The sequence below is a fragment of the Dermacentor albipictus genome, chromosome 7 (genome assembly GCF_038994185.2).
Source record: "Dermacentor albipictus isolate Rhodes 1998 colony chromosome 7, USDA_Dalb.pri_finalv2, whole genome shotgun sequence".
NCBI classification, from domain to species: Eukaryota; Metazoa; Arthropoda; class Arachnida; order Ixodida; family Ixodidae; genus Dermacentor; species Dermacentor albipictus.
The window spans coordinates 34091747-34380104 of record NC_091827.1 but is presented as its reverse complement, the minus strand read 5'-3'; the positions used below and the strand labels follow the sequence as shown (position 1 = coordinate 34380104).

The 288358-nt window shown below is 45.8% G+C and overlaps 9 protein-coding genes, 2 long non-coding RNA genes, 1 other non-coding gene and 1 pseudogene across 16 annotated transcripts in view; 5 read left to right on the top strand and 8 right to left on the bottom strand.

The window, feature by feature from the left end:
- The window catches only part of LOC139047791 (uncharacterized), a 21451-nt gene extending 10140 nt beyond the window's left edge, over positions 1-11311 (top strand). The window contains exons 2-4 of the mRNA XM_070521872.1: positions 236-380; positions 6638-6831; positions 10730-11311. Coding sequence (XP_070377973.1) covers positions 236-380; positions 6638-6831; positions 10730-10752 — 362 coding nt within the window. The 3' untranslated portion in view covers positions 10753-11311. The remainder of the gene's footprint in view (positions 1-235; positions 381-6637; positions 6832-10729) is intronic.
- The window catches only part of LOC139047792 (uncharacterized), a 52699-nt gene extending 631 nt beyond the window's left edge, over positions 1-52068 (bottom strand). The window contains exons 1-2 of the long non-coding RNA XR_011507377.1: positions 51809-52068; positions 196-404 (exon numbers count right to left, since the gene is read on the bottom strand). This is a non-coding gene — a long non-coding RNA (uncharacterized lncRNA). The remainder of the gene's footprint in view (positions 1-195; positions 405-51808) is intronic.
- On the top strand, positions 12282-48652 carry LOC139047790 (transmembrane protein 135-like). The gene is made up of 13 exons (XM_070521871.1): positions 12282-12717; positions 15676-15812; positions 21157-21246; positions 22695-22728; positions 24222-24290; positions 25932-25978; positions 28926-28964; positions 30297-30405; positions 32705-32818; positions 35666-35803; positions 41857-41958; positions 44996-45063; positions 48486-48652. Exons 1-13 carry the CDS (start codon positions 12562-12564, stop codon positions 48631-48633), a joined length of 1251 nt encoding a protein of 416 aa, XP_070377972.1. The 5' UTR covers positions 12282-12561; the 3' UTR covers positions 48634-48652.
- A 1513-nt stretch (positions 52069-53581) lies between the features above and the next one.
- On the bottom strand, positions 53582-83083 carry LOC139047787 (glyoxylate reductase/hydroxypyruvate reductase-like). Its single transcript, XM_070521869.1, has 8 exons — positions 82863-83083; positions 69859-69986; positions 68281-68353; positions 66348-66464; positions 63900-64072; positions 60872-61031; positions 59651-59781; positions 53582-54004 (listed from the first exon to the last, which is right to left on the bottom strand). The coding sequence occupies exons 1-8, from the start codon at positions 82931-82933 to the stop codon at positions 53880-53882; spliced, it is 978 nt and encodes a 325-aa protein (XP_070377970.1). The 5' UTR covers positions 82934-83083; the 3' UTR covers positions 53582-53879.
- TRNAS-GGA (transfer RNA serine (anticodon GGA)) lies at positions 69176-69250 on the top strand. Its single transcript has one exon. It is a non-coding gene; the product is annotated as a tRNA-Ser (tRNA).
- A 15582-nt stretch (positions 83084-98665) lies between the features above and the next one.
- puf (ubiquitinyl hydrolase 1 puf) lies at positions 98666-214208 on the bottom strand. Of its 5 annotated transcripts, none has more exons than XM_070521856.1 (78): positions 213981-214208; positions 213594-213684; positions 209126-209313; positions 206252-206344; positions 205068-205183; positions 204920-204970; positions 202616-202765; positions 201322-201389; positions 197994-198186; positions 196484-196621; positions 194901-195119; positions 192108-192237; positions 191351-191451; positions 189747-189917; positions 188018-188178; positions 187768-187869; positions 186772-187021; positions 179095-179222; positions 174796-174885; positions 174500-174598; positions 171124-171206; positions 170907-171061; positions 169089-169365; positions 167601-167686; positions 165286-165513; positions 163006-163221; positions 162100-162294; positions 159000-159029; positions 158803-158913; positions 156636-156776; positions 155308-155421; positions 154204-154290; positions 153569-153763; positions 151200-151328; positions 150559-150699; positions 146570-146725; positions 145246-145344; positions 144958-145137; positions 143382-143571; positions 142196-142359; positions 141810-141875; positions 141222-141368; positions 137325-137459; positions 136250-136344; positions 135188-135357; positions 134421-134571; positions 133701-133779; positions 133471-133524; positions 132428-132583; positions 131235-131299; positions 130801-130924; positions 130307-130372; positions 129645-129725; positions 129207-129289; positions 128066-128147; positions 123558-123716; positions 122705-122893; positions 121977-122081; positions 121836-121877; positions 121322-121426; positions 120393-120540; positions 119477-119586; positions 117953-117985; positions 117820-117868; positions 117594-117679; positions 117050-117133; positions 115411-115517; positions 114656-114833; positions 113819-114052; positions 112586-112817; positions 111433-111537; positions 110878-110999; positions 110213-110336; positions 109929-110008; positions 109236-109370; positions 106029-106145; positions 102149-102299; positions 98666-100419 (listed from the first exon to the last, which is right to left on the bottom strand). In XM_070521856.1, the coding sequence occupies exons 1-78, from the start codon at positions 214021-214023 to the stop codon at positions 100220-100222; spliced, it is 10008 nt and encodes a 3335-aa protein (XP_070377957.1). In that variant the 5' UTR covers positions 214024-214208; the 3' UTR covers positions 98666-100219. The 5 variants fall into 5 exon arrangements, with proteins under 5 accessions (XP_070377957.1, XP_070377958.1, XP_070377959.1 ...); XM_070521857.1 differs by having other exon boundaries at positions 119489-119586; XM_070521858.1 differs by lacking the exon at positions 159000-159029.
- Positions 125238-126535, bottom strand: LOC139047400 (uncharacterized; annotated as a pseudogene).
- Positions 214209-214466: 258 nt separating the features above from the next.
- Positions 214467-221526, top strand: roh (reduction of Rh1). The gene is made up of 4 exons (XM_070521870.1): positions 214467-214636; positions 214805-215016; positions 217535-217591; positions 221443-221526. The coding sequence occupies exons 1-4, from the start codon at positions 214590-214592 to the stop codon at positions 221457-221459; spliced, it is 333 nt and encodes a 110-aa protein (XP_070377971.1). The 5' UTR covers positions 214467-214589; the 3' UTR covers positions 221460-221526.
- A 2218-nt stretch (positions 221527-223744) lies between these two features.
- LOC139047786 (serum response factor-like) lies at positions 223745-251612 on the top strand. The gene is made up of 7 exons (XM_070521868.1): positions 223745-224736; positions 229390-229659; positions 247300-247450; positions 248006-248098; positions 249499-249696; positions 250480-250538; positions 251295-251612. The coding sequence occupies exons 1-7, from the start codon at positions 224416-224418 to the stop codon at positions 251346-251348; spliced, it is 1146 nt and encodes a 381-aa protein (XP_070377969.1). The 5' UTR covers positions 223745-224415; the 3' UTR covers positions 251349-251612.
- Positions 226223-241216, bottom strand: LOC139047789 (uncharacterized). Its single transcript, XR_011507376.1, has 3 exons — positions 240959-241216; positions 230645-230717; positions 226223-226460 (listed from the first exon to the last, which is right to left on the bottom strand). It is a non-coding gene; the product is annotated as an uncharacterized lncRNA (long non-coding RNA).
- A 4005-nt stretch (positions 251613-255617) lies between the features above and the next one.
- Positions 255618-257582, bottom strand: LOC139047785 (peptidyl-prolyl cis-trans isomerase sig-7). The gene has a single exon (XM_070521867.1). It carries the CDS (start codon positions 257300-257302, stop codon positions 255788-255790), a length of 1515 nt encoding a protein of 504 aa, XP_070377968.1. The 5' UTR covers positions 257303-257582; the 3' UTR covers positions 255618-255787.
- A 2013-nt stretch (positions 257583-259595) lies between these two features.
- Positions 259596-264277, bottom strand: LOC139047782 (uncharacterized). Its single transcript, XM_070521855.1, has one exon. It carries the CDS (start codon positions 264274-264276, stop codon positions 263092-263094), a length of 1185 nt encoding a protein of 394 aa, XP_070377956.1. The 5' UTR covers position 264277; the 3' UTR covers positions 259596-263091.
- A 3557-nt stretch (positions 264278-267834) lies between these two features.
- Positions 267835-286150, bottom strand: Syt14 (Synaptotagmin 14). Its single transcript, XM_070521854.1, has 11 exons — positions 286023-286150; positions 285361-285537; positions 284541-284699; positions 282764-282984; positions 281345-281557; positions 280145-280256; positions 279173-279330; positions 277635-277824; positions 276713-276828; positions 274979-275143; positions 267835-273797 (listed from the first exon to the last, which is right to left on the bottom strand). Exons 1-11 carry the CDS (start codon positions 286036-286038, stop codon positions 273765-273767), a joined length of 1560 nt encoding a protein of 519 aa, XP_070377955.1. The 5' UTR covers positions 286039-286150; the 3' UTR covers positions 267835-273764.
- Positions 286151-288358: the final 2208 nt, after the last annotated feature.

The following is a 288358-nucleotide window of genomic DNA, read 5'->3' as shown; positions in this document are numbered from 1 at the left end:
TTAACAAGGAAATCACTTTGGTTCGAAAATAAATTCTACGATAGCTAGACAGACAGACATCCCTATGGCAATGCCCAAAAGAGAAGGCTCCTACTGAAGACAGGATTTTACGGACAGGAAAATTCAATTCAATAAGGCTAAAGGGGTGCTCCTAAATTAACTTTGTGTTTTCGTGGATCTTTTGCTTTTCCTTACAACATTCCGATCGAATCTTGGCTTATTCCTTCCTCCACAGTGGGTTCATGCAATCCCTTGGGTTATCAGCACTACCATCATTTTCTGATGGAAGGCTCCGGAGACGTCCGGCTGCCGGCCAAGGTGCAGCCCTCGACCTGGCCCCCGGCCAGGACCCAACAGCAACGAGGAGGTTCCCTCACAAGGTGCGCACTTGCTTCCGCTTTGACCTGAAAAAAGATTAAGAGGAAACTTCAGCTAGGAAGCTCATACCCAAATGCGTAAAAAAGGAAACATTATCTTGCTGGACATGCCCTTCGTTGATTCTGATAATGCCTGCGGCACTTAAAGGAAAAAGAAAAACCCGACAGTACCCATCTCACGATGAATGTCGACGTTAGTGCGATTAGCATCGAAGCAATGCATAACGATTCACCGTAGTGCCAAATTCTTCACTTCTGTGTAACTGACTTTCTTCACTTCTTGCCCGTTGTCCTGTTTGTCTCATCCTGCCCAGTGGCACACAGCGATGCTGGAGGATTGTCCCAAGAATGCTTCTCGGGCCCCAATGACCAAAATTGTTTATTCAACCACACGTACCCAGTGGCAGCAGTCGCGCATATACACAGCGACCCACATTGCACTATTCGGCCACATACACCCAGTTGCACAAGCAGTCCGGCGCCTCTGCAACGAAATGACTTGTATGGCAAAGGCACAACGCTGTCCTGGGTTCCACTGCGAGGAGTGCGGTGCACAACCTTTACAACGAAACAACCTGTATAACGAATGACTTCGGATGCCCCAGACACTTGGGTTATAAAGGCGTCCGGGGCCACTTATTCAGGCACTCCTCAGAGACACATGCCCGGATGCACATGCGTACCCACTGACCCAAGTTGTCAAATAAAACTTGGGAAAACCACCGCAGCGGGCGCTCTACAACTAGCTCCACTGGCTATGCTGATAACTCCGCTGATTATCGGTTATGGTAACGCCACTGGTTATGCCAGTGGTTGTGCCGACTGTGAACATGCCCAGTCGGCATGTTCCCAGTCAACATCATGCGTAATGCAAAGTGGGTGAAGTTCACGGGGAATGCTAATCGAATTTAAAAAAATTCAAATCTACTGACTGTAACACCACATTCTTTCTTCTATCAACGATTCTCGAACAAGAATTGCTCAGAAAACGCGCGGAATTTTGGAAAACTGAAGCAATAAGTTCGCCACTCAGCAACTGGGCAATCAAAAAACATCAAGTTCCCTAAACTGCGCCACTTCAGATATCTAAGGCGGACAAAACGGGTCTACATATTATGCGCCACCCTAAATGATACCACTGATTTGTAGGCAGGACAACACCTTCGTAAGCACTGCAACCATTTCACGCCGTAGCTGCAAGCTCAGATATCATGTTCGCCCGCTTCATTTGCTCTAATAGATGCAGCTTACAGAATCGCGATATCTGTTTTTGGTGCAGAGGATGCGGATTCGTAAACTTTCAGTTTCAGTTTGCTTTTAGGCTTCTCGATTTTCCCACAGTCCTTGCAAACAACAACAAAAAAAATGTTAGACCTTGTAGATTTAGACCTTGTTAGATTTAGCTTGTACAGTCGGTGTAGAATTAAGGTTTCTCTCATAAACGCAGCAAGATTCATGTAAATCGCTTGAGTGTGGTTGCCAAGTGATAGCGTTACGGCATTTTACGTGTTTCGCGCGCGTTTTGAAAGCTCGTACAGTGACTGGAGCGCAGGGCGGCCGGAGAGACGTCACCGTCAACATGTTTTATTGCAAAATTCCGCTGAATTGTTGTAGCGTGCCTAAGCTATTACTGAGCTAAAACATTTATGTTACCTCAATCAAATGTTTTTTTAAATGTATTGGAAAATTACACCTATATTTAGACGTCAAGTTTGAAAAATTAATTTTGAGTCAAATTGCAATGCGAATGTAATTGGTTTAGTTCGGTCCAAAGCCCACATTGCGAACAATATTTGAGACAAGTTTCAGCGTTCTGTTTGCATTAGCAAATTATCAGCTGTTTTTTAAACGTTCCTTCACCGAAATACAGAGACATATGTAGATATAAAAGCTCACAGTTCCAGCAATATTAAATATATTTTTATACATCACGGAATTTTATTGAGAAATGCCATTACTAAGCACGCACAAATTTCAAGAATTTTGAATGCAATGGAAGTCGAGAAAATCACAAAAATGTCTGACGTCTCGCATGTGCCTACCATCCCCGCCCTAAATATTATTCTAGCCCGAGGTCCGCCATCTTGGTTAGGTCGCACAAGCTGTGAGAAGAAGCAGGCTTGCGGATTTTGCATAGGCCTTTTCGTCATCACCTTGTCACGCCGTAAGGTCTTGACTCATCATCGGCTTGGAATTCAGCGTCTGTGTTATCCTTATCGTTCCTCTCGTGCCCATGTATTTACAAGCCTAATCTTTCAAATAATGACTCCCATGCCACCTTTACTAAATGGCTATGGAAATATTGTTGCGTTCCCATTGATTTTCTGTTGTGTTTTCCTAGAATTTATATTTAAGTGAAACTGAGTGTCATGCGTGACATTTGCAGGGGCAACTGGCTGAGCTTTCTGTCGTTCTTAAGACATATACTCTGCATCAGTCTCATATGAACCAGCACTTATTTCGACAGAACTTCCTGAAAGCCCGCGCAAAGACCAAATAGCGACTTCGCGCAAACTATATTGTTCAACATTATGGTTGTCCGCATTAAATTTGTCCGCTTTTAACGCTTTCATACATTCAAATTACGGAATCGCAATAGCTCGTCGAGCTCGTTTTCGAGTTGTGTAGTAGTAAACTGCGTGGCTATGTTTTACTTCTCGATATTTATCGATTTCGATATCAGAACCGAAACACCAAATATGCTCCCATCACAGACCAGAATTAAGCTTATTTTCCTTCAAATATGCAATCACTTTTTGCTGAAATCCGTTCAACGCTTTTTCGACGAGGATATTTCGAAGTCTCGCGTGCGTTTGAATAGAGAACTGAAAGCTGGCCCCAACGCAGCTATAAACAATATTATGGAACCCGTGTATCATGTCATCTAAGGGCGATCCTACAATTTCATTTACAATTGGCATGCCTATATTTGTCTAAGCAAGTTACACGTACGGACAATGATAGCGCTAATGGCATTTCCTTTGAATTGGAGTAGCGACAAATTACCATCTACATAGCCCGCGTGATTATGCGTCACAATATAACGTAATCTAGCATATACCTTATCTCTCCTCTATCTTGTACAGTTGCCTATGCACTTGACGATTCCGCTGGCATCCCTTCTATGTTCTTTCTTTTTATTCCAGTCGTGTACTGTTAATCTCGCATCAGTGAACCCCAGTTAACGTTCGAATCATAACACAAGCACAGCTCAAAAGACGGGGACAAGATAGACAGGCACATACGGCGCTGACTTCCAACGTTTTTCTTTTTTTTTTTTTCGATCAGCTTGGAACTCGCTTTGGTAGGTGGTCGTTCACTCCCATTCTGACTGGGTGAAAATATTCGCATTCCATTAGAAAGCGTCGAGCTATGTTGAATTTTGTTGCTCAGGGACGCCATCTGTTTTAAAAACTCGGCAACAGAAAAGGGCGCCAAGATCGAAATAGGCCGGCCGGGCGGCGCGCCAAGGCGCTGGTGCTGAGATTCCCAGACGTCCAGACGGGCTAAACGCAGACGCAATTGGAAACGTCTCGTCTGCTGCAGTGTCTGAATCATTAAATCCAACTGCAAAGAAATCCCCACCTGAGCTTCATTTGTTAAAAAAATTCGGGTAACAGATATGCCACCAAAGTAACTGCCGCAAATCCGTTAGACTAGCAACCACGGTGACCTTTCATGAACAGCATTGAGACCGCTCGGTAACAGTTGTCAGGCAGCCCTCACCCCCCCCCGCCCCCTAGCGGTGTGCCGTGTATCTGCACGATATGAGAGTATACGACGGTTGTGACGTCAAACCCAGGATCTCACGATAGGCTAAGGACTGTCCCGCTGGTATTTTTCGCCTTTAAGATATGCGAAAGTGTCTCGTAAAAGCAGCTGCATATCAATACAGCATGCGAGGCTGGTCTGCATCACTTCCGACGAACTGTAATGACGGCAGTTTTTCTTTTTTCAGTTTAGGTATGAAAAACATGGACGTTTGCTAGATGTTTCTTATTCACCCGTCAGCATTTCGCACATAAAGAAACCTGCCCCGGGCCTTTTCTGTAGCTGCACTACCAGTACAAGTATCCTGCTACGCTATACAAATTTGCAATGCAGTTGTCGTTTAGCGCAGCGCACTCGGTTCCTTGCAACGACACTCATCCAGACGGCGCTCGCCTCCGCGCATGCGCGGCCCAGGCAAGTTCGAGGCCGCGTTTCTACCAGAAAGCTCGCCTGCTCGCGTTCGCGCATAGCGCTCGCCGCCAGCGTTTCCCGGTAACCACTGCGGTTACGTAAGCCGCAGTTGCCGGGAAGCGTGAGAAGCAGTCGGAGATCTCTGAATGATATCGCGTTCCACTCTTAAAGGCGAAGCTTCAGTGTCCTCCAAATTTTCTTGCCCTATAGGTCAGTCTATAGATTTGGCGCAGCCAATCCCCAAGTTACAAATTGATGGACAGAACCGACGTCATTACTACCGGGATCATCGAACTGCAGTTTGCAGCCGATGGGGGTTTACGTATGAAGCACACGTGGCATACGTACTGGTGCGTGACGCACCACGATTCAGCTTCGGAAGTCCTCGATCGACGATGTGGCGGAGTGCGACGCCGAGGACGCGTCGACACTCGGCTACCCTGCTGCACAACAGTGCTTCGTCACATGGCGAAAAAAAAAAACGATTGTCGCGAAGAGAGCAGAGCTGGTGCACCCTAACCGAGCCAAGCAGAAACAGTAATGAGTAGGTTGCGTGCTTTTAAAAAAATAATAATAAAAGGCCGTATAGCAGAGAAATGCGAAGCGAGACGAGAGCGGAGAAAAACGCAGAGACGAAGCAGTGTTCGGAAAAAACCAGGATGATGAAAGCGTGAAACCGGTAGCCATTTCGTACGTTAACTGCGCCACCGTCTCACGAAGGTCGCAAGACCGATAGATGTAGCAGGCCAGCAAAACAAAGAATGCACTCAGATTCTCAGATGGCGCAAAGAATCGCGTAATTATTGTAACTAAACTTGTCCCTCTTTTTTTCAGTGAACGTTCTTACGTCAAGTACCATGGGATACAATAAATAGCTTATAGTCGCTATACAATAAGTAGCTTATAGATGAAAATTTATCCAGTGCTAACATGGCAGCGTTATTAGTCTTCTGCAATGCTGCTTGACCCTGAAATTCAAAACCGCGCTGCTTTCGCTCCAGCTAATTACCGGAGGATGCTATTTCGAAAACAAATTCCACCCTGTTGGCATCTTAACGCGAAAGCGTTAAGGGTCCCGTGTAGCAGAAAATCTGGCGTCGGACGTCGTTTCGGGGAAAAGGATTTTCGAACCATCCATATCCAGGCCCTCCATGTGACGCAAGGAAGCTGCTAAACTAATTGAATTTCTCAAGCTAAAATACGTAGAAAAATCGTGACGTACGACTTACACACAACCTACAAACACGATAGCGTCGGATTGTAATTTGTCTATACGAGAAAACTTAATTTTGTTACGGGAGGACTCAAAGAAACTCCTTTCCCAGCGTTTATACCATGCATAGACCGGCCGCGCTACGCCATTTACGCGCGCCGGCGCGTGATTATGTCGGCAGCCACGGAGCATGCGCCCGGTTTCTTGCAATACCTCCAGATGGCGCTCGCCTCTGCCGCATCGCGGCCCAAGCAAGAGGCCGCGTTTCTACCAGAAAGCCTAATGCTCCGAGGGATCTTAAGAAAGCCCGCCTTTGTGCATAGCGTTCGCGGCCAGCGTCTCCCGGTAAACATTACGGTTGCATACGCTCCAGTTGGCGGGAAGCGTGAGAAGTTAAGGATATTTGTTTGCTATCGCGTTCCACTCTCAAAGGCGAAGCTTAAGCGTCCTCCATCTTTTTTAGCCAGCCAATCAGACAGGTTGTAGCAACTCTACGAGCCAATTAGAACTGACAATTAAGATGGCGAATTCAACAATATGGCGGAATTTCACGGCGACACACTCATCATACTGCCATCGTTGTCAGTTGGCTTTAAACCGGATTTCAGCCGCGCTTTCGCGACTAATATGAATCAACCTCGGCAACTCTCTGCAGCGCCACGCACGTAAACTTCACATAATGTCTGCGCAGCGGGCATTCAGCGGCTCTCGGCTACATCTGTTTAATGGCACATGCAATCACATTGTTTTTTAACGGAAACCAGACATGTGCTAGCATTAAATGTATGTGCCTGTTGAATTTATTTTCTTTTTTTTTCAAGTAACAAGAATCTTATTGAAAGACGCCGTCTCACGTCGCGTGTAGGTCCTCTGTTCGACGTCCCTCTTCTGCCGCTGCTGCTTCTGCTGCTGCTGCTGCTGCTTCTACAACCGCTGATGTCGCCCCCTGGTGGCGGTGCACTCTAGGCTGGAAGTGGCGTGGCGCTGCCCTTCTCACCCTCCTGGTGGCCGTCTCGATCCTTGGACTCGTCGCGGGCATCTTGTTCGCGCAGAAATACCGTGCGTATAGTAGACGTGCCATTCCCGCCATTCCGTCCTGTAATTATTGCGCCATTGGATGTGCAGGCGCCGACACATCTGTCTAGAGCGCCGAACATATGGGTCCCGTAACTACGGAACCACCCCGTCTGGCGCCTGCGTGCACCACCGATTTATTTCGGGCCCAGTAAATGTTGCTTCATCATCATCATCTAGAGCACCGAACACACTTCGGCAGCACTGCGCTTGGCCCAGGGCCGTGTACATGTCCCGTTCGCATCGGCCCTTCACTGTATAGCTTCGAATTGTTCAACGCACTATTCGGCTTTAGACGACGTACAGGCGTCGACACTGCTGTCTAGAACACCGAACACGCTTCGGCAGCAATGGACTCGGCCCAGTGCCGTATACGTGTCCTGTTCGCCTCGGCCCTTCGTTCAATACCTTTGAATTGTTGTACGCACTATGCGGCTTTAGACGACGTACAGGCGTCGACACTTCTGTCTAGAACACTGAACACATTTTTGCCACCGCTATCAAGGGGACGGCAGTACGTGTCCCATCCGCTGCACACTGTGACTGTTGCAAGTTGTCCTATGTGGTGCCAGGACGCAGACGTGCAGAGATCATCACTTCTTTCTAGGGCACCTTGAGCACTACGGTGCAGATCGCAAACAAACAAATGAACCAAGAAACAAACAAGAAGCAATTTTAGCATAAGTGTGCAACACTGCTAGTAACCTGTTCTTTAGTACGGCTGTTCATTAGATGTAGGCAAAAGTAAGGTAGTTTGCATTAAAGCCGGCCAAAAAAGAACTCGGGCACCGTGACGTTAAAGCAGCACAGGTGGTCGAAATTAATGCGGAGCCATTTGTATTCGGCGTCCTTCATAAGTGCCTCTGTATACTTCCACCACCGTTAAACAGCACGAGTCCACAATTATTAACCGCAAGCTGGGACAATAACGGGCGTCGGACTTCTATTTTTTTTTTATCACCGGTAAGCTTCGCGCATGCGCAGTGTTGGCAGCCGGTGTCGGCAACTGCGAGGTGGCAATGCTAAAATACTAAAACGCACCGCGCTCCTGCAAGTTCGGTTGGTTGCGTCGCGACCAGATGATGCTAAAACTTCCGAGTGACGTCGCCACCAGTCTTTCGCTTTTTAAGGCGACACGGGTTTTTTTTCCATTTATTTACCCTAAAGGCCCAGCTTGGGCATTACATAAGGGGGGACAACAATTGATATACAATATACATTGTACGTCGAATATCCTTATATGAAGTAGTACATGCTATACAACCTTTACATCACTACTAATTCGACATACGCCAATAATTATTAAATTATACCAACAATAACATGACATCTGAAGAAAGGCACGAAGAAATGTTAATGTTATTAATTCACGAATGTTTCATTAAGTGCTTGTTTGAATATAATATGGTCAGTTATTTCAGCTGTATTACTTGGGAGATGATGGTTGGGGCGTTCGACGACGTTTCCTCGCAGGACATGCTTGTGGGTATACGTGGGGTGTTTGATTTTATCGTCAACGGAATTTTCAACAAAAAAATTGCGCTTGTCACGTAGCACATATTCTGTAGTTTCTTGAGCCAGATTACTCTCCGAGGTGGACAGTTTTCGCGCAAGAAATCAAAGTGAAAGGTTGACTAATTAACTAATATTACCAGGTTAGCTTTTAATCTATTTACTCTAGACAACAGCTTGCAATTTACCCAATGTAGCCGGTGGGAATATCCGCGTCGCGCAAATCTTGAGCATGACACCAGTTTAGAGATGGGCATTCCCAAAGTTTGCAACGAAGTGCATCAATGTTCCAGAAACTTTTGAACTTCAATGCACAAAAGGGCATATAGTTAAAAAATGAAGAGAAACAACGGAGAATTTTTACCTCATGTTAGACTGCGCTTACTTCAAAACTGGTGCTATAGTTTCAGAAGTCGTTCCAAGTGGATGTGCTTTGCGAAATCACTGGCTTCAATTGCTGTACTAGCTGCAATATTTACGCTAAGGTATCTAATTAGAAAGTTGGTTCACCAAATTTTGTTAATTAGTGAATTACACATGTCGATTTCCAGTGTAAGCAATGTCAGCCTCTTCGAGCAGACCATCTCATATAAGTAGATTCCTGCTATGGGCGACAGGCGATTTGAAAAAATAATCTGTCAACGTTAACAAGAATGCATTAATTGGACATTAATTAGAAAACGTAATTAATAACACAAACGGTGTTTAGACAGCTTGGGTCACCGGGTATGCGTCACTGGGTATGGCTCCCGCACTCGGTCAATCCTCCGGAATTGGCTTTGCGCCAATGTGACAGAACGCGTATACAAACTTTAACATGTATTTCAGTGTGTATAGTACCTCTCTGTGTACTATACACACAAGGAGAGTGAGATGCGCCGTGACTGTGATGAATCACTATGGAGGAGTGGTGTATAACGAATGAATCACGATTTTTATGCGAAGCATATTACGAGAGCTCAACCCAGCTCCTCAGGCGCGGCGGTGTCGCCATGAAACCACGTGACACCGTGACGTCACGACAGAGGAGAAGTGGCTTTGGCTCAACTCTTGCAAGACGGGCTGGGTGGGAATCGAACCAGGGTCTCCGGAGTGTGGGACGGAGACGCTACCACTGAGCCACGAGTATTTTTTTTTTCTTTATTACCGACATGGCAACAAGGCTACAAAACAAGACATTTTAACAATAGACAACGGTCACGACAACATCTCTGCCATTGGTTGGCAGTCACAGGGCTAAAATCGCTTAAAATTCGCTAGCTCAGTCATCACACTGAGCCATGTTGGTTTTTCTTTTTGCAAATTATACATTTCCTTAATATGACAAATGCTTTCAATGAAATATTCTCTAACAGGCCGGGCATTTACTTCGGCATGTCTCACGGCCATTCTAGTTTTCCATAAGCTATGCAAGGACACCAGCATGAACATGTCATAGGGTACTTTGTCTTCATTTAGAGTAGGCAAGAAACGAATCCCATATGGTGTAATCGGCAAGTCCTTCTTTAGTGTTCTCTGTAATATGTCCCAATGGAACACAGCATCCCAGCAGTCTAGAAAAATGTGTTCTATTGTTTCGGGTTTTCGGTATAGTAAACAGTTGACGCTCCAAGGCACGGAAAGACCTTTTTCATCTAGCCACGGTTTCACAGGTAAAGTATTGGTGTGGAGCTGGAAAAAGAAGGACTTTACCGATGGGCGTACTGGCATTCGTTTTACTCTTTTTAGTACGTCCTTTTCAGGTCCAATGCAGAACATCAAGCGATACAATGGCACCGGCAACATTGTGTCTACCAGGTCCTTATATAAGCGCTTTCGTGGTACCCTACTTAGGTATTCCATGGAGAACCGAACCTTTAACAGCTGAAAACTGAGCCACGAGTACGATGCTTCAAAGCGGTACAAAAGCGCCTCTAGTGAATGTGGTGTTGCCTTAGAAACGAGCTCTTTCTAAGGCGTGCGTCTCTTGCTCAGGCGCACATTTCGTTGCCGCGCCGAACGCTGCTTTGCTCGACGCTCACCGCGTCCAATGCGGGGCGCGTAGTCGCTGCCCTGTAGCCCATTGTCTTACACCCCTTGGCGGGTCGACGGGAACGCTGTCGCGTTCCACTCTTGAAGGCGAAGCAGTAATGCATGAGTTGTTTCTTCGTCTAGCCGAACCAAATATAGCCAAGCAACAGCAGTTCACCAGGCTAAACAGTGGTTCAACAACTAAAATAAAGGCTAGTATGCTTCGCATCCTGGGCTTAACCTTACCTAAGCCACAGCCATTTTTTTAAATAGAAAATCACTCGCGCTTCAAGTTATGTAGACGTCAACAACGTACACAGTTTCACCGCGCCTTTCTTCTTTTTCGGATTCTCTTGCGCAGTGGACGCTCCTGTCGCAGCCTGAACGACAACTGGTGGTCCACAACAACGTCGCCCTCTCGTCTTCCCGGAACCAGCTGACGCCCCGCGCCAGAGGGGACGAATCTCAGCAGGAAGGGACCATCGGAAACGAACCGCGCCGTATACAGAAACAAAAGAGAAAGGAAAAAAAAACGCAGACACATAAGGAAAGAAATAAAGCGCAGAAATCTGCGGACGCGTGAAGCTTAATCCACCGCCGCCGGCGTCTACACGTAACGACGACTCTCACGTCTCCGAATGGCGACAAATGCGAAAGGGGGAAGGGCAGGAGACAGTACGTAACATAATTTCGACGGAACAAGGAAGAAATCTTCTCTCTCACCCGCACGCAGGCAGGCGTACACACTTGCGGTGAGTCTATACGCCGCCTAACTTTCTTGTTTTGCTCACGCCTTCTTTCTTCAGTACTTTTTTTTTTCCCCACAGCGGTGCGTGTGTGTGTCTGTGGCAATTGGTCAAGGGCGACGCATGAGACTTGTGAGAGCGCGCGACACTCCGATGGTGGTGGACGGCCTTCCTTCAGCAGTGAACCTTCTCCCCCCCCCCCCCCCTCGCGCGCGCACCCTCCAAGTCGACGCCCCTGGCAACGAAAAAAAAGAGGAGGGGGGGGGGGTGAGCGAAGTGCAGGGAAAAATGCACACGGGAATCGCACGCACAGTGTGTATGCCCCGATATCGTCTCTCGCGTGGTCGGGCAAAGCCAGATCGCAGTCAACTTCGACGTGTATACTGGAACGGCGTCCCCCCTGCCCCGCGCGCGATCCCCTTCTTCCGCACACCTCGCGGGTCTCCTCGTCAGTGGCAGCGGACCGCGACTGTCACGCGGACGAACAACTTCTCGTGGACCGCAACGTTCTCTTCGCTCTCGTTCAACACGCTGCAGCCTAAACGTCGGGGCGTTCCCGAAGTCCTGCACTCTTCTTGCCGCGACGCCCAGCGCATGTCCCGAGGCAAGACGCCATAACACTTACTTAGCACCCGCGGCGGATCGTCTTGGGTCCCACCGGCGTCTCCACGCCTTCCAAGGACGACGCCTAACCGAGACGACGGCGGCGCGGCTCCGGGCCATTGTCTTCGCGCCTTGTTCCTTAAAAGCGCGTCGCGACCATTTCAGCGCGCGCGTGTTTGTTGTGTGGCGTGACCATTGTCCGTGTAAGGCCGTCCGGACCGGCCAGCGCTGCCTGAGTCACGGTGCCAGTAAGCGAGCTCTGTCTTCCGCCGGTGGATGCATCGTCGGCGCCGCCGGTGAGCGAAGCGGTCGTCCGGGAAGTCCAGGCTCCGAGAAGATTCATCGATCCGCGCATCGACGACGTCCTCAAGGCAGTGGTCACATTGTCTCTAGCCCGCACCTGCGTGCGCACCGAGTTCTCTTCTCTTGCTGTTGACAAGCGAGCCCGGCCAGCTGGTCGACCGAGCCAAGGCAGCCTTCTGGCAAGTCCATTTATGAGAAGACTGTTGAATCCCTACGTCAAAGGTAGGGTGAAGCAGTCATCACACGGTCTATCTCTGCGTCTGTGTGGGTGCAAACGGTTGTCCTCTCGCTAAGAACCGGGTCGTCTGGTCGGGGAGAGGAAACAGTCTTGCGAGAAGTCCACACTTGAAAATACTTCTTGATCGTACATCGACGTCGACCGGCTGCAAGAGTCCCCGCACAGTCTCGGCCCTGGTCAAGGCGCACGCGAACGCCTGTCCACTGGCCGTCGGCAAGGACCAAGGCGAATCCCGGTGGACGTCTTGTAGAAGGCCGGTTGCCTCGTGTCCCGCCACCTCACCTGGGCGCGGGTGGCGCCGCCATGGGTCAAGTCTGGAGCAACCTGTGGGACGTGCAGCTGCCGTTCAACTGCTATGAGACGGCGCACACTTGGACGCCCGTGTGCCACCGGGCGTGGATCGACCTCTTCAAGGATGTGATGGCGTCGACGTTCCCGCTGCACCTAATCTTCTACTCGGTATGCACCTCTACCACTTCCGCCATCCTTCACGGAGGCTTCGTTCTTCTGTATGTATTGCATGACTACGCTGACTATTTGCAGACTTGCATCTAGAGAGATCGAGAGAGGTTTGGCCAGAGTTTCATCGCGAATCCCTGTCTCTACGGGTCCAGTCACTTAGTAGTCCGACAAGAAATCTTGACAGAGACTTAAAACAGCCCGCTTTTCTCTCTCGTTGACACAAGGGAGAGAGGCCTGCAGGGCAACCTCTCTGTGGTAAACTGGTGGCTCACTCGTCTATGTCTGTCTATACGTGCAGGGTGCAGGTGAGCTTAATACCCAGAGAGAGATATGTATATTTGGCTAGAGTATAATCGGAAAGCCGCGTCCCGATTGGTCCGCGAACGTTGTCATCCGAGTGGTCGTAATCGTGATGTAGACTTGGACAACACGCTTCTATAGTTGATAGAAGAGGGAGATCTGGGACAGGGTGGTCTCCACGGCAACTGGCACGGACTCGGAGGCTTGGAAGATCGCCCTCGTTCCAGGTGTTTTGAGTACACTGCCAACGTGACCGAAGGGGCTGCGGCTGCAGTCTTGTGCGCGGTTCGTTCACGTAAGCGACGACGCGATCGGTCCCGGTCGAAGCGGACGTAATAATAATATTTGAGGTTTTACGTGCCAAAACCACTTTCTGATTATGAGGCACGCCGTAGTGGAGGACTCCGGAAATTTTGACCACCTGGAGTTCTTTAACGTGCACCTAAATCTAAGCACACGGGTGTTTTCGCATTTCGCCCCCATCGAAATGCGGCCGCCGTGGCCGGGATTCGATCCCGCGACCTCGTGCTCAGCAGCCCAACACCCATAGCCACTGAGCAACCACGGCGGGTGTCGAAGCGGACGTGGTGGAACTGACTCTCTTTACACGAAAGTGTTGTTATGGCCGCGGCTTTAGCAGGTAAATCTGGAACGCATGTTCTAGCACCGAGTTCACGGGGAGCTGCTGACATTTCCCGTTGCCGCCAGCGGATGCCCTTATAACGCAAACATATTCTGTTTGTGGAGCCATTTCTTTAGGCAAATGCAAGAATAGTTACTTCGGGGATATTCAACTGGCCCATCTTCACCTGAACCTTCTACCGTACGTTTTCACAAATTTGCTGTCATGATCACTGAAATATAGGTATAGGTGTAGAATTTGTTTCACTCTTTTCATTTTCTTGCTCTCTCTTGTTTTGTTTTTTTAATCGTTAATGCCATTTTCGGATTCTACACCTGAATGGAGTAGTACGTTGTTTCTTACACCCGCCAGCGCTTATTGTGCAATTCTTTTAAAAAATAAGTCTTCATGCTGCAATCACGCTATTGTTCTTTTGTAAACCACTCGTTTCTATTCTTTCTGATGCGTAGCATTTCAAGGTAACTTGTGCACTGACGTCACCTTTTGTCGGAGACGGGCGTTACTTCGGATATTCTCCGTTTCGTATTAGTGCAGAACTTTGACACTACAAAATGTGCTAGATAATTCGCTGGCTTCGCAGTTTGAGCACTCCGTAAGCCTGGCTTTGTAGCAGCTTGGGACGACACGAACTGGCACCTACGTGGGAACTGAGGAATCACTTAGCTCGCCACTCGCTGCGCCTAATTTAATAATAAGCGTTGTATTTAAAGAAAAATACATAAAACTTTACCGGTTGCAAGAAACATATTTCTGATTTAGGCAATCAATTGTAGTACGAAAATTTACGAAAAATGCTTAAAGCGTGAGGTTTATACCTCTGTCTCCCACCAGCGAATATATATATATATATATATATATATATATATATATATATATATATATTGATTGCACTCAAATATATACTGCTGCTTTGCAAATAGAAGTTCACTGACACATACATAAGCATTCCGTAACGATTCCACCGAAGCTGCAAACTGACGCAACATATTTGTCCACTTGAGATGCTTTAACATATCGCTGTTTGTGTAACTACGATCATATTTCTTTTCGAACAGATTTCTTGCCATTTTCTTTTCCGAAATTTTCTCTTACAACTCGCCGATTTCCGGCAATTTTTTTTCAAAAGCCATGAAGGGTACCAAATCAAAGTTTGTGTGTCCTCAACGGTCGGTATAGAACTGTGCTTTCTCCCTCAAGTGCAACCACAGCATTTCAGTGTTTCCCGTGTACTTCAAAAGGCCTGAAATCGGTGTTGCCTTGACGGACATATTCCTCCTGTTGTCGCTTAATTTTTCTTTCAGCGATTACCTCCAAAGCTATATCTAGTAGGCGTGCCGTCATTAATGTGCATTCCATTACAACATTTATGCTAACTTTATCGTGTTTTGCTGCTGACTTATCACCACTTCCAATAATTTTTTTGTGTGTGTGTGTGAAAAGGTATCGACTTTCAATGTAAACTTATGTAAGGCTTAATGCCATTAAAACCGAACGCTTGACACCGAATCTAATCTAAATAAACTTAAGATTACAAGCTCGATAACGCCACTAACGTCGCGTGTACATGTCGCTGACCTATTTAAGCAAGGGTGCCGCTACACTATTCCGCGTTACGGCTTGCCCGTACTACTCCGTTGTACACAAAGGCAAGCGCGCGGCATTCGTTTTTTTTTCTTTTCTTTTTTTTTACCTTCACCGACGCTCGATACAGGCTTCATCGACAGATATGCGCAAGCTCGCTCAAACACGCATCTCCGTCTCTATCGCTCCGATCGCTTTCCGCTTAATTATCGCTCGTATCTATATCCGCGTCGCCAGCTTCAAGGCGAGAAGCCCGCGTTTCATTGCCAACAACCATGAACCTCTCTCGATCGACGACGGTCGCGGACCTGTTTTCGCCGCAGCGCACAGCTTATCTATCCAGGCCATCGGCCCGGAGATCGAGTGCCTCCGCGTAACTCTACGGTTATCTCACGCATCTCGTATCACCAGCATTGCATGTGTGTTCGCAGACGAGTGCCCTGACTCGGTCCAAGGGCGAACCCCTGGAGAAGCTGATACTGAGCTACGTGATCGGAAACAGCCTTCGCTCCTCCCTCAGCATCGCCTACTGCTTCTTCTTCTTCTGCGCGTTCGCCTGCATCTCGAGGTGAGGAACACCCGCGTGAAGCCAACCGGCAATGAAGCCGAGGAAAGCCTAACTGGCTAGTGCCCACACCTACAAAAGAAAAGATCGTTACAGAAATTGTGCTGCGTTTCTATTGAACATCCATTGTCATCTTTGTATTTTCGATTGAAACTCAGTTGAATGTCATACGTGATTCCTATTCGCTCTCACTGACCAAGCCTTCGTCAGCAGCGGACGATTAGCGTCTTTTGTGCCTGCGTGACAATGAAGCCGAGAAAGCATCTGTGAACCTGACAGGCTAGTGTCCACACCTACAAAAAAATCGTTACAGAAATTGTGTTGCGTTTCTATTGAGCCTCTATTGTCACGTATATATTTTCTATTGAAACACACTTGAATGTCACATGTGATTCCTTTTAAGTGTTGCCAGAGCGCTCTCGCTGACCAAGCTTTCATCAGCAGCGGATGATTGCCGTCTTTTGTGCCTGTGTCGAGAGATAAATGACGTAGGAGACAGTGTTTAGAGGTGTCGGGGTACACTGTAGACAGACCAACCCGTGGCCTTTACAAAAAGTCGTTATGAGTGTTGCGTTTTTGTTGAATGCTCGCTGTCTTGATTTGACTTTCCATTGAGATCCAGTTGAATGTCAACAATTTGAATGTCAATGATGCGGTGGCTGAACAGAATTTCGGTTCCGAGCAATTTCTCGGGCGCACCCGCGTAGTCACGGCACCGCACTGCCAAGTGTGAGGAGGAAACAGTGCCTTTCAGCTCTTGTTTGGTGTCTCAGGCCTAAAAGGCGCACGTCTAAACACCATTGCCACCACGTATACACTCGACCGCCACATTCCTTCAATAAGTTGTCCAGTTGAACAATACAACGTCAGCGGCTAATTGCGTGGTGTATATATACGCCTTCCTTCGTGTTCAGTGCGCTGTTGTTATTAGTCACGAACCGATACAAACCTTCTCAATTTGCTATCCTATTCACGCCAGAATTTAGCTTAATTGCTTTCCCTATTGGAATGGCTGGCGACGGTGCTTCTGATGAGCTGTGGTCGCGAGGAGACACTCGAACACGTTTCGTGCGACTGTCCTAGACTGTCCTTGGCTGTCCTCTACTGTCCTCGACTGTCCTATACTGCCTTCGACTGTCCTCGACTGTACTGTACCGTCTGGACTCATCGACTATCCTATGCTGCCTTCGACTGTCTTCGACTTTCCTCTACTGTCCTTGACAGAGTGTATACAGAGACAATAAGCTCGCGACTGCGCTAGCTCAAAACGGTGTTTGCCCCATCGGCCGGCAAACCTACGCCAATAACATGTCCATCCATACGAGCAGATGGCAATTGCTATTACGAGCAGTTCTAGCGTGCAAACTTCTTTTTGCGAATATGGACCTGCAATATGTGCAGTACGCCATGCGTCCGGCCGAGTGGTGAACGAACGAAATGAAAGCTCAAGCTGCCACTACAGGTATACCGGAGTCACCTCAGCGAAGCCCTCAGTCCAGGGCTCTGCTGATGGAAGGCTTTCAGCTACTTATGGACGTGTAGCCCACCGGCTAGCATTGTTCGCGTTGTGTCTTAGAGAGAGAACGAATCAGTCCGGTGTATAGGCGGGAAATTAACGCTAGAAACAGGCGGGAGGGGGAAGGGGCAGTCGTGAGAAGCACCTGTCACTAGTGGAATTTTCCTGCAACTTAACATTTCGTCTCGTTTCCCCGTAAGGAAGCCCAGAAACCTCCGGAGACCTTGATTACTGCGCCCTTGTCCTATATCGGTTAAGTCCTCACACACATACCAATCCATATCTACGCATCTCGAACGATAACTAAACGTTCTATTCACCGTGCACTGTTTATTTACATAATACGTTGTATTCTACGCACGCGCGGGCGCGTGCTATAGCCGGAAGACTGAGCAGTATTTAAAGGGCGCGCGTCTCTGCAGCGGCAACCTGCCAAGATAGCAAAAATAAAAGAATAAAAGAGAACAAAGCTGCCGCTACTACTCGAACGGGTAAATACTCTCGCGTTGCGCCTCTGCAAATGAAGCCTGTCCAGATTTCGCGATACACATACCGCGATCGGACGTTGTGATTTTGCGAATACTGATACAAGTGAACTGCTACGCGATTTTGCCTATGCGCAACCAACGTGCGGGTAGCCCTGACCGAGTTGCAATCGTTGCCAGTTCACGAGCCAGCGGGTGAATGCGAAGTAAATGACAAAAGAAGGCCTTCTCGTTCTGATGGAGCACGATACGGTATACCGCTACAGTGCAGTGCGTCTTACGGTCTACAAGCCACAGCTATACAGATAGTTAGATAGTTTTGCACTGACGTCACCGCGGCCACCGTTGCGTTACGTAATAACAGGCCAAGTATGAGCTTCAAGTATTATAATTTCTTAATAGACCCCCTCTGTGGCGGCAGTGTGTCCATGAGCCAGGACAACTTCCTGTCCTGCAATTCTGACAGTCAAGTTAGCAAAAAAAAAAGAAATATTTCGTTGCGTAGTATACCGTGTCCACATATTCTTGATGTGTTCAGATAAAAAGAACGAGCGCCATGCGTCGAGCTCATGTGTGGACTTCATTATTATTATTATTTTTTGACAGTACTTCACAATAAAATTCACTTGTCGAACACTGCAACCCTACAGCAGATCTGGTGCCGGCTGGAGAGTTCTGCAATTTTAAAGGCTATCGTAATTTGGTGTTCTTCCAGAGGGCGTAACCGGAAGTCTTCTTGGGAGTCTGCGTTTATAAAACAAGTTTATTTCAACAAGAAACGATACGAACACTGTCACAATCACGGCACAATTCCACCAGGACGATAACCTGTGCAACGTACGAAGCATTGTATATATGGTACGTTTTGAAAGAAGTGTCCGAGCACTCTCACTAACATGTAACCACATAGACCCACGGAAACTCACAGTTACACATAAACTAATCGTCACATTACACAAAATGATGATGCTCAATATACACAGTGTACACAATGGTTAGGTACAATGATGATGTGACCACATTGTTTTGTAGCGATGCACATGTGTGCATATACACAGAAATAACGGACGGCTATAGTCAGACTTAAGGGTGACTCTTCGTGCTGGCACCCGGTGGTCATGGCACGAAATAGGCCATCTCGCATAGCCTCCGTCGTTGATCCCGTTAGCAGAGCGTAGATTGCGCAAAATGTTTCCTCAACACTCGAAACTGCCGCACAGGGGAAGAACAGCGATAAATAATTATGGTGCGAGTGTGACACTTTTAACCTAACATACGCGGCTACCGCAAAGCTTCCTTCTTATTGTCAAGTTGGCTGACTGGGTTTCTTAGTTCGATGTAGTTGTGCATGGACAGCGCGAAGGCGACAACACTTCGCTGGGCGTCAGCGGCGTTTGCTCGCGCGAGCGTGCACGTGAGGCTGCCGCGACGGGACGCAAACAAAAATAAACTCGAAACGAATATAAACGAAAGCCCAATTGAACTAAAACAATGCATTAGCAGTCATATATCACAATTTGTTTGTTTCTTGATTATCACTTTTTTCACCCAATACAGAGCCTAACTAAAGAACGGTTTCGCACAGTTACGGTCAAAAACATCGAACTATTTCACAGTGCGAAGGCAGCCACTGCAAAAAAATATATATATCTGAGGACATCTAAGCACTTCTTATGGGTTTTGAATGCGAAAGCATTACTGTCCAATCGAACGCCGCTGCACGGTCCTTCGAGTTATGAACTACTCGCGGCCAAGCGAGCGTTTGAAACGCAAGACGCGCTTTGATTGGGCCTTACCGAAGCGCAGGTGTAACAGGCGAGAGCTTGCGCCGACAAGGAACGGGCGGATAACAACAGACTTCCGTAAGCGAGAGCGACGATGACGTGGCGTCGCGGCGATGCCCTCTCCCCTCACGCACCGCCTGGCGCGCCAGCGCCGCAGTGGGCGTTCCCTCTCTGCAGCTCTGATCCGTCGAGGAGCGCTCGTCACGTGTGGCGTCGCAGCCAATGGGAGATTAGGTGCCGTTTCGCTCCTACAGACGACGGACGTTTCGCTCAATGGCCCCTTTGACGCTTTCACATCGGAAAGGTCTCTCCAGCATGCACAGCGTTGCACCTGACGAGGTATTCTGTAAGAGTCCACCTGGTGGACTGTCCATTTCGGCCGCTGCTGATTGGATGCAGCTGTATGAGCGAGAAGGAGACGAGCGCCCCAGCCAATCAGCAGTGGTCGAAATGGACAGTCCACTAGGTGGACTCTTGCAGAATACCTCCCCTGATATGTGAAATGGAGTGTAAGAATCACATACAAGCTCCGCCCACAATATTCGCAGTGCACGTGCCCTGCACCTCTGGATGAGAGCCGAGCCAGCTGGAGTCCACTCACAGATTAAATTATGGGGTTTTACGTGCCAAAACCACTTTCTGATTATGAGGAACGCCGTAGTGGAGGACTCCGGAAATTTCGACCACCTGGGGTTCTTTAACGTGCACCTTCCACTCACAGATTAACGACAAAGCTCTGCTAGTGTAGATGCTAGGCTGACTGGAAAATGAAAGCTATTTAGTTCAAGCTAAAATGCTACCTTCGGCAAAGCACTGATATCAAGATCAACCGTAAAATTTGCTCTAGACGTTCAGGTTTACTCTCTAAACCAGTGACTTAAAAGACCGATCTGTACGGGGAAACAGTTGTTTTTAAACACACGTAATCGCTTGACGTGTGGCGAATAAGCAAATTAATTTGGCTGTTGTATATCGTTTGAGTTAGAGTTATATGTATAGATATAACATTTTACTTCTTAAGTTGGCACCGACTATAGACGAAGACTAGCGCTTGTTCTGTTCTCGTTTTCGTCCTTGTGATCACCTTTTTGTGCTGTCTTCGCGCAGTCTGGAGGATGTGGGGTGAGGAGGGGGGGGGGGGGGGTTATTCTGCAAATGTCCACTACGTAGACACGTCAATTTCGTCTGCTGCTAAAGTTCTGATTGGCTGGGCTTGGCTACACGTCAGAAGGAGACAGGCGCTCCCAGCCAATTGGCACATCAGCAGCAGACGATATTGACACGTCCACAAGACGGACACTTAATGAACGAAGCCTCAGTTCGCATTCTCAACGAAGCCTTGCCAAATCGTTGGAAAATCCACGTGCTGTCCGTCATTCCAGTGACAAGTGAACCGCTCGCAGCGTCGCCAGATTTCCTTCTACGGTGATCTCGACAGGAAACGTTGTGGCTCTTTAATGACATTGAAAAGCTCGCGCGCGCCGCTGACACACCCTGTACGATCTCTCCGTGGCGCGAGTGTGTAAGGTTCGTAATGGTGTCGTCACGTGACCGACTCGCAGCGCGTACCTGGGTCACTTCTCGCCGGGCCAAGTCCTGTTCTCGTGCCTGGCGGCGTTCTACCTGGGCATCAAGCTCGAAGAGCCGAGACGGTAAGTGTTGGTGTACTGCCTCTCCGGTGACTCGGCGTTTTTTATTTTATTTTATTTATTTTGTTTCAAGATACTGTCAGTCCCTGGTGGGATCGTAACAGGGACGGGTACAATAACACGTTGCTGCATAGTTTGGATTAAACAAGTATACCAGGAGACCGAGCAGCACAATCGACTGCTCAAAATAATTACAGCCAGTTCAAGTCCGAGGATATATAGTTACACAAAAATAGGAAAGCACTAGAATCCTTGTCGCGTATCAACGTACATAAAACAAGCGGTGTACAATTAGGCGCTTAACATACACGCAGAGTAAAATGTAACAGCACACACACTGAAAATAATGTATCAATACGAAAAATGACGTCACATCCGGAAAAAATACTCATTGTGCGTTTGGCCAGAGTAGTGTTTCTTCTACTAGCTGCACAAGCATTTCAGTTTCTGTATACGTGCGTGTGTGTGTAGTTTTCTTTATTTTATCTTTCCTTTATTGAAATCCTTCTCTCTCTCATCTGTCGCATCCCCTTGCCCCTCCCCCAGTACAGGGTAGCCAACCGGAGGTAATCTCTGGTTAACCTCCCTGTCTTGCCTTTGCCTTTCTCTCTCTCTCTCTTTCTCTCTCTCTCTCTCTGTGAGTGTGCGTGTGTGTGCGTGTGTGTGTAACTGTGTGCAAGCGATAAATTTTGTATTGTACGACGAGGGAGGGTGCTGCAAATTTCAGCCATGAAAGTGTTCCCTTCATTCACCACGGTGGACCTTGCAGAGAAAGCGGTCGGCGACCCCGCCTTTTTCAAGAGCTATACATATATTTAGAGGGTGGTCTTCTCCGCACCACCGCCAGTTGCACTTCGCTCCTCAGCAGGACGTGTGTCGAGCGAGCTCTTGAACAAACACTTCGCTATGCAATGGAAGCGGTTTTGAATCATCAGTTCGGAACCTCGAAGAGGTGCGACGTAATGCTAACACGTTTCTCTCGCAATCGCTGCTAAATCGCCAATGACCTTTTTGAGTTACGTTAATTTGAAGTGGCAAACCAGTAACATCTACAGTGTCCCAAGACGGCCCGTATAAACGACCAGGAACACACAAGCCGAAAGGACGCAGGAATAGAACAGGCAAATTTACAGCATTGTATTGGCCGCTGCACGAGAAGTTCGATTCACATAGATTCCAAGATGTGCATTGCAACTGCATAAATTTATTGATTGCAATAGCCTTCAATGTCGCTTAATTAATTAATTAAGCGAGTAATTGTGTAGCTAATGTTTCTTAATTAATATTAATTCATGGGATCGCCAGCGTTTTTTGTATTGCAACTGCCACTGAATAATGCCTGCTCATTGTTATTTCAATTAATGTCGTTATTACCGTATTCGCTGCAGGCGTATGGTTATCGGTGCACCTCTCTCCTCGTTGTGATACGTGTATTCGTGTTTCCCCTGCAGCGTCCAGGCGCTCCTGGTGTCCATGCTTAGACTGGTGAGTTGCTTTCCTGCCCTCTTCGACCTTCTCGTATGACGTCGTATACACGTAAGCGTATACACGTCACAACAATGTAGACCCATCCTCCCCCCTAGCGCACATCTTCCTCCTCCTCCCCATCCTCTTCTTCTTCATTTTTGTATACTATACTCCCCACACCTGGAGGCATCCCTTCGGGGTCGCGGTATGTTTAAAGACATATTTAAAAACCAAATACGCTGCAATTGCGAATATGCGACCGAACAGTGGTGAGTCAAGTCTGCTTGATATCTCGCCTTAAAACATGTACTATGCGATATGCGCCGGCGTTCTAGTTAAGATCGTCCCGAACTGGTGCAGGGGCACTTTTGAAAAAGTGATAACTGAAACTCCAATGTATTTCGAAACAAATTTGGAGGGCTCACATATCTAAAGTAGTCATACTACGCACTCCCGGACAAGGTTCTCTGGGAATGAAGGGAAAGTCACGGAGGCAAAGCCCCACAAAAGTAAGAGCGCTCGTGTGAAACTATAGTTCCCGCATTCTCGTCCACCTAAGTTGAAGCTAGGAAAGAGAAAAGGTAAGCACCTTATTTAAAACAGCAAAATAAGACAAAATACGCAATTACGTGTTAAATTTGACACTTTTTTTTTCACCTTTTCTCTTGCGCGTCCGTCCAGACAAATGCGAAGCTATCGCACGTAGAAGCTAGAATCACCTAGAAGCACGTAGAAAAAAAAAAAAAGAAACCGCCGTCGAACTACTTGGCGAAGTAACACGCGTGTAGAAGCTCCACCTTCGAAGCTTTCTTTTCGTTGCCACAGAAAGTTGTCTTCAAATACACTCGTAGGATTTCCGCTAAGCTCACTTGGTTTCACCTGGCGCTCCGTTGCTATTTCGCAATTGCAATATATGCTTCTTAAGTCAGAATACCCAAAGATTTAGCGATATTCTTTTTTTTAAGTTAACTGCGTGGACATTAAGATTTGCTGCGCAAGTAACGGCGGCCTCTTCATCCGAACGGAGCGAATGACGCTACGTGCTAGGACGCCTATGTGTGCCAGCTCGCGCTCACGTTCTCTGCCATGATGGTCTACTTGCAATACCCTGCAGCGTCACGACAGTCTGTTGGGCCGCGCGCTTTTTTGGGGCATTTCTGCGCCATTCTACGGTATATCGCTCTTGAACATGTGGCCCCAATGAACATTCCATGCAATTCGTTTTTTTTTTTTTTAAGCGAGAAATACACGTACCTGGTGCATAATGGTAGCGCAGTAGTTACTTGACTAACTTGTCGTGAGCCGATGTGCTTTTACATACTGGTTGTCCGATCAGTGGCAACTCGGAATATTTATTTTTTTGCACGTATAGCCCTCATTTCGGGGCAGATTATGTGCTGCACTCTGAGCTTCTCTTAGTTCAAGTGTAGCTCGATATCGTAAGCGTTCGGCTACACGCAGCTTCAACGGAAGGGGGTCTGACGATTAAACACCATTCGTCCACTTTGCAGGGTGCCGAAGTTGCATTCGCAACGCTTCAGCACGGTGGAGTTTTGCCCCAAGGTCTTCATCGATTCCAGGTGAGACTCGGAAAGGAGGCAATAAGGAAACAAAATGAAAAAAGTTATACAGATTCCTCAGATTCATTGCGATGTAACGCAACACCGTCTTGGTCCGCTGCAGTATATAGATCCTGTCGTACAGTTTCTCACAGTGTTACCTAGAGGAAAATCTGGCGCCACCGCATATGCCAGTTTCGTTACGGGCGCTGTGCCGATCCGTGGGATTGCCGGGATATGAGTGTCCGGGGCTTTGTCTCGAAAGTGGCTTGGTCTGAAACATGGTCGTTGCTGCACAGGTAAAGCCTTCTTAAAATAATATATTCATGGAAAGTTTTCAACCACCTGTATTCGATCTATCAATGAAGTTTGCTCACCTCCAGTACATAAGCAAGCGCTGACAAGCAAGAGCAGATGACAACTTAGCCCACCCCCGAATTTATTTTGGCTCACCGCCCAAATTTCAAGTTGGCCCACCCGCAAATTTCAAGTTCGCCCACCCACAAATTTCAAGTTGGCCCTCCCCCAAACTTCAAGTTGGCCCACCTTCAAATTTCAAGTAGACCCAAACCCAAATTTCAAGTTGATCCGCCCTCAAATTTCAGTTGGCTCACCCCTATTATAAGGTTCCCCATGCATTTCCTAAGGAACCCTACACGTATGTATCTCTATAGGTATTTTCTTTTTCTTTTTTCTTTTTTTATTTAGCTTGTTCCTTATCGCTTATAAAGCTACCAATCGTCTACATTTACGCTACTATAACGATTAAATATCTTAACTTTGCACATTACGCATTCTTGTGCAGATACACGGAATTGCACTTTTTGCGTGACAGGTCTGGGACACATAAGTGTGAAGAATGCTTACGCATTAAAAAGCAGAAAAGAGGTACGACCAGATTCGTTACAGGCATACTAGCGGTACGAGGTAAGTAGAGAAGTGTTGAGGAACAGAAAAAAAGATTAAGAAGTTGTATGTAAAAATGCTACAATGGAAAAAAATGTATAGCATACCTGATTAACTGTAGCCGGCTAGGTGACTATGCCGCCGCCCCGTTTCAGAGAGGATGCCCATAAATCATCATCACCACCTTGTTGCACCTCAATATTGCTATGTCGTTTTTTTTTTTTTTAGCGGCGTGGTATTTACTGTGCGAAATCTCTCGGCTGTATAGAAGCATTGCAGTTGGTAAAACCGAAACCAGACGGCGCCACCAGTGGCATCCATGCTTCCGTCCATTTCTGGTCTTGTGTGGAGCGGGTGTACCATTCTGAACATCGGGCATGATTACGCCATATTCTCAGCTCTGATTGGCCCGGAGGACCGCTACGGCCTCTCTGATTGGTTCAAAATTCCGCCATTACAGAATTCGACAATACGGCGGCATTCGCCGATGCCCGAATACTACCCCGAAAATGCACGACAAACGACAGTCCAGCGTCGTGTATATGCAAAAGTTTTTTTTTCTTCTTTATACTGTCAACCCTTTGGCAGGAGCGAGGTGTTGAACATAGAATACACAAACAACAAAGCATAATGCAACAATAATTATTAGCAACGCTGGTTTGTGCGGCTTGTTATAAGATGCCGTATGAGGCGTTGTTGAGATAAAAGCTACAACGTTCATTTGGCCTCTAACTCACACTTTTTTTTTTTTTGCAGGTGCCGCTATTCGCAGCTAGTCTGGCCGGAATCGTTTGGCTGGCACGGTGCGTATTCCACTTGTGTACGCGTCTCTTTCATTGGTTTAAAAAACGAAAACATGGTAACGCTGTTCGAGAAATGAATTTCTCTCTAGTTCACCGCAACACGTACCATACGTAAGTGTTGCATACGTATGGTACGTACGTACCATACCTACGTACACGAGCCGTACGTAAAACATTACCGCAATAAAGGAATACTTTCCCTCCACACTCCGCTCTGCTGTGATGATATATCATCACAGCAGAGCGAAGTGTGGAGGGAAAGTATCGTCTTATACAGGTTGGAGCAGACGTACACAACGCGAGGTTATATTGTTTTAATAGTTCAGTTGGAATTACAATGGCCGCATATATAACTTGTGTTGCCGTAATTGCGTTTCGTTGCACTGATGCTTTCTTCCTTGCAAAACGCTCTTTTTTGTGTGTGTGCATAGATTAATATCTAAACGACCTTTATACCCGCTGCTCCGAGTTCGTGGTGGCGCTGTGGTCGCCACTACGAGAGATAAACGGTTTGGAGAACAAAAAGGTAAAAAGAAAAACATGAGGAGCCCTCGTCACTCCTTAGACAATTGAAACATGAAAGCGTACATTACACGTGACTGTCTCTGAGTCAACGTCATCGTAATCATGCGATGACGGCGCAAACAATGAGTCAGGCGTTATTTGTGCTAAAGCCAAGAGCGATTCGCACAAAACTGCTGAGGCCAGCCCGGTCGTTTTGCAGCATTCTCCTGGATAAAAGCGTGCAGTATTATTGAAGCTTTCGCGTAGGCCAGCCAGGAGGAATACGCGTACCGCGGTTAAACGCAGAGTTCTGCTGGCATAGAGTTTCTCAGAACTTAGAAGCTCTACGTCTGGAGGCTTATGCTCGACAGCGTCGTCTGCTCAGGAGAAGAGAGTGCAGACGACGCTTTAATATAATTTACCAGCTCCGGTACGGTGCCGTCTGCTCACCCGAACCAGAAAGCAAACGGCTCAGGGAAAACGCGCGTTATTGTATAAAACCACTTCGGCTACAAGTAGTTGCTGTGTTGGTGTTGCTTATTTAAATTAGATAAATTATTGAAAATGTTTCCGCGTTGCTATGAAATGGTGATGATTGCGAAGTTGTGGAACAGTACAGCTTTCTTCGATTACCCTCGTATATTATTGAAACACTGGTCTGTAAACATAAATGGATTTGTCTTCCCTGTTGCTGGTAACGTAAATATGACTGGCTCACACAACTTTGAGACAAACACTTCTGTCAGACGCGTTCGCCTGTTTGTAAACTCTGCGCAGAGCGGTTGGAAAGCTTTGGCACTAACGTTAGAACGCTAAGACAGCTGAATGTTTTCTTTTTATTTTGATTTAGAAAGCTGGTTGGGTCACTACAACGGGTAGAGCGGTTCTTACGACGTAGACGCTATCCTGCATAAGGTGGTGCACGTTTTCTTATTGCGACAGAGAGCCGAGTTAAATGCGCACTGGCTCATGCCCCGCATTTTCAGTTCCTTTCTTTTTCCTCGCCATTGTTCTCGGCCATGAGCGTCCGCTCGGCAGCCGCCTCGACTGTCCTCCGCAATTACGGAAAATGCAGTGCACATGGTCGCTAGGCGGAAACGTAACGTCTGCGATGCTGCGCGTGTGAGTTGACGTTTGCAAACTGCGACCGCTGCGTGTGTGTGCCGCTTACAAGAGGGGGAGGGGGAGGGGAGGAGAAGGAGAGAGGCTCGCGTGTGGCGAGGTGTCTTACGACGTCCTCGACACGGGAACACTTTACAAGGTGAAGAGAGAAAAAAAAAGAAACCTTGTCCTTACGCCTCGCCGTTCAAGTCCGCGCCGTTTTAGCGAGCTCGCAAATATACCGATTACGGCCGCCGTCATAAACAGGGGTTCATGCAAGGTGTATTCTGGCACTAGCGATGCTCTGGTTTTGTACAGCCAAGCCGAGCCAAGCCGGAGGTCTGTAAATTTAGAAGCGAATAGAGCGACAGGCGCATAACCACCCGTAACTAGTCGTACAAGCGAGGTCTGCGGGAAGCCGTCGCGTAGAGGTGTTTTGGCGGAGGACAATCTTCGTCGGCTTAGGTCTATCGCAGGAAAATGCATACGAAGAAGGAATGCATAGTACTGTGTGTCCTGTCGTGCCCACAGACGGAGCATCGTTTCGCTGTTGGCCCCTCTTGCGCAGATCATGGACACAAATGGAATCGAATTCGGGCAGGTTTTCGCTGAGGTGCTGCTGCTGCCAGCTGTGACCGATTTTTGCCATAAACTTATGGTCACTAGTTCACTGAAGAAACAAATTCAAGTTTAGCGCAAGGAAATGTTGGTATATATATGAATGTAAGGTTTGGCCTCCAACATATAAAATCGCCTGTGTACACACCGGTACGCCTTACGAGAAATCTCGAACAGCTTTTTTTTTTATTGCGCGGTTTCTTTACTTTCAGTACTAAATGTGTTTATTGGACTGGCTGAAGTATTAAGCCGCTCGTTGTTTTCACTTGAATATGAAAATCCGTGTCCCTATGTCTACTTAGTATGCAATAGCATGCATAAGGATACTTTATGTATTTACAAATCCTGTTATAGCTGGGCTCGAATTGCTGCTTATTTCTGTAGCTGCTATTCGCGTTGTGGACGTAACAAGCTGTAAATATATTTTAAGGTCAGAACGTAAGCTCTTTGTTATCACCTCTCCTTGTACACCCTTTGGCAGCGGGGGAGCTATAGGAAACAGCCGATTTGTTTTTAATCGAGAACTACTCGTGATGTGTGGATTCGAATATCGGCTTCCGAATATCGGCCAAGCTGTCGGTCTGAACATTTAGACCCGAGGAAAATTTATCTTGTTCCACAGAATCACTCTCCGGGTTGCTACGGCGTCTTGTACGCGAGCGCATGCGTTTTATATTGCATTATTGAACACGAATTATGAACCGATATCGCTTTTCTCTCGCAGGGGCACCAAGTCAAAGGACCTGAGTCTCAAGGCGTTACGGTCTGTGAGTTCTTCAACCGTAGTGCACGCTCATACTGATCAGAGGGTTGGTATGCGCAGGAAGTAATGCAGATTTTCTGCCCGTCAGCTCGCGTGTTACTGTTTTTCGGAATACCGCAGACGCAGATGTTAGCGACGCCGTTGGTGGCGCCATCTTGTGACGACGAGACGAACCACAACGCACGAAACTGTCATTGCAATGACGAGCTATGCGTTACGTATAACGTCTAGCGAAAAAGGCGTCGGCGGCAGCATGATCACTAACAAGCCGCAGTGGCTCGATGGCTGTGGCGTTCTCCTGCTGAGCACGAGGTCGAGAGTTCGAGTGCCGACCGCGTTGGCGTTTCACGTGTAAATTTATGTGCCGAGCCATCTGCCACTTAAGCGGCGTTCACATTCGAAGGGCCTTCTGCGACTTTCGAAGTTTTTGTGATGAAGCCATTGCTGAGAAGGAGCTTTCACGGCGAAGCTGTTAGTGCACGCGAATAGCGCTAGAAAGCGTTATGCCCGTATTGTTTGCCCCGCCTCGTTTCTCTACCGCCATCTCTTAATTGTAAGTTTCACCAAACACCGACTAGCCAAACAACACGTCCTCCTGCATTAGTAAGGTCGAGATCAGACACGTACCGGCTACGAACTTCGCAGTATACTTTTTTTTGTATTATACTTATGTCTATCTGTGTCTTCAAGAGCAAAAGTATGCGACTAATAGCCTGCCAGGTTGAGTCCTCGCCTTTTTTCCAAAGCAGTACGTGAGACCCGCAATCCAACATCCCGTATGCTGCACTGCTGTATAACTACGAACTAGCTTCAACAAGATGTCGCTTTCGGTTACGTCGTCTAAAGAAGACTCGTGGGAAGCCACTTAGTTTCCTGGCGCGACCGACTTTCCGCTTTCAGTAAAACTCGCCTTGACGATGTGTTGCGCGCTTAGCTATTACTGCATGTTTTCCTTTTGTGCGCATTTAGTAATTTAATTAGCACGTACAATAACCTAACCGCTCGTCTTCAGCCACTTTCTAGCCTTCCACGCAGTGTGTAGGTATAATACTATTCATAATTCTAGTTATGAATTATAACACGCCAGGTGAGCACTAAAGTTTAATATTTCTTCTTTAACGCCATTAATAGTGTTCGTATTTTTTCAGCTGCCTATAGCGGGTATTGTTTCTGTGTTTCACGTGTGCATTAATGTGCAGTCCGGTCGAATTGTTCCTCAGTTAAGGCTTCTTCTTCTTAACCCGATGTTCTATTATAATCGTATCACATTAGAAAAGCTTCACCTCACAAGGCGTCTGTGTTTTCTGTGTCTTGCGTACGCAATGCTGGCAGAATGTTCTTGGGCTTCCAGCTGATCCCCTGCAAGCACGGAGATTTGGTGCAAGGCACCGTGGACGGCAAGTTCCAGACGGCCCTGTCCTGCTTCGCAGCGTCGCTCACGGTACGCGCGTGAGAACAAACGTATAGCAATCGTGATCTTTCTTTCTCTCTTTTTTTTTTCATGGATAGCTTTCTTTGTTTCCTCCGCGGAGTTTTACGGTATTCTTATCTGACCGAATAGCAGTGGAGGAGGAGGAGGAAAGGTGAGAGAGTGACATGAAGTGGAGAGGGTGAACCGCCGCGAGGAGGAACACGACGGTTGCAAAGTGGACTTGTTGGTAACGCAGCTTCAAGGGATGCACGGTAGCGCGATTAAAAGACGGGAAGAAAAAAGACACACAGGGACACACACAGCGCGTTGCGCAGATGCTAGCAACGCCGTTGGTGGCGCCATCTCAAGACGACGAATCCAACCACAGCGCACAAGACTGTTATTGCAATGACGAGCTATACGTTACGTATAACTTCTAGCGAAAAAAGCGTCGGTGGTGTGTTAGCGTTGTGTGTGTCCCTGTGTGTATTCTGCTGTCCCGTCCTTTAATCGCGCTACTGTACGCTCCTTGAAGATGCGAGGAGGAAAGCGCAGCTGCGCGGCGGAGCTGAGAGAGGACTCGCTTATCACGTGGCGTAACGAGGAGGAGAGGGGCGGAGCAGAGCGGAGCGGGGGTGACGTCAGTTGGAGCGGAGCACGCGCCACTCTGAATTTTCCTGCATCCCTGCTCGCATCCTCCACTCGTGACTCCGTGACGTCACGCTGCAGCTGTGCTCGCGCCAGCACCGCTCAGCTTCAGCAGAATTTCTCCAGCTGTTTGCGCAGCCGCTGAAGCTCCCGCCATTCGGCACAGCTACTGCGACCACTTATGGTCCCACAAGCTGAAAAAAAAAAAGACGGCACAAAAGCTCAAGCACTGTCGCAAGCTATCGCTGAACTTGACAATCATCTCTGAAGGCTTCTGCGCGACCTCTTTTTTTTTTTGTAAGTCGTTAGAGAGTTGTACCTTTTCCGCACCGTTCACATGCCGGAGACGTACTCTAAACAGCTGCGAACGCTACAAAGCTAGGTCGTTCATGTTTTACTATACGGGATTTTCGCCACATGGTTTCCCTGCACGAGATGAAAGTTTTTTTTTTTCTCAGTGAATTCAAAACAATGCGAAAATAGGATGTGGATGACTTTCATTCAACTATTGACTATATCGGATATAATATCGAATATTCCCAAGTGCACGGTGATAACAGTAAGGAAGAAAAAAGAACCAGTGCGCCACCAGATACACGTATTAGAGGGTAGTTGCCGTTGACAGAGCTAATGGCAATACTACATACAGCACAGCCTCGTCATATTGAAGGAACCCAAATGTGGTGAGATTAGTCAAACGATAAATCGCTTTGTCTAAATAGAGACGGCGAATTCGTAGACTGCACAAAAGCAAGACATGTCTACTCAACTTCCGATAACTATCGTGCACGAGTGACCAGCGCGTGTTTGTTCAGGAACTGCATCGTCTGTGCAACGACCGCGGTTCACCTGAACCAGAATCGTTCAGACGAGTCGCCATTTGCGTGTTTCCTTCCTCAGGTAGACTACACGAGCTGTTGTCCCTCATAGGCATTCGAGTTCAACGAATATTCGAAAACTTTGAATAGTGGATTTCCGGTTCGAATCCGAATCGAATAGAAAACGCTGTTCGATAGCTATCCGAAATTTCGAATATTCGTACACTCTTACTTATTCCACCCGCCGTGGTTGCTCAGTGGCTATGGTGTTGGGCTGCTGAGCACGAGGTCGCGGGATCGAATCCCGGCCACGGCGGCCGCATTTCGATGGGGGCGAAATGCGAAAACACCCGTGTACTTAGATTTAGGTGCACGTTAAAGAACCCCAGGTGGTCGAAATTTCCGGAGTCCTCCACTACGGCGTGCCTCATAATCATAAAGTGGTTTTGGCACGTAAAACCCCAAATATTATTATTATTATTATTTCTTACTTATTCTATTTGGCGGAGGGGCGGGGCATCGACCCCTGCCCGTACCTCTCGCATTTTTATTCACTTTCAAATCTATAGCGGCATCGCTGATATGCACTCTAATCAACCGGGCACATGTATCAGACTGCCCTAAACGCATGATTTGCGCTTCCTCCGGGTAGGCTCATTATAGATTTGCACTTACAACAGTTACTGCATGCTCCCTCACTCTAACCGCACGTATTTCTTGAAATGTTAGTCTTGTCTTTCTTTCTTTTGTTCATTTCACAATTTTGCATTGTCCGAGAAAGTGTCTATTCGTGTGTGTGTCGCAACCGACCGCAAGTTTTGCGATAAATCTCACACTCTGGCGCCCCTTGCAAACCTTCGCAGAGGTTCGTGGTATTCACAAGCGTCGGCACTGCGGCGTCCTTCGTCCTGACCTGGGGACGCCGGGTCGACCCTCGACCTGGACTTTTCCTGGGATCGCTCGGAGCCATCTACAGCGTAAGAACGTAAATTTAGAAAACTTAGCTGAGGAATCCCTTACGAGATATTTTTATAGAAAGTCTATAGACTGTGTATAGACTTTCTATAAAAGACTTGTAAGGGATGGACAGTCCTATGGAGCCATAAGGGACGCGGAACTCTACTGCTAGCGCTCATCTGGCCACTGGTTTTTGGCGAGAACAGTTAGTGCATGGCGCAGCAATGGTGATGAAATCCGCGCTGACGGGGGAGGGTCCGCTTCCCTTGCGGCTTCGGCTTCCAGGCGGTCTGGCGCGTCTTGTGGCGAAACGCCCAAATGCGTATTCCGATTGAATATATATTTGGGCCCAAAACTTTATCCTAATGGCACCTTTCGGTACGCTAAATTTTTCATTGATGATCAATCGTTTTTAGCTTCGATTTACATTACCGTAACTGTGTTCGATATGCTTAGCAAGCTTCAAGTTTTGTGGAAAGTAATCTGGAATACTTTACTCTTACATTTTTTTTTCATAAGCAAAATGAGGTCTAAAGAAACTTATGAAGTAAATGCAGGCTCATGGGGGAAAGCGCCAGATGTATCGCACTACTGTTTTGAAACGTTCATTTTCGTGCTTTGTGTAACTACAAGGACAATGTGTGGCCAGGCTGTCATTTGATATCAGCGTTTGTTTTGTTTATGCATTCATTCAGACATTCATTCATTCGTAAAGCAGCACACGGCGAGAACCTAGTCAGAAGTGGCTCGCGACTATGCGGCTCGGCTTGTTTCTGCTCGCGATCGGCGCTTTCCATAGCACCATATTCAAAACTTATAAAGCACCCAATCTTTGGTTCAGTTGATTAAATTTCGTGCGACAGAAGTTATTGAGGCTCGGCATCGGCAACAGCGTACATTCTTTAAAGAAATCAGCGCTCTTGGTGGTCGGCCTGAAGCGTAATTTTCGACACTGCGGTGCCATCACTGGTGGGGACGCGAAACTGAACCCAGTGTCCGGGGCCTGGCGCCAGTCGAGAAACCAGTTACGAGCCGTAATACGCAGTTTTGAAAGCATCGCAGAAGACACAACGCTGGCAAGAAGACAGACGACGCAGCGCCTTTGCCGTCTGTCTGCTTCCTTTGCCGTCTGTCTTCTTCCTGGTGCCTTTTTGCTGCGCGAAAAGACAGTTATATTGAACAGCCGAGAACGGAGATTTCAGTGGGAACGGAGATGACACAACGGCCGCGCTGTCGGTTCTGTCGCTGATGTCCTGTTTTCTGTGCAAAATGCAAACAAAGAAACAGGACATCAGTAGCGCGGAAGACGGGACGTTAGCAAGCAGACTACACAGTGCCTGCGCCGTCTGTACTCTAGCTGGTTCATTATCTTTTGAGCAGGAAGACAGAACATTAGCTGCATAAAACGCTATCGTTGCGATAGCGTTATTCGCGTAAATTCGTGGCATTCTTCTGGTTCATTATCTTTTGAGCAGGAAGACAGAACATTAGCTGCAGAAAACGCTATCGTAAGCAAGAAGGCGATGAAGCCACGTTAAAGTTCACGCACCAGCTTTTGCTGAGCGTTATTGATTTTTTCAACGTTTGCTCGTGATGAACAGGACCGAATTAGTTTCGAAAGTAAGCAAAAGGCTGATCTCGGCGAGAGCCATGACTTCTCGCGCGTTACAACTGCATATTCTGAGTGCACAAAGATACTCTGAAATTAGTGACGTCGCACTGAAATCACCAGCGCAGCTCTCTGGGCACGAAATTCGAAAACGGATACCTTGGGCTTTCGTTTTACTCAATAATAATGAAGCGTTTATGAAGCTTCTATTTCTTTTTTTTTTATGTGATGCAACTGTGAATGTAGTTGCGAAAGAGTATCTTACTAGTCTAAACAGCTTTTACGGTCAACAGCGGCCGAACAAGAGAATCCTGAGCCTGGAACTAATACCTTCGTCAAGCGGGCAAGTCAAGCGCGGTAGCGGTTACGTGGAGTGCGCTTCGGGACCTTGAGGAACACTTCAAGTTACGCTTTGCTAAACGGGAAAACAGAGCGCACTCGCAGTAAAATAAAAAAAATGGCGACAGTCTAAGAGCGCGTTTATTGAAGATGTAGATTAAAAAGAAAGAAATTTCTAAACAGTTAATGTCTTACGTTGTAAAATAAATACAAACATAATCTATATTTTCTCAACAAAAAAAAACGAGAAGATTTTTATTATCAGAGTGTTTCAAGTCAATGCCGGCCAAGACGAATCACTAGCCAATCCAGAACAACATGGTGGCGGACGACGAGACATTTGATCCTGCTAAAACAGAATATGAGTGCGTTCTGTTCTGGTTATTTTGTCAAAGGATGTTCAACAACTAAACGGAACTTATGTGTCATTTATTTATGCATTACATTTTGTACCATTTAAGCCACTGGGGGCGAAGCTACGCACTCGGCCAGCAAAGTGCGTTCCGTGAAAGCGCCCCGACCGGAGTGCACTCTTTTAAGTGACTTTCAACCCCCGCCACCCCTGGACCCCATCAAGGACACTATAATGTTTTATCTCTCTCCACTTGCGACGTTTAGATTAGGCAAAGTGCGCTTAAAGCGAGCGGCACTCTCCGTAAGTGCGCTTGCCCGCTTGACAGGGGTATAAAATTTAGAGAAGGCGAATTCTCTTCGTCAAGGCAACACCTGACGAAGACAAGTATACCCTTATCGAAACGTTGGGTCCAGGCTCGGGCTTCTCTTGTTCGGCCGCTGTTGAGCCCATCAAGTCTCCATCTTCCTGCGTAAGATTTGTCGCGATTAAACTGCGTTCACTCGTTTACTTATATAGTGTCTCGTTAAGTATATCGTGTTCAGCAGTGCCGCCTGGTTGACGCAGCTGACCCGATGCGTCCTGAGGCTACGAGGCTCGCGTCGTTCCTGGCACGACCCCGCCGCGGCGTTGCTTGCCGGACTCTGCCTGGCGCTGTGGCCGAGCCCCAGGCTCACCCTGTTCTTCGTCTTCAAGTTCCTCGAGGTGCGTTTGCGTGCGACTGAAACTAAAGCCCACCGACATAAAGAGGTGGATGGGGGGGGTCTGGAGGGATCGTCGCGTGCTTTAGGGAGTGTTTAATGCAGGTAACATTCTTAGGGTACTTCACGAACTTTCTAGGGTGTGTCTGTCTGTCTGTCGTCTGTCTATCGTCTGTCTGGCGTCTGTCTGTCTATCGTCTGTCTGTCTGTCTATCGTCTGTCTGTCTGTCTGTCTGTCTGTCTGTCTGTCTGTCTGTCTGTCTGTCTGTCTGTCTGTCTGTCTGTCTGTCTGTCTGTCTGTCTGTCTGTCTGTCTGTCTGTCTGTCTGTCTGTCTGTCTGTCTGTCTGTCTGTCTGTCTGTCTGTCTGTCTGTGTAGTCCGTGGGTATGTGGTACTGGTTATGTGCTGCAGTCCAGCGCATATATTTGATGCCAACTTGAGTAACTGGGTATATGTGCTGCTGCGTACGTGGTAATCCTAAATGATAAAAAAATAAAGGTCCTCTCAATTTCCTCCGATGCTCGGTGGAGTCGAACCCGCACCACGGGTGGACTTCGCGGCGGCGTCACCAGATGGCGCAGCGTACGCATGGGGAAGCGCGAGAGAGGATCGAGTCCGGCAGCGTACACGTCTCGGCGTTAGCTCTAGAGGCGTCGGTGCATCGCTTCAATGCTAACCGCATTTAACTTCGACACTCATTGTGAGATATGGGTTCTGCCGGATTTCCTTTTTCTTTTTCTGTACCACGCCTGTTTCAATTGTAATTGTCGGCCATTCTATTAGGTTCGCTAATGTTAGAGCTCAAAAAGGTGTGGAAGTGACAACGGTTCGAATGTCACCCGTGTAATGCTGCGACAGTTATGCAATGATGTGACACGTGTGACAGCTAAACCAGCGACGTCAAAAAAAAAGGAGAGAACGAGCTCCGTAAAACTTGTTGGCCGAGCTGGTTCGTAATGCTTAAGAAAAGATGTTGCGCCGATGACAGACAACGACGAGAGTGTAGCGACGTGGACAAGCGCAAGGTTTCAAGTAAATGTTATTTCCCTGAGAGACGTCAATATAAGAAGTTGATCACACATGCGCAATTAAGGAACAAGAAAACGAGTGCCGACACACATTGAAATTCCCCGCCATTCCTCCTGACGGCATCGATTCGCACCACGATTGATCAAAACATTACCAACCGAATAGTTGTTGTCGAAGTATTACTGTACATCTGAAGTAATTGAAAGCTCCTTTTCGCAACCTTTGGGAACTTTACACCCGTGACACGCCCCACTGACATCACACAGGCGTGGTGATACGGGCACGTAGTAACAGAAAAACCGGAAGTTTAACCTTCGCCTTTACATTGTCCCTGAAGGAAAAGAAATAGTTAAGCTAAGTTAGTGAAATACACTCCCACAGGCACGTACCCAGGATTTTTTTTTCGGGGGGGGGGGGGGGCCACCACCTCCACCATCATCATCATCATCATCATCACCATCATCATCCTGTTTTATGTCCACTGCAGGACGAAGGCCTCTCCCTGTCCTGCGCCAATCGATTCCAACTAGCGCTCGCGAATTTCCTAATTTCATCGCTCCACCTAGTGTTTTGTCGTCCTCGATTGCGTTTCCCTTCTCTTGGTACCCAGTCTGTAACCTAATGGTCCAATGGTTATCTAACCGGCGCATTACATGACCTGCCCAGCTACATTTTTTCCTCTTGATGTCAATTAGAATATCGTCTATACCCGTTCCCTCTCTGATCCAAACCACTCTCTTTCTCTCTTAACGTTATGCCTAGCAATCTTCGTTCGATCGCTCTTTGCGTGGCCCTTCACTTGCTCTCAAGTCTCTGCCACATATGCACTGGCAAAATGCACTGGGAAATGCACTGGCAAATGCATTGGCACTGGACATATTGCACTGGTAAAATGCACTGATTGCACACCTTACTTTTCAATAATAATGGTAAGCTTCCAGTCAGGAGCTGGAAATGTCTGCCGTATGCGATCCAACCTATTTTTATTCTTCTGTGAATTTCCTTCTCATGATCAGGGTTCCCTCTGATTAATTGACCTAGGTAAACGTACTCCTTCGCAGTCTCTAGTGGCCGACTGACCATCCTGATCTCTTGTACCTCTTCCCGGCTATTTATCATTATCTTCATCTTCTGCATAATAATATTCAATCCCACTCTTACACTCTCTCTGTTAAGGTCTCCAATCATTTGTTGTAACTCATCTGCATTGTTGTTGAATAGAACAATGTCATCGGCAAACCGAAGGTTGCTGAGATATTTGCCGTCGATCTTTACTCCTAAGCCTTCCCAGTTTAATAGCTTGAATTCTTCTAAGCACGTAGAAAATAGCTTTGGAGAAATTGTGTCTCCCTGTCTGTCTGACCCCTTTCTCTATAGGTATCTCCCTGCTTTTCTTGTGTAGAATTAAGGTAGCTGTAGAACCTCTGTAGATATTCTAACGCGAAAGTCGAGTCAGTAAGACGAGAAACTATTTACAGATTATATTTAGAACAACGGTTGCAGCGCTGACCGGTTAGATTCACAGCGCGGCCCAGTTCGTTCTCTCTCCTCATTTCTGGAATGATGGCGCATACGCGCCTCGTTCAAACAACCAAATACCTCACGCATGTAGTAATATTTTCCAAGACTTTAACGTAAGCGTTCTGTACTCCTTCATTACATAGTGCCTGTACTATTGCTGGTATCTCTACTGAATCAAATGCCTTTTCGTAATCTATATAAGCCACATAGAAAGGCTTATTGTACTCTGCAGATTTCGCGATAACCTGATTGATGACATGGATGTGGTCCAATGTAAAGTATCTCTTCCTGAAGCCAGCCTGTTCCCTTGGTTGACAAAATCCAGTGTTAACCTTATTCTATAGGAGATTATTTTGGTAAATATTTTATACAATACTGGGAGCAAGCTGTGGTCCCATAATTGTTCAATTCTTTAACGTCTCCTTTTTATTGTGGATTAGTATAATGTCTGCATTCTTCCAGTTTTCTGGGACTCTTGCAGTCGATAGACACTTCGTACAAAGAGCCGCCAGTTTTCCAAGCATTATGTCTCCTCCATCTTTGATTCAATCGACTGTTATTCCACCTTATCCTCCCGCTCTTCATCGTTTCATGTCTTGCAGGGCCCTTCTGACCTCATCGCTAGTTATAGGAGAGTTTCTGTATCCTGTTCATTACTGTTTCTAAGTGAACTATCATGACTCCTCTTGGTACTGTATACAGGTCAGCTTAGAATTTTTCCGCTGCTTTTACTATATCTTCGAGATTGCTGATGATATTATCCTTCTTATCTTTTAGTGGTTTATCATCATCATGGTTTGTCCTATGCCAGTTTTCTTTTTTATTGATTTCAGGCTGCGTTCGTTTTTTACGGCTTGTTCAGTCTTTCTCATGTTATAGTTTCGAATATCAGTTATTTTCGCCTTATTGATCAGTTTTGACAGTTCCGCAAATTGCGTAACGCTGTGCGGCCGCCAGTCCCATACAACCACGTAGAGCGCAGAACTCTGCGATTCTGGACGTACTGCGCTCACTACGAAAGGTTAGAAAAACACCCACATCAGCACAGCAGAGAAGTGGCTACGTGAGGCGGTTCGACCAATAACTGTGGAAGCGTCATTCAAAACAAGTAATTGTTCTCCTCTTCCAGCGGCGTTTTCTCTACTTCCTTTTTAAATAAAGAGATGTTGATCCATAAATATTCTCATAAACAACGGTCAACTTTTTTTTATTATTCGCTTTTGCTTGCAGTTTGGTTGTTGCCTTGGCTCTCTCCCTTAGTAGATCGCTTAATTTCTCAACTCCTTGCGATGTTTGTTTCCGGTTGCCAATTTTGCACGAAAAGTGCTATACAGTTAGGGAAAAACAGACGAGATAACGGGCGACAGTCATCTTGCTTATGGGTTTAAGGTTTACTGCAGGGTTTCATGAAGGACGCTCTTTCACATTATTTTATTTCCCACCTTATCTAACCCATATCACGTGTATATGGTTCCGGGCATCTGCCAGCGTCGCGGTGAGCCGTAACTCAAGGAAACAATGAAGCAAAGGGATAACTCGTTCCATGAGAGTACAGACCAGCTGAGTAACAGCCGCATCCCTCTCCTGGTCCCAGTATCAGCCTAAACAAAGAAGGTTGAACTAACAAAAGCAACAGCTATGCGCGTGACGGTTGAATAGATGGTGACAACTGAACGCATGTCGAGTTAATCGCGCGGTTGCGGAATCTACGAGAAAACTGTCCTTCACATTGCAAGAGATGCCGATAACTACCGCCATCTAAAAGGAGTGAAAAAGGCAGCATAATGCTGACCGATGAACAGCTGCGAATCTCAACATTGATGTGGTGGCGCTTTAGGAATGTGTGAGGAGTGGTGGCGTGGGTGGGGAGGGGGGGTATGCCACTTGATTTCGGGGGGGGGGCCCGGGCCCCCCCGGGCCCCCCCCTGGGTACGTGCCTGCACTCCCACAATACCGACACATCCACTCCCGCTGAGAGAGGACGCGATTGGTAAGTCACAGAAGACGCAATAACAAGAGACCGGTGGAGACGCGGCCTTCAAGTTCCCGCATCAGCTCTCCGTGACGTCACAGATTTTGACGACGTCTGTGCGGTCGTACTTTTTTTTATTCTCTTCTTTCCTCTCTTTATTTTTCGACAAAGATAGGCTGCACATTATTCTAATGGAGCCAGAGACTTGGCAAGTTTCGAGAAGATTTACGACGCCGCGACGGCCAAAATACGAGGAAGATACTTTGAAATCTAAAACGTCATGGCGTCACTGTGTGTGAAGTCATGACGTCACACCCGCAGTGCTGTGGTTTCGGCGTCAAACAAGAAATGAGAAAGTGATTCAGTTTCACGTCTAGTAAATAACTTAACATTTTCACGTCTAGCAGCAGGTGCTCTCAACAAGTCCCATCTTCGCTGTGTCCCACTTGCCCCCTTCAAGAATCCAACCAGCATTTGATGCTGCAGTGCGGCGTTGCTAGGGTATCTTGGAGGGCCGTGCATGCTGTTGTCCGTGGCCTTGGAGTTAACCGCTTTATTACATCTGGTCGCTGCTCACTTCGCGCGACTTTTGGGACATCGTCGCCACGCTTTGTTTCCACTTCTTGAGAGGATATATATATATATATATATATATATATATATATATATATATATATATATATATATATATATATATATATATATATATATATATGTGCTCTCGTTTCCGTCGAGAGAAGTTTTTCTTGGGAAAGAGGAGTTCCTTCGACAGTGGTGATGCGGTTTCCTGTCGGTGGCTGATAAACGCGTATCGCTCTATTTTGGACCAGCCAGGTTCCTGTAGGCAGGCCATCAAAAGTATTAATTGAATGTAGTGCCATAGTATGCACGTGTCCGTGATTTCAGTGTGTGAGTGCTGTCGCATGCACGGGAAATTTCGTGTATGCATGCATCTCATGGCATCACTACCTAATTACGCAAAGCTCTTCTGTTAAGCGATCGCATCATAATTGTACATTACAATCATGTACTTGCATGCTCTGAACATCATCGTATACAATGTGACACTTTCTTTATGCGTAACAGTGTGTTTCTGTTGGTCTAGGTGACAATTTGTTAGTGAGCCCATGTGGACTCGAATTTTTCTGTATGTATGTATGTATGTATGTATGTATGTATGTATGTATGTATGTATGTATGGATGGATGGATGGATGGATGGATGGATGGATGGATGGATGGATGGATGGATGGATGGATGGATGGATGGATGGATGGATGGATGGATGGATGGATGGATGCATGCATGCATGCATGCACGTATTTCTCATTCCCCAAGCTTGCTCTTAAAGCCTCCTCTTAGTATCCCTCCTGATTAACCCCTTTGATGTTCCCATTGAAGCACCCGTTGTAATCTGTGCGGCGTGCATTGATCGGCTTCATTGCATTCGCGTCGCTTGACCTTCGCTCCACACCGTCTGACCACTGCCGAGTCATCGTGAAACGTTGTCGTCCTGTTCTTCGTGATTGGTGCAGCTCTGCTACAGTCGCGGCGAGGAGGCTGGCGTCCTGCCGTCCGGTTCCGAAGGCACCCAGTCCGCCCTCTTCGCCATCTGCTGCGGCGTTCTCCTAACGGTGGTACGTACGCGTCCACGAGTGTCGCTTCTTTAATGCGAAAGCATTACGTGTCCCCATGAGGCAGAAAAGCCGACATTGTCCTAAACGAGTGCGACCGAAAATCATCATCGGCGTGGATTAAGGCGGATTAAGGTTGTCACATGTTAGAGCAAGGTGGATTAAGGTGGAATAAAGTGGATTGATGTTGGTACGAATTAGAGCAAGGGGATTTAAAGTGTATTGATGGTGGTACAAATTAGAGCAAGGTGGATTAAGGTGGATTAAAGTGGATTGATGTTGGTAAAAATTCGAGGAAGCTGGATTAAGGTGAATTAAAGTTGATGTTGCCACAAATTAGAGCAAGGTGGATTAAGGTGGAATAAAGTAGATTGAGGTAGGTACAAATTAGACCAAGGTGCATTAAGGTGAATTAAAGTGTACTGATGTTGGTACAAATTAGAGCAAGATGGAATGAAGTGGATTGAGGTTGATACAAATTAGAGCAAGGTGGATTAAAGTGAATTAAAGTGGATCGAGGTTGGTACAAATTAGAGCAAGGCGGATTAAGGTAAATTAAAGTAGATTGATGCTGGTACAAATTAGAGCAAGGTGGATTAAGGTGCATTAAAGTGGGCATTGAGGTTGGTGCAAATTACAGCAAGGCGGATTAAAATGCATGCTTGTCGACGAAAAACTAGGTGATTAACAGGTGTAAGCACAGAGAAGTGCGACATAAATGCATTAGTCCTTCCTGAGGATTGGGTAACGAATGGGTGAACACATAGGGTGCACTTTCATTTCGAGGCAAGGCTCGGTCCTTGCTGCTACCCGCCCTCCCATTCACGCCAGACGGATATCAAAGCTGCGTCAACACAAAAAATAAGCATTCGTTAAAACTTTCATAATGAAACAAATGAGTGTCGCTCGCAAACATAACAGCTGGCCACCATTTCCGGCCATTGTCGCCAACCTGCTTCCCACCCAGAGGCACGCAGGACATTTATTCTGCATTGGGGCTATGGATCAGTGCGTATCGCAATGCGCAGCACTTGGCTATGATGCAGTACGTCTTAATACAGGGATGCTGCGACATTCCCTGCACATTATATAATTCCGGGTGTCTACCAACCGAGAAAACCGGGAATTCTCAGGGATTTTTAGTAGTCTGGAAAAACTCAGGGAAAACTCAGGGAATTTGTGCCTCTACCATGGAAAATTAGCTGTAATTTTATTGAAATGGTCGAAAGTCGTGGTAATGCTGGCTCGAATAACAGAGCGGAATCGTAACGAATCGTCTTTGACGCCCTGTCGTCGGCTGGAGGAGTTGCCAATGTAGAGTCAACGACCGACTTTCCGGATTCTCGATCATTTGGATGGCTTCGCGGCACCATCACGTACCCGATAGAGTCAATGTATCAGAACGCCTGAAATTTCAGACGCAAGAACTCTTTGCCGTCCGATTTTCCGGACGTTCCGCATAACCGCAGGTACGAAACGGCATTAATCAAAGCCACGACCGCTGCCATTTTGATTACCTCGCCGCCTCGAAGCGGCGCTATCGCACGCAGATCCGCTAGCAGCCGTAGCCACCACTGCGGCAACGCTACGCCTGGCTGCTTCGACGTTCGCTATTAAGCTTCTTTCCGTTCGGTGCCGTGTTTCTTCATTTCTCCGCTGTCGGCAATACTTTTGGCTTCGAAGCTCGGAAAGCACGACGCATTCCATAATGCTGGTTCCTGAAAGTTAGTTTCGCCTCACTACAGTCGTGTGACGCGGTGAAGCATTAGCAAAAGTATTGCGGTGAAGCTTAACAAGCGTAGGAAGGGGCAATTGTCACGGGACACAGTATGTATTCCTCAATTTTACACGCGTGCACCCGCCCTCTACTGTCGCAGTAGGAGCACCGCTGTGCCTAATAAGTGTACTGACAAGCATTCAGAGCTTTTCCAGACGTGCCTGCGTCGATATGAGCCCTTAAGAGCAGTAAAACACATGCGTTTTTTTCGGACTGCCTGATTTTTCGGAAGTTTTCGCGGCCCCTAGGGGGTCCGAAAAATTGGACGTTTTACTGTAAACTGACCATGAGTATGCTTCAAATGGTCCGTAGTGCGAGCGCGCGACAAAAGGAGCACGAGAATAGAAAGGACCAACGCATTGAGGAATGAAGTATGCGGGCGCTTCTTTGAAGGAGCCTGAGCTCAAAAAACACTCTTGGCTGACGCCGAGATGCAGGTGCCCCTCATACAGAACAAAATAAACTTTTTAAAGCAGCGAAACACAACACTGAGGCGTCGTGCGCGGGCTGAGAGTATATGTCAGGACAGTTAAGGTTGACTTACGAGCTGTTGAGAGAAACTCTCAATTGTGACAAAATTCGGGCCTCATACCACTGAGCTTGCAATTAATTTTAAGGAATTTTGGATACAATCAATGAACCAGGAATTTTGGATACTGCCCCTGCCGCATTCTGTCGACCTTCAACGCAATGAACCAGCGTAACCCAATGGGCAGCATCTTCTACAATGATATTTCAAAACGCTGGCCGCCGAATTTCAACAACTTTCAGTTTGAAACGTCGAGAGGGTAAGCCCTTCAGATACCACGCGTATTTACGGCACTTCGAAATGTTCCTGCTTCACATAGCGGTGTTTTGATCCTAACCAAAACACTGCTGTAACGCGGCAAAGACGTTAGGTTTCGACCTTGCTAACTGAAAGTTGATCAAATCCGTGCGGAATTCTGAAATATTGTTCTCTTTCTTTCTTTCTTTCTTTCTTTCTTTCTTTCTTTCTTTTTCTTTCTTTCTTTCTTTCTTTCTTTTTCGTTTCTCAATATTGCTGCCCATCGAGTAATGTTGGTGCACTGTGGTGAAGTTCAACAGAGAACTGAAGGGGCAACGTTCAAAATTCCCGAACGTGTAGAATGAAAAAACAAAGGATCGTTAAGAAATACCGCCCTGGTTTCCGTAAGCGAGACTTCATATATTTCATGCTCACGTATTGACTACAGTGATCTTGCAGTACAATGCCTGCCATTTGTTTTCTTCTTTCCTTTTCAGGGCGTACTCCAGCCCCACCTTGTGCGGCCTTCGTACCGCTCGTTCATCGATCGAGTAATCGGAAAGAGGTAAACGCGTGCTGCAAATAATGAATTGACGATACAGATATTAAGCCGTGCCAATAGTGACTAACCGTGCTATATATCGTTCACGTGATTTAGGGGTCCGAAGATATCTGACATATCGATCCAGTCACCTTCGTTATTATTATTATTATAGCGAATGGCATCATTCTTGGCACTGTGTGTGTGTGATAACTTTATTTGGAATCCGGCGATTGGGAGGCCCGGGCCTGGGGCCGCCTAGATGGCCACTGGGAGCTGCTGCTCCCGTGCGGCTTCCTTGGCTCGCTGGACGGCCCAAAGTTGGTCTTGGAGTTCTGAGCTGAGCAGCACGGCCGACCACCGCGCCCGTAGATTTGCTGGGGAGACTGCCATTTTGTTTTGGTATATTTCACATCCCCACAACATGTGTTGAAGGGTGGCTCTAACAGACTTGCATAGCTTGCACATATCGCTCTCGTATATATCGGGGTAGAAAGTTTTTAGTTGCACGGGACTCGTATTATAAGTTTCTGTTTGTAGTCGCCTCCAAGTAACGGACTCAGCTCTGTTCAGTTTAGTGTGAGGCGGTGGTAATACTCGCCTCCGAATTCGGCACTGTTAGAGAAGTTTTTTTTTTTTTTTTTTCTAACGTGAATCGTCTTTAAAATGGTTCAAAGGGCAATCACTTGCTGGAACCAATGTATCGAAAACACATTACAGCATTGTCGATTGTATCTTTGTGACCATACTGCCCACGCATGTTAACTTTGTTATCGTTGGCTGCGTAGAGAAAAGAAGCCATTACTCAAGCACGAATGTCTCGCCTGCGCAGGTGGCGCCACTGTCGCGCCACGCACGACGCCATCGGAGCCAAATTTAGCTTCGCGCGCGGCGTCCGGAGAGGCGTAGCTCGGCAGTAAGTTTGTCCATCCGAGCAGGAAGTACTTTTGTTCATCCGAGCTGGAAGTACTTTTGTCCATCCGATCAGGAAGTACTTTTGTTCATCCGATCAGGAAGTACTTATTTTGTTCATCCGATCAGGAAGTACGTTTGTTCATCCGAGCTGGAAGTACTTTTGTCCATCCGATCAGGAAGTACTTTTGTCCATCCGATCAGGAAGTACTTATTTTGTTCATCCGATCAGGAAGTACTTTTGTTCATCCGAGCAGGAAGTACGTTTGTCCATCCGAGCAGGAAGTACTTTTGTCCATCCGAGCTGGAAGTACGTTTGTCCATCCGAGCAGGAAGTACTTTTGTCCATCCGAGCAGGAATGACCGCATTTGAGAGAACTCACTATGCCACAGTATAGGTGTATCAACCTCAAACTGGTGTTCATCAGTAGTTGTATAAGGCTGACAAATGTGCGATTTGTTGAAAAAAAAAATATCCACGCTTGGTCGGTCCGCGATCCTGGACTAGGACGAATGCTTCCTCAACTACGAAGTTTTTCTTTCTGAGAAACCCTTATGGGTTTCGTTTGAAAGCATCGCGTTGCGGCCGGGTGGATGACAATTTTTCTTTCGTGAATGTTATTTCACCTTTTGCGGGCTTCCACGTAACTGCATTACCAGAGCATTTAAGAACCTTAACTTTGCGGCACCACCTATTATTTATTTATTTATTTATTTATTTATTTATTTATTTATTTATTTATTTATTTAAACATACTTCTCTAGCTGTTATGGAGTCTGCGGGAGGAATTTGGCCGTTGTTCGTTGTCACATACGTAATTTCTGTTCACAAGGTAGAACACACCTGAAAATTCAGATTGCTATTACATAAAACAAACAAAAATGAAATGCACATATTAGATGGCGACACAGTAACGCAGAGGTACGACAATAAATCGCAAAGAAAAAAGTGGGCAGAAACAGATCTGGACTTATCATAAGGAATAATGCGAGGCGTGTAGATAGTAAGATGATTTCATTTATTGAAATTGCATTGCAATACACTCAACCACTCTCACATAGTAAATCGATCGCCATGCAAAGAATTAACAAACATGGCCAGTCAACCTGAACCAAAACAATTTAAAGAAGCGCTATTAACAAGAACATCTGAAAGTAAGTTCCATGCACTCCCTTGCAGCGCTAGGAAGAAATGAAAATCAGAAAGGATCACTACGAAATCTATTTTCTGCAAGATGCTTCCTGTGTTTGGTTCTTGTGTTTCTAGAGCTTGAAGGTATAATATAATTTATTGAATTAATACGTAAATCCCTATTTAATCGAAAAAAGATAAACTTAAGGCGTAGGAACATTGCTCCAACCCTAATTGTTGATGCGCCGACTTCGTTTATAAGTTCCGTGGGTGAATCGTTACGGCTATACTTACTGAAAACGAATCTTAATGCTTTGCGTTGAAAGTTTTCCAGTCTCATATTGCACTGCTGTATGTGATAGAACTAGCAAATAACAGCATATTCCAGGGCAGAACGTATTATAGGTGAATTACATGCTTATCCCTTCTCCAGTCAGATGAAATATAACACCAAAGTACGTTTACTCCTCAACCCTGCGTATTTGTCTGAGCCGAATTTTGTAGGGAAAGATGAGAGGTTCTTTTTGTCTACACTGTCATGCAGACAGTCTTCTCGGGGTTGAGTTATGGTCATCTGCCATATTCGGCACCACGCATCAACCTTCTCAACAGCATTTGCAAGCGAAACATAGTCATTACAATTATCAATTTCCCCATAAATTATCCATTCATCTGCAAACGTACGAACTGTAGCAGTAATGTCATTAGCTAACTCATTGATATAAAGAAGAAAAAGGACTTGTTCCAGGACTGTATCCTGGGGCACTCCCAACACCACCACAACGGGATCGGACGACTCACCTTCGAATTGGACAATCCGGTAGCAGTTAGCAGGGTAACCCTTTGACCAATCAGTTATCTCATCGGATCCGAAGAAATTACGAAGCTTATACGGCGGTGTTCATGGTGCGACACACGATCAAAAGCCTTTGATAGCTGGATCGAGACACTGTGTATGGCTATAGTTACGCGAAACACCCGGAATACGAACATTTAAGAAGAAGATACTGCGCCAAAGGCAGACAAGGCACGAGAGGGTATAGACAGAACGGCACGAGAGGGTATCGACAAAAGACAGACAATAAAGCTTGTTGTTGAACGAGTCGGTTCATAATGCTTAAGAAAAAGATACTGCGCCAAAGACAGACAGGGGCTTTTCTGTCTTTGGTGCAGTATCTTTTTCTTAAGCATTATGAACCAACTCGTCCAACAACAAGGTTTATTGAACCCGGTATACCACTGCATGCAAGAGCCTGGAAAAAGAACTACAGATGGTCCAAATTTCCGGAGTCCCCCACAACGGCGTGCCTCATAATCGTAAAACGTAATTAAACGTAATTACGTGAAACCTAATAATTTAATTTTCTAAAAAAAATCAACATTTTCTTTTCTTTTTCTTTAGGATGCGCTATATCAACGTGCCAGCCATCGCGACGCTAGGCTACGGAACCACAAGCATCGTCCCGGATGTGCCAGTCACGATGCCCGAGCTGGACCCAAGGTTCGTCAGCAGGAGATACAAGGAGACGCTGTGGGTGTGGGCTCAATAAAAATCGCGAGACAAAAGAATTGCCTTCTTCGGGTTTTTTTTTCGTTCTTTTCTTTTTAATGATGGGCTCGTACTACATGGCCATGCGCAAGATGGATGGTTGGCTTTGAGTGCACGTTAAACGGACTGTCTACAGCTCGAAACATGTCTTTTCATTGTGTAGGGAATGCGAAGAGTGTGTGTTATTGACAGAAACAGGCAGCTTATGTCCCATAAACAATGAACGATGTTTTACATCGGGGTTTGTGGGGATGCGCGACCCTCGCGCCTCCCCTGATGTTTTTCCCGCATAGCGCGTCTCCTGTAATCCCGCTTCGCCGCGTGGCCTGCGTGACGTCCGCGGCAGTCGAAGTTGAAGCGCAATCCGAGAGATGGCGCGAGTGTTGTGCTGCTAACGCCGCGAGGTTACTTGGGCGCCGAAAGGAAGGCGCTTGCTCTCTTTGGGGTTCGAGACAGCAAGCAGCACGGACGTGCCGTGCGTGCAGCGACCCTCTTGCCCGGCGGATCGGCTAACAGCGAGGACGTCCCGCGCGCCAACCGATGCTTCTGCGAGACCGCCTCGCGTGGCCGCCTTCGAACGCGCCATGATTCGCGTGACCAAGCACGCGAACGACCAGGCCTTGGGATCCAGCATGGGGCGAACATATTCGCTCGCTTCCGGTCGCGGTGAGTCGGACTTCTAGATTTGTCGCGCGCCCATCGGCATGTTTTGTGGATAGCAACTCGGCTAGCAGGCATTGATATATGAAAGGTGCAATAAATGCCCTTGTGATTGTTTGCACTACTGTGTTGTCGTTCCTTTGTCCCAAGAGCACACGGGAGGAGAACCCCACATCTCCCACAGGTTTGAAAGTAGTTCAAGAATGACATGTGGCGTCGCTAGACGGTGAAACGGTGCAACCAATTTATGTGCCGGTCACGTAACCAAAGGTCCAAGCAGTATAAGAGTTATTTTGCTTGGATACAATACTGTATTGCCTAAAATTGTATTTTATGCGTTCCTGCGAACTTTCCTTTGCGTGAGAAGGTAATTTCTTTCTTGTTTCCAGCTAGCGCGTGTTGAAAAGCGGCGCCGCGGCTCGTGCAAACGAACGAAGCCGCGGTGATCAGAGTGGTGCGCTGATGCGTGGCCTCCGAGATTTCCATCGCATCCGGTAATCAGTGTTGTTGGTGTCCGTACACAGTTTTGAGGAGGGACTGCGCAGATTAAAAAAAAAAAACACCGACGATTACCATACTCCCTAATGCGAAATTTAAGCAGAGCTCTATACGTGTTTTCGTGTCGCGGTACATCGGCTGGCGCGGACAATCTGTCTCGTGCGACACGTTGCAAAATGAGCCAAGTGTGGTGCGACTGCCTCGCTGAACGGGAGATCGCGAGAGGCAGCGCGTGTGCGCGATTCACAGCAGCCGCCGCAGACAGACCTCCGCTCATGCAGCGCTTTGTTTCCATACAGACGATGCGCGCTACTCTGGCGCCATCTCGTAGCTGTCGTCGCCGCAGAGCCCGTCTTTCGCGGCACTACGCTTTTCTTCTCACACTTTCACCCTGCCCTCCTCCCCCGCTTCCCGCCTCGTGGTTCGCTGCACCCTCCCCCTCCGCGTTCCTCCTCGCGCTCTCCTCGCTAGCACCGCCTTTCATATCCGCTGCGCTGCTAAGCGTTCGCTCTTTCATCCTTCACTGTGCTCGTTCGCTTGGTTACGAGGGTTGCCGATGCTCGCCGCAGGAACGGGCGCTTAAGAGCTGCGCTCTAAAATTTTGTTTTATGAGGAAGATTTAGCTCGCGGGCCCATTCCAAGTACATGAGAAAGGAGAAATAGCTTTTCTCGGCAACCGCTGCACCAAATTTGAGGGGGTTTGTCGCACTTCAAAGAAAAAGTAAAAAAAAAATTGTGACTCTTGATAGCGAGTTCTTGGTTTATGCCGGCGATATTTAACTAAAATTTGTTGGAGATCGCAAATTTTCGGAAAATAAGACTGTCAACGCTGCAACCCTGTAACTCAGCAATGAAAAAAAGGTGTCACAACTCTGTAAACTGCATCTAACAGTAAATCTAAAGCGGACAAAATCGATACAATATACATGGCTCTCAAATACACAATAAGTGAGCGGGACCGTTTGCAAAACCTTTGTAAACAACGTAACAAATTCACGTCAGACACAGATTAATATATCAGGTTTGTCCACTTTAGGTGCTCTAAAGGTACAGTTAACAGAACTGCAATATCTGTTTTTTGATGCAGAACTACGAATTTGTAAAGTTCGCGCTTTATTTTTCGAGCTTAATTATAAATTTTTCGAAAATTCCTTCAAGAAATTTCAGGCCCTAGATCAAAATTTCATTTCGACAGACAGTAGAACATACCTTTCTCCCTCAAGTGCAACAATTCTGAATAAAATCTGTCGCGGGGTTATCTCAGAAAAGGGTTTCTGCGTTTTACATGTATTTGAATAGACGGCATCGGAGTTCATCCCCCAGCTAAAGTTTCCCCTTAACTATTTCTACTTGCTTACCAGAGAAACCACCGCACGTTCAGACAATTAGTCTATCTATTGTTCTCGTAGCCTCGGCTGGGTGCCACAGCTGAGCGTCGGCGGGAGCAGCAGCTTCGCGCAGGCGCAGTGAGTGGTGTGATGCGATATCACTGCATTTTAAGAACCAAAACGAAGAGGCGAAAGATTCGCAAAATTCTAACAAAAAAAAAGGCGTGAGGAAACTCGCACGGAAAGCTGCCTCACAAGTGTATCAAGAGCAAAACGACGTACAGCGCGAAGGACCAGTACTGCGAGGCAGTCCTTGTCCTTCGCGCTGTACGTCGTTTTTACCGTGAATTACCAACTAGCCCAAGCAACCACTCTTCTATACCGAGACAGACTATTTCACTATCGCGACGCAATGAGTGTGACGTCCCTTTTAAGTGTCTAAACACATGACGAATTCATACCTGTGTCACTCCAGTACTTTGAACCACTGTCGAGTCCAATCCGGATCGGGTGCTTCTTCAAGGGCCCTTTCGACTACGATGTAGCACGAATCGCGACCGAAAAGTTTGATCCGTATCGGGCTTGATCGCTTGATTGTCAAAATGTTGCGCAATCCAACCTCTGATATGCTATACCAACACACCCAGTCTTCAACCTTGAAAACGGTAAACTTTTCGCGTTCCCACTTACTCGATTCTGTGGGCGGCGCTTATCCATGCCCGTCTGCGTTCCTTCATACCATTCACCCGGGAAGCTGTAGGACTTGACAGGCGGCTGCAGAGCCCGGGTGTCTTTTGTCACTGTTGTGGTTGTTCACCACGCAACTGTACAGGGCACCTTGGCAATACACGACCGCCGAACCATCGCGAAACAACGGCGACGCGAGAAGCGCCTCACGGTGACGGCAACATGATACGTGGTGACGCCGCCCTCCGCCAGGGGAAGGAGTGGCGCTGGCGTCTGTCGCCAAACTTTAGGTTAAGAGCCCGAGTTTGGCCGGACAAGTTCTGAAGCGAGCGGAGCTCAGAGTAACAAGCCGATTTCCAAGAACGGCTGATAAATACGAAATGGGGCTGGGAGTGTGTTCAAGTATTTGTACAGAAAAAATATTGACTCTCAGTGGTGTAGAACTAGGAAGCTTACCAGCAAGTATGCCGGTCGGTGTATAGTAAGCAACAAAGAACGTTAAACGCAAAGCCAGGGAAGCTGAGACAATCTGCTGGGTGGCGGCAATAAATTAAACCGGCTAAGAATAACTACCTGGGAGGTAAAAACAAAATCACAAGATAAACAAAAGAAACAATGTATTTGAGTGCAAAAATGCCCGATTGTCCTTTTAGATTCCGCTGGCCTCCTCGATGCCCTAGAGTTCAGGAACAGCAGTGGGAAATTAAACATGCCCGCAACAGAGACTAGTAAAAGTAAAGTGTACTAGAAGGGGTACACTGTACAATGTAGTACACGGTACTACATTGTAGTGTAGTGTACACTACACTACGCTACAACTTGTACACTGTAGTAAAAGGCGGTTGCAGGATTGGTGGCAGGAAAGTAGGGAGACCACAAACAACGGAAGCGTAGAAAACGAAGTTACCAATAGTGGCTCAGAAAGTTTGAGGCTCGGAATTTTTTTGTACAAGAAAATAATATAGGTAAGACAATCGGCAACATAAGGAAAAGAGCTTTGTGGCGCAAACCACGGCCCCGTTTGAAAAGGTGATGCTCGCAGGATCCATCCATCCATCCATCCATCCATCCATCCGTCTTCCACACGATTCCATTGCTTGGGCTCGAAGCTGTCTGCCTAGACGGCCTCCGATGCTGGTGGCAACTGGAGCACAATCATAGAGCACCCCTTATGTGCGAAATTTTACTTTATACACGGGTGTGTGCGTCATGACAAGCTCGCAAAAACTGAAGTTTCTGACACCGAAACTAAAAATAAGAACGTCATTCTTGCTCGCCGGAAACAATGAAACCCAGAACGTTGAGAACCAGCCTTGCACCTTTGCCGAGATCGCTTCAACGGTGTACGCTGCTTATAACAAATTTAGCCAAAACTAAATTTCGTCGCATTTGGCCCCAGGGATCGATCAACCCGTTCTCAGTAGAACGCGATGCGAACTGCCTGTACTATTGTCAGAAATGTTCGCATTATCAGATATGTTTAAATAGTGACGCATTACACGGAAGGCAAGGGAGAGAGAGTGAGTGCGCGGGCATGTTAGAGGAGTAGCCCGGGGGGGGGGGGGGGGGTTGCACCATGAGCACGGCCCCCACCCCTGAAATTTCTGTATCCCGGATGCCGCCCCCCCCCCCAACCACTGGTTGTGGGGGGGGGGGGGGAAGAATCCTGTCTTCCCCGCTGCGTTTTGTCTGTCAAAGGCGGTTATCGCAAATATACTGAGTAATCCAACCGTAAAACTACCAACGCCAGTAAAGGAAACACACAAGGCGCCACGCTTCAACAACCACAAGAAGTTGGCACAATTTTATTCGACGCTACGAAGGGTCGAGGACCGAGGAGAATGGGCGATGAAGAGGTGGAGGAGGCCCGAAGGATGTCACCTCTGTTCTTTCCAAGGAACGAACGAGAGCGGTTAATGTCAAACGGTGGCAACCGCACCGGTACATGTATACCAATGAGGGATTTCTTTTTGTTTCTTAATTTAAAAACACACGCAGAGCAGAGGAGTTGGCTACCAGTTACAGAACTGATTGTCTGGTCGCCTCCCACCACTCCGTCCTTCGAGAGTCCGCTTCAGTGGTTGACCGGCTTGGTGCGGGGTGGCTGGCCCGTGGTGACGTTGATGATGTTGTCTACGGCGAGGAAGCCCATCTGGAGTCGGACGCTTACCTCCGCGCTGCCGATGTGGGGAGTCACGACTGAAAGAAGGAACGAAAACATCCGTTTCAGCTCTGCTGGAAGAACAGCGTACGACCGGGCAATGAGCACGTTGGTAATACACACCGATTACGACAGCAGCGCGAGCAGAAACGCGGTCAGAAAAGACGAGACGCCGCATTGCAATAAAACATCGTTCTAAGTCAACGCTTGGCCTTCAGTCAATCAATCAATCAATCAAGTCAGTCAGGTCAGGTCAATCATATTTCAGGTTTCGTGCTAAAAGCGAAACAGGCTGGCAAGAACAAAGCGGCCACAACGACCACCTGACAAGCCTCGCTAACCCTATAGAGCCAACTATGTGGGCAGTACCTCAAGCACATGATGCTGCACATTCAGAATGTCATATCATCACGCACGTATCGACGGTGAAATGTAGTGAACAAATGAAATGACGGATGTAGCGATCCATGGTTTGTAACTGTGGTGGTACGGCGAAAAAACGGTCACCGGTAAAGATAAGCAATGTACGCACGTCAACACGACGTAGATAGCAAATTAGTGAAGATCAATAAAGATAGCTCACTAGTAAAAGGTGCACAACACCATTTCTCGATCACTTCAGCTTGCTCCTCACTCGAAAAGAGGCTCTAGCGATTATTACTTAGCGCAAGTGTGCGTTAAACTAGACAAATATCGGAGGACATGGGAGGATCGTGGGCGCGTTCCACATAAAGAGAAACTAATTATTGTGTATCAGCAGTATTGCCCAGTGATGATGATTTATTGATATCCCCTTTCGAACAGGGCGGTGACGAAGTCACCTAGCCTGCTTGATTTAATCAGACATGCTATACATGTTTTTCATTCTAGCATTTTTGTTTACATCTCCTTACTCTTTCTTTTTTTTTCTTCCTAGAAACTTGTTTACCTACCTTGAACCGCTACCTATGCCTGTAACAGATCCGGTCGTATCAAACTCTTCCCTGCCTCTTTTCCACCAATACTCCAGACGTCTGTTGCTTATCTCGACTGATGACCGGTTGATGCTTCCATCCACTTTAAATCCAAGCGCATCTGGAAGGTGTACGTTACCTACACGTCTCACTGGAAGCACTTCGCATTCCATTGGAATGTGCCGAGTGGTTTCCGGAATTTCGTTGCAGCCGACACATGCCTTATCTTGTTACGAATATTCGCTCCGGTATGCTTTTGTTCTGAAGCAACCAGCTTGATCCTCAAGTAGCAAGGCACTGCCCCTTCTATTATCGTAGATTTTCCCTTCTAATTTCTTTCTTCCCATTCTCGTAATTCCTCTATTGTCCTTCTCCTTTCCATTCTTTGCATCCCGCTGTCTCCGTTTCTCTCACTTCCTTTCCGGTGACTCCCGGTTTTCTATACACACTTTCAATAACCCTGTACTTGGCTGCGAACTTTCTTGACCTCTTTCTCTTCCCTTAAACGCCTTGCCCTGTGTAGGGTAGCAAACCGGACGTGCGTCTGGTTGACCTCGCTACCTTTCCTTCCTTCCTTTTCATTCTCCTCCTCCTCTTGACCTCTTCTTCCATTCTGTGTCCACGCTTTCCAGGTAAAAATACTTGTGCACTTTAGCAGCCAATTTATTCTGGTCCATGTTGCATAAGTACGGTAGCTCGCTAGGCGAGTCGGTACATCTGCCATGTTACCGAGTGTTTCTTCAAAACTAATTTTGCTCCGCACTTCTCTGCCTTCAAAGAGGACCCACCCATGTCACCATGCACTGCCTCATTTGTAGTTTTACCGTAGGCTCCCAAAGCCAACCGGCCTACGATCTTCGGTCAACTTCTAACCCCGACAAGATATACGATTTTAAGCACAGAATGACATTTGCAAACTTTAGAGCTGGCACCGTTACTCCTTTCCGGATTCCGCGCACCACCTCATACTTATGTGGCCCCAAAGTACTTCGTGTTTCATTACTGCTGCATTCCGGTTCCCCTTCATCTTGAGGTTACCTTGGTCGGTGCTTGTGTAAGTCTTTCCGATTCGTTTATGTACACGGCGATGTACTTATATTGCTTGACTATGGGTACGACTTGCTGTTGAATTGATACCACGTACTATACTCATCTCTTCATTAAAGATCACAATTCTCGATTTCTCTGCGCTGAACTTAAGGCCCAGATTTGTCGCTGCGTCGCCGCAGATGTTCGCAGAGATCGAGTAGAATCGCCGCTTAGCGGACACTGGCCGAACCATGAATAGTGTCGCATGGCCTCAGAGATCCCCCGCGGCGCGCGTTAAACGCGCGCGGGGGTAGATCTCGGAGGCCATGAGTGTCGATTGCCCCGCGCGTCATCTGTTACGCCCTCGGTGTTTACACATGCGCGTACGGCCAACACCCTCTAGAGAACTTTGTCTAGGAGGTGTTGGTACGGCGTGCGTATCTATACAGTTCCCTCCGTGGTTGTAGCCCGGCAGTAAAAGCTGGCCTGCGTTCTTTATCGACGTGTACACAAGCATTTAGGCCTGGGTTCTTGTCTTTGTGCAGTAGTAAAGATCAGCGACTGCCCTTGTCTAGCTCGTCATGTGTGACCGCCCTCCGATCGCCACAACCGTGGCAATTTTATTCTCGCTTTGTGTTTCGAGTAAACCGGAGAAAGCATTGTCCCTTGTTTTAAAGAAAACAAGTGGTCTCTGCGATACGTGCATACCGCGCTTAAGCGACTCGTCACGATGTGTTGATCCCTCCGCAGTCTCTCACCGCTCAGGACTAAAACAAAACAAAAAACAATACTCGTTAGCGATAATTGCGATAATAGCGCAACTCTCGCTTAGTGGTCACACGGCGGCCTGAGGTGTTATATTAATATTGACACGTGTACTTATCTTTATCGGGCGACCACGTTTCAAAAATTAAATTATGGGGTTTTACGTGCCAAACCACTTTCTCATTATGAGGCACGCCGTAGTGGAGGACTCCGGAAATTCTGACCACCTGGCGTTCTTTAACGTGCACATAAATCTAAGTACACGGGTGTTTTCGCATTTCGCCGCTTAACAAATGTTATCGCACAGCGCGGGACGCGCCTGCATGTATCCGAAGTTTCTGGAAAGTTATCGATACTTCTATCAGCTGTCTGTTGTCGCCGAATCTTGTGTCACCCGATTTCATCGCCTGACGAGAATGGTGTAGAACTTTATGGAAGGCACGCGGGTCCCAACGATTAGTCTGGAACATTCGACGACTGCTGTATAAAAGCCGACTGATCAGATTTTCAACGATCACCGAGTGTGTTCGCCGCTACTGTTCGTTGAGTGTAGCCTGTTTTTGAGGACACAAGTTCGCCCAATAAAACGCTCGTTTCGTTAATCACAGTTTTGCTGCCCTCTTAATCGTCACTACCACGTGACAATATGTGGTTCTGTCGCCACGAGCGTGAGGTTATTTCGCTTCGCAAGTAAATCGCGGGCTTTTGTGCTTCGACTCGATGCTACAGTAGGAGTGCTAAAATATGTTATTTTAATTGTTATTTTAAATTAATTTACGTTAATAATTTTTGTTCACACGCATTGCTGTACTGTGTTTCATTGTGCTCAATGAAATTTCTTTTCATAGACACTGTATAAATTCTAATAACCTTTTTTGGTGTTCTATACTTGAGTTCGCTGCTTATAAATCAATGTACCGTGTATGGTTTTGCTGCCTGCCAGGCACTGCCGCTCAAGCCTTCAAAGGCTTTGGCAGGCCTGTATGAATGTACTGATTTGATTATTGGCAATAAAAGTATTATTATTATTATTATTATTATTATTATTATTATTATTATTATTATTATTATTATTATTATTATTATTATTATTATTATTATTATTATTATTATATATGAGGCTCATGTGTGGCACGGCAGTCTCCAGACGCAGGACGTCATGACACTGAAACGAAAGGCGGGCACCCTAACTTCCTTTCGCTGTTCAGTGTGGAGTTGTTAGACGGACGGAAAACAGCGGCCATTGCTGGCTGAAATGAAACAACCTAATGATTTTAAACTCTAAAATAATCACAAATTTACGCGTGAACATGCAGTGGCAGCTTTTTGCTTTAATTACGCGATTTTAGTGCTACCTCGATAAAAATATTATCGCCTGAAGTAACCTGGCAGTCCCTCTAACGTGCTATCGCTCACAGTGGCCTAGCTTGTTTAATTCAGTGCATTAAGTGCTGACATTTCGCAGCGAAAGAAAAAAAAAACGCGATGTATGCATAAACTTGGCGATGAAAAGTGCGCATTGTACCTTACTTCTTTAACTTCGTTATACAGGGATGCTGACTTTTTTCTATAAGCACTGCAACATTCGCAAATAATGTGGTAACACTTAGGTTGCACAGAAATTTTAGCAGGGCAGGAGCAACACCAGTGGAACATGCACAAAAAAAAAAGATCCCAAGAGAGTGCCGAAACGCATTGTTTGGCTGAGTGCCGGCCAGCCGGCCCCGTTGACTGGCAATTAGCGCTTCTTTGAACGAAAAAGAAATTTCCAGCGCTTTTCACGCAAGAACGTGGCATTGGAGGGCAACGTATAATCAGTTCAAAGCATTCGGCGGCGTTTCATCGCCGTAAAATCGGGTCAAATCGTACAGAGCGAGGCGTGTGCATTTCAGTGCGTAATAATAATAATATTTGGGGTTTTACGTGCCAAAACCACTTTCTGATTATGAGGCACGCCGTAGTGGAGGACTCCGGAAATTTTGACCACCTGGGGTTGTTTAACGTGCACCTAAATCTAAGCACACGGATGTTTTCGCATTTCGCCCCCATCGAAATGCGGCCGCCGTGGCCGGGATTCGATCCCGCGACCTCGTGCTCAGCAGCCCAACACCATAGCCACTGAGCAACCACGGCGGGTCATTTCAGTGCGTGTCGCCGACCGCCTGTCTACGCTAACGCCGCGACGGTGCTGCCACCTGTAGCTCGACCTTGCGGCTAACAGTGGCAGGCAAAACATGTGGCTGATCAGTTAGTCCGCAAACGGACCAATTCCTCGCCCACCTTCGGTCCTTTTTTCTTAACCCCCAGAGCTTATCGCAGAAGTATGAATGGTTAGTTGGCCTCAAAAGGACTAACTTCTCGCTCCCTCCCAAGTTCCCCAACGGTTAGGTTCTAAAAGGATGAACGACTTCAGGAAATCAGTTAGATTTCAATGCGATCGCCCAGACTTAATACTTTTTATGCGAAGCATATCACTAGAGCTCAACCCAGATCCTCAGGCGCGGCGGTGTCGCCTTCAATACCACGTGACACCGTGACGTCACGACAGAGGAGAAACGGGGCTCCAACTCGCGCCGTCGCTCGAGAGCTCAACCCAGCTCCTCAGGCGCGGCGCTGTCGCCTTCAATACCACGTGACACCGTGACGTCACGACAGAGGAGAAACGGGGCTCCAACTCGCGCCGTCGCCCCCCGCATCGGACGCGGTGAGCGTCGAGCAACACAGCGTTCGGCGCGACAACGATTTATTCATGGAGTGCAACGCCGCAGACACCGACGACACCGGCTTTTCTGCGACACGAGCTCCTTAACGCTGTCGCGTTAAAATAAGGGCTAGTATGCTTCGCATCCTGGGCGTAACCTTAGCTAAGCCACAGCCATTTTTTTTTTCTTCTTTTCATTTGAGTGTGGCAAGGCCGGCTGCAGCAAGTGAACTTACTCAGGTTCCTCAGGGTAAGCAGCTTGTCGTTCTTCGGCAGTGGCTCGGGTAGGGACACGTCAATGGCAGCAGCCCGGATCGTACCGTTCTTCAGGGCGTCGTACAGGTCGTCCTGGTTGACGACACCGCCTCTGCACGGCAAACGCAGCACGTCATGAGCGTGGTTGTTCGAAACGCTTTCCTTTCTGACAAGGTCGCCGGGTCGCGACACAGACAGTTCGTGCTTACTATTAAAAAAGCCATTGAGTGATAAAGATTACGGCGACTTGGTAGGAATTTTGTTTGCTTTGAGCGTTCCCTGGCCTCTTCCGTTGTTGTTTTTAACTATATACTTTTAAATGATTTCCTGCAGTAGCGAGTCAACGGTTCAAATGTGAAAGCGAAAACTGTATCGGACGCCAAGATCGTGCTTTGTCTGGAAAAGCACAATTGTTTGTTTGTTTGTTTGTTCGTTTGTTTGTTATGCTGAACGACATCGCAGCTAGCCTCACTGCTACAGGTCACCAAATCTTGCTTCCTGTGATGACGTCACGATAATGTCGATGACGCCCGGTCGGAAGTCCGGCACTCGGAGACCCAACTTTAGTATCAGTTTAGAGTATGACATGCTTCCCAACCACGACACTCGCGCTAGACGTCATCCTTCCGCGTGCGAGAAACGTGCGGTACATAGGATTCCCTCAACTACGAAAAATGTCATCAGCTACACCTTTGGGACGAACGCTTTGGGCAAATGGCTTGTTCTGCCTCGTCAGACATCAGGCACCCGAACGAACGACGACAAAGGGGCCGTTAGCGTTGTATCAATTTCATCATCACTTGAGCTTCGCGTGCATGCCATAAGCGTGTCCAGCGTTGCCGTTTTCAAGTTGCGTTAACAGTGTTTAGGCGTAAGGCGTGAACAGACGACACCGAGGCGCTCGTCTGTTTACGCCTTACGGCTAGAGACTGTTATAGCGTCTGGGTGTCGTCTGTTCACGCCTTACTCCTAAAAACTGTTAACGCAACTTGAAAACGGCAACGCTGGACACGCTTACACGCAGGACGGATGTGGACGGTGCACGTTCACGTGTCCATCCATACCGCCGCCATTTTCAAGACGCAGTACCAAACCAGTCCGTCAGCTTCAACTCGACCGTTACAAACTTCGGAGAGGAGCTCAGGACCAGTGTAGCATCTAACGCGATAAAAGCGCAAGTCGGCGAGAGAGCGTGTACGAACCTGCTGGTGTTGATGAACACGCCAGTTTTCTTCATCTTCGAGAAGAAGCTCTTGTTGTACATGCCTCTGGTCTCGTCGGTCAGGTTGGTCAGGGTGATAATGAAGTCGGCCTGTGCGGCCACTTCGTCCACCGAACAGTAGGTGGCACCCAGCTCCTCCGCTGTACGGGGCAGCAAAAGACAGGGTTGTTCATATACGCGCACGTCTTGACGTTCAGTCAAAGTGTACCGATTTCTAGACAATCACATGTAAGAAGACAGGACAGGAAGAACAGGAACAGAACAGGAACAGGAAGAACAGGAACATGACAGGAGGAAGACAGACTAGACATGTGATTGTCTAGAAAGCGCAACCAATGTCTCCAACTACAATGAACCAACTTGCCCAACAACGCATCCTGCTAAAGTGTACCGAGTCTATCACAGCGCACCGGCGACAACTTCCGAAGTCCCAGAATATGGATTTTAAAAAGTTTATCAAGATATTTAAAACAACTGTTACCTTCTGGGTTTTTTTTTTTTTTTTTTTTTTTAGAGCGCAAGCTGTTATCGGCTCAATCCAATAGCAGTTTCTGTTGGCGACGTTGTCGGCCGCCGCGGTCGCCGCCGTCCGTCGCAGGTGTTGCCAGGAATGAGAAAAAAAAAATACCCAGTTCCCACTGGTATCGAACCTGGGTCCTCCCCGTGGGAGTCAGTAACGCTACCTCTGCACGCGCTTGCTAGCTGTAGCAAGCGCTGCCTTATACATGCGTCCTACGCAGACGTCCAAGCGCGCGAGGAGTGATTCGATGCGAGATGCGCGCCGCCTGGCGTGCATACGTGCAAACTTCGCGTTGCAGTTGCGTTGGATTCCACCAGGTGTCGCGACACGTAGCAGTTGCACGGTATCGTGTCAACGGATGTGGCATGCGCGCCGCGTATAGACTCGATAGCTGTGTTTACTCTGCGGTACACGTTAATAAGCCTCCTCGGAAAAAAAGAAAAGAAAATGCGAACCGCTGCTGGAGAAGCGAATCGTGGAGCTTCACGCGCGGCGGCAAGCAGGCAACATCGGGATCAGCATACCGCTGTGCAGAAACAGCACAGTTCGTTCTCGTGAAAAGGACGCAAGGAGACATTGCCGCGAAGACCCTCAAGTACAGTCGCGATCAATTTGAAGGTGATCGCGCGAGCATCGACCGGCGGGCCTTCCAAGCAGCATAGCGGCCGATTTCGGAACTGCGAAGATAAAAATTGCGCTGCCTTCTTCCACTATTATGCTCTTCCAGGCTGCAACCATCACCCCCAAGACCAACTCGCCACATTTTTGTGTTTGTTTCCTTTTCATGGCAATGGTCTGTGTGCGTCGCTTCCTCATGCATATGAGCATGCATGTTTCACAATGCCTCATGCATATCTTGGCTAACGATGACGCCTCTGTGCAAAAGCTCATAACGCAATCGAAATGAATTGCAGGTTATGCCGTGACCAGTGACGGGAGTGACAGCTTTTCAGGCAACACCAAGAGAGAGAGAGGGGAGCTATTTGATGTTTCCCTCTCGACCGACGGTGATGACGTAACGTGGCGCTTGCTCCTAGTTTTGGTCGCCGCTCGAGCGATCACCTTGAAATTGATCGCGACTGTACGTGCTACCGAAAATGCGGCCTGGCAGTTTCGCCGCGAAGACACTCAAGCGCGTGCTGCCGAAAATCAGACACGACAGCTTCGCCGCGAAGACTCGCACGTGTGCAGCAGAAAATGAGGCTCGGGCGCTTCGCCGCTTCGCGAGCCGTTTACGACGGTCTCCTGTATGGAGCCACTCCTCCAGCTTACGCTGCAACAGTGCTGCGTCTGCCACGCAGGTCTGTTACTTTCGTAATACAGCGAAGAGCTGCTCGTGCCGCGTGATACTTTAACGTGGGTGTCCGTGCGCGGTATCATTCACACGCTTAAACTTTTCGACTCGCTATGTGCATAAATTCGAACTAATGACGTCTCCCGCTGGTCGTTTATACGAGCACTCCGGCAGGACTACAAAGGTCGTGCAACTAAAGGGACACTAACGTTAAACATTAGTTCAGGCAGATAAATTATCCTTTCGAAAGGTCACTTTCGTTATTTCGGCGGTAATATATTTATGATTACTAAAAGAAAATATGTAAGATGAACTTCCATTTCTTGAATATAGTGTCGACACCTAATTGCGCCATAATCTGGCTGTGATAGCCTCAACGGAGCTACGTCATCGCAGTGAGCCGCCTCCCCCCCCCCCCCCCAATAACTTCGTGATACCCATTTTATTGACCTGCATGGACATCCATTACTCTCAAAATGTAAAACCGGAGTGCTCTAAACGAAATCAGACTGTTATGCCACGAATAAGACATATCACGACGCACACATTGCTTTACATTTTTTTTGGGGGGGGGGGAGGGGGGCATGCCCGTTTTAAACCCGATCGTCGCTGATGTAGATTACGTCACTCAGCGCGAGATACGCGGTCATTCTTCAATGCCATCGCGGACTGTACACTTACATGGAGTCTTGTCTAATCCGGCACATTCAGTGGAATGTGTAAGCGGTATAATGTAATCGTTATATATTCAGTGGAATGTTTATAACGATTCTTGGTAGAGGCAAGGGCAAAGAAGAGCGGGAAATCCTGCGGGAAGCGTACCACATGAGGTTTTTAGGTGACGACTGCATTAGTACAACCCGTGGTGCGCTTACTTGAAAAAAAATTTGCTTTATTCAGGTCGGTCACGATAGATGTGAGATCTTGTGTTTTCAATTCTCTGTGATTAGTGACGCTGCTGTTGCGCATGCTCAGCTGGCCTTGCTGGGACTATGCCGTTTCTAATAAAGCTCAGTTGATAGTCCAGTCGTTGTGGTGTGAACATTTCTTGTCTTTTGTGGCTTGTTATTTTTTTTCCTTCAACTATGTACGAACTGGCCCGGATGTCGACCCTTCTGTATAAGCGTTCCCGAACGTGTATATGGCAGCCCGCTCTCGCTAGCCGCCTTGGAGGTAGAAGTGGCGCGCGCCCACCTGGCTTGATGGGGTGGAACTTGTCGTAGTATATCGCCTTGCCGATGTGCAGACCCTTCATGCCCCGGAGCACGCTCTGGCCAATGCGCCCCATGCCGATGAAGCCCACCGTTGCGCCGTGGAGACCCTGGCCGCAGAGCCACATGGGACCCCACGCGTGTACCCACTCGCCTCTGCACACAGTAATACGGTGCATTAAAAAAAAGAACAAAATGTATGGCGATACATGCGCGAGCAGCACACAAGCAAATCGTTATGAGCCGCATTGAAAAGAAGAAAATTAAAAATTAAATTGTGGGGCTTTACGTGCCAAAACCACTTTCTGATTATGAGGCACGCCGTAGTGGAGGACTCCGGAAATTTAGACCACCTGGGGTTCTTTAACGTGCACCTAAATCTAAGCACACGGGTGTTTTCGCCCCCATCGAAATGCGGCCGCCGTGGCCGGGATTCGATCCCGCAACCTCGTGCGCAGCAGCCCAACACCATAGCCACTGAGCAACCACGGCGGGTAAGAAGAAAAGAAAATTTTCCTAGGTGTACTTTGTGGCGCAAGATACATTTCGTGAAAAGGGACAGAAGAAAAGGAAGGCAGTGAAGTGCCAAACTACCAACTGTTTAATGACAGCCCGAACAAACGTATAGGAGGAAAGACAACTTCCGCTCATGCGCAGGGAGCCAAGGTGTGACAGAACAACACGGTCATGATAACATAGCGAAGGTCTCTGTCACACCTTGGCTCCCTGCGCATGAGCGGAAGTTGTCTTTCCTTCTATACGTTTGTTTGGGCTGTCATTGAACAGTTGGTAGTTTGGCGCTTCACTGCCTTCCTTTCTTCTGTCCCTTTTCACGAAATGTATTTTGCGCCACAAAGTATACCTAGGAAATCTGAGCACCAACTTGCCCCAGAAGAAGTCATTTAAGAAAAGAAAATTGCACATCGTTTGCACATTTGGCTGCGTTAACAGTTGCGCGCTACGTCGCGCATGTTTCGGCATCAACCGTCTCCGATCATAATAATAATATTTGGAGTTTTACGTGCCAAAACCACTTTCTGATTATGAGGCACGCCGTAGTGGGGGACTCCGGAAATTTTGACCACCTGGGGTTCTTTAACGTGCACCTAAATCTAAGTACACGGGTGTTTTCGCATTTCGACCCCATCGAAATGCGGCCGCCGTGGCCGGGATTCGATCCCGCGACCTCGTGCTCAGCAGCCTAACACCATAGCCATGCACTGAGCAACCACGGCGGGTGACAGAACTTCGTACAGCAGCGCGCGGACATCACGATTTGCGCGATAATCGCCGGTACCACCGTTGTTATTGGCAACGTTTCACGACGGTAATTTTACAACCAAGCAAAAAAAAAAAAACATGAAAACCTGCGGACACAGAAAAGACGACAAGCGGTAACTTTCAACTAAATTTTATTACTGAGAACACGCTATTTAAAGTAGGGTGTTCACGCTATGTTAGTAACATGTTCTCGACAACATAAAGTGGCTAAATTCAGACTGGGATACATAGCGCAAAAAATTGACACAGGGACAAGAAGAACACAGGACGAGCGCTAACTTTCAACAATTGATTTATTGCAGCTGGTGAGTATTTATTTATACTCACCAGCTGCAATAAATCAATTGTTGAAAGTTAGCGCTCGTCCTGTGTTCTGCTTGTCCCTGTGTCAATTTTTTGCGCTATGTATCCCAGTCTGAATGTATCCCACCAACACACCCAAACTTCTTCCCTGATAAAGTGGCTAACTTGAGCGTCCTAATTACATAGCATTTTCTTGATAATAAAGTTCAGTTGGAATTTAGCGCCTGCGCCCGTCTTATCCCTTCTGCGTCTGTGGTTTTCACATGCTTAAGATTTTGGTCACGAAAGAGCAACTAGCCAAATCTACCACTGTCAAATGCTTAATTAGCGGCTTAAATTTAGCGGGCTCTAATTACAGAACTGAAGCCAGCCAGTAGAGTCTAAAGCGTAACCTTGCGGCACAGAAATTTTGTGCGTATCACGCATTTACAGAAACCTGGGCACGGAACGTGGACCGCGATAAATGTGTTACTCGATCCAAATCAATATATAATATATGGGGTTTTACGTGCCAAAACCACTTTCTGATTATGAGGCACGCCATAGTGGGGGACTCCGGAAATTTTGACCACCTGGGGTTCTTTAACGTGCACCTAAATCTAAGTACACGGGTGTTTTCGCATTTCGCCCCCATCGAAATGCGGCCGCCGTGGCCGGGATTCGATCCCGCGACCTCGTGCTCAGCAGCCTAACACCATAGCCACTGAGAAACCACGGCGGGTTGATCCAAATCAACGTTCTTTTTCCGCATGCATGGACTTTTCTGCAGTACGGAAAATGCAACTGTAAGCGAGGAAGCATTCGACTATAGCAATTATACAGCGAACAGGTGCAGCAGAATACGCACGCCTTGATGGCATTAGCGCAGTCCACAATCCTCCGTCCAGCTGCCAATGCCAGGGTAATAGTCAGTTCCGCTACGGAGTCAGAGGACACGTCTGGAGTGTTGGTCACTGGAATATTTCTGGAAAAGAAAGAAATACAACCCCACGTGCTAAGTCAACAACCAAATGAGAGGCCTGAACATTTCAGAGCATACAGCTCGCACGCATTGTGCACATCGCTTGCAATCGTTCTCTCAGCTATACCGCATGTGCAGGTCCAACATCTCAAAGGGACGCAAAAGGAAAGCATCAAGCCAAGGTTTGATTACATTGTTGCTTCAATGTCTCCGCAACACCGCTTATACCAAAGAACATCAATTTCGTTAGTAATTAATAGAATGAGATGTACATAAGGGGCTTTATAGTACATAGGACAGGAACAGCGCTGCCATTGTGGTAATGTAGCAGCTGCCACATTACATGGCCTCAGAGATTGGGTGAGACGCGCCGTCCGATCTCGGAGGCAATGCACGATGCAACATGTTCTGTTTACAATCAGTGCATTGGGGCAACCATGGCAAGTGAAAGAAATTGGTGACGTTGCGTTTAAACATGAACAAAAGTTCAAAGATTTTGCCCGCAGAAGTCCACAGTTCCTAATTCACTAACGCCACTATATCGGCGCTATGGATGGATGGATGCTATGAGCATCCTCTGTGAAACGGCGCGGTGGGTTGCGCCACCAAGCTCTTCTTGTCATTTTTCCTAATGTCCTAGATATATTTAAAAAAAAAACAAAAAAATACGCACGAAGAATTCCCAGCGTCGAAATTTCTGAACCACTATTGGAAACTTTGTTTTAGTTCGCCACCATTGTTTGTGGTCTCCCTACTTTTCTGCCACCAAACCTCCAATCGCCTATTACTAACCTCTACTGCGGACATGTTTACCCTCGTCCCCCCCTCCCCATACCACAATCCCAGGGCTTCAAGTAAGCCAGCGGAACCCATTTGCTACACGTTATTTGCTGCAGCATGGCTACCTCTGCACGGGCCTCCGAACTGCAATCGGGTGGCATCGTGAGGTGCAACACAGCCTCACAAACTGTCGGCACAGCTCAGGATCCTGTTCTTCGCGGGCAACTTTAATTACGGTTGCATTGTGCAGTCTATTCAGAGGCGATGACTCCATGCGTTAAATCGCATCTTTCAGTGCAAAATAAACTCTGTGCCAGTTCCATACGGTCATCTGACAATCTGGACTGATTATATTTTTGCCTTTAACGAGTTTTCAAAAAAAGTACCCAAATTCTGTCGTCTAAAACGTACTAAAGATACACTAAATTTGTTTAAACTAGCTGGTAAAGTATTTTTTTAAACTCAATTTTCATTCACTGGGAGGAAAAGGAGGAAAATATTTGATTAGTAGTGGAGATAACGGACAAACTTCCATTAGTTAAGTTTTCGCACCGAAACCTCAGCGACGGTTCGTCGCTGTGACCTCACGGATTCAAAAATGCCTTATCGTACTTGCGCTCTTTTGGCGTAAAAAAGAAAAAAAAAGAGAGAGAGAAAGCTTGCCAGGTTGACCCTCTGAGTCGAGTGGAATGCACTGCAGTCATTTGCTACCGATAAGCAAATTTACTTGTCTAGAGCAGACGTCGTCAAAAATTAGTGACGTCACTTGCGAGCTGGTGCGAGAAACTTGCGACGGCGTCGCCACCTGTCCTTGATCTTTTTCGTCTTTTCTGGCCTCACCGAGCCTCCTGTTACTGTAATAATGTCCACTTCACTATTAAATATTCGTCATTTGTAGATGCAGTTAAACTGTTTAAGCCTCTTTAATGTACAATTAATATCAACATATGCGTGCACCTTCAAAAGACGTTGAAGCACTGGCAACTATAATGACGCATTGAACGACTCAGACAGCGCAATAAAGAGAGGGAAACCGTACCTCTTTTTGCACTCTTCAATGTCGATGTGCTCGAAGCCGACAGACATCGTGGCGATTATCTTCAGCTTGTCCCCTGTAACAAAGGCGACAGCGGCATTAGCACAATAAAAATGGTCAGGCTTAGCTTGGTTAAGCCAAGAATGCGTTGCATATTGCGCGAGTTGGGGCCCAGCTTTTCCTCCGGCTGTCGTGACGTCACGTCACGTGGTTGCGCTAAAGGTCAATGGTGGCTGCCCGGCCGCGCCCAAGGGCTGAACTGAGTGATTGCAATATGCAACGCATAAAAATAGAAGCAACTTAATAACAAACATAGCAAACTTAAAAGAGAATAGACCCACATATGAGACGCGCAGCAATGAACAATGGCTCATACCCTCGATGGTGGCTGCCCGGCCGCGCCCAAGGGCTGAACTGAGTGATTGCAATATGCAACGCATAAAAATCTGCAAATAGTTTATCTCGAACAGGACGTATGGCTATACACTCCAACAGCACTGAAAAACCATCGGTGCTCAGACAGAGTCTAGAGTTCTGGCTTTGCGCGTTTGTTTGTTCTTAATCAGCGGACAAAAGTACTTTTCCACACGAATTTACCACGTTCGTTCGCCCCTAACATTGAATTAAAACACCTCGTCGCTATTTATTCTGACAACTTCTGCACTTACACGTCTTCGACGGGGAAGAAAACACCCGATATGGAGCACCTAACGCGAATAGATTAGAGCACTACATGTTTGACGTAGTAGTTCTGCGGAAACCCGCAAGGTGGAAAGAACTACTACGTCAAGTTCTTAGTTCTCTCCACCTTCCGGGTTTCCGCAGAACTACTACGTCAAACACTTGCCTTTGCTTCGTGTTGTCGACAAATTCGACTTCGCCCTGCCATCTGCTAGCCGCCTGGTTAGCTCAGATGGTAGAGCGGCTGCCCCGGAAAGGCGGTGGTCCCGGGTTCGAGTCCCGGACCAGGACGAATTTTTCTTCAACTGCGAGGCTTTTCTTTCGAGGAACCCGTATGGGTTTCCTTTGTGGCAATTGCTACGAACGGGTGGATGTGATTTTTTTTTTCCTTTATTCATTAGAGCACTACATGGGCCGCACTTTCCGGGCCGGGCCCGCGGCTCCAAGCCTGGGTCCGGCTCCAATGCTGCTTCGCAGCTCGACGTTGCTTTGGGATATTGAACCACGGCGCGCATGAGCCATGCACTCTAAGAACAGTTTACACCGTTTGGCTTGCCCCTTCTGCCACACAAAAATAATCGTCATCTGCCTTGATGCGTTTCCTTTCTTTATCGCTGCGAGCCCGGAACTTTCCAGTGACGAACGGCACGCGCGTTATCAGCATAGAACAGTTTACACCCTTTGGAGTGCCTCTTCTGATAACGCGCGTGCCGTTCGTCACTGGAAAGTTGCGGGCTCGCAGCGATAAAGAAAGGAAACGCATCAAGGCAGATGACGATTATTTTTGTGTGGCAGAAGGGGCAAGCCAAAGGGTGTAAACTGTTCTTAGAGTGTGCGTCCGATTGAGGGAAGGTAATTCGATAAAGAAACGAAAAAAAAAAGATGGCGTGCCAGGCCTACCTGCCGCGATGACGTGCTTGTCGATTTTGTCAGTGAGCATGCAAAGCAGCGCGTCCTTGCCCTTGACGTTGGCCAGCAGCACGTCGTAGTGCACCGGCTCCTCTTTGTCCCAGTGTGTCACGTTGCAGCTGCGGGGCAGACAACGCGCGTTAACTATAGTTTATCTTGTTTATCGTTGTTACGAAATGTTGTGCTGGCGTTCGATGCTGATGACTTAAGCTAACGCATGATGCCCTGTGTGGCGCAGTAACTAGTGCTGTGTTTGATTTTGAGGTTTTGTCAAAGTGCGTATGGCAAAGTTGTGTTTAATATGATGGTTTTGTGAAAGTGTACGACAATGTGAACAAAATGCGCGTGCCTCTGCTGCTGTCTTTGCCACTGTAGGTGCGAAGGAGTCCCTCAAGCCATCCTTGAATGGATTTTCCCTTCGCCTCCCATCGCATGTATATGTGAGAAACCAATAAAGAATAAATAAATAAATAAATAAATCTCCACGTAATTGCCAACGTTATCGCACACACACACACACATTATATATATATATATATATATATATATATATATATATATATATATATATATATATATATTATAATACAGATACATAATACAGGCAGCATAGGATAAAACGCCACAGCATGTTCATGTCTATAATATAACATCATGAAGCGACTGTACGAACATTTCATTTGAAATTATTTTCACAATATCACTTGGTAACCGATTCAAGTCTTGAGTTGTATTGGGGAATAAGGACTTACTGAACACGTTAGTTTTACGTAAAGTTTCTTTCACTTTGAATTCGTGATTATGCAACTCTCATAGACACGTAGCCGGGCATATGTAAGTAGTTGGTGTTATTGATACCTGTTCTTGAATGAAAGCTATACGTATGCATGTAAGCACGAAGTGTAATCGTTCCTTAATTACGAGTTCCAAATGTACGTTCTGGGGTGAAATTTGGAAGCGCAGCAACACTTTCCAGTTGTGTCTTCACCTTGTTGGCGCTTGAGCTTCTATATTCCGACAGCAAGTATACGTATTAATTGAGTAACTGTGAAGCCGCCGTAGAACAAATGCCGTGTCCTTGGTATAAACCTGCATGCCGCGGTGACTCGGTGGCTATATGGCGTCGCGCTGCCGAGCCCGAGGTCGCTGGTTCGATACCAAGCGCGCGCTGCGGCCGCATTCCGACGGGGGCAAAATGCGAAGACGGTTGCGTAAACATGCTTTGAGTGCACGTTTAAAGAACCCCGGCTGGCGAAGATAATCCCAGAAATCTCCAACGAGTCCCCTCGTAAGCCACAACTGTGAGCCAATTTATACACCCTTAAAGTGAACAACTTTATAAATCGGTCTATAACTCACACTATTTGGATGTGAGGTATAAACCGATTTACAGCCTTGTGCACACTTAAGGGTGTGAATGAGCTTAACAGTGAACTGTGTAGTTTCGCGAAGCTAAACCGGATTTATTATTTATACAAAACGGTCCCAGCGGCTTTGTTTTCATGGAGTTAACGGCACCCGTTTTAAGTATGCGCTCTATAGCTTCGCGTGTCGGCTCGTAACGCACCTTCAGCGTATTACTCACGAAAGCGGCTGCTATCTTTCGTTTCTGGGTTAGCTACGGTTAGCCACGCATTGAAAGGTAATTTGCCCCTTCACTCAGAAGGCCTCTCTTACGCAAAGCGTCGTCCCGAGCTTCTTCAGCTTGCGTTTTTCGTATGCGAACGTCTCTCAAGCGCTCAACTGCTGGCCTCCTAATGCATTCTCGCTTTCTTTTCTTTCCCCGGCTTCGCGGAAAGCGCTCTCCTCCTCCCCCTCACCCCCCTTGTAACAACCGGCGCCGCCAACAGCCCGCGAGGGGCCAAGGACGACCTAAGCCAGCGTCGGCAGTTCCGTTCTCTGTTCAAGCAGCTGCGTGACGCTCGCCGGCGTGCCCACTCTGCCGTTTCCTGCTCTTTCTTTCTTTCTTTCTTTCTTTCTTTCTTTCTTTCTTTCTTTCTTTCTTTCTCTTTTTTAAAGCAAAGCTTTCTTTTGCCTCTTCCTTTGGCTTTTCCACTGCTGCTCCTGCTGTTGCCGTCTGGAAGACAGCGTAGGGGGGGAGGGAAGGGGGAGCGCGGCACAGGGGTAAGAGGACGTCAGAAACTCGTCTGGAGATCTACAGGACCATTCCAACGCGTCGCCACACAATACCCTCCAGACTGCTGTAACTGTGAGTGAACCCCCTCCCCAGCCACCCCCCCCCCCTCCCGCCCCCGCAGAAAGCACTGAAGAAGAGGCAGCGCTTAGTTTCGTACTAACGCCCAACAGCCCAGAGGGGAGAGTAGATAGAATGGCAGAGAGGAGGTGGTGGAGGGGGCAGGGAATCGGTACTAGAACCGGTGCAGACAGGAAACGAGAGAGTTTTAGTTTAGGGGACGCAAGCGACTTGCGTACGCAAGAGCTAGGGGCCACGCTACTGCGCATGCGCAGACCCCTACGTCATGGTCTGCGCATGCGCAGTAGCGTCGCCCCTAGCTCTTGCGCACGCAAGCCGCTTGCGTCCCCTAAACTAAAACTCTCTAATAACAGCACTTTGCCCGTGGAAGTTCGCATGCACGGGATGTGGGGGGGGGGGGGGAGGAGGCGAGGCGGAGGCAATGAAAGAACGCAAGCAAACGGTACCATATACTAAATACGGCAGCAGTTGAGGACAAACTGGACAAATTTAGATTCAGGTACGGAACGTTTCTGCAATTTCTGAGAAATAAAGTTCGCCGTGCAAAGTTGTCAAGCGGCTATAACTGACGCAGGGCGTGCAGAGGCAAAGCTATCTTAAATCACCGCAGCGTCTACAGACGACACTGCGGAAGCGGTTGTCCATTTAGGTGCACGTTAAAACATCCCAAGTGGTCAAAATTTATCCGGAGTCCCCCTCTACCGCGTGACTCAATCATTTTACGGGTTTGGCACGTAAAGCCCCGTAATTTCGTTAAAGTTTAACACTGAAGCCACAATGCGGTGCGCCGTGTGAGGCAACGACAATGCTAACCTTCTCGGGGGTTATGAAAAATGGCGCACAACCTCAAGCAAGCACCATTTCGCTATCTATTCTGCGTACTACACAGACGGGTGCACGCAAGGTAACGTTTTACAACAACTCACCACTCTCGCATTGCATTAAACGCTGAAGAACTTAAACATTCGCCGTAAACATCACCGCCGATTATCCGCAATCAACGCAAACAGCCCAGAAAGCTTCGCTTACATTGATTCCTACAGTGCGTGGTACCCGCATTATCTCTTTTTTTTTTCAAAAGCGATAGTCTGTGCGGCACATTCAACTCTCGAGTTATTACCGAAAGCTGGGCAAAGCGTCCAGCTTATTCGAATATCCCACAGAACAGGTGAATTACATGGCACATAATTTTTCATTTCAGGGCAGCCTTGAGAAACAGTCAAAAGCTTCAATTTAATAGCTAATCCGAGCGCCAGCTTTCTTTTTTGTTTTTGTCCCAGTACTTCATGAACGGCTTGAGAAGGCGAAGCGGTCCAAGTGTTTATTCAGCAGCCAATCACATAATACCTTCGCGCGGAAAAGAACGCGAAGCAAAAAATATATAGAGAGAGGATGCGGCGACCCGTGGAGTTTCTTTTCTCTTTTTTCTTTTTTTTCTCGTCGAGCGCAGCCCGAACTTCGTCGCCGTAAGCGTATTTCCCGATTCTCGCTTGAAGAGGCAGAGCAAGCATAAGTCGGTTCCTGACGCCTATAGCACACGAAACAGCTGTGAGAATCGCATGAGAATGACAAAGCGTGGAGTGACGTACGTCAACGCGCAGGATGAAATAAACAACACGCCACGGTTTTGGACATTCGGAGAAGAAGCCAGCTGCCGAACCAAGCTAAAAAAACAAACCGCTTGACCTAATGAAGGGCTCCGCACGTAAGCGCAGGGAGCTACGACGTACAGACCCTTTTTCGAGCGGCAGTTTGCTCTAGAAGAACAGAGATGGCGCTGTCGGCGGCGCCCCGCGCGTTGCCTCAGCGAAAGCGGCACGAATGCGAATCCATTGCCGCTTCTTCCCAGCTATTGAGCAATCGGCTGTCCCAAATGCAACTGGCTGTTCGCTAACGCACTGTACTGCATGGGACTGTGGAGCGAAGACGTGTGTAGTTGCTGGCTGCAAAAATAGTGACTAGTATATTAAGGAATCGAATGGATCTGCGACCAAGTTGACGGACAGCTGCTACACAAGGACTGCCTGTGTTGCCGGCGCTTCGCCATGCACGACTTAACTCATCAGCCAGAGTTTTATCGCTAACCTCCTCCGAAAGTACTTCAACTCCGGAACGTCGGCAAGACTATACCGCGCCCTTACGCAGTGACAAAGGGAGCACCGAAGCTTCCTGTCATAGTCAGTTTCTCGCACGTTATATAAGTGCATCCACCGCAAATTATACGCCAAACCTACGCCCACTCTATCCCCAACGTGCCAAGAATAAGTGGATGGGCGCACACTTGAATCAACGCGCTGAAGCATGGGCGACGGCGACTACACCGACAGCATGCACACGAATGTTCGAAACTGAACGTTTCTTGACGGTTCTCAGAGTAAGTGAGTTACCAACCATAATAGGTATTTGCTTCACGCTATTGCAAAGTGCAAGACATCTACGTTCCAAGTCCCCTTGAGCGCAGCAAGAGCAAATCCATCGCAAATGAGCCCAGACAGAGACCGCGCCGAGTAACAGAGTCAGAAACATGACAAGCCGCTGCTTCAATGTGATTACCAAATAAAGAGCCAACAGCAAAACATGATTCAAGAGGGGCTTGGGTGCGAGCTAGTTGGCACGGGTCATTCGTTTTAAACAGCGCCAAAAAAAAAAAAAAACACGGACAAGGAAGAGCCCAGGACCAGCGCTGTTGCTGTGTACAGCGCCGGTCCTTTCCTTTTTTTTTTATTATGGGGTTTTACGTGCCAAAACCACTTTCTAATTATGAGGCACGCCGTAGTGGAGGACTCCGGAAATTTCGACCACCTGCGGTTCTTTAACGTGCACCTAAATCTAAGCACACGGGTGTTTTCGCATTTCGCCCCCATCGAAATGCGGCCGCCGTGGCCGGGATTCGATCCCGCGACCTCGTGCTCAGCAGCCCAACACCATAGCCACTGAGCAACCACGACGGGTAGCGCCGGTCCTGTACTGTACGTATCACATTTTTAACGTCAGGAATTGACTCAAGTATTTATTTCAAGAGGCGCAGGCCGACCGAACGCTTTCTTTTGGAAACGCACGCACAACCTAACAGCGTTTATACACCCAATAAAGGTTGGCCACCGAACGTGAGGACGATGGATGAAATGCGACGAGGATGACGTCCTGCGTACATGTGAAAACAGGGTCCACACTTGGCGCTCGCGTGAAACGGGAATATGTTTCTATGTCGCGCTCAACAATCTCTTTTGCTCCCTCTGTTTTCTTTGCAACAGAAAACACACGACATACGATGACAGCTGTCAGGCGAAGACAGAGTAGCTGTCTGACGCGGAAACTTGAAACGCAACGCCCTGACGTCAAGTTCTGCGCGTCGCAAAGAAGACTGTCTCAAACAGTGTTAAAAAGGCGCCCTTATTAAAGGCCAAAGCGCAGCTACACGATAGTAAGAAGTCGACCGTCAAACGCCCGACGACTCGAACACAACGATTGAACTCAAAGCGTATCGGATGTGCTATATATATATATATATATATATATATATATATATATATATATATATATATATATATATATATATATATATATATATATATATATATATATATATATATATATATATATATATATATATATATATATATATATATATATATATATATATATATATATATATATATATATATATATATATATATATATATATATATATATATATATATATATATATATATATACGCGTGCTACTAAGGCATTGTGCAGCTGCAGCGCCAAGCGAAAGTCACTGAATGTCGAACGCGACGACGCAGGCCGAGCCACTACCTCGACAGCCCACCACGTGAGCGTCATTTTTATGGAGCCCACGCACGGCGCTACAAGCAAGAGCGAAACAGAAGAAAGAAAGAAAGAAAGAAAGAAAGAAAGAAAGAAAGAAAGAAAGAAAGAAAGAAAGAAAGAAGGAAAGAAAGAAAGAAAGAAAGAAAGAAAGAAATCGTCTAGCGCGCCGTCTGCCCGAATTGCACTGATCGATGCTCGCCGGGGCTGACGACCCGACGGGAAATTGGCGCGTCGAAACTGCAACAAAGGAAGGCTGACCACACCGGCGCTGTGCATGCCCGTGGTTCCTTGCCTTTCGTATTGAGCGTTTTTCCCACTGCTCACACCTCAAGTGTGGAATGTGTAAGCCCACTCGGAGAGCCGTCCTCCGTAAGTCGAAAACCGAGCTTTTCAGATGCCCGTGTCGACGTTGAGTGAGTGAGTGAGTGAGTGAGTGAGTGAGTGAGTGAGTGAGTGAGTGAGTGAGTGAGTGAGTGAGTGAGTGAGTGAGTGAGTGAGTGAGTGAGTGAGTGAGTGAGTGAGTGAGTGAGTGAGTGAGTGAGTGAGTGAGTGAGTGAGTGAGTGAGTGAGTGAGTGAGTGAGTGAGTGAGTGAGTGAGTGAGTGAGTGAGCGAGCGAGCGAGCGAGTGAGTGAGTGAGTGAGTGAGTGAGTTCCACTTTCATTTCGTGAGTTCGTGATTGAATGAGTGAGTTAGTGATTGAATGAGTGAGTGAGCAAGTTGTTCCCACTTTCCTTTCGTTCATTTCATGAGTGAGTGAGTTGTTCCCACTTTCATTTCTTTCATTTCGTGAGTGACTGTCACATTAACCGAAGAACACGGAATTAGTAAATGCGGATTATGCGACAAAGAATTACAGGACGCACGACGCCACATGCAGAGATTCACGCAAGTATACGTTAACTCTCGGAACTCCTAGAAGTTGCGCAAGCACGGGGTCTGGCGAATATAAGCGACGCGAATTAGTTCTGTTAACCGAACACCGCGCATGCATGCTGAATCGGGAGGCACCACAAACCGATAAAAAAAATTGTATGCGTTTTAAAAGGTGAATACAATGTGTTACTGTATAGCGCGCCTACACCTTTCTATAGATAGAAGTCGTTCTGCTCGGTTACTATAACCTTCGCGTTGCTTATTGGCGACAAGAGAGTGTCACTAATCGAACATCACCCGCGTATATACATCCCAAGGCGGCAGGATCACGCACACCAATAGACAACATACGAGTTTCGCATAATGTGAATGCAGTGTGCGACTATTTGCATGCCTATACGTTCTCGTAGCAGACACATTCTGTTCGCTTGCAACCACACAAAACCCAAAACATTTTCCCTCGTTTTCGATTCTCTGGAACGACTTTTCAATTGTGCAAGGTTAACGTAAATGCTACTTAATTACCATATACTATATTTTACTTTTTTTTTTCTCCGTGCCGGCGCCCAGACCGACTAAAAGACGCCGGATTCAAATCTTATTGATTTAAAAATAAAGTTTACGCTCCGTATACTCTTCATGGCCAAAATTAAAGGTGAGCAAGTTCCCATTTTCATTTTTTGTAGAACGGCATTGTAGAGTTCACATAAGCCTCGCGCTGCTTACTTACACACACACACACACACACACACACACACACACACACACGCACGCACGCACACACACACACACACACACACACAAACACACACAGCGTAGTGAATTCAGCGCCTTGCGGGATGGCGCAATTTCCAGGCTGCCTATATACACAGTAAGCGGGAGGACCCTCCCTCCTTTCGCAGCGCTCCTGGAACAGCGTCAAGGTGACCTTCTCGAGCGTGTTCCAAGTGCTTTCTATACGGGGACAAAAATAGCAAAAGAAGCTCGAAGAGACGATCCAAAAGAGGCACCCGAGGAGCACTTTCGGACAGAACTCGTTTTGAAGCCCAAGCTTGTCGAGCGTCCGATCTGCGTTTATAGCCTACAGAGCCGTGAGCTAGTAGCAAAAAATAACGAAGAAGAAGTAAAATAGAAAGAAACACCAAAGCCCATAAGCGCACACGGAGTATATCCCAGACAACACGCAGGTCCTCTTGAAGTGGAAAAAAATAAATAAATCGGAAGTGAGGAAAGTGCGTTTGTCCGCGCGTCCTAGAGAGTAAGCCAGTCGTAGAGTAAACCAATCATAGAAAATCCCCCATGCGATGCCTCTAAAAGATTAATTAAATTAAAATTTTTTTAAGCGCGGATTTTTGGGGCAACAGTTATCAACTATACCAACTGCCAGTTTACCAACCACCTCTCTTGAAATTGCATTCAAGATGAAATAAACATTCATTCATTCATTCATTACCAGATTACCATCTATAGCCGAACCAACGCCTTGCTAATAATATTAATCAATCTGTTGTGTTTAACGTCCCGAAACCAACATATAGGTGCTGTGAGAAATTCTACGGAGGAAAGGGGAGAGGAGGACGACTTCGGAGCGATTTTCGGACCCGTTCATAGTTTTCTAGATGAACGTGTGCATTTTTTTAACGCGTGCCCTTTGCTCCCGCGTAGAGGGATCCCTTCGCCTTTTTCCACACCCCAACCCCATCGAAATACGCGGGCGCGCTGCGGCGGTGATCGAGCCCACGACCTCGCACTCCTTCAGCAGAAGGTCACATCCACTGAACTGACTCGGCGGGTGGGCGAGAAATACAGAAAGACAAAAATAGAAACAGCAGGTAAAGCTGGACTCGAAAGCTTACGATTTTAACGACGGTGTAGCAAAGAATAAACTTTTTTTTACCAACAGGTGAGCTCTCACAAGCGAAGAGAAAACAAAAGATGAAAAAACAAAACGAAACACGTAAGTCTCGAACATCAAGTGCTCTGCCAAGAAAGAGAGAAAGTAGGTAAAGCTGGACTCGAAAGCTTACGATTTTAACTACAGTGTATCAAACAAACTTTCTTTTTTACCTATACGTGAGCTCCCACAAGCCAAGAGAAAACAAAAGATGAAAAAAAAAAAGGAAACGAGTAAGCCTCAATCATTAAGTGCTCCGCCGAGAAAGAGAGAGAGAAAGAGAGACAGCAGGTAAAGCTGGTCTCGAAAGCTTACGATTTCAACTACGGTGTAGCAAAGAATAAACTTTCTTTTTTACATACAGGTGAGCTCTCACAAGCCAGGAGAAAACGAAAGATGAAAAAAGAAAAGGAAACCAGTAAGCCTCGAACATCAAGTGCTCCGCCAAAAGAGAGGGAGAAAGAAAGCGAGACAAAGAAACAAAGAATCAACTGGTCGCCATCGTCTCCGTAAATATGTTGCGCCCTGCGCGCAGGTTGCATTTGCCCCCAGCACCGAGGAGGAGGGGCAACCTCGCCTACCTCCGCTTCTGCGCTGTTATAATCGGAAAGCGACGAGAGAGAGTGAGACCGTGGGGCCTCTTTTAGGGGGGACGGCAGAGATGCGAGGAACTGCTGAAAGCGTGGGAGTGTGCGGCGGGGTTAGGAAACGGAGTCGGCGAGGAAACCATGCGGAGCCCTAGTAGTAAAAAAAAAAGAAAACGCCTTAGGAGTGCGGTATAGCAAGCTGGGAGAGCCGGTATATCCGCGTTATTGCCTTACAGCGCGAACAGATCAAACACGGACAAAGAAGAGAGACGTAAAACGAGCGATTTGGAAGAGTACTGCTCCAAACGGGGGCAGAAACGTTTGTCTGTAACTTTGTAGCTCCCCGTCCCAGAACCGTACAGCTGAAGAAAGGGACATCGCCGTCCGAAACTTCAAAACGAATCATGCTTACCGAATATGTAGTTAGTTAACAAGCTATTGCGCCTTTCAAGGTCTGTAAGCCAGTATAACTATACGGTCCCAAGTCAGTGGAGCCCGTCCTGCGGCTGTCAATTTTCTAATTTGGTCCCTCCATTCCGTATTCTATTGCCTCTAGACAGCGTTTCCCATTATTTGGCTCACGTCGAGGGCGCCCAAGGTTGGTCAATATTGGCCACACGATGGGGAAACAGTGTCCACTGTATTGCCAGTCTGGTCCCATGTAGTACCGACGGTCGCCGGTGTTGCGCAAACGTAATCTCACGTTGGGCATGCATTGACATATGGCCGCGGCGACCACACCTCGATGAGGGCGAAATGTATACTACTACTACTACTACTACTACTACTACTACTACTACTACTACTACTACTACTACTACTACTACTACTACTACTAATAATAATAATAATAATAATAATAATAATAATAATAATAATAATAAGCGTTTGTGTAGGCAGATTTAGGTGCACATTAAAAAAAAACAGCGATAAAACCCTCAACAGCTCCAGTTTTGCATCAAGACGTTAAGGCCCTCGAAACAACAACCAATGCTCCATAGAAACTGAAGCATGCTCAAAATGATTTAGTTCTGTAACTAGAAATGTGATATCTATATTTGTTTTTTTTTAATGTATTCTTACCTTGTTCTTTCGCGTTTCTTGTTTGGCTTATTGACACGCAATTTGTACGCGCACGTTTATTACGACGTATTCCATTTTTGTATGTCTACCTGCTATGGTGCCCAAGGGACTGGATGTATTGAAAATAAATATATGAATAAAGAATTTGAAAAAGAATGAGAAAGACTGAACATGGTTCGTTCGACTCGTATAGATAAAATTAAGTCCTTCATATTAGACTGGTGTCAGCCGCCTTATACGCACCCCCTCCTGAACTGCGAAATTTCTCCTCTTTAAGTAGCGCAACGTTCAAACCGGCACAAGGTGGGCTGGTACGCGGCTTCTTTCCGACGACCCCGAGCCACAAACCTTGCCCCCCGAGAGACTGATAGATAACGAGCGCCAACACAACAGACCACTTGTACGACCGCGTCGAAGGACGCCAGCGAGCAAAACACGTACACTTCTATCCAATTAACCAGCCACATGTACAGCGTCTGTTAGTTCCTGTTGTCTAGAAGCCCAAATTAACCCTGCGTCTATGCCTTTACATCATAAAGGTTAAAGAAAGAAAGAAAAGGAAACGAGAAACAATAAAACAAAATTTTAAAAGACAATAAAACACGGATTCGCCCCACTATAACGTACAACAAGGCGAGATGGTGTTGCAGCTGTTATATTGTATAGTTAGGTTGTAAAAAGTCGATAAAAATAGTAAAAGATGTTTCGTGCATTCCTCGTGGATTGCGAAGCCAACTGCGCTGAAAGTGACGAATCAGTACTTTATTTATATTTTTAAAAAGTTATACGGCTTTGCAGTCGTAATTTATGAATGAGTCAGCAGGCAGCAAACATCCCTTCTGCGCCAGCCAGCTGTATCGCGAAAACAAACAAAGAACAAAAAAAAAGAAACAGTGAGCTGTTCAGCTCCGACAAGCGAGCTTCGCTGTTAAGCAGCGCGGCCCCGAGACAAAGCCAGCTCTGTTACGCCCACCTGACGTAACTTCGACGGCGCGCCATAAAAAATCTGGCGTACCGCGCAAATAACTTAGTTCCACAGGAACTTATCAAAAACGCCAACACTCATTTTTCCTATTTTTCCTCGCGTTTATCGGCAACGCAGCGCATGCCGATATATTTATCTGACAGCAAACAAGTTTCCGATTGCGTCAGTTTCGTTTGCAGACAAAAAAAAAAATACCAACGCCGCAATAACGGCACGCCAGGTACTACGTCGCATAGATAAGAGACCAATTGAGTCACCTAAAAGCGGAAGGAGCTACCACGCTCACTGAACTGCAACATTTCCTTCTCAAGCCCGTGCACGTACTCAACGCCCGCACTATATATACGTTCGGCGAGCTCTTATCTCTCCTATCCCCCCCCCCCCCCCCCGCTGCCCCAAGGCCACCATCGCGGCATATTTCACGCACAGGTAAGCACATGTGTAACCGTGCTTGCTTCTCTACGACGATCGCACATGTTACGGCATGCTCGCATCGGACGCGCTCTCGCTACAGCCGTCGTTCGCTGTTGAAAGACGAAAATAAAAGGGGGCGGGGGAGGCATAAAGGAACAAAACGGGGGGGGGGGGCGCATTAACCCACTACGCGCGAGCGTTAACCCCTGCAATTCTAAGGCGGGGCTCCGCGACACAGGCGCAGACTCTTATTAAACAAGGTTGAGGTACTAAAATAAGCTAACCCTAGCCGCAGCCCGTCTCGAACTGTCTCCACAGATTGCAAACAAACAAAAGCCTCCAGGCAGCAGCAGCCGCAGGCATTCAACTTCCTCGAAGCGCCCGGCGATTGTCGAACAAACGCGCGCGGGAGAGTTGTCATTCAGTTGACCTTCGGGTCCCGAAACCCCTCCTCCTTCAGACAACATGTTGTAGCCTATATGCTTTCCGTTTCCTCGACGACAATTTCGCGCCGCAGAATCAACGCCCCCGACGAGAGGAGAGCACGCCTGTAATGCGGCGACTTTCGGTGAAAAAAAGACGCGAAAGAGAAGACAGCGAGGCAACATAGTTGCCGACTGGACCTAACGTAAGCCGATCTGCCAGGTCCGAAAAAGCCACGTCTGTCAAGCGTCTCGGGAAATGCGCGAGCAGATTTCACCGAGCGAAGGAAACTGAACGAAAAGCAATCGGAAGGCGGCAGTTCGTAAAGCGCGCTCTCTCGTTAGCCGGAGTTTTGAAAGAGCACTCGCGAGAGAAATATCTTACGCGAGATATGGTGTAGCATTTTGGCGGGCTCCATTTGAATGCCTGACAGATGCGGTCGCGACGCTCAGCCTCTCCACGATCGTTTCGCAACGTTGCGTCAAGCCGAATTCAAATCGCGCGTGCCGGGTCCCATCACCCTGATAGCTTGGGCCGTCCCAAATCTGCCCAGAAAGGGCAGATTAATCCAATCCATTCCATCAGAAGCGTCGTCGCTCGAGTGACGCAAGGATCCCAGACCTGTCAGAATCGAGCGGCTTCCGGCGGGCCGGCTTTCGCTAATGTAAGTTCATCGCGTCAATGAAAGGAAATGTGAGGCTTACTGCTGCTTCAGCTTGGCCATCGCCTCATGCGGGATGTCCGGCCTCGTGACATACACATTGGGGCGCGCCATGGCAGTTGAGGATGAGCGAAAGGACCCCGCGGTTTCGGAAGCGCCCTGGACCGAGGACCGGCAACGAAGTAGTCACACGTCAGCAGGTGCCGGCTTGCTGCCCTGTTCTCCGCCGCTTTGGCTCGCTGCCGCCGGTCTCGAGCGCGGCGCTGGCGTAGGGTGCTCCTTATCGCGCCTGCGCAGTGGGTCATGGAGGCGTGGTCACGTGACCACGCTAGCAGCAACAGCAGGCGCCGGCGGCGGCTAGCAGACGACACGATGCAGCCGGCCCATAAAATGCGGAACCCTGCAAGCCCGTTGTAGTTGTGAAGCTGCGAGCGCTTCGAATAAAGCAGATGGGAACACTTTGAAGCTGTTTTATCGGCTAGCCAGTCTCACAAAGCGCCAGCTTTGCAGCTCTCGTCACTTGGAGCGGTGGGAGTGTGAACGCCATTGCCTACTACGCGAAACAACGGAAACACTAAACAAAAAAGAAAACTTTTGTGCTTTGTAATCGGTTAGCGCTAACAGTACTAGGAACGCTGGCTGGACAGCACTGTGATTAGCTTCGTTACTACAAATTTATTGTTTTTTTTCTTTCTCATCTAGATCTCTTGCGTTTCGTTTCGTAGTTCGTACCATTTCTCTCTCTCTCTCATTTTTTGTTCTTACGAATCGAGCAGAAAGCTTGGACTGGCCGCGTATGACGTAAAATAGATGTGGGGTTGCATGAGTGTGCAAAACAACCACAGGAGTGAGCAATTTGATATTGATCCAGGCCGTACTCGCCGAAAAATACGTAATGCAATGACCGCTGACATTATTAAAATAAACCTTTAGCTTTTGCGAGGTTTAGAGCTTCCAGTCACATACACATGTAAAATGGAAATTCTATCAACGGAAGAATCACTGCACCGATCTGTATAGAATTCGTCGCAAATTTGAAAGAAATGGATACCAGCACGATAATTATATTGTTAAAGATGACAAGAATAAAAGAAAAATGTTACAAAAACTGCACGGGCAAGCATACAACTCCGTAAATTCACAAAGTAATCGGCGACACATTTATTACCTGCCTTTGATAACGCGTTTAGAGCGTATAAAAAATAAACATGTTACATTAAATTCTAAATACATCATCTTCAGCGGCTTCGTCAGTTCTGCAAAAGTTTCAGTCACAAAATGCCCTTGCAGTCAAAAGCCAAGTGCAATAGAGATGTGCTAGCTTTGTACTTTGCAAAGCTGTCTTATTTGCCTAGGTTGCAAAGAGGTCGGGCTGTCACCTTGCCCTTTCACTTCCTTATATTATTGCGACGTTTTCAGTGTCATCTCGCAGTTCAGCAACGCTTACGACGCATTTAGAACTGAGTGCATCCAATAACCGCGCTCTGATGATTCACGGAGACCGTGAATGCGTGCTAGACCATTGAGTACGATTCGACGCGGTCTTTCTTTCTTTTTTTAAAAAAGAAAGAAAGACCGCGTCGAATCGTACCCAATGCGTCCGCTGATTCATTTGTCAAATGGGAAAGAACACGTAAATTCATTTTCGGCTGAAGAAGTCCAAGAGTTGCGATCAGTTGCTTTTGTACTTTTATTTTTGTTTTTGTAATATCACTCGATTCTTAGCCCACAGTGAGCTTCTACCTTTTTTTTTTTTTTTAAAGGAACTGATCATTATTGCACTCGAATTCTGGTCACCGGCATCATGACGCAGTTATGACAAGAAATAGCAACAGGTCGTCCCCTGTTTCGAAACATTTCCTCAATTGCTCCGTGATCGTATTCCTCCTAAGTACCGTACACTCGTATACAGACAAAAAAAAAAGCTAGTGAGTGACCACGTATACGACCTCATTACTGGAGTGCCTCACTACTTCATCTCTGCGTGACGCCGCAGGACGAATGCGCGCCCCTTGGGGGATGCGATGCCAACCCGACGTTTACGGCTCACGGAGCCCGCTGATTGCCCCGGGACGCAAGCGACCGTTGGGATCCCGCCGTGACTTGGACGCACCGATGGCCACGAACCCCGTCATTACATGAGCAAGTCCGACAGCGATCCGTTGACACAAGTCGCAAGAAGCTGCTTCAACGTCCAACCATGACCTGCAAAAATAGCATCTTGCAGACGTACGCGTTTTCTACAACCAATGTACAACACAGTATCTGCTCTTTTATTCTTACTAAAGCTACAATATTTGTTTAAAAATTGATTAGTAGATGGCGCTTTAAGCGGTAAGCACTTGTTTGCGTGGTCGTTTTTAGTACAATTAATTGATGGGAAGTGGTTCAACTGAGCTTCGGGGAGCTCCGAATCTAAATGTCGCGGAGGTGGGTAGTCAAAACAAGAAAAGGCTCTCAACGTGCGTCCGGTCTCGTGCGTGCCGGGTGACGTGCGAGCCAGACGGGGGCCTGGCCGCTCGCTTTTCGGGGTCAGGCGGGCGCGCGGCGGGTTACGAAACGGGCTGACGACAGTGAGTGCAACGCGCGCAGTTCGCATCGATCCGTCCCACCACTACTGGCTGCACGTTCGCACGTGCGCCACGCTGAGGCTGCTTCTCATTCAGTCGCATCTTTTCTTTCTTCGTTTATTTCCTTGTTCGTTTGTTGTTGTTGTCGTTTTCTTTGAGTTGTTTTGCTTACGGCGTAAAATGACAACGGAGGAATCCGGGGAGGCTCCGAAATGCGCACTACAATTTTCGTTTTCTTTTCTTTCTTTCTTCTTCCTTTTCGGTGCGCTTAAATTCGTTCGCGAATAGCAGCATTCAGTCAGTTCGGTCGACGGGCCCGAGTTTTGAGGCAGTGAGCCAGATAAGAGAACGTGCCAGTCTGCACGGACACGGTGGGTTTCTCCACGGATTCGTTTACTTCTAGACGTGCGGTAGCTACGTCGCTGGAGTTTAAATTGACTTCAAGGACAATTGCATTCCTGCATAGGGGTGAAACTGAAGCGGCCAGGGCGTGATGCTGAAGAAAAAAAAGGAGATGAAGGAGAAGAAATGTAGTGATGAAATACTTGAGAACAGTTCGAGAAAAATAAAGGAGAGCAAGAGCAAAATGGGAAAGACTAGAACACGTAAGCTCACTGCTCAAATGATCTCGTCTTATCCTTTTTTTATGCTTTCCCAAACTATTCACGCAAGTATCCAGAAACCAGCTCAGTTTGCAACTCTTCTTCAAGGCACGGGAGCTGAATGGTCCGAAAAGGCCTAGGTGTCTCGGGCCATCATGAAAACCATCGTGAGTGAGAGTTTGAGTGAGGGTTCTATTGTTCCATTAGTTCGTTGACAGGTAACCTGAATTGCTACGTTTGGATTGATTGATTGATTGATTGATTGATTGATTGATTGATTGATTGATTGATTGATTGATTGATTTATTTATTTATTGATTGATTGATTGATTGATTGATTGATTGATTGATTGATTGATTGATTGATTGATTGATTGATTGATTGATTGATTGATTGATTGATTGATTGATTGATTGATTGATTGTGTTATAAGGTCGCGTGAGATAGAAGTCCTGTAACCTGATTGACCCTGGTATTTGCAAGGCATGGCCCCGGGAAAAGCGACTGGAGAAGATGGAGTAACAGTCAATTTAATCAAACATGGAAGGGATATTATACTTGAAAAGCTTGCGACCCTTTATGCTGAATGCTTCACGACTCCAAGTTTACCAGAGAGCTGGTAGAATGGCAACATTATACCAATCCATAAGACGATAGATGTTAAATAATTGAACCATTATAGCCCCATTAGGTTTGCTTTCAATATTGTGTAAAATATTCACAAGGTAATTTCCAACAGAATCAGGCGAACATTTTACTTCAGTCAAACAACAGAACAGGTTGGGTTCAGAAAGGCGTGCTGTAGGATGAATCACATCCATGCCACCAATAAGGTGATTGACCAATCTTAAGAGTACAGCTAGCCTTCACATATGGTTTTCATAAATAACGAAGAGGCACTTGATTCAGTAAATACACCAGCAGTCATGAAAGCACTGAGTAATCAATAAGTATAGGAATCATACGTGAGCATCTTAGCCAACATCTACAAAGAATTTACAGCTATACCTTAACTATACTTCAGCTATACCTTAACTATACCTTAGCTTATCCCCAAGCGGGAAAAAATACCGATCAAAAATAGGGTCAGGCAAGGAGACAATATCTCTCCAATATTGTTCACTCCATGCTTGGGAGAAATATTCGAGCTATTAGACTGGGAAGGATTAGGAGTGAGGCTCAACGGCGAATATCTCAGCAACGCAATCTGTATGGTTTGCAGATTACATTGTACTGTTCGGTAATGCAGAGGGTGAATTGCAACAAATGGTTGAGGACCTTAACCGAGAAAGTGCAAGAGTAGAGATGAAGATAAATATGCAGAAGGCAAAGGGGACGTTCAATACCATGGCAAGAGAACAAGAACTTCATGAAAATTAATTCCGAGTGGATACGCCTTGCGAACTCGATCACCAGCTGCAATGCTGAAATCGCAATTGTGCCGTAAAATACCTAATTAAAAAGTTAATTAGCGAATTTTGTTTATTAGCCGATTGTTCATTTCAATTTCTCGTACGCGTATTGTCCGCCGCTTCGAGTAATTCAATCCTGTGACTAGAATTGTGCTATTATGGGAAAAGCGATTTCTAAATATTCTTGTACATTAAAAAAAAACCACCTGGTATAAAACGAGAATGAATTCTAATCTGGCATCTTCGATGCCATTAGATAGCATACGAGGGTTTATTAGTCACTTGCATGTTCATCCAAGTTCACGTGCTACGTGATACCATCGGGCAAAAAAAAGGGGGGGTGGCATGCCACATCCACCCGCCATGGATCTGAGTGGCGCTCGCTAACACTCCCAGGGCTAAATCTTAGTACACATAAATACCCAAGTTAGTAGACGGATTGATGGCCGTCGCTGTAGCACAATGGGTAGTACATTTCACGCGTAATGCGAAGGTTGTGGGTTCGGTCCCCACCGGCTACAAGTTATCTTTTCGTCTACTTTTATTTTCTCTTTTCTTCATCATTTTCTACATTTCAATTTCAAACAGCTAATAACCCCCTATGTTTTCCTTGGCTTCATTACCTGTTCGCTTTGTATGACCCGTTGTAAGAGAAAGGTTACCGCGAACAAAGGAACATATAAGAATAAGTGTACAATTTTTCAGTATCCTGTTTATGTTTTAATCATTCTGCGTCTTCTCCAAGATGAGGTTGATCAAGACCAAGCTTCGATCCACCCAACTCGGCGCCAACAACGTTGTTCCTGAACGTCGCGGCTTAAATGACGTATGTACATGTTGGCGGCGGACGGTCTCTTTTCGTGACCCCATTTCTCATCAACCCGATCCCGCCTGCAATCTATAACCTCTTCCCGGCTGACCACACGACTTAGGATTATGCACTGACTGGCTCCATTTATTAGCAAAACAGTAGTCGATAGCCTCGTAGAGATACGAAAACAAAAAGAAGCGACGGCTTCAGTAACACCGGCGTCTTTTCCTCGCCTTGGGGATATACGTGTACTCCCCCTTGTATGCCGTTGATTCGTGTAATCCTTTTTTGTGGTCGTCTGCCGCACGCCTGAGGTCTATAATTATAGAACGCGCCACATTTGCACCTCGCGCACCATCTAGACGAACAACATAAGTCATTCCTAGCTATACGTACACTAAATTAAAATTAAATTCGAGGGTTCTAACGTGCCGAAATCACGATATGATTATATAAGGCACGCGCCGTAGTGGGGGACTGCGGATTAATTTTAGCTCCCTGGGGTTCTTTTAACGTGCACCGAAATCTAACTACACGGGTGTCTTCTTTGGTTTTTTGGTGTCTTCTTTGGTCTTTTTGGTTACCGGAGACAAACCTGTCTATGGCTCGTACCACATAATTCCTAATTCCTTCCCCATCCCGCTCTTGATTTACCGGGGCTTTGAAGATATTTATGTAGAGCTTTACGAACAACTAAGGCAGGGGTTTTGCATATGTTTTTCATGGCACTGTGCGAATCTTAACGAAAAAAATGCGCGAAAAAGACGTAGACGGGAAGAAGAGAAACGACAAACACGGGCTCTAATACGCTCTCTTTCTCGTCTGCGTCTTGTTCGCGCATTTTTTCGTTAAGGTGGAACCACACCGACTTGCCCAGCTGTCAGTTTTGATGCACCGTGCGAACGCTGAAAACCTTGTATCTTTGCGTGTGCCGTAATAGTTCGCCTCGCGTCAAGCTTAATGTAAACGATGCAGCAACTGGTCCAACAGTACACGTTCTACTTTATAGCATACCTTTAAATGGTTTGTTCATTAAGTACGTCAACTGAAAGCCAAGCGGGTCCTGAAGTACACCACGCTAAACCACTCTGGATGTCTCTGGCTATTTTCCGCGACTCTAGCGCGATCGAGATACCCGTGAGCTACATTGCGGTGCGCCTATAAAGAAACTATAACAACGTCGGAACAACGTCGGAACAACGTCGGAAAGAGGACAACACACAGGTGCGTCCGATCAAGAAACGCGTCGGCGCCTTCGTACGTTCGGTATAGCAGGTATATAGGTTGTATAAGGGCAGTGGGAAGGGCGGGGGGGGGGGGGGGGGTTGCACGCGGATGGCAAGAGCCAACGAAGGCTCGACAGGACGACGCCGTCTGGAGAGCTCGCGCCAAGATGGCGTTCACGTACACTTTCGCGATCGACTTTGGCGCCCACTAGAGGACGACAAAACATTGCGTCGTGGTCTAGTCCAGTTTGAAGGTCGCGATACGTGACCGGGCCACACAATTGAAGCACGTGTATACTGTAACATGTCCCCGTGGCAGACGACAATGTATCGCTCATAAAAAGTGACCCGCATTGTGCGAGGTATTTTCTCCCTGCCGCCGAGCGCATTTAAGATAGCGTATCGCGGGCAGCTTATAGAAGTCTGGGACAGACGTGATAAGTCCATAGCGGCCATAACAGCACGCGATGCTCTTTCGGGTGAACGTCGCAACGCTCTGCCTTCGGAGTCCCGAAACAAATAAACGTACGTACCTCAGAAATAAACGGCGACCCGGTGTTGGCATTGTTGCGGTCCGGAATCACTTGACGGATATCCAAGAAAGATAAGTGCTGCCAGGAGAACGCGTTGGCCCTCTGAAGTACACTCTATCGGCGGTTTTTCCGAGAGCCATTTAGTCGCAAAAAGACATACGGCAGAGTAGATTTCTCGAGAACTGGGTCCTTCTCGTTGTTTGATGTTCATTCCCGGCGTTTAATATATCTCACTTTTGGAATGAATCGAACACTTCGATGAGGAGCACTGTCATAGCTAGATACAGAAGCGCGTGGTCATTGATGAGTGGAGAGAGTGCATCAGTGCTTGGGTCATGGAAGCGGACACGTTCATTCTGTCTGTCGCTTGTTTAGTGTTCAACGTTATTTCACTGCGCCTGACTTGTGCCTGCTGCAGTTTCTGTTGGACCGGCAAATATATCCTACTGACTATCGGTATAAATATTGCGCATGTGTTTCAGATTAGTGGAAGAAATAAAGTTGATTCGATGTGATTTAATGGCGTTCTGCAAGCGGCACGGGCACAAACATAAGTATCAGACCTGCGCGTCAACAATACGCAGACATGTTCAGTGTCCGCAAACATTTCTTCTCAGAACAAACCAACGAGCTCCAATGGCATAGCCAGAATTTTTTTTTTTCGGCGGAGGGGGGGGGTGGGGGCACACTTGACCAGGGACAGGGAAAAAGGGGTAGCTGAGCAGGCAGCATACTAGCACAGAAATTTCAGGGGAGGTGGGGTTGTGGGGGTCACATGCCCGGTAAGCTTCCCCTTAGAATGAAGGAACCACTGATGAGCTCAAACAACGACGATGAGTCTGCTTATGCGCTATAGTACAGTGAGAGTGGGCCGCTGAGGAAAAAAAGTACGATGAGCACACTGTTATATAACGCACATCACTGCAACATGAATTACACCGCAGTCCATACCGCTAGGAAAACATGCGCCAGCATCACTGACTTGATAACGGGAACAACCGCTTGCCCCGCATGCACCCTCAGAAAACGAGGCGCGAAATGGAAGCACGAATGAACCATTTGTTTAGGCCACTCCATTAATTGACGCAACATCCGCTGCTGAGCACAAGGTCTCGGGTTCGAATTCGGTCGCGGTGGCCGCATTTCGATTGCGGACGAAATCCAAAAACTGTCGTGTTTTTTAGGTGCGCGTTAGGTACACAGGTTAAGGAACCATCAAGTGGTCAAAATTAACCCGGAGTGCCCCACTACGGTCGTGCCTCAAAATCGGAGTGAGTGAGTGAGTGAGTGAGTGAGTGAGTGAGTGAGTGAGTGAGTGAGTGAGTGAGTGAGTGAGTGAGTGAGTGAGTGAGTGAGTGAGTGAGTGAGTGAGTGAGTGAGTGAGTGAGTGAGTGAGTGAGTGAGTGAGTGAGTGAGTGAGTGAGTGAGTGAACAAACTTTTATTTGGTCGAGCAAAATGCGATAAAACGCGCACCCGGCTAATCTCACGACGGGACTGACTGATCTATACTCTGCCGGCCCGATCGCGGGCGCGCTGGACGGCCAGGACTTGGTCCTCAAAGGCGGGACTTCGCAGGAGGGCGTCCCACTCTTCCTTGGTGAACTTCGGGCCCAGCGACCCGCACTCCCAGAGCATATGAGGCAAAGTAGCAACCTCACCACAGGCCACGCAAGGACTATTCGGATAAATCTCGAGATTTATGTTGACGGATGGCCTCCGAAATGCCTACAAAACCACGATCCGATTTCGAGGCAACTCCTACCCAAATCCGGTGCCTCAAAATCGGATCGTGGTACTGTAGGCATTTCGGAGGCCATGCGTCAACTCCGTTGAAGTTTGCCATGTTCGCTACTGGACTGCGGGCCTAAGGAGTAAAAAGTACACTGTAGGGGGAGTACGAGACGTCGCCAAAATGGAGTACAATTTGTGACAAGCAGCTACTCCCAAATAAGGGGAATTGTCAGCACTTCGCTATTTTAGAGCAGGATGCATTTTCAAAGTATTCGTCCGCGGGGATCCGATCGTTCCAAGATTCAGTTGCTATTTGCACTCTGTAACGATGAGGTGTTTCCATTAAGAATGAACGGCCCCGTAAGCCCTTGAACAACGCGAAGAGGGACGCCGAATTTTTCAGTCGACAATAATATGCCCGTGACGTGCGAATTCGAACCTAACACATGAACGTGACACATATCACGTAACACGTAAAAGTATTGCTTTCACGCTGAACATTTAATTAGTTAAGCGTGAATGGTTAGCCACTACCGGCTCCTATATGATTACTTGGGTGTTTCCATTCTTATTGCCGTGGGTGCGGTACAGACATTGCGTGTCTCTCGTGGGGCCTAGCTAATTGCTCGTGCAGGCACGTTCTAATATTCTATAGACTCAGGCTGTGCCCTAAGCTCCCTCGTAAGGAATTCGAACGACTGCATGTGAGCCCTTCTGATAAGTGAACGATGAACAAGAAGGAGTGTATGTCATCCGGTGGAGTATTTTCTTACCCTGTTATCAACTTGTTTATTTGCAACAAAATCTCCTATAGTAGCCGGTACCCTGGACCGTGATTCCACCCTATAGACCTCCAGCTAAGTTTCTCGATTTCGTCGGACGAACTAATCTGCCGCCGTCAGGCTTTGCATGAAGGTCACAGCGAGAGGTTGGTGAATCAATTACGACGACATCTGACGCTGAAAGCACAAGGTCGCAGGATCGATTGCCGGTCGCAGCAAGTAAATCAAGATGACCCGAAGACAGTATATACCTCATTGCGCACAGGCGATTGCAAGTCATCCCGAGATAATGTTTCAGCAGGAGTCTGCTCGACAAATGCTCCCTCACTGAAGCGTGACCCGCCGTGGTTGCTCAGTGGCTATGGTGTTGGGCTGCTGAGCACGAGGTCGCGGGATCGAATCCCGGCCACGACGGCCGCATTTCGACGGGGGCAAAAACACCCGTGTACTTAGATTTAGGTGCACGTTAAAGAACCCCAGGTGGTCGAAATTTCCGGAGTTCTCCACTATGCGGCGTGCCTCATAATCAGAAAGTGGTTTTGGCACGTAAAACCCCATTTTTATTTTTCACTGCAGCGTGCAAAAAAATAATCATCCCTTCTGGAACAGCGAACAACAGGCAAGCTATACGATTGCGTGACGTCACGAATGAAGATGTGGTAAATCACTAGTAAACGTATTTTACGGATTCACTAAATGAGCAAGTGGTGGAAACCTTTTTCGCTCAATGACGAGAATCTCTCTCAAGATTATTGCCGTCCTGGTGCGAAGCTGCTATAGCAAAGTGCTAACAGCAGCGACCGACAGCGACGGGGCTTTATTGGTTCGATCGACCGACAACTGGTGGGTGACGCAAGAACGCACGCCGCCTCATTCGCTTTCATTTGGCTCGGGTTCCAAGGACGCGCCTAAAATTGCGCCGTCGCCCGGCGAACTCGACAGCGATGTTGGTCGCTGCGGAGGAAACGAAATAAAAAACAAAAACGACCAAAAGCGCTCAGCGTTTGTAAACGCCATTATGTTACTTTCTTCCTTCTCCTTTTTTTCTATTTGCACGCGCTCTGTAAAACTCAACAAAGCAGCAGCTTTAGCTTTGGGCCGTTACAGACGTGTCACCGAAGTATATAAAACACATGGCGGACACAAAGCGAAGAGTATGGCTTTTCGCGGAGAGTCGGCTTGCGAATTAAAGCTGTCTGCTGGACGTGCATGCTCCCCCTCCCTACAGCTTATTTCCTTCCTCCACGATTTGAACAGTCATATATAATTCAGGCTCCAAACCGCACACTCGTTCCTGCACTGTACTTTAAAAAAAGAAAAAAAAACTGACTACTGAGCGCTTTCTCGCCGCAGTATACAACATTATGCGCACACACACACACACACACACACACACACACACACACACACACACACACACACACACACACACACACACACACACACACACACACACACACACACACACACACACACACACACACACACACACACACACACACACACACACACACACACACACATATATATATATCCCTTATTTGCCAAATGCCTTATTTGCCCCACGAAGCGCAAAATCCGGCGAGCGTCCGGCGTTAAGAGGAAGCTTTAGCTCGGGCCCCACTTCGACGCGGCCTATTCAAATACAAGTAAAACGCAAAAACGTTTTTCTGAGATAGCCCCTGGGCCGATTTTAATGAAATTTGTTGCATTTGAGAGAGAAAGTTAAATTCTAGTGACTGTCGAAAGCGGAATTTCGATTTAGGGCTTGAATGTTGTTAAAAACAGGTCGCGAGATTCGAACCCGCGACCTCCCGCTGTCGAGGCTAGGGAGGTCGCCGGTTCGAATCTCGCGGCCGCCGGTGACCCACCGGTTCGCCGCAATAGATTTAGATTATGGGGTTTTACGTGCCAAAAGCACTTTCTGATTATGAGGCACGCCGCAGTGGAGGACTCCCGGAAATTTCGACCACCTGGGGTTCGTTAACGTGCACCTAAATCTAAGCACACGGGTGTTTTCGCCCCCATCGAAATGCGGCCGCCGTGGCCGGGATTCGATCCCGCGACGTCGTGCTCAGCAGCCTAACACCATAGCCACTGAGCAACCGCGGCGGGTTCGCCGCAATGGGAACAAGCGTCCCCCGGCCTGGCACTTGGCTTCCTCGGGGGTGAAACGAGCTTGGGAAAAGGAGCCCGCGCCTGAAGGCCCGTCGAAACACTCGCGACCACAACGCCGACCGATTCTCGGGGGGAAGGAAGGAAGGGTCGAGCTCCATGGCGCACGACGACGGATACGATACACATCCCACGCACTGTGCGAGTCGGTCTAGACTAAGGGAAATTGCGGTGAGCCAGCAAGACGAAACAGCGCATTTCGACAAGAGGTATGCGCAGCGGATTTCGGCAAAGAACGTACACATGACGTACACGTCCCGAAAGGAGAGGGGGTTAACCGAGGGTCCCGATTTTTATTAGTCATATCATGGTTGTGGGTTCGGTTCCCACCTGCGGCAAGTTGTTTTTTCATCCACTTTAATTTCCATTAATTCATCGCTTCTTTATTTCATTCATTAGGCACAAGTAATTTCCCCTATGTTGTCCTTGGTGTCAGTGTCTGTTGGCTTCTCATGATACGTCCCGAAAGTGACAGCCCAGGCGGCGGCTGGATGAATAGATTAATGCTACGAGCGCGGCCTTTGAAACGGGGCAGTGGGTTGCGCCACCAAGCTCCTTTTTTTCTAATTTCACCTAATGTCTTACCCATCTTTCTTTAATTTTTGGGACAGACGAAAAATTCCCAGCATCAAACTCTCTGAACCATTATTGAAAACTTTGCTTTATTGCGATAGCAATTATATGGGCACTCGCCGCGCATATATTGCTGCCGTCGGCGTCGCAGTCGCCGTGGTGTTCCGATAAAGTCCAAGGGCGATAACATCGTTGCCGCGTGCCGTATGCTGCGTGTGTGAGAGAAACTTACGAGAGTCACTCGACGATCGCGTCTGAATCTCGCGCGGACAAGGGAGGAAACAGGGGAGGAGGCGCGCCGTCTTCAGTCGCGGGTAGGGAGCGTTCTACTGCGGCGACTGCTGCATATGGCGTGGGCCCAATCTAGAAAGTGATCTGCAGCATGCGTTGGGGACGTGCTGATAGCTTCGTCTGCGCTGTTTTCGCTGCTTAGTTCACCTTGAAGCAAGAGAAATCACGAAGGACGGTTTCTCCACACGGTCGGTGGTGGGAAAAACGTCGCGCGCGGTAGAAATGCAATTTATTTTTAAAATTTGTTTTCCGTTTTTCGCACGATCTTCCGACGTGTATATTATGTGGGGAAATATTAGAAAGGAATTTGTAGTAGAAGTTGAAAAGAAAATCTACTTTCTTTTAGTGTACTGTCGATCTGGTCGCAAGTCGTTGTTTTGGGAGACGCCATCGCACCGCGAAACTCGCGGCTTTCCGTTGCCGCAACCTCGGTTCCGTTGCAAAGAGGAGAGATCGGAACTTCGAGTGGACGCGTCGCATCATTTCGCGAGCAAAATATAAAGGTAAGGAAAAAAAGGCGAGAAAGACAAATGCATCAGATCCAAGGAGGCGGAATCGATATACAGCGATCTGCGCGAGTGAATGAAGCACATAAGGCAGCATCGCCATACGTGCGTAGCGCAATTCGAATCCATTCTAAGAGCCGGAAGCGCTTACTTCCTCGTTACCGCGTAGCCGCGAATGCAAGCTTTCTGGTTCTTTATTTTCTCCCCCCCCGCACTACTGGCGCCGCCGCTGCCGCGGAAGCGAGCGGCCAGCGGCGTGCGTGATCCGCTGCGAATGGTTGGCCTATTCGGCAAGGGAGCGTGCCAGGCCGCTGGCACGGTCACGAAACCCGGCTCGCAGCAAGTGCTCCTATTGGTTGAAGTAGATTCGAATCGCTGGCATACGCTTCGCGCGCATTCACAGAGCGGCAAGCTGCGCATTTCTTTGCTCCAGAGAAGTTGAGCGATCTCAGTAGCTAGGCTGCATCGTTGGCTCGCGTCTTTCTTTAATGCGCCCAATAGGCAAAAATTGTTTAATGAAGCCTTCAAAATGACTTGGTCATACTGAAAAAAAAAGTTGCACTGTTTCGCCTGACTGGCCAAGCATTGATTACGATAGCAAGTTATTTGACAGCTATACGAAGTAAGGTTAGTCGTTCTATCAGCTGCATAAACTGCTGTAAGCATTCACTTACCAACTAAATTAACAAGCATGGTGTCATCACGCGCGCATAGGCTTACACTGACACACATCACTCGATAACCGTGGACACCCGTTGTCAGAACGGTGCCGGGATGAACAGCGGCAGCAGCGGCGAGCGAATTCCCCTTCGCGTTCCTTCTCGCTTCAACGCGAACTAGCCGCGCGAGAACACAGTGCACACGAAGCCATCAGCTATCTCCGATCGGCTAACCTTCGAACCCAGCGCAGATCGCCTCCAAGATGGGACGCGGGCGGCCGCGCTCATGCAGCTGCCGCAGCTGGAGGGACATGCGCACTAACCTTCCTCCCTCTACTTTCATTCCCTACCCCCTGTGCAGCGCGGTTGAGGTGTCCTCTGCTGAGAGACAGTTACTGCGCTGCACTTTACCCCAACCTTTCCTACCCATCATCAAGAATCTCCTTCTCTCCTCCTTCAGCCCCTGCCCCCCATCATAGCGCACGCACCTCTCTCCGCTTCCCGGGTACCTTGGCTACGCGACCGCCGAACCATCGCGAAATAACGGCGACGCGAGAAGCAATTTTCCAAAGATTGCGGGCATCGCGAGCGCCTGACGGTGACCCGATGCGTGGTGACGCCACTCTCCGCCAGAGGAAAGAATGGCGCTGTCTGCAAACGAGGCTGGGGGCCATATTGGTTGTGAACGCGAGTAATACGCCGTGGCCACAGAAACGCGTCGCTCAGCTCGTGTTCAGAAGGCTCCGAGCTGTGTCGAGGTCATGGCTTTCAACCCGGCAGCTGCAACAACAGTTCCACGGGGGTGAAACTCAAGAACGCTTGTATACTTAGATTTAGGTGCACGTTAAGATACCCGCCATGTGGTCAAAATTAATCCGGGGACTCCCACTACGATATGACCCATGATTAGATCGTGGTTTTGGCACGCAATAACTTTTTATGCGAAGCATATTACGAGGGCTCAACCCAGCTCCTCAGGCGCGGCGGTGTCGCCTTGAAACCACGTGACACCGTGACGTCACGACAGAGGAGAGGTGGCTTTGGCTCAACTCTTGCAAGATGGGCTGGGTGGGAATCGAACCAGGGTCTCCGGAGTGTGAGACGGAGACGCTACCACTGAGCCACAAGTACGATGCTTCAAAGCGGTACAAAAGCGCCTCTAGTGAATGCGGTGTTGCCTTAGAAACGAGCTGTTTCTAAGGCTCAGGCGTGCGTCGCTTGCTCAGGCGCACATTTCGTTGCCGCGCCGAACGCTGCGTTGCTCGACGCTCACCGCGTCCAATGCGGGGCGTCCAAGGCTAAGCAGAGTAACGCACGAGTTGTTTCTTCGTCTAGCCGAACCAAATATAGCCAAGCAACAGCAGTTCACCAAGCTAAACAGTGGCTCAACAACTAAAATAAAGGCTAGTATGCTTCGCATCCTGGGCTTAACCTTACCTAAGCCACAGCCATTTTTTTTTTAGGTCTGCAGTGCCTTCCACAAAAGTACATCCCATTTTGTGACGCAATAGGATCTCCTCGATACAATGCTACGTCGAATCATGATGCGCACCCGTCTTTCCTGTATAAGTGCTGCATTATTTTTAATGTGTAAGCACTCTTTGGCGAATACCCCGGCAATTTTGTCAGCAAAATCGTGTTTGTAACGTGAAAAGTGCGACACCTTAACCATAGGGATACATAGTGCTTCATAGAAAATGCAAGGGGGAGCCTATAGTAGGGATGGAGCAATTGAATTTTGGAAACAAACGCAAAAGAGCAGAGTCAAAGAATGCTAACGCATTTGTAGGAAATTCTCAGAATTTCTGTATAAATTTTTTTAGATGTTTCTTTAGTCTTTGTTGCACCTCCTGCTATGTATGAAACTGAGTATAATGCAGCTTAAGCTACTCGTCTGTTTAGTGTCTCCCAGATGTCTCATAAAAAATACAGCCCATTACAACAAAATTAATGTAACAATCAGGCCGGTAGGGTTCAGGTGGAGTGAGAATTTTTTTTTATTTTGAGCATGACTCTGAAAGTAGAGGAGGACCTAGTATTCACAGCCACTATGGTACATAACGGCCAGGAACACGTAAATGCAGCTGGCAGTTTTCACGAGAACAGAGATGATAATAAAGAAAAAGAAAAAAAGCTGGCTTCATAAGGTCAGAAGTGAACGACGGATCCCTTTGCCTCCATCGAATGAAGAGAAAAATAATAAAAGGTGGTTTTGAAGAGTACTTTCGATGATATATTAAAAAAAAAAGTGCTTCCCGCCTACACAGGGTGTGGATGTTGGTTGGCAGCAGTTGTGTACTGCGATTACAATGACATGCACGTTTCTCTCTGTGTAGCCCTCAATGAAGAAAAACGAAATGAACAGTTGCCTCTAAGAAATTCCGCCAAAGTAGAAGAAATTGGGGCACAAAATAACTCCCAAAGTCACACACATGCACACACGCCTTGCCAGACACCGCTAACAAACACTTCTTTTCTGTCTTTCAAGATCAGCGAGTCGCGTATACATACATGGCAATAAATAACACAGACAGGGATGAAAAAAAAGGGTGTCTTTCTTGCAAGGCCAAATTTATGTTGCCGATTTCTTTCTCTCTCTCCTTTCCAACCCAGCAAACACGTGTCGTGCTGCTGGTCGACTGGAAAGCTCGATGACTGTCGGCAATGCCGACTGCCCCAAGCGCTGCCGGCTTCAGGCTGGCGCCATTCGTAAAAGGAGTAAACTGTGCCTTGCACTCCCGGACAAACGAAATATAAAACTAAATGTACAAGCCAAGCAAACGCTATGCTCTGGCAAACTCCTCTCCTTCTTCATTCCTTCTTCTCGGGTTGAAAACGCCCACCACCGATCTGCATCGCGTGAAGCAAAATGTTGTTGTGGGTTGGTCTGATGAAATGAATATATGCAAAGTTGCAGGTTTCCAGAGAAGACGAGCATGAGATGCAGGGAAAAAGAAAAACGAAAGAAGTGTATGCACAGAGAGACCTTTACAGCTCAGACATCAAATAAAAAAAAAACGGAGGAAAGAAACAACAACTGAGCGCAAAAGAATGAAAAACAGTGGTAAGCAAGCTTTCACCCAAGACTAAAGTATCACAGCTGAAGTGTCGTGTGGCAAAAAATTCTCTCTCAAAACTGGCGGCTGCCATGGTAGGCGGCGAGGATATCTTCAGATTTATGAAATAAATTGGGAGTGGGTCTGTGGCGGGGAACTGTTGCACCAACCCCGCATTCCTCTACACCGTGGGTAGCGCACCGCACGCTGCCACGTTTGTTGGGAGTGAACCCAGGAAAACCAGCAGCAGCAGCAATGGGCAGGTCGACGTCGCTGCCTCTGCCGTCGTCGAGGTGGCAGCAGGGAGACCCAACACTCACCGATAAGTGTAGTAATAGCTCTCTTTCCTTCCGTAGACTCAATTTTCTAGCCTTCCCCTTATGACTGCTGAAAGCTCACTGCCTTATGCTGGCCACTCGGCATTTCCAAAATAAAATGAAAAAAAAAACAGCCAGACTAGAGGAGAAGATGCTAGGAAGAGGCTGAGGACTGTTCCCCGCTGGGTAGCAGCTTGAGAAGGGCTTGGATCGTCTCGAGCAACGGACGCAGCAGGTCCACCTCGCTCGGTGCCGGAGGCGGAGGTGGCTCCGGCGGAGAACGCGGGCCGGTTGGTCTTTCCTCGTCTACAGGTGGAGTCCTGGGCTTCTTTGCAGGTGGACTCTCGGGATGAGCTACGAGGCAAAGCAATCACCAGAAAGAGGTCAGAATTTTACCGGATGTTTGCATGAATTCTGCAATTTCGCAATGCGACTCCGTGTTCTGTCGTACTTTTTATGTGCACTATCACGATTATAATGTTGCATTCTCACTATTGCATAATGCTTGTTATGTATTCCACTTGTACACTAGTTATGCACTGTAAATGTGCATACTCCTTTTGGAGGTTGCCCTGATGGTTTTTCCTTGGGACCTCCTCCTGTAAAGCTTCCGATGATGTAGACTTTGGGTCCTTTCTTTTTGAGTATTATATATAAGATTTGGGGGTGGGGTTAAAAAAAAGAAGACCTGTTGGGGATTTCGTCCTTGTCTGTTGTCCTCCGTTACTGATCCCCGGTATCAGCACTCCTAACAATATTAGTGCAATATCCAATATTAGTGCAATATCGACTAGACGAATCCCCCGCCCTTCTCTGATAGTGGAATAAACATCTTCTCAACATTACAGTTACTGCTTGCAATGTCAGTGAACGAGCAACATCAGCACTGCATTAATTCGCTTTCTCATGCATTATCGCCGTTTACATGTATGTGACATGTGGGAAATGTGATGCAATGCACTATTGTCATAGTCACAAAAAATACAGCAACTGAAAAAAGTACAATCTTTTGTTTACTTAACGCCAGCACGCGCTCTATATATTATCTTTTTGCGTATACCTGTTTCCACTTTGAGCCTTAAGCGAAACCAAAGCACCTACAACAATCATATTATTATTATTATCAATATGATACAACTTGATACAACTTACAAAAGGTGGGCAGCATTCATTAGTATTGGCTATTTGGCTTTCTCTCTTCCTTTAGGCTTATTATCATTTATGAAACGGCTATGTTCAAAGAGAAATCAGGTTGAACAGAATTTTCGTCAATTTTGTTCTAGATGCAAAAATTGGGGAATTATTAAGTTTCACCCGAAAACGAAGGACCCTACGTATATTGCATTAATTTACTTCAAATAAAGTCCTTCAAATCCTTCGAACGATGCGACTTGTAGATACTGCAACATAATGTACAACTGCGAGCCAGAAGTCAAGGCCCACGGAATCTTCCAAAGTGAGTTGCAGGGACAAAAAGGTGCTCAGCAGGCAGTATTCCCGTGTTCTGTCAACACCCAATACAACTTAAGCAAAGCTTGCCTACCCCCAAAATGTCCTTACATCTGGTTGGACCATCAACTGACTGGACACTTCAAGGAAACAAGACACACAATGCACTAACTACTTATATGCTGCTTTCATACTTACGTTGAACTAATCGTAAGCATTGCGCACCCGTATTCAAAATTCTTACAGGAAGGGGTTTGTAAACTATTTTGGAATGCCGGATGGCTTACACATAGTCAAGACATTCAGAAACCTCTAATTAATACTGACTGCAACGTGCACTTAGCATCCTAACTGAACAGGGAGCAAATGTGTGCGTTCAGTTGAGGCTGGGTTGCAAATCACTTTCAAGAAAATTCAGAAGTGCAAGTGGGGCAAACAAGCATACGGTGCAGAAAGTGTTACGGAAGATTGCTCTACAATGTTTACTGCACGAAGAGAACCTCCTATGTGCTCTTTTATGAACCGACAATAGCACTGAAGATCAGTGAAGATCTGGCCAAAATTGGTACTGCGAAATCGCAGAAAGCAAAGAGTGCAGGAAAGCTGAGAGTGGTGAGCATCCCAAGAGCCTCACCTTCACTTTCACCTTTTCCCGTCTCTTTCTCAGCATTGGACAGGGCATCCTTGCAATGGCCTTCCAGTGAGCGCAAGTAGTCAGCCAAGCCAAGACAGGCTGGTGCTATGCCCTCGTGTACCGAAAGCACAAGAAGGACTGCACGAAGGTCCTATATAAAAATAAAGAAAGGGGGAGAGAGAGGAATAAAGAAAGATCATTTCAATGAAGCGCCTGCTCAGACTTCCTCAATAACAGGTATGCACTAAAACCTTGTTCATTCGGATTTCAAGGGACCGAACAAAAATGTCAGAATTAAACGTGTGTCAAATTATCAAGTGAATTAAGAAAACAATAAACAAATGTTTACTATATCAACATGGCTTTATTTAGTGAAGAAATCTGCAACACCAATTTCTATTTCACACAAAATTAGCCCAATAGCAGCAATTCTGATCATCTCATGACTGATAAGTGCTCACAGTGATGAAGGACTTGCAATGTTCTTTGCAATATTGCCCCGGTATTGGACCCATGTCATCATCAGAGTGGACATGCTATTCGCTACTGTGCACACATCCCCATTTAGTTTTCCGCCAGCGACCCTGTTGGCAACAGATTGTCCACTGTAATGTAGCCAGCAGGCTCAATGTCAGCATGCGAGATGTGGTAGAATCGCTTTTCATCCTCGATGGCATCAGCTGTGTTTGTGACATTGTGCCCACCTCGCACTGAATCAAAATGAAACGAAGCTACTGCTCACCATGACCACAGCACAGGAATTCGTGGTCGCTATCGATGTGATCCCATCATTATGAAATGATCACATAAAATAAATCACGTATGGTGACCAAGCAGTCCTGTGTGGCAGTAAACACACTATAAAGGCGCAAAGCATTTCTTTCATTCCAATATGGTTTTCGCTGATGATTATGGTAATGCGGACTCCACCGCTTTGTTTCAGTTGCATGCTTGTGCCGTTTTTTTTTTTCCTTCTTATTTTCTCATTGCACATTTGTGGCACTGGGCCATCCTGACTAACAGATAGGTGGCCAAAGATATCCATATTGAGTTTCATACCATTAAATAATAAATGTGTTTGCCAAGACCAGAGACCAAGTCATAATTCTTCTGAATTAATGAGACTCTACCATAGTAGGAGCTAACTCAACTTTGTCAAGACTAGCACAAACGTATAGGAATTGCTGATGGCCTTTAAAAGCTTCAGAAAAAAAAAAAAAAGTTTTTCACATCTAAGGACACCTTCCTTTGTGACTGTTTTCCAATTTATTCTCTTGATTTATGCAAATTTTATTCTCCTGATGAATCTTGCAACAACAGCTTGATGCATGGCGGTGCCGTTTATCAGTACCTACTATGGACTACAGCAGTCATAAATTCTGGTCATACAGTGCTCGTAAATTGCCATGCAAGCTTTCTGTCTGTTCACACTCCTGTAGAGTTCCCTTGTTCGACTAGTGCCCCTGTCAGGACAGCATGAACTTGATGCTAACTTAAAAGCTTATTGAATGAAACAGTTTTCAAAGATAGCCTTGCGTACTTACGATCAGCTTTTTTTTAACGCTGTTTACCTTTTCCAAGTGTTATCCCTTTCTTATCACTTTTTATACTTTCATTTATATGAAATTTTAAAGCGAAGCTTTCTTTGCCTCTTCCTTCGACTTTGCTACTGCTGCTGCTGCCATGGCTGCAGCTGTCTCACACACCGCATTGGGGGGTGGTTCAGAGTGTGTAGGTGGAAGGAGCGTGGCAGAGAGGAAAGGCGAGGCGAGAAACTCATTTCCATCACATTGCATGTGCGCAGTGCCCTCTGAAACTCCCTGGGCATCACCACATTAGCCTCTTGAAAGCTGATTATTCGTGACCACCTGCAAAAGCATTGCAGAAATGGCAGCACTTACACTTCTGCTAACATGCAACAGTCCAGAGGAGAGGTAGACAGAATGGCAGAGAGTAGCAGGGAGAGGAGGCAGAGAATGGGTAGAACTTAAACATAACACAAACTCGACCTATCACTACAGCCTTTGCATGATCATCATCATATAGCCCTGCTATCATTATTTCATAAATACGTCCATAATACAGCGCCATCAGTTCCGCCTTTTGAAACTCCTCATTACATGTCACAACGGTTGTACAATCTGTTCAATTTCATGCGCATCTACGAAAAGGCTAATTCATTTCACTACTCCACTCTTCCAAGAGCCATTCGCCTTTTGAATGACCTTCCTAACACTATAGCTTATGAGGGTGACCACGAAAATTTCTGGCTTCTTCTAACAACGAATTTTTCAAATGCATTATTTTTGTCATCACCTTTCCCGTTATTCATGTGCAACTATGCACTACATACTCTTTTTGTTATAGCCTAACTATATCCCGCTCATTCTGTAATTCTATTGATTATATTTTACAGCGTGAAATTTTATCATTGAATGAGGCGCCGCGTTCAAAAGCGTTTGGTTTATTCCTTGTAGATATTGTAATACTATATTACTGTATATTAGTGCATTTCTTAGCCTGCATTTTTTGTATACGTATTTGCATATTTATTTTAATTATTGTGCGTTAAAATCTTTCACTGTACTCTCACCCCTTATACAATGCCTCTAGGGGCCTGAAAGGTATCTTTAAATAAGTAAACTGCCACAATCATGACACGAGTGAGCAGCCTTGCCACTCTTTGCTTGCAGTTCCCAAAGGGGGGGGGGGGGGTCAGGGGGGAGAAGGAAAAGGTACCGTGAGAAGGCAAGCAAATGCTATTACTATAGACATGACAGCGCTTGCTGGCTAATTGAAGGTACGGCACGGTAGGTTTCTGCTGTTTTTCAAAAATAAACACCATGCAAATTTATCAAGCAGACAAGTAATGCAGGGAGTGCAGAGAAAAAGCAACATTAAATCACTGTAGAGTCTAGGCGACACTACTGAAGTGGTCGCACGTCAAATCAACACTTCTTCGCTCAACGGCTATGGCATTGCTCAAGGCCACGGGTTGAATCCCGTCTGCGGCACCCGCATTTCAACAGGAGCAAAATACAAAAATGCTCATGCACTTAGATATAGGTGCACGTTAAAGAACATCAGGGTGTCAAAATTAATGCGGATTCCGCCACTACAGCGTGCCTCATAATTCGATTGTGGTTTTGGCACGTACAACTCCATAAGTTGAACATTTCCGCCATGATGCAATATGCCATGAGGCAATGACAATGCTCAACCCTCTCAGAGGTTATGAACAATGGCGCACAACAATGCTGCCAGCAAACACACCTCCCCATGCGCGTTGTGTGGTACGCAGACAAACAGCAGTGGTGGATGCAAAGTAACATTTAACGTCAAGTCACCACTCTCGTATTGGACTAAACGTTGAGGAAATGAAACATTCACTGTCAACATTACCACTAATTATCATCAATCAAAGCAAGCAGCAGAGAGAACTTCGCTTACATCGATTCCCGCAGTGCAAGGGATCCACATAATTTTTTTTTCCCAACAAAAGCTACTTGGAAATCATTATGCATGCAGCCATTCAATTTGAACAATGCCCTATTTGCCACACAACATTGACAACCCATTAAATTTAGCCATTTTAAATACTTCTCTAATTGGCCGTTTAGGATCAGCACTCTATATAACTAGACACAGCTGCAGTAAGTTAACGGACAATAGTGGAACATCACAAGCTTTGAGCTGCTTAATCATCATCTTTCTCCGTGAGCCCTGCACTCTGCTTCTATGAGTAGTGCTAATCTCTGTCACTAGAACTTACATAGCCTATTGTTACAACACTTGCATATAATTAAACTTATACAGCAATAAAAGAAAGGACGTCAGTGTACGAGCACAAATAAAAAACAGATGCCAGGCAGGCACTCACAGCGGTGACGCGATGAACATGTTTCTTAAGGTCTTGTGTAACGTCCGACGTCACCAGGGCGTTTGCCCGAGACAGGATGAGGTTGGTGACACTTTCCTTGAGAACTTGCTTGCCAACCTAGAACGAAACACCAATCAGAGAAATGTTAGGAAGTGGAAGAGGAAGGGTACAGTATGGGAAAGGCGCAGAAGATGATTGCTGTAGAACGAGTCGATGCTGGTAAGATGCAGAAAATAAGTTGCACTATCCACTTGCTCTTGGTTGGGGAAAGTTAGGGAACAATTTGTAAGGCTCAGGATTGCTTTTATAACATATACGCACTAGCTACAGTAATCAAACTGCATCATTCACGACTTGCTTTCTGGAATACCATGCCACTTAAAGTTAAACACTGATCTGTACCAGTATTTAGAAGACCTGATCTCATTTTCATTAGATATACGTTGATAACTTCTTCCAAAGGTTCCAACTGCAATGTTTAATTATAAGAGGCCGCCTGCAGCCATGAACAATGGGACTTCCTTCTGTATACTTTGACATGCAACAGCAATACATAATAAAGCGTAACATTTTTGTTGATGCTACACTCTCAAAGCCAACGCTAGCAACATAGCAAATGTAACCAGTGCCGGGCCAACATTGCCAAATGTAATGCCAATGTGGCCAGATGTTGGGCATACATTCGTCTTGTTTCTCGTGCTTCTAGGGAAGTGTCTATTAATGTGCACAAAGTTTCGGACACCATTTAAGGCCTCACTTAAGGGGGGAGGCGGGGATCAGAATTAACTTTTTTGTTTCTTGACAGAAAGGGCTGAAATTTGGCACACACACTGCACATTGCAATAAAGAGACAAATCTAAAATTTCATTAGGATATCTTAATTAGTTTTTGTTTTATAAGAATTTATAAGTTCCTTGCTTGTGGAAAGCCTGGCACAGTAACGAAACATGATAGGGAGCTGGGAATACTTTGCATGTTTGCCCAGATGTCTAATCTACATCAAGACAGTGTTCGATTTTTTTTTAGTGCATTAATAATTTTTTGCTCAACATAACATGCACATGACTGTGCTTCACTGCATGGAGCCATGTAGTAATTGTGAAATAATTAAATAATGGAAAGATAGAGAAACATTTCAAGACTGTCTTTAAGTAAAGCACAGCTTGTGGATCACAGCAAAACAAACTGGGCCAAAATCGGTCCAGCCATTGTTGTGCTAGGCTTTCCACGAGCGAGGTGATTGACAAAAAAAATGAAATTGAGAAAACTGGCTGCAAAGTTTTAAAAGCACTGCAAATTTATTAAGAAGCACCAGGGCTGTAATATTTTGAATCATTGCTGTCAGGCATCTTCTTACACCTTTGCCTCATTGTTTGGTGGGCTTTGGATGCCTTCTTCAGGCGTTATTTATCCTTTTCTTGCGCCGTCTGGAGTAGTGCATGACCACCATTTTCATTGCCAGACCGAGCCTGTTATCACAGTGTACACCCACAGAACGCTGTTGGCATCTTGGACACAAAGTTTTAGCGATCAAAGAGTTCATCGCGGAAACAAGCATAATAATGAACTCAGTCACAAGGGGCCGAAATTTGTTCTTGGCATTGCTGCTTCCGCTCAGTCGCGGACACTGCGCGAAGGGAGTCGCGAACGCTGCATGCCTGCGCTTCTGCAGTCACCGCTGACACAAAATGCGGCTCGACGCGCGTCTGAATAGTGCGACGATTCGTCTGGTGAGCCTTGAGTCACCATACAGTATGTAGCTCGTCGACGGTTGGGGCTCACTCGCAGGCTGCGTGTCCCTGTCGCCCGACGCATCGGAAACGCACACCGTCTCTGCCGGCGATGGAGACCTTCGACCCGCGTCGCCTCCTACAACGCGGGCTCGCTTGCCGACTCGCGTGGCCGTACGCACAGGTGCGAGAGCCTCCGTTGGCACGTATTCCGGTGGCTTGGTTATCAATGTCGATCTCACAGTGCGATTGTCGGCTTCGCTGCTGGAATCTCACGGTGCAAGATAACGCGGCACGTTACCTGCGTGTTCAGTCGGGTTCTCCGCTTCCCCCACTGGCCGCCGTCTTTCTCTCGCCATAGGAGGCCTGCGCTTCCGCTTTGCGAAGGCATGCTTCATTTAAAAGTTCTTTCGAACGAGCGACGATCCATCGCTGACCTGGGAGCTTTCATAAATCCGAATTCTGCGAGTGTCAAACGAAGAAAGACGCCGGCGTGGTTTTCAAAGCAGACAACTGCGCTCCGCCATGGTTGCCAGCTTCCCCGCTGCTGCAGCAGCAACCAATGGCGAGACGCCTTTCAGTACGGCAACCAATCGGAGGCCCGCTTTCATCGCAGGGCCCGTGTGACCGCCTCTAGCAGACCCGCGCTTCTTTTGTGCTTGTGTGTTTGTTATAAGATGGCGACGACCGAAGAATTCAGAAACGGAATGGCGAAACTTCGAGCTTTCGAACGATACCAAGATGGCGGCGTTCGGTGGCGGGAAAGACGAGTTAGGGCTCCGCGAACTGCGATGATTTTACGCGATTTTAAGCCGTTTTCTCGCCCTACGCACCGATAAATAAATTTTTTGGGCCACTTTTAGCGCGTTTTCAGTCAAACCATTTTGATACAATGTAGATTAGGCATTGCAGATACCGAAACGCGTCGTTGCCAAAAATCGATCTTTTTGGGGATTTTCGCGATCTGATCCCCGCGTCCCCCCTTAAGCGAAGAAATATTTGAGTCCCATAAGGAAAAAAAAAAAAAAACCCCACCTTGGCAACAGGTCACATACAAGCTTGCCCCGACTAGTAGGCAATCCACAAGGGTATGGATGTTTCATTAAACAACTGTGTAAGGCTGCTTGAGCAGAAATGCTAAACCGTGGTTAAAAGCGTGTTCGACATCTGCCGCCATAGCCAAGAGTGGCGCCGGCTACCACTCCCAGCAGTACAGCAAGTGCACAAATACCCAAAACAGTGGGCAGGACGATGGCCACCGTTCGCCTTCGTGCATAGCGTTCGCCACCAGTTTCCCGATAAACATTAAGGTTACATAAGCTGCAGTTGCCGGGAAGCATGACAAGCAGTCGAGGATTCTTTGAATGCTATAGCATTCCACTATTAAAGGCGAAGCTCAAGCATCCTCCAAACTTTCCTTCTTGCTCGACCTATAAGCAAGCTACTTATTCATAGGAGAGGGGGTCGGCACACTCACCTTTGGCACCAAGAGTGAGAATAGCCGGAAAACCATGGGGTTGTTGAGATAACCGCGCTCCTCCAACAGCACTGCTGATACACAGTTGGTGCAGTACGTGCTACTCCGCAGGAACTCGCCAAACTCTGCGGACTTCTGCAAGTTTCAGCACAAAAGAAAATGATGTTGTCAATACACTCGTGTTATGCTGCAACATTAAAAAAAATTCTCACAATGCAAAGCGTTCACAGACTGCTGCATTAGTTTCGTGCAGTGCTAACAGTGACACTGCTGCAGTTAAGTAGGCCGGAACTTGAGCCCTGTCAATGGTTGAACGTTTGCAGGGTTTCTACGGTGTGTGACCCTTTAGCAAGTATGAAATGGATATAGAATAGTCTGTATTGTAGCCTCCTTGCATGCACAGATACATACATACATTTCAATGCCATTATTCATTTGTTTTTAGTGAGAAGCAGCTTTATTATAACAATATTATCCACATCAGCAATTACCACCTTGAAGGTTCAATGTTTTTATGTTTCAATATGTTTTTATGTTCAATGTTCAATATGTTTTTTTTTGCAGCTTTTCTTAAGCATGTGTCGAAAATCGGGAAGCGAAGCCGATGTAGAAAACGTCTTCTTCGTTTGGCACTTGCAAAAACAACTCAAAAGAATGCGGACAAACCCAAAAAAGCAAAAAAGCAGAACTTGCCTCCCCCTGAAGAACCTCCAGCCAAAGTCGAGGGATAAGGTCGATGTGCAGTGGAACGCCCTCGATAGACACCATGGCACCTAAAAATACAAACAGGTATTTATAAGTGCTCCCCAACATGACACACAGTTATCTCAATTGACCAGCATACGCACTTCATTACCAATGGGAATAAGTGGAGGTCACATGGTTGTCACAATTGACCAGAAAGTGCGCTCAATCTTAATGGAAATACGAGGAAGGATCAGAAGTCAGTTTTTCAAAACATAGAAGTTAGAACTCACTCAAGTTCACCAGGTCTTGGGACATCAGGCCCTGGGACAAGGCTGCTCGAAAGAGGGTCTCCACAAACTGGTGGTATGGGAGGAAAAAGTCCAGAAGGGCCTGGTCGTATTCAGGGTCGACTCCCTGAAAAAAAAAAAAAGAAGGACTGTGTGAACGTACACTTGTGAAAAACCTTAAAATGTATGCATTCCGTGTGAAAAAATGCTGGTCCAAAATTAAGAGGAGGTTATGTGACACATGTGAAATGCAGAAATGTTTTCTTTAGACAACCAATTTACCCATTTGGACAAAATGTGTTTCGTTCAAGAAAGAAAGCTGAATTCCACTGACTCCAGAGCCCAGGATATTGATTTAAAGCCTCAGCACGTGAAAGATTTGTTCTAAAAATTGGTAAGTCTCAAAAAAAGGAAAAAGGGCTGATGTACAACAACAACAAATTCGTAACTTTGTACGAAGAAAAGATATCACAGTTCAGTAAACTGCATCTGCTAAGGCACCTGAAGTAGACAAACGTGATATATCAGTTTAGAGCTTATGTGAATTAGTTGCTACGTTTACGAGGGCTTTGCTGAAGTCCTGCTTACGAGTTCGTGGCATATGTCAAAGGGGTGTAAAATAAATTTTGTTTGCTTTAGATGCAGGTACATGGCAAGTTGTTCCCCACCTTGGATGCTTCCAGTTGGCTCAGATGGAGAAACATCTGGAGGATGGGACGCTGAGGCCTCAAAGTGGTCTTGGTTGGATAAGTCTTCTGGCCTCGCCGTGGAAAGTACGGACCGGTGGTCACTGCGATTTGAAGCGAGATGTCATGCATGTTGCCATGTTTTCCTTGCAAAGATTCTACTAAGGCAAGATTCAAGATACACTATAATTCGCTAAGCAGTCAGATTTAAAAGTTAAATGAGAAAATAAAAATGCAGTAACCAGGCATCCAGAATTAATGCAAATGTAAGTCGCTACTACCAGCAATGCTGCAAAATATTTATTTTCTGCAGCAAGTCCATTACAATGTCCAAAATATACTTGAATCGACTAAATATCTTTGTGAATGCATTAAGCACTTCATTAAAAGGAAATTCATAAAATGATCATAATATACCTTCTAAACAAATAAGGAACTTGCTATATCTACTGGAAAGTCTGCTGAAATGGCAACACAAGTGGTGCAACAAGGATAATTTCTTTTTTAAGTTTTGAAAGAAAAGTGATTATGACTCACTCAGTCCGTTGCTCTCGAGAAAACTGCTATGGCAGCTGGCCAGCAGGGGCACGATGGGACCCACTGTCTCCCGAGGAAGCAAGGTCACCAACTCCTTGAGCACCTCTGCATCAGGTGAAGGAGAAAAGAAAAAGCAAAAAAAAAGAAAGCAATGCAGTAAGAATGATGCCCGCAACCCTAACACAGTCTGTTTTAATTCGTGTCATGAGAGATTTTCTTACTACAGCCTCCCCACATGGTCATTTTTTTTCCCGTTCACTCCAGCTCCAATCGCTATGGTCTAAGCTTGCACCCAGGCACCATTTGGCTGTGGCAGGCAGGGGCACTTGGTGGAAACCCCATGCCTTAGCATCCTTCGTGTTCGAGACTACTTATCACTGATCAACTAGTTAGTGGCGAAGCTACCACCAAAGATTTCTAACAATTACACAGGAGTGTTCTTGACAGACATCATCAGAAGAATGTTTGAAGAATACAAGCAATACAGCGCCATGTTTGCATCCTTTCTTTCTTTAATCTAAGTTCTACCTTCAGGCTGTTAGTTTAATCATGTCCACCCAACTAGCCCCAGCCTGCAACTTGAAGGATACAAATTCAAAGGAGATGGCACACAATAATCTAGTATGGAGTGCGTGTTATGAGCTTTACTCTGGTGATCATAATGAAACATGGCTATGAAGCAATTACGAGGTGTGGTAAACAAGCAGAAAAGCCTGTACGGAACCAAGTAAGTACAGCAAAACCTCACTGATACCTAAAAAGGCAACAAAACACTCCAGAAGGAAATGTACGACATGAGTTGCGCGATCCGCATGGTGTGGTGTCTTCAATGTTCCTTACTGAACAAGACTGTATCCAGGAACAATGACAAAAGAGACCAATGTAATTTTAACATTCCAAAGCAACAAAGAGGCAACATGAAGTGGTAGGTTGCATACGTATTTGTTTCGACCACCCGAGATTTGACCACCTAAATCCGCATGCGCCTTTATACATTTAGCCTCATTCGAAATGGAGCCGCCACAGGTTTAAACTTTTGGCCTAGTCAGAGCCAGCGACCACAGTGAGCAACCAGGATTATACGCATCAGCAAGGTTCTACCGTATTTCCCACATTTTGAACTCGGCTCTTTACTTGTGGTGTGCCGACTCACCGAGGCAGAGCAGGCGCACTTGCGGAGGCACATAGCTGTTGAGTAGCGTCAGCAGGCGCCGAAGTCCGTCTCCCAATTGTGGCCACGACCTTAGGGTGGCCAGTGGCTCAGCTGCGTTGGCCGAAGCACAGGTGCGCAGGAGCTCTAGCACTAGGGACAACAGGTCTGCCAGGTCTCCCGTCACGTGGCAGGCTGTTGCCTCGTGGTACATCACGTGCAGCGTGTGCAGGGCCTGTTGATCGTAGCAATCCCGAACCGAGACGGCAACAAATAGCATAAGATTCAAAAGGAAGTAGCAAGGTTATACAGGAGGTGAGAAAGAGAAGCTAAATGAGAAGTAAAATAGTCTATTGAAGGTAGTTTGCCAGTTAAAGCAAACATGAAAAGCTTAACTGCTTTCGTAGGCTTTTACTTCAATGTCACACAGTAGGGGGTAGTAGTCCAAACATTTAATTTCCTCTTGGCAATGCGATGTTATCCACAGACAACACTTTTATAACATGCTACTGTACATTCCGAGGTATATTCAATTCACTTACAGTTCTTCAATTCTTCAAATATGCTCCATTTCCCATTTCACAAGTGTAGCATGGCAGTATATTTTGCCACTACACGTACTAGTCTCCACTACAGTGATAGCTGTACAAGCTACTGGTGCAAATGGTGTAGGCAGACTAATGTCGCAGCGTAGCAGTAAGATCTATCCCTGTACAGTGTGCCGAACTACTAACTTGTTAAAGCGACAGCTGTAAGAGCTATCAGAGTAAAATCTGCAGGTCAGCAAACCTGTTCGTGATAACTAATATTTATCACTGTAATCACTGTAAATGTGTAGGCTATTATTTTACAGCGATAAGTAATATTTATAACTAAATGTGCAGGCTTCTATTTTACATTTAGCTGTAACAGCTATCACAGTAATATATGCAGGTTAACAAACATGTTAGTGACAAGTAACATTTGTCACTACATGTGTAAGCTACTATACTAAAGTGATAGCTGTAACAGCTATTGCAGTAAAATGTGCAGGTCGACAAACCTGTTAGTGATAACTGATATTTATCACAGTCCATATGTAGGCTACTATATTATAGTGATAGCTGTAACGGTGGAAGACTTGCAGGCAAACTAATCTACTCGGCAACTGCTGTAAGAGCTACCACTGTAAAATATGCAGGCCAATTCCACATCTGGGTGCATAACCTGGCAGAGAAAAGAGGAAGTGCAGCCAACCTGGAAGAGGACAGGCAGTCCTCCAGCAGCCAGCGCCAGCAAGCGATCCTGCGGAGTGGAGATGAGGATGCGCAGTGCGGCAACCAGGGTGGCCCAGCAGACGCGGGGGTCGAGGCCCAGGTACAGTGCCAGGGTGGTGCGCTTGAACAGCGCCACCTCGCGCTGCTCCTGCTCGCTGGCACCCCGTGGCAGCGCTACAAACAGCTCCATGAGCTTCAGCAACTCACCCACCGCCTGCGAGAAAGCAGTCGGCGATGCTCAGGGCAAGTCCACACATTTCGGGCACAGGTCTGCTGCAGTAATTTTTTTTTGTTGTTTTACACAACTTTTATGACAGGAAGCCCTTTTACCAATTCTGCCAGCTTTCTGTCCCCCTTCTCGAGGCCCCCCCGAGACGCAGCTGACAGATACGGGTGCAGACCAACAGTAGTACGATCTGCTTGCCATTGCAAGATTTTCTGAGTAATAAGTGATCATTTCTGTCCAGTCAACCTTTGGTGACACGACAAGTCACAGTGACTGATTGGTTTTTGTGACACTGCTGCTTGCTGCTATCAAATGGCAAGCATGCGATCACTACTTTACCATTAACGTTCGAAAATAAGCCTGACAGTACCAACATAGTAATTCAGAACAAGCATCAAGTAAATCTCAGATACTAGAGTAATCAACATTTTACATCACTGTTATGCCATGTTGCCTTCTTACAGACGAACTTGTTTCTAATTCCAACTGACATCGTTTTATCACCTTTTAGTCCTAAGTCCATTGCTGTCGGCCTGCCATAGCTGCCTTCTGTTCATATGTGCAGTATCTCCATGGTGTCATGGTACTTACCGCTGTGTACAGGGTGGTGTATGGGGTGATGTTCTTGAAAGCCCATTGGACATTCTGATGTGCAGCCAACTGCCGAGCAAAGGTTCGCGACTGCTGGCAGCAAAGGCGTAGCAGGCCATAATAGGCTGGTAGCATACAACGGTTGAACACCACCACGTCTTGGTCATCATGGTCGGCTCTGTTGGACACAAACACAGAAAGAATGATGGGGATGATTCCCAGGTCTTCATTCATACTGGCAGCTATCAGTGTAACAGACAAGGAAAGCAGAAAAGCAGAAAGAGGATGGATGGTATTTCAAGAAGCATCCATCCTGTCTTTTTCATTTTATGCCCTAAGCCTATTTCTCGGTTCTTTAAGCCACATGCTTTGAATGTTCACGTTTTGAGACCCAATAACGAGATTTTTGCACTTTGTCTCAATTCCACTCACAAGAAATGTGTGTGGGAAAGTAGTCACAGTTGGAAAGTAGTCAAAGTAGTCACACACATTCACGTGTGTGACCCCTTGCAGCAAGGGCAAAGCAATGCTCAGGTTTCTGGTGCTTTCGTTTCAACAAATGCTCCACAGTTGGGATGTTGCATTCCTTTAAATGACAGCCACCTTTGACAAGGCAAGAGTGAAACGAGGAAAAATAAAAATCTCGTATCGCTGATATATTTCATTACAGAGACAACTCCTGGCCGCGTTTGTGATAGGGTTCTCCCAGCTTAGCTGTCTAACACAAAAGACCAGCACTGTGCTGCAACACTTACAGGATGTAATTGAAGGCAATGTTCTTTGTGACATGAGGATTTTGAACAATGAGCTTGACATTTTCGGGGCAGTCCACACAGGCCTGGTACCAGAAGAGCAGTAGTGTCTGAAAAGAGAAAGAAATATAAAAGTTGACAGCAAGTTAAGGGCTCTATTACAGTCAAACAGAAAAAAAAGAAAAATATGGAAAGCACATGTACAATGAGAAAATGCAACTTTTCCTTTTCTCTCTTTAAAGGGACACTTCTAAGAAACACTAAAGCAGTTCAGACTGATAAGGTATTCTTTCAAAAATCATTTTTTGTTAATTTCATGGTAAGAAGTTGTTTGCTGGAAGGTAAACTGAACGCTGAAGACCAAGCACCAGTATGTTAGTGTGACAATACAACTTTCGAAGTATTTTTTCAATATTTGGGATGTAATGGTGCAGTGAATGTTCATCAAACTTGCTAAGTTCAGTCCTTGACTCCTCTAGCATATGATGTAGCCCATCATCATTAATAAATTATTGTCTAAGCCATTGTGCGTTTTCTGGCTTATCATTGAACATAACAAAATGAACATATTTTTGGGACTCCTCTACACTGAGATTCAACTGCACAGCTAACTTATTTTTCTGATCAGTGTCTCTTTAAACATTGTCAGCATATGTTAATGCGAGAGCATTAAGGGCCCTCGGTCGCAGAAAACCCACTGTCGGCGTTGGCGGAGTTGTCCGTGAGAGAAAAATCATTCCGAACCACGCATCCTCAACCACGCAGGCCCTCCGTGTGGCACATAGGCATTACTGAACTAACTGACTTTCTCAAAGTAAAATGCGTCAGAAAATTCGTAAAGTACGATTTGCACACAACTTACAGACATGATAGCGTTGGGATGTAATTTGACTATACGAGAAAACATAATTCTGTTATCCACAAACTCGAACACAAGCCCCTTTTCCGGCTGCCATTTGAGGTTTGGTGCGGCTATGCACAACCTGTGGGATCGGCCTATGCAAGAGGTGGTGTTTCTACTAGAAAGCTCACCTTCGTGCATAGCATTCGCCGCCAGCATTTTCCAGTAAACATTATGGTTACATAAGCTGCAGTTGCCGGGAAGCGTTGAGAAGCAGTCGGGAATCTTTTAATACTACTGCGTTCTACTCTTAAAGGCGACGCTTAAGCGTCCTTTAATTTTTTTGTAGGTTCTAGTATGTATAGACAATACATAAAAGCAGAAACAGAAAAGGTTTGTACAGAAGCGGGTTCAGAACTCTTCCCAGCCATATCAGGTCAGAGTCTCTGCTGTTCTTAATACCACATAGACTCGTGTAAGGGTCGCACCCACCAATTGGCAGCCCAAAATTTTGAGAAAGACAATTTTCCAATGGAGAAGCAATTTTGTTTGGTGCCCTGATGCCACAGGCGTACATCAGCTAATTTTCGTGCACTGCATACTTCTGTGCTACTAGATGGTGAGAGCTGTACGTTGATCTATGGTGCATCCAGCGATCTGGGGTGTGCACAAGTCAAAAGTCTTGGTTCCGCGTAAAAACCACACCTAGACTAAAGTGTGAAAAAAAAAAAAAAAGGTGTGGCCCTTAACACGAGTCCATATGGTAATAAGGTCAAACAAGCGTTTTATAAATTTTATCACCTGCTTATTATGATGAACAGGAATGGCTGGCTCTGACAGGCCTGGCTGGAATAGGCTCCAGAGGTCAAGGAAAAAAGGGCTAAACTGAAATTGAGAGCAAGAACACGAAAACAAAGGTCAATCCGTGAACACCATTCGCTTACAAGAACAAATATCGTAGCAGGGCTGGCCATTTGTAAACTGGCAAGTCAGAAATGTTGGAAGATAAACTATAGTCATGCCTCATTAGAACCTTAATTAACACAGACAACTTGTGTATTATGGGAAGCTATGACAGGGACATCATTTATCTAGTGATAACCTCGTTAACATAAAAAGGTTACTGTTAGGACAATAGAAAGTGTGAAAGGGACAAGGTTCCTGGGGAGTACTTGCAAGAAATTGAGGCTACCGTATTAACGAGGCAAGGTACTGTACACAAGAACAGTACTTGTGCAAGTGACCTGGAGATGACCCTCTTCCTACGTTCGCACCACCAATAACCAACACCTCATGGAGTGAGTTTCCCTGTCAAAATAGCATGCTTACAATGCCGCAAACTTACCATTAATTTCTCTTGCTTTCCTACAAGACAATAGGTGAGTACTGCAAAGTAGTACATCAACTTGGCAGTGCCATGAACAGCGGGATCTGAAATGGAGTCACAAGCCGGCATGAACAAAAAGAAACAAGACAAGCAACGTTTAAGGGACAGTATGCACATTATATCTTCACCCCTTTACGGCATGCAACAGAAGATGGCAGAAATGTTTCCATGTCACGTGACTTACCAACATACACTTTTGCTTTTTTGAGCAATCGCAATAGGAACTGGTACACCTGCATCGCAGCAAAAAATGTTTATTACAATTTCGAAGTGATTTAATAGTTTCATTAAACTTTAATTTGCAGTGCCCAACTTACCTGATGCATCACAGAGAGAGCTTCTGGGCTCATCTGAAACAGAAAGGCTTGCAGTTACAACCAACAAAGAAATTACAACTGGTCTTTGGAAGCTGTTACAAATTTGAATGTAAGGTTCAACATGAGCACCATGTCTGCAACCAGTCTCAAGACAAGGCACTAGCTACATAAACAGGTGGAATGAAAGGTCAGTTGACCTCAGCTAGTTACTGCCATTATTAGACGGTAATAGCCATGGCAACTGCTGCCGTCAAAGACCAGTCATGCGCACTGTATACTGGCGGGCAACTGCTGTAGTACGCCAAAATGAGATCGTCACCAATTAGCCGAATTTGCTATCCTAATTTGTTGGTTGACCTCAGTCGGTAACTGCCACGGTAATTTCCACTGTCAAGAACCAGCCCTGCAGCATGAATTGGTGTGGGAAACTGCTGCGCGGCCAAAAAGCTACTGGTTACAATGGATCATTACTAACTAGCCCAAATTGTCATCCCACAATATGTTGGTTGATCTCAGTAATTCACACTAGTAACTGGTACAGTAAAACCTCATTATCTCAGATTTCATGGGACTGGCAAAAATGTCCAAATTAAACGAATGTTGAATTATCAAATATATCAACAAAACAACACACAAATGCGTACTAGACCAAGCCGCCTCTACTTGATAAATAAATCCACAACCCCTGCTCCTATTTCGCACAAGAACAGCACAGAAACTGCAATTCTCATCATCTGGCGACTGAAAAACGCTCGCAGTGGCAAGGGCCTCATGACTTCCTTCGCAGTACGGCCGTGGCATGAGACTGGCATTATCATCCAACTAGATGTGCTCGACATACTTTTCGCTACTGTGCGCACAATCTCAACAAATTTTTCACCACTGAGCTGGTTGGCAACAGATCGTCCGTGGTAGAGTCGTGCTTCATTCTCGACGCGTTTTTCTATGTTTGCAACATCATGCGCACCTCGCACCGAGTTAAAACTACTGCTTGCTGCAACTGCTGCTCACAGTTTCATTGTCGTTATCGGTGTGATCGGACGGCAACCATGCATTTCTGAAGGCACGGCCAACGCGAGTCGTGCGTGGCGGTAAACAAAACGTAAAAGCATTCACACCGACGACTGTGGCAACGCAGACTCCGCCGCTCAGTTTCCGCTCGATGCCTACACCACTTTTGCTCCTTTGAGACGCACATGTTGTGGCGCTTGGCGCATTCCGAGGGTCGTCCAAGTGAACTGGTGCATGGCCAATTAAGTCCAAAGTAACGCAAGTTTGATGCCATTCAATAATACATTCACTTGCAGGGACCAAGGGGCGAGTCCAAATTATCGAAATTTCTTAACTAATGAGGGTTGAATTAATGAGGTTTTACTGGAATTGACGCAGCAACTGCCACCACGAAGAAACAGCCATGCACAGTGAATCAACAAAGGCGGGCAACGAGATCACCATGACGTGAACGGCAGGCGCGATAGAACACGTCGTAAAAAAATACATATATGTGTCAAAGCACAGACTCACAAAGGTACATACAGGTAGCTCTTTATGTGGAGCCAACCCATTCCTCCCCGAACGGAAGGCCTGTCGGAATTGGGAACTTGGCACTAGGGAAACCAGCAACAAGGCTGCCACTGCAAAATCGAGAGAAACATGTAAATTACTAACAGCTAGACGTTTCTTTTTTTGGACTTTATGCAAGAGACAGAGATTCACAATTATATGTAACACTTTCTTATGATGCCATAAAGCAAACTTTAAAAATGAAAGAAAGAAAGAAAAAAGAAACTTCTGTCCACCAGATGACGCCACAGTGTTTAGTATTGGCTACGTGGAATGCTTCACTACTGAAGGCCTTGTTGAGGAGATGCGTGAAGTGGGGCTATAGTTGTTTTGTGTGCATCAACATGAATGGACAAAAGGCTATATAGTAAATAAGTCTTATGTAATGGTAACATGATCTTGAATTGTAGTGCGAAGTGACACAAACAGAGACTACACTCTTAAGCAAAATTACACCCTTTTGCCACACAACAATAACCGCCATCCGTCTTGTCCGCATTTCCTTTCTTTGACGCGGCGAGCCCGGTACTTTCCAGTAACGAACAGCATGCGCGTTATCAGCATGACATAGCATTCTCGACAGGAAAGCAGTGGGTGCGGCGTTTTCAAGAAAGAAAATGCAAGCAAGGCAGGTGACGATTATTGTGTGGCAGATATACACCCCAAAGGGTGTACCTTTGTCTAAGGGTGTAGAAGCAGACAGACAGCAGTCTCAGTCACTTCACACTACAATTCAAGATCATGTTACTGTACCAACTGACCCAACATTCTATCCTTATGTAATGGTGCCAGACCAACAGGTGGTCGTCGACGAAGCAGACGATAGAGGCGCACAGCCCCAGCTTTCAGAAGAGAGGAAGCCCCCCCACGAACTTACCATTGCGCACCCTCTGCAGGGCATGGGCGATGAGAAACTTCTCCACCCAGACGTCCATGCTCTGGAGGACCCACGAGTGTGCCAGCTTGTTCCGAGGCACTTGCATTGTCAACCACTCGAGGCACTGCAGGGGGCAGTACTCGGACGCCTGGACCAGGGGAGACAGGAGGGGAAGGGATTGGACTCAGTCGAGCAACCGAAGGCTAGAGGTAGTAGCAGACTTTGAAGTCCTACAGGCTACTTTAAGGAAATTCCAAACACAAATCATTATGAAGCAAGTGCCAAGTAGCATGGTGTTCTTTTCTCTTGTTTTACACATTCTTCCTAAGTAACTGTCAGGTAGATATAACTTCAATGCTGATTCTTGACTTCGAATGAAAGGACTAGTCATAGCCTGTAGTGATAACTGAAAAGGTAGCTTAAGCTTTTCAGCCCACATGTACCTTGGTTTAGTTAACCATGCATTCAATGTGTTTGTGCTAAGCTATACTTCCAATAAGATCAGAAAATTTTCACAGTTCCTTGATGTTATATTTGTAAAGGTCACCTACTGTAAACATGTAGGTCCTTTACAAGCTTTGGCAATTATTGTCTGCCACAACTGAGATAAAAAATAATAGTAAAATAAAGAAAGGCGAGAAGATACTAATAACAGGCCTTACACACTTTTCACAGTTTTGAAATCAAGACTAACCATATGAGAGAGGTGCGCTGGTACAAGCAGCCACTCTGCCCTGACAAGCCAGAGTTGCTCTTCTCACAAATGAAAAGCTGCATGAAGTAATGAAGTGCAACACATTTGTTTGCAGAGTAGGCAGAGGAGTTAGTTCGGACGGCAAACAATTGACGGATGCCAGGCTAAGCCTTTGCATCAGGCACAAATGAAAGTTGCTGCAGACAGTTTCTGAGAGGCTGATGGGTTCCCTTACCTCCCAGACACGCTGTAGGACAAGCGAAGTGAAAGGCGGCATGCCTGGAGGCCCTCCAGCAAATTCCACCAGCATTGACAGCAGCTTGAAGAAAGGTCCACTAGCCTGTCACAAGTCACATCACGACGAGTGTCAGGACATAGCACAACAGACATCCCGACAGATGTCGCAACACCAACAACAGTGGTGGCAATATAACGCAAGAAATTTGACATTACTAGTAATGTCTATTCACAGGGGCGACAAAAACCAAGGCAACATTAGAAAACCAATAAAACATTCACAAGATGACACGCTTTGCCAATCACATCATTAAATTCCTGTCTCAATCTACACCAGCATGTACTTGAAAAATTCACTGCCTACATTTCCTAGGAACTAAGTTCTTTTCCTTGTGGTCTCTCGGAGATTGTATCAAAGTGGTTGTACCGTATTTAGGCAGCCAAACATAAAATTGATTAAATATTTAAACAATGAAAGTAAAGACTCGTACGAAAAATACTCAATCACTTACCTCAGGCTGCTTAGTGACAGCCGAGAAGATCATGTTGACAATCTGGTCAAACAAAAAAGGAAAGAAAATGGAATAACCAGTAAGCACAGGGCACACGTGAGAGCTACGAAAAGAGGAAGGCTGTTAAAAATGAAATCTCACATGAGGTGCAAGGGACTCGTTCCAGCGGCAAAGGCTCAGGATCAAGTTGCAAGTCTGGCGCAGGCAGATGTTGTCCCGGATTTGGTGGTACAGAAATGGAAAGCCCTGCAGTCGCAAAGTGTTTTGAGTTCACTTGCTCAACCAATAGAAAATATGTGCTCTGGAGCATCCACGCAGAACAAAAAAGAAATCAAGGCTTGTGAAAATTTTCAGTATGCGCAAACCACGGTGCCTAGCTTTAGGGCTTTTTGAATGTTTGAATTGTTTGAAAGAATACAGGTTTGGAATAGTTGTAATTCCATATTAGCTTCTAGCACACAAGAAGCATAAGGACAGTGCAATAGCTGCAGACAAAGCATTCTGTTTTCATTTGTTTGTTTGGCCTCAATACACAGTGTCATTCGTCTCACAGGCCTCAATAGATTATGTGCAAATTACATTGCCTCAATTATGCGCAAATTTACATAAACAACATGGTGACTATAGGAGGAAGCATCCAGCGCACCTTTCAATTCAAGGGCAGCTGCACTGGCTGTAACGAATTTTAGTTTTTATTGTGATAGCAATTATACAGACACTTCACGTTCCCCCATGGTGTTGGTTGGCAACGATCATGTCCTGGCTTAGGGTGGCAAAAGCCAGAGAACGAAAACAATGATAGCGTTCACGCCATGCAAAAGCAGGAAGAGGCAAGAAATAAAGTGTAGCCAAGAACGCGTGTCCCGTACCTTTCCTCCCGTGAGGGCGTTGTAGTCCGACTGGGAGAGCTGTAGCCGGTGGTCCTCTGCACGCGACTTCTCCACCAGCAGAAGCACCAGGCTCACCATCTTGTCCAGCGAGGCCGGCCGGCATTTGGACACGGGTGCACCTCCTTCCTCTTCCTCTTCCTCGTCCTCTTCCTCAGACACCATCTCAACCTAGGTGGCCGATGGAAGCACGCACGTCTCAGGCAGGCATCAAAAATGAAAGCTTCCAACAGGCGCGATCCTCGTTTAAATTAAAGGCAAGTGCAAGGGACAAAACTGATTGCAAACTTTGTTAAACGGTGTGGGACTCTCAGATTCTTTGTAAATTGTTGTGGCTACAAACACGGATATGGCAAAGAGCTTGCTGTTAATTTGCACGACCTACAGCGCCAAACACGGGAACAAAACATCCCTGTTTGTGTTTTAGTATTTAGCAATGCGGTAGATATTTGGCTCTGCCAAGATGTGCCACAGGTCATGCACACAACTAGCCATGCTTTTTTTTTTTTTTAAATTTCAACAGTCTGTTCTGCGACATGACACTACTGGTGCACCTTACACTTACACATACACACACAGCTGGTTCTCTTCAATAAAGCTATAGCATCAGACAAGTAGGATGTCTAGTAGCAGCCAGCAACTACCATCGGGCAACTACCATCAACGGTACTCAGAGCTGCACAATTTACAGGCAGTAGTGCCTCGATGAATCACGAGAGGAGTAAAAGGTCTGCTGCCTCAATTACTGCTGTTGCTAGGTGCAAGTATGCAAGAAAAGTTCATCGCAAAAGCGTGTGCAATGTGGGCCAACGTGTGCCTCTCCAGTGCTGCTCACATAGTCCAACTTGTGGCCCAGGTAGAAGGAGACGATGGTGGTGATGGCCTCGATGGAGAGCAGGAACTGGCACTCCTCCTCGCCCATCTTGGCAAACTCCAGCAGGAAGGCAAAGTACTCGGTCAGGTGCCGCAGGTGTTGCTTGGCACCATGCTCGATCTGTTGACCAGAGCAGCGGGAGGAAGTAGGGGGCAGAACGAGATTCAAATGAAGGTTCAGGAACCGCAGCACAAACTCAAACTCGGGAACTTTAGACAAGCGTGTTCCATACCGTGTGCACACCAAATCTAAGTCAGCTTCAATTGTATGCCAAGACTAGAAAATGAACAGTTGGCATTTTAGACCTACCATAATGCATTAGGAGATAAAACTTTATTAAACCTGGGGTACAGTGCCCTGGACAGGCAGACCTATATTTGTCACAAACGCCAGCCAGTCTGCCTGAAGCACTTTACCCCTGTTTACCCAACTTTTATCTCACAGTGTGTTTCCATCTCTTGCCCCCATCTTCACTTCGGATTTTCATAACACATTATGCATGGTGTCTACTAAATTACTTAATAGATATTCCCTGAATTTTCCAGGTTTTCCCTGATAATTCCAATAAAAATTCCCTGAATATTAAAGAAGAAGGTTTGAGAGTCGAACAGAGGCACAATTCACATAGACGATTCCACTCACAAAACAGTTTATTGCAGTGCCAAAGCGAGATTATGAGCGCATTTTTCACTTTAAAGCGTCAATTTCTTCCTGGAGAAGAGAAGCCTCATTCTGTGCTTCAGTGATGAGCCTTTGCTTCTTTTGTTGGAGTTCCTTGATGCGGGTGGCCGCCCTTTTCCTGTTTTGTTCAGCCTCAGATGCATCCAGCCTGTCTTGCTTCTTTTTCTTGAGCTCCTCCTTCCACCGAATACTTGCGCCACGCACCATTTCCACCATACTGTCTGTAATGTCAACATTGGCTACACCACCTGCTGCTGAAACTCCATCATACACTATTCTCTACGCAATGAGAGATTCTTCGTTCAGGTTCTCTATGAGGCATTCTTTATTTACAGAAAAACCTCTTTCGACAGCAGCATTGCCATGGGACATGGTGAGGATGATCTTGACAAAGATAAGCAACTCCTTATGGTTCCGTGAGCACAGCTCAAACCACAAGGTGTCCAGTCTCTGTGCCATCCTATCAAAGTTCTTCAGAAGTAGCTGTGCAGAGCTCAGCGAACAGACTTGCACATAGGATCGGTGCGCCCGTTCTGCTTCTAAGCCGGTCAGCCACCGGTGCTCTGTGAGTATTTCCAGCGCAATCGCTAGTCGTTTTTTGCCAACCTCCACTGACAAGGCGCAGACTGGATCCAGGCAACTCACTCCTGTTGTTAGCCTGTATTTTAGAGGCGATCTCTCCAAAATCTTCTGCGAGCACACCTTCAAAAATGAAATGCATTCCTTCTTGAATGTAAGCAGTGCAAGTTGAGATGGTTTTGCAGCTTTTCGAAGTTTGCTTTTGGCAGCAAAACCAACATCAAAACAGTTGACAAAAACGATGTTCTCGGGCTTCTCCAAATCTATTTTAAGTAACTTGAACGGCGTGTCAGCGGCGTGCAAAATTTCTTGCTTAATGATCCTTCCCAACAGTGATCGTAGGACAGCCTCCAATGCTGCGGCAAGGAAGGCGACCATTGGTTAGTCCGTTTGAAATTCGGTCAGGAATGGCTTCAATTCCTCAGCAACTGATAGCATGAAAGCCAGTTTTGCCGGCAGCATCGTGTCAGCTACTAGCGTCTCAACTGTGGTGTAGCTGGTGCACTTTGGCTTGCTCTTGTCTTTAGCTGAACACTCGACGTATTTTATTAAGTGTGGCAGTACTTGAAGAGCTCTTGAAACCACCATACTGTTTTCAAGCCATCGGACTGCACAGAATTTGAGCGGAAACGATGTGTTTGCTGTGATGCGAATGTAATCAGCGCGGCGCGCTGGAACACACTTGAAAAGGTTATAAATACTCCGCAGAAATACTACCAAGTTCCAGCCAGTTGCTGCATGGCCTGTTTTGAAGGCACCATGAACCACATGTAGGCCACAGCTTCCAATTTCCAGGATTTGTCGACTGTCGTGACGAGTTCTTCCTTAAGGGATCTAAGAAACTTGAAGTTTACATTTGGACCATCTATTGACACTTGCAATATATTGTGCTCTATGTCCTCCGTGGCTTTCTTGAAAGCAAGTGTCAGGTCTTCAGAACATGTGTGGCCGAGAAAACATGAAGTCAGCTATCGAGTTTTTACAGTAGCGTCAGCCGAATCGCAGTATCTGACCAGCACATCCATTTGTTCTTTCTGCGCTACTTTGTTTAGTGATTCATCGAATGCTACAGCTATGTGCGGTACTTCAGTAAGAGCTGATAGCAGCTTTTTTCGGAAGAATGGCGCGATGCCATGACAGATAGTATATCCGACTTTGTCTTTTCCTAATTGCATTTTCTTGGCAATTTCACAAGACTGGAACATCAACGGGAAGAGCGCCGCCGATGATGTCACGGAACGGAGGGATGCATGAGTCATTACAGCATTCATGCACCATACGATCTCAGCTTTCGCAACATCTTTCTTCAACAGAAAACCACGCACCGTGATCTGTGCAGGCGTTGATGTAGCAGGAGGCATCGATGAGGGGTCTGCACTCTTCGCCCGTTCGTCGACGGTCATCGCGGTTGACAGGGCTGCACTGCTTGGCTTGAAGAACGAGAATACACGTGTCTGGGAGCCACTTTCCAGCGCCTTCATGGCGTTCTTATGCTTTACACTTGCAGCGTGGCTAGACACCGCGGTTCTTCCCATGTTGCTCAAGCGAAACGTCTTGCAGCACACTGCGCATTGTGCGCTATATACATCGTTGGGCACAGGCTTAATCCAGCTCGCGAAGTCGGATACATTGGCGTTGGTCCAGTCAGCATTGAACGAGCACTTCGTCGACTGTGACATCGCCGATTTCGAGTGTCTTCAAAAGCAGCCTCACCGCAAAACAAAACTATCAAAATGCCGCCGCCATGAACAAAGCACAGCATACACAAGTGCACCCGCGAGCACGTCACATATTACCACAAAATGGAGAGATGGCGATACTCATCCGATAATGATGATGACAGTTGCCTCTTAGATTGCTTGCTGCTGGTTGGTTACTGGCGCCACTTAGTGGCAATTAAACTGCGGAGAGCTACGATGCATGGAGTCGGGGATCTACGGCTCAATCTCAGAGGCCGTGTGTAACAGCGCCGTTGTTGCACATCGCCTCAGAGATCTGCGCGGTATTCGTGCCGGTTTGGGACGCTGTGTGCAGCAACGGCGCTTCTGCACGTGGCCTCCGAGATTGAGCCGTAGATCGTATTCATCGCTTTGTCGATCTCACCGGCCACATTCCCTGATTTGACCACATTTTTTGTAATTTCCCTGACAATTCCCTGAGTTTTTCAGACATATCGAGAATCCCTGATAATTCCCGGTTTTCCCGGTTTTCCCGGTTGTTAGACACCCTGTTATGGTACCTTGGTGAAAGGCACTCATTAAAAAAAAAGATGAATACAATTTCTTCATTTATCAAGTAAACTGATAAGTGGTCACCTACTGCCTCTAATCAAGTAGGTCCGCTCGCAAATTTATGCAAGGCAAAAGTTTTTTCATCAGAATAAAATGGCAACCAGCTAATTCACGTCAATGAAAGGGAAGTCAATTTCTTACTTGATAGTACAAAAAAAAAAATTGTGCTTTCATCACTGCTATGGCAATTCTAAAATTTTCCTGGTGTGGGCCCCAAATAACTTGCCACTCCTTCAAACTTTTAACGTGCTAACACTGAAAGGGTCTATACTTGTCTGGCTGTTGGCGCGCACCCCTATGCATGCCCAAGATAATTTGTGAATGTGAAATATCCATAGAGTGGTTTCACCATCTGCTTGGAAGTTAGTTAAACTAAAATGTTACGGTGGGTTTTGTTTTTTATGTGACAGACGACGCGACAAAGCTTACTGACTGTCAGTGTTGCTCATGCCTCTCATTTTCCGACATGGTGAACCAGCACAAAAAGCCCAGACATTTTTTTTTTTTTTTAACTATGCAGAAATTCAAAAACTTCTTATGAATTCTGATTCAGAGAACTTCGATACCGACAGTGAGGAGTCTCCAAGGGTCAATGACAGCGACAAAGAGGCCATGTTGCTTTTATAACACTAATTATCCTAACTAAAATGATTACTTGCATACTTCTTATTCTTAAAATTGTAGATTAAGGAACTTGCAGAATGTTCAGCAGCAGATCGCTAGTAAATAGCACTTGAACTTAAGGCCTGTGTTACCCAGCCAGAAATTGAGTTTGTAGCACTTTGGAAAAAACACCCACCACCTAAAGGGTTAAGAGAGAGCCCTATAAGCCAGTGACACATTAAAAGAGACACACCTGAAGACAGAAGTGTGGCCACACGTGTTAAAAGCTGTTGCAGATCTGACCGTACAACTCACCAGTGCCAGCAGCTTTCGTACAAAGCGAGTGACGCAGGAGTACTGGCCGATCTGGCTGAGGTCCACGTCTGACGAGTCGTCGCTGCAAAAAGAATGCCATCAAAGAACACAGGGAAAGTAAATTGATGCGAAGTCTTTCAAATCAACTGCCTCTTTGATAGTGTCATGCGCACAATTTAAACAGTGACAGTGAGTGATTGGCACCCCAGCCACGTGGGTAAACTTAGTGTCACTTCAAGTGACTGCTCTTAACCTGAAGTTTGCACTCCACGAACTGTCAAGTGACTTTCACCAGCAACGTGCGTACATGCAAACTTACATTCCTGACAAACACGAACATCTAATGCTATTTGCGTCAGCTGACATTCAACTGTAAAGTCCTAAGTTTGCTGCTGCACGGGAATATTTAAAGCCATCAGATGCAAACGATATTTACAAATAATCTGGATGTGCTTTAGAATCTAATGTGCACTGTCTACCAAAGACCACCCCGGAACAAATACAAGAACAGCAAAAGGAGCACAAAATACAACTTAAGAAGGTTAAATTTTAAGGAGGTTGTTTATTTTTTCTTCAACACGAAGCTCCTATGTATTTTACCTGACAAGTGACAGACAGCATCTGCATGCATTCATCGTGTTCTGGCATTATATACATCTGGCATGTTGGTTTAATGCATTGGATTCACACCTGGCTCGAGTCTTGTTTTGACTTTGTGCGGATAAGTATCACTCGATTATTTAAACGAGACTTGAAAGTTACAGGTGTTATCACAAATTTATGTCAACTGAAGTACTTCCAGAATGTTTTGCACGCACACCGCAACATTTTTTGGGCCTTTGTTCTTTTACATTTCTGCAGTGCATTTCGGAAAAACCCAACGTTATTTGATGTATCAAATGTTCCCGAAGGATGACATTACTTTTTAGGTGTGTAGACTGCAAGAAACCAACCTCATTTGACGTGTCGAATGTCATTACCTACAAATTATATTAAAATTTCCCCATATGACAGGTACTGGTAGATAGTTTGTGCCCTCGTGAACATATGTACACAGACACGATTCTCTTCCACCCTTTTCAAAAAATAAAAAAATAAAAAGAAAGAAATGAAACATGTCATTGAGATCGAGCGGTCTCACCTGTCAGGGTATGGTTGGAGGTAGAGTGAGGAGTGCCCAGGCTGAAGCTGATTGATCACGTGGATACAAAGCCGCTGAAATAGCTGAAATTAAATAAACATCTGAGGAGCATGTTCGACCAAGCGACAACGTCAAGTCAAAACATGTCACTGCATTAGGCACAGACCAGCAAGCCCCACTAATGTTTTTGTAACAACATCAAGAGCCAAGACAACATGGCATAACATTAAATGAGAGCTGAGGCCTTGCCTTTATATCGCAGGACTTCAATGTCACTTAAAGGAACAGAAAAAGAAATGTTTATGAACTTAATAAAAAAGCAGGTGTGAAATTTCAGATTTATGAACAGTTACTAACGCATCACTAGTTTCTGACTAAAAGTATCTTTTCAGCAGTTTCACAATTTCAAGCCAACACTCCAAGAAAGGGGTACCTTACCTGCCTCACCACCTGATTGGGACACTTGATCAGAATTTGCACGGGCCAGCATTCATCCTCGGCCATGTGATCCAAGAACCACTGAAAAGTGAATGGCAAATCACAGGGGCTCAGAGAGAGATGGCCACAAGTTGTCTGGGCTGATATTAAATACTGCCACTATCTGCGTGATCAATCATTTGCAGGGTTAGCAGCATAGTGATTCAGGTGTAAGACTGTTTTAAGAGACGAATGACAAAAAAGACGAACCAGCCAAGACGTTGAATGAATGACGCCAGGCACACAACAGGATGAGAATGGAGACCTAAGGTAAAACCCTGTTTATATGTTTTTCAAGGGCCCGTGAAAAACAAATAAATAAGAAAAGTGAAAAACCGCTAGAAAAACAGAACCGTGAGGAAAGCTGCAAATCACCACAGTAGCGTCAGAAACAGCTCTGAATGGCTGCCAGTACCATTTGTACTGTACTGTACTGTACTGTACTGTACTGTACTGTACTGTGACAGGGAACGGTACATAACACGCATGTACAATTAAGGGACATGGACAATGTACTGTGACAGTGACCCCTTTCAACTCTTGATATGCTTCACTGCATAACACAGAAAGTGTCACTTGAACCATTTCAAAAAGCAGGACAAATAGGTTGTGGTGACATTTACCTCGCATGCGGCCTTGCTTGCATTGAACTGCTTCGTCAGAAGTTCAATCCACTGTGCCATGGTAGGCTGCATGAAAACAACAGGTGCCACGATTCACTCACAATGAGCAGTTCAACCTGTTCATTACTTGTATGTCAGTTTGTTCCAGGGGTTTTAGTGAACTAAGTGCAATGCTCGAGCTGCCAGGAGAGAACCAAGCCTGTGGTCCCTGTGAACCCGTGACGAAACTTCCATACAGCTACCAGCTTCCAGGCGCCGTGGAAGCTCGTCCACCCTAACATCCTATATGTAATTATATCAAGAAAAAAAAAAACAGAAAAGCTGCTATGCTGCAGTAATTTTCCATTCTACAAGCCTGTTCTGTCTGGTTGAGAATTGCTCGTGTCACAATCATCCAGTTAACCCTTGAGGCTATTGTTGTGATAGTCACAAGCTACCACAACTGACAATTACGCTAGCCCACACACACAAGACGCGCATGAAAGAGAACTTGCCTTTTCCTTGGCGTGAATCAGGGTCTCGAGGACAAACGACGTTCCCAGCTGCGCGGCCAACAGCGTAGCTTCTTCACCACATGACAGTGTTTGAGGTATGGAGCCGCACATTTGGTACAGAAAGCTAAAAGAAACAGGAGTCAGCAGTCAGCAAAAGCGTAGCCTTCGAGATCGGTTTCCGTTACTCAAAGGGAGTTGTTGCTGGGGTGCCGATTTGTATGCCACCTAATCAACATTACTCACAGCAGCATGCATGCTCAAGAAATGACTACAGAAAGGCAGAATTCTAATACTAAAAAGTGCTTGGATGGCTGCTGCCTCTGGCTTGGCTGCAACTATGCTAATCTAGTTCTTTATTTAATTTCTTTAAAAGATTCTATAACCTAAGAGTAAGTTGACTGCTCTGCTGTGCATATGTTGAGAAGATCACTCACTTGAAGTAAGTGTGGTCAAATATGCTCTTGTCCTGCAAGAACTGCATGTTGTCTTGCCAAATCCACTGAAAAAAAGAAAAAAAAAAGAAAAGAGAGAAACACAGATTTAGACACCTTTGGCATCCTGTGCCATTTTACTGTGCAAAGCAGTGTACTGGGTATAACTGCTTCTGCTCGTAGCAGTCAAACACAAGTGAAACACACCTGCGTTCAACTGCTCCGCTCCACTTGATCTTGAGTCAGCCCATTATGGGCAATAAATTATGATCACGCTAATTTACCAAATGACCTCGAAATTTTGCAGATCTCATCTTCAGTTCTTCGACGCTACACCCTATCCTATCTCATATCTCTCTCAGCCTGCCCATGGTAACAATTTAAAGTGTGCATACTTCTGGCTGCTACACTACGGTTTGACTAAACTTCCATTTCCTATGGCATTCCTGGTATGACCAGCTAAAACCGCCATCACTATTCAAGTTGATCTGCAATTTTCATAAAGGTACTCAGTGAAAGAAATGTGGGAAACGAAGTGAATCTGGAGCAGTTAAGAGACAGTTTCTTTTTGGCAAGTGCACTTTTAAAGGAATACGAACATAATATTTACGACTTTTTTTTTTTTATGAAGGTCCTGGACCTTTAAACTCCAGAAAAAATAATGGCAAGCTTCAAAGCGCCTTCAATAATTTACTCTGATTGCTTTCCTACAAACCAGTTTTGGTCTTGTTTAATTGCAGCAGGACACTGCAATGTCTTGGCTGTTGGAGCTGGCTTGCTTGTTGTTGTTCAACTATACTACATTGGCCCACGTAATGAGTAGCAGCATATCAGATGATCGATTGAGCTGGAGCGCAATGTGGTAATGAGACAATGTCCTGCTCTCACACGACCAACTTATTTCGTGCCATGGCACATACACATCCTGATAAATAAAACCAAAACTGGCTGCAGAAAAGCTGTCACGGCTTTGTATTGGAAAAAAAGCAGAGAGAGAGAATGATATCACAAATTTTCCGAGACATTACACTATGGCTAGAGCAACTCCGCTAATGCAACTAGGAAGTTACTGTAACACACCCTTGTGGTGAAAGCCCTACAGCTATACAAAGAGAGAATGGTCTCTAGACAAGATGTTCAGAGCAATAAGCGAGCTCACAAAAAAAAGTTTGTTTAGCCTTGTTGAAAGCGCTTACCTCTGCCAGTTCAGACGGCAGTCTCAATGTCATCTCTGGCTTTGCTTCCAGAGATGTTTCGACAGGCTTTTCGGATGCAGTCTGTGCAGCAGATTTTTTACTGTCTGGCTTTTCTGATGAACACCGTTCATAGAACAACATGTAGGCGCTGTTCGTCTGCAATTTAAAACAACGCCTTGTCAAATGCAGTCCTTTAGTCTTTTTATATATATATATATATATATATATATATATATATATATATATATATATATATATATATATATATATATACGACGGCAACAAAGAACAGAATAACGAAGAAAAAGATAGAAGAAAAAAATTTGTGCTTATAGTAATTTTTTCACAGTTTTCGACACCATATGACAGTGTTTGATAATGTCAGCTTGGTGAAGCAACAACTAAGAAACCAGTTCACCTAAGTTGACCAGCTGGCATCTCGTGTGGCTGTTTGGTATTCGGTATCTCCAGAGGTATAGGAACAGCACAAAAAAGCAAGGGTTGAGGCAAGGAAGACACCACATGAGTGCTAATTAACAATTATCTTTGTTTATAGCATTGTGCAACAAAGTTGTTATGGACTGTAGACTGTTGGGCTAACTGGCGTTGCATGTTGATCATTCTGCTGAGCTGTAAAATTGCAGGGAAAAGAGAGGCCAGATGAGCAGAATTTCGCGCATATTTTGACTCACTTAGTCAGCACTCGAAGTGGTCTTTCTTGCCTCCATACTCATTTTTCGAGCCATTCCCACGCCTTCGAAGATAAACCATCTAGCCCAAGGTCGCAAGCTTTCGCAATTCACCAAATATTGATTACCCAAGATAACTCTATACATAAGTTCGCCCGATTCCTCACACTCTCATATTTTCTGTAAGCAAGCTCTGCAAATACTAGTGTGCGAAACTAAGATTACAACCAATGAATTCTGGCTGGCCTTATTGATTGTAATACTAAACCAAAATAGTGACAAGGTGCACTGTGCTGGTTGTGCACACAATGACAGACAAAGCAAACACAAGAAAAGCATCAAATTCACACAAACCTTCTCAAAGGAAAAATCCATGAACTTGTCTGTGACAGAGTCATAGGTCTTGCTCTGTGAATAAGACAAACATTGGAGACAGATTCAGCTGAGGTCGCTTGCAATGTGCTGACAGAATTGTGACACAAGTGAGACTAAACTAATAACATTCAATGTCAGCTTAAGTATTATTTTTTTAGTTCTAAAAGTTGAGGCCTTTATTTCTCAACCACAGGATGCATGTTACTCACCGTCATCTCTCCTCCAAAACATTCAGCAGCAATGTGTGAGGGGTCAAAAGGCTTGACTTCTGCATCATTAAACAGGAACCTGGGAGAGACGTGTTGCAAAGAGCTGGATTAATCTTTTATAACTCCATAAAATTACAATGCTTTCTGCATAGCACGAGTACCGAGATCCATTAATAAAGTCGATGTGTCCCTGTGCTCATGGCACTGAGGGTTCGTAACAGGATATCAACACAGTGCTAGCACATGTGTCAAATGTTAATGAGCCTTTTGAAGTTGCACTTCTTTGATCAGTCAATAGCCACACAAGATGACTCTACATTATTGTATTGCAACACATTCAACGCAAACGCAAATATTAGGTTGTAGGGTTTAATATGCAAAACCTATGTCCTATGTATGAGAGACACCATAGCAGGGGGCTCCAGAGTAACATCGGCCATGTGGGGTGCTTCAGCGTAGACCCAAAGACACAGTACATTTTTTTCCATTCCGCTCCCGTCAATTGCAGACACGACGGCTCACAGTCGAAACCCATGACCTCACACTGCTCTGTAGTAAAATACCATAGCCATTGAGCAACCACATAAGCTGGCCCCTGAGGCTGCAATTAAAGATACAAAATAAAGAAGTGTGTTCTGTTCAAATGCAAAATGCCAGTAAATGACTCTCGAAACTTTACTATGTGGTATTCCTTCTCCACTACGAACTAAGAGAGCTCACCACTTGTCCTTGCCAGGGTTTTGCCGCTCTCGGATGAAGCTGTAGTAGTGGCCGCCGTCTGCCGTGCCTGTGTGCACGGTCACGCCTATGAGATCGTACTCATAGCTTCCAGTGTTTTCCTCCGGGGCTTCTTTCTTTTCCTCCCCATTTTCTGCGAGCAGAAACAACAAAAGAAGAGCAAGATACAAATTTTCTCACTGTTAGAGATAAACAGCTTAACTCCTCGCCTATGCACGACACACTTTACCACGTGTAATGTAGCACGCATGCATGAGCATTTTGCCAAATCCCTTCTGCAGGATTCAGCACGGCGGAAGTTTCAAGAAAGAAAATGCTGTCGTCCAATCAAGAGTAGCACAAAGCTAGAGAGAGACCATGTGAACTTTAAACTGCGTAAGCATAGCACAGATAAAGCAGGAAAAAATAAGGGAGGGGGGGAGGAGAAAGGTAGCACGCATTACTTTAAAGCTTGCTTTGAGTACACACCTTTAATGGGATACATAGACAGTCTATGAACAATAATTTACCATAAGAGGTAGCACAAACTGACATGTAACACACCATTCTTAGATCACAGTGACTTCTGCGGAGACTTGCAATTGCGAATATCGCGAGTGGCAATCCATCTTGAGGGTTACGCAAAGTCAGATGTAAATGTATATTTTTGTACGGAGGCTGCTCTACATCTACGATATCTGAAACTAGGCGTGTCTGTGCGGCTCAAGATTTTGCTGCAGCTGGCCCTTAACCCCTCCACACCTACGCACCTTGCCGTGCCTGGCTGGGAAGAAGGTTGCTCTCCATGTAGTTGGACATGTCCAGCCGCAGGGGAAAGGAGAAGTGGGTGTTCACTTTCTCCTTCATCATGGTCACCATGTTGAAGGTGTAGCGCATGGTGTTGAAGCAGAGGATGCGCGGAAGCCGCTGTATGCAGGCCCTGCAGGAGTGAGCATCCAACGATGGGGTCAAGAGTCGAGCAAGAGCAAGGCACAACAAATGTGCAGGCACCAGACGATACAGAGCAGACAGTTGAGCGTTTTAGTGTCACCATGCTGCCGTTACCGCTACCAGCTGCCACGACTGCGCATGTTCCGAATTTTATTGGGCTCTCGGCTATTTGTCACTACAGTTTGGATAGTTTACCAACATGACACTTGCAAAGCTGGGATACACAAGGGAGAAAATCCAGCCACATCGCTAGTCAAGGCTAGACTGGGGTAGAAATTCGGCCTTGTTGGTATGACATACTGCAAGTGAAGCACGGAAAAAAAAAAAAAGGAAAAAGAGAGACGGAGATTACAACATAGCACATGTGTTGGACTGGGCAAATCGCAGACAAATCAACATTAACTGGTGTGGTGCCCCCATATGGTGGGTAGAAATCAAAACACTTCTGCGGCTTGGTGGCATCTTTTCTTAGGCCTAACAGCATCCGAAGAAACAAGCAATCTCTATAATATTGACAACACACTGCTCATACTTTGTCCTCAACAAGAGATAACACTGAATGAAGGGCTTAACGATTTATTTTTTGCTGTCATGTTGCAGAGAAGTTAGCAGGATATGGGTAGCCTGGGCGCTGCCAGTATGTTATGCAATTACGGTAACCTTCGACCGACACCCCAGTAAGCTTACCAAACGGCTGCAGCAAATATTGAGAGCCCAGTAAGCCATGCAAATATGCATTCGTGGCAGTCGGTATTAGTAATGGTAACAGTACTGTGGTAACTCAATGCCAAAACATTCGAATAATAATTGTGTGGCAAAGTGACCTCCTAAATAACGTAAAAGTTTTTGTGAGTGTATACGTGTGAAGCAGCGTCACGCACCTCTTTTCAGCCCGGACTTTTTTTCCACACTGGGAGCAGGTGTACATATTGTCACCCTCCAGTGTGTCCTTCACCGTGAGCTCATTCATGGATTCCTGCAAGCAGATATCAGATTTGTTTAGACAGTGACATACTGAAACCATGTTATAATGAAGTCATATCCAGCCCAAAAATACCTTCCTCATATTAGACATTTGTTAAAGGATACATTCTTTACACACCGATATTAGCGAAATACACTTTAGATTACTTCGTTACATGCAACAATCTATAATATCCAAGTTAGTTATATAAATTGATGTTAGACTGTATAAAGAGGAGGCCTTAGCTTGGACCAATTCCAATTCCTTTATTCAAATACTAGTAGAACCATGATGATCAGTGGCGTAGCTAGGTCGTCTGGCACCCGGGGCCCATAGGTCTTCTGTCACCCCCCCCCCCCCTCCTGGCTGTAGTCGAGGAAGGCGAGGATATCAACAAGTTCCGAGTGTCTTCAGACGTATATGACATCACCCCCCCCACTGGCCCCTTGCACCCGGGGCCCACGGCCCCCCGGCCCCCCCTGTTGCTACGCCAGTGATGATGATAGAATCCTATTTTGTACAATTTCCCAGCGGCAACGTTCGCGGTTGAGAACACAAAGAATGACCACCCACAGTCATGCTTTTTTTTTAACACCTAATACATTCCCAGAAAACACAATCTTTCAGCACCAACATTCAGTACATCGCCAAACTACGATCGTATGATGTTTTCTGGCTGCGAAATCTCCTGAGAACAAAAAAAAAAGGTGCCGGGCACACGTGATTGAGAGCAGTAGGTGCTTGCCCATGTCCTATGAAAATGCCGGCGCACACTTAGTCTTAAGTGGAGCCAGGGGGGATGTCTGGTTGTACTGACCCCACCCCACACTAGAGGACAAACTGCCTAGGCACACCTCAGAAGACCAGTAAAATAGAAAGATACCACCCAGTTTAAGAACAGATGCCTTAGTTCGAAACTTTGATCCCAATAGCGTGGAGAACACTCGCATCACGGTCGAACAGATTGGAAGTTAAAAGAATGCCCCACTCACGTAAAGATTCCTCATGTCGGCCACTTGGCACCTCAGTGTGTAGAACTCTTCCAACGTCCGACTGATGTGGTTGCAATCCAGGGAAACAACGTTGTTGGACAGCACTCCACAGAAGAGTTGTTTCACCAGCTCTTTCTGCAAGAAACAGAGGTGCCCTTAATTTAAGCGTCTAGGTGACATTCTCATAGGATCCTTCAAGGACCATTGGGACTAAGTTTTGCTTTGGCTAAAATAAATTGGTTATAAATGAGTAGCACATATTGTTGAGGCAATGTTAGCAGAGCTGCTAACAGAACATTTTTGTTCAGATTTTTTTTAAGAGCCTCTAAACGGTACCTTAGCAGACGACACAAGAACCTGGTGGTTAGCGGATATGATGCCCATCCCGAAATTTGGCCTTTGAGATCTTCAGTGCCACCCAATCTTTGAGGTTGCGGCAAAAGCACCACACTGGTTCTAAGCATTCTGTGCTCTTTGCCATTTCCGGCAACCTTGGTAGTGTTGGCACTTTTTAACACGAAAGTGTATTATGCCAAGGTGCACCATCAACTTCCTGTAATGGATGTGACGTCGGCGTGAATGCATAAAATATGGCCTCTCTTGACGGCGATGGCGCGGCCATCTATGAGCAGTGAAGTGAAGTACTGCATCACGACACTAACGAGCGCCAACGGTGAGCGCTTCGGTAGTCTCAGCGCAGCAGGGGCTTCAATGCGGTGTAGCCTGGTGTAGGCAGTGTAGGCCTACTTCTGATGTGACAATGCAGTTACCACATATGGTTTGCCTTTCGTGTCCGATTAGCTTGTGACACCTATGAAGTGCAACTTCATGCATCACCAGCGCTTACATACTGCCTACTGCTTCCCTTATGATGGCACCAACTAAGAAAAAAATTTACCGCCCAAGCACTCTGTACAGATGGTTAACAAGCAAAGCTGAAACGTGTGGCCCCGGTGTTTATCACTGGGTTAATCCAAATGGTTCATTAAAGTCTTTCTCAATTATTGGTTACACCTGTGTTTCTTAATGAGGTTAAACACACGTTCGGCTGAAACGGAGAGAACATTGTCAGTGATGGTATGCTCGCAGTTCACCGTTGTCACTTGCGTTCGATGTCTTGAGTTTGCTCAGTGACGTGGTTAGCAGCATCCGCATGCCATTGCAGCTTGTGATTCTTCAAAACTAAATTGCTTTAAAATTAAATCTGTCCATCACGTAAGACAATTCATACTCCCTTAAGGGGGGACGCGGGTCTTGAAATCGCGAAAAATGGTCAAAAATGGCAATTTTTAAAAATTGCGTTTTTGAAGTCTTTAATGTCGCAACTATGCCTCTACAAAATATTATGGCTCAATTCCTACTCGAAGTATAAAAAAACGGCAATTTAGAAACGTCGGTGAGCCGAAATTGAACGCCAAGCGCGAAGGTTTGCCTCATTTGCAAGCTGCCGTAGCTCCGCGCGACGCGAACCGATCGGCGCCATCTTGGTCTCGTTTGAAAGCTGGTTTCCCGCTCTCCATTCTGGCGCCCCTCGGCACGCAGTAGACCCTCGTGCAGCGGAGCGATCGGCACCCCAGGCACCCGTTCTCAAGCGCGAAATCGTCGCGAGACAGCCGCTGATTGGATGAAACGGGCGCCTCCCCGAGGCGCAGCCCTCTGATTGGCCGTGACGCCTGCCGCGGCCCCGCGGCTGCGTTGTTCGACTCCATCGCGTCGTCTGCTTTCGCCGGCGCGCACGTCATTTTTCGCATTCCTCTTTGTTTCCTAGTATTTTTCGTTCTGCCATTTTCTTTATCGTTCTTGTAGATATTTTGGCTATTGAGTCGCTTCTTTAAACCACGAATTTCTTGCTTTTGCGTGCCTGGTGTCTTTGTTCCGCGTGTCACGATGGCACGAGACGCGCGCTTGAAAGCAAGCACGCGAAAAGCAGTCAGCAAAAAGAGGCGCGCGTGAAATAGTAGCGCTACATCGTCGAGAACTACAGCTTCGGTGATGCCGCAAGCTGCTGTGCCCTTGTTAGATGCGGCTGGACTGAGCTCGCCAACAACAGCTTCGCCGGTGGACGCGGCTGGGCAGTGCCGATCGGTGTCAACTTCGGTGTTATTGCAAGTCTCTGCAGTGCCGGTGGATGCGCCTGGACTAAGCCCGTCGAAAATGCTAACTTTTGAGACGCTGCAAGTCGCTTCGGATTCCGTGTCGTCGGAAGCGGGCGAGCCGGCTGACCTAAGCCTAACGTCGACTTCGGCGTTTCCGCACACCGCTACAGTGACGACGGACGTGGCTGAACCGAGCTCGCGTGCTCAACGCTTCGACACGGTGTTTTGCGCGGAGTGCGCGGGGCGTGAAAAGTACGCAGACTACATTAAAACTTCATTGGCGAAGGAGTCCGCGACTTCCCGCAAGTTCGAGCTAATGAACGTCGGCGCAGCAAGTGAAGACGACTTTCTGAGCTTTTTTTTTTTTTTTTGTCAAGTGCCAATGCAATACAGAGGTTTTCACAATCTTTACATGAACAGATTTCTGTGAGTTTGGTGTTATTGTGTTCAGTAATGACTGGGCTGCATGCTAAAGCATTAAAGTTTTCCATGTGATAGGTAAACAAAAGTGGCAGAGTAAGCAAAACTTTGAATGCAATTTTCTCAGCTTTGCTTTTTTGATCAAATGCCTTTGCCTAACAGAACTTTTCATAATGTTTGCATCAACTGATTTTATTGAATTAGGTATCATTTTTTTCAGTAAAACCTCAACTACATCCTAAAGCTTTCCATTTTTCATTAAACCCAATAGACTAGCAATTAGGTCAGATGTAAGCTAATTACTCCCACATTGTTTTTTTCTTCATACTTTGTTATTCATTCATGACCTATATGATCACTTTTTAAAAATTTCTTTAGCTTTAGGATGTGCAGTGGGCCCTTGGAAATGACAGCTATTCTTTGAAACTAGTTTTTTTAATTAAGAAATTATCATAATGGCCCGTAAGAAAAGACCTATGTGGGATAAATTATTTTGCAATATCTTCATTTGTAGATGAGGTCTATAAAATCTGAATATATATTTGGGATCAGCATTCAAAGATATATCTACATGCCAATTTTCAAGAAGATATGTTAAGAAATAAAAAAAAAAGTTTTCAAGACCCTCATCCCCCCTTAAGCAATGGCTCATACCGCTGTAAACGCAGCCTCCCCATTACGATGACGGAAGAGAAGTGAAATTCTATGTTGGAATGATGAGCGGCAACGGAACCAGCTGTGGAAGACAACGATGACGCTCAAGCCATTGCTGATGACGACAGTTTTTTTCTACACGCGGACGCGATAGTGCGGAAACTAGCCCTTAACAGCTTCGCTGTAAAACTGCTATGGTAAACAGTGCGGAAAGGAAACGACTTTGATGAGTGAATCTTGCTTTGGTCCGGCGAGAGACATGTCAGCGTGAAGCAGAACACCTTCATACATTCGCGGCGCATGCTGTGCAGCAAACACAGCGTACGCCCTGTTGGCGAGCGGTGACGCCACTCGCCAACAGGACGCTGCGCGCCAAGCAAACCTGCAACACGGTCGCCGGCCCACAAATTGGGTGCCTTTCGCTGCAGCAGCCCGTGTGTTGACGAAGCAAACATGCAACAGCTTCCGTGAAGACACGTTTCACTTTTGTGTTCTACCGATTCTTATGAAAGAAACACCAGCCATGGTTTTCTTTTTATATGTTTTGGTATCAAAAATGCCTATTCTTGCAAGCTTTTCATGATGCATCCACTTTTATCACCGACAAAAAAACTTTTCAATAAAAGCCTGCTCTATACCTGCAATATTAGGAACTAGGCTTTCTCAGTGGTCCGAAATTTCATTTCAGCTGGCCTTTCAAGGAGAACAGAAACACTCTGTCACGTACCAACTGCGGTGTCATCTCTTCCAGCTTGCTGATCAGGTCTGTGAAGAACTCCACCATGTCTTTCTGTTCCCCAGTGTTGAGGGGTTGATGGTCCATTGTGTATGCCTTGCAGAAACTTCGTGGATTGTAGGCTTTTCGTTCACTTTCCTAAAAAGTGTACACGCAAAGCATGAGTTTATCAGTACAGATTTATAACAAGTGACAATGGGAGCATTATCAACATCCCATTCTATTTGAACAACGTTCCATTCTATTTGAAAGGGGGCTGCCAACTATAACATCGAGTTCAAAAGAATTTGTTCATGGGATAGCTGGTGTACTGTTTATGAAAACTGAATATTTGTGGCACAAATAAACAGCACAGTGAAGACTCGCAATTGACGTACGCAGGCGCTGATTTTGAACTGTTAGATTTTGGAACCTTACCAAACCACAATAACAATTAGTGTATTTTTTATCGAAGATTCTTACACAGGGAGTGGCACGGCTACCTGTCATGGCGCAACTGAGATACGCCAACACAGTCATTCTCTAGTAAAAAAAATGCATGTGAACTGTACGGGAAAAAAACAGTGTTTTTGAACTCACCAGGAGATATGCAAACATTCGCTGCAGTTCCCTTAGTGTCTGGCCGTGCTTTCCCTCAGCAATCGTCTGAAAAGAAAAATAGAAGCAAATTTCACTGCAATGGGCTAAATGCATGTGCGATGCACATATTGCGTGACAAAAACTTGAATGCAGAATGACAACGTAACATGATCCATGCTAAAAAGAAATGCAAGTGTGACTGCAACTGTAGAATAAGAAAGAGAAAAAAGGAAGGCAATGGTATCAAACAAGTTTCCTTTATGCATAATGGTGAAATCAGTGCTGTCAACACACTGGCAAAGTCCGACGTTGTCGGTGCAGGTCAAACGAAGACACACTATGAAGACACGCGCCAGGAAAAATTATGCTGACTTCACAATGCTCACCTGTGCCGAGAGGATAGAAGCACGCGCTTGAGGCAGCATGAACAGGTGCTGCATGCAAGAAGCGAGGTAGCAGGTGGCCCCAAGGTTGGTCAGGCCCACATAGCCGCACTCGGAGCGGCCATCTTCATGAGGCCAGTAGTCCCAGGGATAGGGGCTGTGCGACTCTGTAAACAGGAGGCACACAATGTGGCATCAAAGTGGGAGAGACACATGGCAGCCTTTTGATTGTCTAGTAAGATAAGCAGGCCCAAGAGATGCACAGTCGTTTCAAATGGTTGTTAGGTAAGATAACAGACATGCATGCTTTCGGTTGCCTTCAGTCGCGTTCTCATAGGATAACAGAGCCAGAAATATGGCGCTCCCTTGACTTGTCTTGTAAGATAAGAGATTCAAGTTACGCTCATAGGCAGAGAAGAACATTGGCTTTAACAAGGAACCCTTGGTTGGCTGCTTTTGTTCAGAAGAGGACATTCATGCCTACATACATGGATTCCCAAACTACAGTAGAACCTCATTGTGATATGACCCCGTTACTTACAATTTTCTAGTGCCAATGTTCGCGATTGAGAAGACAAAAGATGACCCAATACAGTTACCCTTCCTTTTTACCAGTTCATATGTTCCAGGAAAGCATCTTTCGTCATGAGCATCATGTTTTGCTCTGGCAGCATCACAGACATTGTATTAAGGAATTGCCCACAAGCTCGATTTCGTTTCAGTTTCCTGTCGCCACCTTAACACATTACATAAGTAGGAAAACACCAGCAAGAGTCTGGCAATTCAGGCCCACCCCGACATGCATTGAGTGATTCGCGCCAAGTGTGCATGTCAAAACGTCCCGCCAAAATGCCCCACTTGAACCTTCAAGAGAAACTTCTGTCCCCACCCGATTCTGAATGTCCTTGTGGCAAGAGTTCTTTTTTTCTTAATGAGAGTATCACCTACGGTATATTCAACAACTAAATACACCCAAAAAAAGCTAACAGCAGCCAGGCCTGGCCAGTTAATGAGAAAACTTGTTCAAGCAGTTATGACAGGTTTACATTGAGCTATTAAACAAGTTAAATGACAGCACAACTCTGCCACCAAAAAACAACCTTACCAAAAAAAAAAAAAACAGCACACTCGCAATGTGGCGTCAAGCTCTGTACAGGAAGCACAGGGCCTGTCAATGCACGTTACTCACTCGGGCAGTGTTGCTGGAGCAGGCGGGCGTGGATGAGCCGGAAGTTGTCCTCGGAGCCCCGGACTAGTTCCAAGAGCAGGTCATAAGCCGCGGCCCGCACCCCGGATGACTTGCACTTTGGAAGCAGGCGCCTCTGGCTGCTCTGGTTGCTCACAGTGAACAGGCAGCCCATTATGCCCAGGGCAAATTCCTGAAATGACACGGGGGCAGAGCGTGGTCACCGGTAGGCATGGCAGAAGGCTTACAACAGATAAGCTACGTACAGTCACTAGCAAAAGTCTGCAGACCACAGATACAGTCAAACATTGTTATAACGAAGTCGCCTCGGACATGAAAATGACTGTTGTATCCAATGTTTATTATAGGCTGAGATTAGCGAGAAACATTTGAGGTTTGCCTTGTTATAATCGTGCTTCTTATAACAAGGCTCAAATGCGTCACAAAAAATGTTACTTTTTCACAGCTTAGGTGCAGAGCTGGAAATGAAGTGGTACAGGCAACGCCTGCATGTTCAACAATTGCAATGCACAGATGGAATTCCACGCTGAACCGCTGTGGCACAATTTTTCTGCCAGTGCTATGGTCTCCTAACTATTGCTCCCGTGTGTACAACACTGGTCAATTAATCAGCACTTATGAGCGATTCTTGATCAGCATTGCCGAGCAGTCACTGAGGCTTACTGACAATGACCAGAGGCTGATGTCAAGCTGGGAAAGTATAAATCCCGGACTAAATACTTGGCTGAATAACACTGACAGTTTCCTTGTCCTAATGAAGCATGCTTAGTGTTTTACCTCTGTAACCATTTAGTACACTGCATAGCAGAAACCATGCTTCTGAAAACTCACGCTAATACAAGGATATTTTCAGATCATTCAAATTGATCCACATTTATACCAGCACAAAATTTCTCCGCAGTCTGAGAACTTGGAAGGTTAGAACTAAGTCTTTCTAGGCTCAAAGTTTCTGAGACGGAGTTTCTGAGAGTAGAATGAGCATAGCTATTGCCACGTCAAATTTTAGCTACTCTGTTGAACGACCTTTGAACTCTTCCCAGGGGCACTTGGAAATGACTAGTCGAATGTGCCATCAATAATGTCTTGCGCACTTTTTGCCAGTGAACAATGCTTCACTGGTCGATCACTTTATCCCTCAGAACAAGACAAGGGGGCCGCTTTGTCCGAAATTTCTTGGATGTCCTTGCCGATTTTGTATCAAAAGGGCCTTGTCAAATGAGAATGTGTGCTCTGCACAAATACGTACTCGAGCACCGTTGATTACTCTAGAATTTACTGCGCAACACGTATAAATAGTGGACAGACTTGACCCACGAGTTAAATTTCAATGAGTGTGCACACCGATACCGCTGTGCTTTGAGCATTGCTTGTTTTTCTGGTCTTATGTTCACCCAATAAACAGTTAGATTCGTGACAAAGTTTTTGCACTGACAGGTTCTTCGACACCACAACGACTTGATAACAATGAGCTTCAGTATACCTTCGAGGCAAAGGCAAGACAAAGGAATGAGGAAAAAAATGCTAAAGACTAAAGAACTGAGCCATGCCGTCCACCCACCTGGCCCTGTTTGCTGAACTTGAACGGAGGATTGTGCTTGGCAACAGCTGTGGCCAGAGAAAGCAGGCCGTACAAGCCATCGTCATCTTGAGAACTCTGCAGAGCCCCTTCTCGTACGTCTCTGTTGAAGATGGCTTCAGCGACACGAGACGCCAAGCTGTCCAAGTCGACAATAGGTTTCTGCAGAAAGCAGCGCAGGTCATGTTGATGCTTGTGCACACACCAGCATTTTAGTTGTCACACTGCATTCAACATTAAAATTTGAAAGCAATGTTTAAAAAAATTTACCTGGTCGGGTGACACATCGTCTTCCAAGTTGTCTACGAGTTGGCACACCAAAAAGAAGTAGTCTCGGCAACCAGGTCCGTACGGTTCTTTTTCACCCTCCTTTAAAAAAAAGGAGCAACACAGACTTTAGGTTATCACATACAATTTAACGAAATCGATGGGACCAAGGAGTTACTTCACTCAACTGAGAAGCCTGTTGTTAAATCGTTGCGCTAAATTCAGCACCGAAACACCCGTTACCTTCGCCCCGTAAGCCTGTTACTTCGCATGCCCCGTTACCTTCGCATGCATACGCTGCTGAACACGAAGTTGCAGATTTAAATTCTGACTGCTTTCTCAAGTGTTTGGAACACGAAAACACTACAATACTAAGACCTAGGTGCACGTCACAGAAGGAGTCGAAATAAATACAGCAGAACCACGCTGATGCATTTTTCCAGGTAGGGCACAAAAGAACATGTTACAGAGCCATGGAAAAATAACATTCGGGAAATTACAACGAAAAAAATGAAAGCAGAGTGGTATTAAGTTGAAATTGTTTATTTCCTCAAGCTTACCCTTCAAGGTATTAAAAGACATTATAAAAATCAATGTGCCTGCATTTTCTTTGCCATTTGTCTTTCAGCTTCACTGCTACCAACACACTTCCTAGCCTAGCAGCGAGTGGCCAGTTAGCGACGCCATAATGATAGTCGTAGCTGGCAGCTATGATGAGAGACGGTGCGTGTTCTGATGCTAGCGCCGCCTGACGATGTGAATAAAACAGGCATCATAGAAGCTTGCTTCCTCCTCTCTGGCTGTGGGATGGTGGTGTGCGTGAGCCAACCACATACCTGTTGCGCACTTTGCAGTACTGTCCCGCAAGAATCTTTCCGTTTGGTTAATAATAATATATGGGGTTTTACGTGCCAAAACCACTTTCTGATTATGAGGCACGCCGTAGTGGGGGACTCCGGAAATTTTGACCACCTGGGGTTCTTTAACGTGCACCTAAATCTAAGTACACGGGTGTTTTCGCATTTCGCCAATTGCCAAGTTTAAATGCAATGCAAGATGCAAAAAAAAAAAAAAAAAACAGGACAAAATGGCGACCTATCGACTGAGAACCTTATGCTCGAGAGTCAGTTGGGCGGGACTGTGAAAACAGGCCACTTAACAGCCAGAAAAAAAAAAAAAAAAAAAAAACTCAACAAGGAACACATCAGCGGGGTTCTACAGTGCTAAGTCTTCAACTAAGGCACGCTTTACAACCCACACAGAGACGCTCAGACTTTAGATATCAACATTAGGTTTTGCAAACGATTCTAAGAGACCGCCAGCTCACATCGTGATGCAAGGGCTGCATGCTCTGTGCGGCAGACAGGAAGTCCAGGAGGCTGGCCAGCAGGGGACCAATGTAGGTCTGGCCTCCGCGGCCATCGGCGTCCACGCCAAGGCAGAGACGGTACAGGCCGGTGCAGGCCTCCCGTCGCACAGCGGGCTGCAGAGGAACGCCAGCACAACACGCGTCAGCACTTCCTCGCTCGTCTGGAGTGCTCAGCTTGCAAAGCAGGTCAACAATCAGCAAACAGACTGTTGAACTCTATGAACACTCGTGTTAGGTTGTAAGATGCAGTGAAAGTAAAGATTTGGAAAGAGAAAACGAGCCAGAAGGCACCAAACCCACAGCATCATTAACACAGAAAGCTTCGACATGGGAAAAAAGAAACACCATAGAACAATGAAAGGACAGGACAGGAAGGACGCTGCTTCTGCAACGGATTTTAATTAATTAAATTAAATTGTGCGGTTTTATGTGCCAAAATCACATGACTAGGAGGCCGCAGTGGGGACTCGGGATTAATTTTGACTACCTGGGGTCACGGTATACAGTCGCCGACCGATTTTCCGGACTCCAAAAATTCGGACATGCCCGATTATTCGGTAAGCTTCGCGGCACCGCCATTCTCCCCATAGACCATAATGTATAACAACTGCCGAAAGTTCGGACACCTTGCAACCTCTCGTCTGATTTTTCGGACACTCCTTGAGCCAACTCGGTCGAGAGCACCATGCACCGACTCTGACCGGTGCATGGTTTGACTTGCTGAACGCCATTTTTGTTTTGAACGGAGCTTCCTTGCTGCCCCACGAAGTGGCGCTACTGGAAATCCCCGCTCATCATCATCGGTTATGCCCAGTTCGATAGAGTGGCTCTGCAGCAGTTCCGGTTTCAGCTTAGTAAGCCATGTCAAGACAATCCAGCAGCTGATTTGTTTCTTCGCGCACGACGCTGCGAGCATGCCGCGTTTTTTCGCAACGTTTTTTTTTTTTTTTCGCTTGTGTGACTGGTGTCGGCACGGTGGTGTTTGCATTGTGTGCTGTGTCGAGGTTTCGGTGATCCAACGCGGTATACGGAAACACCTTGTCAAGTGTCTAATGGCGCCGACAGTGCCCGCGCACACTGCGCTGGGGAATGCCGGCCAGCGGGTGCCGGGAGGCCTAAGATTTGTCGCCTTCCGATGTGCTCCCTACCGATGCGGAAAATGTTCTGCCGAGACTTGCGCAGTGGTTGCATTGTGATTCCGGACACCGTCTCATTGACAGTTTCGCAGGTGCTGACACTGCTGTACTGACATGCGCAGAACTCGACGACGGCGAGATCATTCGTCAGGTTTCTGCTGCACCGCCGGACGATGACCGAGTCGGAAGTTGACGCACCATGTGCTACGCTGCCGTCGCATGCGGAGCGTGCACAAGCAGTGACTGTGCTTTCAGCCGCCTATAGTGACCGTACGACCCTCTCCGAGATTCAGGCTTATCTAATTGCGTGTAAACGGAACAGCGTGCAACGGCGCATTCGCGATTTCTTCAAGCTTACTGCCGAGCCCGAATAAGTGTGTGGATATAAAGGATTTCATTTTTTTTTCATAATCTGCTTTTTCGGACACCTGTTTATTCGGACATTTCCGCAGTCCCCGTGAGGTCCGAATAAACGGTCGGCGACTGTACAGGCGTTTTTGCATTTCACCCTCATCAAAATGCGTCAGCCACAGCTGGAACTAGTTGTACTGCATTGTAAAGTGGCCACCCCCCAAAAACCATGCGATGACATCCTAAAATGCTCAGAAACACAGCACAAGTAGTCCAACGCACATGCCATGTTTCTGAGCATTCTGAGCAGATGTATGCAACAATACGCGTGCATGTTTGAATAAGTGTGTTTTGGCTATGCTGCGCTATCCATGCTCCGCGACCCTACCCATTACTAAAGCCCCTCAATTTTCCAAAAGTAGCGCCATTCTTAGATCTTTCCGCCACCCCGCTCACCCAGGCGCTTCCTCCTCCACTCCTCCTGTCGCCCCAGCCTCCTCCGCTCCCCCATTGGCCAATCTGTGTCACGTGAAAGCGGGCCCCGCGCTTTTGTATATTTTTTTCTTTCCGGCGCAGAGCAGGCGCCGCGCTTTTGTATATCTTTTCTTTCCAGCGCGCTGCGACCCCCATTCTTGGGCCTGCGCGTCGAAGTACGGCAGGCGGTTTGAAGGAGCGCGGTAGTTTTATACAATGTGTTAGGGCCGAGTGCTTAATTGCAATGCCGTGCTGCTGCGCCTACGGTTGCCACAACAGACCCAGTGACGGCAAAAAGCTTTTTGTTTTACCATCCGCCGGGTGCAACGCAAAACGAAGAAAAGTGTGGATTCACAAGATCGGGCGGGCTGACTTCGAGCAAGTGGCAAAGAACGCGCGGCTTTGTGAAGTGACACGGCTCCTCCAACCTCTTCTTTTGACGCCCGTGTCAAAACGGGCCCGTGTCCAGTGCATTGGGGGTGCGTTAAAGAACCCCAGCTGCAAAAAAAATTAATCCAGAGCCCCCATTATGGCGTGCCTTATGAGATCGTGGTGTTGGGATGTAAAACCCAAGAATCAACTTTTCTTCTGTCTTGTGTGCCTTGACTGTTCCAGTTAACGCAACACTGCTTCCTTGTGAAAACTTACAATGCAAAAGAATACAGACGCACGTAGTATAGAGAGATAAAATTAGCACTTCAACAAAAGTGTTGCTGGTGCCAATGAGGGAGGGGGATAATTATTTTCTGAACCTCTTTCCAGTTGTCCCATCAAGTTCCTTCTTTCTTTTCTATCAAATTCTAACCATTTGCACTGTAATAAATAAATAACGATTTCATATGCTGGTAGGTTGTTAAAATTATCTATACCGCCTATGTGTGAAAACGTTGCTCATGGCCACCACAACCTGTGCATGAGCTACGTACATCTGTAAAAGGCGCGGAACAGAAACGGCCCTGCTGCCAGGCATTGCCGACCGCAGACAGTCGGAATCTCTCACGCGCCAGCCGAACAAAAGCATCCTGCAGGTACGTAAATTAACCTACGAAACCACGTGCACATACTTTCGCGCTGTCAAAACCTGAAACTCTGGTAATTACTCGCGTGTCTGAGCACACCGCGTGCTTGTGTCGTGTTTCAGCAACACGAACTTTCAACGTGCGCGCGCTTTACGCCTCAAATACGCCTTGAATAATGGTGCTTTTCTCTATTTCTTCCGCAAATCCGACACGACATTCTTAAGGCCAGTTACCGACTGACAAAGCAAGATCTAGATTGAAAAAACTGCTCCGCAGGACTCGAATGAACTTTTCCGCGGATTTCCTCCCGTAGCGTGTTAGCCGTCGTCTGCTACGGCAGGTCCACCACCAGCGGCGCCACCGTCGAGGCCGCGCCGAGCGGAGGAGGAGGGAAGTGAATGGCGCTACTTTGGGAGATTGAGGGGCTTTACCCATTACACCTCTCCAGCAGCCGCCCTATCCTCTACTTACACAAGTACTTTTACAAGCCCAAAAATTTGACAGAGCCCTGACCATGTTGTACGGTTATATCTTCCGGATGATTACAGGCCAGCACACGTTTGGGGGTTGAAACTGCCTGATGGACTCCTCTTTGCTGTCTGTAGACCACCTTCACTTAGTAGTGGCATGTATCAACCGCAATGGTGCACCGCCATCTTTGAAGGGTGTGCCAACATATTCCTGCACAATTGTGCAAGGACAAAAATATACACGAGAATGAAAAGAGATAATGTTCCTATCGCAGGACAAGCCTTTGTAAATAAATGTGAGGGCAGCCACAAACCCATATTGCCAAAATGAATGGCCAAAACGGTGAAAGATGCAACTCAGCCCTACGAGTGTGAAGCTGATAAATAGGTGGTGAAGCTGATAAATAGATGACACTATAACAATGAAATCAGGCAAGTCGCACAAGTCGGAACAGTCTACAGGTTCACAGATGACAGTAGAACCCAGGTGTACGCACGTCGGGATCGTCCAGCACGAGGCGCCGCAGCCAATTGTCCAAGCCTTGGCCAGATGGTGGCTGGAGCAGCAGGGGTGGGCCCGGCGGCGGAGGTCGAGAGTGAGCCCACGACGCCAGGAGGCGCATGACGCACTGCACCACCTGCGGCAATTCGTCAATTTGTGACGTTTTCTAGAACGAATGTTGCAAAGAAGATTACCTCAACTTGTTCACCCACGATAGTTAGCAGTGACAAGCCCCGTTTATTACTTTGCCTTCACGTCTACAGTCATCATTATTTTTTAAAAAAACTTCACTGTTACCGAGCATTACTCCTTTTATTTCTAGGTAGCTACAACTTATTAGCCCTGCCCCAATTCCTGTGTAAGCGCGCTTTTGGTAGCTCTTTGGTTTCTTCATAATGTAGCATAATCCTTCTTTACCGATTATCAAATAGAGAGAGACGAAGTCGAGCTATCAGACTCCTTGACATCATGGCAAGCTGCGGCAGAAATTGGCATTGACACCTGACCGCCTGACTGCTGCGTCTTTTCTGGCTTACCTAGCCCTGAAGTTTGTCCGTCGATGTCTACTCATCAAGTGAGCTTTCACTGTATTGGTTGGGTTATGTCGGAAGGCAAGGACAATATTGTCCAACTCACCTGAGGCCTACCCCAGAATCCAGTGCGTAGTTCGTGAGGATCTCGTAGGAGAGCGCCTTCTCCTAGCGCACCCTGGAGGAGTCGAATGAGGCTCAGGGATTCGGCACTCGACAGCATCTGAAGTAGCACCTGTAATCATAAAGAGCACAGATAAGCTGAGGGTGCGAGGTTCTGCTTATCAAGTAGAAAAAAAACAGATGTGGGAAGAAAATGCTGTTCCACATTAAGCGAGACGGACACCTGCTGAAGATAATTCACATGCGAAACAATTACAATGATGATGGCAACAGCTAAACAACTACAGTGCAGTCCACTTATAATGATACCACATATAACCACATATCAATTATAACGCTGAGTCAACTCAAGAGTATCGCCTTGTGCATTAGGGCTATGGGAAAAAAAACGCCCATATAAAGCAAGTGCAGATTGGTGACTATTTCAGCACGCCTTACACTTGACATGCTGTTTAGAGGCATAAACACTTTTTCACTGCCCTCTTTCTCCAATGTTTATTCTTTAGCGCAAGTGACAAAGCGGAGTTTGGCACTACAAAGGTACGTGCGCCAGTATTTTTTTTTTTTAACGGCAGTCCAGATACAACAATGATGTTCTTTTTGGTATTGTTTGATATTGTGGGGATGCGCGACTCTTGCGCGTCCCCTGATGATTTTCCCGCATAGCACGTCTCCTGTACTCCCGCTTCGCCGCGTGGCCTGCGTGACGTCCGCGCGATCGATGTGGTTGAAGCGCAGTCCGAGAGATGGCGCTAGTGTTGCGCTGCTGCGGGGTTACTTGGGTGCGGGAGAGACAAGGCGCTCTCTCTTGGGTTCGAGACAGCAAGCAGCACGAACGTGCCGTGCGCGCGTGCAGCGACCCTCTTTCCAGGCGGGTCGGCGCACGGCGTGGACGTCTCCCGCGTGCGCGCCGACCCATGCTTCTGCGAGACCGCCTCGCGTGGCCGCCTTCAAACGCACCACCGTTGGCGTGACCGAACACACAAACGACCAGGCGTTGGGATCCAGCATGGGGCGAACATATTGGCTAGCTTCCGGTCGCGGTGAGTCGTACTTCTAGATTTGTCACGTGCCCATCGGCATGCTTTGTGGATAGCAACTCGGCTAGCAGGCATTGATCTATAAAAGGTGCAATAAATGCACTTGTGATTGTTTGCACTACTGTGTTGTCGTTCCTTTGTCCCAAGAGTAACGGAGGAGAACCCCACATCTGGCCCACAATATTGACCTAAATACAATAAGCACAGATATAACCAATTATCAGATATAACAAAGTATGCCTCGACTTTTTCTCATTGACGTCTAAAATGTAATAAACATTATAGCAAATTTTGGATAAACAGGTATTTTGTCATTACATGCAACATCATTGTACTAAAGTTTGACTGTACTATCAACTCGTAGTACTGCTGCTACTAGTACTACCACTTATATTACTACTGGGGCTACTAATACTACAACTACTAGTAGTACAAAAGAATAGAAGCCTGTGCATGATCCCTTACTGATGCCACCAACATCTACAGAAGGCAGCATCTTTACAGGCTTCGTTCTGAAGCGCCTGAAGCAATCTTAAAGTAGAGGTATAATCAGGAATGTCCTGCATGTCATTAATCATGGTCACTTCTTTTAGGAGTTGTGATACAATGACATAAATTTTGCACGTAGAGCTGCGGATGTGGCATCCAAAGGTGTTTATCCAGTGATGATCACGGTGACACGCATTCCACTGTTTTACTTCCGTGACCGCTGCAGCCGCTGGTTAGTGCTTTACGCTGTGTTCAGAGGGCGTAAGCGTCCTTGCTGTGCACTTTGGAGTGGTGTAAGTGGAGGTCATGAGAGGGCTAGGACCACTGCTGGCTGAGTCAAGCACCACCATCCCATTTGTAATGCACCAACCGTCTGACCTACATTGTGCAGGGACTGAAGCAATGTCTCTGCGACCTTGTCAACCGTCACACCACAGGTGCAGAGGCAGAAGCTTTGATTTGATTTTTCTTTTATATTCCTTATAATATCTTGTGACAAATCCTTCCAAAATTAAAGAAAACTAAACTGTCTGATCTAACTGCTGTGCAACGAACTCTTAACAAAGACCTGGTGCCACAGAATAGTGCATACATTTGCCAGGACCAGACTAAATCGCTTGATTTTCGTGATTAACAGGGGTCGGCTCAGCAATCTTTTACCACACAACTTACGCAGTTAGCTCTTTTTTAAACAGCACACACTAAATTATACCTTTAATTTTTCTAACAACCTTTCCTTGGTTTTCCCGCAGTCGTCCTAAAACCAACAGAGGCTTGTATACAAGTGACAACTGGCATTATGCACAAGTGCTGAAGAACTAACCTGCCCTAGCCTTGGCACAAACAGTCGATCTGGATTGGCACGCCGTTGACGCTTGGCCTTCTTTCGTGGCTGTTCCAAGATGGCATCGACAGACAGAGTGTCTGGGCAGGCATCGGACGTCATGTCCATGCCTCCACCTTCAACACTCAGCTGGTACAGAACCCTCAGCAGGCAGGCAAGGCAGTCTTCTGCCCACTGCACACATTCGGGGGGGGAAGGGGGGGGGGAGAAAAAAAAGAAAACATTTTGTGTGATTCGACACTTCCCCTCTAGTGTTTCTTTTTTGTTTTGCTGATTCCTACTTAAGTTATGCACTAGTAATAAGCTATCTGTTGACGATTACCTAGGAAGCTCTCTGATTTCTTTATTACGAATACCTGCCCAACCCCCAAAATTACATGGACCTCACGTGGTCTGGGAATCAGTTGAAGTGGAGCTTTCTTATGTATTTCTGAGGAATGATGTTCTTATTTAATGAGCAGTACATTTTGTGTTGCACATGTGAGCAGCAAAAGCAGGAAGGTACTGTTGAGGCCCATGACAACTGAGCAGCCAGCTGTATGGAAGTTAGGTAACCGTGGTACTATGTCCAAAATGCGCTTTCAGCAAACAAGTACATAAGCAGGGTTACTTACTTCGTTCCACTCCTCGCCTTCGTGAGGATGAAGCACTCCCGAAGTGAAGATGTCAAAGAGATGCCGCAGGCCACCACACTCCACGAACTGAAAACGAATGGGTGTCGCACTTTCAGTCAGCTGCAGACTAAACAGGTAATACAAAATGGGCTTACATCCAAGCTCCTTAACACGTTGCACAAAAGGGAGTTAGTATATCATGTAGATTTTATCTGTCAGTACCGGTGGTAACTATGCTCTGATAAGCTAAAACGATACTGTGAACATCCAGGAGCATAAAAGCTCCTCATGTGGCCTTAAATGTGACGCTTAAGAACAGCGCAACATAAGGCACAGATAGTCCTATCCTTTTTGCTCAAGTCTTATTTCGTGCTATTCTGAAGCTTGAGCCCTGAAACATCCAGCTCAGCAGCCTAGATTAGTAAATTGAAAAATAAACAACTGCTCTGTCAGGTTTCAGTAAGCTGCTGGTGCATTTAGACACCCCTCCCCACACCATGTTCGTTTCCTAAACCCCTTTAAGTACCATGCAGTTGCTCAGGCGAGCAATTAACGAAACTCTGATAATTTCCCATGGTAGACCTAACGCTTATTGCGTTGCATGCACATCACCCTCATCAACTCTCACATCTGCTCCTATTTTCAGCCTACCATGACTTTTTGTTCAATCTCGGATCACAACAGACATAATTAAATGTTCCATTTATGGCATTGACATTTTCAGTGATACTTTTGGCATTTATGTTGACATTTCTTGGCGGTTATAGTCACAATAATGGCTTTGCTGCAGCACACAATGTGGATGATATCAGCCACAGAAATTACTCGAAATAATACCAAACTAGATGCAATCCCTCCATCATCATTATTTCCTTTTTTTGTGTGTGTTTCATGTTAGCCCTATATGAAAAGCAAGAGAGAGCAGCTGAACAAAGCTGAAACAAAGAACAAGAAACAAAGAGGCTGAAATTCAACGAAAGAAAAGAAATCGCTATCTAATGCACACATGTGGATACATACACATACATACACACATGCACATGTGCACGCACACTAACTGCTCCCACAGGAAAACACAATCTCCACTAAGATCAAGCACATCACCTTCTCTGCCCACGTTGGGCCCAAGGGAACCGAAAATCCCATGTCTTTCGCATCGTCTCCGATCTCATTGGTAGTAGAGCAGCATGGCCCATTGTTTTGGGAATGCAAGTCCACCTGAAGAGAATGTAACACAGCGTTGCTGTTTCTCCTTACGACTTTCTACTTAACTCCTTTACTTAAATTTAAACTCAAGATCAGTTAAAACCTGCTAAAGCTTCACAACAATCTGCAAAAAAAAATGACAATGAAAGAGAAGATCAAATAGAGTAAACAGACAATTTTAGGGCCTGCAAGTAGTATGTAGTGTTATGATAGCAATGCCACTGAAAGGCATCCAGGACATTTGTCTATGTTAATAGCAGAGTGCTCACTGAATATCTTTTGAGAATACTTTGTTTCAAAGAATAAAAAGTGTCAAAGGGGTTTTATAACCTATCATTTAATCATATCTCCACATAATTAAAGACAGGCAGCACCACTAACTATGAACATACCACTAACAAAGTGCTCAAAACATGCTTGAATCCACGATGCATCCCTTCAAATCCGCTAATAGTTGCACCAAGAAATATTTCATTAAAATGCACTGAAATATCTGCTACCTGTAAGTATGTTTCGGCCACTAACAAAGCGAACATACTCTAGAGATAACAGAACGTCTACTAAACGTGATGACACCAATTTAAGAAGGCTGTCCTGCTAAGTGCTGACCAGCATCTGTGCCTACTGCGGCTATAATTACACACTATTAGTGGCAACTGTCCGTATGATGTACCGCCATGGACGTCATTCTTTGCAAGAACATCAAGTAAAGGAGAGCATAGGCAACTAGAGAAGCTACAAATATGTGCCCACGTCTGTTCTTGCAGGTACCCCGCAAAAGCATTGCTAATTGAGCAAGCTGGAAGGCATTCATGACGACCAGCGTGCAGAAAGATGAACACAAGAATTTGTATTCCGATTCCGTTTACTATTTTTCGTGTTCATCTCTCGGTGCACTAGCTGTCGTGTCTTGCAGGGTTGTTTGCAACTCATGGCCATGTCATTAAAAATTCCAGGCATACTTGCGCAATCTCCTGCGAAACCTACACAATCCTGTGCTGTTGTGTGGCAAGCTGAAGGCAGAGTCTGCAAAGGTCACAAAACACATGTACCTCGGTGACTGGATGGCGGCGCCCTCGGAATGTATATGTATGTGTGCGGATAATATATGAGTGTTGTCTGGGTCACGGCAACAACACTAACAATTAATTACAACTTAGTGCTGCAAGACTGCCAACGTCATTGAAAAGCCACGGCTGGAATCCCCGAAAAGACATGCTTCTCACATCGCTTTCTTTCGGTTGAACTAAGTGGGAGCGAGATCCACGCTGGCGTAAGGATTCCACGATCTGGAGGGAGTACATCAACTTCTGAGGTTCTTCTGGGTTGAGCAGAGTTTGGAGGGCAACTGCCGCACCTTCGGGTTCCTGAAATGACGAAATGAGACAGAAAGAGTTGGCGACAATCCACAATTCTCAAGTGGAGAAGTTCCCAATGATCAATTTACCTACCGTAGAACCTTGCTATAGAAAAGTCACATCCAACAACAAAATACTTTTGTTATATCTAACACTCGTTGTAAGCAGAGAGAACAAAATTAGATCAGATCTATGTGAAAGAAGCACATACATGATACCTCCGATGAGCCAGCAAAGGTGCTTTCGCCAACAATGACTGCTCATCGGCAGCTTGCCGTGCCAACATGTGGCACTAAACAACGTTTAATTACAGACAAGCACTTCGACCTGTTAATACACAACAACCAATCGATGCGATCACACAGGACCTGCACATTGACTAGCCAGCTCCAGACCAGCCAAGTCAAGACACTTGCCACAACATGCACGTCCGTCTAAAACATGCCGTTTCAAGTTGGTCTTGCTAACTATATCACATCTTTGCTTCAAAAATACGGGTTTTGAGCCTGCAAGTTAAAAAGATATTCAAGTTGTTCTGGCCAAGCAGCTGACATTTTTGCTGTCAGTATACATACCTAAAGCTGCTGAGTGAACAAACATTCACTCTGCTATAACCAATATTTCCTCAGAACTTCCACCTCGGTTTCGGTATAGCAGCAAAACACTAATTGAAATAAAGCACGGTGAACCAAATTTTTGATTTATTTTCTCATATCTGATAGTTCGTTATAGCTATGTTCATTATGGACATGACATTTGAGTACCATATTTACCCAGACCTAATAGAGCACCTGTTTTTCAGAGAAAATGGGTCTCTAATTTGCCTGCGCTTTACAGATGGATACGAAACCAAGACACGCTCACGCCGTTGGCAACAGCCTGCCGTCGAATGCCAGCAGCATCACTGTCACGAGCACGTTTTTGAGAAGGTTGCTGTGAGTTCATATGGGTTCATTTCGTGCTCGACTGCAATCCGGAGTGGCCATTTTGAGATACTTATCACTTTCCCAAGATTCCTGGAGTTGTGCAGAAGGCTCACTATCTGCATACAGATATTGGACTTTTTGAATTATGCAGCTGACAACGTTCCCTGTCCAATGCCGAGTCACGCAAAATCTCATGAAAGCGATAGCACTATCTCTAAGAGTGACTGCTCAAGAGTGTCGCCCCTGCATGCTTGGTATCTGTGGCTAGTGTAGTGCAAATGGCGATTATGCTTAAAGTAACTTGTGCTTGGGCGGAAATTTTTATTGAAGTTTTTTGATAGATTTACTAGCCAAACAGGCTCCAAGTACATGCTTGAAATGGCCAAAAACTTTGTTAAAATAGAAACCGTGTCACGAGATCACTTTGTTAAATCAAGAAAGAAGGTTGCACGGTTTTCAATGGAACTAAAGAAATTAAAATAGTTCATCACATCACGAATGTCGTTAAATTGAGGTTCATTAAATCAAGGTTTGACAGTATCTGTTTTTGTTTTTACTAAAGTTTTGAATGCATGCTGTTATTGTTGAGTGCATTGCACAGAGGGGGCTGTGGGCATCCGTCAAGATACTGTTTGGGGCAGCTTTTACACCTGAGCCCTTCATGTTTTCGAGAAGAACAGAACGTTGTTGTATCTCATTAATACAAGCCAGTGCCACTGATAATGAAGAGGTCAGTCGTGTCTGAGTAGATGACAATCTTTGAGCTAGCGCCGGCCGCTACAAGGTTAACTCTACACTCACCACCAATATGAAAGAGAATACCAGATTTGTGTAATAAATCAGCAATTTTCCTTGGGCGCATTTGTAATGAGCAAAAGTTCTGTCAGCAGGATTCTTCATCAGGTGAACAACATTACAAACAGCAGTGCATTACATGCACGTTTGCTAGAACCGCTGTTTGAACACAGATTAAGTGTTGATTAAATGTTAAGTGATGAAATTGACGAAGAGTGTACATGTATTTCAGCGAGATCAAACGCAGCAATGTAGACTGTAGGCATCTGCTCAACCGCGGCAAAGAGACATTCCACAGCGTATCTGCGACTTACCAATGCAACCTGTACAAACTGACGAAGCACTGCGGGTGACGTAGGAAGCATGGTGAGTATTTCCCAAACTCGTCGAGACAGGACTTGGGCCTTTGTGTGCAGCACCATCTCCTGCAGCGAGAAGACGAGTTGCAAGCAACTTTAGCTCAAGCTGCCCGTCATCTAAAAATGTGCGTTACGGCGGAGCGGCAACTTACCGGCAGAATCTGCTGAAAGAGAAAATCGGCCTGTCGTGCGGCCGACAAAAACAGCATGTCAGCTCTGCCCGCTTTCTCGCTCTCATTAATCCCGTATTCATCCACACACACATACGAAAAACGGCTATGATACGAGAGTGGCAAGCATCACATTTTTAACATGTTGACAGCTACCGCAGAAGAAAACCAAAGTGAAGCAGCAACTTGTTGGAAGAGTGTGCATGTCAGAAGAATTGTCCTGTTACAGCAGAGAAAAATCTGTGAAACTAGGCTCACTTCTTCAAGTATGGGTGTGAAAATACCAAATTGTAGATTTCGAGTCCAATATCGAATACAATCAAGAAAAAGAAAGCCAAATATAAAATCGAATATTGAACATCAGAAAATGTGACAAGGACATTTAAGCATACAAATTTTGTGCAAAAGACAGTTCTGCACATGCTCAGAAGCCTCTAGTACTTACATTACATAACAAGAATCTTGCTAGCCATCAGTAACTTAGGTACTCATGAATCAATATTTTTAGTTTGCTCTACTATTACTAAAGGGAACTCCAATTCAGTATTCCAGCACTGACAACTCGGTTCGTATACGAAGCTCTGGAAAATATTTTTTATCGATAGAATGCCAACTGAAAAGAATCAAGTACTTTATGTCAATCTCCTATTGATTAGAAAGTATTGCCTTCCCATTTTCTTCGGGAAAACACACTGGTCGCATGACATTTTCAAGCCCGCCATGTATATCCAAAGCTAGTCTTATGACGGGTTGCGCAAAGCTACGAAAAAAGACCGATGCGTGCATACAAATGGCGTTCTGAACAAGGAGGCACCATACAGTGTTTCACAGAGATGGCACCATGAACAACACTAATCCTGCGCGCTCGCTTTTGTTGGCGAGGTGGTTTGCTGCCTTTCTGAGGGTTAAGGCCGCTGTCATAGTCGTCGACCGATCTTCCGGACCTCGTGGGGACTGAAAAATAGTCCCAAAAATCGAACAGTCCGAAAAACTCGTTCAGCCCAAAAAACAAAATTTATTAGGCTTAGGGTGGCTTAAAAAAATCTCTAATAATGCCCTGCCTCATACTACGCTTGGAGTTTATCAGATTTGCTAGGATTTATGCAAAAGTTATGTCGTCTTCGTAAACAGTTGACAAGAGTCTCACTGCATTGGCGATTTCCATTGGCGGTTATCGCCATGCAGATCGAAGAAACGAGCCACATTATATTTCCAACACATGGCTCTTGCGAAGGCACAAATGCGAAGCTGTGCAAACACACAAAGATGCGACGTCTTCAAGACATACTTGCTCAGTGGACAGACCACGTGCAAAATAGCAACCGAAACAGCCAAGTAAATTTTTTTTTTCATTCAATCCGGTTAAAACGATTATTAGTTATAAAACGGAATTTTCGTGGCATATGAATGTTGTTATAAGTGGGTTTCACTGTACCAGATATCCGATGCACAAGTCGAATTATTCTAACATTCACTATTTGATCTGAAATTTAACATTCGAGTATTCGCACACCCCTACATTTTTATTTATTGCCACAAGTTCAACAGTTTACTGCAGGTTTGCGTACACAATAAACCAACTAGCTGACCAAAAATGGGCATGTAAAATGCAAGAGGGAGCTCTGCAAATAATGCCTACATGATGTCTTTTGGATATGGCACTACATGCTTTGAGTGACTAGCTTGATAACATGATGGAACCCAAGGCAGTTATTGTAGACCAAATTTACTTAACCCACTGGGCTATTTATTCTGCTTCAACAAACTAATGATCAAATCAGCTTCTGTTTCCGCTAACATCACTCCAGCAGTGGCGTATTAGCTTTGATTTCGCACTGCTTTTCAAGAAGTCCGTTTTGATGGTGCTAAGCCTAACAAAGGGCTGTGCTGGTGCCTCGGAAAGGGTTTGATTCCCACCTGCTAAATGGCGGCATATCATTTAGCATTGCCCGTGCACTTGCGATGTGAAGCGCTCTACTGTCTCGCAACCTAGCACACAAACTAGCCCTCAAGCTTGCCCTAGTTGCAATATGTGCAGTCAAGCAGATGGAACATAATATTGAAACTGTCTATTACTCACTGAAGAGAAGAAAACTTTTTACTTCCTAAAGGTTTCATGCTATCCCAAAATAATGTGCAACAATAAGGCTGCAACTTTCCGGCAGAATTTGCAGGCAATGACAACCACTCTGTCGCGGCAAGAACAACAGCACAAACTGGTCCCACTTTGTTATTCACTTTAACCCACACCTTCTTAAAGCATTGTAGCAAGACTACAATTAAAAAAAAAAAAGCATGAAGAAACAGGTACCAGCCATGTTCGCACCGCAGCACTATCAAAGAAACTTGTAAAAAGGCTTGTGCGAAATGCCTTTTTGATTCAGTGCAGGACTCATTTTGGCACCAGGTGTCTCAGAAACGACCGGGCAATTCTCATAAGCATTCCAATAAAAATTATAAGGTTAAATTCTTAAGAAAATTCATAATTTTCCCTGCTGGCCTAAAGACATTTTGCTAATCACCGATTGTGAATCGTGTAACTTAAGTTAATGAATGAAGTTCTTTATCAATTTCTTCAAGGAACAAATCACAATTACAGAATTTAATGAAGTCGGTGCTTAAAGCACGTTTTAAGCAGGTACCCCGAACATCATAACCAGTTTTGAGACGCCTATCTGCAAAGTTGTCATGAAGTGCATTGACGTACCTCTTATTTATTTGTTTATCAATCACACGGGGCTGCGAACTAGTCAAGCCGTTTTAAAGAAGATCTTTTCCCCAGTCCTTCTTTCTGTATCTTGACAGAATGAAAATATAAACTTGATTTTATTTGAGTTGATATTTATTTTAAGAAGCCTTCCTTAGGGCACTGATATCAATGGCAGACAAACAAGGAACGTCTCAGGGGCCAACGTTTTGACAAGACAACTTGTCTTCGACAGTTTCCCTGACAAAGTAGCCTTGTCACTGTCGGTGTACTTGTCCCGTTAGGATTCCTCAGGCACTGCAGGAAGAAACTAGGTTGACAGCGAAAGCCGATGGCTCCCGATATTCTCTGCAAGGCACTGCAATGCAAACTCACCCCAGCCCGGTTTCGTGTCCGGACGTTGCCAAGTAGCTGCATGAGTGAGAAGAGGCACTCCAGGTAAGTGGGCCGCAGGAGCACCAGGGTGGGGAGTCGCTCCCGGGGTGGGCAGGGAAGCAGGCTCGCCGGTTCGGGGAGACCCGGTCCCGCCCGTCGCCTCTGTCGGGCAGCTCCTACCGACACGAACACAATCTGCGACCACATACGTGTTCAATGTAGTCAACGCTAGATAACAGGTAATCAAAAATAAGGGCAAAGCGCTGGGCCAAGAGCGACCTCCCGTTGAAAGAAATAATGACATGCAGCGCCAGTTGCGGTGACACAAACACAGTCTGCGAATGCACCAGGTTCAAAGCATTGGGCCATGAAGACACTCCTTCTCGGAGCCATAGATGAGGCAAGAACAATGGTCCCTCCAACCTCCATGCCGATTAGAACACGTTAGTACTGAATGTTTGCACAAATGTTCTTGTTCCTTGGTGAGTCGGCAACATTCGTGACAAAGAGGAAAGGCTGTGCTTACACTGAGGAATGCTTCTCCTGCAGGACTGCATGAAATGGCGATGCAAATTTTTACATTCCTTGAAGAGTCGGTTACATTTGTGATGAAGCGCTATCTTCAAAGTGATGAATGCTGTTTCTTCCAAACTGTGTCGAATATCTACGGTTATGTTCCCATTCTTTTGCGAGTCAGTCACGCTCGTGACAAAGTGTCGTGTTCAAAGTAGCAAATGCTTCTCCTCAACGACAGAGCTTGCACAAGCAGCAGCAAGGAGGTCATGCAAACCCACACAGGGACAAAAATGTAGCTCTGAATTACCTGGAGCAAAGATGAGGTTGACGACTCTTCACCACAAAATCTGGGAAGGAACTCATTCGAGATTGCTAGCTTCTACCACCAACCTGTAGATCCTTGAAGCCAAGGTCAGCCAAAGGCTTCTCGTCCAGGTCAGTGGTGAGCTCCTGCCCCTGGGTGATCATGCGCAGGCAGGCCGCAGCACCACCCTCGCTGGCGGCCTGAAGCTGTGGCTGTAGCTGCGGTTGCAGCCCTTCCCACCAGTGGGCCACCTCGGCACGCAGGTCGCCCACCAGGTCCCAGCTCTGGAGCTCCAGCGTTGTCTGCCAACGTACAAATGCACATGAGTATGCAACACCGGGCCAACGACCTCTGTAAGTGATGGGTCAGAGGTAGTCTGGACCACCACTAGGCCATCAGACTGTCACACGTGGGACACGAAAGAGTCCTCAGGCCACCACAGCTTTTGCTGCGCATACACATAAGGCCGCCTCGATTTGACTGCACTTTCTGCAAAAGTGCTCGACGTTGCTGTGTGAGGTGCCACACGCGTTCGTGTGATCCGAATGCAGCATGGCACATGAGCACATGAAAACAAAGCATAACAGTGCAGCAACGAGCGAGCTGTGTCCCCTACTGTGAGAGATTAAGCTCCTTTCTTGAACGCATGCAGGAATGGGAAGCACATTTGCTTTTTACTGTCGGGGTAACCGATAAGGCAGTAGTAGTACTAGTGGAACTCTAAGGAAATTTCTTACCATCTAGCAAATTTAGGTCATGTTTAGCAAAAATAAGGAACTTTGTCCGGATCTAGAAAAATTCGCACATTGTCGTTGAAATTATGAAAACTGCTGACGTGATGGCATCATTTTTATTTCGTTCACTGCAAATTACCTTCAAATTCACCTCCGAACTATGACTTTTGATCATACAGCAACACAGTGAACGCACTTTTCCAAGTAAATGACAGGGTGTGGATGTCCTGGGACCTTTAATGAAGTACTGTTCTTGCAATTCTGCAGCCCATACCTTTAGCAGTACTGTCGATGTCTTTGCACTCTGAATTAAGTATCTGTAATCAGTGAAACTAACTTATGCTGGAACACCAAACAAAGCAGCACGGGCAAATCTGGGCACTACAATGTGATCGTGGCACTAGTCAGCTGACTATACAAGCATATACTAAAATTCACAGAGAACCGGCCACAGGCAGAGCAACCTTGAAGAGCCACAGTGGTCATATGTTTGGGAGAATTTTCCTTTGGGGGAAAGATAAAAATTATCCATAATCTTCGTATTTTACTGTAAGCATGATGATGCGATATCAGTAGGCGGCAATAATAAAGATTGTTCACATCTCCTACATTGATGTTGTGATGTGGCACACTGTTTTGACATTGTTACATTCTCTAAGGAAGGTTTGGCACCCATCTGCCTTATATTTCAAGTAAGGTTCCGTGTAGTCATGGTAGTTTGGTCTACGTGCAGAACAACTTTGGACAGCAACAAAGTATGTATGAGGGGGTACCCAAAAATAACCGGAATAAATTTTAAAAAGCTATGTACTCATTTTTTTTACAAAACAACCTTATAACCTTCAAAGTAATCTCCATTACACTTAATACATTTGCCCAATCTGCAATTCTATTCTTGGAAACATTTTTCAAACTCGTCTGTTTTGATGGCCGATAGATCCTTTCTCATTTTTTTCTTCACCTCTTTTACGTAATGAAATTGCAGTCTTTTGATGTCCTTTATTCAAAAAAAAAAAAATGTCGCATAGAGTGAGCTCAGGTGAGTAACCTGACCTCACTCTGTGCAAGTTTATAAATTTATAAAATTATAAATTTAAACTATAATGTTTGCAATGTGTTTGCATAACACAAACAACATTTAACATTACAGAAATCATGTTGACAAACTGAACCACATTTCGCAGAAATATAGGGTAATCTAAGGACATTTTTTTATACAATTTGGCGGAAGACTGGCCCCACATTTGCAAGCACTGTATGGGGGCAACAAAGCGTTGGCCTAAGCTCATTGGGAAATGAAAGGAAGTTAACACACTGTAATAATTAAATACCTATCGTCACATCCTGCCAGGCAGTGGACATGTGCTCAGCTCCTCACACCAGCTAAACCAACCGTTTCAATCAAGAAGCCCGAAATAAGGCTGCTCCTCCGCCACTGATCAACAAGTGCAGTGCTACACCGTCTGCTTCAAAGAGCTCACTAGATGCCTGCACTGCCTGCACTTCCAGACCAGTCAGTGCAAGAGTGGCACGGGTGGCGCTACTTTCCATGCACTGTCAAACCGAGGACACCAGAGCGCCGCACTTCCTGAACTAGTGCAAGAGGTGCAGCCTAAATTAGGAGACCCGCACCTTGTGCGAAAGGCCCGCAGGCTGGCAGACGATGCGAAGAGGGCAGTTGCCCACCCCCCTGGGGTCCTGCAGTGCAGCACCATGGGGACTGAGGCCAGCGCCGTCCCGAAGCTGCCACCGGCGCAGATGGAAGGCGTAGCGCCGCTGGAACGCCTCGAGGTGAAGCTTGAGCAGCTGCAGGGCCCGCTGCACCACTGTTAGTGTGGTCTCCTCGGCCTCTTGCGGATGCTGCAAACGAGGCGAAACAAGGTTGGTGGTGCCAAAGCCACTCCGGTTGACTGGTTGATTGACTCCCAAAGCAACATTCTAAGCTATGAGATACATTAGTGTGGAGGCCCTCAGGTCAATGTGATGTAACAATTTTACTACACTTCCTTCTCTTTTTCCCACTACGCTAGTGGTTCCAGCAGCACACTCCAACTCGAAAAAGCTACTGGAACCAACGAAACACCCGCAAAAACCAATAGTAAAAACAACCATGCCTAGCTATGGCGCTAAACTCCAGGTCACTTTGTGTACATGGGTAAGGAACACCAATATTGTACTATAGTGAACACTTTATGCAAAATCTCCTTATTTGAAATATTGCTTCATTCAAAAGTTTTTTTTTTTTTATTCCCACATTACCTGGACTCTTCCATAGTTCCTCTGCTTTTAACGAAATACCGCTTATTATGAAGTTTTATGTTTTGATGACTTCGTTACAATGAGTGTTTACTAAACCAGCTCCACGCAAAAAGAACTGTGCAAGTGAGCATTATGTTGCGAACACTTCAAAAGTTTACTGTATACAGTGAAACCTCGTTAAACCGTAGTCGGCCGGAGCTCGGAAAAAGTACGTACTAAACGGTAGTACTGTTTAAGCGGAATAGCATGAGATCGCCCACTTATCTGTCGAAAACCGAACTCAGAGAGAGTGCGAGGAAAGGGGAAAAACATGCAGTATTTATTCACTTCGCGGGACGTAATTGTTATTTTCGTTTGATATCGCGGCGGCCTAGCACGACGACAGCGGCCTCAAACTTACTGAAGCTGCGTGCCAGCTTCTCAGCCAGCCCTCCTCCTCTCGGCAAACACTCGCACGGCAGATTCCTCGTTGGCGTTGCGTATTCTCCGTGCACGCGCGCAGTAGTGCTGCATAAGTCCCGGGGCGCCTTTATCATTGCCGGGTGCCGGAGTTCGGAGAACTTTCCGTTTGGAATAGTTACGTTATCGCGCCCCTGTTCTCCTTGCGACGATCGCATTCATGAGGCTGACGTAACGCGCAGCTTCTGCCACTGTCGGGCCTGAATAGCCCGTGCTGTCGCTTTCCGTGTCGTCCTCGTCACTGTCGCTAGTTGACACTTCGGCAACAACGGCGGCAACGATGGTGAAAAGTCGAACCTCGTAGCCGACATCTCTTCGCGGTCGCAGCAGCGCTGCCGAGCAACTTCGCATTCCAAATGCCACACACTGTAGTCAACAGCAGATCCATGTCGCGGGCCAGCGCCGACTTCTTCGTGTCACGTTCGGTAGCACGGACGATGTCTAATTTTTCTTCTATGCTGAGCACCCGGCGTCTTTTTTTATCCTAGCTTCGGCATGACGCGAGTCCTCGCTTGCACGACGCCACAACGCTCTCCGGCACGGCGTCCATGCGGCGTCGAAATTATGTTGATGTTGATGCGGCTTCACGTGCAAACGCACAGGGCGCTTGGAGGCCGTTGTACCGATCTCTGAGGCTTGTTGTTCTGCCGGGCCGCCCGATGGAGACGACGCACCGCCGTGTTTGCGCGACGAAAAGTGGAAACGCTACGTTTTAACCGATGCGTACGCAATAAGCTGGTACGGTTTATGCGGATACAAAATACATTATGTTCAATGGCCGCTGAGTCGGGGATTTGACTTTACTACTTTTAAACCGAAACTACTGTTTAAGCGGGTACGGTTTAACGAGGTTTTACTGTACATAAACATCCAAACAAACTGTACCCACACTTGACGAGACAAAAACTGTTCAACTATTACAACAGCCCATGAGAACACAGCCCTATGAAACATCACACCACCAACCAACAAGAGCCGTATTTCAAGTTCATATCAAATGTTTTAGTTGATTGAACCGCTTGTTTCGATTACTTGTTAAAAATCTTTTCAGTTTCGATTTCTCTTCTGTACACAAGTAATTGTTTGCATGCTAGCTTCTTGACTGTTTTGCACCCGTCGTTCACAACCACTGCTATCCATTCAGTCTTGTTTACTTTCTTTTGCACTTGTGTTCTACTATGATCCCTCTCAGCAACGTTCCATGGCAAATAACTGGCACGTGGTCTTACCTCAGCAAGGCTGTCCGCTGCTGTTCGTAAGCTGTGCATGCATCTCTGTGCAAACTCTTCTTCCCTTTCAAGAGTGCCTTGGTGAGCTGCGAATTAGAAAATAAGGACAAGGTCAATTTTTGAATGAAAAAATACACCTCAGAGATGAATCACATTGCCACACATGCAGTGCTTTGGTTTCAGCCTGTGACCTATCCCACCGAATTGTTGCCGCTGTAAGCTTACCACTCTCATGCAAGGAAAGCTTACCGTATCCGAAACCTTGTGAACGCTACTGCCAATTTGACGGCGAGACAAATGTGTCTGGTCAAATTACATGCCCAATGGTAATAGTGCAGCACAATCCCGAATCTGCATGAGCACCAGCAATTGCTCTGGAATGCATGACGACACAGATATAAATACCAGATTAACTTGAGCTGTGTGGTTAGATTTGATGACTATCGGTCAATACTGTTGTCCCTCTAGCACTGCTTTGTATTCTGTGAACAACTTTGCCCAATAAAAAGTGCCCATTCATTACTTATTACTTCTACTAGTGTTTCTGAATCCACAATCACTACACCGTGACATTTTTAACAACAATTTAAGCACTGCCTCGTTCTTCTATTTTCTTTTTTTTTTTCCAAATCGGCACCCATTCAGCTATGCCGGCAGACTGGTTTGTATGACGTACGTATTTTCTTTCAAATATACAAACATTTCCTTACACAAGTGGTGCGCAGTGCTCGAACATGTTCAATTTCTATGTCTGTTTGAACTTGCACCACAAAAGATGCCTTCGAGCACCACAGGCACAATAAATTAAAAGAATTTAGAGTTGTACACTCCGAAGCTACAATCTGGCAGTGACAGTTGTCGTAGTAGGAGGTGTGTTTCAGATTAATTCTGACCAGGCAGGGTTGAGGTGCCTGAAATAGCAAACATCCACTCTCGCCATGAAAGGAGGCTTGGTAAGACAGAAGATGCAACAACAAAGGACGAGTGACAACCAGCTGTGATGACATGGATTTTGACAGCACTTGCTCGAACCTAGTTAATTTTTTATTCCGTTGGTAAAGATTGACTGCGTTGTATCCCAAGATGCTTAAGATCTGATCTCAGTGGTTTTCAAAATTTGAAGGGGCCCGAGGGCCCAAGTATGAGGAGATAACCTTGGAAACCATGACATCACCTGAAGGTTTCTATGCAAAATTATTTTTAAATTGAAGTTTGGCCTGCATCTTCTCTTCCAGTAATCAACCTGTTACCACAATATTAACAAAAATGGAGTTTTCAATGAACACCTTATTTGCCTACAGTGATTTAATATGTATCTTTTTGTGTCTCTGAGGTCGTACACCGCAACTGTGTTGGCATTCCATCCTGTTTGGAATGCAACGGCTGCAGCTGTGGTTTGAACCCAAAACCTCAGATTCAGCAGCAAAGTGCTGAGGAGGCACAACAGGCACAACTGTGAACAATAGACAAATAAAACCAGGCATTCACCGTGGAGGTAGAAGCTGTTGAGGTACTGGATGGCCGCCATGCTGACGTCAGTGCTGGAGGCCCTGAGCGCAATCTCCCAGAGCTGGTCGATGCCGCTGGCCAGTTGCGGGGAGGAGCTCACGCAGTGGTCCTGCTCCAGGGAGGAGCCAGAGGAGCTGGAGGGCCGGGGACTGAGCAACACTGACTCAACGGGCGGCGCCACCCGACTCGAGCCGCTCAGCTGCTGCAGCAGGTGCAGCGCCGTCATGCTGGTCGAGGCGGCGGGAAGCTGGGGCAGCTGCGCAAGAGAACCGTCGCAAAACATGATCGTCGTCTTTCTTTGTGACAACAAAAGCATCTGTTACTGGTGCAATAGGATGCGTAACAATGTGAGGAATTACGACCCTCTTTCCTGTCCTGTCCTCCACATTGTTTCACATGCCATCATGCCAATAACAAGAATGAACCAGGTAGCCTGGCAAAAGGTAGTGGTACAAAAGTTGTGGACCCAAGAGTTATTTGTAGGAGGAAAGTTCCAACGGCATGACGCCTGCTGTTGAAAGATGTTCTACATACATCAACACACAAACACGGTTGAGTCTTGACATAACAAGCTGAGATGATATAATAAAGGTACTTTCATGTCAGATGCTGCTTTGTCACAAAGAGTTTTGACTGTACCAAAGAAAGTTGACAGGAGGACAGCTGCCGCTACGGGCAGCTCAACTGGCACCGCATCACACATATTGTGCGGAAGGTGCGGGTTTCGCATCCACCAGCAGCAAGCTGCCTTTTCATCCACTTTATCATCTCTTTTCATCAATATTTCTACTGTTAAATAATGCTGTCATATGACCTTGTAATCCTCTGAGACAAGTAGACAAATCTCCTGGTCGAGATCAAATCAAATTGTGGGGTTAACATCCCAAAGACGCACACAGGCAATGAGAGACACAGTAGTTTGGGGTCTCCGTGTTAATATACAGTTTTAGTCAATCAGTAAACATAATGCAGTTCACAGAATACCAGGTTATTGAGGATGTTGCCTGAGCGGCCGCACTGGTGACGCCGCTTAATGATTACATTTTTTTCTTTGACAAGAACAACTATGTAATAGAAAAAAATGGTTTGAACACACTGTGGCTGGCCAAAAAGTCGCAAAATGCCAGTACCAACATTGGTAATGCCGTACACGTCTCCGGTAACCTGGTATTCTTCAAATGGTAATATGATTATGGAGAAGCAAAACTCTATCACATTGGCCACCTGGAGCTTAATGCACATCTAAGTACACAAGAGTTCTTGCATTCCGCCACATCTGAAATTCCGCCGCCCAGAAATGAAACCCAGAAGCTCATGCCCAGCAGCAGAGCGCCATAGCCACCAAGTCACAACCTGCAGATCGTGTCCCCTTGTCGAAGCATTGGCTCCAGGCTGAGGATTCCCCCTTTTGCCTCCTCCTGATCGCAGCCCGTGTAAAATGTGCATGAAATGGCTACAGTAAACCATGTAAATGCATAGACTATGGTTATCTAGATTTGTCCAACTGGTTATCTTGCCTTGTTCTTTCATGTACTTTCATACAGTGCTCATCTTGCATGGTATGATGAATGCAGTTGAATCATGTGACCATTGCTTGTGCAATAGACAGATGCATTACTCTCATTAAAGCTTTCAGTTGGGAGCACGCACTCGTGTGTCCGATCCTGTTCATTGCAGTGTTTCTTGCCCCATTTGCACTTATGCACAAGAACCAACCCATCCAGTTCCCAATCTTATTGTGCAATGAGAAAGTGCACCAGTTTCCTGGCATTACCAACATTTAGCAAGGAAATGTACCTTGTGCAGAAGTAGGTGACGGAACAGGTCGGGACTGAGGGCATGCTGCTCCTTGCTGCGGACTTGACTCAGGAGCCAACTGAAGAGCTCATCTCCGCACTCCGGGTCCAACGCAAGGCACGACCAGAGCACGTCCACTTGGTCTCGGCTCAAACCTGGAAGTTGCGCAGAGAGTTACTCAACCGACGCTCGAGCTAACTTGGCGATTTATACTCACCAAAGTCATCGGGAGACCCGGCTGCGGAGAAGATGCAGGACAAAAAATGTAGCCGCACCTGTATCTGTTCCCTGTGAGTGTAGCTGCAAAAAACAAGAAGTGATCTGTTTGAAAATAAATGCACTGTAAGTTCAGACAATGTAAACCATTACTAAAAAAAAAAAAAAAGGCAGAAACCAACTGCCATTTGACAAAATTGTGATTGACAAAAACAGACCTGCTAAGTTGTGCTGCTGTAGACACTTATTGGTTAGCTCGTTAGCTCTACTCGTTAATGCTATGAGATGTGTGGGTGCTGTGACATTGCATTGCTCAATGATCAGGCCGAGTTCGGCCTAAGTTAAAACCACATTACAACATTTACGAGAACACTTATCATGCGCTGGTATCAGGATGTCGGGAGTAGAACCGAAGAAAGCTTTAAAATACAGCTGAACATCATTATAAAGAAGTCACATCTGACATAAAAATAGTTGCATTACATCTGATATTCATACTTGATGCTTGATTATGTGATTCATTCAATGTAAGAGTACACACTGATATCAGCAAAAAACAATTTAAAAAAAATTCTTAATTGAGTGTACGTGAAAGATACACAAGTAGGGTGCCTCTGATGAGAAAGCAAAGGGTCTCCTGCCGATTTCGATTACCTGCTGGTGGCCTCGCTTTCCTATAATGTTAAGCGAAACATTCTAAATTACAAGCGTACTTTGCACCGTTGTTAATGTGCAACAGTTTATACGATATGAACACATGGGATCGGCACGTTTTGCCTGCCAGCTGCGGCCCAACCAAGCTGACCCGCTGGTCAAAACACATGCTTGTTCAACATGTGTCATTTCTAATTGCTCTTGCCGAGCATTTGACATTCTTGCTACCAAAATATACATACTTTGAGCTACAGAGCAAACAAATATCCGCTTAGCTGTAACCGATATTGCCTCGTATACTGCGTTTTCGGTTTCATTATAGAGTCGCCGACAGATAATTCTGTCTCAAAGGGAACCGGAAGAAAGCCCAAATATTCGAGAGTCCGAAGTACCAGATTCGCCAGATAATTAGTTACATTATTCTACAAGTAGCCCAAAAAGGTGTGCTGTACTCTCAGATCATCAGTTTTGGGGATGTAGGGCATGCTTGCATCTGCTGCGAGGTGTGGTTCGATATTCATTTGATCTAATTTCCACAGGGTCAGTGGTGCACCAGCAAAACCGAAATTTCACATTTCATTCCCAACGAAACTTCATGGTTGACTTCATGTTTGAGCACATCCGTAAATGCACAACCTGTTTTTCACAGGACCACCATACGAAAAAGCTTGTTAGACTTGATACTAGGGCATCAAACCAAGGAGAACCAAAACTGGCAAAAGTATATCGCTGCCGCTCGGCTCAAGCGCCACTCTACTGCGCCGAAACCTACGGTGTCTACGTTATGTCTCATCACCTGCATTGCAGTTGCAGTTGGCGAAGATTCAAGTGCCTGGTCATTCAAAATTTCAATAAATTAAAGCATTTCAACAATACCGGTTAGCCCCCTACGTTTAAGTGCATTATGAAGCTGCTGTTAATACAGGCATGGATTTTGCTTCCGTCAAGACTCGGCTTCCCCGGACAGAGCAGGTTGACCAATAACGGCTGATAAAAGGATATACAAGTCATAAAGATTCGAAACATGTGAAGAGCTGACATTCAAACTGCTCTGTACATTGAGGAGCGCCAAACAAGATGTTGCCACCAAAACTGGCTGCTACATCTAGTCAAACAAGGTGATTGTGTACAATTATTGCACTTTTTTTTTTCCTGAAATATATGCGCAAAGTTGGGGGGTGTGTTCATTATGCGGGGTAGAATTTTTATTTTTCTCATCAGACGCTGAATTCCACTGTGGGTCTCATAACTTCACGGTAGCAAGTTTGAGGTGCGATCATTATGCGAGAAAAATAAGTTCTCTTTGATTGGAAAAGTGGTGAGTGCATTCATTACACGAATGCCTTCATTATGCCAGTAAACATTGTAACTTATACTAGTCTTCTTTGGACCATACATAATTAAACTTCAGTTAACTACACCATCTTAGGCTCCCAGCTGTCTGAACCAGTACAGGTCGACTATAGATTAGAATAATTCCACAGGCAATGTACCACAACGAACGAGTGTTCCACCACTCATTAACTTAGGCCACACTAAATTTCCTCGGCAGTCTTGCAAGCCACATTTGGTGTTACAGCTCAGACCACTTATAACGTAACCACGCATAGTGCAGGACCAGACGTGATGTGCGCTTTTTCCGACTTCCGTTTATCTTTCCGTAGGACTCAATGTACATGCACGCCACTTTTAGTGAACCCGTGCGAGACGAAATATGGGTTTACTGAGTTACTGAGTGGTTACCAAGTTAAGTTACCGAGTTGTGAAATACGGGTTATAATATGGTTGCTGGACAATCCCGCAGCCAGCATGTGCCTTATTACACCGCATCAAATGCCCGTCAACTCGGAGGCGTTTGACCCTGTGCCAGCCGTCAATCATCACACTTGCTCTCAAGCAATAAGCTCAAAATTGGAGGGTGGCGCTGCAAAAAAAAAAAAAGTGCGCACCTGCTGTTCACAAAACCATGCCCCTTGCTGCTGAGAGGCTGGCTATCCCGCATAGTTTAGACGTTCAATGACTAAGTGTGCTTTACAGGCAAAGTTTTGTCGGCAGCACGAAGTTGGCACAAAATTTAGCACAACATCGCCCCAATATTTTTAGATAGAAACAAATTCCAAGAACCGTGTTTGCTTCCGCACAGCCAGCAATGTATTCGAATATTCGTATTCAACCGAATGTTCTAACATTTTCGAATATCTACAAATATTAAAAATATAATATTTGATATATTCGATAATATTCGAACTTTCTGAATGTTCGCACATCCCTACTTTTCAGTTTTGAGTGTGAGAAATAAACAACGCAGTCGCCAATTGACTTTTTCTAACACGGATCTACAAAAATGTCTGAATTATCGGGCAGGCTGGAAAAACGAATTTCAATGGTAAGATTAGTTTGCTGTCTTTTACAACTCCAGCGCCCCAGAAAAATCAGTTGCGGCTGCATGGTCTACATGTTTTGCGAATGCACATCCTCTGAAAAAAAATGCTGTTTTTTTTTTATAGTGCACAACCGCTTAGAGTGCAGAAATTCCCGACTCTAGCAACTTGTGCTATAAGCAGTCCATGCTGTCTTAGTACACTGAGTCGCTACTATTACTATCGCTTAGTGAGTAAATAAAAAGAAAATGTCTGGAGGCATTTCTTTTGTGGCCACAATGTACACACGCAATCATGCAAAGGTCTTTCTACACCAAAGAAAGCAAATGAAATGATCCGTACAGCTTGTGCGTGGGGGCAGAGGATTTCTTGCGGCTGTTTGTGTATCGTACGAGGTCTTCGAGAAATAGTCGCATCATTCCGTGCTCCCGTTCCGCCCACCTGCAAATGAAGATGAGCGGAATCATCCATACAGTTAGTAACTGTTAACCCTAGACACAGTGGCCGTAACGCATAAAAAATAGCAATTGAATTTAAACTACACTTTTCTACATACCAGCCTTCATATTAAGCAGGCAATTCATAACGAGTTTAAAATCACATGACTAACGAAAGTGCGAATGAATGAAGATGCCTACATGGTGACATAGTGTGTGTCTGCGCCTTCCCTGGGCTGCTGGAAAGATGCTAGCAGCTTGGGTAGCAGGCGCAGTGAAACGACCACAGACCTGAAAATAAAGGGCGTGCAAATTATTCACACTGAAGGCTACAACGTTTCCTACAAAAATTGCTAGATAACTACGTAACTAGATAACTATACCACAAGAAGCCAACAAATGTTGACACCAAGGACAACATAGGGGAAATTACTTGCGCTTACTAAATTAATTAAAGAAATGATAAATTAATGGAAATGAAAGTGGATGAAAAAAACAACTTGCCGCAGGTGGGGAACGATCCCACGTCTTTACATGTGCAATGCTCTGCCGATTGAGAGCTCAACTGGTAGAGCATCGCCCACGAAAGGCCACACTTGAGGGGCTTTGGTCAGTACCAGCAATGGCACAGAAGGTGGAGCCTTTCGCAGAGGCGAGCGCCGCAGCGACAGTGCCAAGCATCAGATCAACCTACTGCTCCTTACATTCTGCGATTTGCAGTTTGGTCTCAAAGAAACAGCATGCAGCTCTCTTTGCCGTACAAGCTGCTGCTGCAGAAGCTGTCCTAGGCTTCAAGACTGGGAACCTGCGTGCGTTTACTGCAGTTCTACAGCAGCTAGACACGAATATTTGCGGCAGCGCATCTCAGAGGGCAGAGGAGAAAGATCTTTGTCAAAGTGCTAGCTCTAGCAAGAAGTGAGAAGCCTCTTTGAGTGCGAGGAAGCTGGCCAAGAAAGAGTCATAAGAATGGGATGCATCCAGATTATGCTCTGGGTGCATTTCCTTCAGATTTTACCAATAAAGATGTTTGCAGAACGTTTTTCCTTGATTTCTGAAAACAACAATTTTGACACGCTTCCAATTTTGAAGGTAAAACAGCTTCTGTCCTATTTCAGCTATCGGCATATCTTTTCTTTCTTTTTCCTCCCTTTTTTTTTTTAGAAAGATAAATGTATGAAGTAAGCAATATGACCTTTTAAAGCGGTGCTCTTCTTAAAAATTGTTTGAAATGGGTCACATGTTTGACATATGAAGAACTTTTTTCTAGCTACTTTGATGCGCTTTAACTATTATTCAAATTGGCACAGAGCATTGATTAATACTTTATGACATTCGCAGAACATTCTAGATATCCTTTATATTCATACCACTGTGTTGGGGATTTTCTGTTTAGAGGCTAATTTTCCTCCAAACAAAGGACTTGGCTTATAGAATGCTTTTAGAGTATATCGGAAACTACTTATGACAAGATTAATTACATTTTTAGAATATCCACATTAAAATACACAAAGTGTGAAAATTTAGTTAAGATATGCACACAAATAAAAAAAAAAGCTGCCTTTCAAGTGTAACCTCCCCCCATTAAGGGGGGAAGTGGGTCTTAAAAATTTTTTTCTTATTTTTGGGTGAATCTTTAATAAACTCCACTGTCTGGGGTAATTTTTTGTGCTGATTTCAGATCTGTAATTAGATTTTTGATAGCTGTAGCAGTTCAAAAAATATTGAGGTCTGAAGTCAAATTAATTTCAAACTCGTTACGGGGCTTTTTGATGATTCCGTCTTGCCAAACCAAAAACTAAATGCATGACACCATTGCTAAAGACCTACTGTAGGGGGTGATGCTATTTTTATTCGTTTGGAAGCATTTTGCGGACAAGAAAACAATCTTGCATTTATTATGAAATTTTTTTTCTAATTAGCAGCGAGTACTATACCTGAATGTAATTTTCATGACGGTGCAAGAGTAATAAAAATAGCATCACCCCGCAGATCATTTCAATTCGAATAAAATGATACCACCCTTGTCATTTTCGGCCAAAGACAACCCAGAAAAAACACCCGTAAGGCGGAGTACAGTGTGCAAAAACATCGAACTGAAATAAACGCATTTGAAGTTTCAAACAAATGTAGCTTTTGCTGAAGTGTATCTACAGCAATACAAATGGCACCATATTGAAGCTCTATGTTTTTTTAAGAATGGCCATACTAAATGTGTGACTGCACACTCTGAAAATAATAGCATACTGGCCACTGACCTAGCACAAGAAACTTTATTAGGCACCATGCTCTACAAAGAGCATGGTGCCTGGGTTTCAAACCGAAGTGTACAACTCTGTGGGCATGAATATAGTTCCAGTGTTGTACATGCAGGCTGTCTGATTGATAGCAGTCTCCATTACAATCAGTGAGGCATTTTTTCATTTGGTATAATTGACCATGTTACTGAATGAAGGCTCTGAGTGTAAGTAGCCTTCCAAGTCATCTTCACCTGACAGTGGAACTTAGGATCAGAGAGGCAGTGATAGATATGCAGCTGCTAGGTACTTTCCAGAATTTTACTTTTGTATGATGCCTCGATCACTTCTGCAGCCAGGTGTGTGCCAGCCCAAGGGGCCTAGTGAACAGAGCTCATGATGAGGTTCTCTTTATGAAGGGGTGGTATGATAGATATTGTTACGAGCTATCGTGACAATATGATAATAGAGTGAACGCGCAATGTGTTTGGTTGCGAATCCGAAGTGCCGATGTGCGAAATGCACAGCCGCGCGATGTGCGTAGCCGCGCAGTTCAAGGTGCCGACGCGCGAAATGCCTAGTCGCGGGCTCGAGGAGTCGACCCTCGATGCGCTTATTCGGGCAGCCCGAGGTGCCGACGCGCGAAATGCCTAGTCGCGGGCTCGAGGAGTCGACCCTCGACGCGCTTATTTGGGCAGCCCGAGCTGCCGACGCGCGAAATGCCTTGTCGCGGGCTCGAGGAGTCGACCCTCGATGCGCTTATTCGGGCAGCCCGAGCTGCCGACGCGCGAAATGCCTAGTCGCGGGCTCGAGGAGTCGACCCTCGATGCGCTTATTCGGGCAGCCCGAGGTGCCGACGCGCGAAATGCCTAGTCGCGGGCTCGAGGAGTCGACCCTCGATGCGCTTATTCGGGCAGCCCGAGCTGCCGACGCGCGAAATGCCTAGTCGCGGGCTCGAGGAGTCGACCCTCGATGCGCTTATTCGGGCAGCCCGAGGTGCCGACGCGCGAAATGCCTAGTCGCGGGCTCGAGGAGTCGACCCTCGACGCGCTTATTTGGGCAGCCCGAGCTGCCGACGCTCGAAATGCCTAGTCGCGGGCTCGAGGAGTCGACCCTCGATGCGCTTATTCGGGCAGCCCGAGGTGCCGACGCGCGAAATGCCTAGTCGCGGGCTCGAGGAGTCGACCCTCGATGCGCTTATTCGGGCAGCCCGAGGTGCCGACGCGCGAAATGCCTAGTCGCGGGCTCGAGGAGTCGACCCTCGATGCGCTTATTCGCGCAGTCGGAGGAGCCGATGCACAAAATGATTAGGTGACGGTCCGAGAAGTCCGCGCGCGATGTGCATGATCGCCGAGTCGTAGACTCCCTATGCGCGAAATGTTTAGCTGCGTTTCCGAGGATTGCGTGCGCGATACCAATTTGTCACGAATTCGAAACACCGAGTGCTGAAAGGCTTAGCCGCATGTCCGAGGATTCCACGCGTGAATGTTGGTTGCGATGTCCGCGTCGCCGATGCTCGGAATGCTTAGCCGCGAGTCTGAAACGTCCACAAGTGCAGGGATCGGCCACGCTACTGCGATGTCCGCGTCGCGCCCGTTTTGACACGTCGAGATTACGGCGAGTGGAGACGTCAAACTCGCGAGGTGCAAAGAGCCGAGCAGACGACGCGAGCGCCGGACCAATGGCGAACCGCGCTGGACCAATGGCGAACCGCGCTGGACCAATGGCGAACCGCGCTGGAGTCACGTGGCAGGCGCGGCCAATCGCAGACTCCGGCACGACCTTCAATCATTTGCTTTTTGTGCGCTTGTTTCTGTATGGAGGAGATCGCTGAAGCGGCAAATTTGAAGACGGAGAAATGCGCTTTCCAACGAGACCAAGATGGCGGCGCTCGGTCGCGCCGTTCCGGAGATATCGTAGCGTGGAAAACGCTGTTCTTTCTTGATTTCCGCAAGATTTTTCGCCACCTTGGCTGATAAAACGAATTATTTAGAGCACTTCTAAGTGGTTTACAGTGATGATATTTGGGTATCAGTTAGAAAAGGGGTTATAGAAACTGAAAATGTGATTTTCAAAAAATCGATTTTTTGGCCATTTTTCGCGATTTAAAACCCGCGTCACCCCTTATGAGGGTGTGCACTTGATCATTCAGATTCGTGTACGGACACCATCACATTCTTCTCCAGACTCATTGTTCTCACTGTGTCTCTGGCACGTTCTAGAATGTCCGACAATGGGTCGACATGTCCGACAAGGGGGTGCTCACCTGCTCTGTGCCAGGTTTCGGAGGCAGCCCTCGATGAACTGCGTCCTCACACTGCGGTCCACGTACCAGCACACCAGACTGCACAGCACCTTCTCGGCTTCAAGGGCCAGCTCTTCGCCCAGCTCCTCCTACAGGAGTGTTTTTGCAATGCCAATAATGTCAACACACAAAGAGAAAGTTCCCAGCGGGAAAAAAAAAATGACTGTGGCTTGGCTCGGCTAACCCTGGATATGCAAAGCAAAAGCTTAATTTAGCCTGGTTTTAGTCTTTCTTTCACTTGTTTAAGTGCCCAGGCGATACAAAACCAGCGATACAAAGCCAGTTATGTTTTTCACTGACAATATGATCACAATGATTGTTAATTTAATTTCGATTAGTGGAGCACTAGCAAGCCAGAAAAATGATCTGCACACCACACAAAGGTACAGTGCGTGCGAAATTTTAAGGGGAAAACTGAATCAGTGCTCATGTGGCTGATTGAATGGATTGATTCACAAAGTTTAATGCCTTACAGTGGTTCAAAAATGCTTTGCATAAAGCAAGCAATTGAGTGTGCGATGACAGCTGCAAGGCCACTATGACAGCCATGACATGATGACTGATATGCATATTGTATTCGGGTGAAAAAAACATTGCAACCTGTTTCATTAGGCACTGAGCCCATACTGAGGGCAGTTGAATGTCACATAGCCTCCAAGCTAGTGGGCCCGAAAGATCGAGGCAACGCGCATGCTACCGTTTTCATAAGCAACTTATTGCTATGTGGTGTAACACACACAAAAGGCAAGTGGTAAGGCTGACAATTATTTGCACGACTCATGCCTGCATCAGCAGCATGGAAACTTGCACACGTCCAAAGCTCTCCCCTTTTTAAGGGGGGACGTGGCCCCCGCTACAAACACTCTTGTTATTGGCTCTAAACAGATGAAATTTTCAAGAAATATTCAGTCTTGAGTTCCCTTAGGTTAAGCAATTCGTTGCTGTGCAATGTAATGTATGTAGTACATGCCAGTCATTTCAAAGCACTAATTGGCACAGGCACAAGAGAAATGCGCAAGCATTCATGGCCCGACAGGTAGAACATCTCGTTATTGCACTGGGGGGCCCCGCTTCGAAGCACACCACAGAACAAACATTTTTTTTTCATTTTTCTGAAGAGGCCCTAAGTGAGGCAACACAGGAACCTACCTACTTACCACAATAGTCTGGCATGAAGCAAAGAATGACTCTCATTAAAAATTACAACATGATGTGGGGACGATCCACTCTTTCGTCCCCTCTGATATTCTATCTTCCTGCACGGTTCTCGCATCTCTGTGTTTGGTTTCCCCAAGTGGCACACACATGATAAGAGAGTCGGTACACAGCTACAAAAGTTAGCATGCATGTTTCGTTGCGAGCACTACCTGACGACAAGAATACTCGAGTGCGAGAAAAGTTGCTTCCCTCTCTTGGGCTAAGGTGTTTCGGTGCACGGGGACCAGCTTACACACTCATTGGTGCTCTTTGCAAGACTGTCCTGCAAGAGGCTTCCTGTACAGCTTCAAAACGCAGCAACATCAGGGAAAAACAGGACCACTTAAGGGGGGAGGAGGGGATCAGAATTAACTTTTTTGTTTCTTGACAGAAAGGGCTGAAATTTGGCACACACACTGCACATTGCAATAAAGACACAAATCTGAAATTTCATTAGGATATCTTAATTAGTTTTTGTTTTATAAGAATTTATAAGTTCCTTGCTTGTGGAAAGCCTGGCACAGTAACGAAACATGATAGGGAGCTGGGAATACTTTGCATGTTTGCCCAGATGTCTAATCTACATCAAGACAGTGTTCGATTTTTTTTTTAGTGAGCTAATAATTTTTTGCTCAACATAACATGCACATGACTGTGCTTCACTGCATGGAGCCATGTAGTAATTGTGAAATAATTAAATAATGGAAAGATAAAGAAACATTTCAAGACTGTCTTTAAGTAAAGCACAGCTTGTGGATCACAGCAAAACAAACTGGGCCAAAATCGGTCCAGCCATCGTTGTGCTACGCTTTCCACGAGCGAGGTGATTGACAAAAAAAATGCAATTGAGAAAACTGGCTGCAAAGTTTTAAAAGCACTGCAAATTTATTAAAAAGCACCAGGGCTGTAATATTTTGAATCATTGCTGTCAGGCATCTTCTTACACCTTTGCCTCATTGTTTGGTGGGCTTTGGATGCCTTCTTCAGGCGTTATTTATCCTTTTCTAGCGCCGTCTGGACTAGTGCATGACCACCATTTCCATTGCCAGACCGAGCCTGGTATCGCAGTGTACACCCACAGAACGCTGTTGGCATCTTGGGCACAGAGTTTTAGCGATCAAAGAGTTCATCGCGGAAACAGGCATAATAATGAACTCACAGTCACAAGGGGCCGAAATTTGTTCTTGGCGTTGCTGCTTCCGCTCAGTCGCGGACACTGCGCGAAGGGAGTCGCGAACGCTGCATGCCTGCGCTTCTGCAGTCACCGCTGACACAAAAAGCAGCTCGAGGCGCGTCTGAATCGTGCGACGATTCGTCTGGTGAGCCTTGAGTCACCATACAGTATGTAGCTCGTCGACGGTTGGGGCTCACTCGCAGGCTGCGTGTCCCTGTCGCACGATGCATCGGAAACGCACACCGTCTCTGCCGGCGATGGAGACCTTCGACCCGCGTCGCCTCCAACAACGCGGGCTCGCTTGCCGACTCGCGCGGCCGTACGCACAGGTGCGAGAGCCTCCGTTGGCACGTCTTCCGGTGGCTTGGTTATCAATGTCGATCTCACAGTGCGATTGTCGGCTTCGCTGCTGGAATCGCAGGGTGCAAGATAACGCGGCACGTTATCCGCGTGTTCAGTCGGGTTCTCCGCTTTCCCCGCTGGCCGCCGTCTTTTTCTCGCCGTAGGAGGCTTGCGCTTCCGTTTTCCGAAGGCATGCTTCATTTAAAAGTTCTTTTCGAACGAGCGACGATCCATCGCTGACCTGGGAGCTTTCATAAATCCGAATACTGCGAGTGTCAAACGAAGAAAGACGCCGGCGTGGTTTTCAAAGCAGACAACTGCGGTCCGCCATGGTTGCCAGCTTCCCCGCTGCTGCAGCAGCAACCAATGGCGAGACGCCTTTCAGTACGGCAACCAATCGGAGGCCCGCTTTCATCGCAGGGCCCGTGTGACCGCCTCTAGCAGACCCGCGCTTCTTTTGTGTTTGTGTGTTTGTTACAAGATGGCGACGACCGAAGAATTCAGAAACGGAACGGCGAAACTTCGAGCTTTCGAACGATACCAAGATGGCGGCGTTCGGTGGCGGGAAAGACGAGTTAGGGCTCCGCGAACTGCGATGATTTTACGCGATTTTAAGCCGTTTTCTCGCGCTACGCACTGATAAATTAATTTTTTTCGGCCACTTTTAGCGCGTTTTCAGTCAAACCATTTTGATACAATGTAGATTAGGCATTGCAGATACCGAAACGCGTCGTTGCCAAAAATCGATCTTTTTGGGGATTTTCGCGATCTGATCCCCGCGTCCCCCCTTAAGGGGGGATGAGGGTCTTGAAAACTTTTTTTTTATTTCGTGACATATCTTCCTGAAAATTGGCATGCAGATATATCTTTGAATGCTGATCCCAAATATATATTCAGATTTTATATATCTCATCTATAAATGAAGATATTGCAAAATAATTCATCCCACATAGGTCTTTTCTTACGGGCCATTATGATAATTTCTTAATTAAAAAAACTAGTTTCAAAAAATGGCTGTCATTTCCAAGGGCCCACTGCACATCCTAAAGCTAAAGAAATTTTTAAAAAGTGATCATATAGGTCATGAATGAATAACAAAGTCGGAAGAAAAAAACAATGCGGGAGTAATTAGCTTACATCTGACCTAATTGCTAGTCTAATGGGTTTAATGAAAAATGGAAAGCTTTAGGATGTAGTTGAGGTTTTACTGAAAAAAATGATACCTAATTCAATAAAATCAGTTGATGCAAACATTATGAAAAGTTCTGTAAGGCAAAGGCATTTGATCGAAAAAGCAAAGCTGAGAAAATTGCATTCAAAGTTTTGCTTACTCTGCCACTTTTGTTTACCTATCACATGGAAAAATTTAATGCTTTAGCATGCAGCCCAGTCATTACTGAACACAATAACACCAAACTCAAAGAAATCTGTTCATGTAAAGATTGTGAAAACCTCTGTATTGCATTGGTACTTGGCAAAAAAAAAAAAAAAGCTCAGAAAGTCGTCTTTACTTGCTGCGCCGACGTTCATTAGCTCGAACTTGCGGGAAGTCGCGGACTTCTTCGCCAATGAAGTTTTAATGTTGTCTGCGTACTTTTCACGCCCCGCGCACTCCGCGCAAAACACCGCGTCGAAGCGTTGAGCACGCGAGCTCGGTTCAGCCGCGTTCGTCGGCACCGAAGCGGCGTTCGGAAACGCCGAAGTCGACGTTAGGCTTAGGTCAGCCGGCTCGGCCGCTTCCGACGACACGGAATCCGAAGCGACTTGCAGCGTTTCAAAAGTTAGCATTGTCGACGGGCTTAGTCCAGGCGCATCCACCGGCACTGCAGAGACTTGCGGTAACACCGAAGTTGACACCGATCGGGACTGTCCAGCCGCGTCCACCGGCGAAGCTGTTGTTGGCGAGCTCACTCCAGCCGCATCCACCAAGGCCACAGCCATATCTCTATGCCACAGCAGCTTGCGGCATCACCGAAGCTGTAGTTCTCGACGATGTAGCGCTCTTATTCCATGCGCGCCTCTTTTTGCTGACTGCTTTTCGCGTGCTTGCTTTCAAGCGCGCGTCTCGCGCCATCGTGACACGCGGAACAAAGACACCAGGCACGCAAAAGCAAGAAATTCGTGGTTAAAAGAGGCGACTCAATAGCCAAAATATCTACAAGAACGATAAAGAAAAAGGCAGAACGAAAAATACAAGAGGAATGCGAAAAATGACGTGCGCGCCGGCGAAAGCAGACGACGCGAAGGAGTCGAACAACGCGGCCGCGGGGCCGCGGCAGGCGAAGCATGCGTCACGGCCAATCAGGGGGCTGCGCCTCGGGGAGGCGCCCGCTTCACCCAATCAGCGGCTGTCTCGCGACGATTTCGCTCTTGAGAACGGGTGCTTGGGGTGCCGATCGCTCCGCTGCACGAGGGTCTACAGCGTGCCGAGGGGCGCCAGAATGGAGAGCGGGAAACCAGCTTTCAAACGAGACCAAGATGGCGCCGATCGGTTCGCGTCGCGCGGAGCTACGGCAGCTTGAAAATGAGGCAAATCTTCGCGTTTGGCGTTCAATTTCGGCTCACCGACGTTTCTAAATTGCCGTTTTTTTTATACTTCGAGTAGGAATTGAGCCATAATATTTTGTAGAGGCATAGTTGGGACATTAAAGACTTCAAAAACGCAATTTTTGAAAATTGCCATTTTTGACCATTTTTCGCGATTTCAAGACCCGCGTCCCCCCTTAAGGGGGGATGAGGGTCTTGAAAACTTTTTTTTTATTTCTTAACATATCTTCCTGAAAATTGGCATGCAGATATATCTTTGAATGCTGATCCCAAATATATATTCAGATTTTATATATCTCATCTATAAATGAAGATATTGCAAAATAATTCATCCCACATAGGTCTTTTCTTACGGGCCATTATGATAATTTCTTAATTAAAAAAACTAGTTTCAAAGAATAGCTGTCATTTCCAAGGGCCCACTGCACATCCTAAAGCTAAAGAAATTTTTAAAAAGTGATCATATAGGTCATGAATGAATAACAAAGTAGGAAGAAAAAAACAATGCGGGAGTAATTAGCTCACATCTGACCTAATTGCTAGTCTAATGGGTTTAATGAAAAATGGAAAGCTTTAGGATGTAGTTGAGGCTTTACTGAAAAAAATGATACCTAATTCAATAAAATCAGTTGATGCAAACATTATGAAAAGTTCTGTAAGGCAAAGGCATTTGATCGAAAAAGCAAAGCTGAGAAAATTGCATTCAAAGTTTTGCTTACTCTGCCACTTTTGTTTACCTATCACATGGAAAAATTTAATGCTTTAGCATGCAGCCCAGTCATTACTGAACACAATAACACCAAACGCAAAGAAATCTGTTCATGTAAAGATTGTGAAAACCTCTGTATTGCATTGGTACTTGACAAAAAAAAAACAAAAAAAAAGCTCAGAAAGTCGTCTTCACTTGCTGCGCCGACGTTCATTAGCTCGAACTTGCGGGAAGTCGCGGACTTCTTCGCCAATGAAGTTTTAATGTTGTCTGCGTACTTTTCACGCCCCGCGCACTCCGCGCAAAACACCGCGTCGAAGCATTGAGCACGCGAGCTCGGTTCAGCCGCGTCCGTCGGCACCGAAGCGGCGTGCGGAAACGCCGAAGTCGACGTTAGGCTTAGGTCAGCCGGCTCGGCCGCTTCCGACGACACGGAATCCGAAGCGACTTGCAGCGTTTCAAAAGTTAGCATTTTCGACGGGCTTAGTCCAGGTGCATCCACCGGCACTGCAGAGACTTGCGGTAACACCGAAGTTGACACCGATCGGGACTGTCCAGCCACGTCCACCGGCGAAGCTGTTGTTGGCGAGCTCAGTCCAGCCGCATCCACCAAGGCCACAGCAGCTTGCGGCATCACCGAAGCTGTAGTTCTTGACGATGTAGCGCTCTTATTCCATGCGCGCCTCTTTTTGCTGACTGCTTTTCGCGTGCTTGCTTTCAAGCGCGCGTCTCGCGCCATCGTGACACGCGGAACAAAGACACCAGGCACGCAAAAGCAAGAAATTCGTGGTTAAAAGAGGCGACTCAATAGCCACAATATCTACAAGGACGATAAAGAAAAAGGCAGAACGAAAAATACTAGGAAACAAAGAGGAATGCGAAAAATGACGTGCGCGCCGGCGAAAGCAGACGACGCGAAGGAGTCTAACAACGCGGCCGCGGCGCCGCGGCAGGCGAAGCATGCATCACGGCCAATCAGAGGGCTGCGCCTCGGGGAGGCGCCCGTTTCACCCAATCAGCGGTTGTCTCGCGACGATTTCGCTCTTGAGAACGGGTGCTTGGGGTGCCGATCGCTCCGCTGCACGAGGGTCTACAGCGTGCCGAGGGGCGCCAGAATGGAGAGCGGGAAACCAGCTTTCAAACGAGACCAAGATGGCGCCGATCGGTTCGCGTCGCGCGGAGCTACGGCAGCTTGCAAATGAGGCAAACCTTCGCGCTTGGCGTTCAATTTCGGCTCACCGACGTTTCTAAATTGCCGTTTTTTTATACTTCGAGTCGGAATTGAGCCATAATATTTTGTAGAGGCATAGTTGGGACGTTAAAGACTTCAAAAACGCAATTTTTGAAAATTGCCATTTTTGACCATTTTTCGCGATTTCAAGACCCGCGTCCCCCCTTAAACAGGATCGCTTCCATTTGCTGGACTATACCTGTGAACAACTTAGCCCTCAGTATCTGGAACAGGCGAAACTTACTCCTGCAATATCCCTGCATGGCGAGTCGAAGGCCGAAATTTCTCGGCTCCTCACCACGGCTCAACTGAGAAACTGTTCCTTGTACATATTTCATGTAGCTCAGTTATAGTTTAGAAGGTACAACAAATGCACTCTCCATTTGTTTGCGCTATAGTGTTTGTTGTTATCCTTAAGAGCGCTTGAACCACACTCACGATTTTGCCGTCCTGCAGCAGGTCCCAGAGCAGCGTCTTGCCCGGCTGGCACACCTGACTCGCGCTAATGGGCGACAAGAGGGGCGCCTCCCGGGACGTTGGGGTTGTCACCATGACCCTTGGCCAGGCCGCTGACCCTTCCTCCTCGCCTTCAAAGTCAGCCATGTTCTTGTCCGACTGATTGCTTGCCTCCAGAGAGTGGCAGCTGCCGCCGCCGTCAGGACTTGAGGTTTCTCTGGGTGCAAGAGTCCTGCAAGAAAGCGGGAGACACATGGCACAATTCTGGTTGCTGTGTGACATCGTATGAACAAATGCATCCAAGAAGTTTCCACCAGGTTGGTTTCATTGGGCTCCAATAGGAGCTTTCCGATGCATCGCACATTGTGTCAGATGCCACACTGCAACTGTGTCTTAAACCATCACAACTGGCGAGACTTTTCAAAACTAATTAAAGAGCACAAGTGAAAGAGGTCTGACACTAAATTTTGAAGCCAGACTTATCTAACACTTTCATATTTTTTTGCAAGCACTCATGTTCCTTCTTTCCCACTCCATTCCAATATCTCACACTTACCTTATAGTTCGTAACACAATTTTGAAAGCCACAGCGAAGTATCTCTATTAAAACATGCCTCAACACCTTGGCGATGACTCTGTCGGTGTTAAATGTCTTCCCACATTCTTGTAGAACAACAGTAGTACATTAAATAATGTCGACACAGTCGTCATCTTTGTCTTCGTCTGCATTGTGCTTTGCTGTCGTCCCGTGGTGTTGTCATCCTCTGCTTTGTTGCCTATGCAATCATCTGCATTTGCAGGCCTCGCAGCCTTGGGCCTGCTGCGTGTAACCACTGAGACACTCCCAAACACACAGCAAGGGGCTACATGCTATGTAGCAACCTGATGCACAAGGCATGTTTGAGATCGTTGGTCTGTTGTAATAAGATAAAATCACAAGCAAAGTAAAACAAATAGAACCAATAAATTGAAACCTACCGTGCAGGTAACGAAGGTCCATCCGCATTATGCCATGACTGAGACAACTCAACGGGAAGGGCAGAACCTTCTCCCCTCGAGGAATGTGGTTGACCTCCCAACCTACCAAAAAAAAAGTAGAAGCAAATGCGCTTGATTACTAGCAAGGCATTGGCTGTGCTACTGCTGGTGTGGATGCACAAGTACTGCAGAGGAAAGCACTGCTGACATATGACAAAGGACAAGTGTGGCCCGCTCAACAAGCACTCACCCAGGGGGCCTTGCCTTGCCGACCAGTGCCCGCTCCAATATCTGGGGTGGCCTCTGGGCGCCAACGGTGCATCGCTCCTCCTCACTGCTCAGTTCCTCCTCCGTCTCCTCCTCTTCCTCTTCTTCCTCCCCAGCACTCATCCCACTTTCTTCCTCGTCCTCCTGTCAATACACAAAACAGAAATGGTTACAACATTTGGGGGGGGGGGGGGGGAGGAAAAAGAAGCAATGCCACAATGCAAGCCTCTCAATCTGACTAAACCATGCTCACGCTCAAATATGACAGTGCAAGAAACCAAAGGCAACACAGAGCCCCCTGTGTAGCCTGCGATTCCTGTTTTGTGTCCTATCTTTTCCTGCAGAGTAGAAATTGAAGCCCCCTTCCTCCCCATCAGCAATTTTGGTCATGCACTGGAACATGTAAAGTGGTGTCTAAAGAGTGTTTGTCTAGGAAGGGTTTTAAAGCAAGAACTTTTCAAATTGGTTCAGAGGAGATAGGAGATATCAGATGAGACAGCAGAAATTGAAATGTTGTGTCACCGTGCTGCTAGGAGGTGTGCTCCACTACCAACAGACACATTCTCCCCCTTTGCCTTGACTAGCATCCTCAAGCAGGTCATTCCTTCCTTGCCTCCTCGCATATCAGAGCCAGAGCACAGTGTCCCATTAACATCACGAGCTTCACCTCCTCCCTTTTTCCCTTCCTTACGTATTTGCTGAGGGCGCACTTCCAGTGGCCTTTTCTGTGCTCTGCATTGGATAACTTGCCAAAGTTACGTGCCACATTCAGTGACATTGCAGGCAGTACATTTGAAATAAGAGGCGTTTTTGGATGTGACCTTGATTCTCCGGCAGGAAGCGGGGCCCCCTTGAGAAGAAGGTTGCACAGGTTTTCGTTAGAAATTGCAGCTCTTGTCACCGAGTACAGCGGCGAGATACTTTGCCGACACAATCGTCGGCATATAACTTACGGACAGGCGTACTTACGGACAATGCCTGGGCGTTTGCAATGCTCAAGCCTGGTGAGGGGCCCTTTAAAGGGAGACTACTGAGGAATGTTAGGTTACGCTGTGTTAGTAAATTAGGTTTCTGAAGTGGCAAAAGGGACAGCCTTTCCACAAGAGGCGGAATAGTAAACAAAGAAATAAAAAAGACGAAAGCAAAGGACAGCTGGTGATGCCGCCGTGACGTTCCCACACCGGCACACTGCGACGTCAAAGATTCTGACAGCATCTTCTCAAGTCTAGTTGCTTATCAGCAAAAAATGACCACACTGCGCTCTAAAGAAACCAAAGACTGAACCTACCTAAGCTTTAAAGCTTGCCCTCCGCACACGCCTTTCTGGGACAAATATGAACATTATTAATGATGATTTACCTCTATACAGAGCACACAAGCAGCAGCAAACTTGTAACAGCACCAAATTATGTTAACGAACTGCAGTGAATTCTTGAGCAATTTCGCTTTTGCCAATTTCACCTGCTTTAGGCGCTTGTCTGTGTAAACATGCATGAAGCAAGTACACCTCTAGCATTCTTTCACAATAAGATTTGCGACGAAAAGTTCTGAGACTGACGACGAAAATATTTTCCGTAACAGAATTCACTCTTCCACAAAACTTGACAAACATTCGTCAAATCGTGAAACAAGCATAAATTCGTAAACTTTACGGAACATTCAGGAAACTTGGCAGGTTTGGCTGCGACTTATCGCAATGCACAGTCACTCACGTGGGGCTCGCCAGTGGTCCAGGGCTTGAGTGCTGCCATGCCCACTACGGGTCCCTGAGGGTGGTGAGCAGGGGAGCTGCCCTGGCTATCCGAGGAGGACTCCATGGCCACCTGCATCGCCTCCGACTCGGCCATTCCGACCACCTGTGGAGAGTCCTTGCTCCCAGACACCTGCACAAAAGTCCACCTCTTGCCTAAGACTGCATCAGCTGTTTGAAAAAACTACGCCTGTCTTCACGCTTGCTCCTGAATGAATTGTATATTGGCGTAGCCAGTGGATACTATGCAACTTTGCAGGGTGTTTCAGCTCAACTTCTTCGAGAAGAGGCAGTAGAGCATTCTGAGTACAATACTCGAATCTCTGAGGTCATGACAACGGCACACTAGTGGGGGGTTCTCCATGCGGCACTTTGGGACATTGGTAGCACCGCGCACTATCTCTGAAGTTACAGCAGTGGCACTCTTGATTTTGCACAGTTCTCCGTGCGACACCGTGCGCACTACGTTATGTATGCTGTCTGGATGATTTGGACCAACGACTGCTAAGCATTGTCATCAATATTCAGATGGCTCGAGTCGGCATTAACGTGGCACAACACGCTGCTGCCGTGCAAAGTTGCAAGGAATCAGCTGTTACAGTTCATCAACACTACATGTTCTCACTGTCAGCACTTCGAAATGGCAGTCTACCTTTCGAACTTTGCAGTTTTTCGGCCGAAGTGACATCAAAACCTAACTTCGCTACTCACAGCACCCATGTGGGCGATGCTGCAGACATGACGGCAAGACCTTTGCAAACGGTCAGCATGCTGCAGTAGTGTCTGCTTACAGTCAACCAGTAAGCTTCGCTATCATATGCAGAATGCACTCGTGTTCCAGTGATAGCAAACTACATCACACACTGTCAGAGGAAAAAATGTCGGCGGATGTGCTCGTAGTTTCGATGTGGTAGGTGTTCGGAACCGACCGGGCACCGTTTTGGAGGGGCTAAGACGCTACATTTAATTCTTCAGACAACATCTTTCAGAGTCAGTCTGGAAGTCCTTGTCAATTTCCCAACCAGACAGGTAATTCTGTCGAAAAGTTTAACTTCAAGACGATATCTTTAACGGAAACTTGCAGTTAGATGCTGAAAAGTGCCGGGGAAAAAATAATGAGGGTACTGAAAATCCTATTTTCAAACAAAAGTGGTGTCATATCATAGCTGCCAGTGCCAGCTACAGTGTCATTAATTTTCTGGCTGTACTGAAGGGTGAGTTCACATATAACGAACTACTGATACAACAATCACTTCTTGCGGAACTAGCGAGTTCATTATAAACGAGTTTGACTGTAATTGCATTCAGTAATGTAGCTAACAACAAACCAAAAATAAATTAGTGTTTGCAGGCAAAATAATGGAAGTGCTTTTAATTACAGCTAGTAAATGACTTGCCGGCCACGTGCTCGAATCACGATGGTTTGTTTGCTCATCAGTTTCCCGTCGAATCGTCAGTTTCACGTCGTATTACAATCATTGCAAGCAGAGGGTGTGATCATGCAGCAGGCATGTATGTACATCTCAATCGTCAAAATTTTTCAACGTGCAGGACAGAGCAGCTCACCTGAGCTGCCTGTGAAGGGAAAGCCACTGGATTTTCGTCGTCATCTTCATCCTCTTCCTCCTCGCTAGCGTCCGTGGCCTCGTGAAAGCCCTTTTTGGACACTATCAGAGAGTCAACAAAACGAGCAGATGCATACTGAGGTGCAGAGTCCAGGAGAAAAAAATAATAATAAATGCGGTCCAGCAGACTAGAAGGACATCATCAAGAACTGCACATCGTATACTTTAGGCTGCCACATGCCTGGATTCATTTGTCTCCTGAAGATCTCCTTAGGTGTTACTCCTCTCAAGTGAAGTGTCATATATTCATGTGCATAACCTGCACCTGAATATAACCCGACATTTCCACTTACTAACTTTCAAGAAGAAAATCGGGCAACTTCATGCATTTAACTTGCCCATAACATCCCACAAAACTAAGCTCAAGTCAACATTATCAAATCGCAGGGCCTAACATCCCAAGGAAGCACACTCACTATAAGAGGCGCCTAGTGGACGGCTCCTGATTCATTTTGATCACCTGCGGCTCTTTAACGTGCAACTTTAAGTACACAAGCGTTCTTGTATGCTCGCCCGCTCCCGACCCCCTGGTATGCTGCTGCAGTGGGCGGGAATCGAACCCACAACCTCATGCTAGCAGCTGAATGCTACAGCCACTAGGTGACCGCAGCCGGCGCGGCAGATCACACAAAGCAGTATTCTTTTAACCGTGGCTCATCTAGGCATCACATGCATACACATTGCTGCGCACAAGTTACCTTTGACTGGCAACCTCCCGGCATGTGACCTGGAGCTCGTCAGCTGGTCAAAGGGGGACACACGGCCCCGCGCTGCCTTGCCACTGCTGGCCCACATGTGCTTGGTCAGCGCCGAGGCCAGCAGTAGAGTCTGCGGAGAAACACTGCACTGTGACTACTGCAAGCGGTGGACGTAATTCGATGAACACAGCACACTGTTTAATATGTTAATCCAAAGCTAGTGCGTACCTTCTGTTAAAAAAAAGTGGGCCTGAAGACCACCTGCATGCATACCTGCCAACGTGTAAACCGTTAAAAATTTGTAAAAATTTTGCACACTCGCTGTTGTCGATCGCTGTTTTTCATGTTCATGCCATTTCAAGCCTATGCAATTGGGTTGTATTGTTCCTGCGCTTTGTTACAAAACTTTTTCGTTGCTCGATGTTATGTAATATTCGTTGATTTATTTGAATTCTTTGTGCATGACTGACCGTCATCCTGCTGTTTTGCCAACTGGAAAGGGGTTGGGACCTCGTCAAGCTGCTCAAGCTTTTAGTCCCGTACTATTCCAAGGAAATAAAGCTGATTGATTGATTGATTGATAAAAAAAATACGCTGGGAATGAGGGGGAGGGGGGGTGGAGACAGCACACATATTTCTTTTTTTAAAGCTTGCTTTGAGAACGTGTCTTTTCATGGATACACACGCCTTTTATTAGAAAGCAATTTACCTATAAACATAGAACAGAAGCAGCAACAAACTTGGCACAGCAATACATTTCACCTGATTCGGGAACAGGTATGAATTAACTTGCTCGATGCAAGTACCCCTCTCGCACCCCCTCAGCATCAGAAGACTTCCAAGGAAAAGTATGTGGACAAACGAGCAAAACTTTCTTTCAAACACAACTTAATTTATTTAAAGCTTGACATGACATTCATGAAATTGTAAAACGAGCCCAAATTTGTAAACTTCATTAAGAGCTGGCAGGTATGCCTGCATATTAATGACGTGAAGCCCTAACCGTGTTCATAGGGTGGGCAACAGCATCACTGTCATCACCACTGTCATCATAACATGGCAACAGAACCAAGATGCCATGGCAGATGTAAGTGAGTTAGGGGAAGTGCCAGACTACTGCATGACATCAGCATGGAGAAGATGGAGTCAGTCAGGGAGAGGCACGGGAGTAAAATGACAGCAGCCAATGAGGAACAATGGATTTGACACGAAACTGCCAACGACCAATAGCATCACTTGAGCATACGTTTTGCTTTTCATGTACAGTAAAACCTCGTTAAACCGTACCCGCTTAAACAGTAGTTTCGGTTTAAAAGTAGTAAAGTCAATTCCCCGACTCAGCGGCCATTGAACATAATGTATTTTGTATCCGCATAAACCGTACCAGCTTATTGCTTACGCATCGGTTAAAACGTAGCATTTCCACTTTTCGTCGCGCAAACACGGCGGTGCGTCGTCTCCATCGAGCGGCCCGGCAGAACAACAAGCCTCGGAGATCGGTACAACGGCCTCCAAGCGCCCTGTGCGTTTGCACGTGAAGCCGCATCAACATCAACATCATTCCGACGCCGCATGGACGCCGTGCCAGAGAGCGTTGCGGCGTCGTGCAAGCGAGGACTCGCGTCATGCCGAAGCTAGGATAAAAAAGACGCCGGGTGCTCAGCATAGAAGAAAAATTAGACATCGTCCGTGCTACCGAACGTGACACGAAGAAGTCGGCGCTGGCCCGCGACATGGATCTGCTGTTGACTACAGTGTGTGGCATTTGGAATGCGAAGTTGCTCGGCAGCGCTGCTGCGACCGCGAAGAGATGTCGGCTACGAGGTTCGACTTTTCGCCATCGTTGCCGCTGTTGTTGCCGAAGTGTCAACTAGCGACAGTGATGAGGACGACGCGGAAAGCGACAGCACGGGCGATTCAGGCCCGACAGTGGCAGAAGCTGCGCGTTACGTCAGCCTCATGAATGCGATCGTCGCAAGGAGAACAGGGGCGCGATAACGTAACTATTCCAAACGAAAAGTTTTCCGAACTCCGGCACCCGGCAATGAAAAAGGCGCCCCGGGACTTATGCAGCACTACTGCGCGCGTGCACGGAGAATACGTAACGCCAACGAGGAATCTGCCGTGCGAGTGTTTGCCGAGAGGAGGGGGGCTGGCTGAGAAGCTGGCACGCAGCTTCAGCAAGTTTGAGGCCGCTGTCGTCGTGCTAGGCCGCCGCGACATCAAACGAAAATAACACTTACGTCCCGCGAAGTGAATAAATACTGCATGTTTTTTCCCCCTTTCATCGTAGTCTCTCTGAGTTCCGTTTTCGACAGGTAAGTGGGCGATCTCATGCTATTTCGCTTAAACAGTACTACCGTTTAGTACGTACTTTTTCCGAGCTCCGGCTGACTACGGTTTAACGAGGTTTCACTGTATTTCTTGTTAATGAATCAGCCGCGAGTGTTTGTTTTGGCAGGGAAAGAGGCTGATAGTGTTGCTCTTTCAAACAGTACTAAAATGGCAGCTCTACAGAGAACTGTACTTTTGATAAGACAAGCAATGGAAAATAGAAATTTTTTCATTATTTCCCATGAAAAATCATGTCGATACTTGTACTACTTTCCCAACGATTCTTCAAAAACCACACATTATTGCACTGCCAAACTTTACACAAAGATGAAAGACAACATGATAAGTGTGGATATGGGAAAATTGAAAAAAAGATGTTTGATCTATTTTTCTATTAGTCAGAACCCCCCGCTTCCACCCACGCGAACAAGAAGTGCAGCGTGTTCAAAGGTCGCTCACCTGCTCACTGTGCTCCCGAGGGGGCAAGGAACACAGGCGTGCGTACAGGTGAAGCGCGGGCCCGTCCCGCAGGCTGCGCATCAGGGGCGGCAAAAGCTCCAAGACCTGCCGGCCGCAGTGCTTCAGCTGCCCCGCAGCCCACACAGCGTCCAGGTGCGCGGTGGTCAGCTGGCCCTCGGACGCCAACAGGCCAAGCACCAGATGGCTCTGCTTGATCACCTGCAAGTTCAAGTTTAAGTTAAACCCTGGGGGGGAGTCAGACGCCAAAACCACAACCTCATTATGAGGCACGCTGTATTGGGAGGGGAGGGGGACGACTCTGGACTAATTTTGATCACCTGCAGTACTTTGACATGTACCCAATGGACAGTACATGAGCATATCTGCGTTCCACCCCAGTCAAAGCGTGGCCGAGATCAAATCTGCAACCTGGAGCTCAGCAGCCCACCATCATAGCCACAGCCACTGAGCGACCGCAGCAGGCTTACCTGCAAGTTGACGGATGATGTAACGCTGGTTGGGATGTAAATTTTTCCCAGGCCCAGCACCTTTCCATCTTTGAGTTGTCACTGGTGCCCGTTTCAGCATGGCCTCACAACTACACCAACTCACCTGCCACAGCAGCTACACGGTCGGACCATGTCAAAGCACGAAGTTTACTCCTAACAACATTCTGCAGCTGCTCTTTGTTGGCATTCCAAACTTGACAGAAGGATGGGCTGGTATTATGCGAGAATCCCTTCTTGCTCAATTTTACTCCTTTCCCATCATCACACCTCACAGCCAGCCAATTCCGGTGATGATCACCATAATGGCATGAGGATCGACTTTGAAATGGGGCAGCAGCAATGTGTTACAACGGTCGTTCATCAAAACGTTGGCACATTTAGATGTCTAAATATGTTTATACACTAAGCTACATTATTCACCGTAGAAAGCTTGCTTCATTGTGCATTATACCTTCCTCAGAGCCCCCAGTAATGCAACCGTTTTTACCAGTTCCCATTTCATTTATGTTTCCCCTACTGTCCATAATATCTAACATCTTGGTCAAGCCTAATGCTCCTACATTTATTGCTGCATGGATACTCTGACATTCTAACAGAATTTGCTCAATCGTTTGTGCAGCGTTTCCACACGCTATGTGTGTGGAAATGGTTGGTGATAACATTCGTGGTGCACCGCTCAGACCTCTGATGATATGCAGAAACCAACAGCACTGGAACACTATCACTTCATCATCTCAATCTTCTATTACACAACGGCACAAATGCAATTACCACCCAAGGCGGCTTTGTGCAAAAGTGCACTTTCAGCATCCGCATGGGCCAAGTTATGTGACAGGCGCATCACAAGTTATGTGCAGAAAACGTTGTACGCAATGCAGCCTTTACGTGGGCAATGGGTAGCTTGCTCTTCTTTTTTTTACATACTGGTTGTAACAGTTTTTTTGTTTTTTTTGGCTGTACAATATGTTACACAGCAGTCGCTCGAGAATCTATGGATTACTGCTGCTGTCACGACCCAATTCTCCACGGGTCACTAACCGGGAACCAAACACCAAACTGCAGGCCTGTACATACCTCCACATGAAGGTTGGGTCCAAAGATGTGCTCGACGACTCGATACTCGACCAGCCACGCGGCCAGGGCTTTCGCCATGGCCTGGGCTCCCACCACCGTCTCGCTGTGACATAGCTCGTTCAGCATGCTGATGTGGCTCTGCGTGACAAAAAAACAACAGAAAATCAAGCAACCACGCTTAAATGCACCATCTGAAACATCACGCAGCCATGGCTAACTGCAAAACTGAAGAAATGCAGTTTATTTCCTTTCTCTTATTCGTAAACAACCCACAGAGAAGACCAGTTAAAGACTTCGGCCATAATTATACCAATGCCACACAGGGCAATTTGGATAGCGTTTGAGCCCAATCGAGATCAATCATGATCAAAGGTGCCCATATGACCGGGGTATAATCCTTACTTCTGACTTAATTGCTTCTTTATTCAGATGAGCACATCATCTTTAGCTATACAAGTTAGGCAAACCAGCCTAGGACACACAGAGAGAGTTCTAGTACAGTATGGTAAACATTTAAATGTAACACCCAGTTTAAGTACAGTGGGATGTCATGGTAACGAAGTCTCATCCGGAACAAAAATAGCTTTGTTATATCTGTTACTCACTGATATCACACTGATATCAGCGAGAAACATCTTTTTATTTACATCATTATACCTGATAAATTGTTATATACATGTTTGCTATACCAATGCTGGACTTCATAATGGCTACTGATTCACTTTGCATCACGGCATGCAGACATCCAGACTAGTTTAAATGCATTGATTTCAGCCTAATGGATGCTACGACTCAATTTTTTTCTCACGATAAACGAGAAGTGGTGCATCAGCTACACTAGCATTGTTAACAGCTGGTTCCCCCTTTAATAGTGAACCGTACTGTGCTGTACATATCTTGACTAGGGGTAAGTGAATATTCGAGAAACAAATTAATAATATTGTTCTATTCGATTCAGCCTTAGAATCAAATAGTCACTATTTGTAAATGCAAATATACTTCAAATAGTTTTGGAATATTTCGAGTCATCAACTAAGTGCAATGAAACATAATATTGGAGCAAAAGTGCTATAATTTTCATATTAATGGCCACAGTAGGCAACAAACATGAGAAGTTAGGCAGAGGAGCAGGCTGCATAGCACACAGAGCTAGACTAAACCCCGGAACTAGACTTTACCAGCTAAACCCCTATCTTTCACACTCCCTAGGAAGCCCTGTGTATGCAAACAAACTGCTGATTTGTTACTAACCATCAATTTGAGGTTTTCATACAAAACGCTTTATAGTGTACAATGCAATGACAGATATTTGCTAATGTTATTAATACTATGACGTGAACACTGTTTTACGGATGTAGGTGAAAACAGTTGTTCATAATTTCTTAAACTATTCAAAAAAAGTATTTGACATTCGATTTGCTTCTGGCCCTATTCAATTGAGATATTGATTCGGTCTCAAAAATTACTACTCCCACACCCCTGGTAGAAACGTGCACAAGAGCCCGCTCACATTGATCTGGGCGATGCCGGAGAGACGCATGGTGAGTGTCGGTGAGACGAAGCACCGGAAGGCCAGCTCCAGGCCTTCCCGGTCCAGAGCCAGGTGCACGTCCAGTGGATCCTTGACCGCCCCGAGCATCAGCTCAAACAGGCTCCGGCTAGTGGCGCCGCGAAGCTCCCCTTCGCATCGGCTGCACAGGTACCTGCATGCAGGAGTGACGTTGACAGAGCTCGTTAATCGTGGGGCGTTACAGTTCTTAGTCTTAACAGAACACAGACTGAGAATGTTTGCGAAAAGTGTGAGATGCGGACACTTGGTACAAGATTCATATTGCCATTTGTTTATGAGATTGTAAGACTGTTTGTACCAACTTTCGCTGGCTGAAGTGCTTGCTGTCATATAGTTTACCATTACGATTAGTCAGGGCCACCCTCTAGCAAATTGTTCTTGAGTGCATATGAATGTTTTTGCGCCTTAATATGCAAGCTACACACAGCTCAGGTAGCAGACAGAGCTCAGGTAGCAGATAGTGCAGAGATTACATGCTATACTTATTACCACTAGTTGGACCTATTTTAAATGAGCTAGTTAAAGCCCAGAATGAAAGCATAATGTGTTGAAAGCATACGCAAAGGTGGTGGGAAAACCTGACACAAGACGCGAACCACAGAAAGATGACAGGACCCCTGCGATGTCACACGCCACTTTCTGCATGAACATTACAAATATGCACAATGCCGATCTATGCATTTTGTGCACCTAATAACACTTCCGCACTGCACTAATTTAGTTAGTTTAGGTTTATTCAAAGCAACCATTTGCATTAGATACCGTATTTACTCGCATATAACCCGCACCAAAAAATTGAAAAAATGTGTTTAAAAAGTGGGGGTGCGGGTAATACGCGAATATTCCGGAGAAGGGGGGCTCGGCGGGTCGGCTTCACGGCAACGCGCGGCCTGCCGTGCAGAGTCCGCATCCCCATCGACATCAACGTGTGTTGCAGTGCATATTAATATTGCACCAACCTTTTGACCACCGAAGGCCAGTATGGACTGAAAGAAGACCACGTGGAAGCGGAGACCATGGAGCATATCGTTTTGCGGTGCAGAACACTTCGTCCGGACATTGCCGAAGACGCGGCGATAGATATAGAGGGTGCCCTGGGATTTGCAGGGGAGGACGGACGTGTGGATGAGAGAAGGGTAGTGGTGACAAAGAGTAGGTTGGAAGATTGGTGCAAAAGGGGCTAGGGACGAGTGAGTCTATAAAAGAGGGACAAATTACAGTTCACAATACGAACAAAATTACGGGGGAAAAAAAGGGGGGAATCCTAGGCTAGGGGGCGCAAGCCACCACCGTTACAAAGGGCTAAGCCACTATGATCCATCCATCCAGCCAACAAGAGGCCAACGCAGGTCACAGCCAGATCCACATCCATAGTCTGTTTAGTCCCACGCCAGCCACGCGTTTCGCATGCTTTGCATACGCTTTGTTCAGACGTTGATGGGCCTTGAGTAAGGTGCCGTTTCTTGTATGCCCAGTTTGCACAGTTCGCCAGCCTTGTCTAGGCATCATGAGTGTGTCTCGGCGGCAATCATTCACGGCGAAGGAGAAACTCAGGATCGTCGCCGCTGCTGAACAAATCGGCAACAGAGCTGCTGCGAGAAAGAACGATGTCGACGAATCTTGCATTCGCGACTGGCGGAAGAAAAAAGACTCTCTCGAAGCTGCGAACAAGGACAGGCGAGCGTTTCGCGGCCCGAAGACTGGCGCGTACCCTCACCTCGAGACGCAGCTTGCAAAATTCATCGAGGAGCAGAGGAGTCGTGGCCACGCTGTGTCTACAGAGATGGCGCAGATGCAAGCCCTGAAGCTGGCCCGGGAAATGCACATTCCACCCGAGTTTCATGCGAGCCGCGGATGGCTGCAGCGCTTTATGGCCAGGCATGGATTTTCGATGCGGCGGCGAACTACCATGTGCCAGCGGCTTCCCGACGCTTACGAGGAGAAGCTGCTCAACTTTCAACGTTACGTCATCGGACTGAGGAAAGAGCGCAACTACTTGCTATCTCAGCTGGGAAATGCTGACCAAACGCCAGTATATTTCGAGATGCCTATGGACACGACCCTGGAAAAAAAGGGCGCAAAATCTGTTAGTGTGCTGACTGGCGGCAACACCAAGCTGCGCTGCACAGTGATGTTGTGTGCTTTGGCCGACGGCACCAAACTGCGCCCGTATGTAATATTCAAGCGCAAGACTCTACCGAGTACACCACTTCCCCCAGGAATTGTTGTGCGAGTGGAAGATAACTCGTGGATGAACAGTGACCTCGTCATTGACTGGATTTAAGCAATCTGGGAAAAAAGACCAGGTGCCTTGTTGGCACGCCGTTCGATGCTGGTGCTGGATTCGTTCCGAGGCCACTGCACTGACGCGGTGAAAGCTCGCCTCGCTGACAACGGCACAGACCTTGTCGTAATACCTGGCGGCATGACTTCCATGCTCCAACCACTCGACGTGTGCATCAATAAGCCTTTCAAGGCTCACGTGAAGCGGCTATATGCCCAGTGGATGGCCGATGGCCTTTACGCCCTTACGCCAACGGGACGCGTGCGAAGGCCAGATATTGCACTGCTGTGCCAGTGGATCGTAGATGCATGGGGGATGATCCCGGCCGACATGGTACGCAAGAGTTTCAAGAAGTGTGCCATAAGCAACAGCCTAGATGGTACCGAAGATGATTACGTCTTTGAGAGCGGCGATGAAGCCTCAGACGGCAGCAGTGAGAGTGGCGACGATTGACAATTGAACGACAGCACTGACAACGTTGCGGCAGTCGTTTTCAAATATATTTGTTTTGAAAACTAAAATGGTGACTGTTTGCTCAGTTGTAACTTCCTAGTCCTCATTTTTTCAGGTAAGTGTGCGGGTTATACGCGAGGATATTTTTTTTTATTTCATGGGGTTCAAAGTTAGGGGTGCGGGTTATATGCAAGGGCGGGTTATACACGAGTAAATACGGTAATTCTATGTTTTGTAGAACAGGGATATAGTAACACTGTTGCATAAGCAATCAGAAGAAGCAAAGAGCAAACAGCCGTAGCTCATGGCGACAACAACCTGAGCTTGCGTCTCAAATGCCCAAACCCGCTGTTCGAGTCTCCTTCAGTGGTGTTTGTTTAAAACTGCCAGAAAATTCTGTAAATGGGCCAAGCCATTTCTAAGCTCATTGGGTTCATTAGTTACGTTCACGCCAGAAACGCACCACCGTTTGCCCACAAACGTTACAGCAGGCCCAACTCCGAGAAGACGTAACAGTGTCAGGCAACCCACCGAATGACTGAAGACCGCAGGGGAACTAAGTGCTGTACGATGCATGGCAGGTTCATCCACAGCTTCAACTGTCCGGGAGGAGGATACAGAAAAGGCAAAGAGAACACCGTGAGCACCACTAAGGCTAACACCTAACAGCACATTAGAACGAGATTAGGAGGATGCATCGCAGAAAACGACAAATTTTTCCGCTTGTTAGGGGATACCCAGAGGATCACACTTGTTACAGCCATTGTTAAGCACACCGTGAATGCGTGCACCCTCTCCCGTACTTTTCTCTGCAGCACGTCCACTTTGGAAACACCGTGACGTGTCTTTAGATATCATTATCAGCTAAAACAGCTGCCTTATTGTTTTCAAAGGAACGCCAGTAAGGAAACAAGGTGATGTGTGAAGTCCTCTATCTATTTTGAATATCAAAGGTGGTAAGCCGCACAACATTCAAGTTATGAACCTGCCAATGGATTGCACTAAACTCTTTACAATGGTCTGCCTAAATAAAGTCATGCACTGGTTCAATAAACCATTCTTTGATCATCGATCTTGATACCATAAACAGCCTATTTTAAAGTCTACTGAGGAGGGTCTTTAATAGCAACCTCCAATTACAAACCCTGTTTTGCATGCCTTGCATGTGTTGTATCCACCTTACCCTTGCAAATTCCCCAATCTCATGTTATTTTGTTTGGCTAGATTAAACATCAACAGGTTCACCAAGCATAACTTTACACAGGGACAAAAGAAAGAAAGGCATTATTTATTTTTTGTCATGCCTGTGTAATGCTATGGTGCCCAAACCTGCCGGTTTCCCAATCTTATCACATTACCTAATTATCTGGCATTGTCAACAGCATTCCCCCTTCCTTTGGCATCCAATACATTACTCCAATAAACCACTGGTCTACCTGCATTACACGACCTGCCAAACTGCTGTTATTTCTCTCAATTTCAACCAGGAGGTCAGCCTCGGAACATTCGTTGCTTCAAAACACTTCAAATCGAAACCCTTGATTTCATCAATGAAGTCATTTCTTGCTCAGTATGCTTTCATCTGTCGAGACGGAATTTCATCACACTCTCCCTGCTACTATACTTAAAGATGACTTGGTGAAGCTACTGCCTTTGAATGCACGCTAAATGCTATTGTGTGTGCGTACACGTCACTTATCTCTTTCCTTCACACTTCCCTCTCACCCAGTGTAGGGCTGCAAACCAGGTGCAAACTGGTTAACTTACCCGACTTTCCTTCTATCAGGTCAAGCAAACATATGGTAACAAGGAAAGCACCACTCACGTTTGAGACAAGTGATACAAGAGCATGGGCCAGACCGATGGGCAGCCGCTGAGGCGCCACCTCCTGGAAGCAGGCATGTAGCAGAGAGAGACCGCCTTGGCCGCAGAAGTGCGCCACATTTCGTAGCAGGTGCACCGGAATGTCCAGGTCCTGCAAGTGCACAGGCCATTCGAGTATCATCAGGCCATTCACATGCCAGTGCAACGGCAAAACTACATTAGGACTGGAAAATGAGCTGGTTAATACGTACCGTACTTACTCGAATCTAACATGCACTTCTTTTCCGATAAAACGGGTCCGAAAATTGCATGCGCGTTAGAATCGAGTACGACCCTAAATCTGCATTACCATATCGCCATCGGCATTTCAAAATGGCCGCCTCGTACACACTTCAAGCCTAGCCGCCACAGCTTCCCCCATGTGCTCCAGTATGTGTGCTTAGGTTAGTGCACTGTCCATCTTCCCATTTTCTGCGTTTGCTCTATCAGCATGGAAGTGCCGACTGCGAAGACATGCAATGCCGCAATTAAAAGGAAAGTGATCATAATGTGTGCGGAGACGGATGGGAATCGAGCCACATCATGGGCGTTCGGAGTTCCCGAAACTTGTGCACGAGACTGGTACAAACGGAAGAGACATTTTACTCCAGTAGCTGCTGCGTATGGCGCAGCTGCACAGCCCCTATCTTGAAAGCTATCTGCGATGGAGACAGAGTCCATGCATACAGGCGCACTGCACTCTGTTCTCGTTGAAGCGAGAGGCCGCACAAAAGTCAATTCACTCACTCCTGATACACTACTTCCTCCCTCCAGCGTTTTGATAAAAAGAGTTTCTGCGGTCTTTGAGTGAGACGTGTTCATGTTTGCTTGTGCGCACGTGACGTCATGCTTGTCAATTTAGTTAGTAAGTGAATGTTTAAAAGTTTATACGGCCAATAAAACTACTACCCTTACTTTTAATATAGTTGTCTACTAATTTGCTATCGCAATCGATGCTTTGCCTTTCGGACGAAACTGCGACGTTTTCTATTATTTGCAACTTTAGCGTATTGGGAGCAAATCTTTTTCGAAGTAAGAGAAAGTTGTACTTCTGTATGAAAACATGAGGTACACAGTACTGTAAAGGACTATTCCTTTTTTAGGTCACGGTAAATAGGTGCGCGATACAATCGAGGGCGTAATATAACCAAGTAAATACGGTATTCCGTGGGTAAGCGTACTTATTCACGAGCACACTGACTGATACTCGCTGCAAACTCATTCCACAGGCATGATGTAAAATGCTTAGAGAGTGACGAGAGTGTGTGAGCGGACACGAGCATGAACAGGATTCTTCGAAGGTAATCGAACAGCACTTCACACACTACACGGCAAGGTTTCAAAAGATCAAGTATACTTGTCATGCCTATAGCAGATACCCCCAACCACAGTGCTGTTGTAGCTTCCACTATGTTTTCAAGGTTTTCGAAGCACACAATCCAGCAAGGAAAATTTTCATTGCAGCCAATGCACCCTCCTTTGAATCAATCTGTGCAGCGAGTGCTTCCCCCGCAAGACCACTACATCGCTTTATGTAAATTCTTCGCCGAGTGATGAAGCCGCACGAAAATTTAACTCTGTGGCAAACTATGAGCTCCAAACGCTGTTGTAGTCATCTGCAAACAGGTGCATCCCGTGTTGCAGAACCTTCCTATGCCTTTGCAAAAATTTCCTTCAGGTGAAAACAACTTTGCTGAATCCAGCTGCAACTGGAACAAGGAGCTTGAAGTGTAGAAATGCTGAGGCACACCTGTGACTCAACCTACCGGTGTCATTTCGACCACTGCTCGTCATGTTATTAACAGCGTGGCTCGTCCCTGTGTTGAGATACATGGTCGAGCTCTGTGTTGAGCCATGTCCATCCTCTTTTTTTCTACCATTCTTTTCTCCGTCCTTTCATATACTTTTTTTTAGTCTACATGTATGTGCATGTCCTTGAATATGTAGACGTGTATTTGTAAAGTTTATGTGCACTGGACCTGCACCATATAAACACTGTCACTATCTTTCGCTTTGTTTTGCTTCACACATTGTGTCTATGCTGTTTTGTGTGTTTATTGTGTTTTCTTTTTTGTTGTTGTTGCTTTGTACACCAGTCAATTTGCACTGTAGTGCACCACACTAAAAGCGCCAAGCTGTTCGTAGACGCATATCCAAAAAATAAATGAATAAACAACACTGAGATAAATGCACTGTAACATGCTGCTGTGATCCTATCATTACCACATTGGTAACACCAATGACTAGACAAATGGCAGATACTCACATTCACATCGCACACGGTGCTTAAAGCTGCAATCTCTGCCTGTGACACCTCCTGCAAAGGTGGGGAAAAAAAGATGATGGGGCCAAGTTTAAATATTTATTGTCACGTCTGAGTCCACTTAATGGACTGATTTCTATGGGCTACATACCTCCAGCTTGGAGTGTAGGCTGTGCTTGAAGGCCACGTAGAGTGGGAAGTTGAGAAGGAACACTTTTGAGGCGAAATGCAGAAGTTTCTCTTGGTCGTCCAAGGACCAGCCTTCCACTAGTCATTGCAAAAGAAAACATAGAAAGTTGATCACAGGCCTGTGCAACCCAATGGATTTTATGCAACTTATTTCTATTGTCACAGTATGTCACAGAAAGTTGCACGAAAAGGTCCAAACCAAGAGTCAAGCAATCGGCAAGCACTTGCCAATACATCATGCCCCCGCTAAGGCATCCTCCTCCAAGCACTCCCAAGGGAGTTCAAATCAAACTACAACAAATTTTCAGACCGTGTTTTAAAAAGCCTAGTTTCTGAGCATGAGTTCGCATATCAAATTTTCAATGTGTCAGAGTACTATGCATTAGGCCTCCCCTCGCCCGCATTCAGAAGATGCTAACCCTGTGGACATTCAAGCATTATTCTTATCAAAAGTTGTGTTGTTTATGGAGAATGGTATAAATGGCTCTTCCAGTCTAACCACTAGCTCGTTCACACCCACATTAAGTGATATTCTAAAGCAGGAGCTAGTATCTATCGCAGCTAGTGCAGTGGCTGTGGAAATTTAGGTTATAATTGTTAAGCTTTAGACAAACATGGAGCCAGTTGGTCAACACTGTCACACACACACTATCAACACACAAACACCATCAGAGCCGTTGTCGCCTGCTCAAACATTGCTCCATCACACGCAACACTTTTTTTTTTTCTGTGATAGTGACATGATGGCAGGTATGAGGCCTTTAGAAACAGAAGACGCGGACAAAGTGGAAAGAAACGGACAAGCACATGGTAACCAATGGATTATGTTCATCCCATTCCACCTTGCGTTTTTGCACCGATATCCCAACCACGCCAGTCGAGTTAAAAGGAGTACTGACATGCACTTCCAAAATGGTAGGAACTCTACCTGACATTCCTCTGGAGGACCTCAAACTCCCCACACACAAGCCACGCATGCACCCTCAGCGGCACAGTGAGTGCAACTCCGGCACAACGCAGTAAAAAGAAACGAGGACAGTCGGAAATGTCATGTCAGTACTCCTACAAGTCAGCTTGCAGAAGAGAATAACAGGAGGAAGCAGAGGGTTTTTCGGGCAGCATGGGGGGAGCACAAGCACAGGTTACCTTGCCGAGGAGGGGAAAGGGAGTGAAAAGCAAGGAAAGGAGATTGCTGGTAGCAGGTAGGGTGCACTTGGAGGTAACAGAGGTAGAAGTCACCTAGGGGAGAGAAACGAAACAAGAAAGGTTGCGGTTTTGCCCATATTTCAAGGCAGTGGCACGACAACTGGCACAATATCACGCGCAGTAAGCTTTGTACAGTTTCGCGCTGTATAGATTGGAGGTAGACATTTGCACAGCGGGGGTCTAGTGCTAGCGGGAAAAACAAGACGAGAGAAAGAAGGAACGGTCACAAGCGCTAACTTTCGGCTAAGGCTTACTGCAACGCAGGCTTGCCATTATGTAGACAGTCAGCTATTGCTAAAAAATAGATACGCAATACGAGGAAGGAACATACCGTATTTACTCAATTCTAGGCGGTGCCCTCAAATTCAGAAGGCCAGAAAAAATTTTCTTTAATGTTTTCTCGGATGTAAGCCAAATAAAAGAAAGTACTTTGATGGCAAAAAGAGAATGCACTTGTTTACGGTCTTCAAATGCTCACCACAAGAATGTGCAATGTTCACTGATCGTTGTTTTCATCAGCATCACTGTCCTCTCTGTCATTGGTTTCTTTCCAAATTGGACTGCCTTCGCCAACAAGATTCTATGTCCAAACAAAATGACGCGCAGCAACCGATCAGCTGTAATCATGGCATCAGAGATTGGACAGCACGGCGCGAGGGTATGCTTCAATAAGTGTCAATAAAGTTCTGTGACCCGCCGCGGTGGCTTAGCGGCTATGGTGTTGCGCTGCCAAGTACGAGGTTGCGGGATCAAATCCCGGCTGCGTGTACCATGCATTGGGGGCACGTTAAAGATCCCCTGGTGGACAAAATTAATCCGGAGTCTCCCACTACGGTATACCTCATAATCAAATTGTGGTTTTGGCACATAAAACCCCAGAATTCAATTCACTTCTGAAGTTCAGCGGCCACAATGCGACGTTAGGTGTCCAGGTTTATGGTCAAACAGCATGCTAGAATCTAAGCCCACCCCCAAATGTTGTACCCCAAATTTTGTATTTTTTTATTTAGCTTAAAATAAAGTATCGACCTACATTCAAACAAACACTGTAGCTTGAAAAAAATGCAGTAACACTGATACAATTGCCAACAAGAAGCACTTGAAGTGAGCACTTATGTTTGTCTTCTCTTTCTCTCGTCAGGTTTTCCCTGTTCACACTACACCTTGCCGTGGACTCATATACTAACTAGAGAGCGTGAATTGCTTGCTAAGAAACATTCGCTGATATACGTGAGCGACCAACTTTCGAGAAGAAAAAAAGAAACTTCACCCAGTGATGCCTCTAATCTGAGTGACCCATGTTCAAGTAGGTTGTGCCCCATGGTGATGGAAAGTGACTTTTCTCTTTCTCCTCCTCTTTCCTATCCCGCATTTGATTTCTTGCTACTGGCTCCACTTATATTCTTAATTAAATTGTGGAGTTTTACGTGCCAGAACCTTTGCTTATATTCTTCCGCACTAGCGATGGTTTACGGATGAACTGCAGAGCACGCTCCACTTGATAATTTTAACGATCACTAAAGAGGCCAGTATTCTTTGCTGCAACATCAGCACATTGGCTGAAAAGTAGAATCCTCAAATGGCAATGTGTAGGTCAAGAGATCAAATCTCTCTGGGGCACTGCAATTTTTTTTCTTTTTCATTTCTTGTTCTTTTTTTTAAGTTCTGGCAAACTACTCTGGGATTCTACTCACAGACATCACAATGACTAGGAGAGTTACCCCCATAACAGCTATTGCTGAAAAAGGGAGGCCAGGACAAGCACGGCATCATTTGAGATTACAAACTGCATTACACAGGTATGAGGCCACTTCCCTACACATGTTGTCCTACGCCACGGTGCACAGAACATGCATGGACTTGTGGGGACGGGCACGATTAAAACAAGACTGGCGAAGAGAGAGGCAGAGCGAAAAGGCATGCAGAGGGCAGAACAGGCAAATGTCATCTGGTGGATCAATAGCCAAGCCTGGTGCAACATGCTTGGTTTATTGTCATGACAACTGCAAAAAGAGGGAAGCCATTGTTCAGATCACAGCATGCGACACCAGCCTGCAAAAGGCACAGAGTTGCCAGAGCACTTGTGATATCACATGACTGCAGTGGAGGGTGACTTCAGTCCTCCCAACGAATTTTGTGTCGCAGCCTTGCGCCTGGCAAAGCTCGCCCTCAAATAACAGCAACACAGCTTGGGATGATTACATAAGCAGACTGCTTTTTGTGGCAAGCACTTGGATTGACAAAAAAAAAAACTGTACAGCCACGTAAGTTGCGATTTTCTCGGCTGCTAAGGGTGGGTTCGAATTCCAACCAGTATTAAAGCCAGTCTACTTTGACTGCTATGAAGACCCCTTCGAGTACAAGTAACAGAATACACTTAGAACATGTCTCTGCGACCTGACACCACTGTACATAAAAAAGAAGAAGAAAAAGAAGTAACAAAGCAAACATAGCTGTATGTTAAAACATTGCACATGTGAACTTACAAAAAATACAACGCACCTTGCGCTAAGGAGAAACTAAAGAAAAACACTTAATCAGTTTAGACTGATAAAGAAGCGTTTCAAAGCTATATTTTTGTTAGGTTGATTATTCACAGTAGGTTAGTACTGACAGAAGGCTGATTATTTGAAGAGAAACCTAAATACAATGTTCCCTTTTTTAAATTTTGCACTGGAACTCCAGGGATTTATAAAAGGCTACTCCAATTATCTAGATTGACTCGGTGCTTGCCTTCGGTGTCCTTTCGAACCATCCCTGTTAACCAGGCAGCATCAACTACGTACATCCCAACACGTCATAATTGCAACTCACAAGCTGCTGCATGATTGCTATCTTGGCTGTCCAGCAGGGCAGACTCGTCCGGAACATCAGACCCGTCGGCGCCGCTTAGTCGCTGCCGAAGCTGCCGCAGCAGCAGCAGCACCGTTTGCAGCAGACCCTGGATGACTGCATTAAACTTGTCGAAGCTCTGTGGATCCTTGTAGCAGCAAGTGCATTGCCTGCGTGCCACGCGTGAAAATTTCGCTGCTTTTCTGATCCCCTACACTCGGCATGAGATAATCAATAAACGAAACAAAATTAAGAGAGGAAAGGTCCTAAGGTCTAGCTCTGACCTTCTTTACATAACAAGGATGAGAAGCACACTGCAATCAACTGATGGCATCTCTTTACAGTACGCCAACCACAGACACACAGTTTATTCAGTACACCAGCACGTTTATAACTAATGCAGGAGGTGGTGCAGTTCACTGCTTGTTTCACCAGCGCCACCCAGTGGCACCTATGCACAGTGTCATTCGCTTACTACAGCGCAAGTTTTGCACTGGGTGAGTTCACTAGACTGCCAGCATCCAAAAAAAGAAGTAGCGCAGGTTTCATATATAATGTGTTCATTGTGCACGACCACAAGACTAACACTAGACTAGCATCAACCAGTTCTAGAGATTGACAAACAAGTCATTGACAAGATGACGGAATGGTGAATCACTTGCCCTTCTGTGATTTTTTTCAAAAAAGGAAAAAAGATTTTTAAGCAGCTGACTGCCACAAGGTCAAGGGTTGTCTATCACTTGGTTCTGTCTTAGTTATTTCGTGGTTTACACTGCACATTTAGCATCTTATCCCTTTGACATGCGCCCACTTCGCTCCCTTCCTGCCTTCTACCTGTGCATGCCTGCTTTGCAGCAACAAATTTCCAGTACCTATTCAGCACTCGTGCTTGTCTCTACTGTGTTCGTAGACGTGTCTACAAGTACGCTAACATTACAACAATAACCACTAGCGCCAGCTAACCCACAAATATCTCAACCTCTTCACGGAATATGAGGCAAGCTGAACAACTTATTCATTGATAACTTTTAGCATCACAAAGCAAGACAGCAGGTATGAAGGCTGCCGAGTACAGGGCGCTGGGTTGACTTTGACCACCTTGTGATCCTTAGCAAGCAATCAAAGCATGGTACACGACCATACCAACTGTGCCATTAGCTCCTGAAACTAGTTCACCTACAGTATTGGGCTAGGACCTATAGTATTGGGCTGTGTGACGGAGCACCACCTGTGTCCATAGAAAAATGATGAAGCTGTATATAGTATTTGCAGGAAAACAGTCTGTCATGATGTACATTAACTTTAATACGCTCCGCCTTTGCGTATTTAATAGATGGGGCAATTACCAGCAATGAAACACCGTCCGCTTTTAATACAATTCATTAATAAATGATACCAGAATTACGAGCCTATAAGTTTGTGTGAACAAACAGTCTGCTTTATAACTATATACCCTGCTTCATACATATCAGGTAATGCTACAAAGGTGCAAGAGAATTTTCTTACTGCTCGCATTTGCGATAAAAAAAATGGTGCACCACATTTGAAAAATAGGTATAGTGAGGCTTCAAGTAATTGCAATAAAATTGATGTCATACTTTTGTGTCACAAAATTGTAATATGGAGGGTGTCGTGGATCTTATTAGACCACCAAACAAGCTGAATGACACCTTTCTGCGACTAGCGGCCAGGGCAAAGTGCTTGCAACCAGAACACAAACCATCGCATACTGGAAGTGCAAAGGTGCACAAATAATGGGTGATGTGAAGTGACCTTGCGTCCACAAGTTGTAGTTGTAATATATGTAGTGCCAAATTTTCCAACCTCTAGTTTGCACTCGGCATATAGTCTGCAGGGGTCAACTTGGGTCTAAAATAAGGTTTTGTTAGAATAGGCCGTACCCGGTGCTCAATTCGACTTTAGTTCTTGAGCGTGCTCATTGACATTGAGCTTGCACAATGCCATGAACGCCCTACAGTCTTTTCAGTACCATCCATGTTGTCCTTGTGTATTGTGCACCTATGAAGTTGTGCTTTTTCTTCATTGACAGTGTGGCACGTTTTGCAATGAGGTTACACGCATGTACTCGCGAGTCGAAGCACTTGAAAGCAGCCATTTTACATATCGCGAGCAGCATTCGCTTGAATATCACATGCTGCCAATATGGGCCGCAAATACTGCTCGTGGACAGCAACAATCACTGCGCATCTGATTGTATTTGAATGCAACAAAAACTTGTAGGCGCAGTATAAACTTCTTCTTTTCAGCATGCTCTGGAACTTAAAAATAACATTGTGTATTGTCTGCAGCCATAAATAATTTGCACAACTCAAAATTTCAACTTTTCAACTTGTATAGTCATGGGATTGTGGTCTGGAAAACACGGTGGTTATTCTCTAGAAAGCATCGCAGCTCAAGTACTACTGCACTGTGAAGCACATGGGGCGAGACCTCTACCACCACACTACTCACTTAGCTCCCACATCATTGCCCGCTATGTATAAAACCAAGTATAATATCCACATGAGAAATCCTGACGAAGCTGCACGTTCTTGCCTGCACACGGAAGAGCCGCATGCAAACAAGAGCACACGTCTTTCATACACGAAAAAAGCTAAGAGGTGTAAAAACTTGACATTTTCATGTTGCCTACCAGCACGCCAACTTAGTGCTGTGGTGAAGACATTGGCACATAATAATGTCACAAGGCCACTTTTGATCGTGACCGGGCCTGATCTGGATCGAAAATCTCATAACCATGATTGGCTCCCTTCTACAGCTTTCACAGACATGTGCTAACTAGAGATTCCAAAACAAATTTTATACCTTCTTTTGCAAGGCAAGGCTTTCAGTGCATATGGATGACCCACAGCCAGATGACTGTACAATGAACTTGTTGGCATTACCAAGAACTGGAAAGTTGTAAGTGATGACGATGACCATGGATATATTTTACGATGCAAGTTGTAAGCAAACTTCTTGGGTAAGTGCAGATCAATTGCTTGGCCATGTAATCACAGTGCTGTTTTAAGTTTCCAGTATAATGCATTATTAACACCAGCTTGTTAAAATGCTGCATGCAATGCACTTAAAGAATGGAGATTGCCCTAAACCATGTACGCAACTTTTGCTACATTGAGTCCAAGCGAACGGGTCATAGGGTATGCTAATAATGGGACATATCTGCTCAACTGTCTTCCATCCAGGTTAAAATTCTTAATGCTGGCGATATGATCTACAGCTGGAAACTATGTAGAGGCAGCTGGAACACTGGCTGAGTGATCGAGCGCTGCGGCAGCTGCACTCTGTGAAAAGTGTGAAGGCAGCAGCAGATGTGCTGGACGAGGCACATTAGAAGATTCTCTAGCTTTTTCTTTTTGACATTTTATTTTATGGCCCAATCCAGCACTGCATGTCGATCTATCGATTAAAGGGAGGTGGCCGCAGGCAATCACCATCATCATCAACAACAACACAGAATGCAACAATGCAGTGCTCAAGAACACATGCGACTGGCAGACACATTGTGTGCCAAGTATAAAACATGAAAAGTCAAGTTCAAGTTTCTGACAAACCTTACTTGATATCTCAAATAACCTAACCGTCTCTTTCACGAATCATTCCCTTTTACTTCAACAACTCTTGTTTTGCCAAAATCAATGCTAAGCCTGCATGATTACAATGTGACAAAAGCACAAGTAAGGCGCCATAAGACAAAAAGATGGTATGAATGGAACTATGCTCGCATTTAAATGCAGACCCTAGCCAATAGCTTCAGAAGGCAGTGGTTCGGTGCCGGCTGCAAATGGTTCAAGCTCTTAGGAACTTCAACTACAATGCGATCACCGACAAGCGCGCCGTTTGACCTTTCTTGCGACAGCTGCAGAGCCAGCTGACAATCAGGTCAGATTGGCGCAGGTCTTCAATAAGCATACGAAAGGGAAGGCGGGAACATCAACACTACGGTACACGCGAAATAAAGTAAGGCTCTTCCGGGAAACACAGTCAACGTGCTCAGCCAGTGTGCATTGAACATCAGCAGGCAACCGTTTGTCGTGTAAATGCAGGGTTGGACGTATTGCTGTAAGACACAAACGAGATGTAAAACGGGGCTTTCTTTCTTTGCAAGCACGCCAGACAACAAAAAAATGAGTTTGGTGAACGAGTGACCAACAACTCGCAAGCGACAGATGGTCCTCCCGTTTGAGCAGCGCAGATGGCACCGACGTGACAGCCCTACGGTGCGTTACCGTCGCCAGCACGGTACCTAGGCAGTAGTCGTTTACGTTTCCCAAAGGCACCAGTCAAGCTCGGTAAGCAGACGACTCCACCGCAGGGCATGTTTTCCTTCTTTTTACGTGGAGAAGGGATCACAACACGTCTGCTGCTGGGGATCTGGTGCACTCGCTGCACAGGTGGAGTACAGACGCACGATCGAAAGACAACTCACCTCTGGTTCCACGATTGCACGTAGCTGCAGAGCACCAGGATGTCGCTCTTGGACAGCGGGGAACGTTGACCGCACGAGTTTTCGGCATCATCTGCGTGGAGTCGAGCAGGGGCCACCGTCAAGCTCTCCGACCGCGCTGGCAACCAACCGTACACACAGGTTTCGCCTCCCGATGCCCGGTGCAGACGCGCCGGCCATCGGAACGCGTCCCGACAAAGAGATGCGTTCGCACGCGTTCACCGCACGTCGAGGCAGCCGAAGCTCGATGGCAAACTAGCATTTTTGGGGGGAGTCAATAGGCTTAACCGCGCGCACCCCCCCCCCCCCCCCCCCCCCGCACCACCAACACTACCATCGAAAAAGAGAGTGAAAATGCATGCTCCTTACATTTTTCGAAAAGTTCTAACAGTGAGCAGCAGACGTCACACATTCTGACATCTGTTGCATTGACATCACGTCCTGCGATATCTTGTCATTTGTTACGCGCTAAACTTAGGAACTGGCTAAGGTCGCGCTCCTAGCATATAAACTTGACTATTTTCTCGTCAGCTGAGGCATAAGCCGCCATTACGAATACTGAAGATTTGCGAGCGTAAACCCCAGTGAGCCACCCGATGCGCTCGATTGAGGAATGCGTCCGCTGCCACCGCGTCAACAGCAAGCGCTAGAGTTGGCGAACAAACTTGTATAGTATTTAGACTATAGATGTAAGAAAAGTTACCAAAAGAACTTGAAGTAAGAGGTAAAAAATTATAAATTATTACAATTATTTTTAAATGACCGAACAATTAGCATCATTTTCGCTTGCAGCGCTATTTCTACGCTGCGGGGACCTACAGCACGAATAAGTGGCTGAACCCCGCTGCGTTCGCATGATTTACTGTAACTTCTCAATCACTTCTGCGGCCTCCATTTGCCCTTTAAGTTAGCACACATTGGCTGCTTGTAACTTTTGCTTTACAAACAAAACTTCGTCGTTCCAATAAAAAAGCAACGATGCAGGCCCTGCGGCAGGTCGCCGGTGTGGTCGCCAGAGTGTCCAGGTATCGTAGCCCGTAGTGAGCTGTTTCTGCGCAAGATTTCTGTGGCACGCCTTGCATGCTCGCCCTTCGAGATCCGGCTTGCCGGCCGCTAAGTGGAAATGAAACTCGCAATTTTGTCGGTCACTGGTATAAGGTGTGGTTATAGCGTTAAATCCTAATCGCACGCAGGCAGCAGACCACTTCCGCGGCAGCTTCTCCCGTAAAGGCGGCTGCCGCTGGGACGACCAGCAGGCGCATGAAGTACCCCTACACACTGACGGCAAAGCTCGCACAGTTCCCCTACAAGTTCCACTTCAAGAACTTCTGGCTCATCAGATACTACTTGTGTGGTGGTCTCGTGATCTACATGGTCTTCATGGTGTACCCCATCCACAAGGCGGGTAAGTTCGTGGGAGAGTGGCGTATATGCGCTCTGGCGTGCGCACGGAAGATTACGCGGAATACGTGGTTTGCCAGCTTTGCCTGTTGAGAGTGCCGACGCAGGCAAACTGGCTTTAGGGTATTTTAGCGCAACGTTATTACCGTTCTGTCGATACCTTCTGCCATGGAGCCTATCACGCATGCGCAGTTCGGAGTAAGCTGTAACGGTAATGATAGAGCGCAGTGCTGAAATACTCTTTCTGTCATCAGTTCTCTCTCCATGCAGACACAAATCTGTTTCTCAACTTTCTCTCTCTCGAGAAAGAGTGTTGGCCTCGTGGCTATGCAGAGTTCGGCAGAATAAGTAGATACTCACTCACGAATCAATATTCACACTCATCTGGACGCATTCATGCTCATAACCACTAAAACGTATTGTAACGATCTTTCATTGATACGTTAACTGGCACTCACTACCCTCATGCGACTCCACCCTAGCTCGCTGGCACTGTAGGGGTTGAGGACGGACTTCGGGATGAAATCAAACTTGGGAGGGTTTATTTTACATTATTTACAGAGAGGTGAGAGTCAAGTAACAGTCGTACAGTCATTACGGGCCGGCAGCAACTCGGACGCTGCGGCCCGCGGCAAGAAGTTCGAGAGAGGTGAATCCGGGACTGCTCTGGTCTCTCTGGAATGCTCCTTTTAAACCTTTCGAGGACTGGAAGTCGCATCATGTTCAGCCAATGGGAGAGTCCGCTCAGATGACGCCATTTTCGGCCAATGGTAGGCGCCCGTGCGGCGGTGTCACACCCGGCGGCTCCCTGCGGTCTTGCCTTGCTGACTTGCAATGCGCTCTTCAAAGGCGGACAAGGGGGAAAGCTTGGGCCCCATTGTCCGAGGGCCCACCTACTCCCTGCGGTCTTGCCTTGCTGACTTGCAATGCGCTCTTCAAAGGCGGACAAGGGGGGGGCCATCAACTTGTTTGCTCGAGCGCTCCTCTGGAATGTGCTTTCCGCGTTTCTGCGCTTCTCAATTAGCTGTGCTGCGATTCGATGTGGTCTGGGGAACTCGAAGTAGGCGCAGGAAACTGCCCCATATCTAACAGCACTCATTCCCGTTCATATACACCCTAATCCAATCCCGCCCTTCAATACTCGCTCAAACTCTTATCTTGCATCTGTGAAGTCAGTCTCGTAGGAGTATGAGTCAGGATACTCATGCAGGACCCATGCAGCTATGTGACCGGTGAGACGAAAGTTTTCTGGAACCTGCTGCTACAACCGAACGAGCACAGTTTCTACAATATTGCCTAGAAGGAAATCTGGTGCCATCGTCTATGCAAGTTTCCTAATGGACGCTGTGCCACCACAGGTGTTGTACCACAAGCAAGAGAATGTCAGAATGTGGGTGTGCGAGGCTTATCTCAAACATGTCTTGGCTTACAGTGCAGTCATTTTTGCATAAACAATGCTCTTTGAATGAAGTCATCATATAAGGTCTCTGTCTGTAATACTACATCTTACATTATTATCACATTTAATAATGACAAATGAAGGAAACCAGAACAGACGATTGACACTGACCCACAGCGAGCACAGAGCAACTGCCAGTGCTCTTCGCATTTTTATATAATTACACAAACCAGAACAAGTTCGCAAATGTTAATATTTTTAAGTATTCTTATTTAATAATAAAAATCGGCTTCTCGTATGCTGTCTTAATAAAAAGTGACCTATTGTGACAGACGGAATGCTGCTACCCAGATGCATCTTCATCAGAAGGCCTTACATCCACTTCTGTTGTGGTATGCTGCACTTCTTCAAATAGAATGTACTGTCGCACTAAATTTGAACGGCAACATGGGATCCCGTGGCTCAAGAGGCTCCCTGGCTGCACAGCAGCCGTACCAACATAAAAAAAATTGGTCAGCTAAACACTATTCCAATTACTGGTAGCACCCTCCATTTCAAGGAATGATGGCTTGTGTATATACTTTCTATTCTTAGCAAAAGAGAGATGTTGGGTATATACTGTATTGTATTGTAATATACAACTTGTATTGAGTGCAATAGCACATAGCACAGTCAGTATTGACTGTGTACATGGCACAGTCAGTATGGTCACGGAGCCATTGAGGAGCAGCATGCCTCTTGCATGCCATCTTTCACAACCACTGCTTCGTTATCTCTGTTAGCTCATTGAATTGCACACTTACTGTGCTTGCTGCATAAACTACTTTAAGTTTTCCATGTATACCAATAAAGGTAAAAGTCAGTAGCTTAGACATGGTGTACATCCCTGACCACCATCCACAAGTTAGAACTGATGATTTCATTTACTTATGTCATTAACGTGTTGGTATGTTCTCGAAAACAGCTTTACATTTGCTGTGCTCTTCATCATGTAGCATATCCTTATTCAAATCTGTACTGTGCCTTTGTTAAAGAGTTCAACACAATTTTCAAGTCATTACTGGTAATTACGTCTTTGTGATATGACGAATTATGCTGATGTTGGTGTTTGTTTACTTTGCAGTTAACTCTCCAGCGAATGTTGAGGCTCACAAGAAACTCATGCGCAAGGTTGCAGAACGTAAGTTTGCTACTTGGTTAATGGGACGTGACTACGGGCAGTATTCCTGGTTCAACAATTTCATAAATGTCGCGTGGTGTGCACCAGTTCAATTCACTAAACCACAGGGTTCCCTAGCAGTAACCTGGACAGCATTGTGGCACTAGTATCTAGTATCTGGGTGTGCTTAACATTACCATTTAGTGTTAAAATAACGGGAACTGCAGCCCACGTGCCCTTACTTTCGAGATAGTCTCGCCTCCCGGCGGAGAGGCGTCGTGCAAAAGGGGTGTGCTTGCCTCATACCGAATGCATGCAGAGTCAATGGCACATGATGTTTGTAAATCGCCAATTGCACTACGTGCAAGTTGGGCACTGGGATTGCACAGCACAAAACAAGAAGATGTGGCTCGTGACACAATGGTGATGTGGTCTTTTGACTCCTGTGTGACAGAAGGCAGAGAATAAACGTCGCCGGCGGATGCTTGTCAAGGCAAAAGGACCGTGTGTCACGTTAGCAGCAAAGTTCAGCTCCTGCCAGCATGGCAACATGACATTTAAATTTCGCCAATCTCCTCTAGCAGTGAACCAGCTTGAAAAATTCTTGCAGTAGGACACTCCTTGTACGGTGCTTTGCAACTTCCAGTGTTTAACCAAAAGATTCAATGGAGCCCGGTGTGGGGCCCTTCAAGCATTGGCTCGCTTTTGGTGATGGGTTGGCACGTGATGCAAGTATGGCTATGTGGATGCCTTTCTTGGCAATGAAAACTCCACAATTACTCTATGAGGCAAACAATCAAAGAAAAGTACTACATTGCATTCTACCAATGCTAAAGTATGGGGCATATACTTAAAGGGTAACAAAGAAGCTTGTAAAGAAGTCAAAGACTGTGCAACGAGTGGATGTAATGAAAAACTATAGGCATAACATTAAGAGACAGGAAGACAGTGCTGTGGACTAACGAGCTCGGGGGCAGCCGATATTTTAGTTGACAGTAAGAAATGGAGCCACGCAGGATACGTAATGCATGGGGCCGATAATCGGTTGTGTACCAAAGCTGCACAATGAATTCCAAGAGAAGGCAAGCGCATTCGAAGATGTCCGGGAGCAAAGTGAGGTAGTGAAACGAGAAAATTTGCAGCGTAAGATTTGGTGTCAGCTAGCGCAAGATGGGTAATTGGAGATCGCTGGGAGAGGCCTTCGTTCTGTAGTGGACATAAAAATAGGCTGATGATGAATGGTAAGAGCATTACCGAAGCTTTCTGTCCAAAAGTTCATTGTAGTCATTGTTAGTCATTGTATACATGATGAACTGCCACGAGGTTCGAAGTTGTTCATAAAATCCAGTCTGCTTACTCGGCAATACTTGCCACCTATGGAAGTGTCACCTCCCTTATATGAGATTGTTACACGAACGAGGCCAGGCTGAATGCAGTGAACTGACCCTCCTGTGACATGTCATTAGGAGTTTGCCTTGAAGCCAACTCCGATTTTTCAATTCATATAAGTACGAAATGCATAAATGCTTTCATTAGGCAATCGCTGAACCGATCTGAATGAAATTTGTTGCATTTAAGAGAGAGAGAGAGCTGAATTACGCTGACTGTACTGAGCAGAATTTTGATGCAACCCCTGGTCAATATTTACAAAAATTGCCAGAAGTGGAGACGTTCTAAAAAATTGAAACACCATGTTTACAAATTAGTAAAAAAGCAGATATTCCAGTTTCCTAAACTGCATCTGTTTGAGTATCTGATGTGGACAAATGTGATGTGTAAGTTTAAAGCTTGCATAAAATTGTCACAATGTTTATGGTAGTGTTGCAAAAGTCACACTTAACAAATTAATGGTATGCATTAGAGTGCTGTGTAAAACATCAATTTTCTCCACTTAGGTGTCTTGGCAAGTGCAGTTTACAGAATTGCGATATAACTTTTTTTTTTATTATTGCCAAGTTACAAAGTTGTTAACTTACTGCTCCTGTTAAGTTCAACAATTCTTGTAGAAATGATTGATTGCCAAAATAGAAGTCTGCTCCTTTTAGTCGATAGATTGTAACTTCTTTTGAATGCCACAGACCTAATCATATTTGTTGCAGTGAATGCAGAGAAAATAGATTTCTTTGCTCTCGTGTATTTAGATAGGAATTCCTAAGCTAAAGCTACCTCCTAAAGCACGGGTCAATGGCCACAGCATTCTCTTGGTAAGAACATGGCTACAGGCTTGATTCCTGGCAGCAGCAGCAGTATTCTTTCGGAAGCAGGGTGCAGATATTCACCTGCAGAAAAAAAAAAGCTTGAAGTAAAAATTATTTACCAAATAAAGTTGGTAAATTTTATATGCAAAAATATATTCACCAGAATTTTTTTTCTGGTGAAATTCAAATTTTAGGGAAATAAGTACTCTATACACTGAACCCTTTACACAAGACCAACTTGAGCAACTAAATTTTATTTGCTCAACAGTGGAAGTTGTTCATGGGACTGACATATTTTTTTGTCGTTAGCTGTATATAAAAGTTGAGTTGTTTTAACCAAATGAGCTTGTAAAGCTGCAAGTGGGAAAAGACTTTTGAAAAGAGAAGTTTGCATATATTCAAAAGTAATGTGGTTACAAAGCTTTTGTTGAGGAAAGAAAATCATTTTTGTCCTAGGTGTAAATCTGGTGCTGCTGGTTTTTACAGAGCAGTTTCTCTACCAACTGAGCTCACAGGGAGTGAATCAATTTTTTTTTTTTTTCAATGGTGTGAAGTAAACATGCAAATTGGCACACCTGTGCCACCGGTTGCAAGAATTAGCCTGCTATTCAGTTGCATCTCAACAAAAATTCTACTGAAAGCAACACAGAGTAAACAAACAGAATTTTTTTTAAAATTTTTATAAGCCAATACAAGCATTTGAGTGGTTCCTTCGCTGTACATCATCTGCTTCACACTGGTAAATATGCACAGAAAACCGCTTGAACTTGCCCAGCAACAAGTACTTTCAAGTAAGTTAACTACTTGACATGCAAGAAGATTTTGATAACCAAAGTAGTTTTGCATAAGTCTACCAAGAGAATAAGATTTGTCAAAGGAAAGTTAGCTTGTTTAGCCCTTGCACTGTTCTTACAGAAGCAAGTTTGGGAATCCCGTTGTATTTCTGTAGAACTTTTTGTTCGGCTGCAATGGAATATAATGTGTGATTATTGCAAAGGTACTATCCGATGCCCTTACAAAAATCAGCATAGAGATTCTGTTGTTCCTATCAGCTTTGCATTGCTTTCAGTAGAATATCTGTCGAGATGCAATGGAATATCATTCATTAACTTTGCAAGGAGGATGTTAGGAGAACTGCATCCGAAAATCAGTCCTTGGTATAATGAACACGGATAGAACTAATTATCCGATATAACAAGGAAAATCTTAAATGTTTCTTGCTGATATTGGCATGTAACGAACCTATGCGTATAATGGATATTGGGCAGAATGAAGGTATGACTAGTGTGAGGTTCGTTACTAGAGCAGGACAAGTTTTTCTTGAACTGTAAAGTTTCTTTCCACGAAACCTTTGTAGCTTCGTGCTACTCGCAGATTGATTCAGACATTCCCTTTAAAACAATTTAGCTCCTGAAAATACGCAGTACTGTATAGTAAACCACGTAATATGCCTGAAGCTTATACAACGCCACTGTTTTCACTGCCATCAACAAGAGTTTATTGTTACAGTCATCAGCCTATTTGACGTCCACTGCAGGCCAATGTCTCTCCACTTGCGTGTGCCATGTGTCAGCCAATTGCCGACAGTTTTCCAAGATGTTCAGGACAGAATACTTGGGACAACCCAAAAATTATTGGATGCATATAATACATGTTGCTTTTTCTTTTTTTCAGAGCACGGGCACCACTGATGGACTGGCATACACCAAATTGGGTATAGCTCCTAGGAAAGTGAATAAACGAATGAGTTGCATTAAATTGTGCATTGGCTAGGCTCATTTTTCTCCCATTTTTGTCTGTAACACTGCCTTGACGAAACACGGCCAATGAACCGGCAGACTGCATGGACGCACACAGAAATGGTGGGAAATAGTATGAACCCCATCTTGTAGTGAAATTGGTAAAATCTCAAGATGACTCGTTGATGTGTGCATCTCCGACTACATGATGCAGTTTCCTGTGCGCACACATGCCTACAGATTCTCCTTTGCTGAAAACAAGGTTGCGGATTCAACTCCTGGCTGTATTGGCTGCATTTGATGGGGACAAAATGCAAAAAATGCTTGCATACTTAAGATTAGGTGCACACTAAAAAACAATAGGCATTCAAAGTTACCTTGGAACCCTCCACTATGCCTCCACTATGATGACCGTCCTAACTTCCTGTGCAGTTTCAGGTCATTAAACATATTTTTTAAAGTCTTCCCCTGTTATCACTCATGTTCATCCCACCCCAGTTGTAGAGTCTGTGTCAAAAGTTTATGGACTGCGAGATCTGAGGAAACAAATTGCCTAGCCGTCTGTGACCGTGGTTGATAAAACCAAATAACACCGTTTGTATGTACTAGTAATACAGGCTGCGAAAATGTTCAGCTTTTTCAAGGATCCACCAGTATTGTTGTAAACTCTTGATGCTGATTGTAACAGACAGGCTAACCTTTCTACCTCCCTCCTAAAAATTCTGAATGTCTTCTGTTTGACATTAGAATAAAAATGTGCGAGTCACTGTGTACAACAGCATAGCACTGATGTGTTCCATGCCCTGCCCTGTTAGACCTTTTCAAAGCATAGAAGCAATTAAACATCGATTTTCCACTGCACATGCCTTGGTTGTCATAATGTTAGTGTTACATGCTTGTGCTCAAACACTGTGCTAGTCCCAGCCACAGAGCTTTTTGTGAAATAGTTTATACCACAGCAAATATTTTTCTTGGCCACTTAAATTAATAAACCAAGAAAGCAAAAAAAAAGGTCATACACCATGTTGAAACATTTGTGCAGTTCTGTATAAACAGACTATACAAGCAAATATCAGTTCTAAGGCCACATTTGTGGCCAGCTTAAATGTATTCGACATACCATTCACTGAAAAATTGATTATGATACCATGGACCTATGGGAGTTACCTAGGGCAATTATCGCTGACATTAATAATAGGCATGTTATGCAATTTATTTGTGTGCAGGCTTCATATGTACCGGGAATATTTTATGAATATTGAATTAAATGAGTGGACCTATCACTTGCAGCGTATGCAAATTGGCCAGGCCAGCAAGCAGAAAGCTCCAGCGAGGATGCTGAAAAGTATCTCTGAAAGTTATCAGCCGAGAAAACAGCACGAGGCTAAGCAATAAAATGTCAATTTGTATCAGTGACAACGTCTTTTATTTTAGGGGGGGGGGGGGGCAATAAAATTAGTTTTGACATGTTTTATAGGTTACGGTTGATTTGTTTAGAAACATAAAAATGCTCGTCAATTGGTAAAATAAGCTCTTTACATGTGCATATAGTTACCCTCTGTTAACTTGCCCTGATAGTTGGGAAACACAGGTTCGTAGGGATGTACAGGTGCCGTACTTGACGAGCCTGTTATGCGGAGAGAGAAGGGAAGAAGGAAAGGCAGGGAGCTTAACCAGACTGAGTCCAGTTTTCTACCCTACACGTGGGGAGGGGAATGGGGAGTGAAAGAGAGAGAACTTAGGTGTAGGATGTCTATAGTCGGGCACTTAAGTCTTTTGCCTTCAGGTAGTGAAAAAGCGCTCGAACTGCTTTCTGCGCTAATGAACTGTAAGGCCAGGCTCCCAAGATCTTCGCTTCCGTGAATGGCCCGTCATCCAGTCTATGCGGAAATTTCATTTGAAATCCCAGGGTTAAAGATCGGCGGAGTGGAGGCCGTTCGGCCCACCCAAGCCCGCTACGCGCTTCCTCGGTGAAACGCAACTTTAGGCGCTCCGAGGGCGGGAGAGAAAAGCGGGAGAACTTTGGGGGGGGGGGGGGGGGGGAAAGAAAAGTTTCAGTCCCAATTCCATATTTGGCAGCACGTTCCATATATGGCGACGCTCATTCCCATGTTTGGCAAACCCGTTACGACAGGTGATCTCCAGGGGGGGCACACCTCCGCTAGGCAGGGGACTCCAGCGCTGCCAATCGCGACGGAAATCTAGGTAGGCACACGCGTTTTCGAACCAAATGGCGAGCAGGCGGGACAGTTTTCCCGTCATTTCCTCGTTTTTTCGATGCGAGCGCGAAATTCGCCCCATGTGCCGCACTACTTTCGGCGGCGGAAGCAGACGGGACCTCCGAGCGCGCCGCGGTCGCTTCCCCCCACGCCCATTCGGCGGAGGCTTGCGTTGAGTCGTTTCCTGGCGCCGCGCCGATGTTGACGTGCGTTGCGCCTGGATCAAACGGCAGCGCGTCGCGTTCTTCGATTTAGTTCATTCCTCTCATCTTATTTCGCGAGCAAGCAGCAGCAGGCACGTGCATCGACTCAACGGTGGCAGCCACATCGGAAGGACCGAGGAGAAATCACCATCGTCAGTGCGAACAGTCCGAGCGCGGTTGTTTTTGCGTGGTCGTAGTAGTGGTTGCGGTGGTGTGATCGTAGAGCGTGTGCGTGGTGTGTGTGTGTGTTCAAGCGCGACCCGAGGGCGGCGGGTGAGTGTCGTGGAAAGAAAAAAAAAAGGCTGGCGGGCTCCGATCATCGGCGGTGTGGGTGCCTCGACTCTCTGTCGCGGCCCGGCGACGGCGTTTCGACGGGAGAGCAGTCCGCGGACATGAACCACGGCGGACCGTTCCTCGACCACTGACAGACACGCAGGCGTCCCCCCCCCCCCCCCCCCCCGAAGTCGTGGTCGTCGCCGCCGCGCTATGATGCAGACGTCGAGCCAGCATGAGGAACTCAAAGCCATGGGATACACGCCTTTCGAGGCGCAACTGGTAGCCGACACGGCCTCGGGCCTGGACGACATCGTCGGTTCGGCCGAGAAGAAGCAATCCGACGAGACCGGCATGACGCTGGACGACATTCTTCTGCAACAGCAGCAGCAGCAGCAGCAACAACCCAAGAAGGTGCCTCCTCCGAATGGCAAGAAGACCAAGGGACGCGTCAAAATCAAGATGGAATTCATCGACAACAAGCTGCGCCGGTACACGACGTTCAGCAAGCGGAAGACGGGTATCATGAAGAAGGTGAGAGCCGGCCAATCTCGGTATGTAACGTCCCGTAGCTGGGCTTCGCCTGGCGTGCGTGAAAAAGCGAGCGGTCCCCCGGACAGGCGGCACCATCTGCCCCATCGCCCGGCGAATGCGGCCCCTTCCGCCGCCTTAACCCGTTCGTTCACCGCGCAGACGGCACATTGCCGCCGATTGACATCGGTTCCGGGTGTTTACGACTGCGGTCGCAGCCCGGTATTCGGACGATCGGGGTTTGACGACGCACGTGCAATCGCACGGCGCCCTCCTCCTCCGCAATCTGCCAACGCCGCCGCCGTCGAGTTGGGGGAGGGAGCCTTGCTTCGAGTGCCCCGCCTGCTTTCTTTCATACCTTTTTCCTTCTTTTGTTTTTGCGTTCTTTCGCGTAGCGCAGCCAGCAACGGGACTTCGCATGGGCTTGGCGCGGCGGAATCCGTGACAAATGACTGTGAGAAGGGGGAGCTCCGCGCACGACGATGAAAATCGGTGTTCGTGAGCTTTAATTTGTTCCGATGAGGCCGCCGGCTACTACCCCCCCCCTCCCTCGATCGAGTCGAGACGGCAGGCGGCCCCCAGCTTGGACTGTTGCCCACACCGGCCGACACCCACGCGTCCCCTGTGCCGTGGGACGGGCTCTAGTAGTAGCCCCACTGGCCCCCTTTTCAATCACTCTGCTGTTGGGGGACTGTGCAGGTTGCGGCCGTTTTTTTTTCGTCTGGCCGCGGTCCCTTTCGCGATTACTACGATAGAGCCGAAATTAAATTTGCAAGCGTCGCAGAAGCGGAGAAAGCGAATTGCGGCCGCTTGCCTCTCCCATCACGGACGGTCGTGAGAACTGGCTTATACTCTCTAAAGAGGACGCTGGCAACTGGTATAGCCTTGCGCTGTGGCTCGTTGGAGAAAAGCCGATTTGCCCAACCCTGCAACTTGCTCGCATCGAGATGCTTCGATGACTGAGCTTTGAAGGAGCACTGGACGTGCATTTTCAAAGTTGTAGGAATTCTACCGTGCATTTTTTGCACGTAATACGATGAGACTTATCGAATATAAAGGTCAAGAAGCATAAGACATTTTGGTAGCTGGTCTCGAAATGCCAAACCTGCTGTCATCAACGTTACTGCGACGTCACGACACAGAGCGAAATTTCGCTGATGTTTAACAGTACTGCTAGGCATTAGGATGTCAGTTCTAAATATACACAAAAGTGCTGTGCCCACTTCTGGCAGCACTCACACATGGCATCCACATTGAGGCAGCATATCATGGTGTCATGACCACTTGTGATGCATCCACCACCTGGGTATTGGAACTGGTTCGCAGGAACAAATATTATTGTTCAAATGCTTTCCAGTATACTATGTTCAAAGGTTTAAAGGGTTCGGCCCTTTAATGAAAAAAAATGACAAGTTGAAACTTTCGTGACACTACTCCTTTAATTTGAACAGTTCAAGTTATATTTTGCTCTGTGTAAGTAACACCACCACTGAGGCTCGCTATGTGGACTATCGTTATCACCTGCTTGCAACAGCTCAAAAGGGGCCTATTGCAACACTCAAAAATAAACAGAGTACAGGGTACAAACAGGTATAAACAGGGTATAAACAGGGTACATAAAGAAGTGTGGGATGTGCAAAGAATTGTTTCGATATATCCGGTAGTTCAATGTAACCAAATCTGCATGTGACGAGCTTTTGTCCGTCGCTTGATATCCCCAGTTTCATCTGAAAAAAAAAATATCGCCTTTGCAGCCCTCATTGACTGGAAAAAAGGTTATACTTTTGAAACAGTAAACGAGACTGCTCAGAATTTATGAAATTGAAGGAGAAATGGCACCACCTCTGTATGTAAAGAACCTACTTTCACGGCTGCTGGATAAAAAAAAGGTGCGGCCTGCCGCATCAGGCGGGCTGCAACGGGAGTGAACGTGACAGCCGTAGTCTGCTTCCACGAGCGACGGCATCCGAGCATGTTCCTGACCCCTTTTCTATGCCGATCCCAGACAACAGTCCGCTCTGGTGGCACCACGGCTTATGACAGAATTTTCTATGAATGCGACAGGCCACACTTTTTCTTTCTTTGTTCTTTTTTTCTTTTCAACGGCCGTGCTACTTTACAGGAGATAGTGACCTTGCTCACCTAGGTTGAGAAATAGCGAAATATTTTGTTTACTGACTACGTACATTGTGGATGGTTTTCTGTAGTTTCCAGTTTCCATTGATAAAAGTGTGTGCAATTGACAAGCTGCATCTAATGCACACAGTCGTGCGAGTTAAGGTGGAATGTATTAGGAGCTGCAAGCATCATTCGTGAACTAATCTGGTGCCAGTTTAGTGCCGCTTACCTGCACTTCGAGTGCACTACGTTTTTCTCAAGTACAGCGAATGCTATACCCGCCGTGGTTGCTCAGTGGCTATGGTGTTGGGCTGCTGAGCACGAGGTCGCGGGATCGAATCCCGGCCACGGCGGCCGCATTTCGATGGGGGCGAAATGCGAAAACACCCGTGTGCTTAGATTTAGGTGCACGTTAAAGAACCCCAGGTGGTCAAAATTTCCGGAGTCCTCCACTACGGCGTGCCTCATAATCAGAAAGTGGTTTTGGCTCGTAAAACCCCAAATATTATTATTATTATTATTAGCGAATGCTATGAGTTTGTTCTGCAGTGATGCTGCACTTTCAAAATGGATCGTTAAGTGTAGTTAGTGCCTTCTGAACTAATTCAGAAGATTTAGACAAATTTAGTAAACCTCAAAGTGTTATTGCAAGGGAGTGAAATGTTAACATGCTAGGGCTAGCAGGATGCACTTTTGTAACTCAATTTTTGGTACTTCACGCAACGTTGGCATGATTTCGACTTGCACGCTTTTAGTCTGAGGACTATGTCATCCTTGGTGCCTGAATCCGCAGCAATGTGAATCGCACTCGGATAATTATACTTGAAAGCGGTGCTCAGCTTTATACTTTTTTGTTTATGTTCAGTTTGTCCGCAACGGTATATCATAAACTCAAATAAATGAAGGTTCCAGTTAATTTCAGTAAATACATACATTTTGGTTGGCTCACCACAATAACCTGGCAAGAGAACAAGGAACGTGTGACTGGTAGTCAGCCTCTAGAATCCATATCAAAGCCATTTACTTACACGGGACCAGGATCACGGAAAGGAAATCCGCAAAAGAATAAAAAATCTGTTTTAGCACATATAGCAGGTGCTACCAAGTCATGGCTGGCAGCGTAATGCTACCTTTGAAATAAAAAGTGTACAATCTCAATGTTCTGCTGGCACAAACATATGGAGCAGGAACATGAAAGTTAAGAAAGAACCTTTGACAGAAAGCTACGAGAGAACTGACATCCTAACACAGAACTACAGAACTGACATCTTAACAAGTGATGGAATGGAAAACTATAGTGTAGCCATTTGATGATGATGAGGAGACAGCTATGCGGACAAGTGAGCAAAGGGGGGTAGCTGGTATTTGACAGATTTAGTTGGACGTCCGCAACAGCTCTGCGTACACAGGAAACCCGCGGAGGTGACAGCTCGCATGCGCAGTATGCAGGAGCACACATGATCCGAGCACACATGACATGAAAAGAGAGAACTGACATCCTAACACAGAACTACAAAACTGACATCCTAACAAGTGATGGCATGGAAAACTATATGTGTAGCCATTTGATGATGATGAGGAGACAGCTATGCGGACAAGTGAGCAAAAGGGGGTAGCTAGTATTTGACAGTTTTAGTTGGGCGTCCACAACAGCTCTGCGTACGCAGGAAACCCACGGAGGTGACAGCTCGCATGCGCAGTATGCAGGAGCACACATGATCTCCTGCATGCGCCTGCATCTTTTCAAAAGCTGCATAGCATCCACTGCACGCTCTGCAGCCTCTGCGGAACGTTCTCGTGTGCACGAGCGCGCATTTTTCAATATTGCTCTGACTGAAGATATGACTCTGGCTTGTGGTTCGACTTCATGGCGGTTGGTATTGGCTATACAGTTTCAGAAGCTGGCATATGGTGGCACTGAATAGCATTCTACCGACTCCTGCGCGTGCAAGTCGGCAATCGCTTTCTCAACTTTTGTGTCTGGCCAACTATTGCCCTTACGTACACGTGCGATTCCCTATGCACGCACGACCTCGCGCGCTGTGTACGTGGGTGGTTGCGGACGCCCAACCTAAAGCTGTCTATTATAGTTGAGGTTAAGAGTGAGAAATGGAGTTGTGCGAGGCACGTAATGAGTAGGGCAGATAACGGGTCGTATATTGGCGTGACAGAATGGGTGATCAGTGCAAAGGGAAAGGGAAGGAAAACACTTAGTGTACAAAGATGCATTTTACATTTATCCTATAGGCTGTGAGCCGCTGTAGCTGCAAAAACATCTCTTTTATTAATGGGCTTTGAATCGCTGAACATCTGCTATTGTTTGAATGCCTGCATGAGGGTGTGTTTGGAGCGGTGCACGATAGTTGGTTTGGCATGATGTGGGCTGTGGTACTAGTATACGGTGTGCTCTCATTTGTTGTCTCTATGTGATCTGTATCATATCTAACCACGTGTATAAGAAGAAAAAATTGTCTAAAAGGTGTCCCGAAGGTTTGAGGACCACTGTTGTGAACCACCGCGACTGTCGGTCTGTTTCAGGCATACGAATTGTCCACGCTGACGGGCACCCAGGTGATGTTACTGGTGGCATCGGAGACGGGCCACGTGTACACGTTTGCCACGCGCAAGCTACAGCCGATGATCACGTCCGATGCCGGCAAGGCCTTAATCCAGACGTGCCTCAACTCGCCCGACCCACCTCAGGGAACAACAGGTCCGCCAGGGCCGGGACCGGACCAGCGGATGAGCGCCACGGGCTTTGAGGAGACAGACCTCACTTATAGCGTCACGGAGGACAGTGAGAACAAGGTAGGCCACGTTTATTTTTTGTCTGGCAGCTTCAGAAAAGGGAAAATAAAGGACAACTACAATGGAACTTCATTCTGGCTAAATTGGTTATAAATGAGTTTATTTTATCGAGGCACACTTGGCAAATTTATGGGACTAGTAATCATCTAACTTTTGTATTTACAGCCTTTAAGGCGCACCTAAGCAAACTACACCACACATATGGTGGTTAGCAGATTTGATGTGAATCTCGGATCATGGCTTTCGAGATTTTGAGCATGCCGCGGGTGCCACCTACTCCCTGAAGTCATGCCAAGAAATTGCACTGGTTCTCGGTGTCCTGGGTTTTACATCCTTTCCAGCAATCAGTAACGGCAACAATGTTATCTCTATGTCTATCTGTTATCAATGTTTATCTCTCTCTAAAAATGTCTAATTTTGCCAGCTTCTCATGACGCATCCCCTCATATTTAAAACAAAAAAAATTGCCTAATGATTGCTCCGTATCTGCATTAAAACTCAGTAAAGAATTCCGTTGTAACTGGCCTTTAAGTTAAAGCTGGATAGATAGATCACACTTCTGAGATACCGAATAAGTCAGTTTTGACAAGCCAGGTAGGATGCAAAAACTAAAGACAGGCGATGATAATACTGGCGAGTTGAAACGCCCCACAACAATTCCTATTGGCGTCAGGTTTGGCAGTGTTTTACTCGGTGCAAGTTATTAACAAAGAAGCACCGTATAGTATTGGGAAGTAACAAACACTATTACTGCCATAAAAATGACGTAGATATGCTAGAAAGTACGCCTTGAAATCTGGATGGACACTGTTGGTGGCACAGTTTGGATATAAAATTAAGAAGTAAGAGTTTGGCCGTCATTTCCACAGCTAACCATAAGCCTCCTTCAGACACAAAGAAGTGCAAGCAGGTATTTGAAAGGAAAAGGATCTACAGGTGCGAAATGGTTTTAGCGCTTTCCTGCTTAGCATGCATTGCTACATACCAAGGTGGGTCAGTGGCTGTGGCACTCTGCTGTTGGGCACAAGGACGCGGGTTCGACTCCCAGCAGGAGTATTCTGGTAAGGGCGGAATACCAAAAACAAGTGCGCCAAGCTTCAGGCGCGCTCCAAAAACTGTACAGTTCGTAAAAATTAATATGGAGCCCTGCAGTAGCACCATCTCTCATAGCGTGTGTGCCGATTCGGGACACTCAATCAATCAAACCAATTGCTTTTGTCACTTCCAGAAAATGGCTGGAAACACGATGAACTTGTAAGACAGCTTTGGATAGGGTAGCTACAGGAATGCAAACCACAAGTTTTACGTGTGCGAAAATCCTGTTGTTGGTTAGGCAAGCCAGGAAGCACTTGTATCTTAGATGTGGACTTGCACGTGAGTGCCTCGTCTACGTGATTATTTGATCATTTCTATTGTTTGTCTCGTAATATACATGGACTGTGTGCCATAAATGCACTTGAGCCACACTTGGTGAGCTCAAAAAACGGTGAACTCTGCAGTACTTATAAGTCTCAGAGTACATGTGCAAAACCTTGGAGGCTTGTCCTCTCTGCACTGTACCGCACAGGCCGTAGCACAAGCAGTCTTTCAACCAAGACAATATTGTCCTGTTGTAGTGACCGTGAAGAGCCAAACACTGCTAAAAGTGTGAGTTAACAGTCTAAGTCTCTTCACTGGACAAACTTGTGACCAGAAAGACGGGCAACATTCAAATAATAATGATAGCGGCATGCACAGTCATCAAATCTAAACTCCCAGGTCAAATCTGTCCGCTAATTATATATGTCCTCTTGCAAATTCCAGAGGAACCGCTGGTGCTCACATACATTTGAAATTGTGCACTATTCATGCCATGCAAGCAGTTTGGTTTGATTTAGATATACATTTAGGTGGATATGTTTAGATAGAAATGGCAACAGCATTAAATAAATTTGGGGTGCAGCAGGCGACTTGCACTTAGTGATGTTGGTTATACAGATTGTTAAGTTTTGCACCCGTCACATAACTTGCATTCTCTACATATCTATGAAAGTGAAACAACCAGGGGGGAGGTGAGACCCACTACCTTAAAATGTGGCTGGCCCTTCATAGGCAGCATGTCATCACATTCACCGTAGTGACTAGAAGTTATCTAAGTTGCTTCCAGTACAAATTGTTACATTACTCTGACCTGTAAGTGAAGGTTTGTTTGCTTAGTGGCCCTTCATTGTCAGCAGAACACCTTGCTGATATTATGAACATATTCTTAACTCTTTCCACATGGACGTCTTGCCTGGCTCATCAATTTTTGACGAAATACAGGTGACACACAGTGACCATCAATACACGTCCTTTCGTGCCTCAGTCCAGAGGACATTTGCTGCTTGTTTGAGGCTTGCCAACATTGCAATGTGCGATAAGCGTTGCAAATGGCATCTAAACACATAGCTTTTTTGTTGCTGCTGGCCATTTAGTTTTCCTTTTTTCATTTTTTCTTTTTGGTAATCGATTAGCATCATGTGATTTACAAATTTCTTCCAAAATCCTTTCAGTACTGAAAGCTTTAAGCTGACATCCTTGTACTGTGGCCACCCTAATTTCTGATGATTCTACAAATAGCACATTCCCGGATCTTTGCAGTTGTGAATTGCCCATACCTTCAAACGACGGTTGTATGCTTTACTTGTAATTTGCAAGCACCTAAGCTCTGTAACAATATGCTTTAACAGAGGTTCTCGTTTGTTGACCAGATGTACATGCATGGCAAGCCTTACTTTGTGGTGATGAGCATGGTGTAAATATGCATGAGTAAGCTGACTGTGCATGACAGTGACGGAGGTTACAAAAAGGTGTTGCAACGTGCAGACTGCGTTGTGGTGTGCAGTTGCTTTGTCATGCGTGCTGCATTGATCAGAGCTGTCATTTTTGCTGGTGTTGTGAGAATGTGATACGCTAACATTAGATACAAGCTTTCTTTCTTTTTTTCTCCCTCTCTGTGGTGTGGTGCAATCTACTGTTGTGTTGTGTCACCCATTGTGTCCCATTGGCTGCCAGAAAGTAGCACCAACCTCCAGTATAATTTTGTCGATTCACGCCCAGTTCATACAATACCCAGCTGTCTTCATGTGCATAGGTAACCTCTCTGGTTCTGACCTCAATCTTTGCATCATCTAGCAAAGATGTCATCATTTCTACTCGAGAATGTTATTCAGGCATACGAGTATGTTAAATAAGAATTAACAGTAACTGTTCCTTAAAGTGGTGCCCAATCATGGTTCAAAAACCTTTTACAGTCTGTTACTTTTTCATGCAGCCTTATGTGCATTATGTGGTCACAATGGAAAACATTGAATATGTCCTATTAAAATCATACAATTCTAATTTTGTGCTCTCTTGCCACTAAGCATATCAGCTATATTCTCTTGACTGTGTCTATTCTTGGTAGTTCATTTGGTACAACTTGGTATCTACTGTAATGCCAATTTGTGCAATTTTCTGGGTGCTACTACTGTACTGGTGTATCAGTGACAAAATTAAACCTCCTTGTTGTTCACCCTGAAGCTTTTTATAAACAATTGCATGCCCTCTCTGAATGTCTTAGTTAAGAGAAAGAAGCTTCTGCTTATCATTTCTGGCATCAGAGGTGTTTGTTTTTAGCCATCGAAAAGTGCCCAAAATGCTTTTGTGCACCAGAAGGCTGTTTTTGCAGTGGTTCTCTTACGATTCCTCTCCTTCTAGTCAGTCACCGTCACTGGCCTTCGCTGGCACACTTCCAAAACGTCGCTGATGCCCGTCTGCCGCGCAGACGGCGTCGTGGACACACACATTTGCCGCAGCTGTCGCTGGAGGAATCGCAAGAAAATCACAGCGAGAATAACCTGCTTGGTCTGGTTTTTTCAGGGATCATGTGCGGCTACTTAAAGGGACAGTAAGAAGAAATACCGAGTTGAGCTAGAATCATAAATTATTACTGCTGCCATATCATAAAGGTCAGTCTTATCGTGATCTGAGGCAATATTGAGATTCCTACATTATGGGTTGTATTGTGTAAAGTTTCTTTTTTGTTTTTCTTTTTGCAATTCTGTTCATTTTTGCTGCCCATTCCTGGCGATAGCGAAGGCTTGGAATCATGCAAGTCAATGACAAAGAGCTAAAAGAATGGGACATAAAAAAATTATTATGTAACAAGTGACTCCAGCTTGCTGGGTTTGGATTGAATTCGAGAGTAAGCAAGGGGACTCTGGGCAATATTCGGTAACTTTTCCTGCGCAGGAGGTATGGATATAAATGACAATGTTCCAGAATATATGACACTATCTGAAATCGTCAGCACTATGGTTGGTTTGTAAAATTCAGAAAGGGGAGCCTGTTTTTCATTTTCCATGCCAGAAATTGGCCTTTCACTTAACCACCACTGAAGAAATTCAGATAGGGTTTCTTTAAGAGTGTATAGTGTGAATTGCATTTGTCCACAGTGGTCAGTTGGCCAATTCAGTTACCAAATATTGCAAAGAAAACCATGGGGCGATGCGACAATAAGACCATGCATGGTCACGCTGCATTTTCAATCGATGTATTATAGAACAAACATGTGGAACCCAACAGCGAAGATCCACGGCCAGCCACTCGACCACACCAGATAAGTCTGACCTTGCACTGTACTCAACCAGTCTAAATTTAACTGGTATTTCTTGTTAGTGCCCCTTTAAATAATAACAGGAAGAGAACCACCCTACCCCCCCATTCACTCCATCGCCCTTGTTACAGCTGTCCCAGGCTCCGGCGCTCGTGCAGTTCCCCGAATTCGGCAGCCAGAAATTGCCTCCATTTTTCATGATCTGACTGCGACGGAGCAAAAGCATCATGACTGCATCCTCCCCTCCCTCCTCCTTTCCTACCTGGGCTCCCTGAATAACAACAGGACTTCGGCTGTTTGAACCAAACGAAAACAATCTACGTGCAATCCTGTTGTTGTGGTGTGTGTGTGTGTGTTTGCCTGCACGCGTGTGGGAACTCCTTGGCTGCCTGCCTGCCTGCACCTTGCGAAGCTCCCCTTGGCTGCTGGAGAGACAGTCAACATTTGTGACGCGAACACTGCCCGTTAGACAAAAGAAAGAAAGATTTTTACACTACAGTGCCAAACCTGCAGAGATGACAACGCTGTTATATATTTTTTTACATGTGTTAAAAGGTTGTGCAAATCATGTCCTCTCCTTTGTGCTTTTATCCTTTTACTTTTGCCAATGCGATGTGTAGTTAGTAAATTAACGCAAGCAAAGCTTCTTTTTTTTTTTTTAAGGTATGTATAGTTACACGATGCATTGCAAACAAGAAGAATGGGGGTTAACCGAAGGGCCCGATTTTTATTAATCATATAAGAAGCCAACCAACGTTGACTCCAAGGACAACATAGGGGAAATTACTTGTACTTACTAAATGAAATAAAGAAACGATAAATTAATGGAAATGAAAGTAGATGAAAAAACAACTTGCCGCAGGTGGGGAACGATCCCATGTCTTTGCATTACTTTTGCGATGCTCTACCAATTGGGATACCACGGCGCCGTTTTCCCATCCACTTTCTTGGGTATTTATGTTTCCTACTAGAACCCTGGGAGTGTTAGCCAGCACCACCACTCACAAACCTTGGCAGTAAATGTGGAAAATCTTTTCTGCCACAGGCGTCGCGAGTATGTGATATTTTTGGGTGAAGGCAACTGGTCAATTGGTAGATCATCGCACATGTAATGCGAAGACGTGGGATCGTTCCCCATCTACGACAAGTTGTTTTTTCATCCACTTTCATTTCCATTAATTTATAATTTCTTTAATTGATTTAGTAAGTACAAGTAATTCCCCTATGTTGTCCTTGGCATCAGTGTTTGTTGGCTTCTTATAAAATGCAGTGTATACCAACAGAACATTAAACTTTACAGACAACATTTATTCTGCATAAAGTTGTGTGTAAAGGAGGAAAAACACTATAATCTCCCAAAGGCTAAGTCTCTTCTCTTTGCATCTTGCAATAATAAAGAGCAAAAGAAGCTCTTGTATGATAATTATTGCATGAGTTTAGCATGTAAGAAACCTAAATATAACAAATTATAGGATATAATGAAAATCTAAAATGTTTGTCACTGACATTAATGGGTAACAAATATCAGATATAACGGAAGTATTTTTGTTTCAGATGTGGCTTCATTATAATGAAGTTCGATTCTAGTTTTCCGACGCAAGTTGCATAAAAAAAAAAAGGGTGTAGGAGCTACATAAAAAATGACTGACAGATTTTAGAATGCCAAATAATGTCATTGCATCAGGTCTGACAATCCTAGCTTGGCAGTTACAAAAAGTAAAATGATCCATTATGTCAACGATTTCATTATATTGAAGTTAGTTGCATTGATGCTTAAATGTACTGATATTAAGAAAAATGGCTTTCTGAGGTTCACCTCGCCTTACGAGTAACGTCACTGAATGTGGTAAACTAACAAGTCATTCAGTGTCATTGGCAAAGGCCTTTATCCTTGAGTGGTCTAAACTAGGACAATGATAATGATCACACGTTCACATAAAATGTATGCCTTATCTAGTTGACCCAGCTCCTGCTAATGCCTGTGGCCTACACTGCATACTTCTGTCACCTTCAAAATAATGTTATGTCAGGCAAGGTCGATTGCCAATGAACTTCCACTAAATATCCTCATCTGTTGCTGTTACAGCAATGTGATACTGAAGGAAAGACTAGATAGTTTTTTTTTTTTTTTTTTACTTTGCCTGTGACTGAATGAACAAGTTTATGTGTCAAGCTGGCCTTGACATTGTTTGTTTGCACATTTGTCCGCTTGCTGCATGTGTAACAACCAAGTCTTATATGTGCCTTTTTTATATATATATATATGATTTTACCTAGCCCCTGGTGCAGCCTTGATCACCAGAAGCTTCTGTGTATAGTACAAGTATGTGCGTAATCTTTGATGCACAGTAGGCATGATTAAATTCAACTGATTAAACTTTTTTTTTTTTTGCTAGCAAATTGCTTAAAAAAAGCCAGTGATAATGTAGCGATTCCATTTCAATTATTTTCCTTTTCACGTTTCGTCACTGTGATCCAAGGAGCGCTCCACTACGTTACCACCGAGATCAGCCAGTCGTGGGTGGTAGATGATAACAAAGAACTAGAATCAAACGAAAGGAATCCTTATATTTTACAGGCCCATTATTGCTGTGCCTTCTTTTTTTTTTTCTGAGTTGTGTTTCACCAAGAATCCTTACAGTTCAGTAAAAGATGAAGTAACGAAAGTCGTACCTATTGCTGAAACAGCTTTGTTTTTCACTGCTGCTATTTTGTGCGATGTAGCATGTATTTGCATGCGACTGTTGTGCTTGCGGACTGTACTTATGCAAATTTGACATTGTCACCTGTGTTTCAGTTGCTGAATTTTCACACTGTGACCAAGTGTACAGCCTTCCGCAGCATACTTAACGGAGTTGTGTGTCCAGTTTCGACTCGGTGCTTACTGCACTTGAAGCTTGAGTTTTGTGGTGCGAGCACCACTTAAGACCGAGGCTCGGTCTTATAAAAGCATCACTTTGATGCATCTCTGGCGCATTTTCACAAGGAGGAGTCTTTGTGCTCTTGCCCTGTCTGATAGAATTCTTGTGAAGTGTAGCGACGCTCGTCTTGGGCCAGCAGCCGAAACAATTGCAATGACACATGTTGCATTTAAAATGAGATATCATATTCTAATGCCCACCTGCTGCAATGGTTTGGTGTCTGTGGCACTCTGCTGCTGACTGCTAATTTGTGGGTTCGATACCTATTGGCGGCAGCCGCTTCTGATGAGGGTGAAATGCAAGAAGTGTCGCATATACTTACTTTTAGGCATACATGAAAGAACCCAAGGCAGTCAAAATTATTTCCCTCCACTATGCCTCACCCATTGTGAAGATTTGGGACAAACCCCACAACTGAATTTTGATTTAAATTCAAGTGTCACTTGGAAGCAGGCTGTTGACTCGTGCTACGAAATTTTTAAGATAAACAATAAGAAAATAAAATATTTCAGAAACTCTTAGTATCAAGTTTGACTTTGCAACAGAAACTAATGTTCTAGTTCCTTTGGCTTGCCAATGACATTGTTCAATTCAGCAATAATGCAGACGAGTTACAACAAATGATTGGGGACCTTAGCAGAGAGAGTGTAAGAGTGGGGTTGAAGATTAATATGCACAAGACAAAGATAATGATGAATAGCCGGGCAAAGGAACAAGAGTTCAGGATCGCCACTCAGCCTCTAAAGTCTGTGAAGGGATGCGTTTACCTAGGTCAATTAATCGCAGAGAACCCTGATCATGAGAAGGAAGTTCATAGAAGAATAAAAATGGGTTGGATCGCATACGGCAGACATTGTCAGCTCCTGACTGGAAGCTTATATTATCATTGAAAAGGATGGTGTACAATCGGTGCATTTTACCAGTGCTGACATATGGGCAGAGATTCGGAGGCTGACAAAGAGGCTTGAGAACAAGCTAAGGACCGCGCAAAGAGCAGTGGAACGAAGATTGCTAGGCATAACTTTAAGAGACGGAAGGAGAGCGGTTTGGATCAGAGAACGAACGGGTATAGAAGATATTCTAATTGACATCAAGAGAAAAAAACGGAGCTGGGCAGGTCATGTAATGCACTGGTTAGATAACCGTTGGACCATTAGGCTTACAGAGTGGGCACCAAGAGAAGGGAAACGCAGTTGAGAACGGCAGAAGACTAGGTAGAGCGATGAAATTAGGAAATTCGCGGGCACTAGTTAGAATTGGTTGGCACAGGACAGGGGTAATGGGAGATCGCAGGGAGAGGTCTTCATCTTGCAGTGGACATAAAACAGGCTTATGATGATGATGATGATGGTTTTCTTAGGTAGACAATGTTTGTAGGTTACACAGGCATTATAAGAAAACTGGTAAATTTTAGTTGGTGTGTGTGCCACGGTGATGACCCAGAAGAAACCTTCTAACTCAGAAAAAACAAAAAAGTTCTGTGCATCTTTTATAAAATTTTCAGCAATTCCACTGTACCCACACACTCAGTGCGACAAATTCCAATGAAATCAATTTAGCTTTTGCCTAAAATGGGCATGCATACTCTCTAAAAGCAGTTTGCACCCTTTAGTGCATATCACCATAATCCATCTTGCATGCCTTTCTTTTCTTTAATGCTGCATGCCTGGTACTTCACAAATGCCATGCACATTATCAATGTGGCGTAGCATTCTTGACAGGAAGGCAGTGAATGCAGATTTTTAAAGAAGGGAAACAAGCAAGAGAGATGATTATTGTTGTGAGACAAGGATAAGCCCCAAAGGATGTAAACTGTTATTTTCTCTCTGTATTTTTTTTCCTTCTTTTTGAGAATGTAGGAAGGGCAAGAGCAGAAGCTTCCATGTGGCAGAAGGCTGTAGAGCAAAAGTTTGCATCAGAGTATGTTGCATTTGGAACGTTGCCTGATTCATTGTTACCAGTGGTGTGTGATTGGTGACGACTGATTTTGAGCATGCAATGAAACCTGTGACCTAAAAAATGTTTGTGCACCGCCGACTGCAGGCCTCTTTACAAGCAAAGCCTTTGTTGAACCTGTTGTGATTAGTTGTTGATTATAATTATTTATGTAGGCACAAAGCAAATATAGATGAAAATTAATTGCATATGCGTTGACTGCTTCTTATTCCACACTACCACTGTAGGCATGCCTACCTGACGACTGTTTTCATCTTGGAAGTTTGTTGCTGCAAGCAGCAGGTTGTCACATGTCTGTTAACCTTGTATAGAAAGTGCAAACACACTGTAGAAGCATTTCATAAAGAAGTGATGTACATAAAGAAAAAGTTAAGGATGGCAAGAAAGGTGACAGACAAGCACTGACTTCCAATCAACGGTTTTATTTAATTGTAACTTGGTTTATACATATGTGTGATCATTTCGATAAGTAAAGAGCAAAGGAGCAAAATCGAAGGCAACTAATTGAAACCAAGATATAGCTTTTTTTTAAACTTAACACTCTGCACGTAAATACTGGTAGCAACATCATGCATGTACAAACCATGTTTCCTGAATCTAAAGTGGCTTTGGCATTCAGTACTTGCCTTATTCCTTGCACTTGCCATTACTGTCAGATGTGCACTGTTTTCACTTAATAAGCAACTGACTAGCGCAAGCCTACACATTATACCAGATTTTTGTTTTTGATCTATCTTTAGGTTTGAAACAAGACATTTAAATGTGTGATAGACTGCACCATTTTCTCACTTCAGCTTGATTACTTGAACAGGTGGTCATTACTTGTGTGATTAGTCAGTGTGATGTTATGTAGTTAAAAAATCGTTTACTGAAATCTTTCTGATGGCATACACTCTTGTTGATTCCAGCTAAAGAGACATGAGAATTAAGCTATTGCCAATGTGGCTGATTGCTACAATGTCATGAGACATTTTCATGTTTTATATACTCTTGCAATTCAGGCTTGTAAGCTCCGAAGATTCACATTGGTCGAAATGACACAACATATCCTTCACATAGCGACTCAACTCCTTCTAATATGTCAAACTTTTTTGTTGTTGCTTTTAACTTGGTGGCTACAGTACAAGCGTGTTTCAAATACATTTGCGTGTGTGCATGTAACGCATATGCCATCATGCGTGAAATCACTGTCCCAAAAATGTCAAGCTAGCAGCTGATTTGTGAAATTTAATTTTGCTGAAGTAGTTGAGCTAACTTTAAAAGTAGCAACGTTAGCCAAAATCAGGCTACTTTAACGCCTTGTGCTTTGATCATGCTTAAAAAGTTTAATACAGATAGGCGCAAGGATTGAAACTGTCTGTACGACAGTGGTGTATGTAAATGAGAGAGATTTGAATAGTGCCACTGTATAGTGGCGTAGGATTGTGACATTAAACCAGCAGTTCTAAAGAGAAGAGAAATTTCGTGTTATATGGGTTTCAAGGCTTGAGTGTGGGTTGTTGATTTTCAGAGCGACTGTCTCTAGGTAAGTCTAATGGTTTCGGCACGGAAAGGTGCGTGCAACCAGCGCCGACACGGTGATATACAGCTCGGCCGCATCAGTATAGCGTGTCGCGTGATTCTTGGCGCAAGCGCCAAGTTTACTTTCACGCCAACAACGCCGCACGTGCAACGTGGGTGGCGACGCCGTCGCACTTCGTAACCGACAGGTTCCGGGTGGGAAAAAAACATCGAGGGAACCGCTGGTGCTAAGTCCAACGTTTACATAAGCCTAGACGCAGCTAGAACGCGTAAACGTGTCACCTACCGTACGTACGTGCCCCGCGACTTCGCGCCGTTCTTGGAAACAGGCTATTTCTCCGCGCTGAGGTGCTTCAGAAAGTAGCAGCACTGTTCCCAGATTAAAACCGTGTTTTGTGGTGAAAGCGACCGTTTTACCAGCTGCATTGGCTGAGCCTTCCAGGTGCATCCGCATCGTCGTCTGCCCTAGATAACCGCAAGCAGACGACGTTCCGCAGGCTTGCGGTACGTGTCGCCAAATATTGTTCAACTGTTACGCGTTTTGTACTATAAACAGTGTTTTAAACGGGTATACAAACACATAGCAGTTTGAATACGAGTCGTTCGGTGCTAATGTGCGGAAGAAACGTTGCCATCTGGAATAAAGAGTGTCAGTATGGTGTCGGGCCGCGATAGGCACTGGACAGAAAGATTGCTTACGTTCTAGGGACATACGCGATTGCCTGTTCGTCTTTCACTGAACACGTGTTGGCGACACCGCCGGCCATATTTCGTGGACTACTACCTGCTGCGCATTATAGTGGAAACCATAGAATGAAGAACCAACTTCTAGAAACGGTTTAGCGCACCTATGTGCTCGTGTTTTATCGGCTCCACCTGATCGGGACAGCAAAAAATAGTGCGTACGAATTGCGTCGAAATTTGTTCCGCTGCACAAAACTTTCGACATCAAAGCGGCCTAGCGTGAACAACTCCAGTAGATGAAGACATTTCGTTTGATAAATAGCGAAAAGTTCTTGTGATTCCGCATTTTTTTTCCCCCTCTCTGCGAGCGGTCACGTCTGGTCTCTGTAGTGTAGTCATCCGCACCGGGTGCGTGCTCGTGTGCTGCCGCGGGTAGGCCCGCGGAGACGACGGCAGCATCAGCAAGCAGGGTTTGGCTTCAAAAGGAGGCCGTTCTAAGTATGGGCTTCGGCGGGGGAACCTCCTCCAGGACAAACTTGGCGCTCTCCCCGACCCGGATTTGGAAACTGCCCCCACAAATGCGCGCCAAGCTATATACAGACCCAGCGCTGCCCCAACCCCCTTCCTTGAGGAGACCGCGGCTCGCTGCATACGCGCGTGCCGCGCTGTCCTAAGCTGCGGCGTAGTTTTTTGATACGCGGACCCCCGAGCAACGGTGCGCGGGTCCTAGATGCCGCTGCTGCGTCATCTGCCGGCTGCCAGACTTCTAGCCGCGCGCGCTTCCCGTTTCTGTCCCCCCTTCAGATTTTATCTATTTCGTTTCCTCCCTTCTGCGTCCCCGTTTACGACGCGTTTTTTCATACAATGAGGACGTGGTAACTGTTTAGCGAGCGCGGGAAAACGTATAAACACGTCCACCCTCCGTAAACGTAGCGTAGCGGCGGGTTATGTAATCTAGAGCTTGCAGGGCGCTAGCTCGGTCAAGTAGCAGACTAAACCGTGCATGTCTGCGCGCGTTCTGCGGTTCACAGCTGGGAGAGCCTAAATTCACTCAAAAATTCGATCTTTAGAGGTTTTGATTTGTATTTATGAAAATAGCTCCCGCTAAGTACATACAATGTTGAATTATTTAAAGACCCTGCTCTTCCTCTTTCTTCTTCAATGTCGGCGCAATTTCCAAAGGACAAGAGCTGTAAAGTTATACATGCGGACAAGGAAGCTTAAAAGCGGTAACTGGTAGTAACTCTTGAATTTTATGCTAACGCCGCGATCTTACATGCGCGCCAAACATAGGAATAGACAGGCTTTGAAGTGCAACTATAATGCGTCTACTTAATTTTACTTCAATAAATTGCATCAGGTACCTGGGCCTGCCTCCGCGGCATAGTATAACGGAACAACACAGACGAGAGGACCAAGAAAAAGATGAACATGGGTGCCTGTACGAAATGCGCACCATATGGTGTTTGTTTATATACGCGCACCAGGGGCAGCTTAAATAGTGTGGATCGAACCGCTGTCTGTTTATTTTTTGTTTCCTTCCTCTCCTCCCCCCCCCCTTTTTTTTTGAGACCCACGATTGGAGATTCCCCAGGCAGTGGAACAGGATAAGCCCAAAGGTGTGCTAATTCTTCAGGGGGGTATCCTGTAACAGTCCACCTAGTGGACTGTCCATTTCGGCCGCCGCTGATTGGATGCAGCTGTACGAGCGAGGAGGAGATGAGCGGCCCAAGCCAATCAGCAGCAGCCGAAATGGACAGTCCGCTAGGTGGACTCTTACAGAATACGCCTCCCCCCCCTCGAGGTGTAGTCTGATAAGACGCCGTTCAGGGCAAGTGATTACGTGCTGCCTGGGCTGACATCCAGCGTTGGTTGTTGTCACTATCAAACTTTGCATGTGAAGGCCGACTGTAGAACCGCTACAAGTTTCACCCATCTTTATCCCCCTACCATCTATCTGTAGGCCAGAGGACCATCCTTTCAATTTAAGTTTCAATCACTCACGTTGTAACTGAGCCGCTGAGCCGGGCTCCCTAGAAGGTTGTAGAAAATAGTGCCTCTTCCTATTCACAATCACTCTGTCTCATTATAACTTACACCCACTGCCATTAATTCTTTGTCAAAAAATAAAGCATTATCTTTGTTGCACTGTCTTTGAGGTATATTGTATCATCTTTCTTAAAGGCAGCGAATATATTGGGGCTTCTCTTGTGCCACAACAATAGCCATCATCTTGCCCTTATTTCCTTTCGTTAACGCTGCGCGCCCAGTAGTTCCAGGTCACGAATGGCATGCGTGTTATCAGTGTGACCTAGCATTCCCAACAAGAAAGTCGCGAGCACAGTTTTCAAGAAAGGAAACGCAAGCAAGGCAGACGATGATTATTGCTGTGGGACAAGATGTGCCCCAAGGGGTTCAAACTTTTTTAAGGGTATTCATTTAAAGTATTTCAAGTATGTCAGTTTAAAGTGCATTGCTTGATTTAGGGCATAGGAAGCAAACAGCTATTATTGGAAGCAAATTGCATGCACGAGGAATGGGGAGGCCAGTTGTCCTCTAGTTTAAGATTACGTTTTAGATTGATGAATTTGTGCGCAATAAAATACCCAGTGAGTATTAGTGAAATTTTTTGCACAAATAATATACGTTGTGAGTATGAATAAGTGGAGATACATTAGCCATAGGGCTGCTGAATGTTATAATGTGCAGTGCTTGTTTTTGAATATGCTGCAATGAGCATAACTGCTAGACGTAAGCATTACCTCAGGAAGAAATGCAATAATTAATGTGACTATGAAGAAAGGTATAAGCGAACTTTAAGAGTACCCCCTAATGCCATAGACCACTTTCTGTGTTGATGTAGTGATGTGCATGTAAAATTTTAAACATTTGTCCAATCAACCCCTAAAAGCTTAGCATGGAAGAATATTGTTGCCATTACGTATACAGAGGGACTTCCAGTGACATTCATTTGTGGAGATGTGAAAATTACAGGGCAAGTTTTTTTTTTTTTGTATCTAGGTCCATTCCTTCAACAACAGTTTAATATACAGTGAACTCTAGTTAGCACGAACTCTGCTAAGCCGAATTCACGAATATAACAAACAACATGGGAACGTTTGTTTGGTTTTCCATAGACTCAATGCAACAAAAAATCCATTTAGGACGAACCGCCTCAAACATACTCTTCGGTTAAGACGAACATTGAGAGTGACAACCGATCCTGGAGGCTAGGGTGCCTCGATGCGCTGCACCCATGGGTGCGCGCATCAAGGCACCCTACTGGCGCATCGAAGCACCCTACTGGAGACCTGCGGCGCACATCGTCTGTGGACAGAGGCGAAAACAAGAGGAGGAAACAAAAAACAGTGACGTTTCACTTCGTGAACGTGGGTGACATGGAAGCATATGGGTGCTACAGCACACACGAAGCTATCAGCCCTCGGTGCGCCTGAGGGTCGCCGCAATAGAATGCCATCTTGTAAACATTCGCTTACTAACTAGATTAAGAAGCATGGTGTCAGCGCGCACAGTCAAACATGAACACATAACACTCGATGACCACGTACACTCACTGTCAAAATGCTGTTGTGAGGAATCGCGGCAGCAGTAGCGAGTGTAGTGACCTCTGTGCTGCCCATCGCTTCAACGCAAACTGAGCAGCGAGAATACAGCACAAGCAAATCTACGAGCCATCGGCCCAAATAGACTGTGCTTTCAGATTGCTTTCAAGGTAAAGCCCACGCGACCGCGCATGGCCGAAGTAAGATCCCCATGCCCCCCTGCCTCCCCTCCCTCGGTGCTATGAGTGCCACGAGAGAAGGCGCGCCTCTCCCCACCCCTTTCCTCTCTTGCACACACGAGATTGAGCTGCCATCGCCAGCTCACCATCGCACGCTTTCACTCGTGCACACCGCTTACGGCACGTGAGGACAATCCTGTCACGATACGAATATGTAGGTACGTCCATATCGCAAACAAAACCTGTAGCAACTGCTAGAAGAGGTGAACCCAGCATGCCTTCGCCTACCATCCTCCTCCTTGACGCTTCACCTCGTTACTCCTTTTTCTATTAATTTTTTTTTATTAAGTTGAGCTAAATAAATGCTTTTGATGTCATTTTCCCCCTTTGTAAGTCTGCCTCATTTACTGTTTTGAAGTAAGATATTTGAATGCACCTGGTCATGTTGCCAACTATTCTTACAAGACGAAAAAAATTTCATGGTCCCTTCAAGATTGTTTTAAATGGAGTCTACTGTATTCTCTGCGTCGGTATTAAGTTTGGATAACGAAATAAAAAATGGTTGCATCAACAGCTTGGAGTATACAATCAGATGATGATAAGCACAGAGGTAAGTCGTTAAAATTAAGAATAAAAGTGGTTTAAGTGTCAAACCTTGTGTTAGATTTTATAGGCTGAGAATAACGTCAGGATACACACACAGTTTTTTCAATCAAGTAAGTAGTTATAGATTAATAACAACAATAGTAGATTTGCCACGAATACTATTGCTTTCGTTTCCCAGGATGTGCAAGTGTTGTGACATCGTGATGTTTTAGCACTCGCTCCATGCGCTTAATCGTCTGCTGTGCTTCTACACAGTCTCGCAATTATTATTATTATTATTATTATTATTATTATTATTATTATTATTATTATTATTATTATTATTATTATTATCTTCTGCTCATTTACACACCGCTCCAAAGGCTCCAATTTCGTGCAGAGAAGCAAGCTCGCTGCACCATGCAGTCATGTGTTTCACATGTATGGATGTATGGATTTTGTATATGACTACACTATTAAATAGCTGCTGATTAGAAGAGTTGCTAAAGTGAGTAGCTGTTCAAAAATTAACTAGACATCAAGCCACACACTCGCCAGCAAAACCTATATGTTTAAGCAGCATACTAACATAGGGAAACATATAATCCTGAACTTTGATGTTCGTAGCTAAGTGTGTATAATGGAGACTTGGTACTAACAGGATGGACTGGTTCATGGCAAAGCCACCTGTAGCAGATAATTGGAATCAGAAGAATTTGGCTGGTCGCAGTTGCAAAGTGATAAATTTACTTTAAGTACATCCAGTTTAGTGCCCTTCCCTTTATTACACCTGATTAATGTGTTTCTAGTAAAACAAATTTTGCAGGAATTGATACAAAACAGCTTTTGCAGAATGGACAGGTACTAGCATAGGCCGGAACATGTAGGCATCAAGAGCAGTCCTTGTGAAAACCTCTTGTGGCACTTTGCTTAAGCAAGGCACACGTAACATTTGTTGGAAGGAGCAACCATATTCTATTTGCAAGGCTTGTAAAGGGACTAGTTAGTTTTCCACGTCAGGTTGAACACTGCCCTACAAGAGCTACTAGGAAGACAATTTCTGCCCTATTACATACAGCCAATAAACAGTGAAGCTAGGAAAAGCGTCGAATGAAATATAGAAGAGAGTGGGTGATCAGATCTCTTGTTGTAGGTGGGCAAGTTGCATTCAGATCCACTTTCTTTAACCCTTTTCATTATTATTTCTGTCATTTCAATTAAACATGGCGGTTAATTTCCCCATTGCTTTCCCTGGCTTCATTATCTGTTTGCTTTGTGTTGTTGTGACTACCAAAAAATCTAGCCCCTCAGTTTATTTTTATTTGTCTCCATCATTTTGTTTTTCCAGCAACCTGCATAGTGTAGCATTTCACTTTGACTGCATACCACTTATCTGCTGGCATAAACATGTCAGCTGCGACATAATCACCGCAAAGGAATTTCCATTCAGTATGCTACTAATGTGCTTAGCACTAATCGTAACATTGCAAGATGTAGTACTAACACTGCTGCAGTTGGATATATTCTCAAGTGTGCCTCTGCTTCCAGTATGCCTCTGCTTTGTTCAAACTTGCTGTTGACAGAAAATTCTGGATATTTATTTATGCTCGCCCTAGGACTCAAAGGCCCTGTTCAACAGCCTCCTCAGCGGGTGCCAAGATGACAGCGATAGTGATGGTTCCAGTCCAGACTCGCCACCGTCCCCAAACAAGGGGGCGAGCACGAATGGGTCGCCATCACCAGCACTCAACTCGGTACTTAATTCAGGTGGGCAGAGCCGGCAAACTTTGCATGATAAGCCAGCAACTGAATGGCAGGCTTGATCTGGTGCCTCCAGTTAAAATAACTGTGCAAAACAAAAATTCTAGTAATTACATAACAATGTAAAAAAACAAAACAAAGAAAGTTAAACAGTGTTTCAGCATGAAATTCAAATAAATGTAACTTTAACCCTCGTTTTCTTTTCTTAAATAAACCTATTAACACAGAATTAATTAAAATGGTGTTCTGAAGTAAGGTTTGACCAGGCTAAACAGATTTAAGTATTTCCCTTTATGTACCTTTAAGGATGTCCTCTAACCAGCCATGTCTTTATCCTCATTGCACTACCCTCAAAGACTAAATGCTTGAATTTACTGAAATTTCTGTTTGAACTGAGCGGCATCAAAGTGAATTCGAAACATAGCAGGCCAAGCAAAATATATTTGTAGGACCTCTACAAGTAGTTGTAGAGATCCTACAACTTCAAAAATGTATGTCAGTATTCCTTTAGCCTACATATTGTTCCTGGAGTGTGCAAATATTCTATGCCCTCATTCGCAGGTTCTGTGGTGTCTTCAGCCAACAGTGTCACCAACCCTGCTGATCTTGCACCCATCTACCGCATTGGTGGGCAGTCTGTTGTATCACTAGCAGGTGAGGTGGTTAAGCACGCAGGTTTCACTGCACCTTACACTGCAAGTCAAACACAGTTGAACTTCGTAATGAAAAAGTTGCATACAACATGAAAGTAACTTCGTTATACATCCAAGATCCAAGACGTATGCACTGATTGCGAAAAACAATTCCAATCGGGTCTATGTGAAAGAAATGCAAGCATTATGCCTCTGACAGGCTGATTCTGACGGCCTGTCAGTGGCTTGCCCATGCCAACACATGACATTTGAGCAACATCAATGACCCTTGCACGGTCATTAATACACAAATTGGTGTGGTCACACAGATTTGGGATGTTGATTGTGGGCCAGCCAAGTCACTGACCAAGAAGCGCACACATATCCAGGATGTGCTGTTTCAAGTTGCTCTTGTTGAGTGTTTGATATCTTTGCTGTAACAGACATTGTTTCTGATCTTTCATTTTTGTAGAAATTGCCATCCAGATGTTACATTTATGTCATCATATTTCATCGTTTGTAATACCTGTGTTCGTTCTATCAAGCACTTACATTACATTTTTTAATTGATGTTTATCACAAAGCCACTCACAGAAGCCTTGGTGACATGATAGTAGTATACTAAGAATTAATTTTGACCACCTGAGCTTCTTTAACATGTACCAACCATTTTGATAGCATTTTTGCATTTTTCTACATAAAAATGCAACAACCACAGGCAGAAATTAAGCCTGTGATATTGTACTACTAAGCCACTGAAGCAAGTAATCTTATGCAAAGAAATACTACAACAATGAAGAAATTCAAAGAACGAAGGTGATACAGCACCTAAAACCTCTATTATAACAATTATGAGAATTACCTGATATAACAAAGCAAATACAAGATTTTTCTCGCCAATATCATTATGTAATGAATATATATCTATAACCTATATTGGATATAACAAAGGTATTTTCTTGTTGGATGAGACATATATTGCAATGTGGTTCAGCTGTAAATGGGAAAGCCAATCTTTACATGGCTCTTTTTGTATTCAAAGCAAAAATTTAGCAAGCTTCAAACAGCTGCTAATTCATTACCATGCTCCAACATTACAAAGTTCGTGAGAGGAACACACACTTGTTTCCATTCTTTCCCAATCGTGTTCCATTGCTTTCCAAGCCAAGCATTGCTGAAAGACAACAAAATGAAAGCAAAACATGCCAGTCCAATAAGTCCAGCAGTTTGCCAGAACTTTGCACTTAAACTGACCTGGCAAGTTGTCTGCACAGTTGACTTTAAAAGGTCAAGAAAAGAGTGGAAGTAGTGGTGCGGTGGCTGTTCTGGCTTTTGTTTCAAGTTTGCGTCCCTTAGGCAACTGCCGATTCAGACTCATTTTCTCTTACCTTGGCTTGGCTTGTCTTGATGTGCCTCTGCCAGGTCCCGTCAATGGAGGTGCATCGAGTAGTGGCTGCAGCCCAGCCACGGTCACCGTGTTGCCCGGTTCCCAGTCGTCCCTGGGAACTCTCATGTACCAGACGCCGCAGGGACTGCTCTACGCCGCCCCACCGGGTGGCTCCTTGCCCGAAGCTTTGCTGCTGAACCTCAGCCAGCCGGTCTCGCTCAAGGCAGATGGAGGCATGTGCTTATCGGCTAACTCTTAAGGCTCATTCACACCAACAACTTGCAGAGGTCACGAGACCGATTTGGTTGCAAATAGTCAAATTCAGAGCGCGAACTACTGGGACGCAAGCTAAGGAACGAAAAAGAGGGGACACTAGCCGTGCTTCCATACCAACTCGCCCGTTTTTCACTTTTGATGCAAACGGTCGCTTTGGTCAAAAAGCAGCAGTTCTGGATTTGTCGCTCACTGCTCAATTTTTCATTCGCGAACCTAACGTCTGTCACCATAAGTCATCCGTTGTCAGTCGCGGTCGGTCACGCTACCTATATCAATTGCCAGTGTGAATACGCTCTTTCCCCCGACTTTGTCTCATTAGTCAGTTCTATGCACTGCAATGAAAGCTATATAAGTCATATCAGCCACTCACGAATTAGAGTTCTTGTTCCATGTTGGCTGGTGAGCCCAGAAGCTTTCTTGGTTCTTGTTTCTAATTGGCTGATGATTGTGGTGCATTGCACAAACTTGATGAGGTAGGGTACAGCTATTTCTTTGCGATTGCTGGCGTCTTGTTTTTTTTCTTTATGTGTAGTACTTTCTTCCTGTCTACGCTGTTGCACTTCAAGAGACTTCTACCCTGTTATATCATTTCACCCAATTTCACATATTCCGTGCAGCACCTTTGCTGTTAAAAAAAGATCAATTTGGAGGCATTTCAAGTATGCACGTGGGCATGGGAAGTCGGGGTCATTCATTGTTGAGACATTAATAAATGTAATGCATCGTACTTCTACTTGCAGACTGTCCCACACAGCAGTACATCACAATCCCAGTACCTGTGTCAATGGCACAGCAACAGGTGAGTCTTTATGAGCACCTCTTGGAAGCACCTCTTGTGAGCACCCATTCTAGGTGCGATTGTGAGGACCTGTGCCCTTTATGTTTGGACAGCACACCCATGCAGCTCAGTAGTACAGGCATGACATTTTTTTACTGTTCATTTGTAGAGTTAAGTGAATGTCCTAGCCCACAAACCGCCCCCAGCCCCCTTAAAAAAAAAGGGTACTGGTAATTCTCAAAGTGGCCAAAATAATTTACTTCTATAGCAGCTTTTCTACAGATCGGTTTCGGTTTAATTTTGCAGGAGGTGTGTGTATGTTGGAATGTCACAACACTGGAAGTGGTCATGTGGGAGCAGGAAATTGCGATATTTTGGCACTCGCTCAGGCTTACTCGGTTGTCTGCTACGTTGCTGCTCATTATGCGGCCCGATGTAGCAGCACGTCGGACGACAGCGCAAGTCGGTGTGAGTGCCAAAGCATGACCATGTCCTGCTCTCATGTGGCAACTTTCTGTGTCCTGATGTAGCCAAACTGAGGATGGCGTAATAATACAAGAATGAAATGAAAATGTTGACAATGTGCTGCATAGCACTGTGTGCACAAAGTGTGCTCAAATTTTGTAGAAAAAATTTATTGAGCTTGTACAGGCCTGCTTTTCAATAGGTTTTCAAGATTAATATGTGCACGTTTGCAAATTTTCTGCAGTGTACATAATAAAAGCCACAAAATGTGTTCTCTCTCTCTCTCCCTCCCTTTTTTCTTCTTTTTTACAGGCTAGCACAACATCGTCAAGCTCATCATGCAAGAGAGAACGAACAGGCAAATAGGCCAGAAAATCCGAAGCTGAAGCAGAACCGTGAAAGAGGTGTGCCGTCGTGATTACGGCAACGGCTTCGTCTACACGACGTACAGGATCACAGAGCCAGCCTTGCACTAGCAGTGCCATCATGACAGTACCTGAGAAGAGCAAAAGCCAAAACAGCCGGCCAAACCTTTTTGCATTCGGTCAGACTATGACGACTGTGGAGCCTATTTTGAATGCCCAGTCTGTTGCTTGGACAGCAGTGGCAATAAATCTTTTATGACACGTCTGTCTTGTGTAGCCTTGTTTGTTTAACTAAGAAGCTGACATTTGGCGTCGGTTTGTAGCGGCTGCCGCATGGCCACCGATGGCGGCTGGCGCAGGCTTCAAGCGCTCCGTGGTTAAAAGTTTTATGTCATGAACTCTTGTCTAGATACATGGGAATGGAGAACTTGTGTTGCGTGGAATCCACTGTGCCAAATGTGGTCAATTCTGTTAAAGGGTTAAAAATCCTGTAGATTGTAAAGAACACATTGTTTATTTAGGCCATCAGTTCTTTTTACAAAAATTGTTACAAGTTGCAAAATAAGGAAACTGAAGCATCAAGTCTATAAATCTGTAACTCAACATAAAAAAAAAACATCACAATTATTTAACTGCACCTAGTGAGCAGACAAAATTTATGCATTATATGTTGCTCTGAAATGTGCCACTAAACTGTGAGCAGGATTTTTGCAGAACACTTCCACTAAACACTGTAGTATTTTCGTGTAAGCTGTAAACTCGTAGATCGCATGTACCCACTTGAGATGCCTTTACATATGCAGTTTACAGAACTGCGATACCTGTATAGAGGTGCTGAGTTACAAATTCATAAACTTAGCGCTTCACTTTCTTTTTAGCTTACTAAATTTCAGCAATATTGGTAAAAGTTATAAGGCCATTAATCAAAAGTCTCTAATTCCCACAACTAGTAGGATTTGGCTCTCTTAAACCCAGTAATATTCATTTGAATTGCTTAAGCGAGTGTGTAATGGGACAATTTCTGTTTCGCATGTATTTTAATAGGGAAATGGACCAGAGGTAGAGATTCGTTTTAAAGGCCAACTGCACTTAAATTTTACTTAAGAGGAAGCTTTAGCTCGGGCCCAACTCCGACGCGGCCTATTCAAATACATGTAAAAACGCAAAAACGTTTTTCTGAGATAACCCCTGGACCGATTTTAATGAAATTTGTTGCATTTGAGAGAGAAAGTTAAATTCTAGTGACTGTTGGAAGCGGAATTTCGATTTAGGGCTTGAATTTTGTGGAAAAGATTTTCAAAAATTCAAAAGTTTGAAAAAAATAGAAGCACGAAGTTTACAAACTAATAGCTCTGCATGAAAAACAGATATCGCGATTCTGTAAACGGCATCCATTAGACCATTCAAAGCGGACAAATTTGTTAGGTCAGTTTACATCTAACGTGAATTTGTTACGTTGTTTACGAGGGTTCTGCAAAACTTGTAATTACACATTTCCCCATTTTTTGAGGTTCATGTGTAACATATCAATTTTGTCCGCTTTAGATGTGCTATCAGGTACAATTTACAGAATTGCGATATCATTTTTTCTTGCTGAGTTACGGAGTTGTAAACTTGATAGTTTCGTTTTCTGAAAATTTGCGATTTTTGCCAAATTTTTATTAAAAATTGACGACCTAAATCGCAAATTCGAAACCAACAGTCACTAGATTTTAAGTTTTTCTTTTAAATGCAGCAAACCCCGTCAAATTTGGTGCAGTGGTTGCCTAGAAAAACGAATTCTCCTTTTACATGTATTTAGATAGGAGCACCCGAGCTAAATTGATTATAAATTTTCTATACATTATAAGGTCTGGCACTGCTCTTCCTGCCCAGCGTAGTACTTGCGCTCCACAAGTTCATTAAAAAAAAATCTGGGGACACCTAAGCACTTCGAGTTGTGAATGCAAAAACATTAATGTCTAATGGACGCCACTGAGTGGTTCTTAAAGTTATGAACGCCTTGCGGCCAAGCAAGCGTGTTGAGACGCTTGGCCAATGCCTCCCAGATAGCACAAAGCCGGTGCACTTCGATCCGCGATGCCATATGCTACCTTGCCCGACTGCCATGGAATCTAATGGGAACGTTCCCAAGTAAGGGGCAGTGATTTTGACGTCACTGCTTTTGTCACGCCGGGTTTGGCAACGGAAATTTCGGTCCAAGTAACATGATGTCGTAAAGCAGAGTGCACAGGCCTGCCATCTAGGAGGCACTGGTTTAACCCAGTGAATAAGACACCTGACTTCTGAACGTGAGGTCATAGGTTCAAAACTTGCTACTGTTTTTCCTTTCGAATTTACTTAAATTTTTTTTATAAATTAACTTATTTATAATGATTGCCGAAGTGAAGTTAGAATGCAGGCAAGAGCTTGCGCAGACAAGGAATGCACGGTAACACGGGTTTCCAAGAGCGAGGGTGGCGTCGCGGTGATGTACCCTCCCCTTGTGCAACACATGGCCCACCAGCACAGCACAACATGTCCCCTTTCGGCTGCTCTGCCCCCTCAAGGCACGCAAGTGACATGGCGTTGCAGCCAATGGGAATTTAGATGCCGTTTCGCTGCTACAGACGCTGGGTTTTTCACTCAACGGGCCATTTGATGCTTTCACACCAAAATAATAAAGGGAAACAGCAGTGAAGAACTCAACATGAAATGCTTTCTACTGCTGGATCTTGCAATGAGCTGGCAGACACTGCCCGTCAAAAATTCTGCATCCTACAAATCAAAGCATTAGTTGTTAATCTGTTTCACACAAAGTATGAAATGCTACAGAGGCTAGAGCATTTTTTTCACACCATTTGCATTCGCAACCAAATAAACAGTGCTCACTACATAATGGCGAGAAAGCGGAATGTGCTACATAATTTGGCAAAAGGCTGATTTTACATGTTATAGTCGCAATACTTTTGAAGCACTTGTCACAATTGTCACATTGCAGACCTGTGTGACAGCAAGAAATCAGAATGTGCAATGTAATTTGGTGCAATGTTGATCTCAGATGCTGTAATTACAATATTTGACACACTTGTCACAAGAGATGTCACATATCTGAACCTTCTAGCCATGGCACGACGAGTGGAGCGACACATTTGTACAATTGCACCTACTGCAGAGCTTCCACAGCACATTCACGGCCAAAAGGTAGTGCATTACACACTGGAGACTCAAGGTACACAAATAATAACATAACTCCATTCATTATAGTTCTAATATACCAAGAACATATTCCATATAAGACATTGCATATCAAAGCCCTGTTTTCTATGAAACGTGTAAAACGATACATTTCTGTACTGCATTACTTGCATAACCTTCGTAGCATTCCCTGTTATGAGTGAAATGGAGCATAGTTACAAAATGTTAATGTACCAAACCTCTGTGCATTTTGTTTATGTCCTTGTACTGCAAACGAGACAAACGGGTCACAGGAAGATGAAGAGTTGAACTGCTCGACAGTGGGTAAACAAGAGAAGCTGTATAGTTTGATGCCCATGTTTCTGACAAGGGGACTGTCCGACAACACAAGTCTTCTTGTCAAAATGCTGGCTCCAGGCTTACCTTGCTTGCCCTCTGTTGATCAATTCTTGCACTAAATGTGACACTTTAAATATCACAAAACATTTGGAGCACACCTAAGCTTTGCCTTTAAAAGTGGAATGTGATACCATTCAAAGATCCCCGAGTGCTTCTCAAGCTTCCCGCAAACCGTAGTGTATGGAACCGTAATGTTTACTGGGACATGCTGGCAGTGAATGCTAAGCACGAAGGCAGGCTTTCTGGTAGAAACGCAGCATCCTGCGCGGACCGCGATGCGGCGGAGGCAAGCGCCATCTGGAGGTTTTGCAAGGAAATGGACACACAGCTCCACGGCGTTCAAGGTTTGCATGCACCGGTGCATGCAAGCCGTGACTTGTCTATGAATGGTAGAAATGCTGGAAAGGGGGTTTGTTTGAGTTCTTGCACAACATAATTATGTTTTCCAGTATATTCAAATTACAATCCGACACTACCATGTCTGTAGGTTGTGAGTGAGTCGTACTTTACGATTTTTCTGCATATTTTAGCTTCAGAAATTCAATTAATTCAATAAGTTCCCTACGCCATACGGATGGCCTGGGTATGTGTGGTTTGAAATTCTTTTTGCCGAAACAACGTCCGATGCTGGATGCCGACGCCAGTGCCAGATTTCCTGTGACACAGGGCCCTTAGTGCTATTGAGTTAATAGTGTACAAATTTCAACAATATTTATTCAAATGTATAGTGAGAGATTAACAATGCCACGAAACTCCAGCAGAGGACAGTTAAGGTTTGCACAATTGTATTTCGCAATGAAGCGTGAGAAATGCGACCGCAATGAGTATATTACATATGGAAGGTGTCGGACCGTGCAACACTGCTCAACGATCATGGTGCATACGTTTGCTTCGACTCCTGCTGTCCGACCCATGGCGAGATGAGGATGACTGGTGATCATGAGAACGCTTGTGGCTTCTGTCCTTCTCTCTCCGTTCATCTCTGTGATCTCTCTCGCGACTTCTTTCCTGGTACTCATCCCTGTGGCTTTTCCTGTCCTGGTCTCGGTGACTGCTTCTATGACTGTCGGTATGTTTTTCTCTATGGCTGTCACCGTGTCTGTTGAACCTGTGTCCATCGCTGCGGCTATCCTTGTGGCTATCCTTGAGGCTATCCTTGTGGCCATCCTTGTGGCCATCCCTGTGCCTTTCCTTGTGGCTTTCCTTCTTTCTGTCCTTCTGGCTACGCTCGCTTCGTTCCTTTTGCTTGGCACCTTCCCCACCTTCCTCACTGTCGCTCCACACTAAATCGTACTGACCCCCGGCACCACCGCGCCGTGCCGTATCTTTCAGCTCATAACGAGCACCTTTGGGTCTCTTACCATCCCGCTCGTCATTGATGTACTCCACCCCTCGACCTTTTCCTTTCCAGCGCAGCTTCGCCACCGACTGGCTGAAGTCGACGTGGATACGGCGGTCATCTATGAGCACGTTGTCCATCTTGAAGTACGCGTTCTCGCAATGCTCCCGCTGCTCGAACTCGATGAAGGCGTACTGCAGGGAGTCGCCCGTCTTGCGGTCGCGTATGACCTCGCAGCTCTTGACGGGGCCGAAGCGGCTGAAGATGATCTCCAGGTCCTCGTCCGTCGTCACCGGGTTCAGCTTGCAGACGAACAGCACGTTCTCCGGCGGCGCGGCTTCGACGTCCGGCAGGTCTCCGATCATCTCCAGCACCGTGGCTCGCGCGCGGGCCTCCTTGGTCTTGATTTCTTCCTCGATCTCCTCCATGCTGCGCCCCTGCGTGTCGTCAACGATCTCGTGCGCTCCGATCCGGTCGCTCCGAAGCATCTCCAGCGTCGGCTCGGGCGACGCGTCGGGGAGCTCGAGTCCCTCGGGGTCGTCGAACGGGTCGTGCAGGACCACGGTGTGGCAGATGCGTATGTCCTGGTAAGGCCGGCCTTCGCCGTCGCACACTGCCGCGTTGATTCGCTCGATCGTCTCGAAGCCCTCGGCGACGCATCCGAAGACGCTGTGCTGACCGTCGAGGGAGTCCAAGTTCTCTCCCAGCGTGATGATGAACTGCGAGCCGTGGAGGCCCTCGTCGCTGCCCACCATCGACAGCGTTCCCAGCTTGAGGTGCTTCAGGCGCGGTTTCTTTTCCATCTCGAAGTAACGGGCTTGGTCGCCGTACAGCTTGGCGAACATGGACTCACCGCCGCGGCCGGTGCCGCTCGGGTCGCCGGCTTGGGCCACGAAGTTCTGCTCGACTCTGTGGAAGAGGCCGAGGTTGTAGTACTTGAGCTTGCACAGCTTCAGAAAGTTGAGGCACGTCCGCGGTCGCTCCGTCGTGTAGAGATCGACCGTCAGGTCGCCCAGCGTCGTTTCGATCACGACAGCCATAGTTCACCGGCGCGCTCGGAAGCACGTCGCTGCTGAAACCTCTGGCTCTCGACGCCTTCAGCACTGCTGGCAGTTCATTATTTCACTCGCGTTCCAATTCAATACAAGAGAGCGACCGGCGCAAGATCAACGATTTCGTTCACGAGTGAGTAAACGTCAAAATTGGAACTGATGTTAATTACGACGGTAATGATGTCGATAGCAGTGGCATAACCGAAAGGGCCAGAACAAAACATGTTTTGCTTATGCTCTTTTATCGTGCGAATGAGATGCAAGTTTGTAAATTAAGTGATTCACGAATGAATAGCATCCTCTGTATCGTGGAACAGAATTTAGATTGCCCTGTGCCATAGAGTATTTGAGCATGTTTATGAATCTCTGGCGCAGCACTAACCAATTGACCACTTGCAGAAGTCGGAGCGCCACCTAGCGCGAAAAACGGGAAGCTTGCGCCTCGCCGCTTGGTTGGAAAACATCCCGGCTCCAGCCTTGCTTTGGTACGGCGGCATCGAGTGGCGACTTTGTGTTTGCAGCGCTTCTTTCACGTTTTGTGAAAGCGCCGACATTCTTTGGTAGTTGCCATATATGACCTGCCTTAAATATGCTTGAAGAGGACTTCATTTTCTTGCCGTTTTTGCAAATGTGACGGACAGCTGACTTCTCAGAGCGCTGGATAATGAGCGACAATGCGTGGGGTTATCTTCATGCCAACACTTCGTCCGTTTGTCAGGCACACCGCCGATGGGCTTTAAAAAAATAGGGTTAAGTTAAGCACATAAAACTTAACGTAAACACTGTGGACCTTCCACTTGGCCTCATAGGGGCTACGTACACGCCATCCATGAAGTCAGGCATCTACGTGGTTACAGCATGGTTCACAAAAACCATTGGCGACATTGCCGGAGAGCACTGTGAATGTGTGGCCGGATGAGTGCTTTATGCCTGTCGCATTCCCCGAACTCTTAGTTGTTGCATGGAACAACAGATGTACACGTTCTAGCTTGCAAATTTGATATTCATCTCGTGCTGTTTCGCCAAACTGCTGTGTTGCATGCTTGTGGTTTACGAAGCCGTTTCCCAAATTTCGCATGCGCTATATGTACGCGGTAGGTTATTCAGTGTTTTTGCGAGCGCTAAGGCCTCAACGCTCACGCCAACCTATTTTATTATATGTTATATTAGCTTAAATATGGGCAGCCTGTGCGTCCGCAGGCCAGTACGCTCGCGCTCACTCGCGAATACTCATCAAGGCAGATAGTTTGACGAATTGGTTCGAAGTCATGTTGGAAGAGAGTGTAACACAGCTGACATGTACGGAAAAAAAGAAGATGAGCGCAGACTCACAAATGACATGACGTACATAGACTGGCCGCATCTGTTTGCGCCGTTCTTCACAAATCGCTTAATCGTACTCGCATGTACTCAGGGTCACTCAGTGACGAGCGCGAAGGAAAACTGCATTATTTATATTTTACAGCCTCAGCGAGCCCTGCCAGCACGTCGATGGCCTTCTGTTCAGCGTTGCAGAACTGGCAGGAGATGACAAGGGAATAGAAGTCGCCTGCATGAGCCACAGATCCTAGAATGCACTGTTAGCTGCCGCGGCGTGCCGTCCGGGTTCGACCGCTTCACCGCTGCCGTCCACAAACTTCTCCACTTTAACCTTCGCGGGCGGAAATCTGAAGAAATTACTATTTCCATTTTCATAATAATAGCTCGTGCACCCGAAAGCGACTCAGTTGGCCGGCATGTCACGCACGAGCTAGGGTGGCTAGACACCCTACCCGAGCAGCGCAGTTTGCTTTCCAACCACGGAGACGGCGCTCACGAAGCGCCGCCTCGCGGCCGGTTTTGGCGCATGCGCAGTCGTACTTCTGCAAGTGGTCATTGCCTGTTTTGCCATGAAAACGCAAAGAAATGCCCGGTGGTTTTTTTTCTATGCTTCATTTTTCAGACGTCGAAACACGAAAACTACAGAATGATGCAAGATAAGATCGGGCACCAAAGAATACATAGCTCAGCCACGTACCGCCCGCTAACAAAAATGTACCCCGCCCCACTAATACGCATGGGCCACATGCATGGGGGAAGGGTTGGAGTTTGATATTGCACACGACGATGGATGCACAGCTCCACAGTAAGAGCTGCGCAAGTAAGTGTGTGCGTGCAGCAAGATTGAACAAATTCTTTTTTTTTTTCTTTATTGCCGACTTCAACACGTCAGTTTACAAATCAGTCCGCGCGAAGAACACAACACGTATGTTAAAAAAAACGTCACCCTCACTTAGGGTTACGTGATGAGATTAAAATTCACGCATGTGTAGCAAAGCTTCCATTCTTGGAAGCCACTCAGGCACTGGGTCTTGTATCTTGTAGCCTTCAATAGCTCTGCTAACAGATTCACAAAAATACTGTCTTATGGGCCTGGCATCAATGTCTGCGTGGCTGACCGCCATCCTGGATCGCCAAATACTGTGCAGGCCCAATATCATAATCATGTCAAAAGGAATCCCGTCTTCACTCTCAACGGGCAGAAATCTAATTCCGAAAGCATCAACCGGTAAGTCTTTTTTAATCGTGCGTTGGAGAATGTCCCAAAAGAAAAGTGCTCCCCAACAATCTAAGAAAACATGTTCGATAGTTTCCGGCTTCCGGCATATGAAACAATGATTTCCCCAAGGCACAAAGAAACCCTTCGCTTCCAAATACGTCTTGACTTCAAGAGTGTTCGTATGGAGCTTAAAGAAGAAACTTTTAACTCCGCCTGGTACAGTCATTCTTTTCACACGTTTTAGAACTGACTGCCATGGACCTGCACAGTACATCGACCTGTACAACGGTACCGGAAGAAAGACCTCACACAGGTCCTTATAAAGTTTCTTTCGCGAAACCACTGACAAATATTCAAACGAAAATCGCACTTGCAAGACGCGACATGCCATGTACACCTCTTTAAGGAAGCCAAAAATGCTCCCTTGCATACTCTCCGAACTAACAACCAAATTTGGCAAAACCCTGCCCAACCTAACCTGACACATAGTTCGCAAAAAGGGGTCATTCGTGTCACGAAAAAACATAAATCGGTTAACCAACTGGCGCAGATATAGATGGGCCAAACCTAGTCCTCCAGAGCGGACGCGGTGAAACAGATTGGTGCGTCGTGTCCGCTCCCAAGTGCTTCCCCACACAAAAACCGCAAATACACGGTGCAGCTTCTGCACATTGACGCGTGAACAATGAATTGCTTGCAAGACATACCACAGCTTGGTTACAAAAAAAAGGTTACAAATTGTGGCACGCGCGAAAATAGACCAGCTGAAGCCTTTGAGCCTGTCGGCCTTCTCACGCATTTCAGCAACTTGGCCTTTCCAATATGGCTCGATCACTGTCGCGATAATTCTCCAGCGGCACTCCTAAATATTTTACTGGGGTTGCTGTCCAAGTCATATTTGCGAAATTCGTTGGGGTTAAGGGCCAGTCGCCGTGCCAGAACCCCAAACACTTGGCCCAGTTCACAGCACTCCCGCTCACAGAACAAAAGTCTTTCACAATTTGAACCACAACACGAACGCTTTCGTAGTCAGCACAGAATACGGCAATGTCATCAGCATACGCGAGAATGCGGACCTCCGCCGCATGCAAACGAAAACCATGAACGCTGTTGTTTTCAATAACACTCAAACAAAAAGGTTCAATATACAAACAAAAAAGCAGTGGTGACAGGGGGCAACCCTGACGCACAGAGCGTTGCACTTGGATGCGCGCTCCCACCCCCTTATTTACTAACAACCGCGTTGTGCATCCTCTGTACGCCATGGCTACGCCTTGGCGGATGACTGATCCAACATTAACGTGCTCTAAAACAGAGAACAAGAGGTCATGCGGCGCCCTGTCGAAGGCTTTCTCTAAATCGAGCTGGAGCATTGCGATGCTTTGATGCAAAGCATCGCAACACTCGAGCACGGACCGGGCTGTGTGTATGTTGGTATATATGGTGCGACCTTTGATACCACAGGTCTGATGTGGTCCCACTAATTCTTGCATCACGGCTTGGAGTCTTTTAGCCAGAATTTTCATGAAGATCTTGTAGTCTACATTAGTCAGGGATATGGGTCGGTAAGCGGTAACCTGTCGCAGTTTAGCTTCATCTTCGCTTTTTGGTATTAAAATTGTATGGGATGTTAAAAATGAAGGGGGAAGCATGTCCTTGTCATAAGCCTCATTAAACAGTGTAGCCAAAACCGGTGCTAAATCATCTTTGAATGCCTTATAAAGCGGTGCTACTAGCCCGTCTGGTCATGGAGACTTTCCCGGGTTGAGGTCTTCTATGGCTTTCCGCACTTCTTCTGTTGAAATGGGCAGTTCTAGCCGCTCTTTCGTATCATCACTAAGCCGCGGCATTAAAGAGAGGAAACGGGTCTTGAAGTCTTCGGTTCTTACTTTGGTGTAACCAAAGAGCCCGCTGTAGTATTCATAAAAGGCCCTTTCTATATTTCTTTTGTCTACGTAGATTACACCGTTCCACTCTATTTTTGGTATGTCATTCTTGCGGGCGTGCCTTTTTTCTAAGCCGAGAGCACGTTTTGTGGGCATTTCGCCCGCTATCAGCCGCTGTGCCCTCGCCCTCACGATCGCTCCTCGATATCGCTCCGTATCTATTGCCTCTAGTTTCTGCTTGACGGTGCGCATTTCTTCGGTGCAAGTGCCTGGCTGCTTTCCTTCTTGCATTATCAAAAACTTTAGGTCATCTCTCAGCGTGTTTTCCTGCAGCCTTTGCTTTTGCTTTATAGCGCACGATCGTTCAATTGCCATCATTTTCATTGCCTGCTTAAATCTTTCCCATTTCGCTCCCAGAAGTTCGTTGTCCTCCATTGGCAGTTCATGTATCGCCGACGTAACGCGATCCACGAAGATATCATCGTTTAGAAGCTTCTCATTAAGTTTCCAGTTTTCCCACACAAATTTGCTTTTCGTTCCTTGTCTTTTACCTACATGGAATACAACAAGACAATGGTCACTGAACGGCACTGGTTGTACGCTGTATTCGCTGCAGTACGGTATCAGTTCAACAGATACGTACGCCCGATCCAGACGCGCGTGACTCGTTCCTTGGTAATGGGTAAACCGAACGCCAGAACCACATCCGAGACAATCACCAACATCCTCTAGATGACAGCGGTCAATTATGTCACCCAAACAGGCTGTACTCGCATCCCGATGGGCGTCGCACTGGTTTTGTCGCGTGCCATGCTTACGCAGTTGAAATCGCCAATTAAGACGAGCAGACGGTCTGTGTCACAATGGTTGCCGACTGTCTCAAAAAGGTTTCGCCTCTCTGCCATGTTAGTGTGTGCGTAAATACAGATAATACGCAATTCCACACCAGCAAGTGTGATGTCACAGACAATCCATCGACCGAAAACGCAAGTCTCAACTCTTTCCACAATCGCTCCCAGAGACTGGCGAATCAACAGCATGCAACCTGCCGAGGCACCCACGGCATGAGACACGCAAACATCATACCGACTACTGAACGAGAGCACCATTCTGTCGGTCTGGTCTTGACTCTCGATTTTGGTTTCTTGTATCGCTACGATATCCAATTCCTGCTCAGTCACGAGTCTCAGCAGCTGATTTTGCCTCCTCCTGGATGAAAGACCCCTGACATTAAGCGTGGCTACTACGAGGTGTCTTTCAAATGCCGCCATCGTTAAGCAAGACCAGGCCGCCAGTACGGCGCTTACCTTCATGCGCACAACGCCGCGCCGTGCAGTGCCGTCCCTCCATTATTAGGTCTTCGGGTTGTCGTCGCGAGGAAGCGACGACGATCGTTGCCCGCTGGTGACACGCTGCTTTTTCCCTTCACCTACGCCCCACTGGCGGTCTAGGAGACGCAGTCGTTGCTCCTGGCTCATTGCACTGACATCGTCGTGGCGTCGTTTCGCAGCCGCAGGGTCAGACTCCATGGGTTCCTCGTTGCTTTTTTCAGAAGGGCGTGGTATATCTTGCGATGAATTGGTATCCATGCTCGTGGTTGCCGACTTGGGGGTGCTGGGCGCTGACTCACGAGTCCCTGGCATGGCGCCTTCCTTTTCATCGCTCAGCGCTGCGGCCGATTGGCTCTCGACCACTGGGTTGGAGGCAGCTTGCTCAGCTTCATCCTCGTCCATGTGCAGCTCACTATTATCGCCGAATGTTCCTCGAGTCGCGGCGCGGGCGTATGACTTCGTGCATTCAGCCTCTTCATGCCCGAAGGCGTGGCACTCGCTGCACTTGGGCACCTTGCAGTCCCGCCTAATGTGGCCTGTGTTGCGGCAGCGGAGACATATCGGCGCACGCCCGGGCACGACGACTAATACTGTCCCGTTCCCGATACGCAGCTGATGGGGTATGCGCTCGAGGCTTGCACCTTCTCGAAGAACCAGCCGCACAACACGAGTAGTCGAGTCGGCGTTTACAAACCCGCCGGTCTTCCATCTATCGCTCGAAACTTCTTTCACTTCGCCGTACTCGGCGAACGCCCGCCTCAGAGTTTCGTTGCTGACGTTGAAGGCACACCAATGCACCTTCAGCCGCACTTCCTGCCTTTCAGGGTCAAAGACAACGCAAGTCTTCCCTTTAACAACAATATGCCCGATGTCGAGCAACTTTTTCTTGGCTTCTTCACTACGGAAGTTGACTAACCAGACGTGCGACATCTGGTACGCTCCGATACCGCCCACCTGTTCAATGACGCCGGCTTCTGTCATCGGCTGGCGGAAATCTTCTATCCTGTAAGGCCTTCCAGCGGTGTCGCAGTGAAGAACAACCATTGTTTTCAGTCCTTCTCCGGTTGGCAGCGGCGGCAGTACAATCCTGTAATCTTTCAGGCCGTCCAAAAACGATGTTCCGCGGCCAGAATCGGCCGTTATCACAGCTCGCGAAGAGCCAGCCATCCTGCGTCCTTTCACGACCGTGGTCGGAAGCAGAATCATTTTGAACAAATTCAAGATGCCATTTACTATGCGCTTGCGTCTTATATAAGGCAGAAAATGCAGGCTGCCAATTAGTGCCAGTGGAGCACCCTATAATTTTAATGTTTTGCGGGTAATTCTGCATAGAAAAAAAATTTTAATGCATGCATACTGAGTTTGTGATTGATTCGCAGATATCTTTTAGTTCAAAACTTGCATTTGTTATGGGTAATCGTTTTTGATGGCTATTTTAGTAGTGTGCAGATTACAGACAGTAGTCCTTTTTTTATTTTATCGCTAGTTTAGTTGCTGAATGGCTGTTATTTCTTAATGTGCACTGACGCACGGTGATTACAAGAGCATAAATTCATCTACGGCTTTATTACTTCTTTTCAACTACGTTGAAGTGAATGAACTGCTCCTATTACTTAAACTTCATATTTCGCGGGCTTTCTTTCAGAATTCGAAAAAGCTTTTGTGGAGCATTTTGCTGAGCAATAGAAAGCTGGATCAGGAATTTTTCAGTATAATCTGCAATTTCCTCGTAGGAACTTTTGCTCTGAATATATTTGAGCAGATGATTAATTAAAAATAATTAACTAACTACACAATTAGGCAAAATACAAAAGATATTCCGACTTACTCCAAGCGATGGCAAACAACATATTACCTTCGTTCTGTCTATAATTACATGGCACTTGCAGATTTTAAAAAAATTGGCACAAGCCAGCTGCATGGGACGCCAGCACAACACCCTACACTTGCAGCCTGGCCATCCAGCAGCTACACGGCTGCGACACAGGTTGCATTGCCCAACTGTTATCTGGTCGACATACACCACACCGGTTCACGAAAAATGTTGTGGAACTCTCCTACATACGGCTTTGCTGTTAAAGAGTGTATTAATCACCTCCCTGACATATTGAAGACAGTGATGATAGGAAAACCTCAAGACTTCAATGGAGTGCAAATGACAACACCTGGGGATCAGATGGCTGGATCATGCAGGCTGCTAACATGAACTTAACTACATAAGCAATATATACCACGCAGTGGGACACATTTACTCATACACTGCATTAAACTGATGCAGTGCATGTGGTACATATGTGCAAAGCAAACTTGTGAAGTCGGTACAATTTCCGGTCAGTTCTTGCACTGCACACAATTAAGTTGTCTAATCAGTTGAGCCCTGATCTATACAGCCACTGCAGTATCGGATCGGTGGCAGCCACGCATATATATATACACCACACATGTGGTATATATGGTATACATGGTACGCATGGTATATATTGGTATATATGGTATGCAGGGGGTGGTGTGGAACTGCACCCCCTGCCCCCCACCCGCACTTCCTATCTACTCCTAACCAAATCTAACCTAACCTGAGCACCCAGTACTCAGCTGACTGCAGCTAACTGCAGCCACCACACAAGGCGACCAAATTCAATCCTTGCTCCTGTATGGTGTTGGCAGCCAGCAAGCTCCTGGACCGAGGTGTCGCAGCACATCATACGTCTCTTTAAAATAGAGTTTATTACTTGTTGGACATCTCGAAGAGGCAGTGCCAGATGACAAAGACAAAAATTAAGCAGGAAAGACACAGAAGAGCACTGTCCTGTGTCTTTCCTGCTCTCTGTCTTCGTCGCCTTGTGCTATACCCCCTTGAGATTTTCAACCAGTACCAACTTGCCCAAATGCCAATTCTTCTTATTACTTGTGCTTGGCTCACTAGTGCAACCAGGATCAGTTATACTGTTCAGAAGCTCGTGGAGCTGTAAACAACACTTGGCCGAATCACATATACCATATTGCATATACGGATCACATATATCACAACTCGCAAGAGAACACTGACAAACTTACTAGAAGTGGTATTTGTGTTGGTTTTATAATCATAAACGCAATCGAACATCATTATTGCAAAGTTGCATCTAGCACAAAATTATGTTTGTTACATTAATTTTCATTAACAAAAATTAACACTAGTACTGACGAGAAAATTTTAGACTTATTTCACTGTATCCACGTTTGAAGTTCACCTTTATACCATGGAGAGCACATCTTGCCAGGAGAGAAAAGGGTTGCAGGCCACACAGTATTTTTTCAAACATTATTATATTTAATGTGCAACAAAGAAAGGAGGCTCTTACAGGATGATTTGTCCATAAGCAACAGTCAACAATTTCTGGGAACTGTAATGTATGCGCACGTGTACAAAGGCAACCTCTTTCTTTAAAAAAAAATTGCCTCGTAACAATAATCACATTTACTACACAAGTGATCCATAACCAAGGCTTTGCCACATTGCCTTGGGTTAAAGTTCGATAAACTTAGCAAAGGTTTTTTTCACACTGTTATGGATGGGCAGATATAAAATCTTCTTCTTTTCTTTTAACCAACAGAACATATATTCAATAATTAAAGTGCTGAACCACAAAAAAAGTACTCACTTCACACATTATAAAATCTGCACTTATCAAATAGTCACAAATAATAAATCCAATAATGTGCCTGGACGATGCAGCCATATGGCTAAGTCTTTGAAGGTGTGCTAAGCAGGCTTCGTTCCATGCATGCAATGTGCGAGTGTCCACACAAGTGACAAACATTTAAAGCAACATTAGAATCAGTTTAGACCAATAAGGTATTTATTAAAAACTCTATTTTAGTTCATTTCGCACTAATTAAGGGTTTCATTATCAGAAAGCACAATAAAGTCCAAACTATTAATTTTTGTTAATGTTCGCACCAAAATCTTAGCGCCTTAAGGTCCGTTAACATCAAAAGATTTCAAAGTATTTTTTAATAATTTAGTAATTTAATAATTTTAATCATTCTTAAAATTTTAATCATTTCATAAAATTTAATAGTTTAGAATACAATGTAGCCTACCTTAAGGCAGGCTACCTTAAACAATTAATTAGGTAGGCTAGGGTATACGGTGTCAGAATCAAACATCATGGTGAGCTAATGAGATGCTCAAGGCAGCACTGTCACATGTGTTTTGTTTTTGCATCTTTGCTGGTTCATCAAGCCATTTCTCACAGTAAGAGTGGCCTTTTTGGCATTCCAGAAACATGCATTACTATTACAGCGCGACTTATTTAACTCTTTATCATCCCCTTAAACCAACAATATTCTCTTCAGTACTGCTGCAATCCCTTCTCTTCTTTGCCTCGTTCTGACGACTCGTCCTCATCCTCATACCTGCATAACTGATGTTTAGACACAGAAGCATGTTGACGTCTCACATCCCAGCTACACTATTTTGTTTCTTATTCTTGTTACGTGGCAAGTAAATACGCCGACCCGAGCTGCCCCCATGTTCCAGTTAATGCAGAGGTTCGTGCAACTGTAATGGCACCTGCTTTTGAATTTTGTGTCACAACAAAGCAGCGACATTGACAGGCTGACATGCTGACATGGTACTGTCGATGAAGAGAAAACGTTAAGCTGGATATTCAGGATGCCAAGCCTGTTCAGGACCCCTTTAGTAAAAGAATAAGCATTTTGCAAGGACCAAAAGCGAACAAAGCAGGTTCGACTTTAGTTGATACTTTCAAACTAAATGTGTCAGTATTGTATACTCTTTAATAAATATAACCCATTCAGTTTACACAACATAACACAGTTCAATAACTAGATCACACATTGTTTGTGCGCTGTTTTAACGAACTGCCAAATGAAGTATCACGAGTGGCATTCTAAATTTTGCGAGATTCACACGGCATTACTTTTCACGACAGTGCAGTGCAGGGAGAAAGAAGACCGAACGTGCAGATGATCACAAATATGTGCCGGTGAGGTTACAACCACGAATACGTAATTACGAATCACAAAGGAAAATATCACACGCCGCAGATGCGATATACACGTGAATAAAACGTGGTCTCACTTTTACCCGGGTGGGTTTCGTCTCCTTCGCCGCGAAGGGTGAAACCCAGCATTGCTGCCTTCTGAGGTGAAACGACACTAGAAGCACCCGTACGGTCAGTTCACAAAGGGGGGCATACTTGAGAAAGTGGGCATTCACCCGCAAGTTGTACGACACCACGAAGAAAACTCGCGCAGGTTTCTCGGAAAACTTCTTCACAGTTGAAGATTAAGTCACCCTGCTCTGGGGACTTAACCCAGCACCATCACATTCTTGGCGCAGTTGCTCTACCAACAGGGTTAACTGGGAGACTAGTACAGCCGAACCTTGATACAAAGAACACAGAAACAACAAATTAAAGGATGTAACAATGTAAACATAAAAAGGTTTCTCGTCCTCATCAGCATGTAACAAATTAATGCTTATAACAAATGCCGGACATAATGAAGGTATATTTGTATAGGATGTGACTTCACAATAACAAGGTTAAACTGTAAATGACAGAGCAAGGGTGAATCATTCAACAGCTCAGCGTGCAAGTTGATCTTCCTCCACACCATGCACTTTTGCAGAGCTTATTTGGTAAAACGACAAAATGTAAAAACATACAATACTCCTTGATTGCTGCCTGTATCCCTTTTACATTTCCTTTGAGCGTTGCAAATGCGAGCCCAAGAAGAAGTCTTGTGAACGTTTCCAGGGACAGAAGAAGCATACAAGCTATCGTATCTCATATTTACCATGCAAGCTGCACTGCAAACTATACTCAATGAGCTCGGCAAACTTCCATCTGGTTAACAAGCATCATATGTTTGTCAGCGCATACAAATCACAAGTTGCAAGACAGTCAGCACACAAGTCACCAGATGATCTGTGAGCTCTCAAGCAGCTTGTTATAGGCTTTGCCACTCTGCAATGAACACATTAAGAAGGATCAATTGCATCTACATTTTTTCCTCAGGCAAAAATCTTGCCAGTCAATTTGCACAGCTTCCAGTTGAAGTGGTTTAAAGAAAACTATTAATTGGTACCATGTTGGTTCAAACGTGATGGCTAGTGCCAGTCAGTACAAGATTGGTAGCGGTGACCTTGAATGACTAAGTGATGCCAGAGTGATGTGATCGTTTGATGCAAGGACTAGCTGGAATGTGTGCCAGTTAATCATTCGTGCAATGAGCTGGTTGTCTATACTGAACCCTAAAGATAACCAGTGGAACCGAATGAATTGCACTGGTTTCTGAAATATAATTTACTAAAGAGGCAATTATCAGTATAACTGAATTCCACATACTATTTTGAATGCAAACGTTTGCCAGTTGCAACCAAATGCAAAGCAGCAGTAATCCGGCAAACAGGAATCACTTTAACTGAACTGCTAACCAGGCAGACCATGTGTTCTTCACTTGATGCAAGCTTAATATTGAACCAGTCACAAAGTCTTCACCTGGACTGATATCCACTTAACATGGAAATGTCTCGACTCTGCAGCAGTATTATTGCATTGTTCACTTATGCACTGGTACTGCAAACTTTCTTCCTCATTTTCTTTCAGTGCATGGAATCTTCCCAGACAAACCTAACTTGGCACTTTTTTAAGATATTCACACAAAACTGCTGCTTCAGTGACAGCAGCACTTGAAGCAGCAGTAGCCATGTGGTACTTTTAACCTGAGTAATGGTGCAACCAGGGAACAAGAGATTGTCACATGTGGTACCAGAAGCAATGTTACCTTTGATTTGTGCAAGCTGTTCGCAGTGAACAGTTCATTGTTCAAGAAAGCTGTGTAGCACTTCACTTCAACAATGCCTGAAGAGCAGTTGCGGCATATTCTGCAACATTCCTCGGCAATAAACACTTCTGGCCGCTTTCCCTGGCGCTGCCAGAATGATAAAATCAAACATGCATCAAGTTTTCCGCAGCCCAAGTGAAAAACGGCATAACAGTTTTGACAAGTGCACAAATCAAACACTACGGTGCTTCTTAAAGTTTTGTTCTGAATCTATCTTTCACCTTGCTGGTGGATGCCTCGATGTGGCTGAACAAGGAAACGGCATGATCAAATTTGCAAGAACATGCACATGCTAGTTAATGAAGGACTGTAATTGATGCTCATAAAGGTGCAATGACAGGGCATAACAACGCCCAGAAGAGTACTTTGTAATGGGTCAAAGTCATTCTTTTCACAAAATTAGATGTTGGTGGAAACATCGAAATTGCTACAACTACTGCAGGTCTTACAGTCAACACCCAGTCGACAGCAGGTTTAGCTAACTTAAGGCTCTGCTGCGACCGCCGGAAACAAACATACAAGGTTAACAACATTGAGGTCTCAGGGCCACTGTGCTTATTATGCATTTCTCAACATCAACAGCATGCATTTTAAGGAGTGGTGCGACTCTCGTATGTCAAGGAATCTGCTGCACCACCAGACTACCTGCTGATACATGACAAGTCTACACAACATATCAGCCAGGATGGCACAACAAAACATGGTTCCACACTTAATTGTTAGTTCAATATGAACCACATTAAACTTGAGCTCTACCTCAGTGCTTCTGCATGTGGGAACTACCTTCATGCATCAGGGTCTTGCAGCGCCCCAAGAGCATATGGCTGACTATTCATCAGAAGTTCGTTGGTTTCCTGCTGCAAGCTAACATAGCTTGTATATCAAGTTAAGCTGCACATTGATCCAAAATCTCCTGCATCTAATGACATATTTGATTAATCGTTTTCTATATTCGCTCCTACAAAGCTTCAAATGGTCATTTCATGAAGCAGCTAAGCCTTGTGTTAGCAAACCCAGAACAATGCTACAATAGATCATGTAATATAGCATCATTGTTGTTTTACAGGACCATCACAGCACTGTCAAAGCACACTGTGCAACAACCAGTCAAGTATTCCACAGGTTTGTTGGAGGTTGGCTCTAAAAAAAAAAAAAAGAAAGCCTAGGCTAACACAATGTATTTGTGTTGTAGCAATCACATTACAGAAAGCTTGCCATCACGGGCCCAACATTTGCCAAGCCTTTGCCCACATCAAGCAGACATCGGGGGCCCAACATTGGGCTGCATTAAGTTGCGTCTCATTTTCGAAGTCCATCCAAACCATTTACGGCATGGCTGCAGGAGCAGGCCACTTTTGGTCAGTCGATCAATGAATGTTGGGCCAATTCGACAATAAGCTCATTTTGCTTCTTGGGGCGTTGCGAAGGCGGCGCTCAAGCTCGAAAGAAGGAAAGCAGACTTGGCTGCCAAGATGCTTGCAAAATATAGAAACGTGTGTTCATACAAGGCCCAACAGCGGGACAACAGGCAAAAAAAGAAAGGCTTCCACACTCCCATAGGGACGACCACCAGCATTAACGCTGGGCATCTCGGCCCAAGGCGAGACAAGGGTACAGTGCCCTCGGCCGGCACATTTCCCAGACTTTTGAGAACTGTGCGTGGAGACCGAAGATGTTTAGACACAAGAGACAATGCGTGCCAGGGCTGCCTACCCTGCAAAACAAAGGTTACAAACAGCGTGACAGGAGCTTTCCATTCTTTCCTTCTGTCTCTTATGTTATTGCTAAACAAAGTGGCATCAAGAGCTTTCATATTTACATTCTTATTTTCCTAAAGTGAACTTGCAGTCTTCACAGCCAAATTAGCCAAGGAAAATGTCTGTTAGTGCAAAGTGAATACTAAGGACAAAATTTCGAGGCAGATTCAGAGTTGCAGTTGAATAGCAATTCTAAGTTTTTCAGATATGCTGCAATGACAAGTACTGCAAAGCAGCAATGCACTTTTCTGAACTTGACAACTAATTTACTCGAAGACAAAATTGTGCGTGTCTGCGGGCACCTATCAACAGTGTTCCTCAGAAAAGATAAATTTATAACTTAAAAGCTTGCAAAAACCAAGATGTCAAGACATTCCCTCACAGTAAAAAATGTCCACATTCTTCACATGGCCTCCTATCAGCTCGCTCAATATGAAAGATTTCCCTCGGGCTGGCAGCCCTGGCAATTATACAAACACATACACATGTACGCATGTACCTGGAGCACTGCATGCCTAGAAAGTGCAAGGTTACGGGGCCAGCTAGAGGTATCACAAGAAAAACTATGCAGGATGTGCTATTCGAGACTGATCACATAGAAAACTGATTTCCCTGCAAGCAGTGCATAACAGACAAACATCAAACCCGTTAATGTGTCACAGTTTACACTCTCCAAAGAGGAGCGTCAGTTTGTGACCAAAATTCTTAAGACAGGCTTCAGTCTATTTCTTCTTTTTTTGTTGTTTGTTTGCTACATTTTTTTTACATAAATTGTATGACCTACTTCTGGTCTTTATATACCTAGTGGTTCCTGCAGAACATTCCTTATAGTGTTCTAATAACACAGTTCATACTGAAACTCTCCTGTTTAACTACAAGTCAGCAATACCAAATATTGAAGGCTTTTCAAAACACGACAACTACAAATTGGAGCTGTGCTACAACAGACACCCACCGAGAAGAAAAAGCATGAGGCCAGGCATGGGTTCAAACAAAGAATCAAATCCTGGCCATCTGACTGCAAAGCACACTGCCCGGGTACATATAAACTTACAACATTCAAACAAAGCACACATGTAAAAAACGAAATAAATGAACAAATATATAGTTAAATAAACAAATAAATAAACGCCTTTATGAACCATCAGTCAGTACATTCTTCGCACATATCTCAAAGAATACGGTCACCGTTCACAAGCAGCGACCGGTCATGTTGCATACAAACTTCAAAAAAAGTACATATCACTCCATCCACACATACAAAATGTGCACTGTGTGCACCTCAAAAGTACGCACATTCTCTGAGCACAGATATGTTTGAGTATACTTGCAGCAGAACTCTTGCGTCCGTCCCCTAAAGGGCGCCTTGGCTGTGGATGATCTTCAGCCAACATCAAAAAGACATGAAATGGGAAAGGAGCACACATTGTGTTTACATATTCCGTGAGTAGCTTCAATACCTTGGTTTAGTTTGAAGAGCAAAGGCATCAGTAGGCCAATGCCACGGCACAGGGCGCTCTCGTGTGCTGCCATGCGAGAAGATAACATCAGCAGTGTCGGTAGCACTGTATATATGATACATATCACCTGGCTCAGTGCATAAGAAGAGGTAACAATATATTCTGCGTGCATTCCAAAGCCTGACGCAAGTGCTCATATCGAAGATGCGCAATATTCCAGACCTTTTGGAAAAGCTCCAAACTTGCACTCGTAAGCAAAGCCGACAAAATGGTGTTGCTTGAACTATATAGTAATCGTGCAATATTTCCCACTTCTGTCAAGTTATCAATGAGCAAAACAAAGGCCCACTTAGAGTGCAGTTCTGTGATGTTTGCATCATCCAAGCACTGAGGAAATCAGCTGAGGAGCGCTGAAGGCTGAAGGGAACAGCCTTCTTTTCGTCTGAAGGAGACAGCCAAAAGTAAGCATTGTCCTCAACACAAGCGAAGATATCATGCGCTTCAAATTTTCTCAGAGGCAGGCACACGAGCAGCTCCCTTGTTCTCACTGAGTTGATTCTGCAAGACTTGTCCTTCTCTTCAGGCATGGTAGCGAAGTCGTCCTGTGGACGAGCTCAGCTTGCTAGCTGTCGAGGAGTACGTGCCACCTGCACATCTGGCAAGAACACGAACAGAATGCAATGGTTAATGCACTGTAATGTTGATTGACTGACTCGCAGGGTTTGGGAGAAGGAGGAGGAAAATAGGGAAAGGTAGGGAATGTAGAGAAAAGGTAGGGAAAAAGAAGGTAGATACGTCAACCAGATGCATGTCTATAGTTTGCAGGAGGAAGTGTGTTAGAAGGCAAAAAGAAAGAAAGGAGAGGAAGGAAGGCACTAGAAGTGTGAACATGGCCGTCATGCCTACAACCAATTTAGTGGGGCCAGCTGATCTCATAAGCTGCAGTAAGGTTCCTGTCACTGTGTAAGTGTGTGATGCGTAGGGCCATGGTTGAAGAATAGCCCATAGGGGCCATTCCCAAGGCAACACTGAAGCTACGAGAGACACTGTAGTAGAGGGTTCTGGATTAATTTTGACCACCTTGGGTTATTTAACGTGAATCTAAATTTAAGCTAGTAGATGAGCATTGTTGCATTTTGCCCCCCATAAAATTGTGGCTGCCACAGCCGACCATCAAACCTGCGACCTTGTTACTAGCAGAAGCACGCCGTAGCCAACTGGGTTATCATGGCAGATGCATTGTAATTTCATGCATGCCTCACACAACTGGTCTTCCTAAAGTTGGCAACTTTTTGCGTGGCGAGTTAATGGGTTAGAAAGGAATAAGGCAAGAAGCATAGCCACAGGAAAAATATTTCTTGAATGAGTGAAATAGCACCAGCTAAGGTGACCAAGGTGATATTAAGGTGATGCCATAACTGCTAAGGTAACTCAAAGATAAACATGAGCGTCCCAACAGCAAACTTCACTTTCCGAATAAATGCAAACAAGATTTACATCTCAGATTTGTCATCCAACAAGATATGATTGGCTAAGGATTCAGGAGTGTGAACAGCCATGAATCAAGGTGGCCAAAGTGCTTTCTGGTGGCTAAGCCGTCCACCTGTGATGAAAAAACAACAAAAACAAAACGCACACATACACATACAAACACTTTGTCCCAATGTACACACGTCCAAAAATTTGTTTCATCTGCTTCCATTATAAATATGGCCATCAATTCTTAGTGAGCATCCGTGTCGTTTTCTTCCTAATTGTCTGTGCCTTTCATGATGAAATCTTGCAAACTTGCTGAGCTTATATTGTACCATATCCTATGTGTGAGACATATCCTACCTGTTCTCCTTTGCTCTCACGCATGTCATTCCAGTGAGATAGTTCCTCCTCGCCAGAGCTGTTAAGGCCTAGTGAGAACCAGCCAATCATGTCTTTGCGCTTCATGGATCGCTTGTAGTAAACAGAAACCATTAGCGTCACATCTGGCAACTGAAAGAGGGCAACCTAGGAAGAAAAGAAAAAAAAAAGTCACACGAGATTTCGTTAATGATTCTTTGACTTAAAAGCACTAATGTGGGGTGATTAGTAGAGTACCCTGAACATTGAACGGGGCAAATTAAGACAATGACAGAGATGGTCTTTGTCTCAAGTTGTGCTGTTCAAATGCAAAAAATTCTGTGACCCACCAAATGAATTCAACTTTGAAATGCAGGCTTAAGCACTAAGTCTTTGCACATAGCCATGCATGCATGACTTATTTAGTATGATGCAATTAGAGTCAGTTCATGACAGCTCAAACTCTGAGCATTTGTAATTCCAGCAAATTCAGAGAAGTAGGTCTGGTTGGCCATATAGTATATAAATGTGCATGTTAAAAGGATGCAAAAGAGAAATAGTAGATCAACATAGAATTGTACAGTGTGCTTTCAGAACACTTTTGTATTTCTCATGAGAAAAAAAAAGGTTGATTACTTCATTACAAGTGAGGAAAACTAATGCAACACTGCTGCTTTTCAATTTTGCACGTTAAAACAAGGTGTTGACGACATCAACATGACATCAGAGATTTCACAATATTTTTTTGCAGAAAAGTTTCGGAAAAAGTTTGCAGGTTGAGTACCTGTTCACTTAAGAACGCATTGGCAGTCTTATTTTTGTTGATAGGCAATCAACTGGCCCTGAACAGATGCTATCAAAATCTAGGATGTCAGATGGAGCAGGTGCGGGAATGTGAAGATGGCGGCGCCATTTATAGTTCATTTTGTATTCTTTCTGGCTTACCAGGCCACAGCTTATATGAATTTTTTCTGCTGCAGTTTATGAAGACTAGTTATACGACAAATTCTTACCGAGACGTATTGGCCTTTTGTAAAACTCAGTTGACTGCTTGTAAGAGCAATGCTCACCCAACTAATGCTCTACAACTTCGGATGGCATAGCACAGCTGACAGCCCCAACCATCTGGAGATAAGGGCAGATACAGAACACATTCTGTAGTTATGTAACACTGCCATTACCTCTTCTTATTTCCCTTTCCCTTCCCCACTTCCCGGAGTGCTTGGCTTCACTTAAACTCAGCGCATCAACAACAAGGCTTAGCAGAGCAAGCGCTCTTCTTTACTGGGCCTTAGTGCTGGCCTTAAATAAAGTTTTTTTCCTGTCTTCCTTTCCTGTCTTACTGCATCGATTCCACCCGACACTATACAGCTACACCTGTACACACTACAACGTGCCAGACACACTGCCACACCTCCTCCTACAATGCAAGAATCGGCGCGGCAGCATCAGAGCGGCACAACCAGTAGCAGCAGACGCAGACCCAAACCTCCTCGCTGAAACGGGGGAGGCTATGATCTCCAAGCCGGACCTGGTCGACCAGCGCGAACTCGTCGCCCGGGCTCGGAGGGCGATCCAAGCCAGAGGGTTCCTGGAATAAGGGACCCTCCCACCTCAACTGACAAGCCACTGCTTCAAATAAAGGCTTCATTCCCTCTCTCTCTCTCTGTCTTCCTTCCTGTTGTCGCTAGATTATAGGGTAATGCAGCCAGCCAGTCATGACAAAAGAATACATGCCTGGAACACAAATGTTTCCTTGAAGAGAGGGTTTGGCTGCCCTCGCCGAACAGATGTCTTGCTTCGGGTTATTTCCTGACCGCTTGAAGACATCAGCGTAAGCTTCACAAATGTGTCTGCAAAAAAAAATTGAAAGGGGAAATTTTAAATTATAGTGACAAAGAAGCGAGCGTTACAGGATACACATTAGCACAATTTTCACACGGGCTGTTTATGAGAAGACCAGGAAGGATGCTGCACAGATCAACTGGTTGAACAATGTTTTCGAAAGAAAAAAGAACAAGAAACATTCACATTTTGTGTGCAATAACAAGGTTGTGCTGCAGAGTAAATTGACTGCACATACAGCTACTATAATAATGATAGGACATTGAATGAAATTCATTAGAAAGTATACATTGCGATGTGTATTTTCTGCTTTTAGTAAATAGAAGTCAACTGCTAGCACCTATTTTTTTCTGGCACTCCTATAACTGCAATATTTACACAATGTTTTACAAAACTTGCAGTGAAGCTCGAAATTTTACAGCTAAGCTGTTATTGTGACCTAGAAACATCCTAAATCATAGACAATGAGAGTGTCAATGCCAAAAGTGCTAGATTTTAAGATATTTGCACCTAATTGAGAAAGTGAAACAGCTACATGCCAAAAAGAAGACGGTAAGGGGGGAACGTCATGACGGTGACGTGCATGTGATGCTACGGATGTGAGAGTTAAATAATCGTACCGAATCATCAAAGTTATGGTAACCAAACCTCTTTCATTTAAGGGGGTTTGGCGGAGGGGGTCCAAGGAGCACTAACAGCTTTGCTGGAAATATGGCCATCATTCCGCAAAGGCTGCACAAGTTTGCCTGGTTTTTTTAGAAGTCACCCTCAAATGTAACGAGACACTGAACGTGCGAAAGCGGGCAGTACACACCTGGGGCCCTGTTCATGGTGACATTGCGAAAGTGGCTTCCCTTTATGACCTCAACAGCAAGGCGACCAGTTGTGCCGTTGTAGGCAAGCCCCAGCAGTAGTTCTGGCAGACCCCCATGCTGCATCGACTGCGCCGAGCTCGTTGAGTCTGATCGAGCCAAGCTTGAAATCTCACACTTGGAATCCCAGTGCTGTGACGAGAGTGAAATGTTTAGGTGTGTGGCTACTGTGGAAAAAAAAAAAAACATGAACTGTGTGCCACTGATCATGATGACATGCAGGAATAATGCATGTGCAGTCTACACCAAAAGTTTACAGACTGCGGGATCTGAAAACATATGAAACTTACAAGCAGTTTGTGGCCGTAGCCAGTAAAATCGTACAACACTATGCTGTTCGCATTAATTGTACAGGCTGGAAATCCAAATGCCAGGCTGCATACCTAAGGCTGCAGAGATATTCAGCTTTCTCTCAGATCTCGCGGTCTGTAAACTTTTGTGGTTGACTGCACACATGAGTAAGATGGTCTACAGGAGCTCTCAAAATATTAATTTTCCTATATCAAACACTTCCAAGCTGGCAGTGACAAGGTAAAGTTGTCTATACAGTAGACGGTGTGATTTTTTCGGTGCAAAGCACTGAAGTGCAGAAAGAAAAAGAATGAAGAGTCAGCGAAACAAAGGCAAACACGAGCGCTTGTTTGTTTGTCTTTCTTTTGCTAAACCTTCCTTCTTTTTCATTTATTTCCTTACTTCTGTGCTTTGCAACAACAATTACACCATGAACTTAGATCAACTTGCCCAAATCACTGTTCTTATCCAATGGTCAAGTAAAGTAAAAGTGGTGCCAAGGAAATGGAAATGCATGTGGGAGCAGCAAAGGATTAGCTCCAGTGATAAGGTTAATTTTTTTTTTTTTATTTACGGGCTTCAGAGGAAGTTGGCTGACATTAAACTACAAGAGGCCTTTGTCATGCAGCAAAATTTTAAAAACTGATGATGATAATTATGATGACGCATGGTTATGACAGACAGCGTCAGTGTAGCCAAAGCATTGCAAGTTTTTAGCTTACTGGCATGTAAACATGAGTGAGTAAGTTTTGTTAAATTTGCATACAAAGCCAAGCAAGCACCTTTGTACCTTAAGATTGCACCTTGTTGGGATAGTGGGTTCACATCTTTTGAACAGATTAATGAACGAAAATGAAGATGAAGACAGGGTTAGAAACATATAGGCAAGGCAAATGCATAGACAAAGACAAGAGTACTTGTCTTGTCTATGTACATAAAGCTGTCTTCATCTTCATTTCACCCTTTCTAACCCTTGTATCTTCTTGGCTATTCGGAAATGTGAAATCACAGAAGGAATTCCAGCTAGGGTGTGTTAGGACACGAAACAAAGTGAAATAAGACCAGGACAGGAACAAGCATAAGAAGGAATTCTGTTATTCAAATGCAAGAGATGCAGCTATGGCAACAGAAATGCAAATCATAGAACGGGGACATGCAATCTGAAGAGATGAGAAACAGCGAGCCTTACAGCCAGGTTAGAGCGTGGCTCCAGCATGAGCCACATAGTGGAAGGCTGGTCGAGGGCCAAGCACTGGAAAGGCAGCACGGTCTCCCCGACCAGATGCTCTCGGCGCATGCGCTCGCACCCGTACAACCGTACACGCAACCCCATAGTGTTCACTTCCTCTGTGGACCAAGTGAACATGCATGCAGAAACTCATTAGGTTAGCACGAACTAGCTTTAATTGCTACACTATCAATGCCAACCTTTAATTATGCACACACTGTCGCATAGCATATCTGTGCATAATCATCGCGATATTGCAGGTGTTCCAAGCATGCATTCTTGCTGCAATGCAGGAGTAGCCTTAGCTTTCGGCTGTGTTAGTCAAGCATGCATAATTGTTGCCATCGCTCATAAAGCTGAGTTGTGCTGTACAGCCGGAACAAGGCACAAAGTTAAGAAATATACGAACATGCGCATGATGAAATTGCACATTTGTGATGCGCCTCATCTGTACATCTTAGCGTGCTTGCAGATCTTTATTTATTTTGTACCTTGTTTGGCTATGCAGCGTTAACCTTGCTTCTCCGATCAGAAGCCAACGAGTCTCTACACAACCTACCATTGTTCATATTGTGCATAAGCATACAAGAAAAGGGGAAGATATACTTGCAGCAACTAAACAGGTAAACAAATCTTTCAATAAAGCAAACATTACTAAATATGTGTTTCATTCATCACTGCAGAAGTAGACCCAGCTATTAGCAACAACGTCCCCCCACTTTTTTTTAATGACAGAACATATCACAGCTCCCCCGCCCCTCTCCCCTCCCGCTTCTAAATTCTTGGTTATACCACTAAAATTAAAGAACTACACTCGCCCTATTAAGCTACGCATAAAGTGTAACAACTTGCATATATCTATATATATTGTTTTCTAGCAAATACATTCGCACATTGAAGGATGGTTTTCTAGTCTGACACAAAATGCCTTACCAGGGCTGATCCGTGCGAAGGCAAACGTTTCATTGAAGGTCATATCCTCGCCCGCTTGTTTAATTTTTGTTCTGAATTTCTGCCTCTTATGGGGCAACAGCAGTAGTCGTACCTTAAAGAAATAGAGAAATTTTCGCATTATAACAGCACTCATGAGATAACTACTATGTGCATGTCTAACAGCATTACTGCAAGAAGGCAAAGTACAGTGCGCTATTTAAGTTAAGTCACATTATGCATGCAGATATGAAGCATTTGCAAGAATCTAAAGTCTGGCTGTTATGCTCGTACATCATAAGAAACATACAGCTTTAAGTATGAATAAAAAATCTATTAAAAGGAAGGTCTGCTGATCTTGTATGTGTGAGCATGCTTCCTTCACATTAACACATACACTCTTACTGCTTACTCCCCCAACATCTAGTGGGTACTTATATTACCCCATTATATCATCATGACCACTATTTTTCTGATTTGGCTACTGCAAAATCGAAGTTATCTGCTACCTTACACTCCATTTTTATCATTGTAATGCTTTGTGTACTGACACGTGATGTGGCATGCTTTGCAGGTAGCAGTATAGCTCTTCTAAAGTGTGTTCTGGCAGTACTGAACTGGCCGCCAAGTTGGGTAATCAGTCTCGCTATTCAGAAGCCATAATTTTGACCCTCAGCTCAACCAATTCCAAAGCATCTGCTTTGCTTTATTACTTCATGGCTTGTTGAGGTTTTGATACCTGGCTTGACCAACAGGCGGAAAGCTTTCCACACTGTATCGCTTGACAGCTTGTCAGAGACCATCTAAGGGAAAATTGGCGCAACTGTGAGAGATAATTGAGACTATACGATGCTCTAAAGAAGAGGCAGGACTGTGCGAAAGACGTGAGACCTTGTGAGAATGACAAGACTTGACAGCAACTTAGGTGAGTCTCGTATATATATATATATGTAGCGTTCCTAACTAGGACGGCAACAGAAATGACATAATCTAAGTGAGACGGGTGTCGTCCGCCATTTTATTCCAACTTCTTCCTTCCCACTTCTCCCCTATATATATATATATATACACACATACACACCCCTATATAGTTCTTGCTAAAGAAAAAAACAAAAGAAAGCACAAACTTGTGGTTCTTGGTTGCGTGGGCTCATACACTCACAAATATATTTGCATAATCTTTATTTAAGCCGCACAACTTACTTGCACGCTGTTAGCTCCTCCACGGTCTCGACTGGGCAGATCGTGCGCCCTCAGGACGGTGACCAAGACCTTGCGAGCTGACTCATTGTACTCAAACATGAGCTCAAGGGCACCGCAGCGGGTGGTTTGCTCTGAAGGCCCAGGGCCATGCAGACCGGAAGCTTCGGCCACGCACCTCAATTCCTCTTCGGCCAAGTCAAGCAGCATGGGCTCCTGTAGACAGCAGCGAAAAATTTATGTTCACATGTAATAATAATGATGCGACGAGAATCAGCAATATGGTGAGCAGAATAATGTGCAAAGGCAAAGAGACATTATTCTAAAATCTGGAACAGTAAAAAAATTCGAATATAACGGACTGACTGCTCCCTTGCCCGCCTGTCGCAACGCTGTCTTGCATAGAACAGCGGCAGTATTGGCATGTCTAGCCTTTTATTCTACTGAAATCAGTCCTGTCTGCATCTCATTTCTACCCTGCAATAAAAGATGTCGAGCTGCCCGTGTACTACTATAAATAAGATTAACCACTCTTTTCTGCTGTGAAAGCGCATGCATATCTGCTTTCTCATATGCCAGTCAGTAACACCATAAAGTGCATTAACTCACTAAGTTCATTGTGAATACCTCTATAACTTGTAATCTTCACTGGAAGCCAAAAGTATCGGCACATAATGAAGAAGCATAGCTTATGCATCCTGCATGCACTGTTTTCTGTAAGTATAAGAACACTAGGCTGTTCTATGGGGAGTCCCTGACACATTTGCTGCTGCAACCACTGCTACGGTCTGCCCTTTCACATTTTGCAGACATCGCACTGGAGAGAGAACACAAGAGGCAATGTGATGAAAACTGTCCTCCATGTTGCTTCACAAGGAGATGTGAATTCTGCATACAACAATATGCACCAGTTCACAAAGAGCTTGGGTGTCATGGAGTTTTACGTGCCAAAACCACTTTCTGATTATGAGGCACACCGTTGCAGAGGACTCAGGAAATTTAGACTACCTGGGGTTCTTTAACGTGCACCTAAATCTAAGTGCATGGGTGTTTTCACATTTTGCCCTCATCGAAATGCGGCCGCCATGACCGGGATTTGATCCCGCGACCTCATGCTTAGCAGCCCAACACCATAGCCACTGAGCAACCATGGCAGGTAGCTTGGGTGTCATGAATGCTGGACTGATGCAAGCATTTGCTGGCAGTCATCAAGCAAGTAGCAGTGTAAGCTTGCCAGACGGTTTGAAACAGTATAAATAATGTGTGTTTAGACCACGCAATATAAACAATGAAAAAGAAAAGTGTATGTACAACCAACACATGAGAAATTGTCATATTCAGCTGTAATCTTTGTGTGAAAAAGTTTTCCCAGATAGCCTTGTGTTTTATCTTAGGTGAGGTTAGGTTAGGTTGGTTACTTACATCGGTTCCCCCACATGCTGCCAGAGAAAGTGGAGAGTCTTCGGCCTTCAGAAAAGCACCATTCTCATACTGCAAAGCGGTGCGAACTGTTGAACTTCCCTGCGTTGCCTTAGTAGAAGCCCTGCTTGTGTCTGCTGCTTCCGCTGCCTCTGCCCCTGTGGATACGGCACGTCCATTCTCCGCAAGGGAAACCAAATCTGGTTGTGGCAGATGCCCATTGCCTGCAACAAAGATGCAATGCAAGAAATGCCATGAAAAAAAAAAAACAATTAAGTGGTGATTTGGCGGTAAATTTGAGAGAAACACATTTGCATTATGTCGCATCTCTTCAAAGTCTCTGTTCCATGATTTAAATCGTGTTCACCTCACTCACTGCAAGGTGTTCAGGAGCTCACTCGACACACGCACAAGTCCTCCCTCTTTGAGGAGTGAAGTGCAACTGACGATGACCCGGAGCAGACCCACTGTCAGTTGCACTATATATATACAAATAGACACATACACACATACACACTATTCTAAGCTCTCCCATTCCCTCTGTTACTCTACCACATATGACCAGCTACCTACGCTTCACACACATACACTCTTCTCAACTTTGACACTCCTAAAAAAAAAAAATGAATCGGATACTCTCAGTGAGGTATGATCATTCTCTGGCAGTCATTAATCAAGTGTCAGTGTGAGCTTGCCTCATTGTTTCTAATAGTCAAAATGGCGTCTGTTTTGTCCATGCAGTAGGTATCAAGAACGAAAAATAAAAAATTTAATTCAGGGGTCTTCATATGCCAAAACCACTATATGATTATAAGGCACGTGCACCACAGTGAGGAACTCCAGAATAATTTTGACCATCAAGGGTCCTTTAGCATGCACCGTAACCTAAGTACATGAGCGTTTTTGCATTTTGCTAGCACTAAAATTCGGCCGTCGAGGCCAGGATCGAGCCCGTGAGCTTGAGCTCAGCAGTGCAATGCCATAGCCATTGGGCTACTAAGGCCGGTCCAACAACGAAAAAGTGTACCACCACTCTGACGTGCATGTGTAAGTGCATACAGAGTTGTACGCAGTGAATAGCCCTTCAACACACGAATCCACTGTGCAAGTGTGTCCAGTATTGTGCAAAGCCTGTCCATTTCTGTGCACTGCACTTGGCTGGTCTTGAAAACGGAGCACTCGTCGATATCGGTCATTCACGCACACACAGAAAACTCGAGAAGTGAATAACAAACACATGATGCCTTTTCGCTGGAAAATTAGGGTGTAAGGCACATACCTGCACCTATACTAATCTAAGGATGGTTAATCCTTCTACTACAGTTAGTAAACAACACTCCATGTGTAGGCTCCCTCATTGGAGCACTGTGTGTACCAGCTTTACAGAGCAAACATTAAGAAAAACAAATGCCATGCTTGCATGACATTAAAGAAGGCTTGAAATTGGGCTAGTCGGTGTTCCATTATGAGTATAATACATAGATTTAAAGCATGAAAGAAAAAACAGGCATGAAAATCCGCGTCTGTCCCTATGTCCCAGTTTAATTTCTCCACACCACAACTTTACTCATGAGAGCTTGCATGATATATTGCCATGTGGAGCAAAAGTTAAAGGAAGCAAATGCCGTGCTTTTACATTCACAGAAGGAAGCTACAAGCAAAATAAGGTTGTCATTTCCATACTGCCGCACTTACAACGTAAGTTAAAACACCGCAAGAAGACATTCCTTGTAATGGTGATAACAATGTGCACGACTTAGCACATGTATGACTTAATTACCATGCGCATGATCACTGGAGTGGCCCATGCTTGACACCTTCCTAGATGATGTGTTGTTGAGAAAACCCCCTTGCAGGCTGGCAGAATGGTGGAGTTGTTGTATCACTTCTTCGTCACTGTCTGTTGATGACTCGGCGTCATCATAAGCATACGCTGCCCCTGTGTACACAATAACGACAAAATAGATGCACTTGCAGTGTAGATTTTACTTCGGCTTCTCTAAGCGTCATAATCACTATCAGCTTGCTTGCTATACATATCAGTCATATAGGACAGGAGAAACTACGAGATAACACTTCAGTCAACGTGTTTTAAGATTATGATTTACACTACCTTGTGCACAGAAGTGAAGTCTCACGCATGAGTGCACCGTGGCAATACAATAATGATAAGCACAAAGCAAAATGTAACAACTCAAACTAACGTCGTTTCGCGTTTAGATTACACAGCGGCACAAATATTAACACGTACAGAGTAATACACTTCTGGTGCGCAGTGGCAAAATTTTCTTAACGGAGTGTAATAATACGGAGCAATTTTAATTATGTGCAATTAAGGAATCCACAAAGAAAAAAAAGAAAAAAAAAAGACAAGTTTTCAACAGCTCAGCAACGAAGTTTTTTCTTTTAATCACCACCTGCATAAACTAAACACACTGTTCGATTAATCTGGCTATCAAAGCTAACGAGCGCCGCACTCAACAGATAGAATACAGGAAACTCGTAGACATGTGCAACAGGGTGCTCACGCGTAGCTACGCCTCAATGCGCAAGTGCAATGCGGCAAAGCCAAATGCGGCCGCGCAACGCACAGGTCTTACCCAAGTTCCTGGCGATCACCTGTCGCTCGCGTTCACGCGATGAAACGGGGCCGTCGCAGCAGGGAAAGCCTCCTACCGTTGTGAAGCAAACCTTCTTGCTCAGGTAGAGGTAGAACACTCCGAGCATCACCAAAATCACACCCACAGCACCGAGGTAGACGGTCGTCTCAACGGGCACTGCGACCAAAAGAGCATGCAGGGTGAAGTCGGGGACGGACCTCTAACTCTTAAAACATTGGCCCAGCAGCCAGCTCAGTATTCGCGCTGCGAAAGCGTAGTTGCGTTATTGGTCGTGCACGCATTATTCGTGCAGCATTCCTCTGAAACGCGACAGCTAGAAACATACGCATATCCCCGTCGGCGATGCCCGAAGATTCGGGAGTCGAAACAAACGCGCGGCCAATGCGAATGCAAACGGAACGAGTGGAGGAACGGTGCCACGCATTCACCGGTTCCCGGGGAGTTTGCACGACAGGCCAGAAGCCAGCCAATTTACCGCTCGGTCCTCCCATCTTTTAGGTTTCGCAACGTGCTTTTTATTTACTACGGAGCGTCGACTAGGCCTAACGCGCCCTACTTTCCGCGCACCCGGCGCGTCGACGGCATCTTTGCGGACGGCCGCACCGATTGCAAGCGGTCTCTGCCGAAGCGTGCAAATTCACCTGTGAGCATTTGCATCTTGGAGGTACGGTGGTAGCGCCGCAGGAAGAGACGATCGTGTGCGCGCTGTCAGTTGCGCTAAACCAACACAAAAAGAAGCGCAAGAAACGTGAACGAATCGGGGTGTCGCTGACGGCTGCCGAGCCAGTTTGTGATTGGCTGACCCGGTTTTTCTTTTCACTTGCTTTTTTTTCCCCCGAGTACTCCCGGCTGCTGTCCGCAAGAACGTCAACAGCGGTGGCTTGAATGAGGTGGCCGTGAATCAATCAGCGTCAGCCACCAAAATTTTCGTTTCGCTTCTGTAACCGAAGAAAGCGCTAGAGCTTCGCCGAAAAATGTTTCGAAATTCCGTCAGGCGCTCGCATTCGATCTCGACCTAATTTCCCCTTTGCGAGTGTGGGCTTCACAGCACTATGCATCGTGCTGAGGCGAAGCCGAACTATAACGCGTCCACCGAACTTCGTTTATTTCTTATTTTTTATCAAGCACTAAATGAAAAGACACTCATTTTCGCAATCTGCCTGTAATGTTCTGTGTTCACTACAATATTGTTATGGGGCAATCGGTGACAATTTTATATACTGTGGCATTCAACATCCCTCTCAATTTGAAGACAGAAGAGAGAGAGGGGAAAAAAGGCAAACACCCCAGATAGTCCCTAAAAAAAAAAAAAAACGGGCTCATCAATTCTTGCCTTGCAAGCTTATCTACGGCTGGTAATATTGCAGCTGCAGTCTTACTGAGGCAGAAGAGCACGTCATAAACCAGTCTGAGGCAATCAGGTACAGAGCACCATAAAAATATGTTCTCTTTGAATAAACAAGTTATACTACGAATGCAAAAAAAAAAGAGAAATCAATATATATACAGAGAGAGAGAGGGAGTAAATTCAGCAATTAAAACTCGAGGCGGTGACCAACGTTCCTAGTGGCAAAACAAGGCAAAAACACATGCTGTCCAACTCTTCTTGAAAGTGTCACCACACCAGTTGACTGGCCACTTCAACAACAGATGAAATGCTTATCAGTATCTTCTATTGCATACACTGGCTAGTGTGACTCGCGTACCAAGTGCCAACAAGATGCTTGATAATCACGACGGACCATTATTTTATGATGGCTGCTTTTCATCTACTACAGCTATGTTATTGAAACGCAATGCTCTGCACGGTCCATATATATAGCCGCTGGATGCCACCGCTTGAGGCCACTTGTTCTGGCTTTGGCATAAGAAAATCAAAGGGACTTCAAAGAAATGTAGCACAATGTGGAAGGCAAAGGACGCAAGAAAGTGAAACGGATGCCATGAACACTCCGCATTCTCATCCTCAATCTCGAATGCACTACTGCCCGTTTCATTCATTATATCAAACTAGCCTATCCCAATTCACCACAATAAAAAAAAAGTGATGGTGATGGGTACCAAGGCAGAACAGTAGCTTTGACAACTTGTCAAACATTCTGCCCTTCTGAATAAATGCATTTGGTAATACAATGAAAATGTAGTCAAGGCAAACACCTAAAATGCGCATTGACACTGACCTGGATGTGACGAGGTGCAGTCACATTTGACTTTGATCAAAAAGGGATCCATATAAGGCACTCGGAGGTTGTCGATTACACTACGAAATGTCAAATTTGGCCAGGGATCTGCTTGTACACTCTGCACCATTATGAAAGGGAACACTTCACCTATGTTCAAAGAGATTCCTGCAAGAGTGCAAGGCAGAATCTATCTCACTGATATCCACTACACAGTTGTCAAACTGAACGACACTCGTGGAAGTTTATTTCAATATAAAAATGAGGAAAATTATTGGCTTTACACACAAAGTGTTCTCTTTCACATTGGTGCACCACTTCATATAGCATACAAACCTGCCAGCCCATGTGAGGTGCATCAGAGCCAAGTCCCTCTTATGGAGGGAAGAGTGCAAGTGAAAAACAGCACGATAGGAGAGCAGGTTCTTTTTAAAGTTGGTAAGGCTCGCTGACAAAGCAAATAGATTTCTAGGTCACGATACCTCAGCTGGAGGTCAACCACCTCCAAGGCCTGCTGCACACCAAATTCACTCCCTTGCTGCCTTTGTGCTTCACCAGCAACTCTATCGAGACTTTGTTGCATGAAGAAAGCAGGAAGCAAAACAAGAATGTTAGTGCACTGCAGCAATTCCTACTGCTCTGAACCCGCCTGCTGTGGACAGTGACAGGCTATGGCAGCAGGCACCGCCACCTTCTCAGGAACAACTTAATTGGGATGCAAACAGCTTCTGTGCTTGTTCGCCACAGTATAGCCTTATCTGGCCTCTAAAATTACAGGCACAGACACACCATCCAAA

What these genes read in the sequence shown, in the direction of transcription:
- LOC139047790 (XM_070521871.1), top strand. Translation starts at nt 12,562, where the DNA reads ATGGGTCAAGTCTGGAGCAACCTGTGGGACGTGCAGCTGCCGTTCAAC. An exon ending in TGCACCTAATCTTCTACTCG is followed by an intron (nt 12,718 to 15,675) that starts GTATGCACCTCT and finishes GTGTGTTCGCAG; the next exon opens with ACGAGTGCCCTGACTCGGTC. An exon ending in AAGCTCGAAGAGCCGAGACG is followed by an intron (nt 21,247 to 22,694) that starts GTAAGTGTTGGT and finishes TTTCCCCTGCAG; the next exon opens with CGTCCAGGCGCTCCTGGTGT.
- LOC139047787 (XM_070521869.1), bottom strand. Translation starts at nt 82,933, where the DNA reads ATGGCGCGCCCCAATGTGTATGTCACGAGGCCGGACATCCCGCATGAG. An exon ending in GTTCCACCCCATCAAGCCAG is followed by an intron (nt 61,032 to 63,899) that starts GTGGGCGCGCGC and finishes TGCCCCGTACAG; the next exon opens with CGGAGGAGCTGGGTGCCACC. An exon ending in GCTTACCCTGAGGAACCTGA is followed by an intron (nt 54,005 to 59,650) that starts GTAAGTTCACTT and finishes TCCTTCTTTCAG; the next exon opens with TCGTGACTCCCCACATCGGC.
- puf (XM_070521856.1), bottom strand. Translation starts at nt 214,023, where the DNA reads ATGTGTGACGTCTGCTGCTCACTGTTAGAACTTTTCGAAAAAT. An exon ending in GAATGTTTGCATATCTCCTG is followed by an intron (nt 141,369 to 141,809) that starts GTGAGTTCAAAA and finishes TACACTTTTTAG; the next exon opens with GAAAGTGAACGAAAAGCCTA. An exon ending in TGGGCCACAAGTTGGACTAT is followed by an intron (nt 122,894 to 123,557) that starts GTGAGCAGCACT and finishes TCGGCCACCTAG; the next exon opens with GTTGAGATGGTGTCTGAGGA.
- roh (XM_070521870.1), top strand. Translation starts at nt 214,590, where the DNA reads ATGCAGGCCCTGCGGCAGGTCGCCGGTGTGGTCGCCAGAGTGTCCAG. An exon ending in GTGGTCGCCAGAGTGTCCAG is followed by an intron (nt 214,637 to 214,804) that starts GTATCGTAGCCC and finishes AATCGCACGCAG; the next exon opens with GCAGCAGACCACTTCCGCGG. An exon ending in GTACCCCATCCACAAGGCGG is followed by an intron (nt 215,017 to 217,534) that starts GTAAGTTCGTGG and finishes TTTACTTTGCAG; the next exon opens with TTAACTCTCCAGCGAATGTT.
- LOC139047786 (XM_070521868.1), top strand. Translation starts at nt 224,416, where the DNA reads ATGATGCAGACGTCGAGCCAGCATGAGGAACTCAAAGCCATGGGATAC. An exon ending in GTCTGTTGTATCACTAGCAG is followed by an intron (nt 248,099 to 249,498) that starts GTGAGGTGGTTA and finishes TGCCTCTGCCAG; the next exon opens with GTCCCGTCAATGGAGGTGCA. An exon ending in CTCGCTCAAGGCAGATGGAG is followed by an intron (nt 249,697 to 250,479) that starts GCATGTGCTTAT and finishes TTCTACTTGCAG; the next exon opens with ACTGTCCCACACAGCAGTAC.
- LOC139047785 (XM_070521867.1), bottom strand. Translation starts at nt 257,302, where the DNA reads ATGGCTGTCGTGATCGAAACGACGCTGGGCGACCTGACGGTCGATCTC.
- LOC139047782 (XM_070521855.1), bottom strand. Translation starts at nt 264,276, where the DNA reads ATGATTCTGCTTCCGACCACGGTCGTGAAAGGACGCAGGATGGCTGGC.
- Syt14 (XM_070521854.1), bottom strand. An exon ending in CTCCAGTGATCATGCGCATG is followed by an intron (nt 282,985 to 284,540) that starts GTAATTAAGTCA and finishes TCTTTGTTGCAG; the next exon opens with GCAATGGGCATCTGCCACAA. An exon ending in AGCCACGCTCTAACCTGGCT is followed by an intron (nt 277,825 to 279,172) that starts GTAAGGCTCGCT and finishes CTCTCGTCACAG; the next exon opens with CACTGGGATTCCAAGTGTGA.